Raw genomic sequence first — 227,234 nt, 5'->3', positions numbered from 1 at the left:
TTTTTAATTTTTTTTTCTCTAATTCCCAACGTTTCGGCCTATATTAGGGCTTCTTCAACGCACTACAAAATTAAAAAAAAACCTTTTATAGACAAGTTAAAACGTTATGTTATACAGTGGTCAAAGACAATTATTAACAATTAAAATACACTAAAAATACATTAAAAACAAATTAAATAGGTATATTAAAACTAAACGCTTATATTATTCAATGACAACTTTAATTGCTTAAATACACTTTTAAAACACAGAAATAAAAAATTAACAATAAAATGAGAGTTATAGTTAAAATTAAAACAGCTATGTTCCATTTGTCGCAATTTAACGAAAAGCTTAGATTTTTCTGTTGTAAGTACGTTTAAATGTTCCCATTTCATTTTTAATTTTTTAATTTTAATTATAACTCTCAAATTTTATTGTTGATTTTTATCTCTGTGTTTTAAAGATGTATTTAAGCATTGAATAATTTAAGTGTTTATAGTTTTAATATACTTATTTAATTTCTTTTTAATGTATTTTTAGTGAATTAAATTATTTTTAAAAAGCTTACAAATTAACAAAATTAAACTGGGTCACTAAAACAACACACAAAAAAAAAACTTTTTAAATATATCAATAGAGTAAAATTTATTTTGCGACCACCTTATATCCTTTTACCGATAGGTTCACTCTACATATGTCATTTGACGACCTTATCTATATCATTTCTTCATGTTACATATAAGTAAATATATGAACAATTATTTATTTTGACTCAATAAATTGTTTCATTGACTGAGTTATTTCAAGAAACAGGTAGAAATTATCTAATCTTCGGTTTAGATGATTCAAGTACCTACTCGTGTATTTAAGTAAAGTTAAGGATTGATTTGGCATATTTTTAATCAGTAACTGAACTAAATAGTAATTGAATCACTTTTAACTTTAAAAAAATGTCTGGTTTACTCGTTGGACCCATTAACGCCCAAGAAGAATGGAGCAAATGGAAGGTAAGTTTGATTTTTTTTGTAAGTTTGTTAACCAAAATAGCAACAAAATTGCTACAAATTAAATTAGTTAATACTAATATCTAAGAAGTTACTATATATTCGGTGTAAAACCATCTATTGTAATTTTTTTGCATTTAGATACCTCACTAAGGAACTATTTGAAAATAGGATTAAATTCAATAAAGAGCCTTTGGATTTGAAATCTTTTCATTTTATTGCTTAGGTTTCGACTTAGATTTTTTATATGATAATATATATCATAAAAAAAATCAAAAATATTTCTCTCTTTTATTTAAGGCCGAACACGGAAAATCCTATGAATCTGAGGAAGAGGAGCAAAAACGCTTCAAAATTTTCGAAAGTAACGTAAACGAAATCGCCGAGCATAATAGGAAATTCCAAGACGGCCAAGAGACGTATAGCAAAGGGTTAAATCATATGGCCGATTTAACCCCCGAAGAAGTACCGAAGGGTGGAATGATGATGGGCATGGCTATGCGTAGATAGATTTAAAGCTCGTCTCTTTAGGTTAGGCAGTAATATAAATACGTTTTATTAAATTTTTGTTTTTTATTTCAATGCTGTTTTTTTTAAATTGTAATTTTTTAACCATAAAATGTGCTGGAGCTAAAGACTATTGGTCTAAATCTATAGGAACATTCTGGTTAGGAATATAGGAACAGTCTAACTCTATTTCAACTCCTTATAATGAAATAAGTAAAATAATTTTGTTCATAGTAACGATTTTTACTATGGATGAATGTTTTAAGAATATTTCAAAACTGACTAAAAAGTAGATCATATCAATAGAACGGATTTTGCCCTATAAAGATTTATACTTCTTTTTATTCACTAATGTACGGGGTATATTTACTAACATGGAATATATTGAAACATGATAGTTATAAATATAAAAAAATATTTATTTTGATGAAAAATGACGAATATTCTATTTGGAAATGATTCATATATGTATGTATCTTCTCATATATTTAAGTAAATTTCATTTGGGATATTTTTAATCAGTATTTAATTGAAGTCAGTAAAAGTTCAAAAATATCTAATTTAATCATTGACTCTGTTAATATCCAAAAATAATGGAGCAAATTAAAGATAAGTTTGTTTTTTTATCTGTATTTTGTTCATCATATAGCTCCATATTATTAGATTAATTAATTATAATTACTGCAAATAAATATTTCTTATGAAGTCCGATAATAGACTTTACATAGTTGTCATTGTTTCGACGTAAAAACGGGCTATGTTCGTTTAGTAGACACTAAATAAAAAGTACAATTTAAAAGCGATCTTTTTTATTTCTTTTTTAATTAAAGGTCATACATAGAAGGCCAAATCCAGCCATAAAAACCAGCTGATAAAACAGAAATTCTAAAAGTAGTAGAGCAGTTATAGAAAGAGCTATATGCTACATATGAAAGAGAAATTATCCGTGATCCGATTCCCATAATTCTAAATCAATAGTTTGAAGCGAAGATGACGTGGTCATTCAATATCTTAAACTGGGTGGCGAAAATCTATTGGAGAGTATTAAAGTTCTGTTTAACGAGTGTCTTCTATAAGGCAAAACATCACAACAATGGAACAATACAATCATTATCTTAATATATAAAAAATATGACTTAACTAATCTTGCAAATTACCTTTCTCAGTCTGCTCTCATAAGCTATCACTCGACTAATTTATCGCGAATAGATTAAAAGCGAAACTGGATCTCGATCAGCCAAGACAACAGAGTGTGCTTCGACCAGCTTATGACATGAAAAATCACCTCAAAATCCTGAAGAATCTTATAGAGAAGTCCATTGAATATAATAAACCATTTATCCTGATATTCGTGGAAGCCATTGACACTATAAACTAGTATCAGATGGTAAAGTCACTCTCTGACTATGAAATAGACCCATCGGTATGACTTAGCAATAGAGTCTATATATAAAAATGCTCCAGCTAACGTAAAACTGCAGGAGACAACAAGTAAATTCAAAATAAAACGGCTTGAGGACAGTATTTCGCTAAAACCATTTTTGAGTATAAGTTTAAATCTGTAAATTTGGATAATCTACGATTAAACATAAGCGTTGAATCCCATAACACATTTAAAATTCTAGATGACATAGTCCTAATATCAGATCGCCTCGACCTTGAAAATTAATGTGACAAAAACCCAACTAATGACTAAACTTGTACACGGTGACAAAATACACATATATCCAATCCAAGAAGAAGAAGACACTACTTCATACAAGTATTTTGGCCACGAAATCCGTATAAGTAGAGATAACCATAGTTGTCTCTCTGTAACTGAAGATCTAAACACACTATACAAAATTTCTAAGGACCATGCTCTCCACTTGAAGGTAAGTTTAAATATAAAAAGTAATGATAAAATAAAAAGTTTATGATAAGAAAAACTAGAGGTTTCTAGGTTTCTAAAAAAAAACTAGTAGCTCATCGTATATAGAAGATAATTCAGTATCGGCGGATGCTAAAAAAAAACTATATCAGTGTAAATATTATAAAGTTTATCATAAAACAACTAGAGGTTCCTAAAAAAGTTACTAGTGGGATAAGTTAAAAATAGTTTATCAGGAAAAAAAGAGGTTTTTAAAAAGAATGACTAGTAGGTCATCACACAGTGAACAATATTCAAAGGATATTAAGTAAACTAGGCTAATACGGATATAACTAGCCGTTTTTCAAGTAAATCCTTTGTGATGTTTTTTGGCAGGCCTATTGATGTAAAACATCTGACTAAAAGAGTTATCTTAAAGATTGGCAATGAGATTCTTCCTATGAAAACAGAATGCAAAAATTTACGGGCTTATTTCGATAACGAATTAAGGTTTGAAAAACCTATTTCTATGTGAATTCAAAAATGTATAGGGAATCTACATGCCTTATATAACTCCAGATATTTTCTTTATCAAAAAACTAAAAAAGTTTTATGCGATTTAATGGTTGTCTCTGTTTTTAATCATTGTGACGCTGTTTATGGACCTTGTTTAGTATTAAACTCCTCTAGCATTAAACTCCTGTACTTTACCTATGTTCGTTCAATTTTGAAATATTCTTCCCAAGTCTGGTCGCCATACTACCAGAACCATATTCAAGAGCTTGAAAATATTCAGCGAAAATTTCTTAAATTCCTTAGGTTTAAATGCGAAAGAGTATACCCGGAAATCGGCTTTTCACATGGTCGTTTGCTTGAAAGATTTCAGGTAAAATCCTCACAGGAAAGAAGGGATTCGACAGATTTACAGTTCTTACATAAATTAGTTAATGGCGTAATTGACTCGCCAGAGATCTTGCAACTTCTAAATTTACACACTCCTCAGCTCGCAGTTCTCAAACTTTTTACCTTTCAATACCTCGAACCAACATTACAAAATTTTCGGCTGTACGTAGAGCTACTACATACAACTCTATACAGAATCAATGCGATATATTTAACTGTAGCCTAGCCGAAATTAAAAGAATTCGCTTAGTTTAGATAATCTTGTTTTCTTCTTTTTTATATATTTATTAATAATTTATCATATCTATAATATGTATTTTATTTTGATAAGATGATTTCATGTTTATATACATCGTTTCCACTCTATTATTGGAGTTTCTCTGTTGAGTGATGTAAATAAATAAATAAATAAGATACAGGGTAGGATAAATTAGCAAACTAGTAGGATTGTTCCTGTTGATTAAAATGGTAAAGTTTAACTGCCGAATATTGTAAGAAAATAGAACGAGTTGAAATATATTGTTTAAGATTTATTCATGGTATTCGCCCTAGACAACCAACAAGTCATAAACTGGAGGCCACCGGGTGGGTAAATATGAAACAGAGACCTTTTTTTTCATAGATGTGTATTGTACTATTGTATCATAAAAAAATAAAGTTAAAGTCTCCTCAATACTTGTTTCAAAAAATCGCATTCAAGACAGATGTTAATACTTTTAATTTGCGATTCAATGGGATCATCATACCTAGACATCAAACCGCAAAATTCGAGAGATCTTTTATATATGACCTGGCTAAAGTATTTAATAGTCTACCCTCTACCCTACAAATTCGTCAATAATTTCGTCAATAATCAAATCTTGTGACATCATATAGTTTTATGATAGATTATAAAAAAAAATTCTTCTTGAATTTGTTAGCTTTACGATTTTTTTTTATTTTACTGAAAGAATGTATGTCTACTTCTCCTTGAGGATAAGTGTACAAATCAGCTGAACAAATTATGTTCAACTGCACTCTTGCCTTTTCATTGAATATGTATATAATTATACTTAAATAAAGATTATTATTGTTATAACCCAACTCGTGAATTGCTTAGGCGAAAAGGTATTATAACTACTATAACTTGGGCTGCATTTAAAGCAAGGAACATATTAAAGCCAGATTTACTAATTTGTCGAAAGAAAATAAAGATTTTCAATCAATGTGTTCTGCCTATCCTAAGTTGTTTGTGGTGAACGAGACTTTGACATTAACATAATAGGCTGTACAGAAAACCATAGTAAATCACTGGAAAAGTCAATGCTGGGACTAACCCTCAGAGATCGCATCACAAAAGCTGAGCTACGTTGAAGAACCAGAGTGATTCAGACAATAGAAAGAATAGCGTTCCTAAAGTGGAATTAGACGGGTCGCACTGCGAGAGTTCGAGACCACAGATGGACCAACATGGCTAGACAGGACGCATACAGAAGCAGGGAAAGATGCTTAAAGGATATTAGGATGATCTGCATATATTGGATACAGGACGCGCAAAATAGGAGAATGTGGAAGCAATCTAGGAAGGCGTATGTCCAGCAGTGGACGAATATAAGATTGATGAAAATGATGATCGTAAACGAAATCTCCGAGCACAACAAAAATTCCACGTTCCTTACTGCAAACCGTTAAAACATTAGGCCCCTTTTAACCACAGTCTAACAAATTGTTGAAATCTATATACTTTGCTTTAACCTCCCAAGATCGATTTCTATTAAGCATTTCTTTAATATAGAAATTTTACTATATATTCAAATTCCTTGAGCAGAGCATTCACTATTTTTTTACTCAATAAAAATTTTACACAACGCAGATTATTAATTATGTGTATATAAAATAAAAACATTATATATTTATTTAATAAAAAGGTATAAAAAGAAAATAATTAAAGGTTTACATGTAGACAGAAAATGGGAAAATATCACAGATAATTAATAAGTACATCACCAAGAACATGTTAAAAAACGCCAGGATGATCAAGGTTTCCTAAATCTGAATTCTGGCCTTAGTTCAGGTCGAGTGAAAAACGCAAAGTTAGCGAGAGAGGCTTTCTTTTTAAGTTCATTCCAGTCAGGTTCTTCAAGTGGGTCTAAAATACATTTTTTATAAGCATCTTTTAACCTTAGGTAAAATTTAAATTGTATTTTCGTACTATACTGGCCTTTATCATAAAATGAATTATTAATAGATAACGCCCGTAAAAGTGGTCTTATTATCATCCACCAACATTTCTTGGGAATTCTACACCTGAAAATAAACATATAATATCAAGATAATTCTATAAACCAGTGAAGGCTGGTCGCTTTTTGAATAGAGAATGCTATTTATATTGAGATCATAAAAAATGCAAAGAATTTTCCCTCAATTTTGACATTCTAGTTAAGACATTAAATTTGGCTGTGATCATCCCAAAGTTTTAAATATATATTTATTAAGAAAATTTAAAGAATTATTGTTGAGCTTCGTCAAATTATTCAGAATTTTAATTTTTCTAAATAATCAATACACAAATCGTAAAAAACGAAAAATAACACTAAAAAGAAGAGCCATAAATTAGACACGACACAAAATATAAAAAAAAATATTTTATTATTCTGGAGGCATTTGGCGTAATTATTGTCTTATGAGCGAATATCAATTAAAGCTTTCGTTCCGCCATTTGTGCAAATTTCACTAATACATGGTTTATTCTACTGTCTTTGATATTTTAACTGAATTACATGCATTCGGTGGTAGCTGATTGAACTCTGCCAGTTCTTGGTTCACAAAAATGGATGCCCGTTGATTTGACTCACATCCAAGATGGTTAAAATCGTGAAGAGTATAGTTATATTATTGCATATTACGCAATGCCGATTTTCGAGTACATTTATCTTGCGTAAGAAGCATCTTACATTACAATGGCCATAGATATTATTCCAATAAAAGTAGTTACTCCTATTAAGTTGGTTTCCATTAATGTCTTTAAGGTAAGTTGCTTATCGTTATAAAAATTGCAGTTATTGGCTCTATATTCACCAAATGTCTCCATTTTTGTTTATTAAGAAAAAGAAATATGTCACAGAATTTTAATCCATAAACATATACGTTGTTACCAATAGCTTCTTTAGCAAGATCTGGTCAGCAATTGTATTTCTTTGAATCCCAGAATGTGCTAGTAGATTGATAATATTCTGATGCTATTGTTTTGATAAATCTGTAACGTTTTGTAAGATTTTAAACATAAATAACTTTGTCTGTATGCTGGTGTACCCTGGATGCGATGCAGGATTTAACTACATTATATCTAATAATTATATTCCAGATTTGCTGAATAGGTAGGTATTAAAATGTTTATATCCAAAAGAATTTTTTATAGTCACCCTCAAAAAGGGTAAGTTTAGGTGCTTGATGACAATATTAGAGTGAAAATGCGATGTTTCCGTAAATATTTCAGCTTACGATCGAATCACTTAAGTATTCGATTGATAACCTATAAACTTAATTCGTTATTTATAAACTTTGTAGATTTTTTAGAATAATTTTTTATTTTTTTCAGGTATTTGACGTTATTTTCTATATCTTTTAGACATATCTCATTTAATTGCAAGCATTTTAAATACGTATTCAAATTTCATTCAGGCCTTTATATATGTCTTTCGATAATTCGCCTTAACTGCGTTTTCTACGCATTGATAAGAATTTTTCTGCCTTTTATTCCGGGCATTTTTTTTCTTTTTATCCTTGACATTTCTCATGTTTTCGTGGCATTGATTATAACTTTTCAGGGGTGCCACGCATTTGTCTTTTTGAACTCTAAAGTATTTTGTGTATAAATAAATAAAGCCACTTTTTGTTTATAGAAATTACTTCAATTAACATTATTTTAATCCAGGCATTTTAAATAATTTTTCATGTTTTTCGGGCTCTCAGGATCATTTTGAAAAACAAATTAAAAAATACTAAAAAACAAAAAAGAACCTGTTACACTTAACTTCATTCAACGTAGATGTAGTATGTTCTATACCCTAAGTTTTCCTTAATAAACCTAAAAAAAGTACAAATATTTCCGGAAACAATAACTCCTCAAAATTATTTCTTTTCCTGGGTCTTTTTAATTGTTTCTGCTTAGAGGCTTCTTCCGAAAAAGACACCCAAAACATGGAATTAAAAAAAAATTACCTGGCCTGAAGACCCAAATAACTAGAAACGCTCGACAAAAATAGCAACCGTCTTGCGGATCCCTAAATTTTAAACAAGAGGACAAGGAAGTGGATAAATAAAAAAAGTTTAATAGAATGATAATTTTACTACAGTCACTATCAAGATTAATACAATACAGAAAATTTGTTGTTACATTTTTTTTAATATATATATTTTCTTTATTCGCTCTTTTAATGCATAAAGATATTTTCCAGATAAAGGTTTTATATAAAACAGAAATTTAAGTGATTAATGAAAGACCTTGACAAGAAAAATATCTTTATGACAAAAAAATTTGGAGGTAACAATGTTAAATTAATAAATAAATAATATTTTCCCTAATAAAGTTGTCACTACTACAAAGCAAAAACAATTCAACTCTGGATGCACGATAATATAGTATCAGTACTAGTTTTAATTCAAGATGTCTAAGTTATTGCATTATTAAAAAATTGTATAATATTCACTTTAAAGTTGAAATAATTATATAAAATACAAAAATAACGTGTTTGTATTCATTCAGGAGAATTTAGCATAACGGTTTGTCTGGTTTAATAATCAAAGAATGTATATTCGCTTATAAAAGCAAGCATATTAATAATTTAAAAGCTTTAGGTCTTAAATTAATATTTGCATAATATTCACTTTAAGGTTGTAATATTTTAAGATATAACATAAGAAATGGGTATAAAATTACCCAGGAATCTAGTATAAAAGTAGTTGCGTTTTATAATTAAAATATAATAAATAATATTTTGATAATAGAAGATATACTGGCTTATAACCGGCAACTTAATAATTAAAATGGACTTTATATCTTTAAATTAATTATTTTTTTTTACCAGAATAATCTTTGGTAGAATATGATACTACTAAGATAACCCAGAGCTACAAACATTTAGAAAATCTCTAAAAGACGAACTTCAGAGACAAAATACGTCTCTGTACGATCGACTTTTTAGACTGCGAAAGCCCAACCGGGGTTTTTTAATCCAAACTGGCCTCCCATTTAAATGGTAACATCGACCAGTCTGTCCTCGATGGACATGTACATGCCCTCTTCTTCGTAAGTAGAGTCATGTTTGGCCAAAATACGGAGAAGCGGACGGAGTTTTAACCACCACTGTTCTTTTGGTATACGTTGACTGCAAAAACAATTATAATATAATCGGTGTTATTGTGACATAGAAATAAATTAATAAGGGTGGTCATCAAAAGCAAGTAACATTTTCTTACATAATTATGTTTCCAGAAGCAAACCAACCTTTTGATGGATTTAATAAGCATTTGAAATATTTCCACGTTTGTATATTGTAACCTCTATTGTATTAAAATACACATATTTCAAAATTCCTTAATTTATTACTTACTCGAAGTTCGTTTGATCCTTTAAATCATGTACACTGGTACACTTGTACTGCCGTTTAACGATGCCCAATAAACAGGCCGTATTTGGATCTGTACAATTAATTTTTCCTTCGGAATCCGTATTATTTTTCAACTGGCAAACCATCCAATCGACGGCTTTTGCCGCCATTTTTGTACCCAAGTTACGATCGAAGGGTGTTGGTGATCCACCTTGTTGCATATGACCTGGAATATAAATAAAATGACTTAATGACAGGGTGGTCTAAATATGAGTCTCGGTAACCTTATACAGTTCGGCAAGCCTAAAAGTAAGAGAATCGGAAACATTTAGTATTTCATTAAAAAAAAATAGTTTTTCTATTGTCATTTCGTTCACTCACTATAAACAATTACAATATTTATGATTTTTTTTTAAATTACAATTTTACAGAAATTCTTTTTCATATTTTTTTTTTAGGATATTGTGGATTCAATACTTGTAAACTACTTAAACATACTTTAAACTAATATTAACCCATTTTTTACCAATGATGCGAAAACGCAACAGTCATATTATAATATATTTTTTTTTATAATATAAACAAAATAAAAAATGTAATATCTAACGTTACTATAGTATTTACTAAGGTTGAATTAAAAAGATTTTTAAAACACTCAATAAATAAACCAGTGTTTTGATTTTTACATTTTTATTCCAATTCAAGCAAAATTTTAATGTCTAAACATACTTTCGAATATTATTGTTTATTATTGGTAAGCATAATACCGGCGAGATTTGTTTAGCTGAATCGTATTGCTAACACATGTGTGTATTTACCTTTTTTTTACTGACAACAAAAAAATGTTACAAATTCCAAAATACTCGACTCCAAATTGTAAATGTTGCGAAAACGCATCACTGGGAAAAAACGTTATCTGTATTTTGGTCGAAATAGCGCTTGAGTTGCCAACGGTATCAGCTAGAGATATTGCGGTTTAGGCTTGTGTGTGTGTGTTTGTGTGTAAAAAAGTTTTTAGTAATATTGAATTTTAATCGGTGCTAAGTGTATGTGTATTTTAGAAAAACATGCCTAAATTTCTTACGCAAAGAGAGCTGGAGAGTGCTTTATATGAAGTAGTAGATGAATTGGAAGCAGAACATTCCGGAGATGTTGGTAAGATCTACTAAGTATTTTTGTTAGGCCTGTTATGTAGACGGACATTATTTTAGTTGAAATTGATGCTGTTTATATTCTTCCAGAACTAGATAGCTTGACTGACGAAGAAAATATAGATGACGATGTAATTGCTGTAAACGAAAAAAACAGCCAAAATGATGTGGACATAGCGGGCACATTTGAATTACAGATAAGACAGGACAATGAATTTGACTGGGATTCGTCTGATGATGAGAGTTTGGCAGAAAAGAAACGGAAAATCGAAAGGTCTAACACCAGCCAATTTCAAAGTAGGGAACCAAAATGGAAAAAGGGTTCAATTCCTATGATGTCCCAGCCTATTTCGAATGAAGGCCCTGCGCTTGAGAAATTGGTAGATTTACTCCACGGAAAGTCACCTTTAGACATTTTCTTTTTGTTCTTTGATGACCAAGTATTAAATCTTATTTTAACATTTTCGGAAAAATATGCAAAAGACAATAATCGACATGATTTTGAGTTGGATTAATATGAATTACTAAAGTTTATAGGACTGCTAATATTTACAGGTTATCATAAACTACCACAAACACAACTATATTGGTCAACTGATGAAGACAAGGGGATAGACCTTGTAAAAAAATGTATGAGTCGAAATAAATTTTACAATATAAAAAAAACCTCCATTTGTCAGATAACGCACAATTAGATAAAAATGACAAGTTTTGTAAGCTTAGGCCATTTTTTGATCTCATAAATCAGAAAATGTTGCAGTTTGGTATATTTTCACACAGTCTGTCTATTGACGAACAAATGGTTTCTTACTTTGGCAGGCACTCCTGCAAAATGTTTATTAGGGGTAAACCCGTTAGATTTGGTTTTAAATTATGGTGTATTTGTTCGTCAGACGGTTATTTATATCAGTTCATTCCATACGCAGGAGCAAATCCAAATAAACAAAAATCTGTATTAGGTATGGGTATGCAAGTTGTTGTTGATTTATTGTCTATAGTGAATGACCCAATGAAGCATCAGGTATTTTTTGATAATTATTTTTCTTCGTTTCAATTATTTTCATATCTTACCGATAAAGGTTATTTTGCGAGCGGAACTATAAGGGAAAACAGAACCGCTGTCCACTGTCCTTTAGAAGGGACCAAAAGAGTTTCTAAACAAAAACGCGGCTACTACATTTCGGCACATGACACTGTCAGTGGGGTCTCATTAGTTAGATGGAACGATAATTCAGTGGTCACAGTAATAAGTAACCATTACAACGACGAACCATTATACAGAGCTAAAAGGTATGACCGTAAAGCAAAAACAGACAATCCTATTCAGCAACCTAATGTTATCAAGATGTACAACAAATTCATGGGGGGGAGTAGATCTCCACAATAACGGCATAGCCAATTATAGAATAGGGATATCTGGAAAAAAGTGGTGGTGGCCTTTGTTCCTTAACACTATAGATAGCTTTTTAGTCAATTGTTGGAAGGTTTATAACATTGTCAGTGACAAAAATATTAGTCAACTAGACTTTAAATCGTACAATTGCTCTTCGCCTGATAAAAACTGAATCTTCCATTCGTACATCTATTACTACCCCTAGGGCAGTTCTTGAGCAAAGATGTGATAATATCGGTCATATTATCACTAAATCGCTCCACTCCAGACGTAGATGCAAAAAATATGTAGTAGTCAAACGGTATTTTTATGTAAAAAATGCAACGTGCCCCTCCATACCGATTGTTTTGAGCGTTACCATAAAAAGTAAAATTACGTTTTTTTTGTTCATATACTTAACATTGGTTAAGTATATGCCAAAACGCAACATGCCCTTTTTTTAAAGTTTTTGAATGTAACTTTTTTTTTGTGTCATAATCTTCTTTTCTAACCTATTTTAATACATAATAAATATTGCTATTCGAAAAATTGTTGTTTTTTCATGCCCTGGTAAAATATGGGTTAAAAATTTGAATTTTTTAAAAAGCCAATCGCTTTAATAGTTCTGTAGTAATACGTAATCAAAAAGTGAACAGGTGAATTCACCCCGTCAATTTCAAATACAAAACCTATTTATTTAAGTCGATAGTATTTGAAATCGGGATTTCGATTGTTTTGTCATCGAGAACTATCGTGAACTGTGGATGCCGCTATTTTTTAAAACTTAACTTTAGGCACAATATGTGACCATAACAGGTGACACAATTAAAATGAACGTATATTGATTTTAACTGATTCTTATTTTTTTATTTCATTGTATAAGAAAGCAGCACATAAAAATTTATTTTATAAATAAATAATATAAATCTAATAGATTTGCGCTTGCTGGCACTTTCTCCAAATGTGTTAAATAAACTTATAGATAAAGATGTGTTTAAGATAGAGATGGATCTATCTTTATCTTAATTATATTTTTCTCATAAATAGATATTTTCTTTCAGGGTGTGAAATATTACAGTATTTAGTAAGCCCAGAGATAACCAAAGTCTGAATAAATTGGTGAAATGGGCTGCAAATAACAAGAAATTTTATTTAAATTGGGGTTTTGATTTTGTATAAAGTCATTCTCAGGATGTTACAAAATAATAATAGTTATTATAATTAAGAATGAAACTGAATTTTTTTTCCTAATTAAGTATGGCTTTATTCATAATAAAGGCTTTCTACAACTTCTCGACTTGTTTCGCAAATATACACAAAGAATAAATTTGATGATGACTCTTGGAAAACGAAATGTCAATTTAAAAACACCTTTCTATGTCTCCTCTAGGAAAATAAGTTAAACAAAGGAAAACTTTAAAAGATTAGTATACCTTTCTCTTAATTGTGTTTTTATTTATTCTAAAGCAAACAGAAAAAATGCAGGATCATTTTAAAAATATTAACGTTATTAGAAAATTGAATATTAAATCTTAAACTTTGCCATAACTTTATCAATCCTATACTTATATGGTTAAATTCGGCTTTTTAAGTCGATATTATACAATAGTTTTTATGCGAGAATATAATAAATCAAATCCCTTACCTAAAACGTTCATTCTTGCACTAAACAATCCCTTTCCTTCCTCCGAATATAATCTATAAATAAATTCAGTATTATAATTCTCAGAAGCTTTCTCATTCCTCAAAATTAAACCACGCTGCACCCCTTCGGACATTTTGGTAGCCATATGATAAACGTCTTGCTGCAGATCTTTAATTGTGAATTTCTCTTCGTAGATGTAGGCAGCGTCTGCGCCACCGGCCAAACCTGCCAGAGTAGCCAAGTATCTGAAAAGACACATTAAATCAAAGTGGAAAAATGCATTTTAATATTTCAAACTTACCCACAGTACCCACCCATAGTTTCGATAACAAACACCCTGCGTTTGGTACCTTGGGCGGACTGTCTGATCCGGTCGCAAATTTCTGTGATTTCATTCAAGGCGGTATCACAACCGAGAGAAAATTCAGTTCCGGGAACGTTGTTCGATATTGTACTTGGAATTACCATGATGGGTATGCGAAAAGCGTGGTGTTCATCTCTATTTTCGCTCATTTGTAAGGCAGCTTGATATCCCTGTATAAATAAAATTTATTATTGCGTCTTTGAAACCTATATCATAACATTTCCAAGGTAAGAGTCCCGAAGCTTTTTGAGAAGATTGATATATTTTTTTAGATTCTTTTTTGGTAGAATTAAAGTATACGTGCATCCAATTATTTAAAACCAAATTGATAATGACATTATAACTCATATATGTATATAACTCACCTCGAAACCACCGATAATCAGCAATGCCTGAATACCAAATTCTTCCAATCGAGAAGCAACCAGTCCCATACGATGACCTGGTAAAGTACGTTTTGTACCTAAATAAGCACCTCCATGACCGACCCATCCCGTTACGTCAGACCAGCCTAAAATTATAGAAAAAACATTATTGTAGCAATATAAAAACGTTTGATCACATACATTTCAACTAAAATAAGTGCACCCAAGTTAGCACCCTGTATTCTCATTTCATAGCAGCTTTGTTGAAAAATATGTAAAAAACAGTTTGCAAGCAACAAAAAACAGCAACCAAAACTGCGTAAAGTTTTAGTCTTCTCCCGAAGATGCTCATCATCATTTACGAAAAACGTGTCGAGAGTAAAAATAAAGTTTTGGTTAGTGGTAAGACTATGTCGTAATTTGTATAAAGAACTCGTAAAATTACCAATCTCTTCAATAACTTTTTTCGAAAAACTGAAAAATAAAAAGTTGAATTATGACAAAAGATTTGCAACAGGGTCTATCCAACTTCAAAAAGCTGTTAAAATTTGACATTTATCCCACTTGCTCGACGTAACCAGTGTTTCCTAATGGCATGTAATAATGAAACTGATTTTCCTCTTGTTTTGAAGTCTTAAAAACTAACTCTCTCTACTTTATATAGATCGTATATTTTTTATAATTACAAATGTACAAGTTGTGTGTTATGCAGGTATTTCAAAAAGTCGAACAAGTCCGTGGTAAGGTTAAAAAAGCTAGATTATAAGTAATTATCGCGGCCTTAAACCTCATAACTTTGGGACTGTTAAAATTCATGATAATGTATGTAATAATGTAATTGTGTGCAGATTAGTGAAGTGAACAAAATTAAATATTTGGGTGTCTACTTCAACATCTAAAATGGGACACATATGCAATATATCTGCGATAAACTAAGAAAACGTATGCAAAAATTCTATATGCTAAGACAATGTTTGTGACAACAAAGCTAAATATACATAAAGGCTTGGAAAAAACGATTATTAACTATGGAATCTGTATTTAGGAGGCTGCCAGTAAGACTTTCTTAAATTCACTTAAAATTGCCCAGAAAAAAATTGTAAAGATATCTCTTTTAAAAAATATAATAATATAATGCATCCTACCGAATTATTATTCCAGGAATTAAATTTACTTACCATTATCAAATTATATTTAAAATAAATAATTAGAATCCTTAGAACCCAGAAAATTGACATTAATACTGACTGATTACTGATCGTGAATTGAACTCTTCTTTTTTATAGACATGTCCACGAAGGTTAAATCTCGTGCATGTTCATATTCTACTAGTAAGATTGAAATTAGCTCTTCGAAAAGCTTAAGTATCTTTATTCTTAATATACAATCCCTAAGAAACAAGATGGATGAGCTTCATCTTTTGCTGGACACATGTAATTTTCCTGATATTGTACTTCTGACTGAGCACTGGTTGAGGCCTAGTGAATGTTTTTTAATATTTGATTATGTTCCTATATCAAATTTTTGTCGTCAACAATCTATACATGGAGGAACCATGATCTTGGCTAGGCAAACAATTGAAACGATTTTTTGTAATATTGATAAGTATGATAATCTTCTGTTAGAGAATGTTTTTGAATTCTCTCTTTCTTTTTGTAAGCGTTTTAATTTATATATTCTTTGTGTTTATAGGCCACCTACAGGAGATATTGCTATGTTTCTGGACAAACTTGATTCTCTTTTATCCCAGTTGTCCCTACACTCTAAGGTTATATTGGGTGGTGACTTTAATATCAACTACACTGATGAAACCTTGCCACGTACTTCTCTTTTAAGTATTTTAAATTCTTACGACTTGAAAATCACGTTCTTTCTCCCACACGAATAACTTCTTCATCTGCAACTACAATTGACTATTTCTGTACAAATTTTGATGACGTTTTATGCACAGTAGTCCCATCTGGTATTTCCGACCATGAAGCTATTCTTGCTAAAATGCCATATAATACTGTATCTTCATCTCATTATATGGGAAGAATTTTCAGCAGGAGAAATTTCAATGCTTTTTCTGCTGCTACAGCTTCGGTAAATTGGAATGCACTTGAAACGGCTTCTGACCCACTTACTTTATTTTTTCAAGTTCTGTGTGATAAGATCAATCAGTGCTTTCCTAAAATGAGGCTTAAAACTAAGAAACGAAAACCATGGCCTTAGAATTTCAGCTAAAAACCTCCGTTTTTTGACTAATTGTGCAAATATACCAGAAATGAAAATATCCTTGTATATCATCAGAAATACCGTAGTCGGTACAGAAAGACAATTAAAGCAGCAAAATCTAATTATTATAGGGATCGCTTAAATATGTCATAGGCAAATAGAGTGTTGGTCGATTATTAATGATTTTAGACATTGTCATAGAAAAGTATCCGAACCGGAGTTCGTAGTAACATTGATCCCTTACATTATCTTCAACAAGTGTCGGTTGAGCATTCATTTTTCTTTCATCCTGTCGATCTTACCGAAACAAAAAATGAAATCAAACGCCTAAAAAACCATAAATCATCTGGAGCTGATGGGATATCTTCGAGGTTGTTACTCTTTTTGCCTGATTCAGCCTTAAATGCTTTAGTTTCTGCCATAAACAATTCTTTACATATTGGCATTTTTCCTTCATGTTTAAAAGAGGCAGTGGTTATCCCTCTTCATAAGGGTGGAGATTTGGATCAGCCTTGTAATTTCCGTCCCATTTCTATTTTGTCTACCCTCTCTAAGATAGTTGAAAAACTTGCAAAAAGCAGAATTTTGTCCTTTTTACATCATAATGGCATTTTGTCTGCAAATCAGTTTGGATTTCAAGCCCGTAAAGGGACTCATGATGCTGTTTTTAGCTTTTTGGAGAGCGTCTATGTGTCCTTGAATTCTGGAGAGTCATCGGCGGCAGTGTTTTGTGATCTATCCAAAGCAATTGACTGTGTGGATCATGGAATACTGTTACTTAAGCTCGATAAATATGGTTTTAGGGGCGTAGCGTTGCGATGGCTTGAGTCCTATCTATCAAATCGTACTCAGAAGGTTATAGTGTCAGGGCGTTTGTCTGCTTCTAGATCCCTAAAATGCGGCGTTCCACAGGGTTCAGTGTTGGGACCACTGTTATTTTTACTGTATGTGGATGACTTGAGTTCATTGAAACTGCAGGGCAAGGTGGTTCAGTTTGCTGATGATACCACCATGCTATGGAGCCATAAAAATTCTGATTATATTAAGACTTGTATCCTTGAAGACCTTCAGATTTTATCAGGGTGGTGTGCTTCCAACAGGCTCGTGTTTAATGTAAGAAAAACGTCTATTATGGGGTTTAAGTGCGATGTTCGGGGTCTGATGTTTGACGAAATTCCCTCTTGCAGAATAAAGAGTGCTGCAAGTTCCTAGGAATTACCATTGATGGCGCCTTCGGTTTGAAGATCATATTTTACATTTAGTTGGGAAATTATCTTCTGGATGTTTTGCAGTAAGAATGACAAAACAAGAGTTGGGAGGGGTGGTTGCACGTTCAGTGTACTTTTCACTTATTGAATCTCATATTCGGTATGGCTTGCCTTTTTGGGGTTTAACCAATAAGGGGCTATTTAACATTGTCTTTGTTGTTCAAAAAAAAAAAAGTTAGATACCTGTGTTCTGCTAAGTTAAGAGATTCTTGCAAACCCCTCTTCATTTCTGAAAAAATCCTAACTCTTTTTTCACTCTTTATCTTAGAAACAGCTGCTCTTATTCACAAAATTCCCAAACTACCCTCTGACACTGGCCATTTAACTCGTCGTGTAAATGATGTTCCCCTACCTATTCCTACGTCTTCCCTTACCAAAAACTAATTAATTTACATAAGTAAAAAAATGTACAATCATGTTCCTCTATGTGTTAGACATATATCGGATGTTAAGAAATTTAAAAGAGAATTAAAGACGCTTTTATTGGCTAAGGCATATTATGACCTGGATGACTTTTTTAATGATAGGTTTTAACCTTGGACATGTTGGAAAGTTTTTTTTTCCTTTTTTCCCCTCTAGTTTTGTCAACAGGTTTACCTTTATTTAGTAATTGATTGTTTTATTTAGATATCTTGAATTCAAATATGTTCAAAGAGTTTTGTCTTCTTGTGTTTAATTTTGTTCATTGTTTTGTCAATTTTTGAAATTGTATTTTTGTTTTGTTTTTTTTTTAGCTTGTAGGATGCTTGTACACAAGATTATTCTTACGTAATATAGCACATTTTCTTTCTTTCTTTCCTTCTTTCTTTCTTTCTTTCTTAATACATCAACCCACTCAAGAGCAACTAGATTTGCACAAAATAAATCAATGATTCTGTCAACTCCAGTGCATTTTATTAAATCGATGCAAAATATTTAATTGATTGCCTCAGGAACTAAGAAAGAAATAAAAATATCTCTAAAATTAAACGAAAAGTTCTTTCGTATATGTGCGTAGATTTGTTATTCTCTTTTTCTGTTATTCCGACTAACGACAAATAAAAAGCATTTTCTGCTATTTAATAATTGATGATTATACAGACACACGCACAACTTTTAAAAGAAATTGTGTGTCTTAAGTAAATGTTGTATATTTTTGTGAAATAAAGGGACTATTTACTTATTTATTTATATCTTCTTGCAAATTCTCACGTCTCCGTCTTTCTGCATGCCCTCCACGATTTTCGCGTATATCGCCAGTATTCTAAGATCGATGAATAAGATTTATGAACCCGCAAACGAAAGCGCTCTAAAACAAACTAGTAACTCTGAAGACACTCCACGTAATTAAGGAACATATCCACAGGTTCACGGTTTTCATAATAATGTGCGATTTTTGAGAGGTCATTGATTGAAAGTGACTGCATTAACTGATCGGTATAATGCCTGATCGATAAGACAACAATCCAAGCAAAAAACGAAACCTAAACAAACTAGGTACGTCTTGATATACAAGCTTAACTTACTTTTTTTTAATTCTGTATATCCCCTATTTTTCAGTTTTTTAAAAAAACGTTATTTAAAAAAGCTGTTTATTTTAACGAATTCTATACGCACTTTTTGTAAGTTCTGAGTAGTTCACAACTTGTAAAATGTGTTTTCATATACCCAAAAGGCTAAGCTTAATTTATTGATTTCTAAGCTCATTTCTTCTTTTCAATTTTCTATCTTTCAAATGAAACAAATAATTAAATTAGAAATAAATTAATTTTGGGAAATTGTTAAATTTAACGGTAACCTAACTGTTGGTTGAAGAATTTTTATTTAATAAATGTTGTGTCATTGCACTAAATAAAAAATTCTTACCCAAAAGCATAACTTCTGTTATCCAAAGATTCAAACTTTACATTATTAATAAAAAAACTATGCTACAACTCACCCATCCTTTTAATATTTCCGGCAATTAATCCCTCAATGCCATCATGAATGCCCAAGACCGTATCTCCCCTGTAGATGCAGTTTCGTACGAATGAACGGACTGCAGCGTTCATGCCGCAGCAGGGAGCTCCTATGTGTATAACGGCCATAGTATAACCTTCCTGAATAATTTAAATATGTAATAATGTAAATAACTATTTCAGAAAAAAAACAACAGATTTACCGGTAGCAGAAGTATAGTTATATAGACCCATTTAAAAACTTTGTTACACCAAAGATCTTATATATAGGTCTAAGATAATAGAAATAGCAAGGGTAAATGGCAGATTTTGTTTAATCGTGAAATGCAGAAAAGTGTGGTAACAACAGATGAAAATTCTAAATTACATTCTACTATTGATATTTCAAGAACTATATAGGGTGTCCCATTAACAATGGTAAATATTTTAATAGCAGATTCCTCTCATAAAAATAATGAGGTTAGGTTAAATTTTCCTAGTCCGAAAATGAAATGCAACCAAAGATACAGGGTGATAAACATTAAGTATTTTTTTTGAATTTTGTCTATAACTTTAGCAGTTGTTTTTTGTTTTTAACTAAATTTGACATTTGGAATTTTTTTTATATGCCAAATCTAATTTAATTAGGTTTTTTTAATTATCTCATAGAGGGAGCCCCCAGCCACATTTTAGTGGTTTTTTGAACTCCATAGCTTTTTTACGCCCTTAATTTTATTTTTTATTTTAAATATGCATTCTGCAAGCATTTTTGCTTACAAAAGGTATACCTTAAAAATGTCTCTAGGATTACTCTTTTTCTACATTTAAAGATTTTAAAGACATTCATGAAAGCCATATTTTAAACTATTTAAATTGCTATATTACATTTTAAATAATTGATAAATAAAAATATAAAACCTAAATAATTACTAAAAATAAAAATTATCAATATTTGTCTCAAGACATTTTAAAATTCTTTTATTAAAAGACCGCAGAATCTTAAAAAATAATTGCTCATTTCGAAATGACTCAGCAGCGGCTTGAATTTTTTCTAATAATTGTTCCCTTGTGTTTATTTGATTTTCGTAAACAATGGATTTCATGTATCCCCATACGCAAAAATCCAATGGGTTGAAATCAGGACTTCGTGCGGGCCAAGGTCTTTGACTTCCACGTCCTATCCAGTTAAAATTAGCATTAAGATATTCTCTCACGGGTCTAGCAAAATGCGCAGGAGCGCCATCTTGCATAAAAATCATATCTTGGCGCAGATTTAAAGGCAAATTTTCTAAATAATCAATGAGTTTTGTTTCTAAAAAGTTTAAATATAATTCACCGTTTAGATTTGGAGGTAACTCGTAAGGTCCTAAAAAAAAATTGTTTATAACACCGCACCAAATATTATCTTTAAATTCGTGTTGAAAGTGTCTTTCAGTAATGAGGTTTAGATTTGCAATATCCCATGAATGTTTGTTTTTAAAATTAAAAATTCCCCGTCGGGTAAAAGTCGCTTTATCCGTAAACATAATTTTATTAATAAATAGGGAATCTTGATTTTGTTGTTCCTGGATATAGCGAGCGAAATCTAATCTCGCTGGAAGATCTGTCTCAAAAAGATTTTGTACTGGCGTAAAATGGTATGGATAAAGACGCTCAATATGAACACTTCTTCTTCTTAATCCACATTACGTCTATTTGGACGCCCAACATCTCGCTTTGGTCTGAATGAACCCGTTTCCCCAAGTCTCTGGTAAACGTTTTTAAAGAGTTTAAAATCTGGCTGCCTCCTATTTGGATACAATTGCGCATAACGTCGACAAGCTCTTAGACCGCTGTAATTTGCTTAGGCATGAACACAAACCATATCTCGCATTTCCGAATTAGAAAAATATTGATATCTAGGCATCTTAACCTAAAGTGATAAATAAAGACTACTGGAACTAACACTAACGCAACAAATAACAATTAATAACAGAACTATTATTAACTAACAAAAATAACGCAATAAAGGGTAATAAAGTAACTAATCGTGTGAGCTATAACGCGCCACAGCAACTAAAAAAACATAAAAATTTAAAGTTTTATATTTAACATATAAAGAAACACCCACAGACCAAATTTTATTAAAAACAAAGAACAAATGCTTAAGTTATGAGCAAAATTAAAGAAAAAAACTTAATGTTTATCACCCTGTATCTTGGTTGCATTTCATTTTCAGACTAGGAAAATTTAACCTAACCTCATTATTTTTATGAGAGTTAAAATATTTGCCATTATCAATGGGACACCCTGCAGATAAGGTTATAACGTAATTAACTAAAAAAATAAGACTTTAAACAAAAACATACGTTTTAACCTTCCGCGTATCTCCTAGTTCTAAATCCCAATGGTGAAATTTAAATTAAACAATACCTAGAAAATAGTAACTACAGCTAATCTAAAGAACAGAATAAGCTGAAAAAGCAAAAAGATTTGTCCAAAAAATAGGATGAAAAAGGCAGTTTTAAATATGTATAATACTCACCGAGCCATGCATGGTAAACCTCTAGAACCAGCAAAAGTAATTGTTAGTATAAAATCAATTTACTTAATTGTGAGGGTAAACAGAGATCAATATGAATACTGAAATAAGACATATGCAGAATTTTAATTTAAAAAGTCACACCTTCAATATTACAATCTCTACAGGAAATCTAAAGATATGTGACCACCCAAGTTCTGTTTTAATACAAGGCACATTACATCTTCCTAAAGAATATTTTATGAATTGGAAAAATGTATGAAATGAACCTATTATTTCTTAATATTATTTAAATATGTTAGAAACGGAGTTCTCTTATTTCTTTTTATTTATATAAGCTACCTTATATATAACTTTATTTAATTTAATTTAAATAAATTAAAATATAAATTCATTAATTGGTTTAACATTTTCTTAATAATATATATTATACTCTATTGTTTATTATCATACCTTTTGAAGTTCAGGTTTCTTAACATTGTCCTTTTAAAGTAAGCAAAAGTTAACAAAAATAATTAGGTTTAAATTGATTAGAATCCAAAAAAATCAGTCTACCCATATGATTAACATACCTTTTCAATTTCAGACACTTTGATTTCATCCTTAACAGAATGCACAAAACAATTGTATCATTATTTATATGGCTTAACATGAAATCAATGATTGTTAAAGTCAGATTCATACACTCAAACACCACCACCATTTAATGATTAACAAAAGACTTACTCTGCCTTTTCCACTTTCATCGAATGCACTCTTAGGTGGCTTCAAGCGGGTTAAAAGTTTATACGTTTCCAAATTCCTCATGAAAGATTTGCCTCTTAGGGCAACAGCTTTGTCCCATTCTTTATCCGCCATAGCCTAAAAAAAAAACAATTAATAAATCTCTACTATATTACGAATTGGGGGTCATATATCACCTGTGCTACAGCTTTTGTTTGCTTTACGCATTCCATTAAAGGCAGTCGGACAGCCTGATTACCGTCCAATGAAATTACGCACGGATCTGATTTTTCATCAGCCTCCATTAGTGCCATCACTGCCTCCGCACCCATTCTAGAACCCTAAGATAATTTAAAAATACAAATAAAATATCTACTTGTGATTTTATATCAATTTTACTTAAAAATTATGTATTTTTAATCCAAAAACTTACCAAAATTCTGTCGAAAGCAGAAGGATTTCCACCTCTCTGAACATGCCCCAATACGGTAATCCTAGTATCTTGGTTCAAGTTGTCTACGACCACTTTCCTGATGTCTTCAGCAGTAATCGGTTGACCGGTGCGGTCGATAGCTCCTTCGGCGACTATAATGATATTTAGGCGTTGACCGTTGTTCCTTTCCTAAATTTAGACTTAAGGGTTATCTTTTAAATTAATTAATCAGAGTGTAACGGCATACAAAATAAAATCAAAACTCGAAAATATGTATAGCGGGTGTCTTAGGAAAGTGATTCGCCCCCATTACTTTTTTAATTTAAAAAAATGAAATTTGGTAAGTGGGTGTAGCATCCAAATTGGGATTGGCTGACGTATTCAGTTGTTTTCTGTCACTTTCGGTTTAACCGGAAATGATCCTAACTTTCTTATTCTAAATATGTCCCTTCAACTTTTTTAACATATTTTAATAGGAAATTACAATCTAAGAAAAATGACACCCATATGTTAACTTTTGACATCTAACCTTTAAATTATTTAATTTTTTAAATTTCAATCTAGAGTGCCATGAATAAAATCGTTAATATTTCATCAAGTGGTCCTAGAAAAATATAATTGACTCTCTTTTGTTTTTCACAGCTTTTCTAGATACGTCTAAAGTTTGCAAAATCGTATTTTCGACTCTAACTCAATTTTTTCAAATGGAACTAGGGTGGTTCATTACCATAGTTAAAAAGTGTATTTTCTCCGATCTGGTATAGCTTTACATGGTTTTTAGCGAATAACGAATAAAAATAAACTATAAAAACTACTAAACTAAATAAGAACAATAAATTAGAATAACCGAACAATAAATAACAATACAATATACGCGATGAGGATAATAATAATTATAATTTATAATACAACAATGATAATTTATAATTCCAGTGAAAAATGTCTGAATAACTCGAATTGTATCAGAAACTGACAGATTGCCGTGACAATTCGTAACAATGATATGTCAAATCCAAGGCCAACTTACTATTGTATTATAAATACCGACAAAAAGCACTTCAAAAGCTCTTCAATTTATCATTAATAATTAGACGGTAAGGCTGAGAGTCCAATTTATCGTTAATCTTGGATTTTTAATGGATGTTACGGAAATGCTACTAAATGCTAAAAAGTCGCTACAAAATCTATTTAAAACGGAAACAAATATTTTATTAGTTCACAGCAATCTTTGGGTTTTTTAATTGGGAAAAACTACATAGGTATGCGGCGCTAAACTGTTTTTTTGAAAGCCACCACCCTGGATCCATTTGAAAAAAATGAGTTATAGCCGAAAATACGATTTTGCAAACTTTAGACACATCTAGGAAAGCTGTGAAAAAGAAAGAACAATCAATTATATTTTTTAGGACTTAATGTAAAATTTAAATTATTCATGGCACTCTAGATTGAAATATGAAAAATTAAATAATTTAAAGGTTATGTATCAGAAGTTGACATATGGGTTATCATTTTTCTTAGAATGTCATTTTCTATCAAAAAAATTAGGGGATCCTTTTTAAAATAAGGAAGTGTCATTTCCTGTTAAACCGGAAGTGACAGAAAACAACTGAATACGTCATACGCCAATCCCAATTTGGGTGCTACACCAAATTTCATTTTTTTAACTTAAAAATTAAAAAAGTTATAGGGGGCGAACCACTTTCCTAAGACACCCTGTATATATTAGTTTGAAAATTAGTAGCAATTGATGTCCGAAGTAGGAGTTGTTTTAAGAGATAAAAAATCAAAATAGGAGTTTGTAAATGTAAGTATTTCAGTATTATAAGTAAGCGTGCTGTGTACCTGCATCAATTTTTTACAAACTTTTTCCGGCCAATCTATAGGAGCTGGGTCTTCCGGTATAAAGACATAATCTGCTTCACTTGTCAAAGCTGCTACCAAAGCTAAATAGCTAAAAGAAGATGTGTTGTAGACGCTTACCAAGAGAAATTAATTGTTGTCTACTGTTGGTACAAAGCTATTGTTCGGGATAAGTTAAATGTATTAAGAATATTTGATCATGAAATGCTGAAAGTACTTTTTCTCAATCATACCAGCACAACAAAATATGAACAATAAACCTTAAATCAATTAAAACCAGTCAAAAGTTAGTATAGAAAACCAAAATTGTTAAGAATTCTTAAGGCAACTCAAGAAAAGTCAATAAATTAACCTGTTCCAATTTATTACACAATTTTTTCTGCCAGTCTAGTGGCGGAGGAGATTCTGGTATAAATACATAATCAGCTTCTGATGTCAGAGCAGCTACAATTGCTAAGTACCTGTGAGAATTTTTCATGATTACTTTTTCATTAAAACACAACTACAGAGTACAGTAGACAACACAATAGTTCTAATATTTCATTTCTCAGGTTTTATTAATAGCTTACCCACAATGTCTGCCCATGACTTCCATAATAAATGTTCTTTGGTGAGAATATGCAGTGGACACAATTGCATCAGTTGCCTCTATAATTCTAGAATGTAATATAAGTATATGTTAGTATGAAACTTTATAATAATATACATGCATGTTATTTAAAATCAATACACATATACCATTTAGGAACATTCACCAATATATGCTTAAATTGTGCTTTAAAGTGCCTATAGAAATGTTAATAAATGAAATCATTGAATCTCTATTTACAAAGCTCTTGTGTAATTATTTAGATATGGTATATTAAGATGACAAAGTCTATATGAAAATACATAAAAGCCATTAAAAATGATCTTCATTTGTTCACTTTTCTTTGAATTTTTTAATATATATTTACCTATGCAGGGCACTGTCAGTTCCAATAGTCATATCAGTACCACAGAAGTCATTATCAATGGATCCCACTAATCCAGCAATATAAAGATACTTATATTTTTCTCTCTCATCTTTGGTGATTGCTCCATCTGTCAATAACTCATCCAATAGACTGGCCCATTCCTGCCTGAATAGATCTGCACCAGTAAGAGAACCATCACCACCAATTACCACCAAATTGGTGATCCCATGTTTAACTAAGTTCAAGGCAGCCTTCTTTCTGCCTGGACGTTCTCTAAAAAATAATAAAACCAGATAGTCATTAAACTTAAATCTAAGTGAAATAGAACTCTAACCTAAAATCTTTGCAACGGGCAGATCCAATAATAGTACCACCCTTATGAATAATACAACTAACAGAAGACCAGTTGGCCTCAATAATATGCTCATCCCCATCTACCATTCCTATAAAATTTACATATTAACATGACAAATCAGAATAAAGAAATTATTCATCTTACCTTGATAACCTTCTCGGATAAAATAAACTTTGCATCCCAAATAAATTCCCATTCGTACAACTGCTCTTACAGCAGCATTCATACCCTAAAGCAAAATGAATGTAGGTCACAAACATTATTATTTATATAAAGTATAGGATGGCATAGTATTTTTCCCTTTTTTAATAAAAATTATTAAGGGTCAGAAGGATTCTTAATTTTGTGAAATACCTGGGAGTCTCCACCACTTGTAAACACTGCAATGCCTTTGCCCTTATGGGCACCCCTTTCTATAAACTTGGCACCGGTTTTCTCAGACATTTTGACTAAAAAATGTATGTTTGCTTTAGTGAATAAACACTATGATCTATGAACTTTAAAATAAAAACTTGGCAATTGGGTACTTAACTTTATGCAACGTTATTTAAACACTTACCCGGAGTCTGGATCACTCTTTTCAGAGGTTAAAAACGTAATCGATGATAAATACAAAATACCGGCTTTTTGCTACTTGGAAATTTCAATAAAAAAAAGATAAGAAAAATACACTAAAATTTTCAACAATTTCGGTCCAATTTTGAGTTTAAATCTCAAGGTGACCTCTGCACCTTGACAAATGACAAATTAATAAAAGAAAGGTGGGGGGGAAAGATCCACAAAATCAGCTGATCAGCTATTAAGGGGGCTTTAACGAATAGCTTTTAATGCCTTAAATTGCAAAAAATACACTGTATATTCCATAAGTTTGTATTTTGATAAAATTAATATAAAAATTGGCGCAAAACAAGGCAATTCAGCAATTCTTATTAAAAATCTTACGAATTTTAAAAGTTGTTGAAATAGAAGGATACTTAATTATAAGTCTATGCGCAGAAGCTACAGACTCTGTGCTGTGCTTGAACAATGAAAAGTGACCTTAATATTCTTAAGGTGCGTACTCATTGAGCGAACGAACTCCTAATGATTCGCTCGGTGTGTACGTAAAAGCAAAGGCTAATCGAGTGGTATTTTTACGTTCGGTGCGCCTTAGCCTGCGTTCGGTCAGAGAGCGGCACATCAAAAATATAAATTCTATTCTATAGATGGAACTGAGGAATTATATGTGTCAACTTGATTTGCCTTTGAATACATGCAATTTCTAATGGATAAATTTACACCTAAAAAAACTGTGATTATGAGCGGCCTTTACACCGAAAGTTTTAACTGCGCGATTTTCGACAAGTCTTTATACGTAAGGTTTTAACTGAGCGAAATAAAAAGATCATGTTTTTATTTTATATATATATTTGTTCCAGTTGAACTGTTTCTTTTTGGAGCGCGTTAAGTCGGACGGTCGTTGTTGGAGCAAAGAAGCTGTTACAGATTTTGTTAATATTTACCGAGAATATCCATGCCTTTGGCAAATAAAAAGCAAGGAATACAGTAGCCGAAATCTTAAAAATGTCGCTTATGATAAACTCGTTAAATTCTGTAAAGAAGCTGGGAAGCCAACAAAGATTTTATCGTTAAAAAAATTCAGAGTCTAAGGGAATCGTTTAGAAAAGAGTTGAAAAAAGTGAAGGATAGCGAAAGGTCTGGAATGTCGCAGATGATTTATATACACCAGTGCTATGGTATTTTGACCTCCTTCAATTCATCACGGATGAAGAGATTCCGGCTAATAGTGTATCGAATATTGACGAGGAAACTACCGAAGATCTGATAGAATCTGAATATGGTAAAGGATCTAATATTAACGCATCTACTACGTCACAGCCTAATAATAATCAACAGAAAAACGATGTAAGTGTTATTTATTTCCAAACAAACATATTTTATTGATTACTAACATTTTCCCAACTTAATCATTTCTTCTTGCCAAGGAATTGCACCTTGAGCGCTGTTAAAATACGATTTAAAATTGTCCCTGTTTTCTTTTCATACAGATGTTGGATTTGTAGATCTACTTGGTTGCATATTTGTAATATTAACTGAATTATTTTTATATATATCTATATATTTTATTCTTTTTAGGGAAAAGAAAATGAAGGTAATTTCGTTAGAAACTTGCCCAAACCCGTTATTAAAAAACCAATAAATAAAAGAACAATTTAGGAGACCCAGCATTAATTTATGAAAGTCTGCACAACGGCATTGACGTCCCAAAAAAATATGAGTGAATTTGACGCCATAGGTTATAATATTAAAAGGATTAAGAAATCAATTATCTGAAAATACAGATATATGCCAAAACTCTTGCAACTTAAGAAGTTTTTTATCTTTGAGCTCATCAACGTCTCAAAATCAGTACGTATCAACCCCTACACCATCCCCAGGTGGAGTAACATTTCCGTCATATTCAAATAGTAGTGAAGTAGAAATAGAACACAGTTTGCAAAATAATGTGAAACATTATTATGAGAATATACAATTATTGTAATTTGTCATTCCTGTATTTTTTGTTTGTTTATAGTAATAAACATTACATTATTACCTTCATATGTTCTTCTTTCAATGCCTCGTATATAGCCTTAAAATTTTGTGGTATTAAAATGCTTAAAGTTGGTGCAGATATCCCTGGGGAAAATTTTAAGTCCTCATAGGAACGCCCAGTGGCCAAAAATCTCAAAGTAGCAACTAGTTTTTCTTCGGCACCAGTGGCTTTCCTCATGATTGTGTCTTTTTTTAATATTCTCACTTTTACCAAATTCAGCAAATAGTCAAAACAAGTATTGTCCATTCTTAGATAATTTTTATAATCTTCAGGACAGTTTTCTCGCAAATATTGAATTAATGGAATATCATTATACCGGGACCTGTAATATTTTGATGAAGAAACGAAGTAATAGTTACAAACGTTACATATAAAAAAAGTAATTAAACATAAGTCTTACCGGTAATCCTTAACCCAAACACTACACTTCCGGTTATTCGATTCTTTGGGCATCATTCTTATTCCAGCTGCCACTATAGCAATTATACGTTTATTTTCCTCAGATACCGACATATTTGAATATACAAATTAAATAATATAAAGAAAACCTCTCCTAAACCTTTTCAAAAAATACAAATTCCACGTCTCGTTCCACGCGCCACGTAATCGCGCGCGATTTATCTTTACACGTAAAAATGTACGCTCGTTATTCATTCCAAACAGTTTTAACCAAACACAAGAGTTTCTTGGTAAATTACGAGTTTTTTTGAGCCACAGTTTTCATCGCAGTTTTGACCGTCCAAATTTGCATGCGAGCAATCGCGCGTTCCGCAGGCCCGCGGTTAAAACGTTACGTGTAAAGGCCGCTTATAATGTTTTATCAGTAAGTAATTCAAATATATTTAATAAGTTGAATAATCGTACATTTCCTAGGTAATTAAGTATTTTAAATTTTAAGCATAAATATTTTGCCATGGTACGCTTCCTACATCTGCATGAATTCATCGGAAAATTTTGATTTTCTTTTTCTTTTGAAGTATTTTGAAGCGCAGATAAAATCCCAAAGGCATTTTCTACTACTTTTCGGGGTACCTTGATAGTCTATAGTTAAAAATTCTGTCCTTCGAGCCATTGTTTGGTCGCCCTGGTAAGTTGATATCATCAGGATTACCTAACGTGTTGCTCCCTTGATATCCAATATCAACATATAAAAAATTATAATACAATGTATAAGTACAATGTTAAATGTGGACTTAATTCTTGATTAAAAACAACTATCTATTGAAGTTTGTAATAAACAATGTTTGCCGTCAATACAGCCTAAGTAAAAGACCACTGTCTTTCGTAAGCTTGCGTGACTCATCGGAGGATATATAGGAAATAATAATATGAATGATACTCAGAATAAAAATTTACCGACAGAGGCAGAGGATAAGGGAAATGCTGCGGAAGGACAGAAACATCAACTTGATGTATAACCAAAAATTAATACTAAATCTAGCAGAAAAGGACAACGATAAGAAGATCCTCGAATACATCACTCCAAAATGAAAGTAATATTACTGTTACTACGCAACTTGATTATGAAGAGCCAACCACAAATATCATTAAGTTTGTTACCGGTTTTACAGGAGGATAAAAGCTGCAGTGTTTTTTGAATAATTAATTAGTTTTGCTATATTTTCTTTGTCAAGTATGTGTTTCATTTGCAAATTTTTTTATATACGTACATTTAATCTCTTTAAATTAAGTATGAATCTTTTTTTGCCATTTGGTTTTTTAATCAGAAAAATAGGTAACAAAAATTGTCCTTTAATGCTCTTACATAGGCTAAATGCACTGACTTAATTGAGTTTTTTCAATATTATTAAACCTCTGAGCATATGTTTTTGATGACATTGTAAAGTTGCCAATAAAATCAATTTTGTACCGTTTTATCCAATTTAAAATTAAGGGATTAGGGTCTCAGATGTACCAACGATGTGAAAAAGCCTTAAGACGACCTGCTAAGATACTAACCTTTAATCTAATCCTTTAGTCTTGCTGGTCTTGTTGGTCTGTACCTGTAGGTCACATTCTGCTGGGGTTTTTGCCCCTGATGTCTAAACTTCCTCGAGGAACGAGACGGGCCTCTCCAGTTTAAATGCTCTGCCTCTTGTACAGCTCTTCTGGGATTTCTTGTTATTCTAGATTCTCTAATGTTTTTTTTCTAAATCTCTTGCAGTTTTAATTTTGTCTGCAAAATCAGAACCAAATAAATTAGAGTCTGGGGTCTTTTTGACCACTACTTGCCGAAGGGAATCATCTAGGGATGGTATGATACCATACCTCCTAGATATTGATACATAATGATGTAAATCAGTTAACAATTTGCCAGTATCTGATAGTTCAGTTATAATGGCTCTTAGTTGATCATTACTTTCTTGTCCTAGGATTTTATTTAATGATGAACCCAACGCTGCTAGAGAAGCTCCTAACTGAGATTGAATGATAGCTAAATACTTATCTTTTTTTAATGTGTCTTGTGATAGAATTTTTAGAATTTCCTCATTTAGATCTGGGGCTTTTAAGGTTTTTAAATTTTTGGGTACAAGGTATTTTTTAGTTAGATCTAGTCTTCCTTGTTTATCTAGGCCACATTTGATTATGTTAGACCATCTAGAGACCAGGGCTGGGTGTAGTTGAATGCCCTTGCTTATAATGTTATTGGGGTCTGTGCCCAAGCATTCAAGAATGTCATCTTTTAGAGTTAGAAACTGTTCTGTATCCTGATCTGGGTGGATAACTAAGATCTCCATATTGTCCACCTCGGGGTCTATTGTCCTGCTGTGCACTTGTACCTGCTCGGTGATCTTGGAAGGTCCATGATTAGGTTGGTCCTGCTCACTCGAGTCTAGACCCCTATACCTCTTACGTGGATGGATAGGGGTTCAAGGCTTCTGCTTACTCGAGTCAGGGCTTCGCGAAATCCAGTCGCGTCTTCGAGAACGCGCTGAATATTCTGAACACGAGTCGGATGATCTAGATCGGCTTCTTTTTGGCCTGCCCCTAGAGTTAGTATTTCCACGTGTTGTTTTCAGTATGAATTGCTTAATACGCTTCATACGGGCGTCGAGGTCATGGAAAGCCAGCGCTGACTTCCTCGAATCGAGCCGGAAACTGACCTCTTTCGGTTCCTTGACCCCTTTCCCATTTGCTGAAAGAAATTAATAATGTTATTACTTAAAATTATAAACTTTAAACTATTTGTGGAAAAATTCACATCTTACCACCCAAGCGCCAAAAACGAAAGTGATGGCTGGCGGCCGTGTCGGTAGGAGACCTGTCAGATAAATGTATCTGACTTTTACACTTGCCGCTACCTAGCACCAGAAGCGGTACTACATAGTCAATAATTGTATAGTAATCTATGAAGAATTAAGCGCCGTAATATAATTTAAAAAATATATACATACATAAAAAACACATTTATTATTCACCTTAACATGATGCTGTAAAGTCTCCACTAGTGCGGCACATATTTCAGGAACTATTTTTTAAATAATATGCGTGGATATCTTAAAAAGGTACATAATACTTGTATAAGAATCTCCAGTTGCTAAAAATCGGAGAGTTGGTGCCAGTCTTTCCTTAGGTGCAATTGCTTTTTGAAAGTTTGTTACTTTTGGCAAATTTTTCTACTGATTTTTCCAAGTAGAAATTCAAAATCTATAGAGGATATTTTACAAAAATTAATGAATTGTCCTAGATCTTTTTTTAAATCAATTAAAAGGTTCAATTCTCTATATTTATCCCGACTCTGATAAACTTCTGACATCCAATGTTTTTTTTTCCTTTTTTGTTTTTAGTTGCTTTTAATCTCGCAATAATTATAAAAGCCGATGCCGCTATAATTTTGTTACACATTTGTTCTGCTTAACACAAACCGATTAAAATTGAAACCAAACAAATGCCAAGCGAACAGCGAACTTTTTACAATCGTTTCGGATTTGCTCATTGGATGACAAACGGATTGCGGTCGAACGAACCCAGAACCTTCGTTGTTCGTTCGCTCAGTGAGTACGTACCTTTAGCCCTTACGAGAATAAGGTAGTAGCTACTGTATGGTCTGGAGGTAGACTAAACATTTTTCAACAATGCCCGTCTGCTTTGTTTTTCAATTTTTCAGTCACTATTTTTGTTGGTTAGGGTTGTCTGTGAAGGGCGCTAATTATTAAACAAACCCTTCTTTTAGCAAAACCTTGCTGTTATTACATAATAGTAAAGTTTGTTACATCTGTTTGTTAAAAATCATATCATACACGATGGCATCAAAACTATCATGCACATTTTTATTGGCCTCAAAACTTTTAAAATCCCAAAAGGCACTTAGCTACAGCTTTAAACCCAATATCTGCGAAAATCTGTTTAAGGGTCACAATATTAACTTCAATGTTGGTGTGCAAACCAGACAGTTTTCAAAATCTGCCCAGAGCATAGATGGTAACTTAGAAAGTTCAAGAGAGCAAAAGAATTTAAAGAGAGTATATTATGGGCAATTGTCACCGCATATGCGAGCAGTCAAGGTAACTTTTTACCTAATTATCCATATTACGGGATTTTCAGTTAATCTATTTGATTAATTGGCTTGGATATTGCATATATTCTCTTTAAATAAAACTTTATATATGTATATGGTACATAACACCTCAAAATACCCCTTTGGTACCAACAAGATATATTTTTTTTTAGTTGTTCTCTTTGTCAAGCAGTATAGTGGGCATCACAATGCAGCCTTTCCTGTATAAAGAAATTGTGTCAACAGGAAATGTTCCTATTATTTTGGCAGCATATTCATTTATAGGTTTTTTTACAGTTGTAACACCTTTTTTGTTACACTTTATTTCCAAAAAATATGTGCTGGAGCTGCACTATAATGAGGATAAGGACACATTTATTGCAAAAACCTTGAATTTGTTCTGTGTGATTAAAGAGGTAAGATTATTAACTTCATCTTTTTTAACTTGTCTTCTAACCTCATGTCTTGTAACAGCCATGATTTAAAAGTAATTTACCTTACCTTTTAATTAGATTGGTCTTTTTAAGGAAGATTTGAATTATTTCTCAATAATAATCTTTGATTTAAATAAATGTATAGATAGATTTGTCCCTTTTATCATTTAAATATTTTTTTTTTAGAAAGTGATGTTTACATAATTATTGTGCAACATTTATATACCCCTAGAGATCATATATGATTTTAAAAAAGATTTAAGAATACTAATGTACTACAGGATAAATTAAAAACTTGCTAGTAGGTCTTAAATCGTACTTAAATCACAATTTGTATTGTTTTGATGTCCAATAAACAGAACTTTAATTGCTTCTAATATAATTTTAAATTTTTTATTGTAATTAGACTGAGATTTTCAGTTTATTTTATATTTTTTAAGCAACATTTTTGTGACATTGTGGTTATTTCAATTAATTATATTGTAGTTTTAATTATTTATTCTTGGTTTTTTCTAAATTTTCTAAAATTTAAAAAAAAATCTTTAAAAAAACATGAACTGGAAGGAAATAGTTCTTTTATCTAAATCATCCCTCTAACACTGGTCATATGACTCGCCAGGTTAACGATTTTCCCTTACCAATCCCTACATACGAACGAACCCAGAACTCACTTATATACCTTAGCAAAAAAATGTACAACCATGTTCCTCTATGTATCAGACAAATTTTAGAATTTAAGAAATTCAAAAAGGAATTAAAATCACTTTCATTATCCAGGGCATATTATAGCCTTGACGATTTTTTTAATGATACCTTTTAACCTGTGCTCTGACATCATTTTAGTGTTTTAGTTTTGTTTCCTATTAAATAATCTAATTTACTTCCTCTAAATTCTGTTTTATTGACAGCTTTACTTATTTTTTAATCAAATTTTTCGAAAAGATGCTTTTTTTTTCTTAATCTGTTTTGTTATAATTAATTTTGGTAATCTGTGTAAATTTTATGGTAAAGTGTTTTAGATGTTATGTTTGAAATTTGAAGTGAATTTGGAATTTTTTAGTTTTTAGGATGCTTGTACACAAGATTTTTTTTGTCTTAATTGACATAATATAGCACATTTTCTTTCTTTCATTTATTCATTGATCCTAATATAGCACTTCGTAAACTATCTTACACATTTATAAATGTATACTGTATATTAATTCACATATTAATTTTAGACTGAATTCAAAGTTGAAGATGTTGATGTCCCAGATGTGCCAGGAATGTTCTCCACATTTAATGTTAAAGGAAAGCCACTGTTTGTAGATCCGCGAAGCTTTGATTATCCCGAATATTATGCAAAGCTTATGGGCTACGATAAGCCTATGGATTTTAAACTTAGTAGTACAGAAGATAGAGGTTCTGATAAATAAACTGTGATTTGTATATAAAAATAAAGTAATATAAAGTTTAAAAATACTATAAATGCTTGCTATGTCCTGTTCCTAGAAACTATCACATTATGGCCTGGTAAACCAAATCCTGAAAGATCAACACATACTTGTATAATATTCCTAAATTGTTCTTGTTCTAAAAAGAGAAATTATCAAATATCTTAAAGTCGAACAATCAGGCCATTTCTCCTTACAGGCTTCGCGATATAATTGAATAATGTGGAACGCCGATGGCCATCAGATGCGGTTAACCTCCTTTCGCTACCGGTCTATCAATGCATTAAAGTACTTATTGAGTCTGTGAAAGAGAATGGTGTGAAAGATGCGGTCTGTTCAACAAAAAATTATTTTTTATGCGATGATTGTTGGGGCAAGTGGGCTTTGTGAAGATAATTTTAAGAATAATACCAATGTGAGCCTCAGAGGCAATGATGTTAAAAGTAGAAGGAATTTCGAAGAATATGATAATACTGAACGTGGTGAAGGTAAGTGTTATTAATCTGGCGAATTTAGAAATTGTTCAATTCATTAAGTCCTAAAAAAACTATATTTGTTCCTTGCAAACGTTCTTAATTATATTTTGATTTAACGTCACGGCTCTGTAATAGATAGATTTACGATGTTTCAAGCCTATTTTATCGTTTTTTTATTAATTATTTCATTAAAAAATATGTATCAATATCAGTGATATAATTTTATATAGTGTATAAAATTACATAGATTTGGTATGTACGTATTAGAAATATATAGTTTTATTTACAACTCGACCAATTTAAATGCAAAAAAAGTCCGATTTATATTTTTTCCTACTAACAAAAAGAAATTAATGAGATCGTATTACGTAAAATTGTTTGTGAGATTTTGATTTTTTGAGTATAAGTGTAATATTTCCCACTACTAAACCAGGCAGAAAATCTCCTGTTACATACTATTAAATATTACTACTTTAAATCAAGAAGAGACTTTTCGAGAAAACAGTTTGTTTGGCTTAACAATTTATTTAAAACTTGGTTGCAAAAGCGATTAATCTCTTTTTGCGTTAAAATGATTGTATGAAAAAACTGTCTCTAACTGAATTATTTACGCATTGTAAAGTCATTTATTTTAGGTAATAAAGATTTTCCACGTAAAAGGCAAGATCAGAGCAACATCCTTAATCAACTCATACCCGTGTTGGCCATTCCTTTTCTTGCCCAAACAACCACAATGCCAATGGTACTTTTAGGAATAAAAATGATACTGATACAGAGTATCATTTTGGGAAAGTTCGCAATCATATTTTGGATAATCAACATTCTTAGAAACGATTTGCAAGATAAACAGGGTCACTTGTACAGCCATAACTTTCATGTTGGATAAGGAATAAATTATATTATATTACTTTTGTGGTCATTTTGTTTACCCAAAGATCCTTAAGGTACTACCAGCTAAACTAAATCATTGAATTGTCAATTAATTCTAAAATCATTGCAAGTATTCAATTGTGGAATATTATACTGGGTCTATAGTGGAATAAAATCGCCTTAAAATTATGACTTTTCGTGATACAAAAGTATAACTTAATGAAACTCATATCATATTGTAGAGGACCTTCTGGAGCATCGAAAATGGGAAAGTACAACTTTTTTTAGTAGGGCCGAACTTTGAAAATGGCTCTTAAACGTGTGCAAGCGCAAATTAAAAAAACTACGTTTTTCTAAACATAAACCGTTGTATTTACATAAATATGTGACATAGAAATCTGATTCTTTTGCACAGATATAGCCTAAACATAAGCGCATCTGGTGGTAATTAAGGAATTTTAAAAATGTGAAAAGGTTTTTTGTTTTTAAGTTAGGAATATGAAATTTTCAAAATGGGGCATCCAAAACTTCACCCTGCGATGAGCTATGCGAAATATTGAAAATTTTTATACATATATATCGAATTAAATGTAGCCAGAACATGTGGAAAGTTTTAAAAAAAAATTAAGTTGCTAACTTAAACTGTTACAAAGATATGAATTTTTATATAACGGCCATTGGACGCGCGCTGATGCGCTGGCAGCGGCTACCAGTCTAAATATGACCAAGGTTTGCGGTGGAAACTTTTTTTTGCATCTAGAAATTTAAAAAAAACATAAGGAGTAAGATGTAAAAAAGTTTTGTATGAGATTTACCCTAAATATTTTCCTCTTCGTCATCATCATATACGTCAGGGATGTTATGGTTCTGACAATTTTTGCAGGAACAATCGCTGCAGCATTTTAACCCTTCTTTTAGGCATACACATTTATTATCAGAGCACTGTTTATCCTTGCAGAAGAGGTCCAATATTTGTCTTATATCGCCAGGTAGGGGATCAGCAGTCATTAGGGCGGGCTCCAGAATATGGTTCATTTTGGTCCGACCAAAATTAATGGGGGCTTGTTTTGTTTTGTAATAGTATCTAAATTTAAATTATAAGTACACTAACCTTAGTACACGCTGATAAAATGCGTCGTCTGTTGGTGGAAGTTCTGATGCGGACTTATTCGAAGTTGTTGTGAGTTGGTACCTCAGTGCGTTAATGTCCTTGTTTTTATTTTTATATAAAGCCAGTGCAAAATTTGTGGCAATATCAACTGCTTCAGTTATAGGCACGGAGTGTAGATTTGAAAGGGTTTTACATTGTTTTTTTACCAATTTTAAACATTGCGTTTGTTGTGTCACACCCTGTTAACACATGCAGGGCTGGTAAGCACTGGCAAATTTGATATCCTAGTTTATTTACTATTCCGGATATCGAAATAATCCTTTTTTTGTTGCCTTGTCCTAATTCGATCAAAAGGTCTTTTTTTTTCGGAATTAGCTTTTATATATTCAGAATAGTAAAAAATTAGTAATATGACAACGTCGGTATCTACAGACTTTACTAACACCTTTTCTTGAAGCATTTGATATTCATATAAAACATGAAGTATAATTCGTATATCAGCCTCATCATAATTTGATGTCAGATCTTTTAATTTGGTAACACCATTCTTGTCAACTAAAAAACATGAGTCTGGTTTCTCAAAACCACCAGCAATGATCAGAGTTTCTTCTGTTTGCAAAAGATCAGGTGAATTTTTCAGAAGATAAGCGGTCAGAAATTTTAGTAGAGATCGTTTATTTTCTGACAATCTCAAAAAATTCCTAAATTTTACCACCTTCCTACATCCAGAAACTTCATATGCATGCGCATCTGTAAAATCACCTCTTCTACGTCTTTCCAATGACTTGACGGATTCATGATATTTATCAAAAACTACTGTTATTCTTATTTTTCCAAACTTTCGACTTATTGAAAGAATTTGTTCCAGAAAAATACATGCGAGTTCATTAAAAGTGGAAAATGATTTTTCATTAAGTCCTTGAATAAGTACCATGCCATCTATTATAAGTGAATTGACAATTTGAGCTGAATTAATTGCTCCATGTGGCTCAAATTTGGATAGTAATTCAGACTTAGCTGTTTTTCGCATACTTTCATCGTTGGGTGTAGGAGGGAGAGAGACAAGACACATCCGATTTTAATCGATCAGCAGAAAAGTGCCCACTAGTGATGTGCAACGATTACTTTTATAAGTATCGAGTAGATACTGATACTTTGATTTGAAGTATCAGATACTTTGTATTCGTTACAAAGTAATCATTACTTGTATACTTGTTAGTTGTTAGTAAATATACGGACGAATATTAAGATTTTTTTATGAATACCTATATTAAATTTAGGGCTTGCTCTGGCGTTTGTTATATTTTTTGAGTATAATAGAGGGTTATCAAGTCTTAGTAAGATATTACTAAATGCACATTACCCAAAACAAAACACAGTTATGCAAGTTTAAAATGGGGTTAATTATAAGCGAAGACTTTTATAATGGTATTAAAATATTTATCGAAATAAAAATTAAAATAAATTAAAAAAACATTTGTATCAAAATAATATATTAAATGTAATAATTGCAAACAACACAAAACAAAATAATTAAGAATATCTAATTATAATGTGTATAGGAAAATATACAGTAAAAAATTCGGCAAATTGATTTAGAGAAGTTGTGAATTGCCGTTTAAAAACATCACCTTTTTTACATTTTTTGGTTTAATTCTGCTCCTGCGATCTGATACTAATTGGCCCGCCTTAGAAAATACCCGTTCACTTGGAACAGAAGTTGCCGTTATGCCTAAGTATTTTCGTGCCAACTCTGCTAAATTTGGATACACTGCTTCCCTTGTTTTCCACCATTTTAACGGGTCATCATTCCTTTTAATGTTTTGCTCTTCGGTATACTGCTTATCTTCAATAATTGAAGTAGCTACCGTAGATGTGTTTTTCGATATTTTCGCATTGAAACATTTCCAGATTGACTCCTCTTCCACAGTATCCTCTTCATCTATTGACATATTTTGCACGTCCATAGCTTCATTACTTTTTTTGATAAGCATTGATATTTCAGAAACTAAAATTTCTCTCACTTGAACTACTGCATTATCGTCACTGAAACCTTTTTTTTAAAACGGGGATCCAAATAGGTTGCTTTTGCAAGTATAGTGTTGTATTCCATTCGATTAAATCTCGTTTTTAAGCCTTGTATTAAATTGTTTTTTAAATCTAAGGCAGCCTTATCATCTGTTTGGATCCCGCCCAAAAATTGTTTTAAGCTTTTAATTAAGGGTATTATTTTAGAAACACTTACACTTCTTTCGGCACTAAGTTCTCTTGTCACCTCCTCAAAAGGTTTTAAAAGAGCACAACATTGTTTTAAGAGCGACCATTTATCCACAGTTAATGCCTCCACCGGATTATGTAAAATGCCAATAGCTGCTTCAAGTGGTATCTGAATTTCACAAATCCTTTTAAACATAAAATAAGTTGAATTCCAACGAGTTACAACATCATTAAGTAATTTTAGATTTTTTACTTATCATCTGCATTTGAAGTTCATTAAGTTTTCCTGCTGCTGTGGTACTGCGATGAAAATATTCTACAATTTTTTTAACTTTGTTTTGCAATGGCTGTAGCTGTTTTAGGGCATCTTGAACGACAAGGTTTAAAGTATGAGCCAGGCATGGTGGATTTGGCCAACCAGTTAACCTTATTGCAGCTGTAATATTTCTTGTATTGTCAGTTACAACAGCTTCTATTTTACTGCAAATGTTCCATTCATTTAGAATATGTAATAGCTTGTTTCTGATATTTTCAGCCGTATGATTTTCTTCAAAATGAAAACAACCCAACAACGACTTTGATGTCCACTCTTTATTTACATAATAGGCAGTTACCGCCATATAGTTTTCAACAGAACGTGACGTCCAGGTATGAGTAGTAAGCGTGATAAACTCTGCTTCATTTAATAAAGATTTTACTTTTAAAACAACGTCATCATATTTTTGGCTTAGTAAATCTCGACTAAAAGTTGTTCTTGATGGTAGTTGACAAGAGGGATCAAGAGCAGCTACTAGAGATTTAAATCCATTATCTCCGACGACAGAAAATGGTTGCAGGTCTTGCAAAATCATGTTTAAGACCATTCCATTTAAAAATTTTGTTCTAGAAACGGATGCTGGGCGTACAGAATGAGTAGAAATTTTGGCTTGGGAATAAACCTTGCGTGCAGGAACTTTTCCAGCAAATTGAGGTTTTAAGGCATTTGTATTATTATTATCACCAACCTGTGCAACATCTAAACTAGTTAAACGTCCTGCTCGATCAGATTCAACATTAGGAACATTGGCCAGTTTGCTTGCCAAGTATTGCTTTCAATACTTTTATCTTCGTGAAGCACAGAGAAATGTTTTGTTTTTAAATGTTTTTGTAAATTTGACATGGCTCCGCCTTTATAACAGACTCTTACAAATATCACACTTAGCTTTTTCACTGCTGACCACAGTAAAATGCAACCAAACTTTACTTTTTTTTTATCAGACATCACGCAAATTCAAAACAACGTAAAACCAAACTTTTAATAAAACTTGACGCCACGGTAACTTATTTAAAACTGAGCCACTTATTTGAGTTCCCTATAAGTTTTTAACCTGTCTACCTTATAATAAATTTTAAAATTGAATAAGTAGTAAAATAACGCCTTAGGAAATAAACAAAATTATTTAAAAAAAAAAACAACCATAATCCCTTTTTTTTCCCTGTAATATCTATAATAATTTATGACTATGACCGCCGTCCGTCATTATCACATTATTTATATTATAAATAAACTGAGACACACCCTAAACAAACCGCCGCCGCGCCGGTCGGTACCTACCCTGCCTCGCCAGCCGCCAACTCGCCCCACTTACTTGATACTTTAATACTTATGCTAATAAAAAGTAATCAAGTAATCGGGCACGACGGACGAATTCAAATAATTTTACCTACAACAAGGTATCGAGTATCAAAGTATCAAGTAAGTGCGTGGCGACAACGCCGGGTAAATATAAATAGGTATTATTGATTAATTATTGTTGGGCCGATCGGTGGCGGTTTATTTCATTTTATTAACAATATTGCCATATTTTACTTATAAAATATATTTAGTACGCATAAGCAGCCACTGGTGACATGGAAATTTGGGATTTAAAAAAGTATTCGAGTAACAAGTAGTTGGGGTCGAAGGATTCGATTACTTCAAATCTTCGCATGTATCAGATATTAAAGTATCGAGTAGATACTATCCGCACATCTCTAGTGCCCACTCTACACGACACTCCACACGCCGTGTACGAGCGCCCTTTTATAGTATACGCACGCCGGCGCCGCGCCTGCAGTTCATTTGAATTTATAGAGCGCATTTTTAGGCTTCTATTAGAAAAATCATATTTCTCTAACCGTTCAAATTAGCAACTTATTTTTTTTTTAAACTTTCCACATGTTATGGCTACATTTCATTCGATATATATGTATAAAATTTTTTAATATTTCGCATAGCTCACCGCAGGGTGAAGTTTTAGATACCCCATTTTGAAAATTTGATATTCCTAATTTAAAAACAAAAAACCTTTTTATATTTTTAAAATTCCTTAATTTTCACCAGATGCGCTTATGTTTAAGCTATATCTGTGCAAAAATTTAGATTTCTATGTCACATATTTATGTAAATACAACGGTTTATGTTTAGAAAAACGCAGTTTTTCTAATTTGCGCTTAGATACGCTTAAGGGCTATTTGCAAAATTCGGCCCTACTAAAAAAAGTTGTACTTTATCATTTTCGATTCCCCAGATGGTCCTCTACATGATGGTATAAGTTTAATTTAGTTATACTTTTGTATCACGCACCCTTAGAAATAAGCGACTTTTAGGAGCGATTTTATTTCACTACTAGTATAGTATGATAAGTTAGTCTCTTTGCTTTTATTGACAGTTGACAGATAAACATTTTGTTCATGGTTTTCAGCTTAATATTGAATTTTTGTCCACCTAAAGTAAGTAATAATAAATACTGTTTTTAAGTAATCTGTTCCTGTAAAAATTATCTACAATTTGCCTTATTTCTTTAAAATAAAATGCAAGTGCGCCATAATAACATTTTAAGAGAAACTAGATAAATGATGCAGCATAAGCAATCTTTATTTAAATAGTCTAATAATGCAAAATTGTAGTCAAATTACTTACTTATCTTCACTCTGTGCAAAGAACAATTTATAACAAAACCAACAAAAAAAAAAAACATTGTGTTGCCAAGTTTGCTCATCCGTTCCCACAATATAAATCAAGTAAAAAGCCCCTTAAAACAATATTAAATGCTTTATATACATCAAAAATTTGACAACAATATTACTGAGGACTAACAGTTGTTTCTTTTTTATTTGTCGGATGGATAAAGGGTCTGATCTCTAGTGACGGGCAACAATTTTCCAGCTACAGTAATATGGGGTCCTGTGTAATACCGAACCAAAAGACTAGAACCTCTTTTAAGTTGGTGGTGCCTTGATAAGTCCATCCAACAATCAACCCATGATGTATAGTGAGGCATCATTGGCGGAGAACCAATTTCAAGCCCTGAGTTTGATACTGCCATACAGTTTGATACAACTTGGAAGGGGTACATAATTGCAGTGGAAATAAACTGTAAAAAAAACATAGTAAATAAGTAAATCTAAATTTAAATGAGCATGTAACTAACATTCATTGTTGCAGCAGTATACACTTTCAACTCTTTTTCTTCAACTAAATATCTGTTGATTGTATATGTAAGGCCACCAGCTAAAATTAGCGATAGTAAATCCCCTAAAATTCGAGGTACAAGACCTGAGAAGAATCCTAAAACACCATTTTGATGGTAAATTTCTTTAATGGAACCAAAAATACCCCTAAAATGAATAAGAATAATCATTTATGACTTACTCTACCCTAGTAAGATACTTACAAATATTTTGTTTCTTTTCCTACAAACTGTGCCATCATTCTAATAGTTATTACATGGAATGGCTGCGAGACTACTATTGCAGCAGTATGGGTCAATATATCACATTTCATGGCCGACATCCATTTTTCTTTTCTAAAATGTTTAACAAATGCAGGTTTATATTTTCATACTTTCACTTTATTAGATTTTAGATGGCTATTTAGAGTTGTTAAGGAATAATTTTATTAAGACATCTAATATAATATCTTGAAGTATACTAATGATATTAAAAAATGGGTTGTTAAATGCTAAAAATTGCAAATAGGATACTCATTAGTTGCTAATAATTCTAAAAAAATGCTGCCAATTTTAGGAGTTTGAAAAACTTTTTAGGGCAGTTAATATTATTTCCATACTGTACCTTTTTTCCTCTGATTCTTCATCTTCAAAATCTGGATCTTCAACTTGAGGTTCTGAAAAATAATCTGAACATTTCTGAGCAGCCAAAGAGCTCAGCAAATTTCCACACACTTTTGGGGCTAAGCCTGTGTACAATCCAGAAAATCCATCTACTGTCTTAATGTGTTTCACTAAAGAAAAAAGAAGTTCAAGAAATATGTAAGCCTATTTTTACTTTAGAAATACCTAAAAGCTAAAGATTAATAATAAGATGCAAAGAAATTATATAAGAATAATTTAAAAGTCACAATCTCCAACAAGCTTTGGTATTTGACCTTTAGTACTTTCATAGTAAATTTGAAGAGTGAAATTTAAAAAAATTAAATTATCTTTTTTACCATATTCAAAAATATTTGGTAACTTCAATGCTGGTTTTCCAAATAATGTTTTGGCAGGTCTAGGTGGAAGTGGTTCATAACCAATCTACAAAAGAATTATCACAATGAAATTAAATTATTTTCCAATTGAAAAACAATAAATACTCTTTAATTATATAATTAGACTGTATGTCATAAAAAATAAAATTTTTTTTTATTGCTTGACTTTTCATTTGGGTGATCTATAACCTATTCATAAGGGATTTTTCTTACCTGATAATTCTAATATGTTTTTAACAATCCCCATTATTAATAATTTATTTATTCTATACAGTTTTTGAATTATTTAATTTTTTTTTAACAATAGAGCCTAAATTCCTATGTTAAGAGTACATATTGTTAAATATTATGTAGTGGTATTACATTAACATCATTTGGTTTAAGGCCTAAATAGATCTTGTGATTAGGTTTATTATCAATGAAGTCAGTCTAATAATCTGTTTCAATATTCTAATTTTACGAAATGAGTAATGACAAGTTTGTAGATTATATTGAACATTGAAAAGGGGGAAAGCTAGGGAAACTTTTAATTTATATTGTAGGACTAACCTGAATAAGAACTTTGGCATATTCGAATGGATGAGAAGCAGTATTGACTATAATCCGCAGGGCATAATTTGACCATTTATTTTCCTTTTGTTTTGACATGGTTTGAGGATTTGACATATTTCCAGGTGAAAAGCACTGGGAAATTTTTACCTATTTGACTTCTTAAATGCCACCCGCTACTCCGAGCACCGGTAAACCAAATAACGTAATGTTCGGTTTTGCAATTTGTTTACTTTTTGCTTAAAATTAAATATAAAAATCGAAAAAGGTTGACAGATGAAAGATTATTTTTTGACGTACCTCTGACAGTAATCTCATGATATTTTAACTTTAAGGCCCGGTTGTACAAGCAGTGGTTCCACTTATTAAGTTCTACTAAACTGCAGTTCTTCGTTGAACGTAGTTCAGAGGTTCGTGTGTTGTTCCAGTACAAGTTTAGTTAAACTAGGTTCCTTTTAAAGTCTGCAATGGCCACATAAAAAAGAAGAACCTAACCTGGTCATTAAAATTAATTTATTTATTTACTTTTAATTTATTTATTTACTTTGTTTTTTGTCTGTTGCGGGTTATAAGTACAAAAATACCGTAAATTGCGAAAGAGTTGTTTGTTTAAAAATGTTTTGTGCCGCCTTGCTGCTTGCCAAACCGTTTGGGTCTGCTTATCTGACATGGAGAAAAAAATTAGGGCAAGCAATTTCTCTGTGAGAGAAGAAAATGTTAATTTAGTAAACAAATACAAGGAAAGCATAGAATGTAAAAAAACGGATCTCAACAATAATGAAATTAATGCAGAGGCCTTGGAGAAAATTTGTCAGGAATTTAACAGTGTTCTCAGGGAGCCCCTTAGAACTGTTACATTTCTAAAAAATAAGAATGAGAATTTACTGAGGACTAACATCAACATATGACACTGATGCTATAGCAGGTTTTTTTAACTTGTTTTAAACCATTTTCAATCTTGTAAAATTTTTAGAATCAATTGTTATTCAGATTGAAAGCAAAAATGCTGACAATATTCTATCTAAAATCTAAAAGTATTTTTAAAGTCTATAAATGGTGTAATTGAACTAATGCAAATCATCATACTTATCCAATGAAATTGGTTCAGAAAATCTATCTACTATGAATCTTACAGCTTGCTTTTCCAACAGCGTTGTGCTTTTGACATAAAGCATATGTACTAGAATTGATTCAAAAAATGTACTAGATTGTACTAGATTCAAAAAAAATTTCAATTTAAAGGACTGGTTTTGATTTTTTAATTTTTAATTTGAAAGTTTTCTCGTAGGTATTAGGCATAGTAAATTTTAAGAACTTTTTAGGTGGATCATATGTTTTTTTTGCATTTTTTAATAAAACAATTTTTAAATACTACATAAAAAAAACTTTATTTAACACCTTATTTAACAAAAAAAATATCCTAGTAAAAACGAAAAAACAAATTTTTCATTGCATGTTTGTACTTCATTAAATATACCTACTAAAAATATAATGAACATGTATATACATATATTATATACCGAATCCTAATGTCCTATAATCCTATAATTTTTAGTAGTTTATATAAAGAGGATATAGATAGGAGGATATAACATTTTAATTAAAATGTTATATCCTCAGGCTCTTCTTCCTCATTCTGTGAGTTTGAGTTAATATTTAAGGTCAATAGAATATGTTCCGAGGGTTGAAAGTTGTGGCATTGGCTATTTGCATTAGTTAAAAGAGCCTTAGAATGTAAGAGAGCATCACATGTACTTATTTGTAATTTATTTCTATTTTTTGTCTTTATTAAATTTAAATCAGAGAATTTTCTCTCAGCAGCTGCTGAAGAGTGTGGAAGCAACACTATTGCTTGAACAAAAACCAATTTTGGGTACATTAACAAGTCAAATTTCGGTACATTAACTCTCCTAGAGAATTTTTCATATTGAATACAAGAGTCCAGAATTCCTCTACAGATTTATTATTGTTTTTCAATAGAACGTCGTTTGCAGCAATGCTTCTCCATTCACTACTGAGCTGCTCTATATTTATATCAGAAAAAGAGGGTTTAAATTTTAAATATATTGGCACGATGGATTCAGTTGAAACTGTCACTATTTTTGGATCTAAATTTCTTGCAAAAGTTAGTACTGTAATCATCAAACTTGAATCTTTTTTTAATTTCAGAACATAGCTCCATGTAAAAACTTAAACAAGATATTTTAAATGTTTAAAGATATTTTATGTTTCAGTTCAATGTCAGGGATGTGATGTTCTTGTAAAATAACATCACAATTTGCACCTACATAGATAGCTTCCAACGGTAAATAATTTTCTGGATGAAAAGAATCTTGATTTAACGGCCTCTCATTAATAAAGTTCCTAAGAATAGTTTTGTAAAAAGTTGTAATCCTATTTAGCAAAATATGCATTTTAAAACCTTCAGATTGAAATTCTAAGTTCATTTTATTAACAATATCTAAAATATATGATAAAAAAGAGAAATACAGCTTAAAAGTGTCATTGTTTAGAGCAGTTAATATATTTTTTGCCTTTTTAATATTTTCTGCCAATGCCTCGTTCGTAAAAAATAATTTTAAAGCTGCCCATTGTTCCAGGATCCTGTTCACTACCAACTGGAGACTTAACCACCTTGTTTGAGATGGTCTTAAAATCACTTGTGGCTGTGTCTCTGTGAAAAGCTGGTATTCTCTAAATGATTCAATTCTTTTGGAGCTGTGGGAAAAATATGAATATAATGTCTCTTGTCAATTCTTCTACTGAATCAGGAAGCTTGTCACAGGCAGCACTACTACAAAGATCTAAGGTGTGGCATGAACAGCCGAATACATATAACGTTGGGTTGAATTTCTGTAATTTTTGCTGTAATCCAGATTTATATCCCATCATGGTTGCAGCATTATCCGCAGCAAAGCCAAATAGGTTTTTGGAAGGAATTTTGTTTTCATCAAAAAATTTTGAAATAGATTCGAATATTCCACTTGATGTGGCATTTTAGCTCAACTTTAATTAATGCCAAAAATTTATCACACACTTTCTCTGCTGATTTGTCATAAAAACGGACAACCGTAACAAGGCTCTTCGATGAGGAAATATCTGTGGTTTCATCTACTATTAGGGAGAATTTGCAAGTTTGTAACTGTTTTGATAAAACAAATAAATTTTTCCGTTTCATAACTTCTTTGCAAATTCTTGTTCCCTTCTTTCAGCCTAGTTTTATTTTTTTAGCGATTTCGGAATCAGGGAAGACTAATGAAAGTAATTGTGGAAAGTGATCTAAAACTGAAAACGCTAAATTGTGTTCAGCAATAAATCCTAAAATTTTTAATTCCGCTGCCTTAGTTTGTAACGATTATCGACGATCTTTTTTTATTATAAAATTCAGTAACCGTTGGTGCATTTTGGGCAGCATTTATATTATTTTCATATGTTTTGGAACTTGCATGTCTATTGACGTGAGTAATTCCACCCGAAATTGCTTTTGAGCATATTTTACAAAAAGCTTCATCTTTGTTATGAGGGTTTCTAACTAACCAAATAGAAAAATTTTCGTTTTTAAGCCGCCATGATTCCGTAAACTTTTGTTTGTAATATTTTTTCTTTTTTTTCGGCGGACATTCATGGGAAGACTCATTACTGCTGCTATCACTACTATTACCAGTAATGTAACTTACTTCTTGATGTTTAGGTTGCGACTCATGAGACTGTCGTTGAACAGAAGTCGAGGGCTGTGGGTTATCTACTGCCTCAGTATTTGTTTTCTTAGGTATTTTAATCAAGAACCTATATATAAAATTTATCAAATTAATCTTCAGCCCTAAATTAAATTTATTTTACTGCCTTACCTATCCATTTTTTTCAGCTAGTCTTTTACTATACTAATATTATTGTAAATCTATATAAATATATAAACCAAAAAGACCAAACACACCGTCGTTTAGTACAAGACACAGACAAATTAATAACCTTTTACGAATTGAAGAAGTGACTGCATGCAGATTTAAAACTATTCTAAACAAAAGAAACGATACCTCGGTAATTCCCAAGAAACAAAATATAAACGCGGTGATTCCCCGCGGAGCATTTGTCGAATAGAGAGTAGTCGCACTACTCTGCTGGAGGGCCCAAAATTTTTAAATCGTATAAACTAATATTTAATAAAAGTCGTATTTATTAAAAATATTAGTTTTCTAGCTTATTTAGGATTGGGTTGTGTTCGAGTTGTATTTATTGTACCAATTCTTGTAAATTTTGTAAAAATGTAATAGATTATTCGGATTTTAGCTATTGTAGTAATAGCGTAATAGCCAATATCCAATTGTAACAGATCTAGTACAATTGTAATAGCAAGCACAACGCTGTTTTCCAACCTAAATCTAGCCTTAAATTCTTTATCATCCCAAATGTTCCAGTCTATCCCTGTATACCTGTGATGATCTAGGGTGTACAATTTTATTTACTAATTCAAGAAAATTTTCGTCATCCGTAATATCTTCCCAAATAGGATCCATTTTTAAATTTATGGTTTGTAAACTAAATCTAGGGTACCTAGTAACTAATAAATTAGCACCTTACCAAACACAATAATTATAAAAAGGCGGCTGTATTTACATAAATAAAAAATATCAAAATGATATACTAAATATTAATTTAATCTCAAAAATTTGCTTGAACTCCCTTTGAACGCTCCCAATTGGACGTTCAAGATGAACCGCAGGTTATCGTTTGAACTAACATTGTACAACGGATTAATTCCTCTGAACCGGAGATCTTTATGAACTGTTATTGAACGCCTATTGTACAACCGGGCCTTAGCCATATTTTAGCGAGTAAGCGGCTATAAGCGTCTTTAAGACATCTCATGCGAGCGATGAAGTCATGACGTCACCGTATAAGGCGCTTTAAGCGTTTGTTATAATAAATAATAAATTACTAACATAACTAATAAACTCGATATGTCAAAGTCGAAGGGAAGCTATACAAACAATAAATATTGATATCCATTTTGTGATATTTTTTTAGAGTTGAGAAGCATTATATTTCTTAGCATTAGTTTTAATTTATTTAATATTAATGGATATGAGACAATCAAGACATCCAAACCAAATAAAAATACAGAAAAGAATAAATTCTCAAAACAGCGAATATATTTGCAAAATAAACAGTGAAGAACGTAAAGGTGAGGTTGCACGGATATTTTTTAAATTGATTTTTGGTTAGTTTGTGTTTATTTCTGTGGAAAAAAAGAGTGAGGTTATGTGTACGTCAGTGACTTTTTTGTTTATTATATTTCCTCTTGGTCAAATGGGTGTTTTCATGGTTTAGGTCAGTCTTCAAAAAAAATTCGAAACGCTGAAAGGTATAGCTAATATTTAGACTCTGACAGCTGTTAGACATGACGTCATTCGAGCGCAACCATAGCCGATTTTCAGCGTTGAATTATAAAAATTATAAAATTATAAAAAATTATAGTACCGCGGTTACTCTTTTGGTTGACAACTTTGACAGGTAAGTGTAACGTATATCCTCTACTAAAATTTTATGATTTAAAGAAACAGTCGTTGAAATGAATTGGTTATTAGGAATTAAAGAGTTTATATTTTTGTTTGTTTCTTTTCTGTTTGATTAAAACATGAAGTCGAATTTTTTTGATTTTCCAGAGCCTTAGCCACTTTTTTCTTTCGAATAAAAATGCTCTTATTGGATCTAAAATTATGTATAATGGTCATGTAAATTAGCATGGGTGAAGCCATAAATACCTTATTGCCTGAATTAATTTTTAAATTTTCTCTCCTTTAATTTAAGTGTTTTTAATAAAAAGCGTATTATTACTTATTCTTCTTCATAATTTAAAACTAATTGGTATTTATTTTTCTTAATGTATAAAGAGCGCACATCATATCGCAATTCTCAATCAATTTTATACAATCTAAGCATTCTTCTGGACTGCATAAAGCTATATATTTGTGTTCTGTGGCATAAAGTTTAACCCAAGTCCAAAACCGGGTAATAATTGGTAAATACCAAACGCCAAACAGCTGATCTGTGACGTCACGTTTTCCCCCTATTTCGGTTAAAAACCAGAATCGCAGAAACGCATTGGTCAATACCAACTAAGAACCATTTCAGCCTAAATCCACATTGCTACGTAATTACGGATACGTGAGGCTGTCCAACCTATCTGTGACTTTTATCCCATCCACACTATATTTGTGTTCTGTGCCATCCACTAGAGACAAGCGTATCCGTAAAATGACGTTATATTTTTACTTAAGAAAAAACAAATAGTACAACGGACCAAAAATACGTAATGAAGTTCGAATTAACCAACAATATCCGTGTTTTCCTTCACGTAGGTACGTGAAACCTTTCGAGTCTCTTATTGGCTGATAGCAATCACATGGTTCTAACGAATCCGTAATTACATATCAATGTGGATTCAGGCTCACGCAGAAAATGGGCTCATGATAACGCTCAAGACGTAACGCTTAAGATATCGTAAGGCAACCGAGTAAGGTGCGTAAAATATATTATACCCGCTAAAATATGGCTTAAAATCTCAATAACCGATTCCAAGCGATCTATCGGTTTTAACCGCGGTTAAGCCCTTGGTTCATCTTGAACAGTCCCTTTATAAAATAACCAATCGTGTCCGCTTGGACGTGTTTGGTTGAAGTAACTTCGTAATTTGTCAGCTGGCACTATCATCATTTTGTTTGTTTTTAAATAATACCCCAGACGCCAGTAATATTATATGTAATTAGTTGTTAAACATAAATATCAAAAAAGAAAACTTATTAGGCATAATAAATGTGTCATTGTTGAAAAGGAAATAATTTGTTGTTTGTTTTTATTTTTTCCTGCACTTATTTCAATATCTTTGACATTTGACGTTTAGAAAACAGCTCCGGAGGTGGGTAAATACTGTTCCAAATTGATGACGTATAAAGGGCTAATTGGTGACGTCACGTATCTCAAGCGGTTATAAAGCCGGGCGTCCACCGAAAGCGGTGCTGTGCTGTGCTGCGTTGGGCTATGCTGTGCTGTGCTGGGCAAAGCTGTAGTTGGACAGTCCACCAAAAGTTTGTCGTGCGTTAGCAAGCATAATATGATCTTATAAATTATTAATCTTTTAATTATGTTTAATAATATAGAAATTGAAAAGAATCTTTTTGATTTAAGTTCAGAAGAGGATGATTCCGAAGATGAGCATACAAATAATTTATTAAGTTGTATGCTTATGGCGGATAAAAGAAAACACAGATTTTGGATATCAAATCATTTAGTAGAGCGAAAACAATTTGGCGAATTTCATAAATTAATTCCAGTGTTAAGTGATGAGCAGTTTAAAAATTACTTTAGGCTTTCTAGAGCTCAGTTTGTGGAAATTCATGAATTAATAAGATTTGAAATTATAAAGCTTAATACGAACTACCGAGAAAGTGTCACAACAGAGGAGCGTTTGGGTGTATGTTTAAGGTAAGTTATTTTTTTGATTATTTAAAAGTAATATTTTTAGTTTTTCCTGACACAAATTTATTCCATCATAAAAAAATAATCTAATAGGTATTAAATAAATAATTAATATTTCTGCTATAATAGCTAATAGTAATATTAATATAATAATTATGGATTATCTAAATTCCAATTTCCAAAGTAGCTTCCTGCAGTTTCGTCGCTTGATGACTGGTTGGATGTTGATTGTGGTGACGGTAGCAGAGTAGAAGTATGATGATGATGATTATGATTATTATAAATTGAGTTCGAATGTTGGGGTGGCTGTAGTGTGTGAAAGTAATGTTGGGAACCGTGAGTACCAGTGCTGCTGCTGGCGTGGCTCGTAAAATTACTCAGTTCCGCCTCAGTAACAGCATCAAATATTTTTCGCTTAATGGAAACTTGTAAATGTGGAGGCATAGCAGCTGTTGTTAAATACATACTGTTGAAAAATTCCTTAAGAGGATCATTCGACCGCAATTTTTGTTCAAATTCTTTTCTTTGAGCGTCTCGCTCAGCAGCCCTAGCCTCCCTTATTTCAGCTTGATGTTTCATTATCGATACAACGTTTTCTTGCCATTGACTTTTTTTCTTCTTAACAGGCTCTATAAACTCAGGATTTTTCTCTTGGGTTTCTCTACTACTTATTTGAGTTTCTTCGTCAGTCACTACCGTGTGTTCAAAGTCACTGTGTGATTGTTCGTTTTGAGTTTGTATTTCTTCATGTGGCCATGTTTCCATTGTATTTTCGTTTGATGATTGCGTGTCAGCTACGTTGGAACATCTTTTTCGGTTGGTCATATATGGAATCAAAAATTCCATTTGTTTTTGGTATACCCACAACCGTTTTACCGCAGGTGCTGCGTTCTTACTTTTACATTCATTTTGCCTTTTTAAAGCGTCCCTGAAAGAATCCCTTAACTTTTTCCATACCCGTTTAGCCTCTTTTCCTAAAAAAAAAAACTAATTTAAATATTAATAAAATTAAAAAAAAACTTTTTTTTTTAGATTTCTAGCGACAGGCGATTCCTACAAAACAATTGGATATAGTTTCCGTTTAGGAGAAAGAACTGTCTCAAAGATAGTTAATGAAGTTTGTTCATCCCTTTGGTCCCAGTTGCAACCGACATTCATGAAAATGCCCGACCAAGAGTCTTGGAAAGCCTATGAATTGGAATTTAGAGAACGATGGCAGTTTCCAAAATGTGTCGGTGCTATAGACGGCAAACATGTGGTTATAAAAGCCCCACCGAATTCAGGTTCATCGTTTTTTAACTACAAGAAAACTTTTTCTGTAGTATTGATGGCCATAGCAAGTGCCAATTATCAACTGATTGCAGTCGACATTGGGTCATCAGGCAGATTTAGTGACGGGGGAATATTTGCTGATAGTCCTATTGGGCGAAGGTTAAAAACAAATTCGTTTAATTTTCCTGAACCTAGTCTCATGGAAAATTATAATGAATATAATTTTCCCTTCGTATTAGTCGGAGATGAGGCATTTCCGCTCATGGTAAATCTAATGAGACCATTTCCAAGACGATCTTTAAATAAAGAAAATCGTGTTTTTAATTATCGCTTGAGCAGAGCTAGACGAGTTATAGAAAATACTTTCGGTATATTGGCAGCAAGATTTCGAATCTATAAACGTCCATTGGAATGCAAATTGGAGAGTATAGATAGCATAATTAAAGCGACCTGTGTTCTACATAATTATTTAGGCACTAGGGAAGGTAGATCGCCTAATATAAATGAAGAACAATTAGGAAAAAGTTTGCCTGAAAATCAGTGGTTGCCATTAGCACATAGAGGTGTAAGAGCAACAGCTGAATCTTTTGCCATAAGGCAGAACTTTTGTAACTACTTTAACTCTGACACAGGAAGGATTCCGTGGCAAGATAAAATTATGTAAATAACCAGGAGTAATAAAAGAAATTGTCGTACGTTTTGTATTTATTTTAAGTATCCTGTACCAAATTTCTTGAATAAATGGTTCTTTTCGAGTTAAAATAAAGAATAAATAAAAATAAATATTAAAATTTAACACCCTATACCTTAGTAACCATTTACTTTAGGTAAGTATGGAATTTAGATAAATAATATAGGTATACAGGGTGTTTTACGTAACCACACTACTGTAAACTACACCCCTACTCGCTTATTTTGAATGAAACAGCCTAATATTGTTACTTTTTTGGATTTCACATTTCACACTAGATTCTAAAAACTTTAATGTATCACACTTTTATCTTTATCCAACTGTTTTTAAAATACAGGATGCCAAATAAATAATATAGTGACTTTTACGACTTTATGGGACTCTAGAGCTAATTCTGTTAAAAGATGGAGTGAAATAAAGTTCATTTTTCTATCTTAACTTTTTCGGACCAATCTGTGTGATTTTTTAATTTTGTGTTTAATTTTGTTTTTAATTTTTAATTCTGTGTGAATTTGTGTGATTTTAATTTTATTTATTTAAACTTACCGTCTGTTATATTGCACTTTTTTGAGACTTCTTCCCAGACAATATCACGTGCGTCTTGACTTTTATAGTTCTTTTCATCTACTTTCCATAGGCAAGGATTTAATCTCACAGTTTCAATGAATTGTTCCATTTTTATCGTAATTAATAAAAAAAAAACAAAACGAGTTTGCCCGTCTCCGCACAGCGTCAATCGAACACAAAGCGAAGTCATGCGGCCCCGCACGACATAGCTTGTCTCGCCGCACAGCGCCCCAGCTTTAGTGGACGGTACTTCATAAGAATGCATTGGCAACCCAGCACCGCTCAACGCCGCTCCACCCAGCACAGCACAGCACCGCTTTCGGTGGACGCCCGGCTTAACTATAGCCGCTTGGACGTGTTTGGTTAATACCATTTAGGAACGGTAATTACCGATAGACCGCTTGGAATCGGTTAATGTATTGTATTGTGCGGCATAGCGTGTCATTAGCAACTCCCATTTTATTTCCTAACCTCACTTTTTTCTTGCGTGTTTTTTGTTAGGTTATATTTGGATTATCCTCTCAATTGTGTTTTTTTTTTCAATTTTATCATGTAAAAGCATTTAATTTTTATAATATGGGGCTAACGAAGGATTATTTGCGATACATTCCGGCAGGCACCTTCAATATTATAAGTAGCCAAAACTGCAATGCCGTTTTTGTTACCTTGCAAGGGCAAATTGGTCGTTTTGTAGCTGTTGGAGCTTGTGAGCATATCATTATTTGGGATTTGCGACTTGGAGAAAAGGTAATTTTAGTTCTGGTTTGAAATTTTTTATAAGGCGAGGACATAAAAGCACCAGGGATGCTGTTAGAGAATTACATATAGGCTATATTAGTGAAAGTCAAATATCCAATATAAAAAGCAACTCATCATGAATGGGAATCTTTTCTTGCTTAAACAAAGACCTAAAAGAATCACATGTATATATCTTAAGGCACATTTCCGTATCTCAAAAAAAAATTGTAGCAACAAACCATTTGCATTATCCCAAAAAGAAATAACAAAATTATGCAGGGATTTTATGAGAACAAAACACACTGGCCTCAGGTCCAATCTTCCCAGTCTAAAGGCGTAACATCAACATTAAAAAGTGCAGTCTGCGTGAACTCTTGTTGGATTAATCCCACCGCTATGTGCATATCTTGAGATGCTTTGATTTGTATTTGTTTATTTTGAGCTGATTTAGGAATCCAAAGTGCCTTCAAAACATCATGTTAAATTGATTTTCTTACAAAATGACCTACAAATCAAGTTCTTTAAAAAATATTTTAAAAGGTTTACCTAGTTTAGTACACGGTGTTTCAGAACTAGGGGATCAAACTTCTACGGGTTGTTCACTGCAACAGTAGAATCCATTTGAGTATAGGAACCCATGTCCGGAAATGTGTTACTACGCCACTACGGCCCTAAGACGCGTTTAAATTTAGGAAAAATATTAATTACCTAAATAGGATCTGATGCATTTATTTTTAGCTTTTGTATATGATACCATCACAATAATTGTTCAAAATGTCTTCCTCCAACCTCAATCCACCGATTTAAACGCCGCACATGATTTCGGCGGACTACACGAAAAATTTGATCCTTGTTTTGAATGATTTCAAATGCTGCTGTTATTTATCCAATTAAGTCTAGCTCTGATTCTACTGGAGTTTCGTAGACTAAAGACTTTACATGTCGAGCGACGTTAAATCGGGTGACCTAGGAGGCCAAGAAACTGCTCCACCTCTGGCAATCCAACGGTGCCCAAACCGCTGAACCAAATACTCGCGTACTTGTACAGCAAAGTGAGCCGGCGCTCGATCATGCTGAAACCACATTTGCTGTCTAACGTTTAGTGGAACATTTTCAAGGAGTTCTGGAAGAACTTCCTCCAAGAAATGCAGATAAATAGGTCCTGTTAACCATTCCGGTAGAACTTTCGGTATGGCCCAATTAAATAATCATCAACAATGCCTGCCCATATGTTGACAGACCAACGATTCTGATGTTTTCTTGGAAAAATTGCATAAGGATTTTCTTTCCTGTTTTGATTTTCTGTCCTAAACATGGCTATTCCTACTATTAAAAATACTGTCTCTTGTGAGGCTTCATCGGTCCAGAAAACATATCGTAAAAAATTTGGTTGTGCAATGATGTGATCCAGAAGCCATTGACAAAATTGAACTCTAGACTCTAGGATGATAATTGGCTGCAGTCATACCTTGAACTTTCTGGAAGTGGTAAGGATGGAGTTGTTGCTAGTGTAGTACCTGCCAGACAGAAGCGTTACTCGTATTTATATTCTTAGCGACGTCACGTGTGCTATTTGATGGTTCATCGGCAATTCACTGAAGCACCTCTTCTTCAAATTCGACCGTTCTTACGGTTCGGGCAACACCAGTATCATGCATCTTGGTCTTAAACATGCCTATCTCAGCGAGCCGCCGATGAACCGCAATAAACTTTTTATATCCAGGATGCTGTCGTTCGGGATAACGTTCATGATACAACCGCGATGCTGCTCGTGCATTGCAGTTTGTTGCTCTGTATGCCAAATCCATATCCGCCAATTCTTGATTGGTAAAGTTTTCCATTAGCAATAAATGTTTAAAAATTGTAAGCTATAAAATTTTTAAACATGACATTGAGAATTGACATTAATAAGCATTGATTTTAAACAATTGTTGTTATGGTATCATGTACAAAAGGTAAAAATAAATGCAGCAGATCCTATTTAGGTAATTAATATTTTTTTATAAATTTTAACGCGTCTTAGGGCCGTAGTGGCGTAGTGACGCATTTCCGGACATGGGTTCCTATACTCAAATGGATTCTTCTGTTGCACTGAACAACCCCCAGAACAGAAAATACGCCGATGCGTTAAAAAGAGAGCCCGCTTTGGGCCCGGTGTTCAGAGAGACTGCAACGGTTAAAGGTCCCGCCCCAGAGGCTAAACTATTAAAAACACCGATTCAAAACAATTTATTTACGCTTTTATCCTTGCCGGAGGACGAAATAAATTCTAAAATTGATAAATTAATCTCCAAATTAAATAAATTAACGTCAAACCCGGCTTTTAAATTATTACTGCAATAAAAATATAACACCTTTTTTTTCTCTTTTTAAAAAAATAATATTAAAACAAACATCACCGGCCAAAAACCGACGAGCTGGGTGGGCGTGTCCTAGACCCGTGAAACCAACCAATCCCAGCCGCCCACCTAGCCTATAAATATAACCTACGTCCCACATCCCAGTCAGTTCAATCCCACGACCCGTGCCATCAAAAGCCAGAGCACCTCGATGCGACCCAGTAAACGAAAGATAGGCGCCTATAAACGATATAAAAATTCATCAAGAAACCGGCAAGAGCTCAAATTGCTAGTCCGGACAATGAGTGGATAAGAACAGAACAACCCCCAGAAGTTTGATCCCATAGTTCTGAAACACCCTGTATATTTATTTTTGAATGAAACAATAAGTTTTATTTGTAACTTTTCGATAAAGATATGTTTTATTGGTTTGTATTTAATCTTATAATACAAGAATATTCAAATTAGAAAAAAAATTTACATTTAGGCACAATTGTTACCTGGTGAACATGCAACTGTTACTTCAATATGTGCAAGTCCAAACAACAGGCACTTGGCAGCAGGCTATTCAGATGGAAGTGTCCAAATTTATGACCTTAAGTCTGCTGAGGTTATAAGCATATTTTCTGGACATAAGTCAGAAGTAACAACGCTTGCTTATGATAGTTATGGGCATAAGCTAGCATCTGGCAGTAAGGTTAGTAATGTTGGCTTCATTGGCTTCTTTTTATTCATTATTTAATGCATCTAGGATACTGATATTATAGTATGGGATACAGTAGCAGAAACTGGATTGTACAGGTTCTCAGGTCATAAGGGTCCAATAACCAAAGTAGCTTTTATGTCAAAAGAAAATGTACTTGTATCTGCTGCAAAAGATGCTTTTGTTAAGTTTTGGGACTTAAGCACTCAGCATTGTTTCAAAACTTTAACTGAGCATCAAACAGAAGTAAGTTGAAAACCTTGCACCTAGTTTACATTAAAGTAAGTACTAAATTCATATTCATAGTTAATATTTAAATTCATATTTGAGGTGTGGGGTTTTTGTCTTATAAAAGATGACCAATACCTAGTAACAGGCTGTGGAGATGCTGAGTTAAGGGTCTTTAAATTGACCCTAAGAGATTTAGATACAGAGAATGTGAACCCTGTTGAACATTTATCTGCAACACTTGAGCTAGCAACATTGGATGAGGGAGATGACACCACTGTATGTGTGTCTAATCAAATATGTATGACAAATCACTAAAAATTATAATTTTTCAGCATCCCCTTCAGTGCTTGAAAATAGGATCACTTTTAAGGCCTGGAAAGGGTCGAGTGGTGACTCTAACAAGCGATGCCAATTGTCAAATTATCGGAGTTCACGGTACTGATCAGCAAATTGAATTGTTTTATTTTTGCTCTGAAGATGAAGCTCAAAATAGGCTAAAGAAACGGTTGAAGAAGGAAAAAAAAAAGGAGAAGTATGTTACCGTTCTAGTAAATAATTTGACAATTGATCTTATATTTCTTTTACTTTTATAGGAAAGATGAGGCAATGGAAACTGAAGAACATTTAGCTAAATCTGGTGGAGGAGAAACCTTCCAGTTAAGCCTTAGAGATGAAGTTAAGAGACTTAATCCGATTAAATTAACAAGCAAACCTAAAAGTGTCGATTTACTGCTCGGAAATGGTGGCGAATTGAGAGTTGCCGTTAACTTTTCGGACAATTGCGTTAGACTTTTTAATATGCAAACATCTCTAAAGGTTTGTTAAATTCTTTCATCATAAGGTATTAATTAAATACTAAATTTTATTATAGGAAACAGAAGCGACATGTTTAAGATCAATTTTGAGCCAAGGGCACCACAGTGACGTCCGTGCGGTAGCATTTAGTAGTGACAATTTGGCTATTGTGTCTGGTAGTACTGAAAGCATAAAAATGTGGAATAGACCATCACAAACCTGCCTGAGAACTGTGGAAACAAGGTGAATCAAATTTAAAAATAATTAATTTATACTCTATTCTTTATGCTTCATGAAAAATATATTTTCTTACATTATTTCTGAAGAATAGTAATTTTAGGTTTAAATTTACTAAGTATATTGTTTTCAGGGCTGTATTATCAATAATTTTTGCTCCAGGAGACAGGCATGTACTAGCAGGCTTAAAGGATGGTACCCTAGTCATAATAGACATAGCAGCAGGAGATATTTTAGAGGAAATACCTGCGCATAGTAAAGATTTGAGAGCTTTAAGCCTTACTCCTGACCTGGTAAGTAACTGTGAATAAAATTAGCGTCCTAAAAATGTATTGACTTTTTTTTTTAATAAAATCCAATAACAATAAATAGGTAGTTATTTTTAGAGAAATGAGAAGCTGGTTTTTATATCTCAAACAATTATTTTTACCATCCGTGCAATCAGCCTCTTACACTCATAGTTTTGTACAAGCTATTCTTTGCTTCATTTTTAGAGAGGCTGTATAACAGGAGGTGGCGACAAAACCGTTAAATTTTGGCAATTCGAATTAATAGTGGATGAGAAAAGCCAGACTAAGGTCAAAGTCTTATCGCTAATTCACAATCGAACCCTTAAATTAGAAGATAGCGTTATGTGCGTTAAAATCTCACCTAACAGCAAATATATTGCCGTTGCCCTGTTGGATTCCACTGTGAAGATATTTTTTGTTGATACTTTTAAGGTAAATTGATGCATGTTTTACTTGTAGGTTTAAAATATTGAGGTTTTAAACGTTAAAAAGTAGGGTAGTTTCGTTTTTAAATATGGAATCTATTGATATCCACAAGAAATTGTTTTTTATGCATATATGAACATCACTTTTTTCATGGCCTACATATTTCATCTTTAAGGGCTATATGTTCAAAAAAATAATTTAATATCACTATTAAGCTTTGGTTTACATCCTATAATTTAATATCAATTATTTTTTCATGTTTTTTCATTGTAACTACATATTTGATTTTACACAGCATAAAACAGCACTTGTCCTCATAAAACCCTAATTATTTTTAGTTTTATTTGTCCCTTTACGGTCACAAACTTCCTGTGCAATGCATGGACATTTCAAGCGATTCCACTTTAATAGCCACCGGCTCCGGCGACAGAAATATAAAAATTTGGGGCATGGATTTTGGAGATTGCCATAAGAGCATTTTTGCCCATGACGACACGGTCACTGGCTTACAGTTTGTACCCAAAACGCATTACTTGTTTACTTGTGGTAAAGACGGAAAGGTTAAGCAATGGGATGCAGACAAGTACAATAAAATAGTCACTTTGCAGGTAAGGAATAAATATATTTAGTTAAGTTTTTGATGAAACCTCTTGCATATATTTTTATTTTATTTTTTATCCAGATTGAAATTTTTTCCTTAAGCCTTTACTAAGGATGAATGAATGTCCGCAAGAAATATTTATTTTTTCTTAATTTTTTTACCGAACAAAACAATTAAAATTATAGGATTTATATTCACATATTTTCACAAATTTCGCGCAGATCAACTGATGGCCTTAAAAATACTCATTAAGCACTTTATTTAAATTTTATTTTAGTACAGGGTGGCCAGATAAGAATGCAAAGTGCTGTATTTTGGAAACTATTCGTCGTAGAGACTTGCGGTAAAAAACTTTATTACTAAAGTGGCCAAAAGAATATCGTGGAAAATATTTTCAGATTTCCAAGATGGTCGCCAGGGGGCGTAACCGCCATCTTAAACTTTTAAGTGATTTTTCACTGAAATCTACCCAGTAAATGTTACGAAAAAATATACGCTTTTTAAAGCTCAGCTCTACTCAAATAATTTAATTAATTAAGACATTTTATCATTAAACCTTAAAAAAAGACAAATAAATAACAATAAATATCGGTGTAATAGCGTCTTATTAAAATTATATGATAACTAAATATTCTTTCTTTGATATTTCAGGCTACGAATAAGATATCGAGATACGGTTTTCACTGGCCTATTAAGCTATCATTTCACTGCATTTTTATGAAAAAAAAGTCATATTATTGCATTTAATTTTTTAGAGAATTTTGCAATTTTCTGTTAATAGATCAAAAAACGCGCTCTAGCGGCATTACTAAGCACTAGATATATCACAGATAAGACGGATTTGATGTAGCAATAAATGTTTTTTCCAACGAGACCAAGTTTGTTAAAATCCGTTCAGTTGTTTAGGAGTTACAGCTGTTTTTTAAAAAACATTGAATTACCCCCCACCACTTTATTTTAATAGATACGTCACAAAGTGTAAAACAAAAATTATTTGAGTAGAGCTGAGCTTTAAAAAGCGTATATTTTTTCGTAACATTTACTGGGTAGATTTCAGTGAAAAATCACTTAAAAAGTTTAAGATGGCGATTACGACCCCTGGCGACCATCTTGGAAATCTAAAAATATTTTCCACGGTATTATTTTTACCACTTTATTTATAAAATTTTTTACCGCAAGTCTCTACGACGAATAGTTTCCAAAATACAGCACTTTGCATTCTTATCTGGCCACCCTGTACATTTGTATTAAAAACATTGTTTTTTTTATTTTTTGTTTTTATATTTATTTATTTATTTATAATGGTAATAATTAAGTGAAGAAGGAGTAATTATTGCAATATCCGATAGGCTTAGGTCAAAAATCATTCCCCAGAATTAAACAATCAATAATACATTATTGGATCATTCTATCTGCCATCTAGATCCTCACTGGAATGTTGCATAAATCTGTCAATACCATATACCAAAGACACACAGATAGCAAGTTCATATTACTCCGTGATTATAATTTACCTTAGGCAGTATGGTATAATGATGAACTGGGAGTTACAGATTGTCCTGAGAACTCGAATGCAACGGTTTCTTTATAATATTTTTGGAAAAATAGTACATTCAAACAAATTAGATTTGATGTTTAAAAAACATATTTAAAGTCAAAGTGGAACCAGTCATAGATGCTTTTGCATAAAAATTATACAGTGCTTTCATTTCAAAACTAACAACCCTTAATAACTTCTTAAAAAAAAACAAATACGTCAATATACGGGATGACATTTAATTTTATATTTGACAAAGTTCTGTCAATCAGCTTAGGCTTACCTCGAGAACCTCACTTTGATATGTCAAATGGAAACCCCGATGGTGTGACACATTAAAATATCTATTCAACAGTGTCAAAAAAAAATTAAATCGGTTGACGTCACGAACTTAATAAATATACCTGGACTGCTAGCATATGGCCACGATACCCAAAAATGATCACTGCCTGGTGGCCGCCTTTTTTATAGTGGTTGTGCCTTTTGATGTTGGTCATTCTGAACATTTTTAGTCTTATTAACAAAAAATATATTATATAACGGTAGTTGACGACGCTGACGTTTGACGTGTGTGTATCGCGGATTGCCTAGTTTTTGTCGATTTGTAAACGACGCTTGGGTAAATCGTGTGGAACAGGCGATAGATCTTCCTCCTTATTTAATACGTGGATAATGTATCACCATCCTTATTTAAACGCATTTAGTTCACTATTTCTCAAAACGTAATTATTGTGAATTATCTGTCTGTGTTTATGATAGAATAGAGTTGTTTATTTTTACAATATATACTCTTGCTAATTACAAACCTTCATAAAATCATTTATATTTTGATTTTTATAGATGGTTGTTCTATTAATGTGGAAACACTGTACATAGAAGGAAAGAACAAGTCGTAATAGTAAAAATAGAAAGAAAATAAAAGTGTTTTTAACTGAATTTCTTAAGTAAATACGAGCAAAAATTTGAATGAAGATCATAATTTTTATGGTATTAGGGTTTATAAGATTCAAGTTTAAGTTTAGATTTATAAGATTCAAGATTATCAGAATAATAAAACAAATATTTTAAAGTGCATGCATCTATCCCAAAAAATTTTTCTCATTTTAGGTAAGGATTACTTTCCAGAATTCCAGTGAACATAGACAAAAAACTAATTTTGGATAGTTTTAATCTAACTTTGAAGACGAGTTTTAATAAAAATAAAATTAAATGTTCCAAAGACTAAGATCTTTTGGGTTTTTATATAAATTTTCATGCTACAAATTATGCCTGCAATTAGCCACTTAATAGGGCGTAAAGATTTTTAAAAATACACTGTGATATTTAACTTAAGTTTAAATCAATTTAAAACTATGATTTATACTAAGCTTTAGAATGGTCTCCTTAATGTTCCTGTAATGTAAATAACTAGATTTGAGAATATTTATTGTTTCTATAATGCTGTAATGCGGCGATCCCATCTATTTAATCATTAAAAAAAAACTTAATAAATTTGAATCATCTTACCCTCCTACAACTTTCAGGGTCATTCTGGGGAAGCATATGGACTATCGGTAAGCCCGAACGGCCTATTTGTTGTCTCTTCGGGGTCCGATCGTGTTTTAAGGCTTTACGAACGTTCAGATCAGATTGTTGTGTTGCAAGATGAAGAGGAAGAAGAGAGGGAAAAAGCTGAGGAGCTGGCAACTGGGGAGCAAACGGTGGTACCTGGGCAACCCGGAATCAATTTACCAAGTAAAAGAACTGTTGGCAGTGAAATGGCTGTAAGTTTATTTATTTTACAAAATATTAAATTCAAATTTAATTCGAAACGTATTATTTGCCTATAACGAATACATTTATTATTACGTTTAGCAAGAAGTATGTGGATTTGAGACAAAAACTGTCGAATCACGATTATTAACACTAATGTGAATTGTTTATCGTGACCTCAGTTTATAAGTTTTCTTAATTTTTGTTTTTGTTGGATATAGGTCAAAAAAACTACTTCAGACGATTAATTGTATGTTTTGTCGATGTTTCGATCTCTATCATCACCCTCAGGACTCTAAACGATACATTAAAAGCAAATAAAATCATTTAGTTAAAAATCATTAAACCAATTTTATACAATTAAAATCACATTAAATAAAATTAATTATTATAAAACTTAACCAAAATTTAAAAAAAAAACCTCCATACAATCTCTAAACCCTCTAAATTTTAAAGCCAAAAGGGCACAATATTAGGATAGATTAGATAATATTAGGAAGATTCTATCAAATTGAGAATCTTGCATATACACTTACATAAATTGTAGATCGTCCTCATCAATAATAATAACTGTAATATCATAATCAGTATAAAAAATGTATAGATCCTTCCGCACTTCAGAGATTTTTTATTTTTATTTTTTTCTCTATTATGTTATAACCATCTATGTTGGGAGATGAACTTGGACAATCGTTGTAAGCACCAATCCACTTATCAATTCTTTATAAAAGGAAAAACAAAACATAGATAAGGTTTGTTGTTGTAAATATTTCTTTTTCGGATAGATATACCTGGGACTCACATAGTGTTAGATCTTAGGCTATGTTTGAGGTATTCTTAGACTAGACTTCTATGTTGCTAATTAGGTTACATCATTACTTAGATTGTCAACGTCCTGTTTTTTATTAATGCTACTTGGATGTTTTTTAGTTTTAATTATTTCACTCAGAGTCTCTTTTTATAATTTTGCTGTCTAGATAGAATTTCTGTTTTTTCAAAATCAAATGGATATTGAAGTGCTCAGCAAGAGCGGTTTTTGAATTACTGTTAATAAGTTTACGAGGTTTTGTACTTTTATGCTAGAAAATTCTAGTGTTTAAATATGTAGAAGTTTGACGGATATGAACACCATCGCATTCACAAGATGTAATTTTTTAGATTGTACTCTCTATGTCCTTTGGTGTTTGAAACGTCGACAAAATATATAATTGATCGTCTGAAGTAGTTTTTTGATCTATTTATCCAAATTAAATTAAAACCAATACCACCTTACTCAAAGGGAAAGGCGATGACACTACCCTATAAAATATCGTAAGCTTAATATTAACAAAAAAAAAAACAGAATTAAGAAAATACAAATAGAAAATAGATTGATAATACAAATGTTGCTGAAAATACCTAGCGGGGTCGAGACAGGCAAAGGTAGGAGCACCGCGGTGCAGAAGCAAGCAGGCTTTGGGTCAGAGGCAACCCATGAAGCCCCAATGCAACACATATATAAACTTCCCCCATGTTTGTACCCCACATGTTTAATTTTTAATATTTTTCCAGGCAACAAAACAAGTACAATACATTTTATTGTGGTTTCTATGAAATTTGCCAAGTTAATGTTTGACATATTTTTAGCATTCCTAGAAAACCTAGTCCATAAACTTGTTGCCGTATAAGAAAATCATTTTTTAAAATTTGCTGTACGATGAAGTAGAATTTGAAATATTTCAGCGTTTCGTGTGTCATGATAATTGTTGGAGAAATGTAATTAAAAAGATAAAGCGGTTTTTCGGTTTTTAGTAGTCTTTATATATACAAAGAGTTATGTGTGATAACATCACATCACAGAGAAAATATTTAGCCTTGAGAGGGAGATATTATTTTAAATTAGAAATCTTTTTTAATCTTAAATAGGCTGAAGTTAACTTTTTTTTGTATAGATTTCATATTTTAATTGTCGATCCATTAAAATTTCCAAAATTCCTTACATCTGTTGCCTACTGACCTTGACTGTTACCTATATTTTTGTTAGGTTTCGACCTTCATATTGATAAATATATATTGATAAAACTTTGTTGACTTGAGAGCACTCTCAATGACCATATAAATAATACACAGAAAATTTTGCTAGCACAACTCTTCTTTCGACAAGGTAGACATCAACATATCCTTAAAAAGTGAAAAAAAGAGAGGTATGTGCAATAATTGTAGGTATGTTTACAGACATTAAAAAAAAGGAAACAACAGCACGTGGTGTTCCCAAGCTATACTTATACTCCCAGACAAGGTACTTGGATGGTCACCCATCCAAGTACCTGGTAAGTACCAAGTACTTGACTTGAGACAAGGACCGGTATATTAGCGCGGAAGAGCGGCAATCATGTAGGACCAAAACGAGGGTTGCTCTCATCTATCAAATTGGATAATGTCTCTAAGCGTCAGGTTTATTTTGCCAAAAAATTAGAATATTTCTACATTGCATGATTTATTTGAATCGCATGAATTATTGAAAAATCTTCGATAATTGATATTACTTCATTTTGAATTCTAATTTTGGATTTTATTACGTCTATAAGTTTAGAGTTTGAATGATATGTTATTTGGTATTTGTCGTTTAGAGGCATTGATTATTCAGTTGTGTTTCTGAGCATAAAAAGAAATATTTTCTAAATCTGAATTGAATTTTAATTCTGATTATTGATAATTTTTAAAATTTAAATAGAACTGTGAGTCAGAATACTGTAGAATTTGAGAGTATTACGGACTGCAAGATACATTGAAAAAAGTAGTGGTGACAATATTGATCCTTGTGAAAATCCGCTTGGTATTGGGCTAAATTTCGATTTTAAACTTATTTTCATTTTTAACAACTACATAGCAACACCTATTATAAAAATAGCTTTGAAATAATTTAACAGAACTGGGAGAAAAACCAAAATAATGTAGTTTGGATAAAAGTAGATTGTGTTCTAAGGTATCAAACTCTTTACTAAAATTCAGCAAGGTAAGCACGTTAAGTCTTTTTTCTTCATTACATCTTATTTTATCGGTTATTTGAACTAGATATAAACTTGTGCTTAAATCAATAATTTCTATTTAGAGTAAAAATCACCAAAAAGATGAAAAGACCAAATTAATTTGGAGCATTAATCAAACCATTAATTAATTTGTACAAAAACAAATTTTGTTGCCAATGAAGGGCCTTCTATATATAATACAAACGTTTCATAATTAAAAAAAAAGTTTTTGCTACTACGCAGTTTAAAACCCAGCTATTTAAGAACCTTGTTACAAATTGCATTTATGTGGTCATGAAAATTTAGTTTCTGATCAAACACAACATCCACATCTTTATCTTCAATTTATCTACTCAGAGTTACATTATCAGCATTATATGAAAATCGAAGCATATTATTACCTCGACAAAAGTCACTACAGAACACTTAGGTATTTAAGGTATTTAAAACAAACACATTTAGGTCTGATTATTTTGCAACCTGATCCAGGTCTTTCTGCAGTTGAATAGCATCCTCAATAGATTTTATGTATGTCAGTATTGGACCGCAGTGCAATCCTTGGGGCATCTCACAGGGACCTCTGTATTCTTTCAACAAAAAGTCACCGGTTTTGACGCACTGAAATCTACGAAAATTAAAGAACTTTCAGTCGAATTCAGAGCAGCTTCGCTAATTTCCGAATGTTTTAATTTCCGCAAAAGTAAAGCATGGTTCACTTCAGAAAAAGCTTTCAAATATCGAATAGAAGTTAAAAGATATTAAAATTGAGAAACATTATACCTGGTATAGTGTTCCCAAACTTACTTGAAGCAGCAAAAAGTTAATTTCTTAGACGATTCCGTGGTGGTCACGGGCGTACCGTAATAATTTTAATTTATTAATTAAATATCCTTATGATTAAATATTTTTTCGGTATTGAAATAATATATCCCACAAGTTTAGTAATGCATTAATTCAGAATAAATTAAATAATGGCGCGCTAGGAAAAATTCTTAAATCGTCAATTTTGTATTTTTGTAATAAGTGGATTTTGCTTATTTTCAGATTGTTGTTATGAACCAATTTTTATTATATTAATTATAATTATTTGTTTTTTGGTATAATATAAATGCTAAAGCAAAATATAATTTGAAATTTTTGCAGGTATTTTATAATTATATCAAAGCATTTAAAACAACCTCCGCAGTTTTTTACTGATAGTTGAAAGAAACATGAAGTTCCAAATAAGAATAAAATTAAAAAATAATTTTTAATAAGGAATATAATCATTTCTTGCAATAGTTTACAAATCAAGCCTCTTTTATTTTAAATGAAAATTGTTGACTTAACATAAATAACACATTTTAACATAACATTCATTAGCACGTTCTAACTGACGAAATTATCACTGAGGGTATCGGTGGCAAAACGAAATTTTCATTTTCCTTTTTTATTACATTGTCAACACATTTTCTTCATCTATCTTATCTAGTTCATTCATGACTTTGCAAATATTGCCGATCACTGTCACACTTAACGTTGGAGAACTATTGCACTTTCTTAAGCGTTTTTTAATAGTTCCCTTCGCTATTTTAATTAGATTGAATACGCGGTAATACGATGGCAATCTTAATACTGTATGCCCATGTGATCTGCCAATATTACCAACTACGTATTCGTTTTTTAAATTATGTCTCTTAATAATGGTTAATAAACCTTTTTTATAGGTATCTTCTGGGATTTCCATATTTTTAATTCTCATAAAATTTAGTATATGCTGTTTTTAGTCGCTATATTAGGACTTTTGTTCAGGATTCAGGATTGATGCGTTATCCGTTACAATAATTGAATTTTCCGGTATATTAGGCAGAAGTTGTTCAAAAAAACACTTTTAAAACAAATCCGTAGTTCATTTCGTGGTAATCGGCAGGTGACTGAAAAATATTTTTGGCTGATACAAGAACTGCATTTTGTATGAAACCATCTTTACTACCAGCGTGATGATGACTCTTTTTCCCCTGGAACATGGAGTATCTACCCAACCATATTTTACCACATCATGCGTATTAAACCAAGTCTCATCCAAATAAATAATGTTTTGATTTGATTCTCATATGATTTTATACTCCTTAAATACTCTTGTCGTAAATCAACTATACGCCGAGATTCTATAATTACTATTCTATTCTTCAACTTTTTGTGCCTAAATGCAGACTCTATTAAAATGCCTCGTGTGTCCAAACTTTTGTAAAAATAGTCGGGGTACATACTTAATTTATCACGAATCATTTCTGATGTTGGCACTAAATTTGATTTGTAAAAATCGTAAACGATCATCGTAACATCTTTAGTTGAATCGCCAACTTTACGGAACTTTTGGTTAATTTTTTTCCGTTTTAAGGAATGATCTACGACATCTCCCGCTTTAATAATACGATATATTGTTGACATCGGAATTAAGTTAATTGGTCAATACGCCTTAAGATAAATCCCTCTGACTGATCAGAGTTTTCTCGTTTTAGACATTGAAACATGTTTTAAATTATTCTTTGCCATTGCACCTGAAGATCTTTATGTTCAAATTAAAAACTCCGCAATTTTACTACTACAAGTGTTCAATCCAGCCCTCTCTGACGACGTTTTTTCCTCCTCCTCCACCTGAAATGGTCGCCAAAAAGCCATTAGAATAAGTCAATGCAATTAATAACAACAAATATTAAAATCTTAAAACGAACTATAACCAAACGAGAACAAGTAACAATTAACAACGAAGTAATAAGAAACACTACGGGAAAAATCGGGAAATAATTTCGCCAGAAATGCGACTGCCACTATTTTGTCGGTATTAAAAATCAAAAATGCCCACATGCCACTTGCGTCCTAAACATTTTTCCTAATTTCTTGACATTCCGGCTTAAAGAAGATGTATAATTTTTTATCGCGACCGAGGCCGCTGTAAGCGCTTGTACTTTAAAAATATATTGGTGTCCCAATAACCACCGAAATTAAAAAAATATATTATTCTAACTCACTCTATTCTTCTGGTATGCGACATGGTATATCGGCTTTCGGGCGCTGCGCTGCCTTTGATAAATTTTGTGGTTTATTTTTTGCTGCTTCAAGTAAGTTTGGGAAACTATAATTATATATCCGACTATATTATATTAATTATTTTGTTATATATATTTTAGGCTGAGAGTATACTGGAATGTCTGGAAATAAACGAAAAATACCAGGAACAATTAGCAGAATTCGACGCTTTACAGGCCGCATCTACACAGGCCTTGGTGCCGCCTGCTCCCCCTCTACTTATGCAGGCCTTAAACGTGGCAACACCGCAAGACTTTTTGCTTGAAACCATCAAAAGAATCCGTGCGAGGTAAAATAAACCCTCAGATATTCTTCGGGATTTTATATCAAGATGATGAAACGTTTTTAGTGATTTAGAGGAAGGATTATTAATTCTACCATTTCATGCTGTATGTGAAATTTTAACGGCGTTGCCAAATTTGATAGAGCGTGGCGACTGTACCGAGTTAGGATGCAAGGTTGCCATGTTTTTGCTGAGGTTACATCACGCCCCCATTGTGGCCAATAAACTGTTATTGGACACATTGCAGAAGCTTCAGAAGGTTATGCAGGAAAAAGTGACGGAGATGAGGGTAAGAATAGATTTTTTTACTTAGATGCTTTAGATACGGGACGTCTCAGGAATTAAAAAAAATTAAAAGGGGTATAACTTTACAGAAAACTTATGATTGCCTTCTCCCCATGTGTCTAATACAAATATTAGTAATAGTTATATTGAAGGTATCTAAATTCCATTTTTATGATTACCATAAATTTCTCCAGGGTGAAGTACCATTATGCAAAGCCAAAGGGTCCTGTTTACTTCACAATCTTTATTTCAAGGATCTTTATCTCTTCAATGGTTAAACAACCGAAACGCGTCGGGATTCTTGAAATAAAGATTGTGAAATAATAATAATAATAAACGTCTTTTATTTAACAAACAAATAATTTACAGTTGTGATTAATATATATACATTTCTATAGGGATATAAGAGAGGCGAAGTCTAGCCATGTGGCTACTCTTACTTAACCTACCTAATCCCTCTGAAGTGAAAATAAAACAATATCATGCAACTTATTAGCGAATAGCTCTTTAAATGTACGCACACATTGTAGAAAAAAAGTTACTTAAAGAATTATTATACAGAACGACAAACTGTGCGATACAAAAGACCGTAATATAGCTTTATCCAGTAGCAGGTAGAGATTTTCTTTAAAAAGTAGATAGTTATATTTTGAAATAATTTCAAAGCCTAGTCCAGTTCAGCATACAATGCCAATACCTGTTTATAAATTCTTCAAATATATTATAAGGTTGGTTTATTACACAAGTTAAATACACTTTTCCTGGTTATTCTCCAATTTTTTTAATTTTTTTTTAATTTTTTATTAAGTATTGCCTTAACATGCTCATTTTAAGTGTCTTTTTGTCTTTAATAAGAAAGAAAAAAAAATCCTTTCTTATTCATGGTGAGTTTGTTGATTAAATAAAAACAAACGCATTTTGTACTTAAATTTATTAATATTAAATATTTTAAAATTATCAGGTATGGAATTATATAAGGTGATTGCATTATATGAAAAGGATCTTTTATACATAGATGTTTTATGTAACGGGATGGAGAATTTGTTTTTATTTCTAATATTTTGTCCATGCATGCTTGTCCTTGGCAGAAATTTATTTTTAAGAGTATTCGAGGTGTTAGTGGTATTGAGAAGCTTATGCACAAAATTTGAAAGATGTAGTTTTCTGCGGCTTTCGATATTTAGCCAGTTAGATTCTACAATTTTATGAGTAATATGGTCATGCTTCCTGATTCCATATATCAATCGACAGCATGCGTTCGGTACCCTTTGTATTTTTTGTTTATCAAGAGCTGTAAAACATGGACCGTATATAAAGTCACCATAGTTAAAATGTGAGAGTACATAGATTTGTGTGTCATCCGCGTATGCTTGTGTTTTACAGTATTTAGGTGCGAGAATTATATCAATGGTGTAAATAATAAATAGAAGGGGTGATAAAACAGCTCCTTGTGGCACACCCGACAGAACATCCAATGCATTCGACGTAATATTGTTATAGATCACCTTTTGCGACCGTTTGCTTAGAAGTGAATTAATTAATTGAACAGAGTCCGCGTCGAACCCATAATATTTTAGCTTAGCTAATAGGAGACGGTGATCGAGTATCAAAGGCCTTGGAGAAGTCTAGAAGTACCAAAATATTTATGTAGCCTTCATCGCAGGCCCTGAATATATCATCAAGCACAGATGCTAAAGCAGATACTGTACTAAAATTCTCGCGAAATCCACATTGATTATCAGGCAGGATTTTATTAACAGTAAAATAAGTGAATATTTGGTTATAAAGGATTCGCTCAAAAATTTTTGACAGGGTGGGAAGAATACTTGATCCTCAACTCAGAAAAATGGGAGGGCTGACTGTTCTTTGGTAGTGGGATTTCCAGACCAGTTTTCCAGATTGTTGGACTTGTTTCTTCTCTATGGCTGTGTTAACAATGTGTAAAATTATATGATCTATTAAAGGGCTACATATTTTTAGCATTTTTGCATTAATTTGATCTGTACCAACAGCGTTAGTTCGGATGTTATGTAGAGCGGAGTGTATTTCATCTATTGTAGCTAAAGAAAATTTGAAGTTTATTTCTGCGTTCAATATATGGGTGTTATAATATAAAATTTGATTATTTGAGGGTTTTGATATGGATTGCAAAAAGGATGTAAAATAACTATTAATTTCATTAGGATTTGAGAGGTTACTTGGTATAATGTGTTTTTTTTGTGAGCGAATATTTAAAGCTTGAAGAGTTTCCCAGAGTTTAGCTGTATTATTTAATTGAGAAGTATTTATAATATATATCTTTTTTGCAGCTCTAGTGGCAGATAATGTCTGGTTACGAATATTTTTATAGAGTAAATGGTCAGCGTCCGATCTAGTTTTTCTATACTTTTGCCAACTTTTATCTCTCAATACTTTAGGAGACGAATTTCATCATTTAACCAGGGAGCTTTTGGTTTTGTTGCTCAGACCTCTATTATGGGAGCATGTTTATCAAAAACTTCTATAATGAAATGGTTGAAAAGTTCTAGTTTACTTTCTAAGTTCTCTTCCCATAAAATTTGATGCCACGACATATTTAAAAGATCAAATAAACAGGACCCTTCGTCTATTATTTTGCTTTCCATTTTTATTTTTGATTTTAAGTATATTAAGGGAATTTAGCATGTTTAAATTCAACAATTTACATTATTGTGAATGTAACTTATAATGGGTACATAAATACCATTTTACACTTTCAAACATGATTTTTGAAAAAAAACTTGTTTATTAATTATTTCTATGTAAAATTGTTAATTATTTCTATGTATCCATCCATAGATATAATTTTTGAAATTTCTGTTAATTTAAATTAATTTTCAATTACTGCCAAACTGCGATAGAGAGTAATATTTTATCACCGCTACAAATGACAAAAAAACGCATTTTTCCTTTTTTTAAATTTGTGTTTAAGGTACCAGTACTTAGACTCATAAAGAGACAAGCCTCCCTTACAATTAAAGAATACCTGGGCAAAATGATCTAGGTCAAAAATATAGAAAATCGCGGTTATTACACCAATTAATAATATAACATATGTTGTGCATAGTAACCTTTCAAATATTGATCTAAGTTTTTAATACTCGGGATTAAGAATAAGTATACAATGACGGATCTAAGTACTCCCAGTGTACGAATAAACGATCGCTCGATTTATTCATATTCACCCTATATTATAATTTTATTCGTGTTAAATCGTACAGTACACGTTGTCGAGTGATATCAAGACTGGAAATAATATTATTGTCAGTAGCGCCATTCTCAAACTTCTAAGTAAAACATGAAATTGAAAATCTACCGAGCGTGTGAATAGGACATCTCCCAAACCATACGTTTGAAAGGGCAAATCCTTGTAGTTGTAAAGCTCGTTGTTTTGAAAAATTAAGCGATGGTGAGGGTACAAATAAAGTTCAACTTAATGCATAAAATGGTTTATTTTGATCGCCGATAAAACCCCGATGAGGCTAGCCTCTTACACTTACAAATCCTGACGTTTGTCTTTATGAAATCGAGTGGATTGGGTGTATAAGAATAATAAAAGTCTTTTCAAGAAAAAATCCTAGGTTAAATCCCCGTTTAATTTAAACGTTTTTTTTTCTGTTTATATTTGTTTTTATTTCTTATAAAAAATATGTAGGTGCTATGTATGTATGCATCGGATTCTAATAATATTAGGTGTTTAATGATTTATTTTTTAATTTAATAGCGCTACGTTTGTGAGACTTTGACTTTATTTTCCTCCTTGTTAGGTTGAATTTAGTTAGACAGGTTCAGTTAAAAATTTAAAAAAAAACACTAAGAAACAAACACATATAAACTCGTAGTAACCCAAAGGGTAAAAATTAATTAAAAGGGAAAAGCATAAAGTTACATAAAATAAAACATTTAAGAAAGAAGTTCCATGTAGAATAACAGTGGCCAAAAGATGATAAAAGATGGCCAAAGTTAGATTCCTTGGTTTTTCCTTACATTTAGTTTACTTTTTAATATACAGGGTCCTGCAACAGTGCGTCGGTCTTCCATAAAGCCTAAAAAAATTAGGTTAAAATTTTCTAACCTCTTAAAAAAATTTTGGGACCTGATAGCGCATATCTGTAAAATATTTTGAAGTATACAGGGTGCTTTAAAAAAGTAGGGCGATATAGGCAGCATTTTTTTTTAATGGAATGCCATTCTTTTTATTTTATTTTTAAGACCGCCTTAGGCTACCTAGTATACGCGCTAAATATGGCTGCTTTGTCATGCGCAGTTTGACTGCAATATTTTTTTTATAAAAAAAATCTAAAAATCATTACATTATTTAATTTCATCTTGATACTAGAAATGTTAATTCAATGTCAATATTGGACTTAATTGGGATTCTAGAAGAATTGAGAATTACTTTGACTTCAATTGTTTCCTTCTGTCATATACATGGTGTTCGTAGTTAGCAATCATATTTTACGAATTTCAAAGCTCCATTTCTCGCTTTTTTTAAATGGAACACCCTGTATATTTTTTATCCATTTAATAAAGATTTAATACATGAACAGTTTTTATTATGTAAACATATTAGCTATCTTTAGTCGTTTTTAAAATATTCACGATAATTATCCGTAGATAATAAAATGTTTAAATAAGAACCAGGAAATCTGCATTCTTAACAAAATAGGTATTTTAATACCTTTTTTGTTGCCAAGCAAAATATTTCACCTGTTTCTCTAAATAAATTTTTGACATTTTGGTGAGAATATCATTTTTGTATGTGTATTATCAGCTTAAGTATTCAGTTATTTGAATTATCGTAACTTTGTTTGTAAAAGAAATTTGGAGTTTTGTTTCAGAAATCTAATCTGAACGAAAATTGCATACTTATAAAATGCATTTTAGCAAAGACGAACTTGTTGACGTGATATTTGTGTTGGGGGAATCTGAAAAGAATTGCCTCTTAGCCTTTCGAATGTATGGGGCGCGCTATCCTGATAGAAGATGTCCAGAAGAAAAATCTTTTAGAAGGTTACTAGAAAGATTTGTGGAGACAGGGAGGGTTTGTTACCCCAAGCAAGATAGAATGAGGCCTGTTAGTGCCTTAATCAGGAGCAAGAGTTAGATGTGTTATTAACGGTAACCGAAGATCCTCACCTAAGTCAGTCAAATATCGGAGCAGCAGTTGGAATAAGTGAAAGATCAGTGCAACGAATTTTAAAAAGAAATCATTTTCATCCATACCACATCCATGAACATTAAGCACTTTTTGATAGGGATATACAAAACCGACCTGAATTTTGTACTTGGAGCAGAAATAGATTACAAAACGACCCCACGTTTTTTAATAATGTCCTATTTACGGATGAGGCAACATTTCATAAAAACGGATCAGTAAATAGACATAACTTTCATTATTATTCATCCGAAAACCCTCATTTTATGCGGCAGATCGTCTACCAGCATAGGTGGTCATTAAAGTAAGGGGTGGAATTATTGGAAGCACCATTATCGGTCCCTATTTTTTTAATGGTCATCTCAATGGAGAAATGTACCTTCAATTTTTACAAAATGAACTGCCTAGATGAGAACTTGCAAATGTTCCATTAATTACTAGAACGATGTGCTTTCAACAGGACGGAGCTCCTCCACATTTGTCTCGAAATGTCACTGAATATTTAAATGTAATCTTTGAAGAAAAATGTATTGGAAGGAATGGACCTATTATTTGGCCAGCCAGATCTAACCTAACAAAATTAGATTTTTTTTTATGAGGTTTTGTAAAAGAAATTGTTTATAGTAGAAATCCACCTACAACAGCAGTAGATATGGAGCAGAGAATACGGGATGCGTTTGCCCAAGTAACTCCACAAATGCTACATGAAGTAGAAAGAAGTTTTCAGGAACGTATTAATTTATGTTTTGAACAAAACGGAGGACATATTGAACACTCAATGTAATAATAATAAAATAATAGATATTTTTAATATGCTTGTTTAATTATTATCGTGAATATTTTAAAAACGACTAAAGATAGCTAATATGTTTACATAATAAAAAATTTTCATGTATTAAATCTTCATTAAATGGATAAAAAATATACAGGATGTTCCATTTAAAAAAAAGCGAGAAATGGAGCTTTGAAATTCGTAAAATATGATTGCTAACTACGAACACCCTGTATATGACAGAAGGAAACAATTTAAGTCAAAGTAATTCTCCGATCTTCTAGAATCCCAATTAAGTCCAATATTGACATTGAATTAACATTTCTAGTATCAAGATGAAATTAAATGATGTAATGATTTTTAGATTTTTTTTTATAAAAAAAATTATTGCAGCCAAACTGCGCATGACAAACCAGCCATATTTAGCGCGTATACTAGGTAGCCTAAAGCGGTTTTAAAAATAAAATGGCAATGGCAAAAAGAATTTTTTAATGCACCCTGTATACTTCAAAATATTTTCCAGGTATCAGGTCCCAAAATTTTTAACCTTATTTTTTTAGGCTTTATGGAAGACCGACGCACTGTTGCAGGACCCTGTATATTTAAAGAATGAATATGTTAATTTTTAACTATTTTAATGCCAATTAAAAACTATACATTATTGTGTTATTTCTTTGCAGGATTTAGTTGGTTACAATTACTTCGGACTGCAGTTTTTACAAAGAGAAATCGAAGTTAAGGAGGGTGTTCAATTGTTTAGGGACGCGACCATTGAAAGAAAAAAGGGAGAGAAAAGGAGGAAGAAGAGAGATAAACTAAAAAGGTCTATACTGGTATTGAATACTTAATTGCAGTATGAGTTGAGTTTTACTCTTTACTCTTGTAAAATAAGTGAACAAAATCAAATACAATTTTAGGGTTGATAAGAAATAAATTAAGCGTGTTTTAATTTGAAAAATCATTTTTTATTCTTTTATTTTTAAATATTGTCCTGCAATATTTAACTTAATGCCAAAATATTGTTTTCAAACTTATGTATAAAATGTAAAGAAAAAAAGGCGAAATACACGGGGTTTTCATTTAAAAATACAGTCTTTCTCAACGAAATGCAAAAATAAAAAGCATCTACAACATTGAAGAAAAAATTGTATATAAATAAAAATTGTCATTTGTGTTTGATTTTTTTCTAAAATCAAAAATGGAGATAAATTTTGACTTTCTTGTGCTCATAAAACTAAATGGTTTGTATAATTTAGTTCTTAAGTATTGACATTTTTCTAATTTATAGAAACCTATAACTACACATATTTGATTAAAAATATGCTTTAATAAGAAGTTATCAGGAAAATACCTCTACGTTTTGAATCTACAAGATGTCTTCCAAAAAAATTACAATTTTGTACCTATTCCAAGGTATATCTCGTAATTAGTTTAAATGATTTATGCGCATCTTGTAAAATACTGAGTTTTCACCAATAAATTAAGGCTAACATTTTTTTAGGTGTTAATAATGCCCTACCTACATGTTACATATAAAATTATCACAGCTCTTCTCGAGGTACTTAACTAAATCCGTCAACTTCTTACATATATGGAATTCTAACTTCTATAAAATAAAAAATAAATAATTGCTGGAATTCATTGGCCATTTTTTTAAAAGGAACTGTGAGACATAACCAAACTTTATAACATCCAAAGAAGTCGAACTTCAATGAACGAAAATTTCGAACCTATAAAACTGCTACGTTTGACAAAAAATGACTATTGTTCTGCAGGCACATACAACTTAATTATAGCCTCTATGGACGATTTCGATCCAAAGATGAGCGCCAATATGCCAGTGGCAACAATTATAATATTCTTAAATATTTTCCAATTTCCTGGACCAAATCCTTTACCCCAGAACGTAATAATTTCGATCGCCACCGGAACCATAAGACCGAGTATCGAAAAGCAAAATGCACCAATCAGACCGACGAATGGCACAATAGTGGGAACAGCAATAGCTAAACCCACACATACGATGACCATTATCGTACGCAGACCGTATTGGCTGAGGGTTGGATGTTTTGTGCATTTCTCCTTAATGCCATTCCAAGCGATGTCCAGGCATACGTAAAATTGCAGACCGAACGTGAAGAATACAGCGATGGCAACCAGGATGTTAACTGCTTTTGAGGCACTGAAAAAGAATAAGAAAAATAATTACATCCAAAATATAATAATAAACACCGAGAGAGGCAATAAATTCATCACACCTGCTCTCCAAAAAAAAAAAGAGCCATAAGATATTTAAGTCACATATTACATAATTTGCTTCTTTATCATAAAGCAAACATTAAAAATAAATTAATAATAAACAATTGCTTTAATTTAATTTCTCTTCTATATATTCTAATATTTATTTTAGAGTTAGAACTTCAAACAAATAGGTTATTTGTCCGAGTTTTTAAATCTGTACATTATTATAGGAAAAGAAGTAAAAAAGTAATTCAGCTCTTTTATTACCCGACCCAGCGATTGCAGAAATTACGACTGGAAGTTTTAATGGACGCAACAACCTTAATAGACAGTAATTCCTATATTTGAGACTGAAATGTCGTTCTAAGTTAATGCCTTATATTCGAGTGGTTTAGGTTAGGACCTTACTATAGAACACAGCAGTAACATTCAGTAAATGTTCCAAGCATATTTAAATTGCTAATCCCCAACAATCCCTAAATATTTCTAGAGTATTCACAAATATTATGAATATTTGTGAATACTCTAATATTTGTGAGTATTCACAAATATATCAGTCACACAAAAAATATGTCAGAAGGACGACTTTGTACAGGGTCTTTCCCCATATATTGACGCCCCCCCCCCCCCCCCCCTACAGCAGTAATGCGAAAAGTTAAAAAAAAAATTTAATACAAAACTTTTGGGGTTTTACTTTAAATTTTTGAATCCGATGTCAAGATTTTTTTTTCGTTTAGAAACGTCAAATTTTGACATGATTTTTTTTTTTATGGCATACCCTGTATATGACTTCATAGCTAAAAAGAGCCGAATTTTCTGATTTCAAATATATATAGTTTAACTATGTTTTATTAAACCGTTTCGGAAATATCGGGCTCCAAACTTTAAAACCCATAAATGTTAAAAAATGCCGTACAGTGATGAAGAAAAATGTGACATCGTCCTATAAAAATAATAATAACGCAAATGCCGCCAGAGAGGAATATCGTCGAACATTTCCTTTACGTGCCATTCCGGCAAAAAATACGTTTAAAAATATAGAACGAGCATTTTGCATCAGGAAAACTCTACGAAGAAAACGTCAGACAGTTCTTGCCGATCCAGAAGAAGAATTACATATTTTGCTATATTTCGAAGGTAGGTAAGTTTTTACTAATTTTTTAATACATTTAGATCTACGCTATCATGTTCGGGCCTTTGTCTTCCTCAAATTGCCCATCAAAAATGTTGAATTTCTTTTTAGAACACCCAAATCATTCCATAGAAGATGCCAGAATTTACTTTGATCGATCGGCCAAAAAAATTTATTCAACTTTAAAAAAGTATAAATATTTTGCTTATCGAATATTACCTGTTCAAACTTTAAGTGTAGAGCAAAGAAATAAGCGGGTGGAATTTTGTCAAGAGATGCTAGTGCTAAAAGAAGATAATAACTTTTTTAAAAAAATTTGGTGGACCGACGAGTGCACCTTTACAATCGCGGGCATTTACAATCGAAAAAATGTTCGCTTTTGGTCAAGAACAAACCCCCGAATAACAAGGGAAATTAAGTTTCAAGGGCGGCAGTCTCTACATGTATGGTGTGGAATTTTAAATGACCAGGTCATAGGACCTATTTTTTATAACGGCAACTTGACGGGAGAGAGATACCTAGAGATGCTTACTTATCAAATTGAAGCTAAACTTGAAGATCTACCCATAAGGCAATACGAGCAAATAGTTTGGCATCAAGATGGTGCCCCACCGCATAATGTGTTACCTGTTTTGAGATTTTTCAATGAAAAATATAACCTGTGGATTGGACGAACTGGGCCAATTCGTTGGCCACCAAACAGTCCAGACCTGACACCTCTTGATTCATTTCTGTGGGGTTACCTGCAAAATAAAGTTTACGAACAGAGAACTGAAAATGCCGAGGAGCTCCGCAGAAAAATTATTACCGCAATAGATGATATCAATCAAAATCATAGACAATTTATAAGGAATACAATACACAAAATTGAGCAGGATTATATAAACTGTATTGATAATGGTGGTGGTCATATAGAGCAGTTATAGTTATAATTACGTCTAAATTAAAGTTTACCAATTGTTAAAACAATGTATTCTTGTCAACAAAAAGATGATAAATATCACCTTAGTAATAATAAATCTTCTGTTTTTATTGTTTCTACTCAATTCATTTATCTTAAAAAAAACGCCAAACAATAACAATGCAGCACTTACCAAGATCTTCAATATATTATTTTTTTAAAGTTTAAAGCCCGATATTTCCGATACGGTTTAATAAAACATAGTTAAACTATATATATTTGAAATCAGAAAATTCGGCTCTTTTTAACTATGAAGTCATATACAGGGTGTTCCATAAGAAAAAACTAATCATCTGTCAAAATTTGACGTTTCTAAACAAAAAAAACAATTTTGACATTGGATTCAAAAATTTAAAGTAAAACCCCAAAAGTTTTGTATTAAATTTTTTTTTTTAACTTTTCGCATTACCCCTGTAGGGAGGGGAGTTAATATATGGGGAAAGACCCTGTAGTGAGTAATCATTGATTACTCGACTATATGCTACAGTTATTACCTAATTTTGGCATGGTGTATTTTGCAGATGATACCGCAATAATAATTAAGGAAAAGTCTTGGAAGACCGTTGCGGAGTTTCCCATGGAAAAAGTCAAAACTTGGCTTGGCTTCAATTATTTAACACTAAACTCAAGAAAGTCAAGCTTTTTCTGCTTTTTTTGTAGATTCAAGAACATGTAGCACATTAAAAGAAATCACATTGCACAAAACATCTGTGGCACTGAATGAATTTTCTTGCACCCAGCACATAAAAAGGCATTCAAAGGTTAAATATTTAGGTGTTATTTTGGATGAAAATTTTAAGTGACACATGTTGAATATATTTCCACTCCAGTTCGGAAATTTTTATAAATTTCGTCAGACAAATTATGCAAAAAAGACCATTTATCAAGCTCTGGCTGAATCAATTGTAAACTACTGTATAACAACATTGGGCGGAATAAGTAGGACCATTCTGCAACCTCTTGTGATTACCTAAAAATAACTTCTGAAGGTAATGTTTAAAGAACCAAAATTATATTTCGAGGATATTTTATTTAGAGAAACTAAATTGTTAATTCTTAATTGAATCAAATTTACTTGAAAGCTGTGGTCCTATGGTTGGAAGCTTTGGTGTGACACTCAAATTACGATACAGTTTTACCGCAAACCAAAATTCTTTATCTTTACTCTCGACACGTGTTTCGTGTTAGCATCTTCGGGAGAAGATTAAAACTTGATTAAAATTTGAAATTTGTGGTTAGGTCCTGTGTAAGAATCTGCACTACTTGCCCTTTATATCTCACAATCAGAACACTAGACAAGCTTTGAATAAAAATGTAACTATCACAAAGACTAAATGTCAACAAACTTTAACATATACCTCAGCAAAAATCTTCAAATAAATCAATCAACTTCCCGTAGAACTGAGAAACAAGCCCTATAACAAATTTAAGCGTAAAATCCACGACTGAATATTGAATAGTAACGTCACTTTTATTTATATATTATTTTTTCGAAAAATGTTTTCTTTTAAATTAATTAATCTGGTTAAATAGGAAATGCACATGAACAGTATTTTTAAATGACCATTGTGCATTGGGTATTTTTATCAGTAATCAGTAAGTAATTATCTTATAATGTATAACCTACTGAATAAAAATATATATTGAGCCACATTTCCGTAATTGTTTCTATACATGCATGATACTTACATAGCATCTTTTGGTAAGTTAGAAGTAATACTATCTGCGGTCTGATCTCCATATCGTAAATAACCAAAAAAGCCCAAAAGAATGTAGGCCAGGGTAACAAAAGACATTCCTTGGTTCAATACTCCACAAATTCCAGTGAACTTTTGCGGCGTACTCATGTGGTTCTCTAATGGCATTATCTGAGAAATGAGAAAAAAACAGTTGAAGTTTTTAATTGGTATGACGGGCAGACTCAAAAAAACTTTTTTGGGCTTATATGCTTTAGAATAAAAACAAATGTCATAAAATAAGAACTAGTTTTATTAAACACTTACCACTCCAATGGCTTCAATAGCAAATATAGTAATTGCTACAGAAATAGGCAGGGTTGTAACCTCCCCAACCATCCTCCTGTCTGTGATTGGTGGAATATCAGTTACCAAATAGTAAAAAGTAATTGCAAGGCCTATGCCCATACACACATTGGCTATCTATGAAAAACAAAGGCATCTTATAAAATTCAAATAATCAAAAGATCTATTGACTTACCATAGAGCATGGCGCAAGATACTTTAAGTTGGGAACATAGGCTAGCAGTATAAGAGGTATCAGAAGTGCTGCTATAGTTAGTCGGATATTCACTTCCATATACGGCTCTAGAACGTAGTTAATGCTATTTGCCATGATCACACTGTAGCAAGAGCAAGTAAAGAAGTAAGTGACAAAGAGCCCAATCAGTACAGTATGCCTGAAATAAAAAAAAAAACAATTTCTACTAATATTATCTGAAATAAACATTGACGTACCTAGCTGGTTCCGCAAATGGTCTAGCCCACTTAGGCCCGTTTTTGCAAGCTTCTTCAGCTACTTCCGCGAAACTCATTTGCGTTTTCCCTGACCTTCTGTAGAGCTCATGGGCGCATACTACCAAGATGTAGGAGCAATGAGTGCAGATCACCGAGACCATTATGGTTGAGAAGATACCCATCACTAAGCCGGAGGAGGCGAAGGCCATGGGCATTGAAAGAATTCCCGTGCCTAAGGAGGCCTTCAGGAGATGAGTAAGAGTATCTAAGTTGCTGAAAGGATAGAAGTGTTTTGATTATCATGAATTTTGTTTGGTGGGAATAGTTTATGCAGCTTTTAGGTTTTGGACTTAAAACTTCAGTGAATTTGAACTGGTTTGAAGTTTATAATTTAAGTATAGAGTATGCTTTTTGCTTTTAGAAAATCTTTTAAGTAGTTTATTAGATCGAACAACTTCATGAAAATCATTGATCAGAAAGATCGATACTTTTAGAATTATCCTTTGAATATTGGTATAAATAAATAGGTTTTATGAATATACTTCAAATAGTTTTTGAGATGTTGCAACATGGGATATTATTTCTTGGTTTTCACTACTTAAAAACTTTTTTTTAAATTATTATGGACTCGTTTAAAGCTTAAAAACCAGTTTTTTAGTATATAGTATATACTATAATACATAAAGTTTTCTATGTGTTAAAAAAGGCCGAAGTTTAATATGTAATATATTTTGGATCGAAGGGACTTTTTTGCACATATATTGCATTGAAGTGTAACCATTTCATTTTAATGTCAAACATTAATAAGGATCCATATTATGTTTAAGTAAATTTTATAAATATTTTGAAAATACCAATATTTTTTTCAACGGCAATCAGCGTAAAATATTGCATCGTTTTGCTAATTCAATAGACCTGTTAAACATAATAATAGGTAAATTGCAACAGCGTTAATTTAGTTTAAAAAGTCTATTTAGAAATAAATAATATTGAACAAAAGTACAACCAGTAATTTGAAAGCAACATAATTTAGGAACCAATCCTGCTTAATATTCCACTTTTTAGTTTTTAAAATAAACAAATATACTTACGATACAGGGTGTTCTAAGTCCCTGGCCTTAAATGGATCAAATTCATGAATAGCTGCTTCAAAGTCCTCTCCCTTTATTTTATACCTAAAATGATGTTAAAAAATAAGAAAAACATTTGCAAGTCACTGAATGTATGTTTTTTACATTATGTAGTAATTGTTACTTTTATATTATATAATCTAGCAGTTCTGTTGTAGATCCCAAGAACCCCAATTTTTTGGGTTAGTTATATCAATATATTATATATTAAATAGGAAAATATTTATTCTCATTGGCTTTAAATAATATATATCATGTTCAAATTACTTAAATATAATTTTACATGCATGGTATTAGCAGCTAATTAAAATTGTTTATAGCAATATTTTGAAAGCAGAAATCAATTGCAATTAGGTAATTTTTCTTGGCCTATAAGGTACTTAACAATTAATATGTAGGAAAGGTATAGTATAAAGATTCCAACAATGACATGCTTCACTAATAAATAGTTTTTTAATTACTAAAAATAAAAAAAGACACTACTTGCTTTTTGATTTTATCGAATATCAAAAAGTTCTGGTTACTATCAAGTAAACGCTGCTCTAGCGAGCCATAAGAATTGTATCCCTTTTTTTGGCTACAAAAAACGATTTATCCAAATTATTTAAAAGATCCAATATTTGTTTGGCATGATTTTGACCTTACTGCTAATAATTTTCATTATATCTTGCCTTAATAACATTAATGTTGAAACTGTTAAGAGCAAATATAGTGAGATTTAAATATTCTTACTTGGTCACTCCGTTTGTGGCAGAATTATCCTTGGGCAAGAACGTTTCCATCTCAGTGGCTGTGCCATTTATAGTGGCGATTTTTTCTTTTTCACTCTGCAAATTAAAAAACCCAAAGATGGTTTTTTTTTGTGAAGAAGCTGTTTATAAACTTACCATTTCAAATTATTTTCTTATCCTTTGTGGCTTCACAGTGAACTTTTTTACTTGTAACCCTGAAAACAAAATTAAAAAATTTAAAAATGTATGCAAATAAATGGTATACTTACTAAAATTGAAAACTAAATATAGTCAATAATGTTTGCATAAATAATTATAGATAATTGAAAAGCTTCGCTGGAGGCTTATAAATATATAAAGATAAATATAGAAAAAAATAATGGCGGCAGTAACAGACCTTGTCTCCTCCCCCCTTCTCCTAGTTTTTTTGTATTTATAATAAATACATACTATTATTTACATACGAGTAAGCAACATCCAATTAAAACATAATAAACACCACGAAATCAGTAAACGATACAATCAAATGTTTATATATTTGTCAAAGAGAGAAATGCGTTGATTGAAGTGGTTTCAATATTTATTTATAGTATATATATTATAATAAATTTGACAATAAAAGTTTATTTTAATTATGAGATGTATATTCGAATAACATAAAACCGTATAAATTAATATAGTATATAAGGATTCTATTTATTATGTGGTTTCAATAATAAGATTAGGTAACAAGGTTTTTCCCATATATCTATATCGATTATACTGATGGCATATTGTTAGAATAAATAGCATTATGCAAAATATTAACTCGGTACTGATAAATGTATTTCTAAATTGAAAACAGCGCAATAAGTAATATTTTGTTTGCAAAAAAATACGTGTACACATGCATCTATTTTTTTAAACATATTATATTAAAATGCCAATCAATTGACGAATCTGTTATGGTCACCGGTTCCTTAAAATTATAATTTTACAGCAATTAAACATTCTCGGTTCGTTGCACAATCGTCGTAAGGCGTTGTAAATAAAACCATATGTAAATCACGACGTTCTATATCTAAAAAATTCGAATTTTGTGTAAGTGCTCTCCAAAATCATTTGGCTTCATCCTATTGAATTAAAAGAGTCATATGTGACGTGATGTAATACTATTATGAAAAACTAGAATATAAAATCGCTATTATGATCATGGTTACACTTAATATTGGATTCCACCATTTAATTTTTCGTGATTTCAAGCCATCTTATATATATAAAATTACGAATTAATTTTAATGGCGCCACGAAAAATTTAAAAAACAGACGACAGTGATGCAATTAATTTTTTTAAAATGCACCACGAATGAAATCTTTTTTAATTAAATTAAAAAACCTTAATTGGTTTCATCGACAATGGTAGTACGCCCCAGACGTAGAAAGATCATAGAACACAAATTTAATTACTAAGGATGATGCGTTAAAAATAGCCGGTCTAATTGGGTTATTAACATCAAAAAATGTGATCCTATTAGGAAAGAAAATCGTTTATTTTAATGTTGAAAAGACAAAACATTCCATTAAACTTCAAGTATTTTAACTACGTAGTAGGTTAGTATGATATTTTCTTCCTTATCTTAATATTTGTCAGCAGTTTTTTGAATAACAAGGCTCATTCATGGTTACTTAAACGATGAGAACGTTGAGAATGTTAATCTATAATAAATAAATCATTGCCAAGTACATACAAGAGTCTATATTTATAAATGGCTACAGAGTGTTTTAGTTAAGTTTCTTCTCTTACTTTATTAATGAAACCCAAAAAAAAATTTACTTATTTATGATTTGTTATGTGCTTGTAGATAAAATATTTAAACCGTTATCTGGATGATATTTACCAAAAATTGTGCAAGTTTTCAAAATTTATAATTAAAGATTTCTACATAAAATTTTTTATTATTTTTCCAAAACAACTTAAAATGTTCTATAATATTAGCTAATTTGTTTTAATGATTAATAATCTAGATTATGATTTAAGAAATTTAAAAGGAAAAAATATTGGTATAGTTTATATAGCTCTTAAGTAGCTACAATTTAGCTCATTAAATTTTGCACTCTAAAGAATACCCAAAATGCACCCTCCAACAGAGTTTTCACTCAGGCGTGCTTTTACTTGAGTCTAACTCAGAAACATTGTTGACCCATAAAAATGTTCACAAGAATACGAATAACAATTGTTATGTTTTATTGGATTGAAGTTAAATATTGGTTGGTAAAATGATATCAAAGAGTTTTACCAAAACTACTATATTTCAGTTATGTTTTTACAAAAAATATGCCTAATATGTAAAATTAATTCTAGGGAATTTCTCTATACTCTCAAGTTAACCTGATAAAGTCAAATCCATTAACTAGAAAAAATATGCCATGTTATATCCAGACAAAAGGAATTACATTCAACATATAGATATCGTAAACCGGAGGTACCAATTAAAATTTTAAAAATATTTAATTTAATTCCGTAGTGAAACGCCACTTTCAAAATTCAACTTTTACTAATCCACCTTGACATTAGATATTGTAGTACTATCTAAAACCTTGTTAAGAATATTATTAGATGTACAGACGGCGGCCAATTCCCAATTTAATATCTATAAATAAGTTTTACGGTAGATTCTTCAATTAAGTTTTATGGAATAATCAACATTATTTTTTTACATAATTTACAATTTCTATTGGGTATCAACGTCGAACATATAAATAAAGCATATCATTAAGCGTTATTATTAAATGTGCAATTGTGATAAGTCTGGAATCAAATTATGGGGTATACGGTCCTTGAATATCGATTTTTGTGTGGGTAATCAATCGTTCATGGCGTCCAAAGGTCAACTACGTCTTTAGAATAATTTATTCTATAAGAAAATATGCTAATAATAAAGAAATATTTAAAAAAATATGATATATAGAAAAGCTAATAAAAACTTCTTACCGTTAACTGTTAACAACAGAGCTATTAGCTAAAATTAAACTAATAAAGAATGCTTTTGATCTTGCTGCCATATCATCTCTATTATCTAAATTAGGAAAAAAGCACTTATACGCTATTATGGTAGCAATTTTACCATTAATTGGAATACAAAAGAAGGCTTTCTTTAGATCACAAATTGCACTTTGAATCTGTTTTCTACTCTTGCGAGCTTTGAAAATATTTAATTCCTAGACTTTATCACATGAAAGGGATTAGATGACTTACATATGTTTTTTTCCAAAGTTGGTTACTTTGTTATCAATATTTTAATCTTGTTTGGTATTAGAGAGAATATTCGCTGATGTATAGCAGTATAATACTTTTTCAAATATGTTGTATAAAAAAGGGAATTAAACCAGATCATCCTTCTGTGGACATTTCATCAACTATAGAATAAAAACGTAATTTTTAAAGAAACCAGTTATTAATTCTAGCCTCAGCAGTATTGCAGTATTCAGTAACAAAAAAGACGTTTTTCGCACATAATTATTGTGTGGCTATCTAAGAAAAACACAATTTTATTTTTATTAGCATTGGAAAACAGTAATAAATCCTATCTGAGAATTAAGACAAAGAATCTGATGATTTTCAATAAAATTTCCCAATTCTTTCTATATTTAGAACATGGATGCAAACAATGAATTAAAACAAAAACTTGCATTTCGCATTAAATTTTCATAAATGGGTCAAGGAGCTGTGATCCTCATATTTAAAGCGTTTTACGCCTATTTTTAAATCACTTTCGGTGTTACCAGAACGACAAACTAAAAACTTTGCCAAAAGGTATAATGAACTCGTTTATAATTTTACTACGAAGTGCACAATTTTAGATTCTAGCAATGGTTAGCTATCATCCGTATGTGATATGTGACTTTGTATTATTATGTATCGTTCATTGATAACATTGTAGATCCTGTAGACGACCAATACAAGTACCACAAATCCAATAAGCTAAATAAAACATTATTATTCTTAAAAGATTGAATTAGTCTTTTATGTTAGTACTTACACGGTAGGTAAAACAAAATATCGCTTTTATATGTAATAAACTTTATTAAGCTATTGTATACTGCGGTTTATGTAAAATAATAATATATATTATTTTCAAGGCACCACTATATAATACACAGAAAATGTATAATTTATCGCTTAGCAGGCGTCACTAGTCTATTTACGTAAAAATAATACATTCAAAATATATTTCCCCTGTTTAAGTCAATTTTGACCTAGTTAATATTCATAGGATTATTCTATTTATTCATTTATAATTGGATGAATACATTTTAAAAAAGTAATGAGATTAAATGAAAGTCCTTAATAAATCATCATCAACCGATGTATATATCAGGTATATACAACAGTTATATAAGCCGTCGGATTAATGGTAAAGAATGATTCATCAATAAACCAAAGAGAGTGTAATTAAATTTTTGCGTGGACTACCTTGACTCTTATAGTCAAGAAAAGGCAATGACCTCATGTTAAAAATTAATGTATTAATATAAACCCAATAGTTTTAGGCCAATAGGCCAACTAAGTTTTAATCAGTTACAGAATAGGTAATTGCAATACATTAAAATATGTAAAATATTTTTTTATATAATGTAATTATGGGGTGCCAGCAAAGGCTGCATTTGCAGTGTCAGCATTGGTAGAACAAATTATTTTACCAAACAGTGTTAATTATTGCATTATCTTATGTTACATCATTAGGCACTGCTAATGTAAAAAACGTGGGGACACTTGGTTTTTTATGGCAAATTTGATGTGTGGTTAGAAATAGATTAAAATAGATTTTTTAAATGGATGTGGAAAAATATATAATGAAATTATATTAGTTGTATTATGTAGCACTAATGAGATATGTACAATAATTGTGTGTCTAGAATAGAATGATGATATTATGTATTTAACCTTGAAGATTCAATGGTAAAATTTAAATGTTAAAAAATAAAAATCGGTTTTTTTACTGTTTTTTAGTTTTTTTACAGAAGTCTCGGTTCTTAAATAATCATATTGAATTGACTTGGTATAATTTTTCAAAAGGCAATCCATTTAGAATAAAAATTTAAAAGAAAATTGGTCTAAGGTCATAAGAAATTTTTGGAAATACAGAATTTTACTTTTTATCCCTTTAAAATCGTTTAATAATATAATTAAAAATATTTTTTCATATAATGTAATTATGGGTTACCAGCAAAGGCTGCATTTGCAGTGTCAGCATTGGTAGAACAAATTAGTTTATCAAACAGCGTTAATTGTTGCATTATCTTATGTTACATCATTAGGCACTGATAATGTAAAAAACGTGGGGACAGTTGGTTTTTTATGGCAAATTTAATGTATGGTTAGAAAAAGATTTTAATAGGTTTTTTAAATAGGTGTGGAAAAATATAATGTATAATGAAATTATGTTGGTTATATTATGTAGAACTAATGAGATATGCATAATAATTGTGTGTCTAGAATTTTTACTGTTTTCTATAATCTTCTTAATTCTTATAGCTATTTTGCAGAAGCCTCATCTCCTAAATAATTATAAATAGTATTGAATTGACTTGGTATAATTTTTCAATAGGCAATCCATTTAGAATAAGAATTTAAAATAAAAGAAAGGAAAATTAATCTAAAATAATAAGAAATTTTTGCAAATACTATTTCAGAATTTTACTTCTTGTCTTATTTAATAATATAATTAAAAAATACTTTCATTAAGAAATTTTAATTTCTCCCTGGTATAAATTAAATTGTTTTCTCAATTAAACACGTCTTAAGAATTTATCAAAATATTTGTTTTAAATTTTATCACTCAACGTGTACCTTGCTGTTATCATTACCAAAATATTAGAATATATTGGTACATTTTAATATTTTTCTGAATAATAATAGATGTAACGAAAAATGTGTTAATACATAGTACTATACACAAAAAAATTGTTTCATGGCGGAATTTTTAGCTCTATGGCAAAGACAATTTTTTTATTTTTCTTTCAGGCAGTTAACAAAAATTCGAATATTGAATTTTTCTTCTAGTTGTGGGAAATGGTAAATATATCCCTAGTGTAATTATATTAAATCATGTTTCTTGTCTAAATATCTGAAAAAAAAGGAATGAGAAATTCCATGAATGTATTTCACTTCTATTGAAAATCCATATGGAACTAGAAAGTTTATCAAAATTCAACATTGCATATTTTTTTAAATTATTTATTCAGATTGTGATCAAAAAGAGAAAAAAAAATTGAAAAAATATACTAAATAATATCCTTTGGATATTTACCATATCATTAAATTTTAAAAAATCCATAAATCTATGAGTAATTTACTTGATAACTTTAGCTCATTTTTTTTATTTAATTTTGCATTAAAAATTCCATGTGGTACATATGGAATAAAAGTCTCTGCATATTCTTCAAAATTGTGTTGTTTTAACCAATAATGGCTGCAATGAATATGATAAAAGAATTTGAATAATTAAATTACCATTATCATCAAGCTAAACCTAAGTATAGTGTATTTTCTTGTATTCTATCTACATATGAAATGGTTATCATGTCCATGCTAATTAACCTTTCTAGTTTTCTTAAAAATGTTCTAGTATGCCAAAAAGCCAGAAAATCTGTATATTTCACTTTATAGAAAATGACAAAAAGTTTTGTAATCTTTATTACAAAAATTTAATTTTATTCTGCTGATTTGAATTATTTCAATTTTCAATTTAAACCTCATTATTAATGGTAATATACAGGAAGCAGCCATATTGCTTTAAATAGTTAAACTTGACCAAATATCAAAAACTTGTTTTACCACTGGAAGAGGGAATGAGATAAATACAGAGAAAAACAAACCACAAAAAAGGTGGTTTGTTTTTCTCTGATAAATATTTGTAACTATCATATAACAATAATTATAGTTCTAGGTTGGTAATCCATATACCCTTGAGTAACTAGTATAGGGGTGCCCATATGGTAATCTAGGATTGTAAAATATAAATAAACAATAATCTGATGAATTGAAATATGTACTTCCTCTAATAACAAAAGGATGTATCCAATGTTAATAATATATTCTTTATTTTATTCCGTAAAAATCAATTCTTTCAGTTTCACAGGGATTCACTTGGCTGTAAGGCTGGTCTATTCGGCTATTTATAGCAGACCTTTGGAAAATTTTAAAAATCGTTTTCTTGATAAATCTGTAAATAACTTACCTGAGAAAGGCCTGATTGTTATAGAAGAAAAACCACCCCACTAACCTAACCTGTAAAGCTCGTAACCCTACACGCGGTCGGAGCCCTGCCACGCCGCTATAAAAGCGAAACCGACAATCTCGGAATGAATGACTGAAAATGAATTTCTTGCAACACTATACTATTATAATACTTGATCGACCTCGTGTAAGTGTGACGTAGCCCGGCCAATGATTCGTCAGCATTTCACCACGCTTCTCAGGTAGGAGCTCTGTTTAAATGGGCGCGAGCGAGAGAAAATATAAGGGATGGAACGAGATATAAGCAAAATTGGGCGCGGGAAATGGACGGAGTAATACTTCGCACTTCGCCTAATTTCCCTTTTGGCTGATGTAATGCGGGACTGAAGTTGCCGAGTTCTCGCGCCGGCTTTTCGTATTGCATCACTTTATGTTGGGCGAAGGGATTTCTAAGGGTGTTTCATCGATTTCCTAATAAGCCGCCTCACCCAACGGATGAACAGCCATGATGCAATAACATTAATTATGATTACATTTAGGTCTATATCGATTAGAGGAAGATGTTCTGTCAATTGCATGCATTATTGAAATGTGGCCCAAACGGTTACACCTGCTTTTTTTCCTTACAAAAACAGAATTAGGATATGAATATGATAGAAATCTATTTTGGCCTTTAATTTAGAAGATCATATTAAAAGATCTACAAATAGAATTACACTGATAAAGTACCACAGATACCACCAAAGTTCTGGTTCTACTACTTCGACGATGTAACTAAAATGGATCTATAAAACATTGATTATGATTGATTGATTATAAACATGATTATACAACATCTTTTCCACTGAGACAAAACATTTTTTTAATAAATGAATAATGCGCCATAATTTTTTCTGTGCGAAGGGCCAAACATAATGTTGACTTAACACAGGATGTAGAAACAAAAATGAAACAAATCCAAATTCTTCAGCTTAAGGTTTTCAACAATATACAGTGCTTTCATTTCAAAACGAATCACCCTTAATACCTTCTTTGAAAAAAAAGAACAAAACACGTCAATTTATATATGAGCCGCTCAGAGGAAAAGTGGAATATGTCAGTATTTTTTAATTTTTGAGTTATACCATTAATTATGTTTCTACTGGTCTAATATATTCAGTCGAAAACTGGTATAAGTCAAAATTTTAACTTAGCTAAGATAAGAGCTTCCTAACGTTATTCCTCTCAACATAATGGATTCGTTCGCTGGAATAGTGGTATAAGTCAAGGCACCACGCTGTTCCGATGTCGCGCCAGGTCCTATTAAACTCGCTTTTTCTTGTTTAGTCAGGTTTTTTTAGTGTTATGGTTCGTAGTGTGTAGATCAGTTACTGTAGCTAAGAAAAAAGATATGATAGAACTTCTTCAGTGGATTCCCCCGATTCAGCATCAGTTCTTCCTGGACTTACTGACAAAAGAAGATGCTGTTGACAGTGGTCCATTATCCGATTCTGATGAAGGTTAATTTGTTTAATAACTTGTTCTTACTCTCCTTACTGTAAGTTTAGTATCTAAGATAAGTAGAAGTAATGTTTTGCTCTTCAAGCTCTATATTTTTTGAACACTTTTATCAGTAATAGATATCATAGTAAACATACTACAGCTATTATTTTTCTTTGGTTTATCAGTTTTGTGAAATTTGGTTAACTTTTACGAGGAAAAGTGATATAACTCTCCAAGTTATACCACTTTTCCGCTATGTTTTTGAAAAAAAACTTACTGGAAGAATGACATTGGGCGGCAAAAATGTAATTAATGGGCGCAATCAGTAAAAATGTTTACCATATGAAATTTTACTACAGGGTTATTATAAATATGTACAAAAAAGTGAAGAACTGTTACTGTGATTTTTTAATTCATCCAGATGCAAAATATCAATTTTCTAAATTTCTACTTTAAGGGAGCCAACCTCACTTTGATATGTCAAATGGGAACTCCCATCATGTGACACCTCATTGTAAGCAACATTAAAATGTCTATTCACCAGTGCCAAAAGAAACTAAATCGGTTAATGTGCCATCGAATAGTGGCCAAAAATGTCTAGGAATAAGTGAGATATATCATTTCAAACTCATATTTAACCAAGCCGAAAAAACAAAATCGGTCGACGTATAAGCAAATAGTAAGCAAAAATGTTTGTTAATAAACATTTATGACTTAAATAGGACATTTTATCACCTTGATCCACTTAAACTTTGGTAGATCAAATTGTCTCATAATATCAGACATTTTAAATGGTAAACATTTTTCCATCTTACTTCGCCAAAAAAACTGATGCCAGTTGAAGCGATTTATCCGTAAAAATTTATGGTAATAAACATTTTATTGAGTCCCAATATTTTTTTTTTAAATATGCATCTATTATTAGCGAGAAAATTGCTAATGCTATTTTGAAATTTTTTTGCAGTATAATATTTAGCGTATTTATTTTATGACTATATTTTGCAGTACCTAATAGGTACAAAAATAACACTGCAGTAACTAGCATTTTTAAAACGTTTAAAAACCATTTGAGTATTATTTATTATAACCACCAGGGCCAGGGCAGTTCAGTGACAGACATCCAGACAAGAGTATAGGCCATGAATATGTATTAGAATTGGAAAGAAATCTGTTTGTAATAAAAAGTGTTCTGAGGAAAGAGTTTGAGGAGAGAAATTGAGGTACTGGGACAATTCGCCATTATTTATCCCCAGAGTTACATTGTTAACTAATATTTCAACAGGTTCTGTATACAACATTTTGAAAAAAAAAAATTTCCTGTTCGATGGGAGAATTGAATTTTGCGAACTTATGTGCCAACGAATTGACGAGAACGAGGAGTTAACATTTTTCTAAATGATAAACCGGCATTTATAAAACGGTAGATACTGGTATAATAAAAATTGACATCTTTTTCGAGAGGATCATATTCAGTATTCTGAAAAAATTTATGAAATATTTATGATAAAATTTTTTTTAAAGAAAATTTAACTGCACGAATTTGATTATAGACCTCCTCCAAAATACAATATATCCTTGGAGGTGTTGGGATACTAAACGAAAATAAGTTGAATTTCCAGCAAGATGGAGCTCCCTCGTACTACAGTTAGAGAGAATATAGTGAAACAGAGAGTGGCTTAATGAACAGTTTCCAGGAATGTGGATCGGCAGGAGCGGTGCAATTTGATGGCCCGCACGGTCGCCAGACTTAACATCACTAGGTTTTTTCCTTTAGGGGGTATTTAAAAAGAAAAGTTTATAAAACCCCACCTTAAAATATTAATGATTTAAAGGATCGAATTACTCGCCGATGTAGAGATGTTAGCGGATAAACACTTGCAAATGTTTGTGAAGAATTTCAAGCAGACTTTATTATTGTCTCGCGAATAACACATTTAAGCACTTAATAAAATAAATTCTGTGAACTGATTAATTTCACATATTAAAGTTAGGTTAGCTGGAGGTGAGGAGGAGAGTGACAGAACTTTGTTTAATAAAATTAAACGTTCCCCTGTATATCTACACTAAAGTTTATTTAAAGAAGTTATTAAGGGTGGTTCGTTTTGAAATTATTGTATGTCAAAAAATAAATGCATAAGAAATTAAAATAAACAAAACATGTAACAATACCAAAATATACAGTAAACAAATACAAAAAAATATAGTAAGGTTTTTTTTTAAATATTAGATTGACCTTTTTAACATAAAAAAAACTTGTTTAACCTCCCAAATAAATTCCCTGAGATATTCTTATTTACTACTTTCAAGTATCTTGTGCAGGAAATAGGTAAAATGCATTACTTTCCCGGATTTAACAATAAGCCACTTTAAAAAAGAAAACTTTGAACTAACATGACAGAAAATTAACCTTATACAAGAATTTTGAATTTTTTGCATCCTATATTTGCTTGCTACATCCAGGCATGGATCGTACACAAAACTACAATAATTACAGTGAGACAATTTTAAACGCTCACATAAATGTTCCTTATTGATTTAAAATATGCTTGTTCTTGTCTAAGTTTCTAAAAGAATCGTATGCAAATTCTTGTATAAGGTTAATAGAAAGAATGATTTTCGTTTAAGACCGATTCGAATTTTTTATTATTCAATAATATATTAAAGTTCTCTTTAGCCCAATCACTTCGTACAAATTACTTCCGATTTCTGAGGATTGAGCTTAAGACTGATAGCGCAGGGATACCTATAAATCGAATCCAAGCTTCTATTTATCAGTTCAAGCATCCTGGGACCACTCTATTTAGAAAAACTCGTATGAGGCTACGTATCGTCTACGTATTGATGAATTTCAAATGTCCATAAATGTTCCAAAATGTCCATAGTCAATATTAAAAATAAAAGCGATCCTAAGGTCCTAGCCCTGAGCTACGCTCCTTCTTTATTACCCATTAAACACAATCCTCTAAGACCTACCCTTCAAATACTGCCTAAGAAGGTTTACGGATTTTCATTTAGATCCATAGTTAAATAGCTTAGCACAAAAAAGTTGGCAGTTTAAGGTGTCAAAGGCTTTACTATAATTTAGTAAAATTAGCCAGCTTATCTGCCCTTTATCAATACAAAATTATGATATCATCCAAGACTTGTAGTAGAGCGCTCACGGTACTATAATATTTGTGAAAATCAGATAGATTTGCGGAAAATAGGTTTAATTAATTAATAATTGTCTAAATATCCTATTATATATTTGCTCATAAATATTTTTTCGAAAATTTTTGATAACGTCGGTCGTAAGGCTAAAAATCTCTTTAGGGCTAGAAGTTTTAGGTAAAGGCCTAACGGCATAAATCTTCCAAGCCAATGAAAAACCACTATATTTTCTAAGCAAATTGATTTTGATTGATTTTACTTTTGTATGAGATTTAATGAGTTTCTTGACTAAAGTTTCGTCCTAATAACAAAATCATGACCATAAACCATGACAGCTGCACAACTGAAAAGACAATACAAAAAAAACAAAATGCTTATGACGATATTGTTATTACTTTATTAAGCTTACAAATGTATCATGAAGAGGCATAGTGTTATATGGGATGTTTATTTTTTGCCTTTTCCTTTCTTGCCACCTTTGCCACCCTTACCTCCTTTCCCCTTACCCTTTTTGGAACCTGTATCGTCTGGTCCTGCGTCTAATGGGTCATACTGGGTCTCCACCTAGGGATTTTAAAGGAAAATGATTGTATATACTTAGATATGTATATTAAGAAGTAGAAAAAAGAAATATTAAAAACTTTGCAATTTTAACACGAAATATGAAATCTTATAGACTCATCCCTATGTGGGCGTATAATCCTTATATTTTATTTTATTCACTTACAGTTTCTTTCTTTGGAATGGGCTTGAGAGGAGGGCCTTTAGGTGTCTGGAGTTCCAATTCCAAGTTATTCTTCTTATCAACACCCTCGCTTTTCTTTCCGATCCTAGAAAAAATTATTAAAATGCGAAACCAGTAGGAGATGTATAGAGTACACAGGGTGATTGATGGTTGATGATACCTTAGACGTTTACGGAGAACGGAAAATTGATTTCTTTTGAAAATTTGGCATTATGGATTTTAGCTGGTGATCTAACGATTAAAAATATTTTTAGCGTATTACAACGTTGCCACTTATACCAAAAAATAGTAGCAACTTTGTTATTTTAAATAGAATACTTTATTTTCCGATCCGCTATCACTTTATGATTGTTTTTGTATAAATTGTTCCTATAGTTATCTTTAGTGGTTTTCGAGAAATTAAATATTTTCTTTATTTTTTGACCAAAACATAGCTCCAAGTAAATTTTTATTACTACGGCACTGGAACGGGCAGAAAATTGAAATTATAAAATTTACGGAAGTATCGTACATTAGTTTTCACTATAAAATTTTTTTCTACGTCATACGGAGTTGGTTGTTCAAAATTAGTGATTTTACTGCTAGATACAAAAATTGTGAAATTATTATTTTTTTAATGGAACACCTTGTATTTTATAACATATTCTAAAAGGAACTTGAAATCCCTTTCTAACGAGATATCATGTTCCTGTATCTAAATAGATCAGTTTCTGAAATAAAAGCAATTTTCTGTAAAAATCGGAATATTTTTACTTTTTTGCTTTAGGTCGCCATGAAAGGTCATGACGCAACACTGCTATTGATGTTTGACAGTTACATTTATTTGATTAATACTAAATACGCTTGGGTGTTTTTTTAAAATAGTGACCTAAAAAATCATTAAAATGGAAAAAATCTGACACGCACTCAAGAGGATCCAAACTTTCTAAAAAAAATAAAATGAACAGATGAAGCAAAATTTTCTAGAGAAGGTATTCTTAATAGAAGAAATCAATATTTTTGGGCTAATCAAAATCCACATGCGGTTAAGGAAATGGGATTTCAAGAAAACCTAGGTACCCAGATTTTGCGCTCAGTAGTAGAAGATTTTCTGGAAAATTTATATGTTTGAAGATTATCGCACTTGCTGGTTCCAATTGGATGAGGCACCCGATCATTGCACTGAGGAGGTGACATGTGAGTTATTTGAGAAATTCGATGACAACTGGTTTAGGCGTTTGGGACGATGGGATTAGCCTGCGAGATCACCTGATCTTACACCACTTGATTTTTACTTTTGGGGTAATTTGAAGCAAATGATATACAAGACACCGGTAAACAGTAAACAGGAACTACGTCAACGACTTACGTACAATGACGTACATTTCGTTGAAGTTTGGGCATGTTCTTGCTACAATTTTGTCACATTGTCCATGAATAAAAAATAGGTTGATCAAAACTTCCTATACCGAGTCTTATGCCAAAATCTGGAATGCTTCTTAAGCAATAAGGAAAAATATAAAATAAAACTGTAACTTTGACACCTTGTATCTCACAAACTGAACTTTTGGACTAAGTTATGTTTGGGTCAATTCACATATTTTGGTCTTTAGTATGTATCTATAATTTCAAGATTTCCTAACCTTTTACACACACTGTAACTGAGTGCAAAGTCTTAAAAAATTAATAGTCGACACCAAACCAATTTTAATTATATTTTTAATCTCCCCAAAGTCTAGTTGAAATGTTGTAATTGAAAACAAGTTTCATCATAAATTAACATGAATGATTTTTTAAAATTTAGGTTATAATTTATTTCAATTTTCATGTTTTTATTGCATATTGTTTATTCTTCTTAATGTTGGAAAATAATTACTATTATTAGTATTTATTTATATTAGTAGTTATATTATTTTTTTAGTAGTATTAATTACCTCAGAATGAAAGTTTCCTTGTTAGGATCGGAAAATTCGGTAAACTGGGTTCCATCGGCAGCCGTACACACAGGTGGGTTGACAATTACATTATTACCAGCACCACCATAGGGTGCATCACCACCCTGGCCCATCCTAAACGAAAATGGACTGTTGGGTGCAACACCTGGACGCATTGAAAATGCCTAAAAGTTTTTATTGACTAATTTTTCAAATTTCACTGGTCTTGGACTTCTAACTTGTTGATTACTCTTTGATCCCGCGGGCACAATTGCTCCGGTTTCTCCCCCGCAAGTGCAGTCGTCGTTGTTCGGATCGTATTGCTCCAATTTGCCCTTTTCCTTGTGTACTCTGATAGTCAGTGAATTTCCGCCCATACTTGCGCCGATTTCTTGATAATTTCCATCGGGGGCTTGGGGTGGTGTGCTTCTGTAATCTGGTGAGTAACTACCCATATTAGGACTGGACATACCCATGCTCATTGGTGGTAAACAGGCGGGATTTGGCACAAAACCGCATTCATTACACGGGGTCATCATAGTTTGAATTCCAAGACTGCCAGAAAAAAATGTAAATAGTCATCAGTTAATTGTAAGAATAAAATCAAACGTGAGATGGTTTTATAGTTAGTTACTTTCAGACATAACAATGTATAATTAGTAGTTCAAGAATACATTTCATAAAACTTAAAGCCTGCTTAAGTTGACCTCTTGTCTTATCATTGATTAACCCAGATAGAAAGACTTTTCAAGACGCTGATTATACTTATTAATTCGTCTATTAATTGAACTAGATATTTTTATATTTATTACCCTCCAGGATAAGGGCTAAGACCCGTTCCCTGATTTCCCATAGATGGTCCACTTGAAGGTATATTGACGTTACCACAAGGTGCGAATGGACAGTTAGGATTACCTATCCCTGCTCCACCACTCATACCAGGCTGGACACCTCCTGCTGATCCGGGTGAGCCACAGGGAACCTCTGGACATTTGCTGTTATACCTGGAAACTTTTTTTTTAGAAAAGATTCAACCAGGAAACACCACGTACCCTGCAGATCCATAATCCGACTGTGCCTTCCCTTCTTTTCTTTTGCCGGCTTTTTTGTATCGGTATAAGCTTTTTCCATCTTTGTCTTTAAAAAGGACACTTTTGTCATCTAAGTTCATCTGGAACTGGGTTACGATCAGTTTTCCAAAGCAAGACATTCGTATGTAGACGCTGATTTTCCCAATTAGAAGTCCCTGACCGTCATTAATGTCAAAGACATCTTTTAGGGTTTTAGCTGTTGGTGAACTTCCATCCGATAGTTCTACGCTGTTGATTAGTTCGTTAAAGAGATTTGCAGCTGCTATAACCGATGAACCTAGAAAAAACAATCATTTTACTTTAAAGTGCAGTAATTCGTATTATAGTTTTGATTATTGGGTGTTACCAATTTCTACTCTCTCAGGTAACCATCCCGGTTGCATTTTTTTCATAACAGAAACGCATATGTCGAATTGTTCAAGGGCGGCCGTCGCTTGTTCGGGACTCAAAGAAAACAAACAGCTTTTCCCACTTTTCACCACCTCGTTTTCCGCCATTTTCAGGTTTGTCTTTGGGCAAAAGTCCTGCTCGCAGACATCCAGCGGGGCATTGTCCAGAAATTGGAATGATACACAAGTTTCACCTAGGGATCAGTTTATTGATTTAGCAGATAGGTAAGGTAAGTATATAAATTCCTGTAAAAGTTTCTTTCAGGACTAAATATTATAAAAGTTCTGATTTACTACCTGGTGGAGCGTCGCAGTCGCATTTCGGATCTATATTGACGGTATCAACGAGAAATTCCAATAAAAATAGGTTTTCAGTAGCTATTTTCTCCATTGCTGAAAAATCATCAAAAATTTTGAAAATTGTTCTAAATAAATTAACGAAAAATTTTGACGAAAACGTGTCAAAACGTTCTGTCAATAAGATCTAAGGTGAGATTATGATTCTTCTAGTTGCAGGTAAGAGATTAATTAAAGCCGCTAATACACCAGTAACTGTGATATTTTAGGCATTGGCAGTAATTGTTCATAATTTTTCGCACAGTATTTATAAGATTTTTTTAAAACTTTTTCTAGACAAAACCAGACTTAAAATCTTTCACTTTTACTTGAAAAAGTTTGAAGAAATTTCTCGTTAATTTTTAGGCAGTGAAGTTCTTCGATATCTCTTCCAGGTAATTCATTTGTTTTTTATTATTAGTACAGGCATTTGCAAGTTATTTTTTTATTCTTTTTTAATCAATTAAAAACCTTTTGAGTTCAATCCTTATTGCTTGAAAAATTAAGTGAGCTTTCATAATCTTATAAAAGTTTTAATACATTTTATTTTAGGGACTTACAGTCTCTATCTTTTGGTTGACGTTTAAAGTAATTTTAAGACAGTTACAGTTCTTTTTAAGGAATTTCCTTGTTCTATAAGAAAATCCATTTTTTTTCAGGGATTTGTAGCAATTGTCTTTTTATTTCTTCAGGAAATTTAATGCTTTTTGGATTTTTGTGGTCATTTTTTCATTCAAGAAATTTTAGTTCTTCTAGATATTCTCTTTTACTTGAAAGAACTTGAAGTAATTCCTTATATTTTGTAAGCAGCCAACATCTTCTGGCAGGCAATTGGAATCCTATTTCTTCCAGGCATTTGAAGGCCTTTTTCATGATTTTTAGTGCAGCGTTCTTGGCATTTTTTTATTTTTTTTCAGGCATTAACAGATTTCATTTAACCTTTTTGTTTTAGTAGGTAATTTGAGTATTTTCCTTTTAAACAACTTAAAGACATTTCTCTAGTCTGTAAAAATCTTTTCGTACTTCTTACGGAGAAATAACTTGTTTTCCTACATTTATCGAGGGTGTCCCGCGAAGTAAGGGACAAAATTTCAATACGCATTTCTTAGGTACATTGGAGTAAAAAAAGGCCTATTAACATTGGTCCGCAAATGCTTCCTTACCAAGATATGATTTTTTTTTTTAATTTAATAGTGTTACTACTGAGGGCAACAGAATCATTTCCAAATGCCTCTCTCATACGTATATTAGTACCTATCCAAGATTTAATACTGGATCGTGTTGAATAGTCAATATGAACTAGTGTTCGCAGAATATCACGTTGTACTGGTTTTATCTTATTACTGTATAGATAACAATGTATAACTTTTGTTTGTACATTTCATCTGCAAAAGTCAGTTTTGCAATTGGCTCATTGCACGTCGTAATTTAGTTATTAACATTTTATTTACCGATGAGGCTATATTCACCCGAGACGGTATCAGTAATTAAAGGAATTCCTTTCTTGGCCCATGCAACAATCAAACATAATTTCCAACACCGTATTTCGGTTAATGTTTGATGTGGTGTGTTATGAGATCAAGTAGTTACTTATGTTTAGATGGTCGCTTGATACCTGCAATTTATCTTCAGTTCTTACGAGAAGAACTGGCTCTGTTAGAGGATATTTCCATTCTAAGAAGAAACAAATGTGGTAAAGGAGCATGACGGTGCTCCGCCCCCACAGCGGTAGAAATGTGACTGGATATTTAAATATCACTTTTCCTGGAGCCTGGACGTTAGATTAAACGCAGGGGTGCAGTTTCATGGCTCACTCGCTCACCGGATTGCAATCCTTTGGACTATTACTTGTGGAGTCATATGAGCCACTACAGACATATCAGAGCTGAAGTCCTTCGTAAAATTAATATGGCTAACGATCTAAGTAATAACCACCATGTTATTGGGAAAGCTATGAGTTTTATATATTATAGTTTTCGGCACAATAACACAATTAAATCCTAAAAAATATATCTTTGTAACGAAACATTAGACATTTGAAGTCATGTTTTTAATATTTTTTGGGTAGTTCGTTGTATATTTTTTTTAATTTGGCAGCTTTGATCAGTTTAAGCCAGGCAAATAATAAAGCTTTCAATATTGTTTAATCAGCGTTTTTTAAGTTTTATCTTATTTTTCTTAAACAAAAAGAGATTTTGCCTTTTCTTTTTAAAGATTTGAAGGTCTAGTCTTTATCACATTTTTAACAGACGGGGAAACCTTTCAAAACCTAAAGTTAAGAAAAACCAAAAAAGGCAAATTGAAAACAGTTACTAAAAAATAGCTGAAATTGTTTGAAGAAATGTTTTGAATCAAATCGGTGCATTTGCTGGTTTCAAAAATAATATAAATAAGTTGAATGGTATTATGCAATGTGGAATCAACCCTCACTGATATGAAAATGAGATTTATAGGTTAGAAATTATGTGGGGTTCCGCTAGTACTGTAATATGATGATTTTTTTTTCCTTTTTTGTTTTTTTTTTATAAATATGATATAGTTTTCAGTATTCAGTAATTATAAAATATTTTTTTTTTAAAGAATGAATGCTAGTACAGTAAAATGGCAAAAGAATGGGTTAATCGGGATACTCCGTGACCCGGAGCAAATTTTTGTTATTCCTTATGTTTATTTTTCACTTTTTCGTCTGGTTTTCTGGTTGCCCTGCCCTGAAGAAGCCAAAAAGTAGAAACTCGACATTTTTTTAATAAAAAAAAATTGTTGAAAAACGTGGGAAGATAAAAAATTAATTAAAAAGATTGAAAATCTAGAAAACCATTAAAGCCTTCCAAATCATCTTCAACACTGGCATCTGCTTCAAGACTTATTATATTATACTATTTTATAAAAATTTACAAAATGAGTGAGGCATCATTCCCAGTTAGATGGGAGATTGATTTTAAGTCTGTTACAACTCAGCCATATCCATATGAACTTTAATTTTTATCAAGAATTTTCGTAAAGAAATCTCGTTGTGAGCAAAAAAATTGAACAAGAATATATTTCAAAAGAATCATGTCTAGATATTGTTGTGCATCAACTTCATATTATGATAGATGGAACTGATACCGAATCAGAAAGTGATACAGATTTTGAACAAAATAGTGAATTGTCTGGAATAGAGGAATGACACGAGGAGCATTATGGACCACAAAACCTAATCGTCCAAGAAGACAAAACATATCATAATTTGTAAATTTGATACTGTAATATTTGTAAATTTATAATATATTTATTAGATAAATATATTATAAATATTTGAATTTAACATTAAAAAAGGTTCAGTACAACCAGGGTAAGACATTTTTCCCTGCGAAGTAAAATATGTAACATCGCCGGTTTTTTATATTTTTGAGATTTTTTTAAAATATCCATTTTAAATTAAGAGTTTTTATTTTTACCATATCTTGTATCTATCGGGTTGAATTGTATATTATAACCGGTTTAATTTTTTATTTAAACATAACATTGCAATAATAAATAGAACACTCTAGTTATTATGAATGTTTTATATTAAAAATGTAATGTCAAGCAAATCAATAATAATCGCCTACAATAATTGAATTTTATTTACTATCATAAACACCATACTTATTTAAAAATATTACTAAAAACGTTATTCGTAAATTTCACGGCTAAAATATGGCGAATGTAAACTCAGTAAAAACGTAGAAATTTACAATTTGGTATTAACTTTATCGTTTTCTGTTCCTGTTGCACACTGACTCTTTCATTTGCGCATCTCATCGGCCACTTGGATATAGTCGAATTGTATTTTTGGTTCGGATATAGGGTTTCCATCCATCCAGGTCATAGCACATTATCCGGTAATGAAACATCATCTGACCTTGTTTGTTTCTGCTTTTTTGAAGTGTTCAATTTAAAATAATCACTATATTCTCTTCATAACATTCTTTTATATAAATTAACATTGGTTCATCCTTCTCTAATTTTATTTCTTTTATTTTTAACCAATTTATTTTCTTGTTCCCTAAAAAAGAAAACTAGAAATTTAAAAAAAATATTTATTTTTATAAAAATATATAACTTCACGCACCTTATCGATAATATCCAATTTTCTGTTTCTGAAATTGTTCTTTTGCATCCTGTGAGTTTGCAACTTATTTATTTTACAAATTTTCATTACATTTATGAATTCTCTCTATGTAACTAAAGTCTGCGTCATTAGGTAAAAATGAATGACCACTTATGAGGGAGGGGATTTTCTGATTCAAATAGTTCGTATATCTTCAAAATTTAAATCTGATATATACGCCCTTTCCCTACCCTACGCCCTTACCACTGTTGTCATTTCCCTACAACAGTGAGATTGGTACCTTTGGTAATTTTTTTATTTGTCTAACAATAGACTCATTAACAGGATTGTCAAGGGGTTTTCTATAATTCTCATGTTTTCCTCTTTCGTCCAGAACGGAGGTTTGGTTGAACGCAGTTTTACTAACGCTGTATTTATGCACTTTATAGACAATTTAAAAGCGGCAAACATGGGTCTGCAATATAATCCATACTAACCATCCACGCTGCTTGGTCCTTGTTGCGAATAAGAACATATGAATCTGTTCGGTAGCCTCTGCACCTTTGCATTACGCAAAAAGAAACTAAGCGGTATGGGATGCGTTGTTTTAATGGATATCGGGGAAATTATAATTCATCAAAAAAGAACCATGCTGCTTGGATCTTTTTTATCGATAGGTAAAAAAATGTTTATACATTCAATTACAAAATAGACTAAGCGGCTGGATTCTCTAATTATCTGTCATCTAATATGCGGCACAATGAAATTCCGATAGATGACGATATGCGTGTCTATATTTTTGTGGGTTGGTTTCATGTTGCGTAGCTTATGCAATTAAAATTATTGAAAACCATAATTTTTTCAATTAAAAAAAAAGAAAGTATTTTTTTTTAATTACTTACTTACCATTTAAAAATCAAATTAATGCTAACTTGTCTTGGCGAATCACCTATACCGGGTGGTGCGTCGCCAAGCAGAACATAGGAAATCCCATGCAAATTTTAAGGGAGTCAATTATTGGCTTCCCTGCTGTACATTTTACAGTAAAAATGTAAGATAACTTTTTGAAGAGACCAATCTGGCAAACCCTCGTGCAAAGTTTCAAAAAATTTTAATAAGCGAATCTTGAATTATTTAATTAAATGTAATTGCAAAATTACCAAATTTTCGGTTCAGGTAAAACCAGACACCAGCTTTGTCAAATCTGACGTACAGCCGAATACAAGAAATGTTTTTTTTTTCGTTTTATCAATCTCACAAGCATACATTCAAAGTAAGACACGTTAACATTACTTTTGTTACAAACTGTTTCCCGCATAATGCCACTTAATTATGGCTATTTTTTCATCGATTGAATAATTCATGCTTGTTTTTAAATATCGACTGTCACTGATTTATTGACACTTTTCCTCACGTGAGTGACAATATTCATTTTACTGGTGCCCGTTTGGTTTTACCTGAACCGAAAATTTGCTAATTTTGCAATTACATTTAATTGAATAATTTTAAGATTGGCTTATTAACATTTTTTAAAACTTTGCACAAGGTCAAGGTCAGATTGGTCTCTTCAAATAGTTATCTTACATTTTTTCTATAAAATGTACAGGGAAGCAAATTCAAAAACATTATATTTAAGAAATTAATAACACTTTCTCTACATTCAACATCTATGTATGAATTGGGTTTTTTTTTATATATGAGAGCCACAAATCTTTGAACATAAAATATTTGATTATTTCCAGCAAGAGATTAAAATAAATCTGCCTGCAATAAAATTTTAATTCAAACACGCCCCTTTCTATTTTTTATTTAAAAATTAGTCTATTCTTTGTGCTGTCTCATTAAATTGTTTAACTATGCCCTAATTGATAATATAATTTTTTAGTAAGTTATTTTTTAAGATATTTTTTTTTGGCCATTAATATGTATAAAATTCTCTAAAAGTTAAAACTCTAAAAAAACTCTAAAACTCTAAAAGTGAATTGCAAGAGGGAGGATCTCGAAGATGTTTATACTTTATGTTTAAACTGGTTCAAAGGACAATAGAAAATGTAGGCAAATCTTGTAGACAAGATTACCGAAACCAAGGAGAGGCCTGTGTGAAAGCGGCCCTAACTATATGTAGATGCAATCTGGTGAAATTTATGAATATTTTGAAAATAAAGAAAACTTAGTTTTACCAGATGCAGATCTAAATGCCTTAACATGATTTTTATTTTAATGTGTATTAAGCAGTGTATCTTTACCTTTCGATTTTTACTTATTGGATATAACTTTTGTTAGAATAAGCAAAAGATGTTGGAATACTTGGCTCGAACGTTAGTTATTTATTTATACACGTTTGGCGAGTTGAATCTTACGGATTGAGTTTTAATGTATTAGACCTAATAGATAGAGAGTAGACAGAGAACGACTGCATCGGTAACCTCCTGCCGATAGCGACGCCGATTCTCCGTACCGCTCGCAATGTGAATTTAATTTGGGCTTGCTCGCAGTGATGTTTAGCAAGCGATTGGAGATGGGTAGGTTAGCCTCGAATCAAGTATTGCAATTTTACGCGCACACGAAAGATAATTTGGTGAAAACTAAATACAATATTCTAAAATAAAATTAAAAATAACTCTTAAACAAAATAATAATTCTAATTAAATGGATTATTTAATAGGCTGTTCAAATACGCCTCGTTGGGTTTCACAGTATCTCAACCTGTCGTAAAGTTCTCTACGTACATTGGCTAACATTTCAGGTGTAATGGACCTAGAAATATTAATAATTCTAAGTCGCAATTCGTCCAAATTAACGGCTCTTTCATGTCGGTGTTGTCAAAGGATTTCCTTCAAATAGCCCCATAAGAAGTAGTCGCAAGGCGTCAGATCTGGAGATCGCGGAGGCCATGGTATGGTACCTCTTGTGGAAATAAGCCGTTCAGGAAAAGTGTTTGTTAAATAGTTCTGCACTTGTCTAGCGCTGTGAGCGGGACATCCGTCTTGTTGAAACCAAATTTCCTCAAAATTAACATCTAAGTTTCGTACAGCGGGTATAATATTTTGTTGCAATAAAAGTAAATATCTCTCAGAGTTTAAGGTACCATCAATAAAAAAGGCTCTACAATGTGATTGGCTAAAATACCAGTCCAAACATTTACCTTTTGCGGGTATTGAGTTCGTAATGGTACACTCAAATGTAGATTTTCCCGAGACCAATATCTCACGACTGAAGAATTATGTCGACCTAGAAGAGAAAAAGATGACTCGTCTGTAAATAAAATATTACTTGTGAAGTCGCCATTTTGATCAATTTTTTCTCTTAAGTTTTCATAAAACTCCAAGCGTTTTATTTGATCTTCTGGAAAAATTTCTTGAGTGTTTTTAATTTTATAGGCTTTGTACTTATTTCTTTTCAAAATATTACGCACTGTACGACTTGGAATATCAAGTTCTTCAGAAATTTGGGAGCTAGAACAAGGTTCACTTACTTCCACAAAAGCATACACCTTGACCTCCTCTTCAATTCTAGCGTCAGGTGTTCGACGAGGTTCCTGATCGCCACTAAAACATTTTGCACACCGATTTACACATCCCGACTGCTCAAGCTTATGCCAGATATTATAAATTGTTTTAGCAGTAGGGACTTGCTGATCAGGATATGCAAATATAAAACGGCCGACAACTTCTTCTGCATTATCCATGACAATACCATTTAATGATATTAATATTTTGATCAACAGTGAAAACCATTTTTATTTTCTTACTGTCTTCGTACCAAAGGTTGAAATAAACTTTCGCCGGACTGATAAGCGCAACGACGACGCGATAGCCGCCCAGGGCGGAGCCAAGTTTGTTCTCGCTCTACTCCGTCTCCTTCTTACACATTACGCAAAAATCATATTCGAAATTTTTCAACCGCCGAACGTGTATACGGGTCTTGGTAATTAGATTGAACTGGTTAAACTATTTTTTCATATTTATATGACACAAGTCTTACGACTCCCAAACTCAAAATTATTTTAATTCACTTTTTCACTCCCAGTCAACTATATTAAATATCTGCAGCCTTCAACAAAACCTAAATAAAATACAGGTACTTTTGTATGAAACCAATTTTGACTATACTACCTACGATCTTTTGATTTTTACTGAAACATTCCAAATAAAAAAAAAACAAATAAATAAGACTATATTTTTAGGAGAAATAAGATTAAGTACAGTTTAATTGCACTAATTATAGACTCCGTTCAACGAACCTGGACTTCCTTTTGTAAAATTTAAATGAAATACTTGATAAATTAAATGAAATTCAAAGCTTGTCAGATTGACTTTTCAGACTTCTAAACTGGATATAGGTCAGTTCAACAATATCTGAATAAGATAGCAAGTTTTGGATTAATTCCATTGATTATTGACAAGCCTACTTGGATTATATCCTCAATAACAACAATAATCGACCATATATTTATTAGATGCTTTTATTTTGAGAACTCTAATAACCAGGCACTACAGAACTTCAGTAATTCTAAACTCTAAACATAAGGCGAATATTACTGAATAGATTAAAAATGTTAAAATCCAAAAGATAAATTCTATAGGACAGGAAAACTACTATAGGACTGATCTTTCGACAGAACAGGATGCAGACAAAAGGGCAACTAAGTACCATATGAATCGCTCCACAGAACATAGGAACATAAATTGAATAAAAAGAAAAAAGAACTGGAGAAATAAAAAAAGAGACAGGGAACAGAAATATGAAGGAAATTATCCAAACAATATACAAGCTAAAAATTACTGCAAAGACCTAAGAAATAGAATTAAAAAAAATCACAAAAAATAACTACTATAAAGAAAAGATATTCGAATTAAAAATCATAATAAAAGAAAACAATATAGCATTAAGAAAATTAAAACAGAAAGTGGTATTCATTCCAAGGACCTAGATATCGCAAATGCATTTAATAAATAATTCTTCATAAGTATTCGAATCAAGATGGCGGAGTCGATTAAAAAGTCAAGAAATACACATTTCGCCGTACTCCACAATGAAAATATAATAACCCTTAATCCTGTAACAGAAGGAAGAAATATAAAGAGCAAATAAAAAACACATTAAAAGACGCAGCAAGTACTGAACATAATAGAATTACACACAAGAACTCTTAAATTCATAGCGGATAGCATTGTACCTCCTTTAACAATATTAATAAATAAAATTTTTGTACAGGAGGGTTAGGTTCCCGGAGATTTTCAAAGCAACTTTAGTTACTCCAATTTTTAGACAGGGTAGCCCTTCCGACGCAAGAAATTATAGGCCTATTGCACTTAGCACAAGTAATATGGCTAAGGTTGTCGAAAAGCCTATAAAAATAGATTAGTAAAATATTTTAACCAAAATAATATGATCTCAGGAATGCAATTTAGATTTCGGAGATTCCACAACCGATGTGATGTATCGAGCGGTGTGCTTTATTCCATCGGCAATTCAATTAGGTCGAAAGCCTCTCGCTATATTCCTGGATCGGATAAAAGCTTTCGATATGGTACCCCATGATAGACTACTGAAAAAAATGAATCCGTATGGTATCAGGAGCGTGACATGGAATCTTACTAAGGACTAGTTAAGCGAGCGAAAATAAAGTATAACTCTTTCGACAACTATTACTCTTCTTTCAAATTTTCGCTCGCTTCATCAGTTCCACACAGAGCGCGGAAAAAGTTTTACTAGTGGGGATTTCACGGGGAACAATCTTGGGTTCAGTGCTTTTCAGAATGCAGATAAATCAAAGTTTGCCTAAATGCTAACTTGCTTAGTTTAATACTGCTAAAACAAAATTTATGGCTTTTTCTCTGTACATAAACGGTTAACCAAATTTTACCAGTATTAGTGTTAATTCTTGTAATAATGAAACTAACCATGGTTTCCTAAAAATGATAAAAGTTAATATCATACTATACCTTGGACTTCAAATATACCAACATAAGACTGCCATGTTGAGATCATCATATTGTAAATCAAAAGTTTACAAAATTTGTTTATTAAGATTATCCATAAGTCAAGAATATTCTGAGTATCTATACAGGGTGTTATTAAATTCGGTGCACATATTTTAAGGGAGTATTGTTGCAGTAAAAATAAAACTTTTTTAATATAAACATGTGTCCTAAAATGCAACCCCTTAGAGCTACAGCCCGCGAAAATTGTTTGAAGAAACTCGTTTATTTGGAACCGCGACTACAGTTATGAATGTCCTCAAAATTTGTAAGTCCCTGTTTTTTGAGTGCTCTTTTGATTTTGCGCTTCTAAAATAGTGTAAATCCAATTTTAAAGGAGGATTCGGCGAGGCTTACCCTTCGGATGGCCTCTATCTTATGTTTACAATAAGAAATTTAAAAATCTAGTAACACCATCTCGTAAGCCAGGAAAAGTCTTTAATTTTTGTCCTTTGCATTTTTTCGATATAATTAACCGTTTTCGAGAAAATCATTGGTGAATGAAAGGGGAACATTATTACACCCGATTAAGCTATCAAATTACAAAAAACTAAGTAGGTCGTGACTGCTTTAATTTTTGACAAATCAAATTAATTGTATCGAAAAAATGCAAAAAACGATAAGTTTAGATTTTTTTCCTGGCTGACTAGATGGTGTTATAGATTTTTAAAATTCTTATCGGAGACATAAGATATAGTTCATCATAAATATAACCCCTCCCGAATCCGGGTTTACACCATTTTTAAGACGGAAATTGTCAAAGACAACTAAAAAAAACAGAGACTCTCAAATTTTTAAAAGATTTAACGCATAACTTTAGTTAGTGGTCCAAATAATGTATTTTGTTCAAGCAGTTTTTGCTGGCTGTAGCTCTGAGGAAAAAAAGGATTATTTTAACTCCAACAATGTGCTCTTAAAATATTTGCACCGAATTTTGTAACGCCCTGTAAAAGTGAGTCCGTTCATGACTAACCGGTCTGAAATATTAAAATGTTGATTTTCTTTTTTTTTTGAATAGCATTTTGTTATATGATGCACAGACAAGCTCTTTACAACTTTTGTGCTTCAGTTCTATCAGGTCTAAGAATTGGTAAATTTGAAAAATTTTTAATTAAAGATTATTGTATTGTATTTATTGCAAGATTAAGTAGAGCAGAGTACATAAACCAGTTTGTATAGGAAATCTATATCTGAACTTTGCTCTCTTTTCACAGTATAATACGATCAAGTTTAGGATATACAATAACTTGTAAATCTAGTTTAAAGAAATAAAAATATTCATTCTTATGTCTTTAATAAAAACAAAGCTTTCTTTTGATTAGTACAGCTTTTTATGCCTCACCATTGTATTTTAGTTCCCTGAAAAAGCCAATATATTTAGCAAAACATCGGACAGTTTGCTCACACCTAGATTTTTATTTATTGATCTTTGAATCCCACAAATCACTCACTTCGACAGAAAAATTATTGGATCGTTAAAAGAAACCATCTTTTTTATTTTAATAGAATAAATATAAGGATTCGTATAGAATTTAAAGAAATTAGTTTCTGTAAATAAAATTTTTATTACAAAATTTAGACATTATCATTCTAAGAATGAAGGAAATGTAACAATTTATCATTAATTCTAACTTCGTGAACACTTTGAGTTCAAAAACGTTACGTACACAATATTATTGCAAGTATCACACACTATACACAGAGAAAAATATTATTTTAGAATTTGAAAAATTCGAGAAAATACAAATAATGAAGAAAAACCCTTGTAGGAGACTATAATACGTAAAAACAAAATAGTAGCTACAACATCTACAGAGTCAGTCAAAAAATGTTTAGTATCAAAAAAAATAATAAAGAAAACTTGGAAGATAGATTGAATTCCTTCCTAAATCGAGCGCCTGATTAAGTTTCTATTGCTAAATTCCTTATGACTAAAATATTCTTTGCAGCTAACATGTTTTAAGCCTTTCACCGCATTTATACCAAAAATAAATTAGCTAAAAACATAACAGTGGTGCACATCCTATGGCACATAATTAAATTAACCAAAATGATAATTGTAACAATTTACAATGAAAGTTTATTTAAAACTTGATTTCATGTTACACACCAACTTTATTGCAAATATATTTTTAAGGATACAACCACGGCACAACATTACGAATGCAAAATGGTTTCAGAAACTAAGTTCTACATCACAAAACGGAATGTTAAAATTTAAAGTCTTTTGACACAACTTTTTTTAAAATTGTGTCGCTTTTTAACAAAATTCTATGAGTGTATCAAAAAATAAAATTAAAATTCTCTTTACATTTAGTCTGTCACTAAAGAGTATTCCTCTAACTAAAAAAAAAGAAAAAGAAAGTTTTTTTGTGAATAGCCATAAAGTTAAAGCGTCCTTGGAAAGACGAACTTTTGCAGTTTGATATCACATTTCTAAAAGTATTTTACTCACTTGATGGGATTCAACTGTAATATTTATTCGTAAATTATTTTCCCAAAAGAATGACACTTAAAGTTTAACGACGTTGTTAAAGTACTTAATCAGACAAAATTATCGTGATTTGGCTAAAAATCAATAATAATTTATATTTACTATTGACTAAGTCCGGTTTTACGATGTTCTCGTATTGTCTAATGTAGGTACTTCGTTGTAAATCTACTATGGAATCAACGTAAATAGTTATAATCCAAAGCAAAAAAAATCCCATAACTAATATTGACATAAATGTTCCAGTCATCTTTTTTTACTGGATATGATACAACCAGAGCTTATAGCATAGATTCTAATCAAACTTAATTGATATCAACCTCTGTAGGACTTTCTAACCTAAAATGTTTGATCTGCCCCTGTTCGACGAGCGGCGTCGGCAGCTCGTCATTGTCGATCCGGATCCGGATTTTGTTCATATCCGGAAATGAACACGGAATACGTTGAACTTCTCCATTATGTGGACTTGGTATGGGTGTTTCCAATGGAGAGTAGGGAACATAGATACGCAGCACGTCTGGACTGGGATTGTGTGGTGTGGCGCGCGGAGTAGACTGCGCACTCATGATTATTGGTTTTTGCAATCCTGTGGTATAACCTAGAATTGTGAAATGAAGATTTTTAAGCTTGTATGTAAAGTAAATAGTTTTACAGTCACTAACTTGTGAAAGATGTCAGATTACTAGTACAGATAGAACTTTACGGTTTTCACAAAAATATGTCAAAACTGGTTTGAACTTTATTACTTTGAAAAAAACTGACAGAAGTATTTACACTTTTCAACAATTTTCTAAGTTATATGAGTATATTATATAATTGACAAAAAAGTCAAAATTCACTTTTTCGTCAAGTTCAACAGGATTTTAATAAGGAACGTGTTACTATCGTCAAAGTTTTTCATAACTGCCTCTTTCCCATTTAAAAGTTGGTACAAAGTTGCAGGTTATTTGCAAAAGTTTTTCTTTACGTTTACAGTTCATTTGCAAAACTGCTTGTTTGCGCGTCGACCAATAAGCACGCTATTCTTGTTCCTACGCGACTAACGCGATGCTTTGTATACAGATATGATCATTCTAACTTCGCCTATAGGAATTATATATCGCGGTAATTCTGGCAACGTTGTGACAACATACTCGGACAAGCAGCGGACCCCGCCGAAGCCCGAAACTGAAACCTTTCAGTCATAGAGTAATTAAAAGTATTAATATTCATTTTTCTATGCTTTCAGTATTCTTAAGGCGTTTAAGCGGGGATGCACTGCTCTGTGGCAAATTAAAAAAAAATGTTTCGTTTGAGTCTTTGCTGCTGCCTGTCCTAACAGCAAAAAATAAACTAAAAACCGACTGCAATAATGTTGTAAACATAAATTAACTAAATATTGGACAGGAAATAAAAAAAATAATTTAAATTTAAGTTAATTTGGTAATATTAAATAAAAATAAAAATTATCTTATGTCAGGTTCAAAAAGGCCACCCTGTTTAGCAGTGCAGTACGTCAACCGATCATAAAACGACCTTCTCGTGTTCGACAACATTTGAATGGAGATACTATTAAATAAATGCTTGCCTAGTTTTAACACAAAGCTCTTCTAAATTAGTAGTCCGTTCATTTTCGTGCCTATAAATTTGTTCTTTTAGGTATCCCCAAAGAAAAAAATCATTGGGTGCTAAATCGGGGCTTCTGGCGGGCCATTTAATAGTACCGTTTCCACTGATTGTTCGATCAGGGAAAGATGTTTCGAGAAATTGACGTACCACTAATGCGTTATGAGCGGGACAACCATCTTGTTGAAACCAAACTTGTTCTAAATGGATATCGAGCCCTCGAATAGTAGGAAGAACTTCATCCCTCAAAAGATTAAGGTATTTGTTGGCATTAAGGTTTCCATCGATAAAAAAGGGCCTATAATCGAATCACCTAAAATGCCAGCCTATACATTAACCTTTTGAGGGTATTGTGTACGTGTTGGTATGCTTATGTGCTTATTTTCCCTCGAACAACCCACTGTAATGGACGGGTTATGTTTACCACAAATAAAGTAAGGGGAGTCATCTCAAAACAAAATGTTACTAACATTACATCCCGATTTGCCCTTTCCAATACTTCATGGCAAAATTCCATCCGTCTCTCATGGTCCTGTGGGAAAATTTCTTGGGTTTTTTACGACTTATATAGCACTTGTACTTATTTCTTTTTAAAATTCTTCTAACCCTTAAAGGCTCAATACCCGTTTCTTTGGCAATAGTTGTACTATTGCAAGGAAAGTTCATTTCAGCAACGGCACAAAGATTAACCTCTCGAAGCTCCCCTTTTTCGCCTAGCGGTCTAACAACAGGTGGTTGCTCATTTGCGTAGTATTTCCTGCAATTTTGCAAGCACCCAAAGGTCTCAAACCTATGGATAATTGCAAAAATTGTGCTGCGTACGGGAATGGGCCGATTTTCGAACGTGAATGCAATTCTGCCGGCATAATACCACTTAATAATTTGCTTTTTTTCCTTAAGAGAACACATTTTAACAAAAAAATAGCGAGCGGTTTTAAATTTGATCTTTGCTGATTAAGCAGAAAGCTAGGAATAAAAATGACGTTAAACTGGTTAAACGTTTAAATTGCAATCTCAGATTGGCGGTGCAGTGTGGTGGGGATAAGAAATGTCTCGTTTTTTGATGCACGAGCGGAGAGCCGTGCGGCAGAAATATCAGTGTTGCCAAACGTATTAATTTGGAAACGGCATGTATTGTGCCCTCTGCCTGTCTCATGCGGACTCCATATGTCCCCTCTCGCTTACGCTCATAGACTATTCCCTATAGGCGAGGTTTGAATGATTATATCTGTACATACAAATCGAATATGTTTTTTAACTTCAATATTACGGTTGTTGTGTATTGACGTGTAACATCATAACATTCTTTTTGGTGCGATTTGCTGGTATGGATGAGTTAAATAGTGATAATAAGATTTTACCTTTTCCAAGAAAGAAAAGCACGCAGAAAAGAACGATAACCACGAAACTATGCTCGGAATGTTAAAAAAAGGGACAGGTATGACCTAAAAAAGTTTTACAATCGTTTTAATTACCTAAAATTATATTATTTGAAGACATACACCTCATGTGCTTCCAAACCACATATTCATTCCAACTTGTGGTCACCATAAACCCGGACAACCAAATTTTTGCAAAACTTTAACAATGAATAAAACAATTCCGTCGTTACATATATGAATCTTAATCTAAAATACATCAAGACAATATCATATTGAACTGTTGCCAAGGAAATAAACCAAAAAAAGGAAAATCTAATCACGGTCAAGTCTCGATTTAATACAATCTTCGTTTGAAAAATGGAAAACTGATAAGAGTGAGCAAAAAGGCGCTTCTAGGCACTACGAATTTTAGAACAAACCGAGTGCAAAGAATACTTCGTAATTTTAAGCACAAAGCAAAACTTCCAATAGAACGAAGGGGAGGGGACAGAGTAGGTCGCAAGAACGATGAAAAACGTAAATTTATAAAAGAATTTATAGAATCTTAATCATGCGTAGAATCCCACTATTGTAGGAGCAAGACTAGTGCGTGTCTATTTAACGTGCGATTTAAATTTTAAAAAAACTTCATACTCACTATCAGCAGCGAGTTCCTGAGGTTAGTTATTAATTAATTATTTTAGAAAATTCCTGCATGCAAATTAGAATATTGCCTATGGAACTTCAGTTACCGATTGCTGCTCAACGCGCCTTCGATTAAAAGAGCAACTAAAAATGAACATCAGCTGATAAAAGACATCAGTTACCTACATAAAATCGCATTGAAGGCAAAAGCCTTCTTCCATCTCTTGAAACATCCAAAACCAAACCCAGTGTCATTTTCAGCCAGCAAATAAATTACAACAATTTTACTATAGTATCTGGAACGTCTAACACCAACTTAACACCTGCAAACGTAAACGCGTATTTACGAACGGAAATTGATATGCCAAAAAATGCGGAAAAACACAGTAGCTTCGACAGTTAAGAATGCATTAAACACCAAAATAGTTAAGCCTTCTGTTACAAAAATTAATTTGTACGCTGATGGCTGAGGCAGACAAAACAAGAGCACAAGAATGATGAGAATGTTAGCCTACTGAGGTGGGACTCTGTAACGCAAATAGCGATAGATAAACTCTTTATTCTCTATCTCTACGGTATTTCGTACTCTGTAACGCCGTTCGGGCTTTTTCGTTACAGAACGAATATAGACCACCTCGCTTTCTTAAGCGACAACGAAAAGGACCTTTCTATTGTAAAGATATTATTTTCTTCTTTTTTTAGCGTGTATTGTGGGAAAGAATAAACTATTGGCTTAATTATTTGGATTTGGCACCGACTCCCCGTCCGTACGCCGTGAACGGGGAAATTTTATTAGGAGAGAGAAAAAATTTAACGTGCGATAGATTTTTCGTTTTTTATTTATATTTGTATTCTGTGATTTAGGGTAAAAGGAAAAGGAGAAATCAAATTATTTTACTAGGTAAGTACTCATCCATTCGCTCAAGTAAATAATATCCTATGTAAAATTACACCTTGCAATTGCAAATCATTATAGATAAAAAGTGGGTATATATCATAATATTATTTCTGTTAACTTCCTATAATACCTATTATATGCCTTTGAATATCTTAGCTTCTTTAGAAGAAACTATGTTTGGAATAAACTTAAATTGTTCCAGACTAGTTTTTAATGCCGTTTTTAATAAATAATCAACTCATTATTGTTGTTACAGATATGGAGAATCAAAGTAGAGCACCTAAAACCAATCCAGCGCAATGGGCTGTGCTGGATTGGTTTAAAATAAAAAAAAAAGTCAAAATGTCAATATTGTCAATGTCATTTTCTTCTTCTTCTTCTTCTTGTATTCACAGCTGGACTATGCTCAATTGTCTGATGTTTTTAGAATAGATAATTATCAAATTCTCTATGCCCGAGCAACAACGAAGTTTCTAAGGAAATGTTTATAGAGTGCCAAGGCATTAAGCGATCTTTGTCTCTTCCTTATTCGCTTCCTTCTCTAAATAGAGAAAATTTACAGAGTCCCACGCCTGGCTTCTTTGAAAACTATTGAGCTCACATTTCCAATTGTAGGGCACTCTTTCATCCACCCAGATATGGTTTTTGGATTAATAGATAAATAAATAAAAAAAATACCGGTTATTGTAGAATCCAGTCATTACGACGCCATAATAAGTAAATATGCTACTTTTAGAAAAGTATGTATAGATTGGACCATACAAGACTGGAAAAGTGAAACAAAAAAAATCATAAAGTTTCCTGGAGCCTGGCATTTCAATTTTAGTGATGCAAAACAATTTATTTTTCATAAAAAAGAACACACGGTTTTAATTCAAGGCAACATTAATTACTTAAATAACATAGAAACGCCTAAAAGTGTTTGTAAAAAGAATTGCTCGTTTTGGTCCCTTCACCCATGTGAAGTACCACTAAGCAACAAACACAAAGGCGATAAATCTTTTGTTATTATTTGCTGGTTAAGCATTAAGGTGAAGACTGGAAAAACTACCAGAACTGGGCTTCTAGAAAAATGTTCTACAACAAACTGTTGCAAGTACCATAACAAGTGAAGGTGACCAAGATTTCTGTGAAAATGAAAACGACACTATAATCATTTAATTTTTTTCCTATTACTTGGGTTTTTTGAATAAGAGGATACTTAAAACTTAATTTTGTTATTTGAAAAAGATTTTTAATTTTTGTGACAGTTTAGTTGTAGTTTAATCAACAAAATTTTTAGTTAAAAAAACTTTAGTGAGTTTCTATGATTATTTTATTTGCAAAACTCTCTCTTTGCAAAAAAAAAAATAATAAATCGAAAATATAACTTACATGAAAGTTAAAATATTTTCTGTTACTTTGGAAAAGTAAATCGGATAGCATAGAGGGAGTTCTGCAAATAATGGCCTCATATATACACTTTTTCAATATTTTGTTCCATTCTAGCCAATTGAACGGCAAAGAGCCAATGAATATCTGTTTTAACCAGTTAAATTTACAAATCAGTTGGTGAAACTATTAATATAGCAAAAGGTTAACTGGCAAATTCCAATATTTCCTATAATTGTCATTTTTCTTATAATAACTTTCTTAGAAATTTGACAAATTTGCTATTCATTAATCATAGATTTACAGAAAAGAAAATCAAAAACACATGTCATTCCCTAAATATTCCGGCAATATTCTCAGCTAATTTTTAATCTTATATAAAATGAAGAGTCTATTACCTGATCCTACCGAGTTATCACTCATATTACTGTGAGTATCCAAACTATTCTCGTGAGCCTGAGATCTGGTTATCGTAGAAAATACTGACAAATCTGCAGTTGAGGTTACACTAGTATCGGCCAACGAACGTCGGGAGCCGCCGTGCTCACAATCCAACAAGGAGCTGCCATCATCCATTGAGGGATCAAAGGAGAATTTGGAGCCTAAAAGGAGACACTTACGGTTTGAATGCTGTAGGTTTCCACTTCAAACGACACAAAATCTAAGGTTGTATTAAAGTTTTAATTTTTTTTAAGAATATTAATTAGAATGGTGCTACAGGATTAAACTATGTGTGTGTTAACATGAGTGAAATTAGTCAACGATTGGGAAACGAATTAAAGGCTGAACTCAGTGATGATTTGTTAATTGACAAATGGTTAAAGAGACGATGATTTTTCTACATATACTGTTTCAGCTATAGCACTATCTATACTCCATATTATTGTTTTTTAGTACATATGATGGTTAGTGTACAATGTAAATTTTGTAGTAATGCAGGTTTTCTTCCAAAAGAAAGTTTCAAAGGATGCAAGAAAAAGTTTATTGTTTGGCTTGGCCCAAGGAACTGTAATAGGTATAAAGGCTTTGTTTCTAGCATTTTACGTGTATACCTGTTGGGTATCCATATTCTTCCAAATAAGGGTGATCCAGAATTTTATACCCTTCGCTTAAACATGCCTGAATAGAAGAGCTAAATTCTTTGAAGAAGAAACATAAATAAATTCATTAAAAATAAAACATAAAAAAACATAATCTTACCTAATGTACTAAAAACACACTGTACACGTAAATAAAACTGAGACAACACAAAATAATGGTGAGTAATTTACTTAATAAAAGCTGTAATATTTTTTAAGATTAAAACTGGCAACTACTACTGCATGCTAAATGAAAAATAAAACAAAACCTACCTAAAACAGTTCTTCAAACGCTTACTTCTGGCAAAACTGCAAGTTTTCAAATAAAAGAAATTGGTTTGTTTTTAAATATAAATGTTTTGATAGAGTTTTTTTTTAAGTACCTTTACCTACACCAGCTTTCGAGGCAGTACGGATTTGGGTAAAGTATTAGTTAGTAGTTAGACACGTTTAGGTTAAACCGCCGAAACCAAAGATTAATGTATGAAATTCAATAAAAAAATATATTTATGCAAAATATACATGCTAAGAATTTATAAAAAAATAATATACATATACAACTATTCCTATTAAATAAAAAAATCTAACCTAACAAATTTCTTTTAGTTTATATATACAAAAAAATAATATACTGAATTTCAAACTTTGCTAATATGTATAACAATTTGTTGCGAGAAAGCTTGTAAGGCTCCGCTTTGTAAGTCTATTACTTATTTGGCAATTTGTCAAGCAATTTAATAAAGTTAAAAAATACAAGACAAGTTTTATTTTAATTGTCTTTTTAATTCCAAGAGGAGCTGCTAGTTTCCCTTATATAGTATAAGGTGAACAATCGTCAATTCTTTCATCCAACTACTTCATGTTTGATATCGCCCCCTTAATTCAACAACTAGATAACTTAATTTTATACATTTTGAGTTATTCAGTTAAGTATACCCAATATTGCTTACTCTTTTCAATGCTACAACTGGATATCTTCTACAAGCGACTAGTCTTTACTTACACAGTGGCAAAAAATATATAACTCCCAAAACAAACAAAATTTACATTCTTTAACTCGGCATGTTGAGATACCATTTATTGGTCGACTTATATTACCACTTAATGTAATACTTAAACTCTGCATCTTGAGAGATACCTAGTTGTTGCCCTAGTGTTATTTAAGTTATTCGCCGTACCTTCTCGATCTGTGTGAGATATCCAGTGGTGTGTTTGAAACAACAGGTGCCTTATCAGTGTTAAAACAATTATTTTAAAGTGGTTTATTATAAAAAAATGATGTCAAGAGGAAAGAAAATATTAGAATTTTACGTCGGCAATCGGATAATATTGAAGGTATGTGATAATTAACTTTAATAAACTTACAATTAAAATAAAGCCAGAAAGTGAGGTTATGTAAATACATAAAATGAGTGTATTTGATTTTTTTCAGTTGTTTAGCAGGGTCTTACAAATTAAGAGATACGAACTCGGTTAAATAGGGGAAAAGGCTCGCCTTATAGATGTTAGTCTAAACCCATTAATTTTTTTTTTATATTTTAGAAGTTTACGAGATATTCTATTTATATTAAAACGAAAATCGGGTGTATGTTTTTAATTGTCTCTGGCTTTATTTCAAAAAATATTTTTCGGCACTTTTTCATAGCAACGTCTGGGTACAGTACCTTATCTTATTGTAGTTGCTGTTCTTCCTTCAGAAGAACGCAAGCCAGAAGTAAACGATAGACAAAAGGTTGTGAATGTTATAGACAACACATCAATATCGCAGAGAGAACCCTATTCTAATGCGCAACAGACTGCAGGTATTTTTTTGCATAATATCAAAACCTCTGCAGATACTTTTTGGATGAATTTACCTCTTAGCAATACATCTTATTCTTTCAGATTATGACAATTTGCCTGGTCCCAGTAATCAACGTTCTCCTTTATCATACAATTTGGAGCCAGATATAGAACCATTTTCACCCGAGGTTTCAGAATATGTTCCAAGTTCTTCAGGTGAAACATCTGAAGAAGAATTAGGTATTGAAAACTCGACTTTGACAACAGACATACAACTCGAAGGTATGGAAGAATTTCCTTCGAAAACCCAAAAATCTAAAAAGAGGAAGAGGAATCCAAATGAGTGGAAAAAAAAATATTCCAAAAAAAAAGGAGACAGCATGGCGAAATTTATATCTCCAGCAGAGGAAAATATGTTCCTGGAGTGTCATTAAAGGATCCGTGCACGGCAAAATGTAGAAGAAAATGCAGTAACAAATTAACCCATGATGATCGTCTCAAAATTTTTCAAAGTTACTATCAGCTTGATTCATACGAACAACAAAGAAATTTTATACAGAGCAACACAGAAAAAATAGCAAAAAAATGGACAACCAAAGAAAATTCTAAGCGCAAAAATACTATTATCTTTTTCTTGCCCACCGTTGAAGCAAAGATTCAAGTTTGTAAGACCATGTTTATAAATACTCTGGGAATACGGAAAGGGGTGCTAGATATCGCTATGAAAAAACGAATGGAAGGAAATATTACTTCAAAGGATAAAAGGGGCAAAGGTCTAAAGAATGCCACACCTCCTGAAGTTTTAGAAGAAGTAAGAAAACATATTGAAAAGTTTCCTGTCATGGCCTCGTATTATTGTCGAGAAAAAAACTCAAAGGGAATATTTAGAGTCTGATCTTAATATTACTATTATGTACACAATATATAAAAACGAGGATCAGTGTCCTCCAGAGAAAGGATCAGTGTCGCACATGTATGACTTACAATACACCTGGTAGCATAAAAACTGAAATTATAGAAGCTAATTATCAAGCCCATCTAGCCGCCAAAGAAAAGGCTCGCCAGGAAAAAAGGTCGGACAAGGCATTAGCTGAAAGCTCCAACAACAACATTTTATGCTGCAATTTTGATCTCCAACAAGTTCTTATGACTCCTAATGATCCGTCAAATAATGCGTTGTTCTATAAACAGCGATTGAAACCCTTTAATTTTACTATATATAATGTTGTGTCTAAACAAGGAGACTGCTACATGTGGAGTGAAGTTGAAGGCAAGCGCGGAAGTTGCGAAATTGCTAGTTGCCTCTACAGCTATTTTAAACCATTACCTGAAAATGTTAAAAGCATTATTTGCTACAGTGATAGATGTGGAGGACAAAATCTTAATAAATATGCCGCAGCAATGTGTTTAACAGCAGTTCAGTAAATTCCAACTCTCGAAACAATCGATCTAAAGTTTCTTGTCGTGGGACATAGTGAGATGGAGTGCCATTCTATGCACTCTGCTATATCGACAGAACTAAAGAGAGTTCGAAAAGCAAACTGGCCTGAAGATTATAAAACTATAGCCCGGTGCGCAAGAAGAAGAGGTGATAAGCCATATTTGGTTCATAAGATAACACATAAACAAATTCTTAACTGGAAAAGTTACGCAGACCGAAAGTTAATTTTCAAAAAAGAAGATGAAAGCCGTAAGGTGGTTAGTTGGCAGAAAATTTGTTGGCTAAACTTTTCAAAATCGGCACCTTTCATCATTCACTTTAAAGAAGATTTCGATGGTGAGTTCAGACGACTAAACTGCAATCGCAAAACACGTATATCTTCTGCAAACAATACTTTAGAGCCCTTGTATAAAAATCAGCTACCTCTTAAGAAAGAAAAATATGACGACCTTATGTCATTGTTTAAATAGAATCCCCCAGCCCTTCCTACTGAGTATAAAAGATTTTTTGAAAATCTCCCATTTCAAGGAAATTCACGTAAAACGCTTCAAAACATAGAAGATTCCGATAGTGACATAAGTGATAATGACATTTAAGTAGTGGATTTCTTACTGTTTTGTTAAACCCGCTACTCACTATTCATTGATGCACCGATTTGATGCTCTGATTCGCAAATCATTGCTATTTCTCATCCTTTTGTTCAATAAATGTGGAGCAACAACTAGATATCTCAACTTTTTCTCTCTTTTTTTATCAAATTCTTCAAAAATATAAAAATTTGATTGTATTCTAGATAACCAAATTATAGCTTAATATGGATTATATCTTTGTAAAAGTTAAATTTTTTTTTATTATTTAGGTGTATTTTTTTCGCGGCTTTAATTTTTAAACTGCAATTTTAAGTTATCTAGTTGTTGCATTAAGGGGGCGATATTATTTATAACTAATGTTAAATAATCATATTTCCTCAAACAAATTGCATAAAAATACATTAAGTATGAAGGACAGTATGAACAACTACAAAGAAAAAGAGGAAAAATGCAACGCTTAAGCAAAACATTCCTATTTTTTAGTCTCCAATAGTATTTTCTTATTTCTTAATAGTTTTATTACTAAAGTTGTAGCTGGTTTATCCTTTTTGGTATTTTATTGGTTGAGATTCCTATGAAAGTTTATTTTAATGAAATTTACCTGAATCTATCAAAATGAGGTCACATATTGATGGATTGGAGTAATTAAATTTGTCTTTTCTAACAAAAAGAGTAAATAAATTGTTAGTACTTTGTGCAGAATGTTCTCAGAAACACTCGAATTTTGATTGGACATTGTTCAGGGTAAGTCGATAAGTCGACTAGTAACTACTACGCGATAGTTTTGTAATTGACTTTTCATAATTTGCTAAATAGTGGGTCCTTTTAAAAAGCAGGATGATTCAAAGGGATATTTTTTGAACAGCCTGGATTTAATATCATTTTACGTTAAATTATAATTTCCACACATTTAAACCTCTATAACTCGAATTTCTTTAACTTGAATATCTCTATAATTGAAAATTCTGTGAATTGTGACGTCGACACTAACAAAAAAAGGTTATTGTGCCAGCATGCTTTTTTAGACAGACTTTTTGACAATCCTCAAACTGCTACGGCGATTCCTGGTTGGCTGGACTAGTTTGGTTATTATGTTAGTCTATTTACACAAGTTCAAAAAAATCGTATACTAAGAGTGCAAAATTCCTATTTGTGGTTTGATAACACCTCCTCTACATCGATCTATTTATGAACGGAGTTTTTCTATAATATTTCAAAACTTCACAATTCTATTCCTGATTGTATCAAGATTTGGGAGACACGAATCTTTAAACATAAAATCTTTGATTGTTATTTCCAGCAGCAGAGTTGAATAAAAAAAATACGCCTATAATAAAACTTTCAAAATTTCAGCACTTTTTTTTCAAACTTTTTAAATCTGTCCTCTTCTATTTTCTATTTTAAAATTAGTCTGTTCTTTGTGCTATTTCATTAAATTGCATAACTATATGCCCTATTGATAATATATATTTATTTATTTTTTCTTGAATTAAGGTATACTATGGATATCTTAGTAATAGTACAATTATGTTTAGGATAGAATTATTTATAAATCTAACTTGTTAAATTGTGAAAATCAAGTCTTTATTATTCTTTTTTATATTCGTTTTACTCGTATTACAATACCTGTGGCATTTCGTTCTGTGTTAAAACCTCTCCGCCACGAAAACTTAAAAGCTTGACGAAGAATTGGAAAAGAGATAGATTTTTTTTCAGAAAGTCGGTAACGGGTTTCACAAGAAAATCATTGCTCATGCATATAATATATCACAGATTGCTTTATCTACAATTATCATAAATAAATCACCACTCTTCAAGTCTGTATCAGGTCCGATATTACAAAAAAAGAGCTTTTCCGAGAAAATGAGTAACTTCAAAGCCAGTTCAAGGTGGCTCGAAAATGTTAAAAATAGGTTAGTGGGCAAAACTGAAAAAAAATTTAGTAAAAGCAAAATAAAGTTTGTGGTGAGAGTGCAGGTGTAGAAGAGGAAAAATGTGATACCTGCATTAAAGAAAGTTAGGCTCCCTATAAAGAAGACATTTCTATGTAAAGCCGGCCTATTTTTTAAACGTCTTCCCGACAAAACTTTAAGTTACAAGCGTGGAAAATGTCTTGGAGATAAATAGCAAAGAAAAAGTAACGTGTTTACTTTCAGCCAATATGGCGGGAACCGAGAAGCTAAAATCGCTCTTGATTGTAAAAAGTGGCAAACCGCAATGTTTTAAAGGAGTTAAATGTTTGCCGGTTAATTATAAAAATTATAAAAGAGCTTGGATGGCCCATAATTGAAGAGCATAACTTCTAAAGGGTCCAAGTGCCAATTTTGACCAATTTTATATTTTCTTAGAAAAAGGTTTTAATTGTTGGCCCCAATGCATTTAAAAATGGTCTAAATGCCAAATCGCAAGAATGTGCTTTTGCAACGCGATGAAAGATGGCGCAAGGTCTAAGTCCCAGCATGTTAAAGCAGCAAGTTAAAAGGGTCTATGTGCCACCAATGTTGGTCTGTTTATTTAATCATTAAACTTCAGTATAACGTGGCGCTGCGATGGAAAACAGTAAAAATGCTGTGGAAAATGCTGCTGGCAGAAAAAGGCGAAAAAGAAATACGGAAAGTATCCTAAATGAAAGAAAAAGATTGAGGCTATATGGAAAGCAATATACAAACTATAAAGGCGTTTTAGTTTCCAAAAGAAAAACACCAACAGACAACATGGTAAGTTAACCTTAATGGATTATTTATAAACCGGTGTATCTAAATATTTTTTTGTTTGTTTTAGGAATGCAAATGTAATAATTTAAAATGTAAACTGATCTCGGCTGCACAAAAGATGCTCCTGTTTGATGAATTCTACAAAATGGAAGATCATATTAGACAAAGTTCTTACTTATTTGGATTGATTCAAGTTGTACCGGTCAATAGACGGCGTCATGGCGAATATGAAAATCCTGGGAAAGTCGCAGGCAATGTAAAGTATACTACACCATTCCTGATGGTACTGGTAAGCATGTCCAAGTTTGTCGTAAAACATTTTCGGATATATTTGCATTGTCCCATAAAAGAGTTCAAGTCTTAGTTGAAAAAAAAAGAAAGGGGACACTGTTTACAAGGATTGGACAGGAAAGGCAAATAAGGCACGAAAATATTTTCCGAGCTTAAGAGAACAAATTAAAACTTACATTAATTCATTACCAAAAGAAGAAAACCACTACAGTAGGACTAAATCTTCTAAGGAATTTCTTAGCGCGGAACTTAATATAAATCGGTTATTTATAGCTTTTAAAAATAAATTTCCTGATACAGTGGCAACATACAGATATTTCTCAGATGTGTTTAAAAAGGATTTTCCCAACTTACGATTTGGCAGACCAAAATCAGATACATGTTCCTCTCTAAACAGTCACTTAGTTTTCAGTTAGAGTTTCATCACAGAAAGGCAGAAAAGGCTAGGAGTGAAATGCAGAAAGACGAGGTGGAATCACAGAAGCCAAGTAGTGACCACTTAGTTTTATCCATAGATATGGAACAAGTCCTATTTATTCCTACATTAACACATAGCCAGATGTTTTATAGCCGCCAGCTTTCCTGCTATAATGTCTGTGTTCACATGTCAGACAATGGAAACGCCTATATGTGCTTATAGAATGAGTCAATTTCAGGAAGAGGCGGTAATGAAGTAGCATCAGCATTGCTCAAAGTATTACGCCGAAATGATCTTCGATTGAAACCAAAACTTACTATTTGGTCTGATAACTGCATTGGACAGAACAAAAACCGTATGCTTCTATTTCTTTTTCTTTACCTTGTGGCAAATGGTGTCTTTCAAGAAATCGAGCAAAAATGTTTACTTAGCGGACACTCTTTTCTCCCATGCGACCGCGATTTTGCTCAAATTAAAAAGAGAAAAAAAGTAATGAAAAACTATGTGTCAAGTGATATCGAAAATATGATAAAAAGTGCACGTCATTAAAATCCATTTACTGTAGTTCCTCTGACAGAAGAGGATTTCAAGGACTTTAATAAAGCCAGTGACAATATGTTAAATACTTCGAAACTTAACATTTCTTTGGTCTGTTGGATAAGAGTCTCACATGAAAATCCCGGCAAAGTTTTTACTAAAACATCATTTAGTGACTTGCAAGAGTGGACAATATGTAATGTTATAAAAAAAGGAAGAAAAGTAGAAGATCTGAAAAGTATGCATCTCGAGCAACTAAATTGCAAAAATAAAATATCAAAAGAAAAACTAAAAAATCTAGAAGATATGATGGACTATATTCCTCTCAAACATCTGCCTTTTTACGATAAACTTATAGAGAAGACACATCAAGCTTTGGATATCCAAACGCAATGAAGTGACATAAGCAACGAGCTTAGACCCTTATTGCAAACAGATAATATTGGCACTTAGATACCTTTAAGGATGTTTCATTTTGTTTTCTTTTTTTTTTAATTTCATGCATTTGCTTTAAGTTTATTTTCATGTTAGTATCTTATATTTTAATACTGTATATACTAACAAAACTAAAATAAAGAAAATATATACCTTAGTGGTTTTATTAAGATTTTAAAGTGTTTTTACCGATTTTCTCAAACTTTAGCTTTTTGGCACTTAGGCCCTTTAGAAGTTATGCTCTTCAATTATGACTAGGGCTCTTTGAATTATGGCTTCTAGAACTTGAAAAACACTTTTTACATATAAACCGATGGAAAAGCTTTAAATTTCGTTATCCACATCCCATCTTGGATAAAATTTTAGATGATTTTGAATCAAATTCTTCCATCCCAATTTTTAGATTGTACATTGTGGCCAATTCTTGGAATGTGGATGAGTTAACAAATAAAATCATTGACGAATGATGAGCAGTTTTAGAACTTATTTAAAAAATTAAAACTTTTTTAAAACAATTATGTAAGTGTAAAATATATAAGATGCACCTTCAATGGTTGATTTTATAAATCACGATGAAAACTTGATTAGCAACTAAACTCCAACAATGATTAGATTGTTAGCAACCAAGAAGAAAGTTGAGACAACGGAATTTTAGACGAAAGTGATGAAGAAAATCCAAGGAAAACAACATAACAAAAAGTTTTAAAAGATTTTGATAGTATTTAAACAGCTTCTACTATAATTGAGAATAGAAATGATCATATTTTATATTCTCTAGGTTAATAGAAAGTTTTATGAATTGAACAGAATTAAAAATGAAAATGTTTATCAAAAATTATTTAAAAAATAATAAGTACATATTTAAAACAGTTTACAGTTTGTTCTTTAAATACAATTTGTTCTTTAAATAAATTTTTATATTTCTTTCCTAAATAAAACATTTTTCAGGTCAATAGTTTTGATTTCTATCGAAGTTTAAATAAATTAGATGTCTCTTGAAATTCGAGTTATAGGTTCCAACATATGCGATTTGTTAAAAATTGTAGATTTGCAAGTATGTGTATAATGTCTGAATCTGGAGTCCTAACATTGGCTAGAACATATATTAGATATAGAGTAAGTCAAAAAAAATAAAAACTTGAGTATGCTATGAAAAATTAAAAATGTAGTGTACAGGGTGTTTCAGAACTATGGGATCAAAATTTTAGGGGTTATTCAGTGCAACAGTAGAAAACATTTTAGTATAGGGACCCATGTCCGGAAAAGTGTCACTACGGCCCGACAACGCGTTCAAATGTAGAAAGACGATGAATTGCCTAAATAGGATTTAATGCATTTAATTTTCGCCGGTTGTACATGATAGCAACATAACAATTGTTTAAATTGTCAATGTCAATGTTTAAAAATTTTGGCGCTTGTGTGTTGTGCATTTTTAAAAACGATAACATTGGAGCAGTTTCTTGGCCTCCTAGGTGACCCTATTTAAAGTCACTAGATTTTTTCCTATAGGGACATGTAAAGTCTTATTAGGTCTACGAAACTCCAGTAGTAACAGAACGAGACTTAATAGTCAAATCCACCGAAATCATGTGCGACGTTTAAATCGGTGTAGTGAGATTTTGAAACATTATTGTGACGGTACAAACAACAAAAATTAATGCATTAAATCCTATTTAGGCCATTCATGGACTTTCTAAATTTTAACGCGTTTTAGGGCCGTAGTAAAGGTCCCTATACTAAAATGTTTTCTACTGTTGCACTGAATAACTCCTAAAAGTTTGATCCCATAGTTCTGAAACACCCTGTATAGGGCCAAATGAACATAATTTTAATCTTCCTTATATTAAATGAAATATCCTTTATATTTTCTGCTGTCTCTATTGCGTACTAAAACTATTAATTATTTTTCTTACATAGGTTACCGTAACACAACCTCAAATTTATTTTCCAGTTTTCCTAGTTTTAAGTCTATTTATTTATCTATCATATTTCCCTAATTAGAGATAGGGATACAACATTAATATTATAAGTTAAAGGTGATTATATAAGGGATAGAAAAGCAGATAAATATACAGAGTACTTCATTTAAAATAAAGTAGATTTTGTAATTTTAAGTTATGTAACTTTCAGCTTACAAAAAAAGATATTTAATATCAAGGGAACAATATTTAGACTCCCAAATTCTTAACAATGATCAGTCTTCTCTATGATTGGTATTTCCCACATTAAATAACGAAATTGTGAAAAATATCCTATTATACAACAGATCAGGAGTATTATACAACAGACCAAATAATATTTATAGAGAAATGAACTACTCCGCAGAAAACAAACATCCGCGATAACAAATGTATTCTAGAAATTTGTCTCTGGAAAAACCACCAAGCTAATCGGTTTTTTTGGCAAATGTTCACTAAAATAGACTTTCATGGCAATATTTTTTACACTACTTCTTCAGCTTATAACCTAGTACATTCGATCTCAATGCTACTACACACACTATCCTCGGTAAAACTGCTACTTTTACTAGCCAATGTGGTGGAACTACCGATGGTTGACCCGTTATTATCAGTGTCCGTACCTGTGTAACCGCCAACTGAGTCGCCGACCGATAGATGGCTTTCCTTTTCGTCCTCGTCCTTTTCACCTGACTCACGCGCGAGGTCACTAGTCAAAGTCACTATCTCTTGAGTTTGCTTGAAATAAGATAAAAAGTCGATCAGCGGATAGCGGACCCATGAGTGGAGGAATGGGGCTGGAAAGGGAGAAGTATTTAGGAAGGAAGGAGATTATACAAGGCTCATAATAGCGGTCTATAATCATTTTGTAAATCATAGAAAAAATTGTTATAATTTTTCTCAAAAAAATTATATATTTGAACTATGAACTCTTGTTCCGCCCTAATATACCTTATAATTCGTTTGTTATGGCAAATCAGAGACTACTTATAGACAAATTAAGGGTCATTGTTGATTTCGATCAGTTAATTAATTCTTATCATTATTTACTTTTTGCAGACATATTATCCAAGATTATAAATTCGGAGATTGATGGAAGTTTTTTTGCAGCAGAATTTGATACATTTTTGCAACTTATTAGCTGTAAGTATATTAGAAAACTGTAGTCAACAGAAAGTTAAACATTTTGTATTTTCAGGTTTGGTAATCAAAACTTAGAATACAGTCACTATTATAAGTAGAAAAACTAGTGATATTTGCTCTGTCTACACAATTACTAAAGGTTTCATGATTGTAAAGTGCTTCTAATACAGATAGAACTTAACCAGTACGCACTTTGACGCAATTTTTACTTGATGTTACATATTTCATCTAAAAGTAATAAAATGTCTCAGTATATTAATTCTTGTCAAGCTCTAGGTTTAATTAAACATTTTTTATACTTTGACCAGCTACTTTCATTTCGTTTAAAATTCAGAAGCTATCGCTTGCTTAGCAAAAAACATAACTTAGAGCCGGTATTATAAAACTATTTTAACAGATAGCTTAAACTTGTAGAATAACGTCACATGTCACAGTTAACTTCAAAATGTAGAAGTTAACTTTATCAGGTGGATAGGGTATCAGTTAAAGTTAACTTTATAAAAAATTCTTGTTTTTGACATATATTCTGTCAATAATTTTGAATATAACCTAACACTGAAAAAGCTTCCAGTCCTCGACATTAACACCAGAAACAATTACAATATGCCAATCCCCATCCCAAAAAGTGAACTAACATGGAATTTCCTTATACACTTGAGCATACAAATTTGTAACCATCTTCCAAATTGCATTTAAGCCTCTAAAAGTCCTCCTCGCTTTAAAAAGTCTTTAACGGAATAGTTTAAAAGCAAGTATTTTTACAGCCTAAGAGAGTTTTTTGAAGATAAATGGGAATAGGCCAATAGGATATAACTAGTTTTTAATGACGATTTAAAGGCTGGATTTTTGTCATGTTATATTTTATATTATTTTTGTGATGCTACTCTCATAAGTTTTTACCCAATTTCGTCTTAAATTAATTAAATTATGTGTTATGCCAAATGCTTATGTAGAAATGGCAAAAAACATACTTTATAATATCATAAAAAATTGTCACTTATTTTGACAGGCGCAAAACAATACTATTATTAAAGATAAATATTTATTATTCGCCGCTATATACAATATGCGCTATATTTAATCGGATCTGTCACATGTGTGATATAAATTTCTCTTCGGTTCATGTGATTGTCGATATCTTGGTGGATCATTACTCTTGGGATTAAGACCCATGTGTTTAAATTACAGTTAGTAGGTATATTGCAGTTAATTTAATTTAATTTTGTTGAATATGTGATTATCTTGTTAAACTTTTATAATTGGGTTTTTATATCATATTAATAGTTATTTGTTTGTAAATATTTTTTTTGGATAACTTTTGAGATTGTGACTTTACTTTGTTCTTTTCTTTTCATTCATTCCTTTAGGTTTGTTTTGTGTTTTTTTCGTTAAACTATATTTTTCATTGTTTTGCAAATGTTTTCTGTCATTGGGAAAGTTGCCTATGTTGGAAATAAAGGCTGATTATTATTATTATTATGCCTTATGATTACTTATGCCTTTTTATAATTACTTATGTAATAAAAAGAATTCTAAGAAAATTAAATATTTTATAATTATTATAGATTCCTTAAAAGGGTTTTATTATTCTACGTTTATGACGACGGTTGTCCCTTGATATGATGTTGAAAAGATCAGCTTAAATCGCCTTTTTCCCATGGTGCGGCACAAACAGCACAAGTTTGTATTATCGTAACAGTTCACAAAAACACTGAAATGACTTAACCTTTTTCTTTTTTCGAAATGCCGAATGTAAACACAAAGCCGTTAGTCAAGATCACATTTCGCAAGATGACATCAGCTTTGCCTGCGGTATTGCCATTTCAAATTTTTTAGAAGCGGCTTTAAGAAAAAATAAATTTTAATTACTGTAAAGATGTTATTTTTGCGCTTAGAATAACATATACACTACCGGACAAAAGTGGAGAAACAAAGTGTCTTTTGTATTTATTTTTATATTAGTGTATTTGATCATTAATTTTTTATTTTTTTTTAATATAATTTTGTTTCTAGTCTTCAGTACCTCAATAAAAAATTAAAAAAAAAAAACAAGTGACAACTAATATATTTTATTCTTGTTTTTACAGGGGGCAAAAGTGAAGAAACACTATTTTTATTTATTTTTTATACACAATGTATTAGTTAGTTGTACATACAAAGACTAATAGTGTGTAGCAAAACCCTTATTTTTTATAACTTCAGCACACCGACTTTGCATAGAGTTCATTAGGCTGTCAATAATCTGCTGAAATGGACCCTTGAAGCTCCACTCCTCTTGAAGAGCTGTGAACAAATCATCCTGGTTTCTAAATTTATCTTTATTTTTTTGTCTGATTTTCCTATCTATGGTCCCATAGGTTTTCTATCGGGTTTAGATCCGGAGTTTGTGCGGGCCATTTCATAAGGGGCACATTGTTGTCTTCAAACCATTTCTTTACTACTTTTGCGGTATGCTTCGGATCGTTATCCTGCTGAAACGACCATCGAAGCGGCATATTTTCTTCTGCGTATGGAAGCATATGATCCTGAAGAATTCTTAAAAATTGAAATCTGTCCATTTTTCCTTCAACTTTTTTTAATGGTCCTACTCCTGATCCGGAAAAGCAACCCCAAACCATGATATTGCCTCCTCCATGTTTCACAGTTGCCCTGGTGTACTTTGGATTAAGTCTAGTATTGGCAGGACGACGAACCCATTTCATTCCATCAGATCCGAATAGGCAGAACTTACTTTCATCAGAAAATAGAACCGTTTTCCACTTTTGGGTTGTCCAATCAAGATATTTCTGTGCAAATTGGAGTCTAGCCAATCTATTCTTTTTGGAAATGAATGGCTTTTGGCTGGACGACGGCTATAAAGTCCAAATTCAGTCAAACGACGACGCACAGATACCGAAACCCCAGGTATTTCATTATAAATTTCTGTGGCGGGCATAAAGGGATGTTCTGTTCCCAACATTTTTATTTTTCTCTCAATAACTTTATTCGTTTTCCTTGGCCGTCCATACCCTGGACGGGTAGTCACACTATTATATTTTTTAAAAGCAGCAATAGTTTTTGAAACTACGGATCTATTACGACTAATTTGCCTAGCAATTTCACTTTGTTTTACACCAGCTTGAAATTTTGAAACAATTAATTTTCGGAGATCAATACTCAGATCTATTTCGCGAGGTATTTTGCACAAATCGTATATAACAGTTTAACACTCAACGTTAAGATCAAACTAATGATAAATAATTACTTTAAATACCACATAAGATTTGTTTGGAATGTTTATTCACTTTTGTCCGCATAAAAGAGCATAAATAATTCTCACTCCCCTTTGTTGAACTCAAACAAAGTTGTTGTTTACTAATTCTAGCCTTTTAATATTCTAAGGCCAAGCCAAAATAAAAACACGAAAAATTCATCTTTTGACAGTAGCACATGGCCCTAATACCGTCTCAAAGAGGAAGAAGAAGAAATGAGACGGTTATAAAACTGACATTTTATTGCGAAGGGTAACTTGATGGTTAAATTTAAAGTTAACTTTTGAAAAATATTTATAATACCGGCCTTTAGAAGGCTTTATTTAATCTCGATAATAACAACATGCTTTTCATGAGACTTTAATTAATATCTTTTAATATGTTAAGAAGCGTAAAATAACAAATAAAAACTAGAAAAACATAGTTAACTCACCTTTTCCTTTTCTGTAAACTTTTCTTTCCGTATGCCAACGATTTCCTCAAAACTGGGCTCAATGAATAAACCAAATGGCCTCTGAGGGAGTTCATCTTGAGTTGGAGGGCCCGGATGATCGAGTTTCGATTTCCTTAATAAGTCTAATGAGTGCTCTAATTCTCTTATTACAATATCATCATCGAATAAAAAGTCTTTGTACAACTTAACCTGTAAATTCGGAAATAAATACAAGATCCTCACACCAATATTACCGGCGGACCTGAATAAAATTTACAATAGAATCCATATCACCGAATTTTAACAAACTTCTCTTATGCATTTTTAGTATTGTATATGCCATTGCTGTAACTACTCTTTCACCATCTAACAAATATATATCCCAAATTCTCAAACATAAATTAAATGGAACCTAAAAATATAAAACCAAATAATATGATTGTTAAAATAGTCACACTATGTGGTATATTACCCTTTCAATAAAGCAAACAAAAAACCATTTTAATGAATACAAAATTGTATCCAATCCATGTTTATCAAAGTGTTTTTTCACTTTTGGAAGCAGTTTGGTTAAGATCTTGTCATGATGAGCCAAAAACCTTGTTAATTTTGGAAAACCTAAAATAGTTGGCAACATCTATATAGTACTGTAATATAAATAAGTGTTTAGGTTTTTGCTTTTTTATTAATTAGTGAGATAGAGTAGAAAAAAGGTTCTGATGAAGGGTTAAAAAAAAGTTTCAGTTTAGTTTTTCTAGTTTTAATTAAAAATACAGATAACTTAAAACAAAGATTAAAAAAGACCAAAATTATAGTTTCTAGTAAGAGGCAACCTGCAAGAAAGTGGAAATCCTTGAGGATTGAGAAAAAAATTATAAATTTTTCAATAAATTTTTAGGTGGTGGTCTTAAATTTTAATAGGAAAATTAGCCAAAAGTATTTTATTTTATACCTTCTTTATACAACCCATGCATGGCATATTTAGGATCCGTAAGCAAAATATGTACAGCCCAAAATGCATCCTCCTCATCCATATACATAAGAAGCACCCCAGCTAAGCCAGACATCCCTTGGCAATATCCCACCTCGGAATTATACATGGCATAAGCTGTCAAGACATTGAATAGCATCTGCTGTTTAATACAGTAACGTTCTCTGTACTGCAAATGATCTCTAAAAAAGTACATATGTTTTCTGGCTTTAAATTTTTGAAAAATGATTTCTAACCTAAACTGTCTGTTTACATCAGAATCAATTTGTCTAGCATCTGTGGAGTACTTTCGAGCCAAGTTTTTCATTTCTTGATACCGTCCTTTATTACTTTCTTTCATCTTTTTAACATTGAGTAATCTACACCAGGCATCACTACGCAAAGAATTTGGGATACCCTTATATACACGAGAATGTAGTTTTTCCTGAAAGAAAGTTTTAACTAGCAACCTAAACACAGAAACCAAGCATGCTTTTGTAGTAATTTGATTGAATGTGGCAGTAATCACTTACTTTACTATGGGGATTGTCCCAGTTTTTTAACATTTTTAGCCATTTCTTTTCTCTTTCTACTTCAATTAATAATTTTTTGGCTTCTTGCGGATCCACTTTGGATGGTAAACGCTGGTCATGAATAAATCCATATCTGAAACATGCATGTCAAGTTTATTTCTGGCAATTTTATTAAGGGCTGTTTGCATTAATTTTTTATCAAGTCCAATAAGCAATAAGATTTTGACATATCATATGTACATACATTAGTTGACATTATTATTCTCATAGGGTCATATAGAATTATTATTTGACAAGTTCTTTTTTCTAATGTATGTAATGTAATGTTCTTTTTTGAGTTTATCTTGGTGGAAGCTCCTGATCATTTAAAAGTAGCTTCATGAATTCCTAGCCCTTGAAAGTGTTCAGTTCAGAGTAATATTTGTTCTGATTGTAAGTTTGTGAGTGGATTATAATATTCCAATAATTATTAAATTATAAACAGTTCAAATTTTTAATGTAAATTAAAATAAAGTTTGTACTGCATGTTACATGAGTTTAAAAGTAGCATGGAAAATTTTTGCTCTGTACTTAAAATTGTCTTTCTATCAATATTTTGAGAATGTTGACCAAAAGACAGATATTACTGCTTATTTTAAAGCAAAGTCAAAATATTCCTTATCATCCAAAAAGGAACAGGTTTGTTTAAAAAAAATAGTAAAAAGAAAAATTATATTAAATTAGCAAGATAAAAATAATTAAAATGTGAAATGTTAAAATGATAAGAAAAGATAAGATAATATAGAAAAGCATAATTGGGTACAATTACAACATAAAAAAGTAAAGCTAGTGATAAAAAGAAACATTTCAAACAAAAATTTGTTGACAAGTATATCCTGTACACTGTTATAGAACTGATTATTATTAATAATATTTACTTTAACCTGTTCCTTAACCCGTCCTTTGTCCTGATACTGTAGAAATCAACCAAAACAAAAGATGAAATTTTTTACAATGAAAAGCGAGTCTAGTTAACATGAATATAAATAAAGACTAATTTAAGGATTTTTTCTTGTTTTTGAAAACAGGATTTGCAATATGATACCAACTTAGGAAACTCATCAATGCAAAATTACACATTTCAACATCAAAAAAGTCAATAATAACTAACTGATAATGCTTTATTTAAATAGTTATTGTCTACTTAAAAATTATATTAAGAATATACAGGGTGTCTCGAAAGTAATGGGACATAGAACAACAGTAGATTCCTTACGTCAAAATAATGTGATTGAAACTTGCCTAATCCTAACTTTAATAGTAACTGAACTACAGGGTGTCAAAGTATTATGAATCATTTGACATACTGACATGACATTTAAAACATACAAGTCTTAAAAAGAAAAATAAAATTTCGTATACAGTTTTCGTGTTTTCGGTAGATGGTGCTCGTTGCGTTAGTTTTTACTTTTTTAGAACCCCCAACTTTTTTTCAGCCCCGTATATGGGTTTAAAAAGTATCAAAATAAATTCCATATTTAATTTTACATACAAAATGTATACCTTATTAAAGTCACTAGGAGCAACCATTTTCGATATAATCACCATTTTTAAAAAAAAAAATTAAAATAATATTTATGTTATTTTATTTAAATCGCATCTCTGGCAGTTGGCGTTGGAGACGAGGTGTTTGTATTATTTATGTCAAACTTTCTGAATGTCATGTAGAACTTTTAATACGAGTAAAAAAGTTTTTCTCTTAAGTTTAATCATTTTAAATCATGCCTAGGCATAATTTTTTTGATATGCTTTGTGTTTACGCGGTAGTAAATTTTAATGGACGGCATGTAAGACGCAGGTATCAGGAAATATTTTCAGATAGACAACAACCCAACCGTAAATTATTCCAAAGAATTTATAGCCGACTAGAAGAAACTCGATCATTTTCAAAAATATTTTCCAAGAACAGGAAGAAGAAATTTTAGTCCGCGTAGCAGAAAATCCAGGGTTAAGTACTAGGCGGCAGCTACGGGTGTAAGCAAATCATGTGTTTCAATCATGGTAAAGTGCTTCAGAAAGAAGGCCTCTATCCATACCACTTTACACCAATTCAGTGTTTGATCCCACCAGATTTGCCAACCAGAATGCAGAACGCATCTTTCTCGATGGGTACGCAATTACCTTGACGAACAATATCCCGAACGTTGGATTGGCCGTGGAGGACCTTTGCTTTGGTCTGCGCGTAGTTCAGACTTAAACCCCATGAACTTCTGTATTTGGGGATTTTTGAAATCAATTGTTTATGATAGTCCTATAAATAATCTGAATGAACTAAATGTAAAAATTGTGGTTTACCATTAAGATTATCAAACTTATTAAGCTTAAGTATAAACTTTATCTTAAATCAAGAAAATTCAGATCTCTCTACTGGAGATTCAGATACCATTCCACAAGAGCTTCGGTTAAATCTAAAGTTAAACCTGCCGACACCAACTACTTAAGAGACATGGAATCTGCATTACAAACAAATTCCAGAATGTTTTGGTCCTTTGTGAAATCCTTGAGAGATTCGGCGGATATCATGGAGAAAATGTCATTTGAAGGCAGGATTTATTCAGGTTCTCAAGACGTTGCAGATGGGTTCGCGAATTTTTTTAAGCCATCTATATTAATGACCACGATTTACCATGCTTGCCTTTTAAACCCATGTCTTTATTTGTAGTCCTCTGGTCTCTGAAGATGAGATTGTACAGGCCATCAACAAAATTAAAGGGAACAAGGCTATTGGCTTCAGTTGGTATTCCACCGTATGTGTTAAAGGGTTGCCGTGACCATTTGTTGAAGCCACTAGGATATCTTTTTTTAATACTTCCAAGTTATCCAGCTAGGTGGAAAAGTACCAAAATAATTCCTATAGGTCTCTGGCTCTAGAGATAAAATTACAAACTACCGCCCAATTACTATTATGAAAACTCTATTTCTAAAGTCTTGGAATTGATTATATTTGAGCGCCTATTTAGTGAAATTGCTGGTCGCATTCAACTTTCACTAATCTTGTCTCATTCTGTTAATATGTCCATGAAGCTATCAATGGAAAATCCCAGGTTGATGTTATCTATACAGATATGGAGAAAGCAGTTGATAGAGTGAGACTCCAAAAAATCTTTCTGTCTCCTTCTATTACGTACCTAATTCAGTCATACCTCAGTTGTAGGTTTCAATATGTTGAAATTAAAGGTTCCAAGTCGTTTATCTTTGAAAGTTCTTCTGGTGTTCCACAGGGCTCCAATCTTGGACCACTCTTGTTTTTGGCTGCTATCAAAGGTCTGACTTGCAATATTAAAAATGCAAGGGGATTATTATTGTTTGCCGACGATTTCAAGTGTATTTATTCTTCAGATTCAATTTGTGAATGATTTTCAGGCTTTGCAAGATGAATTTTGGGATATTGGTAGTTAGTGCAAATTAAATAGCTTTAGATTAAATATCAGTAAGTGTGCTTGTATGTCATTCACACTAAATAATAGTCCCATAATTTTTAATTACACCTTTAATGGTAAACAACTGCAAAGAGTACCCAGCAGAAGGATCTAGGAGTGATTTTTGACCTGACTCTTTCATTTTCTAAACACATTTTATCAAAAGTAGAAAATGCCCAAAAAATTTCTGGATTTATTGTTAGAACCACCAAGGAGCTAAGTTTTGAAGTGAGTCTCCATCTTTTCAATAGCTTAGTTTTGCCAATCTTGGAATATGGGTCCATTATTATAGAGGGAAGCCCTGTTCAGTATTCTGATACAATCAAGGATCTTGGCATTTATTTTGACAATATTGAAGTTGTGGGCATTGGCTTCTCTAGTTTTAGGAATCAAATTAGAGAGATTGTGTAAACTCTTCTGTTGATTTTATGTTGGATTGCCTGTAAAAACATATTTGTATTTTAAGTATTTTAAGTTATGGTTAGGTTAGAACTTTGTAATATTTTTTTTGTAATGGGGTTGATCCAGTTTATTAAAATAAATAAATAAATAAATAAAAAAAAAAATTTGGTCCCTCCAGTACAGGATCTGGGTAGCTATGGTTGAAGGAGTTCAGAGAAAGTTCTTGAAGTGCATATATTTTAGGAAATTTGGTATATATCCCCATAGAGGCTGTGATAATGATCATTTGTTGCAGGTTTTTCTCTAAGTAAGAGAAGAATTAGAATATTTTTGTGCACTCTTTTCAAAATACTGAAAAACAAAATAGATTGTCCTGAAATTCTTAGTCAGTTACCTTTTGCTTTAAACAAAATTAACACTGGCCATCCATTAGTTTTGTATCTGGCTTATCCATGAACCAACCTTTATAAGAATTCTCTCATTTATAAACTTTGTGAATATTTTAACTTATATGCTTCCAATATTGACATTGATTGAACTAGTCTGAATCAGTTTAAAAAATAATACTAAATAAACTAAAACAGAACTGAACTGGTCAGTGATGTGTTGGGATTTTGTTATTGTATTATTATTTATTACAGTACTTTTTATGCTATATTAAGTTATGTATATTTATGTAGGTACATATGTTAGTATCTGTAAGTGGCCTTCTAGCTATTGATACTTTTAAATAAATAAATAAAAAAAATTGTAAATTCTGTAAATATGTTAAAAAATAATGAGGATCTTCTTTTTAAAATATGGTCATTTGTTAAATGTATTTCAAAATGCATTAAAGTTAATGGAGGGCATTTTGAACAGTTGTTATAGTAGCATTATTTGTATGTTTCTTTGTTTATTATTGTTTTTGGTATATTTGTTTGAAAATAAAACAAAAAAATATCATTTACTTTGGTTATGATATAAGAATTAACAAAAACATCATTTTTTTTTTAATTTGGTAATTGTTCTCACTTTACATAAATATTAATAACCTTAGGTATTAATCTTATTTTATTTGGGATTGCATTGCTAAAAATCTAGTAAATTTAAGTCATTCACATATTATGAAAATCTAAAAGTGGGATTATTTTAAAAATGGTTGCCTCTAGCAACTTTAATAAGGTATACATTTTTTATGTCATATTAAAAAAGGAAATTATTTTGTTACTGCTCAAACCAATGTATGGAGCTGCAAAAAAGTTAGGGGATTTAAAAAAGTAAAAACTAACACAAGCACCCTCTACCGGGAATACAAAAACTGTATATCAAATTTAATTTTTATTTTAAAAAGACTTGTATGTTCTCAATTTCATGTCAGTATGTCATTTGGTTCAGGACCTATGAGAAAAAAATGATAAATCAAATTTTGATACTCTGTATTTCAGTTACTATTAAAGTTAGGATAAGGCAAGTCGACCTCAATCACATTATTTTGATGTAAGGAATCTACTGTTGTTCTATGTCTCATTACTTTTCGGGATACCCTGTATATTGATCTCATAACAGGTTGTCAATTCAATTTGCTATAAGTAAAATGGTACCTGTCTGTTGTATGATAAACCTCAAGTGCTGGATCTTCCCAGGCATCAATTTCTGCACAGTCTCTTCCTTGTTCATAACGTGTAAATATCCTATCCCTCTCCTCTGCAGATCTAGAAAATTTTAAAAAAATTAGGATTTTTTTCAGATGTTTGCTTATTTGTGAATTTTAACACAGTTTGCAATATAAATATTGATGTATGCAGAGCTTACATTATAACATATGGGGAGACAATGAGATTAGCATACCTTTTTATCAGGTCTTCTTCATTCATCCCATTGAGTAACTTGTTGACAGGTTAAAATATTTGAGTATCTGAGCATGCCTCTATGAAATATGTTGGAACTTGAGGCTTCAATCATAAAGATCATTGATCACCTAATCTATCATCTAAAATAGAATGCATTGATTATTCCTTAATTTAATTGTATTAACATGTTACATTAGCATTAACATCTTATCTAGTATAAAAAAAAGAAGTTTTCACACTATCGCATAAGCTTACTACTCTATGGAGGCGGCATCATCCTGTTTAAGTAATTTATTTGTTGGAATGTTATTTTGAAATACATATGTTGGACTTTTTTTAAAATTAAATATAAAAAACTCCATTTCTTAAATAATATAATATAAGAAAAAAAATGAAAAAAACATAGTCATATTTATTTACTAGGTAAAAATCTTTAATCTCTATCTAGGCCATTTACATCCTGATTGATCAAAATTTACATTTCCAATATAAAATTCATATACAAAATACTGACTGAAGAACTGAAGACGTGCCTTAAACTAAGTAATTATTTAAAAAAGACTGTAAAACAGAAGTGAATAGACACATATATTCCTTGGGGCATCCTTGATCTGCCCTCTTTAGAAAGGCTATCTCCCTTGAAGCAGAAACATACAATTACCGTTAAGAAAAAATCGGTAACTTCTCATTTAAATATAATATCAATACTTGAAAATTCTCACTTACCTTAAATTATATCTATTTTAACATCAATTGGCATTTTTTCCGGAAAATACAACAGGGAAAACAAAAAAACTTTTCACCCACCACCTGAAATCTATCAATTGTCACTCAATAGTATTGTCAAACTGCTTGTCAATGTGGTGTTCGTAGCTAAGCTAATATTGACGCGCGACAAATGAATTTCTGCGCGGTCAGATATCGCTCGCTCAATGTGAGAGCACCTTTAATTGACGTCCGTATTTACCGAAATTAAAGGCACGAATAACCGAGCAGTAGTAAGCACCAAAAATTCCTTAACCTAATTTTTTTTTTAACTAAAACCAGATATAAAAAACAAGTTCTGAGGGAATCTTTATATTCTGGCGGAGTTTCTGTCTAATTTCCCTATATGTTTAGCTTAGAAAATCTCAGAACCTGATTACCTTTATGGTGTAAGTCCGAATTTCTAGATTCATAAATAATTATAAAATGTCAGGATTGGGGTATGCAGTAGCTCAAGCAATTCTCCATAACTCGAAAAACTTGTGTCAAAGTAATTGGAGGACAATAAGAAACCTGAAATCTTTAGTATATGGTAAGTAATTATTTTTGCTATATACATATGACCCAAGCATATACCTACCCGAATGAAGTTCAGACATATCATAAGTTCTAGTCTTCACTAAGAACATCTCTTAACCCTGGAATGCTACACTTATTTCCGACTCTGCATCTGCTACACAGGGGTACAACCGTACCCCAAATAAAACACGTCGTATTTTAGAAAAATGAAAATTTTATTCACTTATAGAAAAATAATAACTTAAACCGAGTCTTTTCATCTTATCAAGAACACTTTTAACGCACATCCATAATAAAATGTTCATGCGGCACACACTGAGCATATTTTTTTTTGATGTTGCAAACACACGAACTTTTTGCATACAGCACAGCTTACTCTCCATTTTCAATCCTCTCTTCTGGGACAAAGCACACACCTACCCACTGTTGTTGTGAGCCTAGTAGGTACTTCTTCTGAAGTGGTTATCTTGAGGACCTTACATATGGTTTCACGGAGTTCGCGCCTCAAAGTTGGAGCTTCCAAATGACTCATCATGTGCGGTCTGACCAGGTCAAGGGCAAGCTTCTTGAGGTATTCTCTCCTGTGCTTTACAATTTCTTTATTTACTTCACCAGAGCCATGCAAAAGAATCATTTAATTATATCCCAGAATATCCAACAAATGATAGAACAGACATAATGGCCAGCGACGTGTTTTTCTACCAGTAGAATAAGTGTGGCACAACTGGTCCAAAGTATTTACTCCTCCTTTTGTAGAATTATAAAATTGAATAATTTCTGGTAGCTTTTTTTTTTTTTTTTTTCAAGTACTTTATTGTCGAAAATTTGGTACATGTACACGAATTTTATTGACAAAGCTTCAGAAAATAAATACAATCAAATCAGACTTTACAAAACAAATATAAAAAATTTATACAACATATAAAATGCCTAAAAAAAAAAATGCAAGAGAAAAATGTTACAAACAAAATCTTTATAAAACAAAATATATGCATGTAGACAAAGGTAGCAGAGATAAAGGGACACATAAAGGTATGTTCAAAATTTAAATTAACAGATTAAAAGCTTAGCATCTACTACACAACATCCTCAGCCTTAAAAAAGTCTTCAATTGAATAAAAGGCTTTTAGAAGCAAATATGACTTCAGTTTACAACAAAACTGGCGCAAAGACTGAACACTTCTTAATTCCACGCTAATGTGATTATAAATCATTAAACCCCGATATATAAATGAATCTTTGATAGATGTAAAATGAGGAATAGGAAAGGGAATATTATTAATCTGTCTGGTAGGATAACTGTGATGTCGGATTGGAAAACTGTTCTTATTTTTGAATATTAAACATGCAGTTTCAAAAATAAATAATGATGGTAGGGTCAAAATACGGCTCTCTTTGAAAAGATTACCACAATGCATTCTAGAATGGGCCTTAAATAAACTTCTGACAGCCCTCTTTTGCAGCACAAAAACAGACTGAAACAGATAATTTGAACATGCACCCCAAAATGGAAGAGCATACCTTAAATGCGACTCGAACAAAGCAAAGTACACATCACAAGCAACATCTCTCCCCAGTTCATGAACGGTTGCCCTAACAGAGAAGCAGCCAGAAGCAAGTTTTTTATTTAACTTTATTATATTGTCAGAAAACTTTAAATCTTTATCAATGACTAAAACAAGAAATGCAGAATTGTCTACCATGTCCAATGCATTCTCACCAAAATCAAGACTCTCAGCTTGAAAATTGAAACCAATAATATGGGACTTTGACATATTTAAGCAAAGTTGATTGGAATCACACCATTGCTTTAATTTCAGAAGATCGGCTGCAACATCTCTGACAAGCTGCTTGGGATCTTTATTCGAACATAAAACCGTTGTGTTGTCAGCAAACAATGTAAAATGTCCACACATGCTAAGAGTAATAAGATCATTAATGTATACAAGAAATAGAAGGGGACCAAGAACTGACCCCTGTGGAACACCACAATCCACAGACTCCCTACCAGAAAACTCACCATTAAGGTACACAGACTGCTCGCGACCAGACAAATAGCACTCAAACCACTTCAGTGCAACACCCCTAACTCCATAAGCAGAAAGCGTCTGAAGCAGTATCCTATGACTCACACAATCAAAAGCTTTGGACAAGTCACAGAACACCGCCGCAGTCGCTTGGTCGTAAATGGCTCATCACCTTTTTCATGCATTGTCGAAAGCATAATTACTGCTTTTTTAGCACTCTTGGTTGGACAGTATGATAACAGTGTCAGATGTCCACTGTAGCAAAACATGGCAGAATTTTGATTCCTTTCTTTGAGTTCCAAAAACGACTCAGGAATTTCTTTTTTATTTCTTCTCACAGTACCAACAATGGTAATTTTCCTCTCCAAAAGATGTTTCGTGGTCTCAATAGAAGTAAACCAGTTATCCATGGTCAAGTTCCTATTTATTCCTTGGACAGAACTGCTTAGCTTATTACAGTAATACTGAGCTACAGGAACATTGCGTTGGTGTGGAACCTTTTCCTATATAAATTTCAGCATCAAGTGCAAAAGCTGTTTTGGCATCACAGGACAGCACAATTTTGATTCCGTATTTATTGGGCTTTGAAGGGATGTACATTTTAAAAGAACATCGCCCTCTAAAACCAACCAATTATTCATCAATTGTAATATATTCTGAAGGAGTATATAGGTTTTTCATTTTAACTATTGACCTCTCAAATACATCTCAAAAAGCTGCAAGCTTATCGGTTTCTTTTCTTTCAGCTCTGGACTGCTTATCACCAAAGCGAAGACAGTTTATCAAAAACCTGAAACGTGCCTCGGGCATGGTAGCATGGAATATTGGAATTACTATGTCTTTATCAAATAGTTCCTTTGTCAAAACTCCGGCCATTTTCATAACACCGGCATAATAAAATAGCCCGAAAAGTGCTTGGAGTTCAATGCTGTTTGTATCCTTAGTCCAAGAGGGTCTCTTACCTACTGGCGTAATAACAGGCGCATCAGTATCTTGGTCATCGTTCTTATTTGAATATTTCAATCGTTGAACTTGGATCTCGTTATTAGTATATTGGGTAATTTTATCGAGATTTCCTTCAGTGAAACATAATTTCCAAGCTTCAGTTCCCGATGTTATATGTTTTGCTTCGTTTTTGTTTCCAGGTAAATGCAAAACCAGATTTCGTTTTGGTGTACGATGAATTGCGCCTTTCTTACCTGACCACATAAACCCATTTTTACCCCTTAATTTGGTAGGCACTGGTAAAATTTCCACCATATCTCTGTTGATCGCCTGTATTTCTGCCCATGGTATATTGTCATCTTCCGAATCTGCATCAGATGGAAAGGTATCCTGAGTCTGTTCTGGTGCAATAAAAGAATTAAGATTGATTTGATTGCCGCGTATTTCATCTTCTTCTGGCTCCTTTCTAAAATCAGGTATAACGGCATCTTCCTCCTCGCTGTCATCCGAAAAACTGTCTGAATCAGATTCATAGAGAATGCGATGAATTTCTACATCTTCAGGCTTTGTTAGGTCGAAGAACTTTTTCTGCCCAGCCATTATTCGTGCAGCCTAACAAAGAAAATCAGTAATAACTTAAAAATCAAACAAAAATATAATAACTGAAAAAAAAACTAAAATGTTTTCAAAGTATTATAGACATATTTAGAAATATTTTTCAAAAAAAAGATACTTACTCATATAATAATAATCACCAAAATCTACTGAGAAGCGAAATAATCACAGAGTATATTTAACCTAAACTGCTACACTGGGGTACGCGCTAACCCCAAATATCACAAATCTCGAAAAGAAAAAAACCGTGTGCCAATGTCAATTGTCGCACGCGAACCACAGAACACAAAGAGGAAAATCATTGGTCTGTTTTCTGTGACGCGAACTGACTTGCCGCGTCTTGAAACTATTAAGACGTCGGCGTTCGCTCCCCCGCCCACTTCCATTTAACTTGAGATATGATTAATGATGGGGTACAAATGTACCCCAAGCATTCCAGGGTTAAGAAACTCTTTGATTTAAAAATGTTATAACACAGTATAATATAACCATTGCCTAAAAATTTTATCAAAAATTAACCTATTATGTAAAAAAATCCTCTTAAATATTTAAAAAAGGTTAGAAATCTAAAACTACCTGTTTTGTCATTAAAAATTTGCTCTTGAGAAATTTGAGTAATTTAAATAATATAACATTGATAATTTATTTATTTCAAGGACAGTGCCAATATACAAGAGTACAAGTTAAGACATAAACAATAATAATAATAAATGGCAACTATAAAGAATATGACCAATTATCAATGATATATAAATAAACAAGTAATAGCAATAAGAAAAAACCAAAATATAGCAAAAATATTTGATGAAATCTTATAGTTTCTAAGGCTTTAATTTAAATGAATTATTAAATGTAAATATCTCTGTAAAACATGTGAAATGAAAAACCAATGAAATTTTTACCATAAAACTAGTTTTACAGCCATTTTTCTTCTCAGGCCAAGTGTGCTAATGAATTAAATAATGATAATTAGATATTAAAAAAATATGTTTCTTTGTCCAACATTTTTATTGACTGTCCTGTATTTTAAGTCCCAAAAATTAGGATGATAGAGTTAGTAACTCTACTCTTCCTTCTCTAGGAACTCTACATTAATACTTATAACTGAGGACAATAATCACCCAAAAACACCTAAAAATTATTGGTACAAAATAGCTGAAATATAGTAAATACCCACAGATTGTACATTAAAATTCCTGTTGTATCTCACTTGAAAATCAGACTCAACTTAATCACCTTAAACTGTTATTTTTTTTTTCTTTTCAATAAGAAAGAGGTTTCATCCCTCTGCACAAACCAAAAAAAGAAATTGTTTTTTTGGAAAATGTTGATGTCAGCCTCAGTTTCATCTTGTGTGCCAAATTACATGCAATCTTAAACATTCTTTTCTCTGTAGGCTTAGTAATTTACGATTTCTAACATATTTTTCCACTTCTGTTCAGACAGGTTAACTTAAATACATTTAATCATTGATATTTCTTAGATGGAAAGACCAATCCAGCCCCAGTATTTTTCAATCCAGAGGTTCAAGCGCTCCTTAAGTCATTAACTAGAGTTAATAATGAGAAGGTTTTCAGAAGAAAAAAATTGGGCACACAAAAACTAAGTGATCCAGAGTACAAGTTTATGACTGATGAAGAACTACAAGAGTCTCTTAAAGAAGCAGAAAATAGAGCAAATGAATTGCTGCAAATACCCCCTGTTATACAAGTAGCGGATGTAACTACCAAAGTGTTAGCGAGAGACAATGCATTACAAGGTAATTCCAACATAAACATAAGAATAATTTACACAAAATATTTGTTTTTTAGGTTTGGAATCAAGTAGAATGGTATTTACGGATATAACGTATGGCCTAAAAGACTGTGATAGATTAATTGTTGTCAGAGAACCTGATGGGACATTACAGGAAGCAGAATGGGCAGTCAGGCAGCGTATTATCCAAGCATACTTTCCTCGTCCGGGGAAATTGATTAAACCCCCTAAAATGTTTGAGGGACAGTATTTGGAAGCATTACTAAATAAAAACGAATATGAGTTTATACTGGATAGGGCGTGTACCCAATTTGAGCCTGACGATCCGGACTATCAGAAAATTGTCTCAGCTACTTATGAACACATTAATGAGAATAACAAATTTGATTTACTGAGGTATGTCTGCATGAGGAAAAAATATATGTTTATATTATAAGACTATTTTAAAATATTAGAATGTAGTTGCTTTTAATATTTCAGCTTAAAAAATTACATTGGAATAGGCTTTTAAAGAAACTTGATATCTAAGTTAGCCATCTTAAATGTAATTGACTAAGCTTAATAAAAAAACGAACTTTTCAAACAATTAAAGAGAGATCTAGTGAATAATGTGGAAAAGCTTTCAAATCTATGTTTATCCACATATTTTCTCAAATATTTTAAATTATAACTTTATGTAAAAATGGCCCATTAATTTCAATTTTTCAGGATTTTAAATATTATACATTATTTTAGTGTTGGGCAATTTTGCTGCAATTGTGCTTCTCCATTAAGTTAGTGAGTCATTTTTCACCTTAAAAAATAATTTCTTCAAAGCTGTGAAGAACTGAAACTGTATGATGGAGATTTACTTACTGGATTAAAATTAAAAGCTTTCATCTTATAGAAAATTTTAATAGTTTTTCAATATTTTATTGTAGGTCCACAAGGCATTTTGGTTCATTAGTCTTCTACTTAGCTTGGCATAAAAAAGTCGACAATCTCCTACTAGAACTGATAGAGACTTTACACATTAAAGAGGCTAAGGAATTGATCGATTTATATTCAATAATGCACAAAATCGAATTTGATAATAAATCAGACGTAGACGCTGTGAAGGACTTTATTAAAAAAGAAGCTGACAAAAAGGGATCTCTAGAGCTGGCCATGCAGGCCTACGAAGATGTTATCGCGCAGAAACTCCAACTGAAAAAGGAAATAGATGCTGCACATGGTATTAAATAAGCCGATTTTTGTTTTAATTATTACGAGTATGTCAACTAAGTAGAATATAAATTTATAATTTTTGTTAAGTTCTAAAACAATAGTTGGATCTGTAATAAAGAGTCCTTATGTATAAAAAACACTTGTTGTCTATTACTTATTTATTCTTGTGGATTAGAGACCAAAGATTGCAAATTAGATGTGCTGTTTACATTCAACAATTAAAACCTTTAAATATTTTAATGAAACAGATTTGTATTTAGATTAATGGCAATATACAACCATACATGTTGCTTCATTGTAGAATTGAAATAGAAGGATTATGTTAATTTTTTTATTGTTACAAATCTAAATAAATATGTTTCATTAAAATATTTACCGGTTTTAATTGTTGAGTCTAAACATGGCGCAGTCGTATCCCCATGGGCCGGTGAAGTTACCAGCTGGTTTTGACTTTCAGAGGCGAAATTATTGTTATATTGGTTTGATTTAACGATTATTTGGTAGCTAACAGACACCATGAATATAATTCATATTGACTTTTGAGCACGAATTATACGTATAATTTTAACTCCCGATGATACCCTAAACCCATACAAATATGTGATGAATCAGAGGCCTATTTGAAACTACGTATAAATGAAGTTTATGAAACGTATATATTCCTAATGAGAGTTCAGAAGGATGCTGAATCCTTCGAGCGTTCTTTAATAGATATAAAGCATTCATTATAAAATGGTAGACCAAGATGAGACAATGGAGGAAAAAGCTCTAAGACAAAATAGTAACTGTTATCCAAGGCACTGTCACTGGAGAAGTTCTCCTACGTATTAACAAATTAGATCTATCCAAGGCCATTGAAGTTTATCGCACCAAATTAAAATGTTTTATGGTAGTTAGCTACCCGCCAACAAAGATTCCTTTCGCTATTAGGGTTGTTTTGAAAAACGACGTTGATAGGGTCGTAAAGCTATTGCTAAGATTAATGAGATTAACCCTCAGGCTAGCATTAATTGTATGATCATAGTTAAAAAAAATAATGGGAAGATAATAGAATATGTCTTGATCCCCAAGATCTTAAAGCTCAACTTGTTCGTAAACCTCAGATTGTAAAAAAAAATATTGTAAAAGAGGTATGCACAAATATATTACTAAAAAAGTATTTTCTATATATTATAAACTTGTTGATAATTCTTTTTCGATTTGTTCTAAGAGCAGGTCGAAAAGATATTTGGTGATCTGGAAGATGTACAAATATTAAATGATGACATGATTGTTATGGGCAAAAACCAATGGGAGCACGACATGGTAAATAAATCCAGAGAAAAAAGATAGATTTCGCCAGAAACAAGTTAAATTTATGAACCCTATAGAATAGAGTCACTCAAGGTAGCTCAAAGGATACAAAGAAATCTTGGCAGTTTAAATTTTCTAAGAAAATTAAATAAAATTTATGATGTAGACTAGTGAACTGAGTACTAGCTGTAAAAACTACAGAAGGAATATATGTATTTGGTCTGCAGGTGTGCTCACAAGATATATTTTATTTTAATTGTGTTGCCTACTACACATTTTTAAATAACCGATCATAAAAAGAACCAGTTCGTGATGATAGCCAAAAGAAGAAACGCCTATTCCTAAATCTAAAAGCACCATCAATATAGCCAAGGAATAGTGGCAATGAAGGTATGAAACGAAAGTGATTTTAAAATCGAATGTGTCTTTTACTGAAAGCGCAATAGTAAGAAGCGTTTAACCCTGTTTTTATAGCAAATTCATAATTACTAAATACACATACATATATGACGAAAATTAAACATTTATTTATAATATCAATTTGACGGTCTACCAACAGTAATTAACAAAAAAAATCTATTTATATAATACATTCCAATTTAATAAACAATTTAGGCTTTTACTTTATTAATTACGGCCGGATTTAAGACTCCAGCAGTAGAAGTATAATCCTGAGTGGTTCCAGTAAGTGCTATAATTTGTTCAGCTACCTCCACAGCTACCCTTATTTGAGCCTCGGTGGTGCTGGCTCCTAAATGGGGCGTAGCCACTACTTTATCGTGTGCAATAAGCTCAAGAGTGATAGGATCCGTTGGTGGCTCCTGTTCGAATACATCAATACCAGCTCCTCCACATTGTCCTGATTTAATTGCTTCCAGCAGATCTTTTTCGTTTACTATTCCGCCTCTAGCAACGTTTATTATTCTTACGCCCTTTTTGCAGCTGGCTAGTGTCTTAGCACTAATGAGATCTACAAAAATTGTAGGAAAAAATATATTAATTTATTATTAAAGAAGCAAAAATGGTGTACGTACTTCTTGTTGCTGGAATAAGTGGGGTGTGGACAGTAATGTAGTCTGCTCTGGGCCATAGTTGCTCTAATTGAAGATATTCAACGTTGAATTTTTTAGCTTCTTCGGCTGAAACAATTGGGTCAAAGCCAATGGTCTAAAAAAAGGACAAATCTTTTATTATTTAATCAAATAATAGGCATACCTAATAGAATAGAACCCCAATAAGTTCTAAAAATTTTCTGTTGTATTATTATAGTATATTAGTTAAATGCCAATAAGGATGAGAACACACTAATATCTACCCGGATTTTTGGAATTTCAATTTGAGGAATAAAATCAGTAGTTTGAGATTCTTTATCTTTTTCACAAACCTTCTTGGAATCATATATGTATATACTGCATGAAACAATAATGTACGAATATAAAAACTGTAAAAGCAAAGCAGATCATATCTCTTTGCTTAGAAATAATTTATTTTTCAGGACATTTAATGCACATTCTTAAAACGAGAATATTCTGTGTATGTTTATTGGGATATTCTTACCTCCATTCCCCAAGCTTGCATCCTGGTAGCAACCTCTTTTCCAATCCTTCCCAACCCAATAATGGCAAGAGTTTTTCCACTTAGCTCGTGGCCTGAGTACAGTTTTCTGTCCCATCTTCCAGCTTTTAGGGAGGCGCTAGCTGGGGTCACATTTCTTGCTAAATTTGTAATTAGGGAGCATGTTAGTTCGCACGCGCTAATAGCGTTACCGCCGGGAGTACTGAAAAACAAATTCAATTAAGACCATTATTGGAATCTAACATTCCGTATAATGAGCAAAGAACAAAAAAAACACTGAAGATTCTGGATTTACTTTTATTTTTTATAATGGACGTCCGGTACGTGTGGAGGTTGGTAATGGTATATTATTTACTTACTTTAAAACTACGACATTATTTTCCGTAGCTGCCTTAACGTCAATGTTATCAACTCCTGCACCGGCTCTACCGATTACTTTTAGTTTCTGACCTGCCTTAATAACATCTGCTGTAATTTTGGTGTCTGATCTTACCACTACTGCATCGTAATTCTGAAAATTAATGTTAAATAGTAATAATAATAGTAATAAAGATAATATGGTTTTAATGAAACTATAAACTATGAAAATATATACAGAATGTTTGACAATAATTTACAGGGTGCTTGGCAAAAAAATTCTATTTTTTTATATCTTAAAAAATATAGAACAGTTATTCTTGTACAAAAATTGTTTTAATTGCATATTGTTAACCGATAAAGGTTCGTGATGTATACTATAGACATTTTATTACCAATATACAGGGTCGCCCATCGAAAACGCATTACGGATAGAAACGTTGCGGTAGAAATTTTTTTTTCGGCAAAATCCAAAAAAACCTTAACTTTGTTTCTGAGGGGGGGCAGGTTTTAATGTAAATAACATAGGAAGACCTTCAACCCTCTAAATGGGGGTGTTATCCCCCAATTTTTTTTAATCGGAATGGCGCTCTTAAATTGTAGCTTTTTTAAAAGTGCTAATTCCCTAAATGAAACTGCTTATTTTTTTAAAATTGATCCACTCTTCTAGAAAATATGGTGCTTTGAAATACCTACAAAATGCGTATTAGTAAAAATACAAAAATCTAATTAATTTTACTTGAAAATATTTTAGCAATTAATATGTTTACTAAGCTTTAACAATTAATGCAACATAAGATTTTAAGATATATATCTATAGTCAGATTTTATTTAAATATTTGTTGTGATAATTCTTTATGAGGTTAAACTTCATAAAAATGAAATCCGATGATCACGAAAATATACTTATAGTTTAAATAGTAAAAAAAAAATTTTGTCGCAATTGTGCATATATAAATACGCACATATATACATACATAAGTAATAGGCAATATTTAAGGCTAAGGAATAAATTATTAAATCATGACTGGGTTTTTGGCATTGAATACATCTTCAGGAATTTAGAATATTCGGTGTGTTGAATTATTTCCAAAGTCAAAGTGTTGCTTAATTCCCAAGGTATAGCAAAAAATATCCAATAATGAATAAAAATTTTCAAATTGGTGGTTTTTGGAACATAGTTAATAAAATTGACTGTATCTCAGAACGTTCTTGAAGTACAAAAATCATGTATATGTATATGAAAAACTGGGTAAGAATTGCTCTTTTCGACTAAAATCCATTCAAGAATATTTTCGCAGATAGTGAATATTTGCTAAGAAAACTAGCAAAAAATAAATTCCCATTCAACTAAAGTTTCGAGATCTCTAATTATTTTTGATGGCATATCAGGGTTATCACCGGGCTGGTATCCCCATCCGACAACCAAATCGTAAAATAACAAAATCAATATAAGTTTAACATAAGCAAAACAAAAGCATTATGTGCTATAAAGTAACCTCCAATTGATCATAATTCCATATTAAATCTGGCATATATACATACCTTAATTTCCTCAATTAATGCATCTTTAGGCAACTTGTATTTGCAGTCGACATCAATGGAATACTTCTTTAAAAGTTGAATACAAGCGTCATCGACAGCATCGGCAACTAAAACTTTCTTAATATCCATTATTGTTGTTAATAATCGCGAGAGTGTATTAAGGAACGAACTTAATTCGATGCTGTTGACCTCGAACTGGAGTCTGGTGATGATAATAAGGTACTGCCCGTACTGTTGATCGGTGATACGACGGTGCACGACCACTGTATACTTGTTTGCAACAAAGCCGGTTATAAATATCGCCAGATAATCGTATGTTATCCAAAAAGTTATGAAATACAGGGTGAACCTAAATTAAATTAGCTATTTTGGATTATTGGCAATATTCTCGAGAAAAAATAAGAATATGTTAAAAGGTATTTAATCACAGTTTTGAACTTGTGCGAGTAAGAGTTAATTTTATCAACGAAGAGCCACCAATAAAATACAACTTTTATAAATAACTTATTTTCGAATTTTTTTATATTAATAGAGAGGATTTCCTAGAAATGAATCTGAGGAAAACCTGATTCTGAATTGAGGATTTGGGTAGTTAGGTAATTTTAGTTAAGAAACTTTGTTAAAAAAGTACATTTACTCCAATATATCTGTACTTTGGTAGAATAAAGACCAATGTCCATTTCAGCTGTTTTGAGAAAAACAGGGTTAATGAGATGGATTGACTTTATATTTTTTTGAATTGTGACCCTTTTTTCCTACTTTACTTATTTTTGGGATTTTAAATCTTAAGAAGGGATTATTTTTTTGAAAATGTATTGTTAGTCTTCTAAATTACAAAAAAATGAACATTGGCCCCAAGAATCGAAAAGCAGTACCGCCAAGGCGGTATTGAAGAGCTAATGGACATCGGCCTTTTTGCTACAATAAAACAATCCCAATTACGAAAATAATCTTTATTTATACACGAAATTCGTATTTTTTAGCATTAGAAAATTAATTTGCTGTGGCCATAAATCTTTACTGCTTATGATACCTACACTAAAATAACAGAGAAAGTTAGTTATTTTCTTCATGCTCAGGGTCTTGTATATCTTCAACATTTAAGTCGGAAGATCTTTATAAGTTCTCATAAAATGGTTTGTTATAATCGCTAATGTAAGGCAGCAAATCTAACAAATCTTTGATTTTAAGATCTGCCAATGGTAAAGGTTTTTGATTTATGAGTTTAGGCACATCAATATCCAGAATCGCAGGCCGGTTTCGTACAGAACCTCTTCTCAGGTCAACAACCTTAAACTCTTTACTATCGTTAAAGCTCGTTTTGTAAAAAATCTGAAACTGGTGTTCAACGGAGAACTTCATCCATTTAATCCGCATCCACGGAACAACTTCAGCAATCTCATTTTTTTTTCTATGAACCAATTTTTCCGTCAAAAAGCTGTTAAAATTTAGGAAGTCTTTTTGTAACATTTCCTTAACTTGTAGGGGTGGATTTCGGCGCACAGTTCTTATAAAATTAGTCCAGCCATGGGGGACTTCTATTTTAGCAGTCGTTTTTTTCTTGCATATTTCGATTGCTGCGTGGATTTTGTCGGCCTTCATATGAGTATGACCAGGCTCCATAAATTTGTGATTAATTTCTTGCAAATTATGTCCTAGATCTTGACATTCTTTCAAGACATAGCTCATCATAGTACACATAAAAATATTTCTATTTTGCCCCGAACATGAATCACTATAAAGATTTAAAACTTCCGTTTCCTTTGGTAATGACAAGATGTATTTTCGGACGCATGAAGCAATTTCTTGACCTCCACGAGCAGCAATTGTCTCATCCCATAAAAAGCAAATTCCCAAATAGCCGGCAGTTGAAGTCTGATGAACAGTTAAATTATAAGTCCAGAGTTGTCTTTTATAAAAAGAAACGCCATTACGCAAATATGGTGTAGGTACGCACTTTTGTAGGTCGAATGATGCAACAACAAATTTGATGTCTTTCTTGCTGTTTTCTTTATCTAGTGACTTAAGTTTGTAAGCCATTTCAGAGAGGTTTAAGTGAGCATTGCTTTGTTCCAAAACTTCAATTTTAGTTTTTTCTTCTTCTTCTGTAAGATTTTTACCATCAAATGTCTTTAACTTTACATTTAAACTGTCACATTTAGAGCAAGTGTCGTTCGCAGGGGCATGAAATGAAAAGTTGAATTGTTCATTAAAAATCTGTCTGTAAAGTGACTCTTTTTCGGGGCTTATGTTTTGTTCCTCGCAATACTGAATGTGAAGTCGATACATTTGGGCAATTGAAAGATCGAGACTTAAATATTTTTTTGATGTCCTCTCTCTAGAGTAATGACTGCTTTATGTAGGAAAACTATTAATATGTGATTTAATAAAATCTCTTTTTTCCTCGGTAACTTTATAATGATTTTGATGTTTTCCCCGATCGTCTGAAGAGCAAATATTTGAATCATTTAATCTTTTTTTTTCGACAATTACTCTCACTTTTTTAAGGATCAAATCAAAAATATTTAGGTACATTTTCTGACAAACCTCCAAATTCTTGTGATCTTCATTTGTGAGAAAGTACTTTCTTGAAAAGTTTCTTCGACTAGGTTTAATTTGCTTATCAGCTGATTTTCTTTGTCGTTCTCTAAATTTTGTACATTCCTTAACAGTTTCCGCTATAAACTGATCTTGACCATGCCTTGATAAATTGTAGAAATCTCTAAATAGATTCTGCCTTTGGATATCTTCAAATTTTCTGCCAACATTTTAGTTTACACTCGCATGACTCCTTTAGCTCTTTTGCCCTTTGTAGGATTCCTTTTTTTGTCTTATATTCTTTTCCTTTTTCTTTGCGATCCCTTCTTTCATTTTCCATCCAACTTTTTTCATTCCTTACACGTTTTTTAGTTTTTTCTCAGTCATCTCTGCAAAATTTCCAGGGTCCTTTTGCTCATTTTGATAACTTAACGTTATTCAAACACAGAACACAGTTTACTAATAATATAATAAATTACACTAAAAATTTGAGGTTATAAAAAGTAGGTACGCATTAAAATCTTAAGGCCAATCTCCTGAATAAAATAATATAAAAGGGCCAATGTCCATATTATGGACTTTGACAATTTAATTTATTCTTCTAATATATTGAAAAGGCCCAAGTCCAGAGATTGGCCTTTTTTCTATTAACTAGAATTGGACATAGGCCTTTGTGTATTTTGTTTATTTCGCTAAAACACAAGTATTTTGGACTTTGGCCTTTTCAATAATGTTAAGTCATTAATAAACTAACTTCCTATGCCTATAACTCAAATATGAGAAATTTGGACATTGGCCCTTTTTCTACCAAGGTACAGATATATCATTAAAGATATGAAAAATGTTCTGTCAAGATCCAAAAGTTCAAATAACATTAATATTTTCACAGCATCTTGTATTGCCTTTTGATAATAATAATAATTTCTTTATTGTCGTCATATATACTTGTAATTACGAGATAAGAGATCCCCAGCAAAGTTCTTTGAATAAACAACTGATAAGATAAATCTTACATAACGAGTTGCCTAATTAAATACCAAACATGATTATTAAAATTTAGAAATTTGTTTGCTTTAGAATTTTTTTAGAAATTTTTTAGAATTCAGTGTATTATTGTAAATTGTAGTATTTAAAAAAAAAAATAAGATTTGCTTTATTGGATGATGTCTTTAAATGTTGATGTTAACAGAATTTGATTGGATTTGATTTAAAAACAAAAAACTTATAAATAAAATAAGTACGAAGAAATGGAAAAATTTTGGGTCTTCTGCTCTAAGACGACCCTTAATTTTGATGTTTTTAAGTTTGATTTCACAAAATACCAAAGTTTACAAAAGGCGAAGCTGTAACTAAGCGTCCTATATTAACCCAAGAGTGATTGACAACGTGTTTCAATGACTAACTCGCATAGTTCAACAACTTAATAAATAATTTTACGATAAATAGACAATCTAACTAGCTAATGATCTTCCAAAAAGAGAGGAGAGGCTATCACACATGTTTGCCGTAAGTCTCAATCACGTATATCGAGTCTAAAGTTAATCTGGTACAAATAGCTCGGCGATTTATTAAAAAATAATTTTATGATATTAATTTTTACTTCAAGATTCTTAGCACTTATTAATAAAACAAAACAAAATTAAAAAACTCCAAGTCAGGGTCTCATTAAACACTTTTATATATAATTTTTTTTTAAAGCTATATGTCTCAGGCCATCACATCAGGCCTAAAAGTAAATTAAAATTAGTACAAAAAGAACGCTTACAAAATATGCTAAAAAACTTTTTACCTAAACATAGGTACACCTACACAGATCACATTACAACTAACAACAAATCTAAAGCTAGGTTAGGTGAACAACTTCTTGAAAACTTAAATGTTATCCATTTAATTTTACGCATTGAGTATGAGATCCAACAAGTAACTTTTTATTAAAATACAGGCCTGATTACCAAAGCTCAAATAATTTAGGGTAGCCAACAATTGACGCTTTATAAAGAGCGTCTAATTATTATTCGTTTTATGCTTTCCAATAGTCAAGCAGTATTAAGGCCGTAAGATCTTTATCAGGTGCTTGAAGGATGCCATCAGTTTTCTTTAAAATGGCGGTTGTATATGTTGTGTAGCTGTTATTACTACGAAAGCCAGAGCATGTATGAGGCAAGATATGATTATGGTCAGTGAAAACAAGTATCTGGTTCTCCAAACTCTTTTAACAATCTTAGAGATGCAGAAGAGATGCAGAAGAGGACCATCAGCATAGAATCATGAGAACTTTAAATTTAAAAGTCTGAGATATTTTAGAAACCGCCAGAAGAAATAAGCTTCCCACGTAGTAGGGAATGTAGCGGTTTCTATGCAGCCATTTACTAGATGTACAATTATGGAAATAATGTAAAGAAAGCTATTATTTAGAATAAATATTCCGATTCCATCAGTTCCAAAAGCGTCTGATCTCTGATTTTATAAATTTAAACGGCTGTTTCTTCGATGGATGCTAATCTAAATTCAAAAATATCCATATATTGTTTGTTCTGTCTATAAAAGATAAGGGTTGTAGGGTCTGCAGTTTCAAAAGCAGCTGCGTTTATAAAATAATCGTTACTACCAATATCCAATAGAATGTGAATCGTCTCCCTAGAGTAAATATTCATTTCTTTAACGATTTTTCAATTATTTATTGCCAACATGCAGATTTGTTTCAAGGAAACGTTTTTTTCGTTTTCGATCTTTACCGATACATTATTTCTCACCCGCCTATAATTTTCCCAGCTGTATAAATTAAGCAAAAAAATATTAAATAATTCATTTTTTCTTCGTTATCAGAATCATAAGAAACTTCATAAAAAGAAATAGGTAAAAAAATCTTTAGAAGAAGGTTTAACCTTAAACAATTTGATTCCGACTTCACACCTAATGACTAAATAGTCTGATATCGTTAATGTTGAATCAAAATTATAATCGAGGCATTAGATATTCCTATTCTAGTTGGTTCTCCAATAACTTAACAATAACAGGGTGTCCGAGACAAAATAGTCCACCCTGAACATCTTGAAAAATACGCTCTAATATAGAAATATTTTTGCCAAAAACGGACGAACACGTCAAATTTAATATTGAGAGGGAAATTTATTGATAGAAATTGCGTGTCTCTAACGTCATCCCCTCACCCCTCAGAGGCACATTATTTTTAACTTTTTTTTAAATGGGAATAGGAGGCGAGTGATACCTTGAATTAAGGGTAATTTTACATAGCGCTAATTTATTTTTTTTATTTTATCAAATAATTCTCACGAAATATGAATAAATGTGGATAAAAAAAAATTATTTTAAAAGAAAAAAAAGCATTTAACACCAATTTTTTTAATGATAAAAAGGATCTCTGTTGACCTCCATACAAAAATACAATTATTGTTCAAAACGCCTGCGCACATTTCGGGCGTTAAGATCGGAATATCTAGCAGGACATACAACTTACGGTATCTCTCTATCTCCAGGAAATCCTCCTCTTTCTCTATCGTCCAAGAAATACGTCGTTCAAAAAAGGACGAACGACAGCAGCATAATGTGGTGGTGTCCCATCTTGTTAAAACATCCGTTCATTTTCTATAAGGTTATTAACTTGTTCAGGTAACCCAGTTATTCTGGGATTGATGACGTACTGCCGAAGTTCCAAGTGATTTTCAGCATTAAGATATTAACAAAAGGTCCAACAATATGATCTTCCAAGATACCAGCCCATACATTGGGTTTTTGACGTCGCTGTACGGCTGTATATGTGTTTGTAGAAATAAAGGAGCATTAGTGTCGCTTCAATATCGACAGTTGTGTCTATTAGGTGTATCATATAAATGAAAGGATCATTCGTCCGAGAAACAGAAATTGTACAGCAAATTTCTCTATAGAGGAAAGTAGCCTAATACTGCATAGGTTCCTAATATCGGACATTACTCTAAATCTGTAATAGCACAGCGCCATCTCGTAACTTCCACAGTAATCAAGAGAACTATTACGCAGATCATTTCCTACAAGAATTACAGAATCCTATCATTGTTTATAAAACATCATTTTGCTACTGTAACGGTTTTCGATGTGCATAGATTTTAACAGTGTATAATTTTTGGCGTTATTTCTGGAAAAGGTAGGTTAAATTATTTGTTTCTTACATACCATATCATTAAGTAGATTGCAGATGATACCTTTTAATGTATAAATTGCTTCTGTGAACAATTTTTTAAATGTAAAAAAAACGGTAAATTTAGTGAGGTTATGTACCGTAATATTGGATACTTTTGGTTTCCTAATATCGTATAGTATCCGATATTTGGAACCAGTTTTCTGGAGCTGCTTTTAAATGAATCAACTGATTTTCTGTCATAGATACTTTCGTTTTACTCTCTTTTTTTTAATAATAAATGAGAATAAGTTTCATATACCATATTATTATGCTTTTTACCTTGATTAAGGAGGTTTTTTGCTTTTTTTTTCTAGATGAACCGAAGACAAGAGAAAGGTCGTAAAACATGGGATGCAAGAGCCATGGAGCTTGCGGTAAATGCTGTTAGAGGCAAAGAAATGGGGTATTTAAAAGCGTCAAAAATATATAAAGTTCCAAGAAGTACCCTTGTTGATTACGTAAAATCAGACAAGCCAATAGAAGTATTAACAGCTACGAAATTAGGAAGAAGACCTGCGCTAAGCAACAAAATTGAAAATCTGTTAGTTACATATTGTTTAGATATGGAGAAACGGTTTTATGGACTAAGAGCTTCCGATATTAGAAGGCTAGCGTTTCAGCTAGCTATCCAGAACGGGCTACAACACCCTTTTGCTATGACGAAATCAAGTGCAGGAAAAAAGTGGCAAAAAGGGTTTTTAAAGAGACATCCTGAACTGAGTTTTAGAAAGCCACCGGGTGTATCTGCAGCTCGCATAAAAGGGTTTACTCGAGAAAATTGCGCGGCTTTTTTTGATCTGTTAGAGCCAGCCTTAGCAGAAATCAAATTGAATCCAGCCAGATTATTTAATGTAGATGAAACAGGCATTACAACTGTTCAACACAAACATTCAAGGGTTCTCAGCTTACTAGGTAAAAGGCAAGTTGGGGCCTTGACGACATCCGAAAGGGGAGCTCTTGTTACTGTAGTGACTTGTATGAGCGCTACCGGAATATATGTGCCACCTATGCTAGTATTTCTTAGAAAAAATATGAAGCCTGAACTTCTAAATGGAGCACCGCCAGGAACGATTGCCAGATATCATCCTCCCGGTTGGATTCAGCATGATCTGTTTACAGCTTGTTAAACCAGCAAAGAGCCATCCAGTGGTTTTAATATTAGACGGGCACTACTCTCATACGCGCAACATCCTTTTAATTGATTTAGCAAGGGAAAACTATGTGCATATTTTATGTCTACCTCCTCATTCGACACATAAGATACAACCCCTAGGCGTAGCTTTTATGTCTCCATTTAAAACATGTTATGCATTGGAGATTGAGTCATGGCTCAAAAATAATCCAGGAAGGGTGGTAACTCACTATCAGGTCGCTGAGCTGCTAGGGAGAGCATACCTACGTGCTGCAAGCGTTGAAGTGGCCATAAATGGTTTTAGAAAATGTGGAATTTTTCCGCTCAACAGGCATGTATTCCGAGACGATGATTTTGCTATTCATTCCCAACGTGAAAGAACCCCGCCACCACCCCAACAACTTGATGAGAACAGGCCAGAGTCGGAGGAAATAGATAGCGAAGATGAAATACCTCTCTTTCTCGAATCTTCTATGAGGGACAGGATTAAAACACCTGATGCTATCCCCACAAAACCCTTAATAAATACCTTGACCACTCCTTCTACAAACAGAAAGTTGGTGAAGCCGACAGATATCAGCCCTATGCCTAGTTGCTCGTACACGTCCGGATCTACGAATAAGCGAGGAAGACGTGGCACTATTACGTTATAACTAGATCGCCTTACAAATCAGAACTGGAAGAAGCTTTAAACAAAAGAAAATTAAAAACAGTTCCGATTAACACTGCACTTAAGGGTCAAAACAGAAGCACAAAAGCTAAACCAAAAAAAAAATGGTAAAGGGAAGGGAAAAGCTAAAAAACCTCTCACCTCATCCAGTGATGATGACACTGATACTGAATTGCAGTTAGTAGACAGTGATGATGATATGGACAGACATGCCGAAGACGCCGAGTGCCTGTATTGCAATAATTTTTATTCAGAGGACAGAGCAGGGGAAAAGTGGATCAGATGCAATCAATGCTTTCGTTGGTGCCATGAAGAATGTGCAGGAACTGACAAAAATCTATGGTTTATTTGTGAGATGTGCTTAGATTAACTTTAAGGTTTTTCATAAAGTTTTTGAACGTATTTTCAATTTAATATTAATAAAAATCTAAACAAATACCTATGCTTTTTATTTTAAACGTTTAAGTTCCGAATGTCGGATATATGCGATATTAGGAACACCTACTATCCGATATAAGGAACCCAATTTCAAAATAATAATTTATGCACTGTTATGTTTTTTTTAACTTTTGTGAAAGTTAGAGTCAGTTAGAGCTATTTCGTGTCACATAATGAAAGAACATATATCATCCTAACCGTTTTTAACATGCAATTAATTTATGTGGTATGTAGGTATTTTTTGTTAATTAAAAGAAAAAAGTATCCGATAATAGGCAACTTTCCTCTATATGTGCATCATATGTAAATAAAAGAATCATTCGTCCGAAAACAGACATTGTACAGCAAATTTCTCTCACGATTTAACCTAACCCATCATTAAAGTACTCATAAATTGTACACGACGGTCAAAATCATCTTCATTTAGTCAGTACTCTCAACCAAAAATGTATTAAAATTAGAAAATCCAGGTGGTCTGTAAAAACAGCTATTTTTTGCACACCGCATATTTTACACATTCTTTGAATCCTAAATTCTATCTCAGAATATTCTTATATGTTATATTCTCTTAAATAAAAGTGACGATTTAATACACAAAACAATGCTATCACATCTTCTGAATTTACGATCATATCTAAAAGATTTATATCCATAAATATTACATAATTATTTTTTTCATATCAATTAACCAGGTCTCCGTTAAATAATAATATATAATATAATCATTGTCAATAATACATACTACAATAATATAATCATTGTCATTAAATCATTGATTATTAAACCTTGGAACCTTAATTTCCGTATGAAAACGTCACTTTGACCATCCCTGTTTTTATCTTAAATAGTACCATTTCTCTGCCACAAATATTTATAACCAACATTTTAAAACTATACTTAGCTTTTTTGAGTAGATTATGTGTCGTGTGTTCCTTCGGAACATCTCGACCTGGTTATTTGATTCTGATATGCCAATACTTCTAGAAGCGATTTTTCCTTTTTGTGCTCTTTTTGCAAACTTGATGAATGATTTAATCCCCTTGATACCTTCAAATAGCTTAATCACCTCGAAGTCGCCTTTGATGACCGGAACACTTAGAAACTTAGTTCATAGTCGAAACGTAGCATCTTCTCTTTAATAGTTTCTTTCTCCCTGGTGTATTTAATATGAATAAATTTCTTGTATTAAAGTCATTTACAGTGCTTTATCGATGTATTTTAGCTATTGCGAAGCATTTTCCGTTATGTTCCATATATTGGAAGCCATGTCTTTTAAGTTGTTAGGACATTTCTTATATCCTTGGAGTCGAATGTGAAAGGTATTTCAAGTTTTTCCCTAAGGCCTTTCTTCAAGTGGTATTTTTATATTTTCTTTCAGGAATTTGAAATAATTTTTTATGTATCCAGGAACCTTATTGAAGTCAATCAATTAATTCAAATCTTTTTAGGTATTATTCTTATTTGTCATTTTCCTTATATGAAACCTGCTGATATTAAATTCGTAGCTAAAAACGGCTTATATCTCTAAGAAAATTTAGAGCTTTGAAAATTATAGCACAGGTTCTATTAAAAAACTATGGAATCAAAATATTCATTTGGCCTACAATTAGAAATCTCTTTTAAATAAATAAATTTTGTCTTTTACTTTATTACAAAAACGTCACAGTTTGAAGTATCTTCAGAAGCATGATCAACCCTATTCGAAAAAATTATTTTTGAACCTATCATCAAATACTTTATTTTTATAGAATACAGTGACACAAAAAACTGTGGTACTCAAATATTCCAAGTAGAGGTAGTGCTACGAAGGTATCTGTATATTTTTTCTTCTGCAAGTTGTAATGTACGAAAAAAGTGATACGAATCTCTGGATCTGCTATAACTCGTATTCTGGACGGAATCAAGTTGCTTTAAAGTGTGTTTGGGTGCAGCGCTCCATATATAAGAGCAATACTCAAGAGATGAACGAATCTCAGCTTTGTAAAGCCTTAAAAGCTCTTTAAAAACAGATCCGACTCTACCTCCACTCTAAAATGATATTAGGTTTGTTGTGAGTGGGGCACCTTGGGTCCCATTACTGCGACCCTAGATTTGTCTATTGTGGCTCAGTCCTAGATGTTTATACTTCCCCAATCAAGTTCCCCCTTTTTAAAAGTTCGGATATTTGATTGGGGGAAGCATTCCTAATGTCTTTCGTCTTTGGTACAACATTGCCGAATATGACTTGCCTGATTATCTCTAGTGCCGGACATCTGCATAGGGTGTACTCTGCAGTCTCGTCTTCCTCCAAGCATAGTCTGCATTCGGCGATTTCTGCCAAACCAACCATATTCATGTGGTGACGCAGTTTGCAGTGGCCGGCATATATTCCCATTAGGATCTTAGGTACTTCCTGTTAAGTTCCTTTATGGTATCTGTTACCTTCCTTGTTACGTCCGGTATGAAAACCTTTGCATGGTTGTGTCATGGTAACCCCTCCCAGTACAAAGCAAAGAGCTTGTTGTGCACCAGGTTTGTAATTGTATGTTTTGCCGTTTTGCAGGCAATTTCTAATGCTGGTTTTGAACCTATTAGGTTGGATTCTGATCCTTTTTGGCTAGCTTGTTAGCCGCCTCGTTTCCTTTAAGCCCAGCATGTCTCGGAATCCATTTTAGGGTTGTTTAATTTTATTCCCTTGCTCAGGCATTATGAGCTCGTTTTTGCAGCTCCATATTGCTCTACATGTGCAGGTAGGGGATTTTAGCGCTTTTAGAGCCGCCTGACTGTTACTGTAGATTTTGATGGCTCAGTTTTCAAATTGCATTTCGTTAAGCATTCTTGCACATATTTCAATGGCATATAATGAGCCAGTAGGCCTGCCTTTGAAGGCTGTTAAGCTTTGTTTTGGCCAGTTGTTGTGTTGCTTTGCCCTACCACAGAGCCGTAAAATACCATAGGTCTGTGGTGACCTATGAGTATGACCACTGCATCTCTTTTGAGTTTAATCCCCAAGTTTTGTTACAAATCGTGCCACACCTTCATAGCGACCGTTTTGCTTTCTTGATTGTTTAGTCAGGATGCGAGTTCCAATCAAACGTCCTATCTAAGGTTGCAAATTGGATAGTTTCTAGTCTCAGGATTGGCGATTTGATTTCGCCGATATTCCTTTTTCTGGTCAGTGGCACTATATATTACCATAGTATGCAAATTAATGGACATTTTCTCCCTCTCGCACCATTTTAGAATGATCTTCAGCAGTTGTTGCATTAACCAAACTTCTTGTAGTGGTGCTGATATTGCTTTTTCATTTTTTCCTTTTAACAGGTCATCACCAGATAGATCATCTGCGTAATGTTGGACTTCGACGTCAAGGAGTAGCGATCATGTGAACATCAAGGAGATGTGAACCTTCCTGCGCACAACCTCGCGCGGCCCTGAAGTCAATACGTTCGCCCTGTAAGGAGGTCGTTATTCTTAGGTCACTTAGTATGGCTTTAATCCAGTTGCCGATAAGAGAGTTGACTCCTCTTGCTGCTAAGGTCGATGATAAAATGATGTTAAGGTCGATATTATTAGTTATTTCCTAGCGACGCCTATGGCACTGGATATTAGCTAAAATCATTTAATTGGGCGACTTGAAAGAAAACACTGTAATCATTTCATCATTTGCTGATGACAATACTGAAGTACTATTAAGGTAAAGTTGTTAAATAAATTAGAAGTTTTGTCGAGAAGGTCGTTGATATACAAGAAGAGAATCGGGGATAAGATGTATCGCTTAGGGACACCAGTGTTAATTTAAAACTTCTACGAGGTGTGTCCATCAACGACAATCCTTCTCGAGGAAGTTTCCAAGCCAAGCAACGAGAGTTGGTGGCAAATCACACGCTTTGTTAAAGAGGTTTTCATGCCGGACCCTATCGATTGCCTTGGAAATATCCAGAGCTATTGCACGTGATTCACCATATTTCTCGATAGCATCGGTCCAAGCATGCGTGACTTCGTGGTCGCCAATAGATCTGTGTTTTTGAAATCGATACTAACGGTCGCTAATGATACGTTGAATATGTCCAAGTTTCCAGTCTCCAGAGAAGACCCCTCTTCTGTATGAATCAGAAAACAGTTTGTTGTGCTCTTTTTTAATAGTATATTGGAAATATTCCACCAGAGCCGGTGCTGTCGTTAGTGTTTAAGCCTTTAACAACTTTTTAAATAAATATGGTTCATAAGCATAAATATAAACTATTAAATATAAATAATTGCTTAAGGTCTTCTGCTGATAAAAAAAATACAAAATTACAGCTGACGCAATCTTATAAAATTCGTCTTGAATTTAATCGTAAATAATCACTGGTTTAATACACAAATTTTAAATGCACGACACAAGATATACTGTATATGGCTTCAATAAAAAATATTTATAGTCCCATTTTTGGCGTCACCACAAAACTATGACTTAATTTAATGGGATTTTCCTAGTATATAATATTTGAATTGAACGATATAATTAAAATAAACAATTGTTTGTGAACGTTTTATAGACCAGTTAATTTGGTTAATTTAGTGCAAATGTGTGTTTAGAAATAATGGGTGTCATATAATATTTTGCACAATATTCGCATCAGTCTATACTAAACTGACTACCAGCCAAAAATTCAGCTGTATTAAAATAAAGTGTCTGTGCGTTGTGTATGTAGTATATGATAATTTTTATTTTTAGTTGGTGTAAATTTACATATGTACAGTGAAAAAATACGGTGAGTTATGAGGGCAAAGTTGTGATTCTACTGCTGAATTAATTGTGTTTAAATGTTCAATTCAACAAAAAAATCAAGAAAGTATCTGCTTTCTTAAAGTTCTTTTTTAGCATGTATTAGTCATAGTCTGAAGTGAATTTTAAACTTGTACGAATGAAGTTTAAAGTTCGAACAAGTAATTTTTTTTAAATTAATCAGCAATTGAAAAGCCCTTCTATAAGTCTTAATCCTTAGACATTTTATTTTTTCAACAAAAATTTATTAACTTTTTTAATGTAATTTATTACTTCATTAAACATATTTAATACGTAATATAAATGCATTCTTCATGCTTTTTTAAACTAGACTTAAAAATTGTATAGCTCATAGCCCTTAGGCAAAAATTATAATTTTTTTAGCAGAAAAGATATGTAGTGCCGAAAATTGTTAGCCATATTTTTTTTCCGAAATTCTAAATAAATGTAATTTTTTAATAGAACTTTATTTTTTTTAAATAATTTTTCTTGAATTAACCAGCACTTGAAATATTGTTTAACTCAGTAAAACTCATAATGTTTAAGGGACATTCATTAATTTTGTTTTGCACTAAATTCATAATTTCTTTGAACTAAAATTAACCAACATTGGCAATGCATATGCAAATTATAATTTTTTAAGAGAAAATGACTAATTTGCTTAGCGGAAGTCAATAGGCATATTTAAAGATCGTTCACACGAAATCTAATAAGATTATGCCTAATAATGCATATTTCTTTTTTTTTCGAAATTCGTAATAAACCAATTTTTTTCATAGGAATTCATTATTATTTTAGGTTAAATTAATTTCTTTTAGTTAACCCGCAATTGAAATAATGTTTTACCCTCAATCCCTTAAGTAAAACCGTAGGCAAAAATTAATAATTTTTCAAGAGAAATTCATTTATTTACTTAAAGATTCTTCACTCTGGGATTCGAAACTTATTAAGCATAATTCTTATTTTTTGAAATTCTTAATAAGCCTAATTTTGTAAGGAAATTCATACAGTTTTTTAGATTATTTAATTCTTTTTTTAAATTAATCTGCATAGCAACTGGTTTTTACCATTTAAACAAAAATCATAATTTTTTAAGAGAAATTCATTAATTTACTTAGGCATATTTAAAAATTTTTCACACTGTGATTCGAACTTTATTAGGAATAATCGTTTTTTTTTAACTAATTTATTACACTAATTTTTTTGGTAGGATTTATTATTTTTTATGCATATTTCATACCTCTTCAGTTTATGTTATTTTTTTAATTTTTATCATATAACCTGGGACTTTTTGGCAACATTCAGGTATACAATTCAGGAAACCTTGATTGATAAAATTGCCTCTAACTGGATAGTACTTTGAGATACAAGAAACGTCTGTATGATAATATATATCTTAATGTGCGCAAAGCTCCTCTTAAGTATATTGCAATTATTTTATGGAAAGTGAAAATTTGTTAAGAAAATTAGCAAAAAAAAAAGCCTTACGGAGAGAAAGAGTACATACATAGTGATTGTACGAATATTTCTAAAGAACCAAACATGTCAAGGTGTATTATCGCTTATAATTTTGGTAACGAGCCAAAACATATAACCTATTATTATATCCCCATATATTTATTATACTGCGCAAGAATTGTTTGAGGCGCATTGAAGGAAAATCGACCCACTTTCCTCGGCAATCATCCCCAAAGCCCGCGAGCTGCAGTGCGTCGAGGGTGCCAATAACCCCGTATCGAAAAGCATAAAACTCGAAATACCAAATAAAATCACAATGCAAAATGAAATAGAAAAAGTTTTCGATTTTTTTATGTAATTTTTAGTTCGGTTCGGTTCGTTACTGGCACTAAGAAAACTATGGATATTGTGGTTATTTGGTAAGACATGACACTATTTGTATAACTGATGTATTGATACATACAAGTATAAATACATATGCTAAGTTTGATAATTTATTTATTTTGCTCAATGTGCCTGCATAATGTCTTATAGAATTAGAGCAACTTTTTCTACATATAAAAGCGCATTAAGCTGTTTTTAAGTTGTAGTAAAAAATAACTAATAAACCAATCAATCAGTATAATTAATTTTAAGGCAAGAATGTTTAAAATGGTACTGTTTATATAGAGAATCTATTTCTAAAACATGACATTTTAACATGGTTTTTGTGGGAATAATTCCATCAGTAATATCTCTAAAAGAGCATTTTTCTAGGTAGTAAGGTTTTTGTAAATTAATTTAAAAATGGATAAAATTTACTTTTCCAGGAAGATTTTTTTTTACTAAAAAAAATATTTTTCAAGATGTCGATTTTTTTTACTGCAATTCAAATTAATATATTAAATTAAGTAATTTTTGCAAACAGTTGAGGTTATAGTACGTTTTTCTGTGATTTGTAAAAATGCTGAAATGATTTAAGTCGAATTCTTGTAATTTTATCTACTTCCAGGAGTTTTTCTTCAAATAATAATTGATTTTTCTCTTCCAGACAGTTTACTATTTAATTTCATAAAACGAAATATGATTGTTCTTTCATATATTTTATTCATCAATTAAATTGCCTGAAAGAGATAAATAATTTAATATTTGAAGAGAAACTGCTGGCACTGGATAAAATGACAAGATTTTGACTTGCTTGAAAGTTTTGTTTGAGTCCTTAAACCTTCTAAACAATTTAATATGAAAAAATCAACAACTGCTGAAAACAACGAAAAATAATTATTCCAGATAGTTGTAAAGATATAGGCATTCAGAGTGTTCTGTAGCTATAAAATTTTTTCCGTTATTTTTGGTATATTTTCTATATTTATTTGAAGAAAAGCCATTTTTGCAGGAAATTGAAACTTTCTATATCTATTTTAATTGGAGGCAATTTTAAGTTTCAGATGGTTAAAGTTTTATTTAATTTGTTGACAATTTTTGCATGTGAGAGGTATAATCAAGTGAACTTCTGCAATTTGTTCTATTTCTAGCAGTTTCGAGCAGTTTTATTTCCATTATTTAATTATTTTTGTATCTCTAAATTCCTAGGCATATTTAATTTTTTACTCGATGAAAGCACTTTTCGTATAATTCTAGAATACAGGTTGTCCCAAAAAATGTGGGAAATTTGTCGGATTCAGATAGAAAATAAAAAAATTTCCTATAGACTTTCTCTATAAGAAACGGCCCCTTAAAGACGCCGCTGAAATCGGTTATTCTTGAATAACTTTTGAAGTACTTGGTATAATTAAATAACAATTGTACGTGATCAACACTACTAAGAACTTCTTAAAACGGAGTCCTGAAAACACATTTACCTTGTTTATTGTACAGGATGTTTCAGAACTATGGGATCAAACTTTTGGGGGTTGTTCAGTGCATCAGAAGAATCCATTTGAGTATAGGAAGCCATGTCCGGAAATGCGTCACTACACCACTACGGCTCTAAGACGCGTTAAAATTTATAAAAAACATTAATTACCTAAATAGGATCTGCTGCATTTATTTTTACCTTTTGTATTGCCTTTTTTAATTGTTTAAAATCAACGCTTATCAATGTCAATTCTCAATGTCATGTTTAAAAATTTTATAGCTTACAATTTTTAAACATTTATTGCTAATGGAAAACTTTACCAATCAAGAATTGGCGGATATGCATTTGGCAAATGGAGCAACAAACTGCAATGCACGAGCAGCGTGGCGGTTGTATCATGGACGTTATCCCGAACGACAGCATCCTGGATACAAAAAGTTTATTGCGGTTCATCGGCGGCTCGCTGAGACAGGCATGTTTAAGACCAAGATGCATGATGCTGGTGTTGCTCGAACTGTAAGAACGGTCGAATTTGAAGAAGAGGTGCTTCAGCGAGTTGCCGATGAACCATCAAATAGCACACGTGACGTCGCTAAGAATACGAATACGAGTAACGCTTCTGTCTGGCGGGTACTACACGAGCAACAACTCCATCCTTACCACTTCCAGAAAGTTCAAGGTATGACTGCAGCCGATTATCATCCTAGAGTTCAATTTTGTCGATGGCTTCTAGATCACATCATTGCACAACTAAATTTTTTACGATATGTTTTGTGGACCGATGAAGCTTCTTTCACAAGAGACGGTATTTTTAATAGTAGGAATAGCCATGTTTGGGACGAAGAAAATCCTTATACAATTTTTCCAAGAAAACATCAGAATCGTTGGTCTGTAAACGTATGGGCATGCATTGTTGATGATTATTTAATTGGGCCATACCTTCTACCGGAACGGTTAACAGGACCTATTTATCTGCGTTTCTTGGAGGAAGTTCTCCCAGAACTCCTTGAAAATGTTCCACTAAACGTTAGACAGCAAATGTGATTTCAGCATGATGGAGCGCCTGCTCACTTTGCTGTACAACTATGCGAGTATTTGGCTTAGCGGTTTGGGCACCGTTGGATTGCCAGAGGTGGAGCAGTTTCTTGGCCTCCTAGGTCACCCGATTTAACGTCGCTCGATTTTTTCTTGTGGGGACATGTAAAGTCTTTAGTCTACGAAACTCCAGTAGAATCAAAGCTAGACTTAATTGGATGAATAACAGCAGCATTTGAAATCATTCAAAACGAGGATCAAATTTTTAGTATAGTCCGCCGAAATCATATGCGGCGTTTAAATCGGTATATTGAGGTTGAAGAAAGACATTTTGAACAATTGTTGTGATGGTATCATATACAAAAGGTAAAAATAAATGCATCAGATCCTATTTGGGTAATTAATATTTTTTCTAAATTTAAACGCGTCTTAGGGCCGTAGTGGCGTAGTAACACATTTTCGGATATGGGTTCCTATATTCAAATAGATTCTACCGTTGCACTGAACAACCCCTAGAAGTTTGATCCCATAGTTCTAAAACACCCTGTATTTATGTTAATACATTATAATGCTTAACTTTTTAACACCCTGTATGATGAAGACTCTAAAATAATAAACAGCTTGAACCTTAAGCTAAATAAAAGGCAGTCTTGTTTATTATCGAAAATGGACCGTTTTGGAGAAAAAAACAAGGAATCACTGGTTTATTTTAATTCAAAAGGACCGTGATATGTTCTTCGTTCAGTGATGTGACAGTTATTCAAACAACAGAGAAGTTCTATGTTAAGTTGTTTAACCTAAAAACGTACATATTTTTGCATCTTTTTATCGGCATTTCTTGTTTTTCTAAACGCATCATTCTTGCAAATGTTTCTATTCTAGAAACAAATAGCTATCTTTCAAAACTTGCCATCTTTTACGTTGCTGATACTTTGATTCTTTATTTCGATAATAATTTTTTGATTTTTGGATTTCTTGATGAATTTAATTTGAATTAAGTCGAAATTTTAAATTCACGTTTATTGAGTACATAAAAAAAGATGCCTATCTGCATCTTCTCTATGGTCATGTGCAATGCATTGGATGCAAAAAGGTTGTATGAAGAAAGATTTCCTAATCGCACTATTTATTTCAAATCAAAAGACATTTCAACGAACTGACCAATGTCTAAGGGAAACTGGTAGGCGATTCCAGTTATTAAGGTGATATTATTAACTTCCTTTATTGTAATTTTAGGAAATTTTGGGAAAAAAGGACTGATTCAGGTCAGAGAAGAACAGTACGTACGGTACAATTGGAGGAAAATATTTTGGATGCTGTAGCTGATACTCGAAAATTAGCCGCTCAGCTTAATACACCAAAAACAATAATACATAAAGTACTTCAAGAACAGCTATGGGGTATACCCATATCATCTACAAAAAGTGCATGAACTAACTCCTCAAAATTTTTCTCGTAGAATACAGTTCGCGACCTGGTTATTGGATCAACAGCGAACTAGTCCAAACTTCTTTAGCATTATTCTTTTTACCGATGAAGCAGGGTTTACCAAAAATGTAATTGGGAATTTACATAACTCGTATGTATAGGCTGATGAAAATCTTCATGCCGCTATTGTTTCTCATCCTGAACATCAGTTTCAATCAATAAATATCTGGCAGGAATCATTGGCAATTTTTTGATAGGGCCATTCGTAGTACCGCTACGATTGAATGGCGACCTTTTGGAGTTTTTTCAGAACAATCTTCTGGATTTCATAGAGCATTTGACACGTGCCGTCCGCCAAAACATGTATTTTATGCACAATGGAGCCCCACCTCATTTCAGCGTTGCTGTAGGGAACCACCTGACTAACGTTTTTCCATACCGTTGGATAGGTAGAGGAGGATACATTTCCTGGCCTCCACGGTCTCCTTCAACTCCTGTCGATACTTGGGAGGAACTTTTACAGAGAATCAGGATTCATTGTGATGAGATAAGGAACAATCCAGGGTTGTTGTGACAAGTACAGCAGTCAATGATTCGTCATACCCGCGAGTGTATCAGACGTCACGGAGCCCAAGTTGAACCTACTTATGAAGTTTTTAATTAATTGTTTCGAATTATTAGCTTCTTTATTTATTACATTCTTTTTTAAGGTTGTTTTTTCGTTTCAAAAAAAACATAGGTTTACATTTTTTTAAACAAGTTCGTTAAGGTGCCTTTCTAAGAACTACACTGCATTTTTAAGAACGTGTAAGTACTTTTTCAGATTAAAAAACTTAAAATGGAACTCTCTGTTGTTTAAGTATCTGTCACATCGCTGCAAAAAAGAACTTATCATGGTTTTTTTTAAATACGTAAATGTTTTATTAAATTATAGCAAATACTTCAAAAGTTATTCAAGCAAAAACCGATTTCAAGCGGCGTCTTAAGGGAGAGCCTATAGGAAAGTTTCATATAATTTTTTATTTTCTACCTGAATCCGAAAGATTTCCCACGTTTTCCATGACACCCTGTATAATTTTTCTATAGCAAATTAATAATTTTTGTAAACGTATAATTTTTCCAGGCAGTTTAAGTTATCTTGAAAAATTCATCCATTATCCCAAAGATTCTGGTCTTTCTACAGCATCACAGAATTCAATAATGCTGTAGATTTTGTGTTTTTACCTTTTATAAAAGTGTATGACCAGCATCTTTGGGATAATGGATGAATTTTTCGAGTTAAATAATGCTAGTCAAACTTCACTCATCCGCCTTTACCAGAAAAACCTCATCTCAAGGAAGAATCACCTACTGAAGATATGGTTTATTCAACAATGCTTGCATTTTCACTTTACGCCAAATTTTGTTTCTTTCTGTAATCCTGTAGATTTTGTGTTTTTACCTTTTATAAAAGTTTAAGTTATGCTACGTTTAAATATATTGATAAAATGTCAATTTTTCATTACCAGCTTTAATTGTTTTAAAATCTTTCTCTGATGTAGTTTTATTCCAGTTTTCTTCAATTCTTGGATCTGAAATGAAGAAGCCTACATAAAAGTGTTGATTTTCTGCCATTTTCTATTGCCTTTTATTTTTTGATGGCTGCGCGAATGACTAAAAAGAGAGATTTCCAAGATAAAAAATCATGCCGAAAGAAAAATGGCAAAATTAATTTTTTTTGTAATTCTTTTCATTTCTCAGACGCCCATTAAATCTCCTTTAAGTCTGCATTTTCTTAAGTATTTAATGCTTAAAATGTAGTATGTTTTATACCTATTACATCTATGATAATCCTATCATAAAGTATGACGAATTTATCATTTTTCAGGTTCTAAACAGACTAAAATATGAACTACTCTAGCCGCTTTCTTTTGAAACTAGTGAACGTACGGCCATAATAAAATACAAATGGGTTAGCATCGAACAAATAAACCGTAAAATACGCTCATAATAAACCACCAAAATTAAAGAAAAAACACAAAATAATGTCAAAAGGAGAGAATGAGACTGAGAAAAATTAAGAGAAGTCATCATGGAAGCGGTTGGAGGGTAATAAGGAGATGTGTGATATTTTTTACAGCTATTTGCTTTGTACCGGTTTTTTTGGTCTTTATGGTTGCTACCGATCATTATGTTAGACCTGATAGACACAGACTGTCTTTTAGCATGCAAAAGGTAAGAGTTTTTAACATTGTTACTTCTTTCAAGGGATGCTATTTTATTTGTATTTATAGCCTTTTAGAGATTATCCAGATGCACACGTAGCATCTTTAAAAAACCATAGTATGCCTCGAGTACTAAACCGACTAGAAAACCGCCATAAGCATTTAAAAAGAGCTTGTCATATTCTCGGCCTAGATAAGCCTGGCAACGATTCCTTACATAAGCCTAATCCTTGGGAGTACTTGGTTGACAATAAGCATCATTTGGTTTGGTGTAACGTTTTTAAGGCCGCCAGTACTTCGTGGATGTATAATTTTAATATTTTAGCTGGGTGGGTATAATGAAAATTCATTGTTGTATCTTAGAAGTGTTTATGAAGGTTAATGCAAGAAGTTTATGCTTCATTTTTGGAAAATAGGAAAAAGTTAATGAAGAAACAAGTGATCCAACATTTTTTTCATGATATATTGGTGACAATTGAGCAGCCACCAAAAAAGTTTTAAAAAAAATATTGCACTTTGTACATATTATTTTTTGCATTATTTTTTTTAGGTTTTATAACAAGTACATTGGGCACTCATTTTTTTTTAGTGCAAGAAGGTACATCTACTGTCACATTTTTTTGTAAAACAAGGAATTTTTTCTTTAGTTCTAGGATTTCGCGGTCACTTTTGGTATTTTACGGTAATTTAACGTATTTTTGTATTTCTTTCACTCTTTGGATGTAATTTTCAGAAAACTTTCATGAAATTAAAGGATCCACGCTTTCAAAATAAGTTGTTATATTTTGCAGGAATTTTTCGTAATTTTTTGTGTTGTCCAAGCATTGAAAAAAATGTTTTTCCTTTAGGAAATTCAAGGATGTTTTCGTTTTACTTCGCTCATTCAAAGTAATTTTTTGTATTTTCCACGCATTTCACGTAATTTTCATGTTTTTTTACGTCTTTTGGGAAATCTAAGAAATTTAAAAATTTTTCGGGGCTTTTTTAATTCAGTCAACTTTTTTAATTTCTAAGATGTCAACCTAGTTTTTTGTTTTCCAAGCATTCAAAAAAATTGTTATATGTGACTCAGAAAATTTAAGGAACTTTTTCATTTTATTCCAGGTTTTCACCGATACTTTTCGTATTTTCCGTACAGTTAATTCTCATGCCTTCCAAGCATAAAAAATGTTTTTTTCACGTTTTTGAGTAAATCTAAGGAATTTTCCGATTTTTTCAGGCTTATTGAGTCATTTTTTAAAATTTCTAGGCATGTTTTCACGGAATTCAAAAAACTTTCTATTTTATTCCATTCTTTCAAAATAATTTGTTATATTTTCTATACACTTATATAATTCTCATGGCCTTGAGCATTAAAAATTTTTTTACGTCTTTCAGGAAATCTAACAAATTTTCGAATTTTTCTAGGTTTTATTATGTAATTTTTTGTATTTTTTAGGCACTTAACATAATTTTTTGCGTCTTCCAGACATTGAAAATATACTTTTATGTCTTTCAGGAAATTGAAGGATATTTTCATTTTATTCCAGGATTCTGAAGATCTTTGTTTTGTATTTTCCATACAGTTCACGTAATTCTCATGTCTTTCACGAAGTCTATGGAATTTTAGAATTTTTTTTGGGCTTTCGGAGCCAAGTTTTTTAATTTCTAGACATTAGACGTATTTTTTTGTGTCTTTGAGGCATTGAAAATAATTCAGGAGATTCAAGGAAGTTTTCCTTTCAAAGATATTTTCTATGCACTTTAAGTAATTCTCACGTCTTCCGAGTATTTAAAACAAATCTTTCAAGAAATTTAGCGAATTTTATTTAGATCTTATTCCAGGCTTTCGAAGTCAATTTTTTTAAATTCTATGCGTTTGACTTAATTTTACAGTCATAGTCCTTTTTGATTTTATTCCAGGTTTTCAAATTAATTTTTTCTATCCCTCAGGAAATTTAATTAATTTTTTTATTTTGTTCCAGACATAGGAAATTTTGTGAATTTTTGGACATTTTAATAAAGATTTGTTCATATTATTAAATGACATACATATTAATATAAAATGAATATTGAGAATACCTGAAAGTTAAACAATTATTTTTAATACCTTGTAAAGACATAAAAAATTACGTTAAACCTTAAAGCCTTGAATGAAAATTAGTTCGACAGCTTAGACTAAAAAAACTATTTTAGTTAGATACCTACGTTCAATTAAAAAACATAAAACCCTTAAAATGAAAATTTACCTAAAATTTTTCATAAATCTCAAAAAAGTGAAATCCGCAAGATTAAGGTCAGCAAAACAGGGTGGCCAGTGAATCAATTCATAGATTTTTGTTAATAAATATTTTAAAGTTTTAAAAATTGTGTTTGGTCTTGCACTTTTTTCACTGTTATTTTTAAGAAAATAAAATTGTTTAACCGATACAAATGTGTACAGCGACGAATTATTTCCGGTTTTGCAACACCCTTTATAACTTAAAATATTAACAAGACATAACTTCTTGGATCAACGTTTCCATTTATTTAAAAAATCATAATTTAGTTAACCGTTTTTTGTAGTTATCCTAAGAATTTTCTTCAAAAAAGCCACACACCGCCTTTAACATTAGCTAGGAAAAAATACGGCCGTCCAACTTTAGAAACTTTACAAAAAGCTTTAGGAGATAATAACGCGGTTTCTTTCCTTATTGTACGACATCCCTTGGAGCGACTGTTATCGGCTTATAGAGATAAAATACAGTACGCGGTTGCTAGCTCCTACCACTTTAAGTTGGGAAAAGATATTATCAAGAGGTACCGAAAAAATAAGGTAACACGTCAATAATCATGAAGCATTAACATCAAAAATGTGATATTTATTGTTTCTTTTACAGAATGCTTATCGACCACGATATCCAACTTATTCGGAATTTGTACAGTGGCTAGTCGATTCGGCAAGTAGAGGAAAACCGCTGGATATGCATTGGACTCCTGTTACTGAGTTCTGTACTCCATGCATGTTCAATATAAAGGTAAAACCAGTAAAAAAGTTGAAATGTCTAAATTTTTAACGGAAAGTCTTTTAGTTTATTGCTCATACAGAAACGTTGGAAGAAGACCAGGAGTATATTATAAAACATGCTGGCCTACAAGATGTTATAAGGCCTGAATGGAGAAATGCTGGAAAAGGATCCACAACGGCTCATATTTCGAGCCATTACTCTCAGCTTACTAGATCTCAGATTTTGCAACTTTATCATATCTTTAGGTAAAAACTTTGTTTTATTCCATTAACTAGGTACAGCTTTATTTCTCTATATAAGTGTCACTGGCATATTCTGGGAACATTTTTACAATTTTTAAGACAATTTTATTATAAGAGTTAAAGGTCAGTGATGTCTAGTAAATATTCTTGTATCTCCAATTTGGGTGGGATATCTTACAATATATATATATTTATTGAAAGTTGTTCATTAAAATTTTTTTAAATATTTTCTTTGTAAACTTAATCCCTTGGTTAATTTTTTTCTTAAGTTCTTTTAATTATAGTGGGAATAAAATGTTTTCTTCCATGGATGACTTCCATAGATGACATAAAAACTACTCCTAAAAATCAAAACACATTTTTTAAATTATTTAAAATCCCTTGTTGACAAATAAAATAACTTAAAAAATCTGGAATAAAATTAAAATGTACAATAAATACGTTTAAGACGGAAAAAGTAGCAGATATAAAAAATTATGTCAAATGTCCGCACATAAAAATCACTTCACCAAATCGCTGGTAGATATAAGAAAATTACTCAATATGGCTAGATCACAAACAAAATTACTCCAAGACCCTGGAATAAAATTAATTAAATGCCACAAAAGACTTTGGGAATATGAAAATTAAAATGTAGGACTTATTACAAATTGCCCAGAAGACATATTATACTCCAAAATTTTAGAAAATATTTTAAAATCATTTTAAACTCTAGAGAAGCAAAAAAAATTACTTTAAAAAATAATCATTCTAGTCATTAAAAAAAATATGTCAAATGCCTGGATGATAAAGACCTGGAATACCAAAAAATTATTTCAATGGCAGGTATAAAAAATTGCGTTAATTTCTATTTGCGCGATTATTAAAAGCAAACCCCCTGTCAAATATAGCGGCACATGCCTCTGAAAAAATATCCCCAAAAATCTGAGATAAAACATATTTTAAGTTCCTGAAAGACAAAAACTAGTTTAAAGACTTGGAATAAAAAGAAGTTATTTTAAATTCTTGGCAGACTTAAAAGATGTCGTTATGACATTGATAGACAAAAATAAATTACCTCAAATTCCTGGAAATTAAAAAAAAACTAGGAAAATATGCCAAATTACTTTGAATACCTGGAACAGTTAACAAATGCTATCAAATGCCCGGAAAAAAATAAAAATTGCACCAAAAGCCTCAACAATACAAAATAAACAAATCCTAGTAAAAAAAATTACTTTCATAAAACTAGAAAAATTGTCCAAAAACCTGTTTTTTTTTTAAACCTGGAAAAAATGAAAGATTTACGTCCAATGTCTGAAAAAATAAAAGACAAAAAAGTAAAAGATGCAAAATTATTTCGAAATCTTTAAATAAGACATTAAAGCTCCGCTACCTATCATTTCAAGTAGATAGTGAAAAAATAATTTTTGGGCTGATTTAAATCCACACGCGACAAAAGAAATGGGTTTTCAAGAAAAATTAAGTTTCAATGTATTTTGTGTCTTAAAAGATTTTAAAGTAAAATTCTTAATTTATGATAAACCACTTAAGTTCGCCAATTTTTTTTATAAATTTTAAGAAGTTTTGCAAGTAATTTTTTGGAAAATCTGATATTTGCAAAATTTTTGTACTTGTTGGTTTCAACTTGACGGAGCACCGCCTCACTGTGGTGAAAGTGAAGCAAGAGAACTGCACGACATGTTCGATGTTAGATGGTTTAGGCATATGGGGCCATGCGATTGACCGGCGAGATCACCAGATCTGACACCCTTTGATTTTTTTGTGGGATAATATAAAGGAAAAATGTACGCAACACCAGTAAACGTGAGCTATACCAGCGAGTTACTACTTGTTTTCAAGAGCTAGATGAAAGCGAAATTACAAGAGCGACGAATGTATCCAACAGAAAACGATTTTATAAAAAATGCTTAGAGCATAATGGTAGTCATTTCGAAAATTTCTTATAATAATATTTTTTCATTTGTTACTTTTGCGTATAACTTTCGAAGTATTTTTTAGTATAAATAAGATTTTTTTATCCATTGATTGTAAATATAGATACAATGTGTTAAATTTTCTACATGTTCCTGCTATTAATTGAGCAAATTGTGCATGGAAAATAAATAGTCCCATCAAAACTTCATTTAAGTAGGTAATAATAATGTTGCTTTTTTTTTAAATAAAGTTTATTAAAAAACATAATAGTAACTAAGAATTCCCCTAATATAGAGGATTTCATTTAAAAAAATGGATTTTTCACAATTTTATTAAATAAAGAATTTTAATTTAATTTTTTATGATCCTGTATATTGCCGATTAAATTAGGCTATGGGAAATTAATCAAGATGGTCTCTTAAAGTAATGTTTAAAATTTGATCTTTTTAGAAACTAAAATGGCTGAGAAATTCATAAGTACTAAGAAGAATTAAATCAAACAAAACAAAAATTAAATAATAACTAACTAAAACTAAACTAAATACCATATCTGGCAGAACACTTGAATATATGAACTTCCCCCCCTTTTTCTGCTAAATATTAAAATTTTTCCATAAAATCGAAAGTATAACGTGGTTTCTTAGACATTTAAAAAATGCATTGTTTAGGCAAATAAAATAAAATACTGGCCCGAAAACCTTCGCTACATTAGAAATGCAGTAATTAATTAATATGTAAAGACCGCTACGTCTCTTCACACTTTACCTATTTGTCTGCTAAACAAATTTCATGCATGACTTTAATGGTACCATTGTTATTAAGTTTACAACTTTATTAAAAGAAAATAAAATACTTAGAAATAACTATAAGTACAGGCATTTACAAAACTACTAAATAACTATATTAGTCCTATATCAAATTAAACAAAATCGAATCAAATACACACTAGTAAAATGCTTTATATTCATAAAAATAATTATTTCTGTTTAAGAAATTGTTTATATTTAAATTGAAGAGGTAGTGAAATAATCCGTAGAGGACGCCACGTCGCGGTAGTTAAAAATACACTTGGAAGGGTCTAGGATATATCGTTTTTTTTGTCAATGAAATTTTTTTTTAATTATTTTTTGTACCAACTTACAGAAAAACGTTTGCTGGATGCCTAAAGCTACTTTAAAATATGGTGTGAAGTCTACTAGTATATTTTAAATTACCTTAAAGTATGCCAATAATTAATTGAAAAATTCATATATTTCTTAATTTTTACTACACTTCTCAGTTTTAGACATGTATCAATCCTTTATCTAAAATATTAAAAAAAAATTAAGCCGAAAAGTGCAACGGGGTCCAAATAAAACGATATTATATGCAAAACCTGTAAAAAGTAATTTTCGTTGGCTTGGGAAGCGAAGCCTTAAATATTACCTCGAAAGTTTTAAATAAAATTCAAGAAATATTCAAAAAACTCATTGTAGTCTCCATTGGTTATGTACCAATGATATTCTATTTAAATACTTTGAAAAATAAAAGTGAGATGTGTAAACATGTGAGATTATATAATATTAAATTTGTCTCCTATTTTAGGTTTGACTTTGAACTTTTCAACTACTCGTTAACTGGTTACTTAGAGGTAGGTCAACCCGACCAAGATCCATCCGCGCTTCTGGCTGCGATAACTCTTAAAGATAATAATCCTAATTCAATACCACATATTTACTAACAGACACGCATTATTGTTGAATTTTAAATATACATTTTGTTAAATAGACTTTTTATGTAGTTTCACTTTAAGTAATTATTTAGTTTCGAAAATATTTCCAGAAATTTCTGGTCTAAAGCTTGATCATTTCTTAAAACTATATATACATAATAATATAGTGAAATGTGACTTATATGACGGCGTAAACAAATTAAATAATGGGGGCCTTATTAAGTAATTGTAATAAATGCTCTTATAAGTTGCTTCTCGGCAATGAACCAACGTGTCGAATTGTTTATTCAGAACCTAAGCCAAGAAAGTCTTAAAAATGATTCGAACAAAAAATAGCATGCATTTCGTGCTCTTTTTTCTTATGGTAAGTACTAAATAAAGCCAAAAACTTATGATTTTTAACAATACATTATTTAATTTAGGTTTCAGTAGCCTATTCATTTATAGGTAAGTTTTTTTTTTATAAAATTGTTTAAATTGGTCTAATAGGATTTGACTAAAAGTAAACTAAACGCTAAAAAAAGTAGGGGCTTGCATAAGACTTTTCCTAAAAGTTTTCAAAAAAAAAGTTAAAAAGAGGATTTCTTTCCTTTCTATTTTAGAAAAGATTTTGTCAACCAAGATCCAAACGACCAAACTTGACGCTTTAGTACAGCTCATTTCCTAAATCTTTCTGAAATATTCAAAAATATTACAGAACATTCGTAATATCCTACCTGAATGTTCATATAATATATTGTACTATTGAAGAGCAAAACATTAACTTCTTGTAAATATTTACAGAGCTTTATGAAACTGAACATGCTCAACAACAGTTGGCTGACGAATTTAGCGACATTGAAGGCATTACAAAAGCGAAAAATTTAATAGATAAAATGAAAGATGGCGTAGGAGGATCTACCATAGCGATCCATCATCCAAGCGGTAAGCTATAAAAAATATGTTAAAATAAAATATTTAAGAAAATCTTATTGGATGATTTAGGAAGACGTTTTATACATCGCAACAAATGGATTATGATATGCAACGGCGAAATATCCAAAGAAAACGGTCACTGCAACGGGAACGCTCTTGAGTCAGTCACAGCATTTAAGCCCCAAACCAACTCGGAGTATTGCTACATCAAAAATTACCATTCTATTAACGAAACTCTTTGTCTTTCCCCACACCCGGTCAATTTAACCTTTGAAAATAACACTATAGTGTGCGAAGCTGTAACAGAATATTTCCCAGCCCTCGCTATCACTATCGACGATTATCTTAAGATGTGCGAAAAAATATCCAGTAATGTGACGTACATCTACTTTGCCAACGATCATGATCCTGAACATGTGGAAATACCGAATGAAAATCCTCATGTTAAGTGTGATAATGAGATGGATAATGACGACTTGAATAAGACCTTGACACCTAAAAAAAGGAAATTTATGCAGGAGTTTAGTTTTTCCATTAATAAGACCGGTATTTGTGTATTTACTGAGCAGGATATGCTTGTATTGAAGTTACTGCAATATCTGAAACTTTGAGCGTATTATAAAGTTATACTAGCAACCTACTAACCAAAAATGTAGAGCTATATTGAGGACTTTGTACCATAAATTTTTCAAAATTTGTTTGGAATCAGTTTGTATAAAGTTAATATTACCAATAAAATTTAAAACCACAAACATTTGTAAAAAAAAACATTTATTGTAAAAAAGTATAAAATTGTTACTTATTTGATTATACTTAGTGAGAAAAAAACATAATTTATATAATGGTTAACTTTAAAGTATCCTAACATAGCTTAGCTTTAAATACAGATCAATATTCACACAAATTAGGAATGTTTACATAATAAATAATTTAGTATAGTACAGATCAAATAAATAAACTATTAGATAGAGTCAATAAGGATATTCTTGTTTTACCAAAACAAAACTAATTTTGACCAAATACGACTTATCACAACAACCAAATTAATCACAATATCAACGTAAAATCACATTTACACTTTGGAACAATGTACCAAACTTTTTAAAAATCTCAAAAAATTTAAAATATCTTACTGTTTTTGATTATGTGTAGGAAAGGTAAACTACTTCAGTAGTGGAGTAGATAAGAGGATAAATACCTTATTCTTGCCACCACTTCTTTTTTTTTATCAGAACGTACACTTCCAACAAAACCTCGATCCTAAACAGTCTACAACCTAAATAGTTAACAAAACAACTCTGTTTAACTTAATATCTCACCATATACCTGGGTCTTTCCCTTACTCTAAAGTTTTTGAAACACACATAACGAATTTTGCTTCGAACAATAAAAACAAGCAATTGTCACGGCAGTTATTAAATAAGTATTGCATGTATGCAATTTAAAGAAGTTTTCCAATACTCTCAAGGCGATTGCGATTTAAGAAAAACCCCATCGCATTTATTAATCATAAGTTCCAAAAGAAGAATATCGCTCCTAACGTCCGGTATGATGTTCGGGGGATGATGGATTAATGTCGGAGCAAAGACGGTGGCTAAGTTGAGGGCGTTCATTTTGTTTATTGGGGCATGTCGCGCTACCCTAGGAAAGAAAAAAAAACCAGTTAAAAAATAAAATATATGTATTTATTTTTGGTTGCTAATTGCTAGAGGTGCTAAAAGACACTGAGAGTAATTAGGCATATTTATTTGTGATTTAGCAGGTCATTTTACTAATGTCCAATGGTGTTTTAGTAGGTCATTTAAATGTGGAATATTTCAATTAATTGTAATTTAAATACCTGGAAATATATTAAAATAGATTAAAAAAGTGCATAAAAGATTAATACTAAGAAACATACACAAATAAAATATTGGTCTCATGTAGAGAAGTGAACTGAATTTTGTTTGCTATACTATTTAATTGCTTTCGAATGAATCGCATCAAACCAGGGGAGAAAAAATCGAACTCAAGTGGTTTGCCTGAATTTAAGTTTTTAAACTCAAAAAACGTAATCGCACAAACGAATAATATTAAATATAAAAATTTAGATTGGGATAAGCAAATGGATCACCTAACATCCAGGCAAAATTATTTAAGACACTTCCAAGTAATTTAAAAATAGGTTTTAAAAATAATTATTGACTCAAACTATGTCCCACTGACTTACTGTACAGGGTGTCCCATTTTGGGTACTTTTGCGAGATATTTCTTTTATTTTTAGAGATAGCGGTTTTGCGACACTGTGCTACTTTTTCGTAAAACTAAAGATGCAGTCAACAAAATTTTCATAGTTCTTTTAGTTTTTAAGGCATTTTTCGATTTTTCATAAGTTTTTTAAAAGTAAATACTGATTCTTATAGATTTTTTTCCGTATAGAATCCATTGGTGTAGATATATCTTTGATTACTAGTTTTTGAGTTATAACCCCGAAAAACTTATATATTTTTAACGGAACACCTGTATATTCATAGTTCATGATATTGGAGTTTTTTTACCTTTTCAAAAATACGCAAATAAATAACAATTTTCTACACTCTATGTATGGCCTCATAGATAAAATGGGTTGAATGTTCTGATTTAAAATATATATAGTTTAGCTACTTTTAATTAAACTACAGTACACTCGTGGTAACGTGAACTTTTTTATATATTAATTATAATATATTAATATAAAATATAAACATATGTAATATAAAATATTTTTCTATGTTAATTCTATAGTGTGAAAACCCATATTTGGATGATCTGAAGACTTGTCTAGGCTTGTTAGTGGATATTGGGTTTACTCATTTGAAAAGTTGTTTGGTCATTTAGTTGATGTTTATTAGATAAGAGAGAGTGTCGCATCTTGCGCAGTGGCGATTTAAAATGATTAAAATTAATAAGTGTTTAACTCTTTATGAGAAATCAAAAATTTTGGAAGAGCACAAAAATGGTATAAGTGTTACTGCACTAGCAAAGAAATATCAAATAGCAAAATCAACTATTTGTGCAATTAAAAATAAAGAAGAAAAAATTCTAAAAGTTGTTGGAGAGAGTTTAAGACCTAATAAAATAAAAAACTGCACTTTAAAAAGTGCAGAAAACCCCAAGATGGAAACTTTGCTGTATAAATGGTTTACCAAACAGCGTGATCGAAATTTGCCAGTTACGGGTGATATGCTTCAAGAAAAGGCTCTAGATTTACATAGAAAATTAAAACTCAACGATAAATTTAATGCAAGCGATGGATGGCTTCAAAAATTTAAATGGCGATATGGTATAATGTTGCTTAAAATTGCAGGGGAAAAGTTATCCTCGCAGCCTCACCTTGTAAATCCACATCCAGATCACCCAGATGTTTTAAAGGATTTGATAATCCAGTCATCTATAAAAGCACTAAAAATGCCTGGATGACGCAGGAAATTTTTTAAAATTGGTTTTTTAAGCATTTTGTTCCAGAGGTAAGTGAAAGTTTTGTTTGCTTTTTAATTTTTTTAAGACTAAATTGGGTTTTTAGGTTAAATCATTTTTACAAAGCAAAAATCTTCTTTTAAAAGCCGTTCTCCTGTTAGACAATGCCCCTTCGCATCCACCGGCAGAATTAAAAACTTCTGACGGACACATTTTTGTTGTCTACATGCCCCCAAATGTTACACCATTAATTCAACCATTAGACCAAAATGTTTTGCGAATAATCAAACTATTTTAAAGAAAAGGCCTATTAAGTTCAATTGTATCAAATGGTCAAGGAGTAGCTGAGGCCCTAAAAGGTATAACTTTAAGAGATGCTATTATGCAATTTCATATGGCCTGGCAAAAAATATAGCCTTCAGTAATTTCAAAATGTTGGAATAATATTTTGGGAAAAAATTTGGAGGAGCATCCTCCTCCAAATTTTTTCCCAAAATACCTTTAGCTCGACTAAAAGAGATGTGGGAAAATGAAGAGCAGCTGCAGTTAATGAAACCATTACATTGCTTCAAACAATTGAACAGGTATTATTTAGTCCTTTTAATTTTCGATTTTTAGAAATCAAAAGAAGAAAGTCTGTAATAGTTTTAGAATTTCATTGAGATATGATTGTTTTTAGATTGATTATAATCCCAAAGACATTGAGGAATGGAACACAGACGCAGTGGAGGAAAATCTCGATAGCAATGATTCAGAAGATAGTGACTGCGAGATATTAACTTTTGAAGAAAAAAAAAGTGACGCATTTGGAGGCTCTTGCAGCCTTGAAAATTGTCACACAATGGCCGAATCAAAACTATGTCGACATAAAGGACATTATTACACTAAAAGGTTTAGAAGAAAAGGCTGTAGCCTTAAACCTGTCGCAAAAAAAGTGCAACAAAACAAAGGTAAAAACACAAATCACGGTCTGATCAAATCCATATAATTTTTTAAAGCTACACGTGTTTCGCTCAGTATTTCAATTAGGCCAGTAGTATCGTTTGTAAACTCACCTTGTTACAACTTGTCAGCCTGGTTAAATACTACACTCAGAGATGTAACTGGTTTCAGAAGTACTTATTCCACAAAAAATTCAGTAGAGTTGACAAATTTTTAAAAAAATATCTGCATACCAGAGGGTTCAAAACTAATTTCTCTGGACGTTAAGAACTTATTTCCAAGCATTCCACCTGGTGATTGCCTTGATCTAGTCAGGTCCCTTTTGCTTAAGCCACCGCTTGACAGATTTATTGTTGATGATCTTTTAACACTCTTCTCTTCTCAGTGAGATTTTTACGCACCATGAAGTTTGGTGCTTTTCTCACTGTATATAGGAGATACGTGGATGATATTTTTGTGGCATGGAATGGAAATGATCTGGAATTGGCGGATTTCCTCATTTCTATAAACTCTCTTCACGCAAATATCTCGTTTACCGTTGAAGAAGAAAGAGATGGAAAGTTACCTTTTCTTGATGTTCTTATTTTAAAAAATACCAACAAACTTGAATTTGAGATCTACCGCAAACCCACCACTACGGACAATGTCATCCAATACTCCTCAAACTCCCCTTATTCCTACAAATTTGCCTCTTTTAATTCCCTTTTCTAACGCCTTTTCAACATCCCCCTTTCTAGAGAAGCTTTCCTTGATGAACTAAATATAATTAAATATATTGCTTTTAATAATGGTTTTCCACTTGATATAATTAATCGCCTTTATTCTAAATTCTATAATAAATACAAACTTACTTACAACTTAATCCATCTTAATAATGAAAATAGTCATCTTTTTAGATCAATGTCATTTTTTGGTAATATTTCTTTTCAGCTTGCAAAGTTTTTCAAGTCTACAAATCCTACAATTGCTTGTAAAACTACAAACAGTTTAAAAAGTCAGCTAGTTAGTACAATAGATAAGGCAGATTTCTTTTCAAAATCAGGGGTATATTCATTAAGATGTAATGACTGTAATGCCATTCACATAGGGCAATCGGGGAGAAAAATTTCCACCAGAATAATGGAACATACAAGTTTGGTGGACAGGTATAGGGATATTGACATGATCGAAACTAAATCGGCGTTTGCAAATCATTTATTGGCCTCCTCACATGGTTTTTCTTTAACTCAGGGAGCGGATATTTTGCATGAGTGCTCAAAAGGCAAAAAACTGGACTTGTTAGAGAAAATGGAAGTAACTAAAGCTAAGAAGAGCCCTGTCCTTGTGTGTGTGAACGATATTTTCACGTTTGAACCTTACCTCATTTATAACAACCTCTCTTAAAAAGTCTTTTCTTCTTTTTTCTTTTTCGATTTTAGATATTTTAAGTTTTTACTGTGAAGATTGTTTACTTATTTTCACACTTATTAGTATAGTTCGGATTGTTTTCCATTTTTGATCATGTTACCTGGTGGCCTATGGGTTAGACGCGCGCCTGTGAATCTAAAGGTTGCTGGATCGTTCCTCACTGGTGACATTTTACATTTAGACTTTTTTATTTTTTTTAAGCATATATTTTTATCTATGGTGGGAATTGTTAACTTAACCTAGCTTTTCTTTTGTTGTTAGTTGTAATGTGATCTGTGTAGGTCTAGGTAATAAGTTTTATAAGCGTTCTTTTTGTTTTGTGAAAAATACCTTAATATATTTTTTAGGCCTGATGATGCTCCGATAGGAGCGAAACACGTGTAGCTTTAAAAAATTATATGGATTTGATGAGACCGTGACTTTGTGTTTTTACCTTTGTTTTGTTTTCGTTTGGTCTCTTAGTAAAAAATGGATGATACGTTTCTATTTAAAAAAGTGCAAACAAAAATTACATCTTTTTTTAAATAAAACTTTTGTATAATGCTTAAAACTGTAATAAATAAATTTATAAATAAATACAAACATAAATAAAGTACAATGTAGTTCCCTTTTATTTTAATTTTAGCTATTTTTAATATAATCTCCATAATGTGAACATTTCAGTAATGCGAACTAAGTCGAAATTTGTTGAGTTCACATTAACGCGAGCCTACTGTACTTTGAAAATATCAGGCTCAAAAATAACATATTGAACATCTTGGTAGGCTGTCCAAGGTTAGTGTTTGACGTATATTAGAAAACAAATGATTCAGAAGACATCATTTTGCCGTTTTCTAAGATAAATGAATTAAGTAGAAGCAATAAAACCTTAAGATTTAATATTTATTAAGCGATATTTAGTTTTTTTGACAACAATACATTATTTTAATAATTGATTAACTTTAAATTAAATCTAAATAATTATAAATGATCTCTCTATTTGATCACCACCATTATTAATACAATTTATATAATCTTGTTCAATTTTTTGTATCGTATTAATTGTCTATGATTTTGGCAACTATAATTTATAATAGAATTATTTCATTTCTAGTAAATGTCAAACAATAACAATGCACCACCTACCAAGATCTTCAATATTTTGTTTTTTACAATTTGGAGCTCGATATTTCCAAAACGGTTTAATTAAAAGTAGTTTAATAATATATATTTAAAATCAAGAAATTCCTTTCTTTTTAACTATAAGACATATACAGGGTGTTCCATAAGAAAAATCTGTCCATCTGTCAAAATTTGTTTTTTTTCTTATAAATTTTAAATAAAAATCCAAAAGTTTGGAATCAAATGGTTTTTTGTTACTTTTCATCTAACCCCTGAGAGGGAAGAGTTAATATATGGGGAAGGCCCTGTATAAAGAAGCAACCATATTTAATATAAGACAATTATAATTTGTTTAAATCCTAATGCTTCTAAACAAACGAAAAATAGATTTAAAACCAATATTATTTATGTAATGTAACCTTATGTAATGCAGAGAAAATTACATAAGGCATCAAATACCAGAAATTACTTTCTTGAATAAAGTTAAAAATCTCTCTACGAGTAGAGAAAATACGAAAAATCAGTTTAACTACCTGTAAATATTTAATAGTAATAATTTTGCAAATATTAAAGAGCCAAGGTTTAAAAAAATAAGAACTTAATAATCAAAATGTTAATTTAATAACTTACACATACTATACCTGTGAAAATCAAATATATATCAAGAATATCTAATAAAAAGTTATTTATTTAGAAAACCTCAAATAAAGAAAACTAAGGCAAACTCTAAAAAACAAAATGTTTTCAGCGACTTGTTAGTGGAACTTTATCCATTATCTAATCTTCTACTCACCTATGTAAATGTTGAATCATAAACCTAAGAGAATCGTAATGGGATTTCGGTAATAACAGTAAGGCATGTTTAATCGAGGTTAATTGAACATCCATATCATTGTGTTCTAAAATTAATGTTTTTCATTCAATTATTCATATTTTTTCCCTTAAAATTGAATATTACTTACGAATCGCATCAATCAGTCTTGGATGAACCTCAAAAGTGATGAGGGGAACCGGTAAGATTCGTAAATAGAGTTTTAGGGCTCCTGTAATCACATTAATATTGGGATATTTTTCCATTGACAAGTCAGCTTTTTCTCCATCTAAAAAGAGATCATATATAACAATTTTTAATTGTATTATTGACAAAAGATCTGTGTTAGAGCTAATTCAGAACTTTTAACAATACTCAAGAAACTATTAAAGCTTCTATGAGAACTATGAGTTATATTTTTAAAATAAAAGTGTAATAAATATTAGTAATTGAAAAATTATTTTAAGCAATTTTCAGAAGTTATAAAAATAAAACAAAATGATAAGGACTATTACGTATTAAGTACCTTTATCAAATGCCATTTTAATAGCATCAATTTCATCTGCAAACCCACTTAAGCGGTATATTCCTTCAGTAGTAAGACCTCTAGCTTCAACTTCTGCCACACATTTTGTAACAACAAAAGGTAGATTTGCCTTATATGCACATAATAGTGTTGTAAGTTCAATGCCAAAGACACCTCTCATATATTTTAGGTCTGGTATACAATCATTAGCAAATTTTTCTGAACATTTTACTGAAAACAAAAAGTAATAGTTTCAAAAAAAAGGGGAAAAATGTCACATAAATTCTTTATAGTACTTACTATGTGCAATTACTCCACAGTCATCACATTTCTTCCCTTGCAAGGTAAATCCCCATAAAAAATTTGCACACAATTCACACCAATTTAGACCCTTGAAAGTGGTTAACTTGAATAAATGAGGTTTCTCAGCTTTATCATTCAGGGTTTGGGCAGATAATTGGTCAGTAGTAGTATATGGATTATTGTTACCATTATCATCGTTTAAGTTTCCCAGGGCATTCTGTTTCCTAAGAATTTATTATAATTAGTACATAAAATTCTATTATTATCTATATTTTTAAGGTACATTTGAATATTATTGGTAAGCAATACATATAATTACAAACACTTACACAAGGTTTTGTTTGGATAATATTCTTAACTTTCTCTTATTTAAAGTGAGCGTCATATAAGGACTCTCTTGATAATTGACACTCGTTAATTTTTGCAAAATTGTGGGAGCTTTTAATTCAATATACATTGTAACTAGACCATCTGCAACTAGAGACCTAGCACAATCATATCTTTTTTCTCCCACATACAAAGCCCCATCAGGATCAAAATAGAGCTTATAATGATGAATTTTCCCATTAAACCTAGAAACAATTTTTTTATATTTAATTTTGCAGTTAAAAATTCCTTATAATCTACTTACTTTAAACTTAAAGTATAAAATTCCCCATTGGCTGACCTACTGGTTCTAACTAAATAAGCACCATTTTCTTTGGTATCTAGCAGTTGTGCGGCTTGAATATGGGAAATAGCTCCATGGTAGTCCTGGCCCAAGAAGTAAGGTCTATCTGGCAATAAATCGTCACATAGTATAGGGATGGGTACTGGAGCCTCCAACTGGATTCTATATACTAAAATACATATGCACCTAATGCTATAAATATAATAATACGTAGAAATTTAGGTAAAAGTTTGCGAATAGGCAAATAAAATAGTTCATTAATTAAAGGATCAAAAGGTAGGGTCATTCCTTATATTTTCACACCCCTCTTAACTTTTTTTCTTTTTCTAACTTTCACCCTGTATACAAAAATGGGAGATATAAAAGTTGTAAGGCTTGACATGCAGTTTTTATGAAATGTGATGTATTTTATTTTTTTTAATAATAGGTCTTCTTATTATTATTTCAAAAATATATGCAATATTAACATGCAGTTCAGTCATGTATGAAAAATTTTATTTTCAACTTCATGGTCTGGTTATCTGGCTTTCATTATAGACCAATATGTGGTCTGTGTATGCATGTAAGATGGTCAAGTCTGCATATTTTTGTTGCTAAGAAACTTAAGAGTATATAAAATATTACCTGTTTATTATCAATATCTTAACAATGCTTCCTCAACTCGGAAGGAATATGGTAGTTTATACCTATATCGAAAAAGCTTTATCAATGTAAAAAGAGGATTCAGGTTTCGAAGATCTTTTAAATAGAAAAAACGAATGGACGTCGTTAATGAAAATAAACTGACGAAATGAAAATGGGTGGTCAGCGGTAATGACGGTGTTGGCGGAAAGGACTTTTAAACCTACTCGCCGAACCCTGTCCCCCCACCATTACTACTGCTAATAAAAACAAAGAATTAGATATTTTCCTTTAACTATATTAATTGTAATATACCGTAATGCAAACAATGAATATTTGTCAATCTGTTACTATTTAGAAATTCCTAGTACTGTATCCGATAGTCATTGTGCATTTTTAGATAATAGGTATGAAATATTAGTAAGTAGACAAGGAACCATAAACTGGCAACCAAATAGTCCAGAACTTACACCATTGGATTTATTTTTGGGTGAGTTTTTAAGGTACAAAATGTATTCACAAAGAAGAACAAATATTGAAGAACTCAAGGCTAGAATTTTTAATTCTATAAACCAAGCTTAACCAGCATGTAAGTTATTACATTAACTTACATGTGTTTTTTATTAATTTTTTTATATTAAAATTGATCGCTTTTGAAAATAATAATTTTGAAAACCTATACTCTAAGCAGTTTCCAAAGTTAAAACCAAGCAATAGCTGCCAGTCTCGCAACCAAACCATCAATTTTAGACAAAAATATTTCAAAAACGGCTGAATGTAACGTTAATAATATATTTTTAAAATATGAATAAAAAACCTATCATATAAAAAAAATAAAATACATGGTGTCCCATTAAAGAAATGTTTCTTTTGTTTTCTTTATTCTTTATTCTTTTTAAAACATTCTGTATCCATAATATTATATTTCGCAAAAACTGCATGTCAAGCCCTACAACTTTTACATTTACCATTTTTTTTATACAGGTTGACCCAAAAAAGTTGAGGGGGTGAGAAAATATAAGGAATGATCCTGTACTTCTAGTTTGATATAGTTTGCGTATTTGCGTAATAATTAAAAAAACTAAGAGAATAATGACAAGATTTTAAAAAAAATTATAAATGACTACAACTTATTTAAAGGTCCTGGAATATTTCCTAAAATTATCGAACATGAAATCATTGGTATTAATGTGATTATATAGATTAAATATTTGCATTGGTTTTGTATCCTTCTTTTTGTAATATGGATCTAGGAAATATCCATTAAATCAGGGAAGCATTGGATATGATTGGAACTATATTTCAACCAATGTGAACATCATTTGTAGTGATTTCATCTAAAATGTACCTAGGTCCTAAACAGGTATGCATCACTTCAACAAAGAAAAATAAAAACAAAAAAACATGAATAACATGTAAGGTAAAATAGACACAGCAGATACAAAATGTATAACTTTACAAGAACAGACAATGACTGGACTATAAAAGAACTTTTTTAAGAGACAAAAAAGTCAATTATTTTAACAAAAACAATAATGAATGCAGGACTCACAGAGTTATTAGTAGTTATTAGAAAATTAACTTAATCTTCTAGTAACCCTACTAAGTCAATGTGGAAAATAATAAATAGCCAGGAATAATAAAATACCATTCAATTTCACCAAACATAGATCCAGACACATTTAATAATTTTTTCAAATATTCCTTCCTATTTAGTCAAAAACATCCCAAATACAAATAACATTCCTCAAGACAAACCTATTTTTACACAACCACAAACCATTTCAACTTTGAGGAATTCTCATTTACTGTATACATAATGTTATATATAATCTTAAAAACAAAAATAGTTTAGATATGTTTGTTCTGAATGTAAAATCAATTAAAGCATTAAAAAAATTAATAATAATTTCTAAAATCCTCTCACTAAATTGTTAAACCTATGCCTTAGAGAAAAGACTTTTCCAACTGTCCTAAAAAAGCCACAGTGTATCTGCATTTTAAAAAGGGTGACAGAGCTGTGTGAGAATTATAGACTAACCTCTTTACTCACACTCATATCCAAAAATGTTGAGAAATGTATTGAACTACAAACAGCAACATTATTGGATGAAATGAATTGTCTCTGAGAAAGCCAATTTGGTTTTAGATCTCACATCATTCACTCATTTCATGTCATAAAATAAACCTCTGCTCTAATGTGGGATTTGAGCAAAGCTTTTAATTGTGTTTATCATGCTATTTCTTTTAAAAACTCCTGGAATATAATTTTAGTTCTGAAAGTGTTATCCTAATAAAATCTTACTTAGGAAACCAGGTGCAGCAAGTGAGGATCTCAGGTGTATCATCTTTAGAGAGTGTGTAAATATTGGAGGTCTCTAAGGGTCTGTTTTAAGACCAATACTTTTTTTAATATATATAAATGATCTACCAAATTTTGACAAAAAGGCCAAGTACACACTTTGTCCTGACACCACTGTGTCCTATACATCAAATACTGCCTGGCGAGTATGTCTGCTGCGGAAAGACAGGGGGAAGAAATGGTTTCCTGCAAACAAACTTGTTCTAAGTGACTCAAAAACTAAACAATGAAAGAATTAAAATGGTGGGAATGAGTCAGTGAATCTGGACGAAGTAAAGTTCCTAGGTGTTAAGCTAGTTAAGTTGAATTAGAGGCCACATATTACCACTCTGAGCAAGAGACTAAGCAATACTGTTTTGAGAAATGTCTCAAATTGTGTTTCTCAAGTCGTCCTTAAATCCGTCTGCTTCTCTATATTCCATTCGTGCAAAAGACAGCACACAAGTTTTTGGTCTCCAATGTAAGGCAGTAGCTGTTAGGCTTCGTTTTAGGGATGACTGTTGACAATCCTTTGTTGATTACAATGCCTTTAAAATATTAAGGTCCAGCATTAAATGAAATATCAATTTAGCTTGTTTTTGACCTTAACAAAAAAATACAAACTCTACAAACAACACACCTACAAACAAATTGCATGTGAACAGGTGTAGTAAGGAAAATAAAAATGCAAAAAATAAGATTTTGAAAGGCTACCATTTTGCTATGGATAGAAGTAATGACTTAATATTCGAAAACCATAAAGTATTCAGTAGGAGCTTTTAAATGATTAATTTTATTTTTTGAAATGGCATTCCACCACCATTTTGAAAAATAAAATGCTTTGCTGCACTCATCTGCTAATGATGTATGCCAAATCTCAAATTTTTATATAAACTCATTCAAAAGATAAGAAGGCTGGGGTCAATTAAGAGCCACACACTATATGATGTAAATCAAAATTTTTTTGTTTTTTCTTGTTTATATTTTAATAAAGTTCAACTTGATTACCCCTACTATGTTTTATCATGAATTTTTTTATTTCATTTTAGTAACCACTTTCAAGTAAATATTAATATTTCACTCTATTTGAATGTATGACCTATCTTATTAGATGTGATTAGACTATAAGGTAGATAAATTTGCATGAAATAAATTACTTTGAATTAATACGCTACCAATACAACAGAATAAAGTGATACATATTTTGTGAAATTAAGATAGGTACACTCCCATTCAGAACATGTTAAATGTCTTGCAATGACTGACCATCAAAAAATGCATTGAATAAAATCAATCAATGCTTTATTGTCAAGAAATTGTTACAATTTGTAGACAAGGCTGCAAAACAAACAAGACACAAAAATACATACAAAACACAATTAAAGAAAAGAAAAACAAAACAAAATAAAAAAAAATAAATAAATAAATAGAATAGAATATCAACAATATATACAGATTAATACAATTTCAAAATTGTAAGTAGTCAAAAATATTATTATAAAATATACAATTTAATGTATACAATGTCAAAAAAAAATCATTAAAAAATCTTTCTATGTTAAAAAAAAAATGTAAAAAAGTAAAAACTTATAAAAAATCCTAAAATAGCTACACAAAGCAGTATACCTAAAAATGTACAGATAGTAAAAATACATAATGAGCTAGTGCGTGAAATTTCAAATCAAGATTACAAAAAAAAAATCGTTAACTGTGTAACAAGCTCTCTCCAGTAAGAATGCTTTTAATGCTTTACGAAATACAAAAAAAGATGTGATGGATTTAATTTCCAATGGCAGATGATTTTGAAGAAATGCTGGCAATGACTTCTGTATTTAAGTCTCAGTGTATAACATGAAGCTCTTTAGTCTAAAAATATGGTCAAATTGAGTTGCACTACATGTACCCCAGAACGGAAGGGCATATCGAAGGTGCGATTCAAAAAGGGCAAAATAAACAGTTCTAGAAGTAGACAGACTAAGCTCTTTAGAAATTGATCTTAACGCATATAAAACGCAATAAATAACATTCTAATTTATAAAATTGCCTATGACTTACTTACAATGGACCTATTTGAAATTATATCATTGTATATTGAAAAAATTTGCATGAGCACAATTTATGATGAAACCAACATTTTAATATTTGAATGGTAAGAACAACTGTATTGAAAAAACTATTATTTTATAATAGAATTTGCTCATGCAACTCTCTGCAATACAAACATCTCTTAATACAACTTATTTTTTATTTATTTTATACAGTTAATTCCTTCTACTTACAATCAGTTTTCCATAAAGTATGCGCAGGTGAGCTTAAATCCAGCACCATATTGAAGGCCTTTCAGGAAAAATCGCCTTTTCTATAATGTTCAGTAAAATAAAGAATATAAGATTGAGAATCCTTGTACTAGTGACATTTTATCGTACTTCTTAGAATATTTTTCGGATCATCGCTTTTTCTTAGATTTTATTATGATAAATTTGTTTAACATCTGATGAATAATCCGCTTTTATTCAAATAAATGAATTTATATACTAAAATTACTAAACAAATAAAATAAATAATAATAAAAACCAAAAATATGTCATAAATTTGACAATTGACAAGTATCATATGTAAGAGACCTATGACAAGTTTGACCCTTAAGCCATATTTTAGTGAGTAAGCGCCTATTAGCGTCTTTAAGACATGCCATTCGAGCGATCAAGTCATGACGTCACCGTATAAGGCGCTTTAAGCGTTTGTTAGCGGTCAGATCTAGGATCTTATCCTAAAACTGTATGAGATCGGATTTAGACTCAAAACGTTTTGAAAATTTAAACAAATAGGTGTTTTCATGGTTTAGGTCAGTCTTCAAAACAAATGCAATACCGATGAAAGGTATAGCTAATATTTAAACTCTGACAGCTGTTACACATGACGTCATTCGAACGCAACCATATGATGACATAACGCTTTAGATATCGTATGGCAACCGAGTAAGGCGCTTACTCGTTAAAATATGGCTTTAAATGGGCATTTAACTTGAGCGATATTCAGCTGCGACAGCCTTTGCTGGTGAGTTTATCAAGAGAAACTTTTCCAAAATCACTTAGATAAATCACAGCAGCGACCTCCACATCGCAGGGGTGAGCTCGCATTAAATGATACGGAGTATAAACACTTCATCATTATCCGGGGTTTTGGATGAAGTCCATAACGGGTATTACTTTGGTACAACATATGTGGCGACCCGTTTTATGCCTTTTTAGTTAGTTATTACCAGTTTTAGTTATAAAAAGCATGAGCCACCTCTTGTCCTAAAGGGAGAACCTAAAGAAGTCAAAGGCCTGGGATCAAATAGGCAAGGTCTCTGATTGAGGACCATAGATGAATAAAATTGTTCAAGAGCAGACAACACTATACAATATATCAGGATCGGACGAATCGCGTAATGGCGCCCAATCAACCATCAAATAATAAAAATAACACTTACCTGACCATCATGAACTAACTCCACATGATACCAATTTACATGCATGTCCACATCTACAGCTTCAGACGAGGAAGTAGACTACGCATATAAACGCACTCTAAGCTAGAAACCTATCCGTAGAACAATGACATGAATAACAAAAGAGGATTTTCCACATGTGTAACATACAAAATTTAGAGTTTTTAGGGTAACTTGGTGGTAGTCCTGGAATCCTTGGGTGCATGTTAGTTTTTTTACATATTTTTGGAAATTGAAATATGACAGAAAAAACATATGCAATGTAATATTCTCGCGAAAAAAGACTATAATAGTGCTGGGCGATATTTTATTTCTATGCACTATCCAGACCCAGCGAATTCAATTGGAAAAAAAGTTGTGGCACTAAGGCGGCACCGACACTGGTTCGGTTCAGGTGAAAAACCGCACAGTTGCATTGCCAACAATTTTTGGATTTAGCCTTGAGGGAAAATTTCAAAAATTGGCTGTTATTAATTGAAGTTATGTTTTACGTTACCTTCCCTTAAAATTTAGTTTTGCTTATATGGAATTATTTATTAACTTCCCCAAATAATAATCGACATGTTTTCTACTTACGGGATAGGAACTAGAGCCGCACGACCTCCCATAGCTCGTGCGGAACTGGCTGCACTCAGGGCAAAAAGTGCCACCTTGTGTGTCCCAATGGATTACACAAACCTGCACTAATTACACCAATAGTTCGTAAAATTTGCACTCGTGCTATATTTTTTCCCCAATAGATTTCGCTATTAGTTTCAATTTTTAAGTAAAGTGATTATTTATTTAATTTTGATTAAGTTGGTCTTCGATGTTTTCCTGATATCGATGTAGGAAAACACCGATGTTGATTCGGATGTTGGGACGGATTTCATCAGTGATGGAGTCAGTTGTGTAAAATATAGTTGTCAACTCTTGCCAATGCTGTTCTGAAGTTCTGGAAGCAGGGTTGCCGTTTGAGTACATTTGTACTATTTCTAATACATTTTCGATAACAAAGTACAAAAGCACATTTTATCGTATATAGACCTAATTCTAGTACATTTTTTAATTTTAAATAGGACCAAGGGCGAAAGGCATTCCAAAAATTATAATACTCCTAATAAGTCTTATAATCTTTGGTCATACACATTGGTGACATCGGTCGATGTCCAGTCGCCCATCTCTAGCCTGCTATACGCTGTTCCCGCGTATCGCGCGTTGTTCCGCCAATAACGTGGACTCGCTGATGTCTGGGATTCCCCGTTCTTCTTTTTTATCGATTTAGGTTTTGTTATTTATTGTCACTTATTCCCGCTGGTTGTGCGTGTGTACTTTTGCTTTAAAACAAGAAGAATATTTTAATATATTAAGTAAGTACTCGTTTTTAAATATTTTGATTTATAATCATAAAAATAAATTTATTTAGCATACTACACTACTCTGTAATGTCTTTTCATTTATAACAAATATAGTATACTTAAGGTGTTTTTAAATTGTCATATAGCTGTTTTTTTTCTAGTATCTAATATTTCTTTAATTCTCAGGTTTGTCAAGAGGTTAAAAAAATCTACTGACGATGATCAGCAGAATCAGTCATCAACTTCGACAGATAAGGAAGACCAGAGTAACAAAACATCAAGTGATAATTACTCTTCATCAAATGAACAATTGACAGAAAAACGCCGAAAGAAGCCTAGGTATGTGCAAAAATATTGTTCTAGCTGGATGTCCCAATAGTAATTATCCTTATTGCAAAATTTGCAATAAGCAAATAAAAGGAAATCGTTCCCATTTGAAGAGACATGACAAAAATGACCTAAATATGAAAAATATAAAAATGGCGGTAACAACTGAACAACCTAGTATAGACGTTGCTTTAAAAAAAATCTGTGCAAGAATGACAAACTAATTAAAAAAGGAGAACTGAAACTACCAGCTTTTATAGCCGAACATGATATTTCATTTAAAACCATGGAACATTTACCCAGGTTAATAAAATCTATTTGTCCAGATTCGGAAATTGCCGCTGGAATTTCTTGCAGCAGAACTAAAACTACCAAATTAGTTAAAAAATGCATTGGTCCGTACGCTAAAAAACAAGTTGTTGCTGATTTAAATGAAAATTTTTATTCAATTATAATCGACGAAACCACTGATGTATCCACAAAAAAATGTTTAGCTATTCTGGTAAGGTATTTTAAAAACAAAACTGTGGATGCCTTCTTAGGACTCCTTGAGCTTGAGGATAATTCTACAGCTGTCTCAATCTACGAATGTTTTACAAATTACCTTATATCATCAGGAGTTAACATAGAAAATATGGCAGGTTTTGCAGCCGATAATTGTGCTACAATGATGGGACAATTTAGTGGTGTTCAAGGTTCAAGCTCTTTTAAAAAAAAAAGATTACCAAACTTAGTCGTTGTAGGATGTAGCTCGCATTCTTTTAATTTATGTTCATCTTATGCTTGTGCTAAAATACCAAAAGAACTAGGCGAATTAATAAAAGATATTTATGCTCACAGTTCAAAAAGAATGAATGCTTTAAAAGAATTTCAAGCTGTTTGTGAGCTGAAACCACATAAAATTTTACGACCTTCTGAGACAAGGTGGTTGTCGCTACAACAAGTTGTGGACAGAGTCTTAGAGCAGTATAATGCTCTCATATTATATTTTACCGAAACTGCTTATAAAGAATCCTCCCCAAAAATTAACAACATATTATCAGCACTTAATAATAAAATTACGAAAATGTATTTATCATTTCTATCTTATAGCCTCAAAATAATTAACGCAATTAATATCTAGTTCCAATCAGAAAAGCCCCGTTTACATCAATTGCTGCCCCGAATTTCTTCTGTTTATAAACAAATCTAACAAATTTTTTAAATTCAAATTACATTAACAGTACGCCTATAGACAAAATTCATATCAATGATCCTGCTAATTTTTTGCCGTACGGTATATTTTGGGGTAAAAGTACAGGAAATTATTGAAAATAACCCAATAGATGAAAACGAATTACACAACTTTCGCTTAAACTGCCTACATTTTTACATAGAATTGGCTTTCCAAATAAAACAAAGATTTCCTCTTAATAATGACTTATACACGAAATTAACTTGGATAGATCCACAAAATATTTTTTTCCGATAAAAAAACCCTTTCCATTATTCCCTTGTAAAATATTTCCCTAATATGGTTCATACAGACAAATATGAAGAAATTAATTTGAGAAATTAAAAGAGTGGCGGATGCTTTCACTTTCTGATGTGTCGTTGGAAAGATTAAAAAACATGGATAAAGAGAACTTTGTAATTGAATTGAGCCTAATAAAAAACTCTCTAAATGAACCTATGTTTCCTTCTCTGTATCCTTTTTTAAAAAATATATTGTGTTTACCACATGGGAGCGCTGCGGCTGAAAGAATATTTTCAAGTCTTAACCTAATTAAAAGAAAAAATAGAAATTTGTTAGAAACAGCAACATGCCACAATCTACTTTTAACCAAAGAGGTTATTAGAAACACAACTTGTTGGGCGTGGCAACCTCCTGCCGAATTAAGGAATTATAAATAATTATTTATAATTACATAATTATACATATATAATATTATTCTAAGTATAAATTAGTAAAGGCCAATTTTACAAGTTTCAGTAAACGCCAAACTGAAGATTAGATTGACGTTGTTGACATTTATATCTAATAATCTTCAGTTTGGTGTTTACTCGAACTTGTAAAATTGGCCCTTAGTAGATACTAGATTTAGTTTTGTGTATTATTAAATAATTATAAAGGAATTAGAGATTTAAGTTTATATTTTTATTTTTGTTTTTTTTATAATAAAAAGAAATAAAAATACTTTAAAAAACATAGCTGTTTAATTCTATCAGTGCAAAAAAGGGATTTTCTATGAGAAACGAATAACATTTCACCTTATCGTAAATTTTAGTACAATCTAGTACATTTAATTGCTTTTGGTTAGTACGTTTCAAAAAGTCGGTGCGGCAACACTGTCTGGAATGCTGCGATGATGGGAGAAAATATAATAACCCAAGATATGCCGATGAGACTAGCTCACAAGATAAACTTAAATACAAAAATTATGATTCGTCCAAATAAATTACCATAGCTTAATATGCTACGGGGCTGTGATACAGTTTATCTATTTGCGTTCGCCAATTTCTAAGAAGGAGGATGGAGAAGGGTGTCAAAAAGAAATTAAACGTCGACTAGCAATTGTTAGGAGGGATTTTTATAGATGGTTATACCTATTAATGTGGAAATAAAGAAGAAAAGTAAAAGTCGTAATGTAAAAATATAAAGAAAATAAAAATGATTTTATCTAAATTTGTTAAGTAAACAAAAGCACTTTCTATTTTGTTTTTGTAAACATAACTTCCCAAAAACTTTAACTGTCTTATTTCCCTACAAATGGCACAACTGAAATTTGTCCGAGTGACCAACATCTAAAGGACACGATCACGCAAAATAGGGGCCACCGTAGTAGTGATCATTTACTTTTCATTTAACTGGCAGTCCAGGTATATTTATATTTACTACGAACTTAACGTAGTTCTATCTAGTTTGGAATCTAGGAGGTAAAGAGGTACATTCAAACTACTATCAATCCTGAAAATATCGCAGATCTTAGCAAAATTGCTATGAGCCCCTTTTACCCCTGTGCCCTTCAATTGTATTGCGATGTACACATTCTTACTGCTGTCACATATCGCTTCATATGAAAGCAGCTTAACAATTAGTTCTTACAAGGTTGCCGCTCTTGGGGAAATTTGTTTTCGAGGCCGTTTTTTGATAGCTGGTGATTTGACACTGACATTGACATTAGTGAGTTGAGATTTCCCTCCTGAACGAAAAGTGCAACTGGCGTTTTAGAGTATTTTGAATTTTCATTTCTATTTTCAATACTGACTGGTCGGATCCTTGCATTTGAATTTAATTTACGCCAAATTGTTATTGAAAAAGTGAGCGTTTAGCCAGGTGAGTAACAAACAAATACACCTATTTATTGATTTAACATGGAAGGATGTATGGTCAATCCGGATATAACCAGTATCATCCGGAATAACGGATTTCATAGTATTTAGGACAATAGATATCTCTTTCCTTCTTCCCTCAATTATTAGAGTAACAATTTCTTGTTTTCTTTTAATTTGATATTGGAAAGATGTCACCTATGACATTTCTTATTTCAAAGTGATTAAGCAATCAAACAAAATTTTCCGTATCTAGAGAATTTTTTTGAGTTTTGTATCACTTAGGTCTCCACTACTATCATCATGACTTCTACAAACATATTCTCCGGCTTTAACGGCGACAAAAACTCAAGCAAGGTCCTGAAACCACCAGGTGGTGGCCACACTGATATCTTTGGTGCCCCAGAAGCACCAGTGCGAAAAGATCATGGCCGTAATGCATCATCAATTGTTGAAGGTAAAATGCTCATTTTTAACTTAAAAAATTCTTAATTAACTTGATAAATCCTTCATACCTATTTCCAGGAACAAATAGTAATAGTGAAAAGGCTCCTACACCTGTAAAAGTGTCTCCCACTGCAAGTGCACCACCTCCGCCTCAGCAAGAAAGTGCTGCACCAGCTGGGGCAGCTCGATCCAGAATTCCACCTGGAGGTTTTTCTTCTGGACCCTTATGGTAAACCTTGGAAATGCCACTTATGCTACTACTAATAATTTAACCTGTATTCATGGTACTTAAACCAAGGTTTTATTATATATTTTTATGTTAAACATGTTGTCACTTAATTCATGTCTATAGGCACTTTGAATTACTGTGGATATGTTTGTTGCTTTATCTTAAATAATGCTTGTATGGTTCGTGATATACTTTACCAAAATTCTTTTATCCTGTTAAAACAAGCAATGTACTGTTTTCTAATAAGGCTCTTATATTTATACAGCTTTTGATAAAATGTGTTTTTCCTTGACTACTAAATATAAAGCAGTTTTTTACCTGAAATCCAATTTAATTATTTCAATTGAACCTTAAAAAAGAAAAAAATTACATTTCTTCATAGAACTTTATTTTTTACTTGTAGCAAATTTACGTGAATATCTTATAAATCTCCATTTCAGGGAATATATTCTAATAAAGCTTAATGTACTGCCTAAACATGGAAGGGCTGGTATACTATGAGTTTTTTTAGTGATGTAAAGAAAATTAGCTTCAGTCAGTTGTGTATGATTGATTTATATGTCCCCAATATCTGTTGTCATCAATTTGTTTAGCTATATATAAATCTGTCCAGCTAAGATTTTTTAATATAAATTAAATATTATTTTATTTTAATATAAATTAAAATAGGAAGTTCTAATAATAGAACCAAGTCATTTTGATTCTACTATATTAGGACTTTAAAACATAATATTAATAATTTATGTCAATTAGCCTTGGACAGGCTCTTCATTTATGTATGTATATAACACACAGGAAATAGCAATGAGAGAGGAAACCATTGGATAAGTTAAATATTAACCAGACATTGACTATAGTTTATTAATATGATTTGTGTGACTGTATTTGAATTGTTTATCAGTTTGGTTCACAAAACACAAATATTCGAAAATTTATTATATTAAAAATTTAACACATTAAATTTACTATCACATATAATTAGAATCCAAATACAGGGTGTCCCGAAATTACATCGCAATATTTTGACAGCCGCAACTTTGTCTAAAAATAAGACAAAAAGTCCATATACAGTATGGTTCAAAAGTGCATCGTTTTTAAGTTACAGGGTGTTTTATGAATCATGTTAAAGATGGTTTTTTGTTAATATATCCGGAACGCCTATTTGTAATCTTTTGAAATTTTCAACATTTACTATTGGTTTTATTAAAAACTGATATTGCAACCATTTTTGCCAAAATGTGTACAGGGTCGTGTAAAATAAGTGGTCGGTAAAGTTTAAATTATTAAAACTTTTTCTAGCAACACCGTGATAATTTTGGTATTAGAATTGAAAAGAACAAACATTTTTACATAAAAAATGTGCTTTTGTCTAATTTCGATAGGAGCTTCCGCTTTCGAAAAAATCAAGACATTTCTCATTTTTTAAATTTGCTTTGGCAAAGTAAATGAGTTCTTTTTTGTGATTAATTTTTCAAAAATTATAGATAGATTTACAAATCAAGAGTTAGCTGACATAGCTTTTTGTTTATGGTTTGTGTAATGGCAGTTCTTTAGCGGCTGTCCGTGAGTATCGCCGAAGATTTCCCCTAAGAGATGTTCCAGATCGTCAAGTTTTTATAAACACTCACCGAAATTTAATGCAATAACGGAAGTTTTCAAAGAGCTCGTGGACAAGGCAGACCACAAGAAGATTTTCATTTAGAAAATGTTTTAAATGTTTTTGAAGAAAATCCGGGGGCAAGTATAAGAATAGTGTGTCAAGAGCCACACATATCCCGCGCTCTATAGTAAGTTATTAAAAAAATTACTTATTGTTATGATAGTAATTTAATTTTTATTAGATTGGAAGAATGCTAAGATCCCAAGGGTTACATCCGTTTCATTACCAGCGGGTCCAAGATTTAGAGCCAGACGATTTTCCGTTGAGGATCCAATTTCGTCAATGGGTAATTAATAATCCAAACTTAATTCCTTCCATTTTATGGACGGACGAAGCCACTTTCACACGAAATGGTTCATTTAACATACATAATATGCATTTTTGGGCAGATCAAAATCCAAGAGCCATAAGGCGTAGTAATTTTCAAAGAAGGTTTTCGGTATATTTGTGGGCGGGATTAATCGGGGACCAACTTATTAGCCCGATAGAATTATCCAATCGGCTAACTTCGGAGAATTATCTTCATATGCTGGAAAATAATCTTGTGGAGCTTCTGGAAGAAGTTCCTCGTATCTTATGCCAAAACATGATTGTTCAACAAGACGGAGCGGTGATCATTTTGGTCGCAATGTGCGTGAGTGGATGAATAACCATTTTCCTGAACGTTGGATTGGTCGAGGTGGTCCTATAAATTGGCCTCCTCGATCTCTAGATCTAACTTCGTTAGATTATTATTTATGGGGACATAAATGAGTTGGTATATGCCGTGGAGATAAATACCCGTGAACAACTGATGTAAAGGATTCATTGGGCTGTTAATGAAATAAAGAGAAATCCATTTTTTGTTTTAAGGGCTACTCGCGCAATAACGCGTAGGGCAAGATTGTGTCTTCGGCAAAAGGGAAACCACTTTGAACATTTGTTGTAATTTTTGCTTTTTTTTGGTGTTTTTATGTTTTTTTTACGTAATAAATTAATTGTTCCTTTTTTTTACCTATTCAATTACATTAAAAAAAACAATTGAACTCGAAAAACAATTTTTGATCTTAAATAAAGTATTTGTGATAGTCTTAGGTCATGTTTATCCCCAACGGATTTTTAAGATGCTTTTTAATTTTATTAACTGTTACCAAAATAACTTACGCGTTCTCTTTGCAAAACATTTACATCTAATTTTTTCGAAAACGGAAGCTCCTATCGAAATTAGACAAGAGCACCTTTTTTATGTAAAAATGTTTGTTCTTTTCAATTCTAATACCAAAATTATCACGGAGTTGCTAGAAAAAAAGTTTTAACAATTTAAACTTTACCGACCACTTATTTTACACGACCCGGTATACATTTTGGCAAAAATGGTTGCAATATGAGTTTTTAATAAAACCAATAGTAAATGTTGAAAATTTCAAAAGATTACAACTAGGCGTTCCAGATATATTAACAAAAAACCATCTTTAACATGATTCATAAAAAACCCTGTAACTTAAAAACGATGCACTTTTGAACCATACTGTATATGGACTTTTTGTCTTATTTTTAGACAAAGATGCGGCTGGTAAAATATTGCGATGTAATTTCGGGACACCCTGTATGTAGCAGTCTTAAGAATTATTACATATTAAATGCAACTTTAAGAAGATATTTCGTTCTTGGCTACATTAAAGCAAACCAAACATAAGTATAAACTTAAAATCAAAAGTTAGTATTCTTACTTAAAATTCTACCTGTTCTCACTAAGAAGAGGTAAACTTAAACTAATTAAGATGGTCTACATCAAAATACGAAATACAAATCAAGAATCTTAAAGATATTTGTTGAGAAAAGAATTATAAAGCCAACATTAAAAAGGCAAATCCTGGGCCGATGTTTCCAATTCCTGGGCACTGGTAATACCCAACAAGGGTATCCGACTCTAGCCGGTAGTCTTCCTTGTGTTTAATAAAATTCTATTCTTATAAGCGATTGAATTAAAGTGCAGTTCAGAGATCTCTTATAGAATCTTTGATATGCCGCGAATAGTCCGTGTGCCGGTGTTGCTTGTATTGTCAGACGGCATTCAACAAATTAAAAAAATAAACACAATCTCAACTTTTCAATATTGCGAAGATTCGAATAGCAGAAAATTCAACCAAAACGATCTAAAGCCGCTCGACTAATAAAATTAAATAAAACCCCAAGTCATGAACCCTATCGAGGCTCTAGGCGCAGAACAATCACGTGACCACTCCATCTGTTCGGTAACCCAAGTATAGCTGTCTATATCTTATGCGTGTAAAGACTTTTTCCCAGAGAATGGAGGAAGAAGCAGTCTTTATTGTCTCATTGAAGGTCAAACAGGGGCAGTAAGCTGTAAAAAACAAAATTTTAAACTTGTTTAATTAATAAGAATATGGTTTGCTTACTATGGTAGAAAAGGGACTTTTTCCCAAAGAATGGAAATCATACATCAATCATAAATGCATCATACCATGTTTCGTCAAAATAATGTATAGATCTTTCTTCCTCCCAATTTTTTTAAATATTCTATACAGTATTCCATTGCAGCAGCTCTTTTGTTAACCATCTTAAACTTAAATCCAAGTTTTATCAGGTATCTCCGCAAGGTTGAGACTGAGAAATGTTTGTCCCTTGCCGATAAGGTCTCCTTAACCATCTCTAAGGTCAGAACCTCATTGTTTTTCTATGTAGAATACTTCCCTTGCTTTTTCGTCTGCTTCCTAAACACAAGAAAATGAACTATCAGAACTATGTGAGTCTAAATCACTGTCCAGATCACTCTCATTGTTTTCATTACAAATGTTATTGTCTTTCTTGTGCACCCACGGTCTCTATAAGCCCGCACAAGATTTGTGACGCACATTGCAGGCAGAGAGTGGCAGCATTCCAACAGACCTGCATTGCAAAATCGGGGGATCATCCGGTACACAGATGGTTCCAGAATGATTAAAAGAACTGGATCAGGGCTCTGTGGTGGGATCCCACATACCAGTAGGGCATACTCGCTGGGGGAGCACGCCACTGTCTTGCGGACAGAAAATCCAAACCTACGCACACCGCAAGTCGTATCAATATGCTCGGACAGCACAGCTGCCATTAAGGCTATCTCGGCCGCAAAGGTAATCTCCAAGCTTGTACTAGAGTGCATATAAGTCTTGAAAAAACTGGTGGAGGTTGGCTGCAGGGTTCAGCTCGTCTGGATATCTGGCCATGCAGGTAATGAGGAAGCGGATTCTCCTGCCAGAGTGGGATCCGCGAATGTGCCGATGGAGCCGGAACCCATAATTGGTATCGCCAAATGCGTAGCGGTCGCGTCAATGAAGGGTCTGCTGGACAAGTGGACCCACCGAAGATGGACTGAGGTATGAGACAGGCCAAAGCGCACATAGGTGGGCCCTCTGCCTGTTTCACCAAAAATCTACTACGCCTAAAAAGACGCGAAATTCGGCTAATGACAGGTCTTTTAACCGAACACTGGCACTTAAGAATTCATCTCCATACCATCGGTATTGCAGACAACCTGGAATGTCGGTGATGCTGTGAGGAGAATGAGACCGTTGACCATGTGGTCGGGGAGTGCAGCACTTACGCCCGCCAGGTTCAAATACTTGGGTAACACTTTCAGTGCACCGAGTGACTTTAAGTCCTTCAGACCAGAGAGCCTTATCGGTTTTTCCAAGGCCGTTGGGCTCTGGTAACCTCCGGTGGGGCATGACGAGTCCATCAGGAGACCTATATGCACAACTGCCTTGGCAGCCTACTGTTTCGACAATTTCAATTTTAAGCCCGCACAAACACTTTCCTCTTCATTTGCCAAATTTTCCTGCCTATTTTCCCAGGATCGAAACATTTCAAGGTCTTTAGGTATAATACCAAAACAAATGCACAAACACAAATAAAAAAAAACATACATTGGTGTCAGGTGTGAATTGGACAACAGAAAAATAAATAATAATGAACTAAGGTAAATGGGACTAAAGTGTGTGAAAATGCCAAAGCTGGTGGATTTGAAAAGGGACCTGAAGGGAAGAACCTGTGATATGCCGAGAAATAAAGCGGACTTACCGGAGTGGCTTTGTTTTTGCTGGTGCAAGCGATATCGGTCAATTGTTGCAAGTTTTGACAAAATTATTTACTGGAAAAATTCTGCAGAAATGGAAAACGAACACACGTCACTCTGACGAATTTAAAAAACGAACTTAGGGAAAGCTTAAGGAAGAATCCTGTTAGGTTGAAATTTTGAATAACAAGAATTTTATTTCGTCTCGCGCACGCCTTTCACTCTTTTTTTCTGCAATTTGCTATTTCATTAGAAACATTATTAACTTATTTATATATATAATTTAGGTTACACAGGGGACCGCGCGCAAATACATATGACTTGTGTATTTTTTTAATTGTTCAAAGTGCTCTCATTCCCTTAGTTCTGCTCAAATCCGTTAATCGTTAATCGTGAATCCCTACTTTTATGATCCCATAAATTTGGGTATTCCCTATATAATTCAATTAATGCAAGTTACAATGCAAGACGAACGGTGACAGCGTTGCCATATATGTTTAAAGAATTTATTATTCCTTCTATATGATTTTTTTTAGGACGTCCATGTACATGACATTTACGAGCCCTCTATATACTTTTTTATACAAATAGAGTCTGAAAATGTCAAAGCTCCGAAAGGTATAAATTTTTCATTGCGTACTAGCTGTCGAACAAATAGTAAAACCGGTTCACTATTATAATGTAAAAACACTGTTATTATTTTGGCCGTGTTTGTTTCTTATTACTTACATTGAGCTTTAGCGTAATAGTTATATTTATTATTGAAAATCAGTATACACAATTTGACAACTCACAGTCCATAATATCTCCAAAGTTTCGACGAGTTTCAATCATGAAAAAGACTAGTGTACACTCGTATTTTAGCATATTTTAAAGGAATTAAATATTATTTTTTAGGGTCCTACGTGACTATTCAGCAAATTTTTTTCTCTTAATTTATTCTTTTTGAAGTACTGTTTCACTCAAATTTTAAAATATTACAAAATCTGAAGGTACGTAAAGTCGACAAGATTCTGCAACTGCAGAATCTTACAAATGGCCACAATTCATTCGATTTCAATTGTTTTTTTTGGTAACAAGCTTTTCTCGCACAAAAGGATGAATGTTGCTAATTTTTGTTTCCTGAACGGAGTGCCAGAAAGGTAAATGCATGAAGTTTTGGAAAAAAATATTGGAATTTGATATACAAAAGGACGCCGCACAGACATGGAGTGTAGATATAAATATTTATCATATCCAGTTCATGGCGACATGCGATGCCATGTATCTCATTCATACGACGTTGTTTTATGTAAACATGTTAATTTAGATCACACAAAATTAGTAAAAGATATTAAATTGTAAAAGTTTCTCATTTAATTAATAGGTTGGTACTTTATTTTCCTATTACTAATGTTCAACATGAATATAATACAGTGAAAGCTCCCATAAGCGGACACTCACGGTTCCGTAACTTTTGTCTGCTTATGGGAGGTGTCCGTTTTAAAGATAGTATGTGAGTATAGAGTATAAATAACGGGGTATATAATCATGAGGAAATGAGGTAATACATAATCATGAGGAAAATGAAACAGAAACTCGCCACATTTTTAAAGTATTTATTTATGCTATATACAATCTATATGTATGTATACGCATACAAAAACATAAATGCTTCAATACATGGTACGAGAATTAAAAAAAAAAACATTATTCTTTAGTTTTTTGAAAAAAGTTTAAAATGTTTGTCTGATGAAATTTCACCATCTTTTGCTGAAGGAGGCAATTTTCGTAATAACTTTCTAAATTTTTTAAATGTTGAAATGCAGTGAAATCATCTTTAGCAAATTTTTTCAATATAGAAATATGATTTAGAGCTTCCCCATATGAATTTATAGTTTTTGAACCTCTTAGTGAGTCCACTAGTTCCACTTCTTCTTCTAAGTCGTTTGGACTACCATATTCAAGTTGGCCTGGGCTTTCTACATCCAAATTCGAAAAGTTGTCAATGGCATTTTCTTTTGTTGTTATATTATTGTCTAAGGCCAGGAAATCATCTACTTTCTGGGGGTTTGCTACTCCTAAATGTTTGGTTTGTCGCAGTAATTGAGTAAGTGTCGCTAAGGGCAGATCGTCTTCAGCATCGCAATAATTTTGCTCAGCAAATTCTGAGCTACATCCACTTTTTCTAAATCCTGCTTTGCCAAAACAATTCTTAATTGTAGAGCCGATAATAAAATTTAAAGTTCTGTATAATACCTTGATCCAAGGGCTGACAAACTCAAGTTGTGTTTGGCGGTAAAAATATAATTTTCACATTTTTCATTTTCAGATCACGATGATGAGAGCATGCATTGTCTAAAAATAAAAGAATTTGCCTTTTTTGGATTCCCATTTTCCGGTCGAATTCCAGTAACCACTCAGACATAATTTCTCGGGTCATCCATGCCTTTTTGTTGAATTTTCAAGTCGCTGGTAGATCCTTAATAGCAACGTTTTTTAAAGCACGGGGACGAGCTGCTTTCCCGATCACAATCAAATCGCATTTTTCACCGGCCATACTTGCACAAAATAAAATGGTTAGTCTATCTTTAGACAACTTTCCACCCACACATGTTGCTCCTTTAAGGGACAGAGTTTTGTCGGGCAATGCGCGAAAAAAAAGTCCACTTTCATTTGCGTTGTACACGTCTTCTGGTTTGTAGCCAAGCAACATGGACGGAGGTTTCTCCAAAAATTGTGACACATCAACTTGATTTACTGCAGCAGCTTCGCCAGATATGCATTTGAAACTCACACTATGGGTATGTACCGTTTTCAACTGTCAGTACAGGATTGTACTGTGCTAATTTTACTGTAATTTGTCGTTCCGATTTTATACAGCGTGCTGTTTTGCTCCAAAAAAGGAACAGTTTTCAGCACTGTTTTCACAACCACAACATAACCTATAAAACCAAATTACCTGTTTCTGTTTTGTTTTCCGGTACGGTCTTTTGCTTTATTAAAACCAGACCACATTTGTTAATAAAATAAATATGTCGAAAAAAGCAAGATGGTAAGAATAATAGACGCAGAAAATAATTTTTTACGTAAACAAGAAGATTCAAGAAATCAACATCAACAACACTTCTGACAGTTTTGACATTCCCCCACTATTTTACTGTCCCTACAGTAGCTTTTATCCTCAGTCAATCCAGTAAAGATTAATGACGTCACTGACGCTTTTATGACGTCATTCAGTACTGAATCAGTAAACTGAAACAAATATCGGAACGACGTCCAGTAAATTCAGTACTGACAGTTGATAACGGTACATACCCTATGTCTCTTGCGCCACTTTTGCGGCCACCCGTCGGACGCACTGAAATTATTATAGCCCAAAGTAATGGCGATTTCTTTAGCTTTCATTTTCACTAACGGCCCTGAGATTGGAATGTTCTGACTTCTAGCTATCACAAACCACTCAAAACATGTTTTGTCTATAGCAAAACCTTCCTTTTTTAAAAAATCCTTCTTTTGATTTATATTAGTTCCTGATTGCCATTTATTCCTGATATCTTCCTTATTTTTGGCAATTTCAGCTGCTTGCGTTTTCCCAATATTAAACCTCTTTGCCAAATGACGAACTGAAACACTTTCTCTGTCTAATACTGTTGCGTAATTCAATTTAAATCGACAAAAAATATAAACAAAATTTATTTCAATTTTTTACGCCACTGTTCTTCACGGCGGCGCTATGTAATAAAGGAAACCACCCCGCCCGCCTGTTATGACACCGGCTTGTAACGGCCTATCCTGAGAGAGTAGTATACCCCCTCAATATTATTCTATGGTAGTGAGTCGAGTAGTCGTCGGTGACGAGGAGTCAAGAGAAATGTTGCCTTTGATTTGCAATAATGTGCATGTGTAATAATTAGTCTTTAATTGGGGTTGTAATGGGATTGGGGTGAATTTGTCCTAAATAAAGTGTAGTGCAAGTGACATTGGGTTTTATTGGCCCAGTGAAATGGATATCAATACGAGAAATAGAAAATAGATAACGGGTGGAATTCTCGAAGTCCCCCACAAATACGTTAACAACTTCCATCTTTTCCTTTAACGAGAGCATCCTTTTTTTGGTGCCATTTTACAGTTACAATAATAAAATATCTCAACCAACTACGAATTTGCCTGAACTGAAGATAAACCACAAGATTACATACTGGCGAGCCAACGAAATGCGAACCTTACCGAATTTTATGTATGTAGATATGTGCATTGCAATAAGCGGAACTCAAAATCGTCCAGGTATTAGAGTTTCGCGTCCGCTTATGGGAGATTTTTTGATCACATACAGAAAAATCTAGTGTCCGAGTCCGTTTATAAGAGCGTCCGCTTATCGGAATGCATTTAACATTGAAAATGATATGCTGAAATTCGGTTCCAGGAACTTTGTCCGGTTAAAAGAGATGTCCGCTTATAGGAGCTGTCCGCAAGGAGAGCTTTCACTGTATATTATTCAATTATATAATATAATATATAATTTATTATTCTAAATATTAATGGACAAAAATATTATTTTATAAATATATAATTGAAATTATATAACTAAAATAAACATTTTTTGGATTGTATAGTTTAGCAGCAGTTAAAAAAAAATGTGGCCTATGCAAGTGATTTCGGTAACGGCCACAAAAATAAAATTCTGATAGGTAACCCAGGTAATTCTCCGCAGTACGACCATATTTTGGAATATTAGCTTTTACTTCACGCCATAATCCTTATAAGTTCTGGGTTTCTTCATCCATTTCAGGGTTGACAAAATTGTATGAATGATGGACTGTCAGATGCTTGAAAGACTCGTCTTCAAGCATCGTACGCTGGCCCAAAGTCAGAAATGGTCAGAGATGGTCGTTCCAGGCAGAATTTTATCTTTAATAATATTTATCAGTATTTCCTTTGTCCGATTTTCAACTGGAACAATAAACATTCTTTTAGAACTCTTTTTAATTCCCCCAAAAAGTCACTGAACCTCAATTAATCTTCCACGGTTGTATTTTCTACGGCTAACTTTTGTTTCAGCTATCTCCACAATAATTTTCCCTACTTCACCTAATTTTCCTTCGTTATTATCACAAATTCATTTTACTAAAACCTCTTTGAAAAAAACTACACCATTCTACAAATGTCTTACTATCTGAATCAAAGTCGTGTTCCAAAAATTCCTATTTCGGAGAATTGATATCACAGCACTTTATTGAAAAAGCCGTGATATCGACAATCGATAATTTCGATCTTTCAAAATACAGGGTGTCCATCTACAACCTGACACATTTTAACTGCTTATAAGTCAAGAACGGAAAGTGATAATAATGTGCGGTTTTCACAGAACTTCATCAATATTTTTAAAGTTTTTTTTGACAGTGTTGCCAAGTTTCGAAATTTACCTGAAATAGGAGGAAAAAAATTGATGATTTTCAAAGGCCGATTTCTCAAAAATTTTAAATGTAACACCCTGTACTTTTTAATTTCACGTGAAAGCCTGTTAAATCCCCTTTCCGATAATGCATAAATTGTCTTAAATTCATTATTTTTTTTTACAGAGCCAATTTTAGTAAATAAATACCTATTAAATAACATTCTAGGTATCAAGTGACAACAATAACAATTGTAGCTTGTCAAGGAGACTGTGAGTTGCACAATTTGTTTTGTGGGCTTCAACTACTGTCAAATCTTTTTAACGTCATTCGTTGGGCAGTCCCAATAATTTGATTTCTATATGTATTTTTGCATTTTTTAGAGATGTTGAAAGGTTTAAATATGTTTACCTCCCGGGAAAGGGCACGTTGCGTGTTATTATTTAGTAAATGCAAATCAGTTACGCAGACGAGAAGATTTAGGCTGATTTTTGAAAGGGCTCCACCATCACGCAATTCTATACTTCATTGGGTACGCCAATTTTCCTAGGAGGGTACAGTTAAAAGAAAAGTTAGAACAAACCTAAATGCACAAGATAATCTGTTGGATGATATTTTGCTGGTAAAAGAAGTGTTGTCCTTAAACAATAACCAAATATCTATTAGGAAGATAGCTCAAACAACAAATATGTCAAAAAGTAAAGTACATAAAATTCTAAAAATAATTAAGTTTAAACCCTACAAAATTCAAACTTTCCAAAAAATAGAAAATCGCGCCTTTGAAAAAAGATATTTAATGTGCGAAACACTACTAGATCTTTTTAGAAATAAGCCGGATACCAATTTAATAATGTCTGATGATGCAACATTTCACATCAGTGGTCGAGTAAATAAGCATAACTGCCGAATTTGGGGAGATGAAAATCCTCGAGTGTATAACGAATTCGAAAGAGATTCTCCCAAGCTGAACGTTTGGTGTGCAGTATCGAAATCTAAAATTTATGAGCCATTTGTTTTTCAAGAAGCAACAGTGAATGGAAACAATTATACCGATATGTTGGAAACATTTTTTTATCCTCAACTTCAGCAGGATGGAATTTTAGACACGGTCTACTTCCAGTAAGACGGTGCACCACCACACTTCTCCAGGGTCGCAAGGGATTCCTTAGATATTACTTTTGGAAACAGATGGATAGGGCGAGCAGGTCCAATCGAGTGGGCACCTTACTCTCCCGATCTAACCATTCCAGATTTTTGTATATGGGGATATGTAAAAGACCGTTGTTACAATCCAACCCCAAGAAATTTGGATGAACTGCGCAACAACATAGTAAACGTTTTCAACCAAATTACACCGCGAATGCTACAAAACGCCTTCGGCAACTTATTTCTCCGTCTACATTTGTGTTCCGAGCAAAATGGGAGTCATATTCAGCAGCTAATTTATTAGTTGTAAATTAAAATTAATTTCTTCAATTGTTTATTGTTAAAATTGTTGTAAATAGTTGTAATTTATTACATAGAATAAATACTTTTTATAGACATGGCAATAGCGCAAATTATGCAATAGCGCAAATTATTTAATTATGATCATGCTAAAGCGATACATAGGCAATTACCAGAAAATGTTCATCAATCACCGAATATGTATTCTAGGAAAATTTTCAAAAAGGTGTTATTTACTAAAATTGGCTCTGTAAAAAAAATTATGAATTTAAGACAATTTATACATTTTCGGAAAGGGGATTTAACAGGCTTTCATGTGAAATTAAAAAGTACAGGGTGTTACATTCAAAATTTTTGAGAAATCGGCCTTTGAAAATCATCAATTTTTTTCCTCCTATTTCAGGTAACTTTCGAAACTTGGCAATACTGTCAAAAAAAACTTTAAAAATATTGATGAAGTTCTGTGAAAACCGCACATTGTTGTCATTTTCCGTTCTCGACTTATAAGCAGTTGAAATGTGTCAGGTTATAGATGGACACCCTGTATGTCCCAGTTCACAAGCTACGTTTAAATTGGCAGTATGTAATAAGTTTTTTTTAATTCTTTATCTCAACTTACCTTTTTTGGCATCTACACAATTTTTTTTCGTTGAAAGTGCAACCTTCGTCGGACTTAGGACATTTTAAATTAGTTAAATTAAATTAACAAAGGAATAATATGATAAATAAACATGATAAATATAGGTATCGAAATTTAGATTTATTTTACTTTTATTTGTTTTTGTTTTTTCTTGGTGTAATTTAGCAATATGTATCTGACCTAAAACCATAGTAATTAAAAGTAAGTATTTAATATTCATTTCTCTATGCCTAAAACCAGACGTCTCGACGTATCGCTTCAAAACGATAAAACGAGTCGCGTTGTGGCGACATTTGTCGAGCACAGAGTTCGGGACATGTGGAATCGAATCAATCAGTGAAATTTCATATGACACAGAGTCGCGCTGCAGGGTTATTTGAATGATTAATCAGGTCCCATAGTGACCTTAGTGCGTGATTACACCCTCGTCGTGATAAAAAAATTTACATACATTAAATACGTAATTATGATCGGCTTGCACATAGCTATTTAGCTCTTGATTTTACTATAATTAAAAAATGTTAATATTAGATATCTAAACCTATTAACACCATCTACTGGTAGCTTGAGTAAAGTGCCGTATTCAGTATGTCGTGTTGCCTAACCGCTTGTAATATAAACTGTCAGTATTAAAAATAAAGTAGTAGTCACATGGATGAAACTTGTATGGTGAAAATCGGAATCGTATATCGGCCATCTTGCTTGGCAAAATTGACAGGGAGCTGACAGACAGTTGTTGACATTGACTGATAGAACATCATTTGTCATTGTCATACCATTTGAGTTTGTTTTTTGTTTCAATGAATGCCAGCGTGGGTTGAGTTTGCTGTTTGTTTTAAGGATGTTATTTTAAATTTATGACTTTTTTTTCTAAAAAGTTCTCTTTCAATATTGGGAGTAGTGTTTTAATTAATTTGCGGCAAGCAATCCCAGGTTTCTGGTAAGAAAATCTGATTTAATTTATTACTATTATGTTTTTGTATTGTCAATCTTTAGTCTTTAATAAAATCAAATATGATTGATTTCAATGAAGAAGTTTCACTTTTGAAGTATTTAATTTTTAACTTGATTATTATAAATACATATTACAAAATGTCTGGCCTCTCATTTTCTATTCAACAATTAAAAGTTGATTGAAATTTTCCTGACCTTGATGTAAGAGTATGTATATTTTAAATGTTTCTGAGAAACAGTAATAAAAGATTTTTTTAATTTCCTTCAGTTCATATTACAAGAAAAACATGGAGAGGGATATGCAATGTAAATATTATTAAGACTTTGAGCTATAGAATTTCTTCTAATCAGTTCTCCACAAATTTTAATAATGCTGATACCCCTGGCTTTACATTACAATACATATTTATTTAAACATTTATTTTGTCTTTTTTTTACATGAATCATTTAGTAAATTGATTTATAAGGTTTGCACTGTCTATTTTTTTATTTTATTTCGTGCTCGTATCATACCACTTCCTGTGTTCACTGAGACAAGACATAGGTATAGCGGCTAAAAGACCTGAGCACCCGGAATGGATCAGAATTAATGTTTTTCTTACAACTTGTTTTTTTAAGAGTTTCTTTTTATTTTATGTAAACACCTATCCTTGAATTAAGTTTTTAGTAATATTATAGTTCCAAGATATGTTGTTAATATTATAAGAGATCAACAAATATATTCTATGGAAGTGATATATATGTTTATACTAAAAAGTTGTTTTCATTTTGAAAGAGTTTATTTTGTTTTGTCGATGGATATATTGTTTCTTTCAATAATACTCTGTTATAGAATTTTTAATAATTTTAAAAATTAATATTTAGATTATAATTTAAATAATTTTAAAATCTGTTTAATTTTTCTTTAGGAAACAGATACAAGTACATATTAAATAAGAATAATTCATCCTCTATTGACTCTATGTGTTAATAAAATGAGGATATTATTAACCTAATGGGAATGCCTTTAGATGTATTATGAGAAAACAGCACAAAAATGTTGACAACCTTTTCTAATTTGTAAAAAATTAGGGTAGTTCAGTGCTAACAAAATAATTTTAAACATTTTCAGATTAATTCTAATTTATATAATGTCTGTTATAATAAATTATTGAATATTATGTATATCATTTTAAGTAATTTTTTTTTCCAGGAAAATTAAATAATAAATGTATTAAAGCAAAAAGAAACATTGTTTTATTTCCATTTGTCCAATTGGTGATATGTCATACACTATTGTTAGTACACTTTCGTAGATTATTGCAGTAAATTAACCTATTTAGATATGTAAAATAAAGCTGATAAGTTTTATTTTTGTTCAGATCAATATCTGATGCTAACACCTAAACAAAAAGGCTCTTTTCTCTATGAGTAACCTTTTTGATTAGGCATTTGCTTTAGATATTACGATTAAATGATAAATAGTCAGATTAAATAAAATGTGATTTCCCGCCTTAATTTGGCCACGCCTTTCTATCATTTCGATTGGTCCAATTAGACACGTCAAACTGTCAAGTTAGTTACAACAGTTTCCGCTGCCAAGCGAGAGGCCGCTAGCTGATTTGTCAGAAGAATTTCTTTCAGTTTGTATGCAACCACCACTTCTCTATATATTTGTGTTCTGTGGTAGTAGTTGTCACGATCTTATCTGAACCGCGTGTCGTTTCATTTCAATCCCCAAATTATCCACTGATAATTCAATAGGTTATGGGCCCAGGGCGATAAAATAACGAAGTTACGCGAGTTTGTTCAGTTTTCGTGCAGAAAACGGCTAGTTTTGGTCGAAAAACAGTATAGTTGTGCCGGAAAAGCGTCGCGCCGGGTCTTGTTCACCGCGGTTTTGCAGTGTCGCAGTTTTCAAGATGGCAGCAAACAACTATTTGTCGTCAATTTCGAAGCTTCATGGCCGCGAAAACTACGAAGAATGGTGCTTCGCGATGGAAAATTTCCTAGTTTTAGAAAGCCTAAGTAATTGCATAGCTGGAACCGAGACCGATTCCGTGCAAGTTGCTAAGTGCAAGGCCAAGATTGTTTTGTCCATTGATCCTTCTTTATACGTCCATGTTAAAGAGGCGACTACAGCAAAAGATGTGTGGGATAAACTAAAAGATCTCTATGAAAACAAGGGCTTTACGAGAAAGATTGGACTTCTTCGAAGTTTAATTTCGTTGCGATTGGAAAACTGTAGCTCCATGGAAGAATACGTGAACCAAGTTATCGAAACGTCCCAGAAACTTGGTCGTACGGGGCTCAAGTTGGATTCCGAGCTAATAGGCAGTTTAATGTTGGCAGGGTTGCCTGAACATTTCGCTCCGATGGTGATGGCGCTGGAGCATAGCGGGATCGATATTACCGTCGATGCCATTAAGACAAAGTTGCTCGATATGCAGCCAGATGGCAGCATATTCGCGACTTCCTCGTCAGCTGGTGCTTTTATAGGGAGCGCTGGGTTTCACAAACGTCAACAGAATGTAAATAAAAACAAAAATAAACCCAAGGAAAGTTGTGAAAGCACAAATTCTGTTAAAAAACGGGATTTAAGTGAAGTAATCTGTTACCGGTGCAAAAAAGCGGGACATTACATGTCGAAATGCCCACAAGTTGCTCAAAAAACGAACAAGGACAGTCCAAATCAAATTAAAAGTGCATTCAATGTTGTGTTTTTGAGTGCCCAGTATAACAACATGGAATGGTACTTAGATTCAGGTGCCAGTGTACACCTTACATGTAGGCAAGATTGGCTTGAGAATACAAGAGCTCCATTCCTGAAAGAAATTGTTGTGGCTAACAGTACGAAGCTGCCGGTGCACAGCTGTGGTGATGTGAATATTTACACAAATGTGTGCAGTGATACTGTTGAAATTGAGGTAAAAGATGTTCAGTATGTACCTGAATTAACAACAAACTTAATTTCAGTCAGCCAGTTAATAGCAAGGGGCAATCATGTTGATTTTGGGCAGGACTGTTGCAGGATTTTCAACAGTAGGAATGTTCTTGTGGCTAAAGCATTTTTAAGTAATGGGGTTTACAAACTAGACACTACATATCCAGGAGATGGTTTTGCTGGACAAGTCACCAGTGGTGAAATTTGGCATAGGAGGCTCGGACATATAAATTCAACCTTCTTAAACAAGATGAAGGAAGGTCTAGTTGATGGCATTGATTATCCTGGTCGGGTGGAGATTGACAGGCAGAACTGTGTGGTGTGCTGCGAGGGTAAGCAGTCCAGACAATCTTTTAGCCATAAAGGTACCAGAGCTACAGGGGCGCTAGATGTCATCCACAGTGATTTGGCGGGGCCGATGGAGACACCATCTATAGGAGGCTCGAGGTATTTCTTGACCATGCAGGATGATCATACCCGTATGTCGTTTGTGTATTTTCTTAAGACGAAGGATGAAACCTTCGAGAAGTTTAAGGAGTTTCAACGTTTAGTTGAGAAACAGCTGGACCGGAAGGTGAAGGTGTTGCGTACCGACAATGGTGGCGAATACATTAGTGGTGAATTCCAGAGGTATCTGAAGAGGCAAGGAATAGTACACCAAACCACAAACCCGTACACACCCCAGCAGAATGGGCTCTCCGAGTGACTAAACAGGACATTGGTTGAGAAGGCTAGGTGTCTTCTTTATGAGGCTGATCTTCAAAAGAATTTTTGGGCAGAGGCTGTCAACACAGCCTGCTATCTTAGAAACAGATCTATGGTAAGTAACTTACCTAAAACGCCCTATGAAATGTTTTATAGTAAGAAACCCAACCTAAGTCATGTCAGAGTGTTTGGCAGTACAGCCATGACACATATTCCTAAGGAAAAGAGGGTGAAGTGGGACAGAAAATCAGAGAAGCTGGTATTGGTGGGATTTTCTGATACCACAAAGGGCTATAGGTTGTATAACCCTACTACAAGGCAAATATGTACAAGCCGAGATGTCCATATCATGGAAAAGAATTTGAATGGTGCTCATATCCAGATTCAGGAGGAGACCAGCTCTACACTTGAAACACCTGTGCTGTCTGAGTGGGAGACTGAGGACGAGATATGTGATGAGAGTGATCCGAGCTACACCCCAGATCAGGATGTTCCTGCTGCGGAGGAGGCTGTTCGGAAATCTGAAAGGCGCAGAAAGGCAAGGACATGGGATGACTTTGTCAGCTACTTTACAGGGAGGCCAGAGAGTTCAGTTCCAGTGGGAGATCCAGTGACGGTCCAGGAGGCTCTTTCCAGTCCTAACCGCAGCAAGTGGTTACAAGCTATGACCAGGGAAATGGACAGCTTTAGTGAGAACTGCGCATGGGACATTGTGGACATACCGGAGGGACATACACCAGTGAAGTGTAAGTGGGTCTTTAAAACTAAGTATAGTAATGATAATGATAATGTGACTTACAGAGCTAGATTAGTTGCCAAGGGATTTAGTCAAAAACAGGGTATAGATTTCGATGAAACCTTCTCCCCAGTAGTAAAACATTCAACTTTAAGGTTGTTACTAGCACTGTCTGTGCAATTTCAGTTTGAAATAATCCATTTGGATGTTGTCACAGCCTTTTTAAATGGCAAACTGGAAGAAGAGGTTTTCATGGAAATACCAGAGTGTTTTGATAGTAAAATCAGCACAAATGAAAAGAGTGTGTTAAAATTAAATCGTGCTATTTATGGCTTGAAACAATCTGCTCGTGTATGGTATAAAGAAGTTGAACTTGTACTTGTAGGTTTAGAGTATAAAAAATGTGATAATGAGTCATGTTTATTTATAAAACGTATAGGTAATTTCATTACAATCATTGCGGTATACGTTGATGATTTTTTTTTATTTTCTAACTGTAAAGATGAAATCAATTTTGTCAGGGGTCATTTATCTAGAAAATTTAAAATCAAGGATTTAGGCCAGGTTAAACAATGTTTAGGCATGAGGGTTAGAATAAATGATGACAAAAGTGAAATCTTATTAGACCAAGAACAGTATATAAATCAGGTTCTAGATAGGTTTAATATGGGCGATTGTAAGCCAGTAAATACACCCATGGAAAAGGGACTTTGCTTTGATAAGCCAGATCCTAGTGCTTGTCAAAAGGAACTGCCTTATCAACAGCTCTTGGGTAGTCTTATGTAT

The 227,234-nt window shown here is 32.1% G+C and overlaps 14 protein-coding genes and 1 long non-coding RNA gene across 26 annotated transcripts; 7 read left to right on the top strand and 8 right to left on the bottom strand.

Moving 5' to 3' along the window:
• Window positions 1-811: 811 nt before the first annotated feature.
• LOC126736785 (cystein proteinase inhibitor protein salarin) lies at window positions 812-1,568 on the top strand. 2 transcript variants are annotated; one of them, XM_050441320.1, is made up of 2 exons: window positions 812-1,007; window positions 1,287-1,568. In XM_050441320.1, exons 1-2 carry the CDS (start codon window positions 933-935, stop codon window positions 1,494-1,496), a joined length of 285 nt encoding a protein of 94 aa, XP_050297277.1. In that variant the 5' UTR covers window positions 812-932; the 3' UTR covers window positions 1,497-1,568. The 2 variants fall into 2 exon arrangements, with proteins under 2 accessions (XP_050297277.1, XP_050297287.1); XM_050441330.1 differs by having other exon boundaries at window positions 822-989.
• Window positions 1,569-6,116: 4,548 nt separating this feature from the next.
• Window positions 6,117-27,729, bottom strand: LOC126734422 (ATP-dependent 6-phosphofructokinase). 6 transcript variants are annotated; one of them, XM_050438047.1, is made up of 18 exons: window positions 27,539-27,729; window positions 27,334-27,428; window positions 27,124-27,208; window positions 26,959-27,067; window positions 26,625-26,897; window positions 26,238-26,324; window positions 26,021-26,129; window positions 23,809-23,997; window positions 23,573-23,716; window positions 23,379-23,513; window positions 22,656-22,676; window positions 20,134-20,293; window positions 14,731-14,876; window positions 14,303-14,535; window positions 14,002-14,246; window positions 9,837-10,059; window positions 6,446-6,531; window positions 6,117-6,373 (listed from the first exon to the last, which is right to left on the bottom strand). In XM_050438047.1, the coding sequence occupies exons 2-18, from the start codon at window positions 27,421-27,423 to the stop codon at window positions 6,261-6,263; spliced, it is 2,448 nt and encodes an 815-aa protein (XP_050294004.1). In that variant the 5' UTR covers window positions 27,424-27,428; window positions 27,539-27,729; the 3' UTR covers window positions 6,117-6,260. The 6 variants fall into 6 exon arrangements, with proteins under 6 accessions (XP_050294004.1, XP_050294013.1, XP_050294022.1 ...); XM_050438056.1 differs by lacking the exon at window positions 26,021-26,129 and adding an exon at window positions 25,651-25,759; XM_050438065.1 differs by lacking the exon at window positions 22,656-22,676 and having other exon boundaries at window positions 27,539-27,728.
• LOC126734459 (uncharacterized) lies at window positions 25,498-37,203 on the top strand. The gene is made up of 3 exons (XR_007660062.1): window positions 25,498-25,612; window positions 36,140-36,428; window positions 37,061-37,203. It is a non-coding gene; the product is annotated as an uncharacterized LOC126734459 (long non-coding RNA).
• Window positions 33,641-35,975, top strand: LOC126734447 (transmembrane protein 70 homolog, mitochondrial). Its single transcript, XM_050438101.1, has 3 exons — window positions 33,641-34,080; window positions 34,247-34,489; window positions 35,728-35,975. Exons 1-3 carry the CDS (start codon window positions 33,820-33,822, stop codon window positions 35,920-35,922), a joined length of 699 nt encoding a protein of 232 aa, XP_050294058.1. The 5' UTR covers window positions 33,641-33,819; the 3' UTR covers window positions 35,923-35,975.
• Window positions 37,204-43,668: 6,465 nt separating the features above from the next.
• Window positions 43,669-45,920, bottom strand: LOC126750187 (mitochondrial carrier homolog 2). Its single transcript, XM_050459723.1, has 6 exons — window positions 45,674-45,920; window positions 45,086-45,170; window positions 44,710-44,878; window positions 44,310-44,441; window positions 44,067-44,253; window positions 43,669-44,009 (listed from the first exon to the last, which is right to left on the bottom strand). The coding sequence occupies exons 1-6, from the start codon at window positions 45,788-45,790 to the stop codon at window positions 43,746-43,748; spliced, it is 954 nt and encodes a 317-aa protein (XP_050315680.1). The 5' UTR covers window positions 45,791-45,920; the 3' UTR covers window positions 43,669-43,745.
• A 3,531-nt stretch (window positions 45,921-49,451) lies between these two features.
• Window positions 49,452-56,052, bottom strand: LOC126734228 (uncharacterized). The gene is made up of 3 exons (XM_050437799.1): window positions 55,659-56,052; window positions 54,046-54,123; window positions 49,452-49,459 (listed from the first exon to the last, which is right to left on the bottom strand). Exons 1-3 carry the CDS (start codon window positions 56,050-56,052, stop codon window positions 49,452-49,454), a joined length of 480 nt encoding a protein of 159 aa, XP_050293756.1.
• A 104-nt stretch (window positions 56,053-56,156) lies between these two features.
• Window positions 56,157-78,882, top strand: LOC126750157 (WD repeat-containing protein 3). The gene is made up of 14 exons (XM_050459679.1): window positions 56,157-56,426; window positions 59,244-59,453; window positions 59,508-59,705; window positions 59,790-59,966; window positions 60,023-60,222; window positions 60,284-60,506; window positions 60,562-60,728; window positions 60,856-61,015; window positions 61,217-61,444; window positions 61,777-62,046; window positions 65,100-65,339; window positions 71,507-71,694; window positions 71,755-71,977; window positions 78,602-78,882. The coding sequence occupies exons 1-14, from the start codon at window positions 56,256-56,258 to the stop codon at window positions 78,767-78,769; spliced, it is 2,823 nt and encodes a 940-aa protein (XP_050315636.1). The 5' UTR covers window positions 56,157-56,255; the 3' UTR covers window positions 78,770-78,882.
• A 671-nt stretch (window positions 78,883-79,553) lies between these two features.
• On the bottom strand, window positions 79,554-93,976 carry LOC126750164 (proton-coupled amino acid transporter-like protein pathetic). Of its 4 annotated transcripts, none has more exons than XM_050459688.1 (9): window positions 93,811-93,976; window positions 86,747-86,805; window positions 86,592-86,686; window positions 85,821-85,904; window positions 84,730-85,002; window positions 84,473-84,671; window positions 84,259-84,414; window positions 83,945-84,123; window positions 79,554-80,103 (listed from the first exon to the last, which is right to left on the bottom strand). In XM_050459688.1, exons 2-9 carry the CDS (start codon window positions 86,747-86,749, stop codon window positions 79,683-79,685), a joined length of 1,410 nt encoding a protein of 469 aa, XP_050315645.1. In that variant the 5' UTR covers window positions 86,750-86,805; window positions 93,811-93,976; the 3' UTR covers window positions 79,554-79,682. The 4 variants fall into 4 exon arrangements, with proteins under 4 accessions (XP_050315645.1, XP_050315660.1, XP_050315668.1 ...); XM_050459703.1 differs by lacking the exon at window positions 93,811-93,976 and adding an exon at window positions 89,562-89,698; XM_050459711.1 differs by lacking the exon at window positions 93,811-93,976 and adding an exon at window positions 86,988-87,008.
• Window positions 93,977-98,815: 4,839 nt separating this feature from the next.
• Window positions 98,816-103,069, bottom strand: LOC126742510 (uncharacterized). Its single transcript, XM_050449165.1, has 8 exons — window positions 102,877-103,069; window positions 102,537-102,773; window positions 102,152-102,467; window positions 101,912-102,103; window positions 101,339-101,654; window positions 101,100-101,284; window positions 99,169-99,271; window positions 98,816-99,005 (listed from the first exon to the last, which is right to left on the bottom strand). The coding sequence occupies exons 1-8, from the start codon at window positions 102,968-102,970 to the stop codon at window positions 98,889-98,891; spliced, it is 1,560 nt and encodes a 519-aa protein (XP_050305122.1). The 5' UTR covers window positions 102,971-103,069; the 3' UTR covers window positions 98,816-98,888.
• An 11,450-nt stretch (window positions 103,070-114,519) lies between these two features.
• LOC126734564 (USP6 N-terminal-like protein) lies at window positions 114,520-145,486 on the bottom strand. Its single transcript, XM_050438250.1, has 12 exons — window positions 145,339-145,486; window positions 144,611-144,752; window positions 144,364-144,474; window positions 138,921-139,053; window positions 138,645-138,832; window positions 138,370-138,590; window positions 137,890-138,035; window positions 137,680-137,829; window positions 137,418-137,627; window positions 133,214-133,328; window positions 121,744-121,947; window positions 114,520-116,063 (listed from the first exon to the last, which is right to left on the bottom strand). The coding sequence occupies exons 2-12, from the start codon at window positions 144,634-144,636 to the stop codon at window positions 115,771-115,773; spliced, it is 1,797 nt and encodes a 598-aa protein (XP_050294207.1). The 5' UTR covers window positions 144,637-144,752; window positions 145,339-145,486; the 3' UTR covers window positions 114,520-115,770.
• A 133-nt stretch (window positions 145,487-145,619) lies between these two features.
• On the top strand, window positions 145,620-152,583 carry LOC126742362 (28S ribosomal protein S22, mitochondrial). Its single transcript, XM_050449009.1, has 4 exons — window positions 145,620-145,909; window positions 150,967-151,242; window positions 151,295-151,634; window positions 152,159-152,583. Exons 1-4 carry the CDS (start codon window positions 145,804-145,806, stop codon window positions 152,460-152,462), a joined length of 1,026 nt encoding a protein of 341 aa, XP_050304966.1. The 5' UTR covers window positions 145,620-145,803; the 3' UTR covers window positions 152,463-152,583.
• A 1,659-nt stretch (window positions 152,584-154,242) lies between these two features.
• LOC126740264 (D-3-phosphoglycerate dehydrogenase) lies at window positions 154,243-157,490 on the bottom strand. Its single transcript, XM_050446212.1, has 5 exons — window positions 157,215-157,490; window positions 155,672-155,823; window positions 155,295-155,514; window positions 154,772-154,904; window positions 154,243-154,707 (listed from the first exon to the last, which is right to left on the bottom strand). Exons 1-5 carry the CDS (start codon window positions 157,341-157,343, stop codon window positions 154,349-154,351), a joined length of 993 nt encoding a protein of 330 aa, XP_050302169.1. The 5' UTR covers window positions 157,344-157,490; the 3' UTR covers window positions 154,243-154,348.
• A 13,186-nt stretch (window positions 157,491-170,676) lies between these two features.
• On the top strand, window positions 170,677-185,795 carry LOC126737886 (carbohydrate sulfotransferase 11-like). Of its 2 annotated transcripts, none has more exons than XM_050442980.1 (7): window positions 170,677-170,905; window positions 178,545-178,891; window positions 178,951-179,210; window positions 181,426-181,675; window positions 181,740-181,877; window positions 181,932-182,113; window positions 185,612-185,795. In XM_050442980.1, exons 2-7 carry the CDS (start codon window positions 178,718-178,720, stop codon window positions 185,745-185,747), a joined length of 1,140 nt encoding a protein of 379 aa, XP_050298937.1. In that variant the 5' UTR covers window positions 170,677-170,905; window positions 178,545-178,717; the 3' UTR covers window positions 185,748-185,795. The 2 variants fall into 2 exon arrangements, with proteins under 2 accessions (XP_050298937.1, XP_050298930.1); XM_050442973.1 differs by lacking the exon at window positions 170,677-170,905 and adding an exon at window positions 172,594-172,796.
• A 166-nt stretch (window positions 185,796-185,961) lies between these two features.
• LOC126737901 (uncharacterized) lies at window positions 185,962-187,594 on the top strand. Its single transcript, XM_050442991.1, has 4 exons — window positions 185,962-186,102; window positions 186,161-186,185; window positions 186,522-186,662; window positions 186,723-187,594. The coding sequence occupies exons 1-4, from the start codon at window positions 186,055-186,057 to the stop codon at window positions 187,262-187,264; spliced, it is 756 nt and encodes a 251-aa protein (XP_050298948.1). The 5' UTR covers window positions 185,962-186,054; the 3' UTR covers window positions 187,265-187,594.
• Window positions 187,595-187,656: 62 nt separating this feature from the next.
• Window positions 187,657-201,384, bottom strand: LOC126737875 (beta-chimaerin-like). Of its 2 annotated transcripts, XM_050442964.1 has the most exons (9): window positions 201,237-201,384; window positions 201,090-201,169; window positions 195,810-196,017; window positions 195,508-195,750; window positions 195,176-195,402; window positions 194,876-195,106; window positions 194,501-194,638; window positions 194,332-194,437; window positions 187,657-188,294 (listed from the first exon to the last, which is right to left on the bottom strand). In XM_050442964.1, exons 2-9 carry the CDS (start codon window positions 201,136-201,138, stop codon window positions 188,117-188,119), a joined length of 1,380 nt encoding a protein of 459 aa, XP_050298921.1. In that variant the 5' UTR covers window positions 201,139-201,169; window positions 201,237-201,384; the 3' UTR covers window positions 187,657-188,116. The 2 variants fall into 2 exon arrangements, with proteins under 2 accessions (XP_050298921.1, XP_050298911.1); XM_050442954.1 differs by having other exon boundaries at window positions 201,090-201,379.
• Between the last annotated feature and the right edge of the window lie 25,850 nt (window positions 201,385-227,234).

Source organism: Anthonomus grandis, chromosome 1, assembly GCF_022605725.1.
Source record: "Anthonomus grandis grandis chromosome 1, icAntGran1.3, whole genome shotgun sequence".
NCBI classification, from domain to species: Eukaryota; Metazoa; Arthropoda; class Insecta; order Coleoptera; family Curculionidae; genus Anthonomus; species Anthonomus grandis.
Note: the sequence above shows the minus strand (reverse complement) of the source record. Positions and strands in the feature narration are given on the sequence as shown.

What these genes read in the sequence shown, in the direction of transcription:
- LOC126734447 (XM_050438101.1), top strand. Translation starts at nt 33,820, where the DNA reads ATGGCATCAAAACTATCATGCACATTTTTATTGGCCTCAAAACTTTTA. An exon ending in CGCATATGCGAGCAGTCAAG is followed by an intron (nt 34,081 to 34,246) that starts GTAACTTTTTAC and finishes ATTTTTTTTTAG; the next exon opens with TTGTTCTCTTTGTCAAGCAG. An exon ending in TGTTCTGTGTGATTAAAGAG is followed by an intron (nt 34,490 to 35,727) that starts GTAAGATTATTA and finishes TATTAATTTTAG; the next exon opens with ACTGAATTCAAAGTTGAAGA.
- LOC126737875 (XM_050442964.1), bottom strand. Translation starts at nt 201,138, where the DNA reads ATGGTGCTGGATTTAAGCTCACCTGCGCATACTTTATGGAAAACTGAT. An exon ending in TACTTTATGGAAAACTGATT is followed by an intron (nt 196,018 to 201,089) that starts GTAAGTAGAAGG and finishes TATGTATTTTAG; the next exon opens with TATATAGAATCCAGTTGGAG. An exon ending in AAGACTGATTGATGCGATTC is followed by an intron (nt 194,438 to 194,500) that starts GTAAGTAATATT and finishes CATTAATTTTAG; the next exon opens with AACACAATGATATGGATGTT.
- LOC126742362 (XM_050449009.1), top strand. Translation starts at nt 145,804, where the DNA reads ATGTCAGGATTGGGGTATGCAGTAGCTCAAGCAATTCTCCATAACTCG. An exon ending in GAGAGACAATGCATTACAAG is followed by an intron (nt 151,243 to 151,294) that starts GTAATTCCAACA and finishes TTTGTTTTTTAG; the next exon opens with GTTTGGAATCAAGTAGAATG. An exon ending in AACAAATTTGATTTACTGAG is followed by an intron (nt 151,635 to 152,158) that starts GTATGTCTGCAT and finishes ATTTTATTGTAG; the next exon opens with GTCCACAAGGCATTTTGGTT.
- LOC126742510 (XM_050449165.1), bottom strand. Translation starts at nt 102,970, where the DNA reads ATGGAGAAAATAGCTACTGAAAACCTATTTTTATTGGAATTTCTCGTT. An exon ending in CTTAGCCCTTATCCTGGAGG is followed by an intron (nt 101,655 to 101,911) that starts GTAATAAATATA and finishes TTTTTCTGGCAG; the next exon opens with TCTTGGAATTCAAACTATGA. An exon ending in GATCAAAGAGTAATCAACAA is followed by an intron (nt 101,285 to 101,338) that starts GTTAGAAGTCCA and finishes AAAAACTTTTAG; the next exon opens with GCATTTTCAATGCGTCCAGG.
- LOC126734564 (XM_050438250.1), bottom strand. Translation starts at nt 144,636, where the DNA reads ATGAATGAAGAAGACCTGATAAAAAG. An exon ending in GTTTATCATACAACAGACAG is followed by an intron (nt 139,054 to 144,363) that starts GTACCATTTTAC and finishes TGCATGTTTCAG; the next exon opens with ATATGGATTTATTCATGACC. An exon ending in GGGACAATCCCCATAGTAAA is followed by an intron (nt 138,833 to 138,920) that starts GTAAGTGATTAC and finishes ACTTTCTTTCAG; the next exon opens with GAAAAACTACATTCTCGTGT.
- LOC126736785 (XM_050441320.1), top strand. Translation starts at nt 933, where the DNA reads ATGTCTGGTTTACTCGTTGGACCCATTAACGCCCAAGAAGAATGGAGC. An exon ending in AGGTAAGTTTGATTTTTTTT is followed by an intron (nt 1,008 to 1,286) that starts GTAAGTTTGTTA and finishes CTTTTATTTAAG; the next exon opens with GCCGAACACGGAAAATCCTA.
- LOC126737886 (XM_050442980.1), top strand. Translation starts at nt 178,718, where the DNA reads ATGAGACTGAGAAAAATTAAGAGAAGTCATCATGGAAGCGGTTGGAGG. An exon ending in AATTTTAATATTTTAGCTGG is followed by an intron (nt 179,211 to 181,425) that starts GTGGGTATAATG and finishes CGTTTTTTGTAG; the next exon opens with TTATCCTAAGAATTTTCTTC. An exon ending in CAACTTTATCATATCTTTAG is followed by an intron (nt 182,114 to 185,611) that starts GTAAAAACTTTG and finishes CTCCTATTTTAG; the next exon opens with GTTTGACTTTGAACTTTTCA.
- LOC126750157 (XM_050459679.1), top strand. Translation starts at nt 56,256, where the DNA reads ATGGGGCTAACGAAGGATTATTTGCGATACATTCCGGCAGGCACCTTC. An exon ending in TTTTTGTTGATACTTTTAAG is followed by an intron (nt 61,445 to 61,776) that starts GTAAATTGATGC and finishes AATTATTTTTAG; the next exon opens with TTTTATTTGTCCCTTTACGG. An exon ending in ATAAAATAGTCACTTTGCAG is followed by an intron (nt 62,047 to 65,099) that starts GTAAGGAATAAA and finishes TACAACTTTCAG; the next exon opens with GGTCATTCTGGGGAAGCATA.
- LOC126737901 (XM_050442991.1), top strand. Translation starts at nt 186,055, where the DNA reads ATGATTCGAACAAAAAATAGCATGCATTTCGTGCTCTTTTTTCTTATG. An exon ending in TCGTGCTCTTTTTTCTTATG is followed by an intron (nt 186,103 to 186,160) that starts GTAAGTACTAAA and finishes TATTTAATTTAG; the next exon opens with GTTTCAGTAGCCTATTCATT. An exon ending in AGCGATCCATCATCCAAGCG is followed by an intron (nt 186,663 to 186,722) that starts GTAAGCTATAAA and finishes TGGATGATTTAG; the next exon opens with GAAGACGTTTTATACATCGC.
- LOC126734422 (XM_050438047.1), bottom strand. Translation starts at nt 27,423, where the DNA reads ATGTCTGAGAAAACCGGTGCCAAGTTTATAGAAAGGGGTGCCCATAAG. An exon ending in GCCCGTTGCAAAGATTTTAG is followed by an intron (nt 26,898 to 26,958) that starts GTTAGAGTTCTA and finishes ATTATTTTTTAG; the next exon opens with AGAACGTCCAGGCAGAAAGA. An exon ending in CGGAAATATTAAAAGGATGG is followed by an intron (nt 14,877 to 20,133) that starts GTGAGTTGTAGC and finishes CTATAATTTTAG; the next exon opens with GCTGGTCTGACGTAACGGGA.
- LOC126750164 (XM_050459688.1), bottom strand. An exon ending in GCCACAAACGGAGTGACCAA is followed by an intron (nt 85,905 to 86,591) that starts GTAAGAATATTT and finishes ACATCATTTTAG; the next exon opens with GTATAAAATAAAGGGAGAGG. An exon ending in ATCTTGCGCCATGCTCTATG is followed by an intron (nt 84,415 to 84,472) that starts GTAAGTCAATAG and finishes TGTTTTTCATAG; the next exon opens with ATAGCCAATGTGTGTATGGG.
- LOC126734228 (XM_050437799.1), bottom strand. Translation starts at nt 56,052, where the DNA reads ATGGTATTAACCAAACACGTCCAAGCGGCTATAGTTAAGCCGGGCGTC. An exon ending in AAAGTGCAATATAACAGACG is followed by an intron (nt 54,124 to 55,658) that starts GTAAGTTTAAAT and finishes TTTTTTTTTTAG; the next exon opens with GAAAAGAGGCTAAACGGGTA.
- LOC126740264 (XM_050446212.1), bottom strand. Translation starts at nt 157,343, where the DNA reads ATGGATATTAAGAAAGTTTTAGTTGCCGATGCTGTCGATGACGCTTGT. An exon ending in TGCAAGCTTGGGGAATGGAG is followed by an intron (nt 154,905 to 155,294) that starts GTAAGAATATCC and finishes TCCTTTTTTTAG; the next exon opens with ACCATTGGCTTTGACCCAAT. An exon ending in ACTTATTCCAGCAACAAGAA is followed by an intron (nt 154,708 to 154,771) that starts GTACGTACACCA and finishes CAATTTTTGTAG; the next exon opens with ATCTCATTAGTGCTAAGACA.
- LOC126750187 (XM_050459723.1), bottom strand. Translation starts at nt 45,790, where the DNA reads ATGTCAAATCCTCAAACCATGTCAAAACAAAAGGAAAATAAATGGTCA. An exon ending in ACCAAATATTTTTGAATATG is followed by an intron (nt 44,879 to 45,085) that starts GTAAAAAAGATA and finishes TTTTTTCTTTAG; the next exon opens with TGAAACACATTAAGACAGTA. An exon ending in ATACTGCTGCAACAATGAAT is followed by an intron (nt 44,010 to 44,066) that starts GTTAGTTACATG and finishes TTTTTTTTACAG; the next exon opens with TTTATTTCCACTGCAATTAT.